This window comes from Ornithorhynchus anatinus, chromosome 10 (genome assembly GCF_004115215.2).
Source record: "Ornithorhynchus anatinus isolate Pmale09 chromosome 10, mOrnAna1.pri.v4, whole genome shotgun sequence".
NCBI lineage: Eukaryota > Metazoa > Chordata > Mammalia > Monotremata > Ornithorhynchidae > Ornithorhynchus > Ornithorhynchus anatinus.
The window spans coordinates 51,200,365-51,435,763 of record NC_041737.1 but is presented as its reverse complement, the minus strand read 5'-3'; the positions used below and the strand labels follow the sequence as shown (position 1 = coordinate 51,435,763).

The 235,399-nt window shown below is 50.0% G+C and overlaps 1 protein-coding gene and 1 long non-coding RNA gene across 3 annotated transcripts; one reads left to right on the top strand and one right to left on the bottom strand.

The window, feature by feature from the left end:
• Nucleotides 1-91,078: 91,078 nt before the first annotated feature.
• Nucleotides 91,079-234,659, top strand: DGKI (diacylglycerol kinase iota). Of its 2 annotated transcripts, XM_039913249.1 has the most exons (35): nt 91,079-91,159; nt 96,753-96,827; nt 98,468-98,524; nt 102,557-102,622; nt 106,881-106,952; nt 108,169-108,285; nt 113,129-113,224; nt 113,494-113,568; nt 114,347-114,442; nt 115,991-116,073; nt 119,069-119,129; nt 125,147-125,260; nt 125,990-126,127; nt 127,064-127,142; nt 131,107-131,162; nt 132,981-133,043; nt 133,943-134,016; nt 136,286-136,397; nt 145,431-145,630; nt 150,326-150,388; nt 153,825-153,905; nt 161,124-161,224; nt 175,560-175,639; nt 179,697-179,789; nt 181,571-181,615; nt 193,631-193,700; nt 196,169-196,209; nt 197,501-197,628; nt 198,297-198,419; nt 211,212-211,237; nt 225,971-226,008; nt 228,090-228,210; nt 232,936-232,972; nt 233,566-233,665; nt 234,192-234,659. In XM_039913249.1, the coding sequence occupies exons 2-35, from the start codon at nt 96,810-96,812 to the stop codon at nt 234,306-234,308; spliced, it is 2,841 nt and encodes a 946-aa protein (XP_039769183.1). In that variant the 5' UTR covers nt 91,079-91,159; nt 96,753-96,809; the 3' UTR covers nt 234,309-234,659. The 2 variants fall into 2 exon arrangements, with proteins under 2 accessions (XP_039769183.1, XP_028929657.1); XM_029073824.1 differs by lacking the exon at nt 113,129-113,224 and having other exon boundaries at nt 108,169-108,270.
• LOC103171036 lies at nt 136,837-139,785 on the bottom strand. Its single transcript, XR_486559.3, has 3 exons — nt 139,634-139,785; nt 138,204-138,261; nt 136,837-137,182 (listed from the first exon to the last, which is right to left on the bottom strand). It is a non-coding gene; the product is annotated as an uncharacterized LOC103171036 (long non-coding RNA).
• Nucleotides 234,660-235,399: the final 740 nt, after the last annotated feature.

Genomic DNA, 235,399 nt, shown 5'->3' with positions numbered 1-235,399 from the left:
CTTCCTGCTTTTATTTTTGTGATGAAAAAAATAACCGGTTTTTTTTTTTAAATCTGTCCTTTTCCATATGCCTCTGAAACGAAAGTTGCCTTTTTATTGTCATGTGGAGGACGCTCCTTTTTTTTTTCTAGCTTGTACAATTTTTTTTTTGTAGGAAAAATATTTTTGGTTTTGTATTTTATTAGAACTAGCAACAGGGATGCCCGCCCATCCTTTTTTCCTCTGCTTCTTGCATCCCATCTGTCCTCTTCCTTGCTACCACCACGCCCGTTAGCAAGGGAGAGTGGGGGGGGGGGGGACATTCCGAACGATCAGCCGAGACCCGGGACCCGAATCCCCCCTCTGATAGCGGGATTTGGTGCCATCAGCTTCTCTTTGCCCGACTTGGAAGAGGATTCGTGCTTTGCCCGCCGCTGTGCATTCGGGGAACTTGGAGAAGGGTCTGGCACCCCCTTCCCACCTGCCCTTTCCCCTACCCCACAGCTCTCTGCCCCGAAGCCACCGGGCAGCTTCTGGACTTGGAACTCGTCTCCTAAGACTGATCTCCTGGGACCACCCAGGTTCCTCCCTGGGCCTCGGGGTTGCCATGGAGACCGCCTGCCATTTTGGATCTCTCTTCTCTTTGGAAGGGCTCCCCCGCGGCGCCCGTGGGGAGAGGGAGGGAATCGAACGGGGTAGCCGAGGTAACCGCCCGGGAGCTCGAGGAGGAAAACGCTGATGGAAGAAGTTGGGCAAAATCGGCCCAGGGGCCTCCAAAACTGGGCCGTTGGATCCGCTAGAGCCCCTGGGAGGAGGCGGGAGGGATTGTGGCTTGGGCCTGTGAGGAGGGAGAGAGAACCAGCCAGGGGAGTCTGGATCTCTACTCACCTCAGTGCTCCTGCCCCTCCCAGGCCCCAAGGACTTGGCCCCCAAGAGGGGAAAACCGGGGCTCAGCAGCCTTGGTCTCTCCCCCGGTTTCCACTGCTGCCCTGAAGAGAGAACCCACGTTCCCCTTAACCAGCCAAGAGGGCTTATAAGGAGCAGTGGTTCTTCGGGGGGCACCAAAGACCGCTGGAAGGGGCAGCGTGATAAGATGCCAATCGACAGTATCCCACAGGGGAATAGTCTTAGAAGCGCTCCCATCCACGCTCCGAGCCACAGCGGCAGCAGATTCTTTTCCTCCGGAAATGCCGGCTGTCCCTCCAAGCCCGATCGGCGAGGGATGGCTTTTTTCTCCCGAATATTTTAGCTGTTCCCAGGCAGCAGCAGGTGTTGGGTTCTAGAGAACTCAAATTTTGATGGATCGGAGGCTATTAAAGCAACTGTAAAGAATAAATAAAATATATTTATGGAAATCAAACACATGGCATGCGCCAGTTTCAATCGTGTTTCCAGCATGAAGGCATTTAAAAAAAAATTCTCACTATTTGGTTACACTATTTATAGGAGGCACAATTACAGTGACTCAATCTGTACCAATTAATGCCTTTTTTTACCATGAAAATATCATTGTTTTTTACCAGGCAGAGATGCACAGCTCAGCCTACACAAAAGAACAGGCTGAGATGCATAGCTCAGCCTACACAAAAGACCTACATTGATTCCTCGCTCTCTGTTTTGTTTTCTTCTTTCTTGTTCTCCACTGAGTTCTGAGGGGAGATAGTGCTTGTAGACCAGAAAAAAAAATCACCCTCCTGTGCTCCTTATTTTCTGAGCACCCAAATGAATCGGTCAGTTGCATTTATTGAGCGGCTTCTGTGTGCACTGCCCTGGAGCAAAATCCCTGCCCTGATTGAGCTTATGCTTTAACAGGGGGAACCAGACATTCGCAAATAGGAAGAATTGCTCAAATAAGAGTGTGTGAATCGTGACGTACTAAACAGCCAGGAGAGGTTGAGAATGCAAAAGGGCTGAGAGAAGTGCTCAGAAACAGACACTGATCAAGTAAAGGTGCTATTTTGCTGGATTTCTCCTGAATATTTGGGCCTAAAGTCAAAAAGTGACCTCTAAAATCTGAATTTTAGGGTTTTTTTTCTCTTTTTGGGGAGCTCTTTCCCTTTAGACACCGAGCCCCTTGTGAGACATGAACTGTTTTAAGCCTGATTATCGCGTATCTACCTCAGCGCTTAATACAGTGCATGGTACATAGTAAGCGTTTAACAGATACTACGGTTATTATGACTTCATGAATTCTAATTTTAAAAATTCTAGTCAATCTACCACTGTACCTTGTACTCTTTTGAAATGGACACTATAAGGTAGCTTTTGCGAGAGGGTTAAATGCTTTTTTTGAAGTGCAGAATTATTTATTTTTTCAGGTCCATCGGTTAGTTTGTGTTATTCGCCATCTTGACCACCCAGGGTTGTCGGAAGGAAGTTGGGCATTGGTTTTCTGGGTACCCAGAGCAGTTGTCTGTGTGTGTGTGTGTGTGTGTGTCTGTGCTTTTCAGCTCCGTATTGCCCTGTGAGTATCTAGGTGAGTCACTTGGAACCTAGTGGTTTTCTGACCCAATCACCCTCACCGGTGTCCTTCTTTTTTTTTTAAAAAAAAGGTATTTGTTAAGGGTTTACTCTAAGCCAGGTGCTGTACTAAGCACTGCGATAGATACAAGTTAATCAAGTTGGACACAGTCCATGGCCCGACAAGGGGCTCACAGTCTGAATCCCCATTTTACAGGTGATGTGATTGAGGCACAGAGAAATTCAGTGACTTGTCCGAGGTCACACAGCAGACAAACGGCAGAGCCGGGGTTGCCCTGAGACCTTCACGGTGAACGATTCAGACCGGCGACGCGGACAAGAGCCTCCGTCTCAGAGTGCTGCCTTAAGCTTGTTGTAGGCGTGGAATGTGTTTACCCACTCCATTCATTTATTCATTCAGTTGTATTTATTGAGTGCTTACTCTGTACAGAGCACCGTACTAAGTCTACTCTGTTACAGTGTAATATGATAACGGTGGTATTCAGTGCTTACGACGTGCCAAGCTCTGTTCTGAGCACTGGGGTAGGTACAAGGTAATCAGGTTGTCCCGCATGGGGCTCACGGTCTTCATCCCCATTTTACAGGTGAGGGAACTGAGTAGCAGAGAAGTGAAGCGACTCGCTTAAGGTCACACAGCAGACGCGTGGCGGAGCCAGGATTCGAACCCATGACCTCTGACTCCACCAAGCCACTCTGCGTTGCTGTGTACTCTTCCAAGCACTCAGCATAGTGCGATCAGTAAGTGATCAACAAATATGGTAGATGGGATCAGCAAGATGCCTAATAATAATAATGATGATGATGATGATGTTCAGAGCTTACTATGTGCCAAACACTGTACTAAGCGCTGGGGTGGTTATGAGTCAATTGGGCCCCACAGTCTAAGTAGGAGGGGGAACAGGTATCGAATCCCTCTCCTGCAGATGAAGGAACCGAGTCACAGAGAGGCGAAATGACTTGCCCGAGGTCACCCACAGCGGGCAAGTGGCCGAGCTGGGATGAGAACCCGGGTCCTCTGACTCACTCATTCAGTAGTATTTACTGAGCGTTTACTATGTGCAGAGCACTGTACTAAGCGCTTGGAATGTACAGTTCGGCAACAGATAGAGACCATCCCTGCCCAGTGATGGGCTTACCCGGGCCTGGGCTCGTGCCACTGGGCCACTCTGCTTCTGAGATTCTTTACTCCAAATCAATCAATCGTATTTATTCATTCAATAGTATTTATTGAGCGCTTACTATGTGCAGAGCACTGTACTGAGCGCTTGGAATGTAGAAATCGGTAACAGAGACAGTCCCTGCCCTTTGACGGACTTACAGTCTAATCGGACTGAGCTCTTACTTATTGAGCTCTTACTGTGAGCTGAGCCCTGTACTAAGCGCTTGGAAGAGTACAGTGAAGCTGCGTGGCTCAGTGGAAAGAGCACGGGCTTTGGAGTCAGAGGTCACGGGTTCGAATGCCGGATTCACCACTTATCAGCCGTGTGACTGTGGGCAAGTCACTAAACCTCTCTGTGCCTCAGTGACCTCATCTATAAAATGGGGATTAAGACCGTGAGCCCCACGTGGGACACCCTGATTCCCTTGTGTCTACCCCAGCGCTTAGAACAGTGCCCTGCACATAGTAAGCGCTTAGCAAATACCAACATTATTATTATTACAGTGCAGCAGAGTCGGTAGAGCAGTTCCCTGCCCCCAAGGAGCTTCCGGTCTAGGGGGGCCTGATCTCTGCTGGGTGGCGCCCCATGACTGCTTAAAGCAGAGCGGTGGGCGTAAGGTTATTGACAGTGAAACGGGTGCAGTTTTCAGGGAGCCGCTCTGCTTCTAAAGCCTCTCCGATCGATCGATCGATTAATCAGTCAGCGGTAGAGCATAACTCAGTGGCTAGAGAAGCAGCGTGGCTCAGGCGAAAGAGCCCGGGCTTAAGGAGTCAGAGGTCATGGGTTCTAATCCCGCCTCCGCCACTTGTCTGCTGGGTGACTCTGGGTAAGTCACTTCACTTCTCGGTGCCTCGGTTACCCCATCTGGAAAATGGGGATTAAGACCGTGAGCCTCATGTGGGGCAACCTAATTACCCTGTGTCTACCCCAGCGCTCGGCGCACAGTAAGCGCTTAACAAACACCGACGTCATTATTGATGATTAGACCGATTATGGGAATCAGAAGGACCCGGGTTCTAAACCCTGTTTTGCCACTTGTCTTCTGTGTGACCTTGGGCAAGTGACTTCAGTTCTCTGTGCCTCAGTTCCCTCATCTGTAAAATGGGGATTAAGATTGTGAGCCCCATGGGGGACAGGGCCTGTATTCAACCTCACTAGCTTGCATCCACCCTAGTGCTTAGTACACATCCTGGCTCATAATGTCTGTTAAATGCTTTTTCTGGTATTAAATGCCAGAAAAAAATTGAGCGCTTCCTGGGTGAAGAGCACTGTACTAAACGCCTGGGAGAGATGGTAGACACTGCAGTCTCACCCTCCTCTCCTCCCGGTGTCTCCAGATCCTCTAGTTTGGGGGAGTGAGTATTTTACGGTGCTCTCTGGTAGCAGCAGAGGTATTTATTGAGCACCCATTGTGTGCAAAGCACTGTACTGAGCACCTGAAAGGGTGGTGGGAAGAACAACTCTTAGAATAGTCTCCGGAAGAATTCTCCCAGTTGGTTCCACGGGCGAAGCTTCCATCTGCCGGGACACGAGAGGAGGACGGCTTGTCTCTTCCGCTGCCGGGGCCGGAGAGGAGGGTGTTTCTGGACGCTTAGTACAGGGCTCTGCACAAAGTTAGTACCTTAAAAAGTGCCATCGATTGAATGCGGGCTGCCCGCCACTTTAAAGGGGAAGCTCTCACTTCCTGACTTGCCATGTGGCTTAGTGTATAGGCAGGTCTCTCTGTCTCTCTCTTTGTCTCTGTCTCTCTTTTTCTCTCAATTTTTTTTTTTTCCCCAGCTTCAACTTTCTGCTGATGTTTCCCGAACCAGAAGCAGCGTGGCTTAGTGGCAAGAGCCCGGGCTTGGGAGTCAGAGGTCGTGGGTTCTAATCCCGTCTCTGCTACTTGTCTGCTGTGTGACCTCGGGCAAGTCACTTCACTTCTCTGGGCCTCAGTGACCTCGTCTGTAAAAATGGGGATTAAAAAATGTGAGCCCCACGTGGGACCATCTGATAATAATGTTGTTATTTGTAAAGCACTTACTATGTGCAGAGCACTGTTCTAAGCGCTAGGGTAGATACAGGGTGATCAGGTTGTCCCACGTGAGGCTCACAGTTAATCCCCATTTTACAGATGAGGTCACTGGGGCCCAGAGAAGTGAAGGGACTTGCCCACAGTCACACAGCTGACAAGTGGCAGATCCTGGATTCGAACCCATGACCTCTGACTCCCAAGCCTGAGCTTTTTCCACTGAGCCACGCTGCTTCTCACCTTGTACACTCCCCAGCGCTTATAACAGTGCTGTGCACATAGTAAGCGCTTAACAAATGCCATTATTATTATTTTGGGGGAAGCAGCGTGGCTCAGTGGAAAGAGCCCGGACTTGGGAGTCAGAGATCGTGGGTTCTATTCCCGGCTCTGCCCCTTGTCAGCTGTGTGACTCTGGGCGAGTCACTTCACTTCTCTGGGCCTCAGTTCCCTCATCTGTAAAATGGGGATGAAGACTGTGAGCCCCACGTGGGACGACCTCATCACCTTGTATCCCCCCAGCGCTTAGAACAGTGCTTTGCACATAGTAGGCGCTTAACAAATACCAACATTATTATTATGAAAAGTGGTAACCACTTGAGTGACAAGGTGGTTATCCTGCTACGGTACCTCGCCCGGCCGTTAGGTGGCGCTTTCCTCCCATAGAGAAAGTGCTTTTTTTTTTTTTTTTAAAATAAAGTTGGCATTTGTTAAGCGCATACTATGTGCCGAGCACTGTTCTAAGCGCTGGGGTAGACACAAGGGAATCAGGTTGTCCCACGTGGGGCTCACAGTCTTCATCCCCATTTTACAGATGAGGCAACTGAGACACAGAGAAGTGAAGTGACTTGCCCACAGTCACACAGCTAAGTGGCCGAGCCGCGATTCGAACCCATGATCTCTGACTCCAAAGCCCGTGCTCTTTCCACTGAGCCACCCTGCTTTTCATGGTATTTCTCAGGCGCTTAATAATCAAGGGTATTTATTGAGCGCTTACTATGGGCACAGCATTGTACTAAGCGCTTGGAATGCCAGGCTCCGAGAGGATACAAGCTCGTGACGTTTGACACAGTCCGTGTCCCACAAGGGGCTCCCAGTCTTTATCGCCATTTTATAGATGAGGCAATTGAGGCCCAGAACTGTGAAATGGGTGGTCCCAGCTCACACAGCATCCGAGTGGCAGAGGGAGGATTAGAACCCGGGTCCTGATTCCCAGACCCGCGCTCTGACCACTAGGGATTCTTCCCTATTTGTTGGGCACCTCCCCACCTCCGTCTTCTGGAGGGGCAGGGAACCACCTCGGCAACTCCCCGGGCCCCCCGTGCCGCCTTCCAAATATCCGGGGTTTGGATCTTTCATTTCCCTTCAGGCCGGACGAGGCGATGGAAGCCGGGCTTCAACAGCTTGGGCATCGGCCTCTCGGAAAGCGTTGGTTCTCCTGAGAAATCTCTTCTCATCTGCAAAAGTGTCCAGATCAGCTGCTGACTGCAAAGCCATCTTTCAAAGGAAATCTTGAAGATCATCAAAAAAGGGAGAAGATTAAGGCGTTAGATAATAGAAAATGGAGAGAGATTCTTCTTCATAGCTGCACAACAGCCTTTCTCTGAAGGCCTCAAAGCGCTTTCACAGATTTCATCTTATTCCCCGAGCACCACGGTTCTCCTCCCACTCCCGCCCCACAGCACTTGCGTACGTACCTTTACGCTCTGTCGGTATTCGTTAAGCGCTTACTGTGTGCAGAGCACTGTTCTAAGCGCTGGGGTAGACACAGGGGAATCAGGTTGTCCCACGTGAGGCTCACAGTTAATCCCCATTTTACAGAGGAGGGAACTGAGGCCCAGAGAAGTTAAGTGACTCGCCCACAGTCACCCAGCTGACAAGTGGCAGAGCCGGGAGTCGAACCCGTGACCTCTGACTCCCAAACCCAGGCTCTTTCCACTGATCTATGATGCTGTTGCTTCCCCTACCTGTGATGTATTTTCGTGTCACTCTCCTCCACTAGACTGTAAGATCCTTGAAGTCAGGGATCATATCTACCGACTCTACAGTAATCTCCCAGACGTTTAAGGACAGTGCTTTGTACACGGTGAGTACGCAATAATGCCATTAATTGATTGAAGCACTCCACACCCACAGACACTCCAGTGACCCCACGCTCACACAGAAACAAGCTTTTTTCTTGCTAGGAGTGGACATCCTGGGAGCCCATCTCTCTAGTGATGGGGTTAGAAAGAAAGAAATGATGGTGAATTCAGTTTTAACGTACAACCCGACTAGGAGGGGGATGAGCAAAAAGCAGGAGAAAGAGTGAAATAGCTTAACGATATCTCGGATTAGGATGATAATTGTGGAATTAAGCGCTTAGGCTAAGCGCCGGGGTAGATTCGAGATAATCAGATTGGACCCAATCCCTATCCCACGTGAGGCTCACACTCTACAGAGTAGAACAGAGGTGTTGATAAGTGGTTTGCCCAAGGTTCCATGGCAGGTCAATGGCAGATTGGGAATTGTGAACCTAGGACTCCTGACTCCCAATTTCCTGATCCTGACGTGTTCACGTCTATACCCTTCTACTCTTCTGCTTCCTCTACCTGTAATTTATTTGCAGCGTGGCTCAGTGGAAAGAGCACGGGCTTAGGAATCAGAGGTCATGGGTTCTAATCCCGGCTCCACCACCCATCAGCCGTGTGACTTTGGGCAAGTCACTTAACTTCTCGGTGCCTCAGTTACCTCATCTGGAAAAGGGGGATTAAGACCGTGAGCCCCGTGTGGGACAACCGGATAACCTTGTGTCTGCCCCAGTGCTTAGAACAGTGCTTGGCACATAGTAAGCGCTTAACAAATACCGACATTATTATTATTTAATATCTGTCTTCCCTTCTAGACTGTAGGCTCCTTGTTGGAAAGGAACATGTCTAACCACAGTGTTATATTTTACTCTCCCAAGTGTATAGTACAGTGCTTGGCACACAGTAAGGTTTCAATTAATACTATTGATTGACTGATTGATTTATCCTTCCCTAGTTACAGAGTTTCTGGAATCTTGCTTTAAAAGAAGTTTCCATATCTGGACTGGTTCCTTTTCATTCCTTAGGGTGATTTTTTTTCTCTCTCTCTCATTCGTAGTCAGGGAAAAATCAATCTCGAGCACCCAGTGCCATCTTTTTATTTATTCACTCAATCACGTTTATTGAGTGCTTACTGTGTGCAGAGCACTGTATTAAGCATTTGAGAGAGTACAATCAACAGCAGACACATTTCCTGCCCCAAAAGAGCTTATGCGTGTTACGATCCTTTAAAAATGTAAAAGCTTCATAACTGGTACACAGAGTCACTAGTCTGGTGGAAGGACTGTGCTCTTGGTTGCAGATGGTGAGAAAATATTTATTTATAGAGCACCTTGCTCCCCACAGACTGTCGCTATTTTACAGACCAGGAAACTGAGGCCCAGAAAGGTGATGGGGTTTGTCATAAGTAGCACAGTAAGATGAAGGAAGAGCTGGAGATCGACCCCAGGGCCTCTGACGGCCAACCCGGGATTCTGGCTGCTAAACAGGCTTCACTCGCTGTTACTTTTAATAATGTGAATGAAGAATAGAACCCATGCCGGCTTTAGAGGCGGGTGGGGCCTGAAGGCTGAAGGATTGAGGGTTTATGTTGAAAGGAAGGGAGAGTGTCCCACCTTAAGATAAGCCTTCTGCTAGATCTCCTGGAAGGCTTAGAGTTTGAGAAGCAGGGTTGCCTCCCGGAAAGAGCAAAGCCCTGAGAGTCACAGGACCTAGGTTCTAATCCTGGCTCCCCCAGTTGCTCGTTATGTGACCTCGGGCAGGTCACTTAATCAGTGATATTTGCCGAGAGCTTCCATGGTCCAGAACGCTGTATTAAGCACCTGAGAGAGTACAATACAATGGAATTGGTATACACGATCTCTGCCCACAAGGAGCTTACACGAAACCCCTCTCTGCCTCTGTTTCCTCACCTGTTCAATGGGATTCAATACCTGTTCACCCCCCCTAATTAGATAGGGAGTCCCATGTGGGACAGGGACTGTTTCTAACCTGATTATCTGACTCCTCGTACAGTGCTTGGCATATAGTAAACGCTTAGAACAGTGATGCAGTGCTTAGAACAGTGCTTGGCACATAATAAGCACTTGACACTGTAATTATTATTATTGTTATTAACAAATGCCACAATGATCGTTACTGTTGTTAGGATCTCCTTTCCGGGCCGAGCGGGAAATGTTTCCACTCTCACCCCCTCAAGATAAGACCCTTCCCCGAAGGGTCTCTGTCCATCCGCTCTTCCCGGGCCCCACCCCAAAATGTCTCCACTGTCATATGGTGACTAACAGCCCAGATGGGTGAGACTCTTGCTGGCCACCCCTTGGAATGTGAGCCAGCCGATCAGAATCTTCCTCTCCCTTTGGATTCCATATGGTGGCCATCTTTAGAGAAGCAATCTCCACCCGCCCTCCCCACCGCTGCCCCTGTGGAAGGTCCATGTGTTCTCCTTCCACCCCCTCGGCGGCTGCTTCGAGGTGGCGGGATTTAGAACACAAAAATAGGCAATGTGGAATAACACGCAAGCTGCCAAGAGGCTGCTCGGCTGTTCCCCGAGGATGCTGTTTCAAAATGTTTAGCGTTGCCGAAATCAAAGAAGGGTTTGGAAGGAGATGTGCCTTGGAACCGGTGGCCCGCTCAGCTGCGGACCGCGGCCGTCCGCTCAGCTTACGGGCCCGTCCGTCAGGAATGCCGAGGTGCGGCGGGGACTACCGTCAGGGCAAAGTCAGGATGGCATTCAATCGTATCTACTGAGCGCTTACGGTGTGCAGAACACTGTACTAAGCGCTTGGGAGAGTACAATACAACAATAAACTTGTAATAATAAAGCGATTAGACCGTAAGCCCGTCAAAGGGCAGGGACTGTCTCTGTTACCGATTTGTACATGCCAAGCGCTTAGTACGGTGCCCTGCACCTAGTAAGCGCTCACTGAATACTACTGAATGAATAAACAGTCAGTCCCTGCCCACGAGGAGCTTACAGTCTAGAGGCAAGGACCCTGCTCTCCACCTCAGCCTCCCCTGCAGCTTTTATTGCTAGCCTCTACTGCAGGTTCAACTGCTAGCCTCAATTGCTAGCCCCCATCGTTGACCTCCACTGCAGTCGCCGCTGGTAGCCTCCCCGGCAACCTCCACTAACGACCCCTCCTGCCCACCTCCATTGGTGGCCTCAACTGCTGGCCCCCTCTGCTAACTTTCACTGCAGTCTTCGTCGATAGCCTCCCCTTCAGCCTCTGCCGCTAGGCCCCGCTGCAGCTCCACCGCTGTCCATCGATCGGATTTATTGAGCGCTTAAATGTGTGCTGAGCCCCGTACTAAGTGCTCGGGAGAATACGCTAGAACGGACGCAGTCCCTGCCCACAACGAGCTCGCAGTCTAGAGGAGTTGACAACTGCTAAGCCCCTGCTGCTAATCTCCACTGCAGTTCCACCGCTACTTTCCCTGCGAGCCTCCTTGCGTGTTATGGCAGTGGCCGCCATGTTGCTTGGAGCCGTCTCCTACTGTTCTCTTCCAGATAGTCACCGGTCACACTTGTCCTGAATCTCCTAAAATTCTCCCGTCTGGAGGGCTCTCCCTGCTGCTTTCATTATCTACCTCAGTATTTGGTACCAGTGCCTGGCACGGAGTAAGTGCTTAGCAAATACACTTTTAAAGAAGAATTAGAAGTTAGGAGTCCTGACTCACAGCCCCAGGTTCTTCACACTAGGCCATCTGAAGGGGAGCTGCCTCATGGATAAAAGATGGCACCTGGCAGCTCCTGGGATAGAATGCTGCTCTGGGCAACAGGGACGAGTCCTATCGGAGGTCCAGGGCAGCTGGGAAATGGGGCTGGGATCAGGGCTCCCTTGGTGGCCAAGGCCACCCTCCTTAAGGCAAGATCCGCACTTCATCCTCACCTCCCTCCCTCCCTCTTTCTTCTGGCATCCTGTAGTTGAGGACGGTTTAACCCGGACCCAAGGTCCTTCGCGTTGATGCCGCGATGGATGGTTACTTAATGCTCACTGAGTGATGAGGCGGGAAGTGTTCTCAGGAGCCTTTGCTTGCGGCCTTGGGCTTTTCCATTAAGGTGGCCAGAGCTGGCTCGCGGACAGGTTCTGGGAGCTCCGCCAGGATCTCCCCTTCGGTCCAGCCCACTGAACAGTAGGAGGTGGTTTCTCCCTCAAGGAGGGTTCCAGGTTTGGCTCCATTTTGTATTATGGGAGATTTGGAAGTGCCTTCCCCACGGCAAGGGGGGCTCTCAATCCCATTTTGTCCTCTAAATGAAAGGCACAGGAAGGGGACTAGTGGGAAGTCCTGTAGCCAAGTACAAAGAGCATGGACTTAAGAGTCAAGAGACCTGATTCCCGATCCCAGCTCTGCCACTTCCCTGCTGGGTGATCTTGGACAAGTGGCTTCATTTCTCTGTGCTTCCAATTCCTCATCTGTAAAATGGGACTTCAATTCTGTTGCCCCTTCCTCTGAGACCGTGAGTCCCGTGTGAAATAAAGATTATGGTAGAGCTTATGATCTAGAAACCCCAAACTTAAGCACAGTCTCTGGCATAGAGTAAGCGCTTAAATAAATACCGAAATTTGGAATTGAGTTTGTGTCAGCAATATCTGCAGTCAGGCCTGGAGGGATCAGAGAGCTGCAGATGGGTATGTAGGGAAAGTTGGGGTGTGGGGGCTGGGGGAGGGCTGTTTAAAGGGCGAGGCACCTGTCAGGGCACACCCCTTTTTTCTACTGGATTAGACATCTTATTCTTTCTGTTTTTGCAACCCAGGCCACTCAGTAAGCAGAAAAGAAGTCTCTTTGGACAAACATCCATGGTTGAACACTCCCAGATCCTAAATGCCAGATGCCCTTCCCCCCATGATTCCCAAACCCTCAACCCCCAAGGGAAAAGAAAATCTTTCAACTCACCCATATTGGGGGACTTGTAGGAACAAATGCCACCTCTCCTCATGGAGGGTCGGGGGGGAGGGGCAGTGGTTTGAAGAGGCAGAAATTGGGGAAGACTTCAGAGCAAGCAAGGAAACCCAGCAGAACAGCATTGTCTTTGATTAGCCAAGAGGGCCAGGGAGGCAGAGCCTCCACCTGAAAGGTATTTTTCCCCTCAAGCTGGGCTGTTGGGAAGCGGAGCGGGGCATAGAGCGCTTTACATCTTGCTGAAGATAAGGTAGATCAGAAAGTGATTTGATGGCCCTTTCACCCTTGGTTTCAACAAGACTTTGAGACTTAAGGGTTGGATTTGAACATAACTGTGGTATTTCTTCAGCACCAGGCGCTGGGGTAGATACAAGGTAATGGGATTGGGCACAGTTTCTGTTCCACGGAGGGCTCCTAGTCTTAATCCCCATTTTACAGATGAGGTAACTGAGGCACAGAGAAGTTAAGTGACTTGTCCAACTTCGCACGGCAGACAAATGTGGCAGAGCTGAGTTTTTCTGACTCCCAGATCCTTTCTCTATCCACTAGACCAAGCTGCCTCCACATCTCTCTTTTGCCTCCTTCCTGAGATGCTCCAAGAGACTGTTCATTCATTCACTCGTATTTATTGAGCACTTACTGTGTGCAGAGCACTGCACTCAGCGCTCGGGAAAGAACAATACAACAATAAACTGACATTCCCAGCCCACAACCAGCTCACGGTCTAGAGCTGGGGAGACAGATATCAATACAAGTAAATCAAATTAAAGATACGTACATAAGCGCTTTGGGGTGGGGAGGCGGGAAGAGCAAAGGGATAAATACAATTATAGGTATGAACATAGGTGTTTTGGGGGCTGGGAAGGAGGAAGGACAGAAGGAGCAAGTCGGGGAGGTGCTTGATTCTGATTCCATCCCCAGTCCAGTTTACTGGATCTGATTAGCTGGGATTTATGATGTTGGATCTGAAAGTTGGAAAGGAATATTCCTTCAACTCTGAAGCATCTTCATCCGGAAGAAACCTTGGTGCTTCTGAGCAGGTGCCTCTGGGAATAAGATATTGTGCTTGAGATTTCTTTATTTCTTCCTTTTCTAGAGCTGTCTGTGGCCCCGTTTCCTTGCTGACGAGACAGTGTCACCTCGGTAAGCTATCCAGAGGATAAAATCTCCATGTGAATCATCCCATCTGTGTCACCGTCTCTGACAACCAATTACTGCCGCAATGTAGTGTCCCGGAAAGGCCAGAAACGCCCCGTTCTGACACCAGCAGGGGAGAGGGGTTTGGTGAGATGTTCTCTACGATACCCTCAGGAACCCCGGATCGGGCTCCGCCCCATCTGCCCTTCCCCTCCCTTGTTATCTTGCTCCAGTAATTGCAGTAATAGCATTGGCCGAGCATGCACTGGGTGTAAAGCACTGCGCTAAGCGTTCAGAAAGATCAGCTGCCCCCTAGGTCTCACCGTCTGCCTACCGCGGGACATTTACCGTCGCCTCCTTTACCTCCTGCCTCCTCTCCTCTGCTCTGGTTTGGCAGTATCTCTGAGCCCACCTTCTGTGAGAAATAATCACGAAAGAGAGCTCTACTTTCAAGATATCCCATTGAAAGCAAAGCTCTCCCCAAAACTCACCTCTCCTTCCAGGAGAGAGGAGGAGGAACGGGGGAAGCTGTTCTCTTCCAGATAGTCACCGGTCACACTTGTCCTGAATCTCCTAAAATTCTCCCGTCTGGACGGCTCTCCCTGCTGCTTTCATTAACCCATTCTCTCCGATCACTTCCCGTTCTTCCACCGCCACACGCTCCCACACTTCCCTTTTCCTTTTTTTTAATGACATCCGTTAAGCGCTTCCTATGTGGCGGGCACTGTATCAAGCGCTGGGGTAGATACAAGATAATCAGGTCGGGCACAAGCCCTGCCCCACCTAAGCTTACAGTCTTACTCCCCATTTTACAGATGAGGTAACTAGGTATAGAGAAGTGAAGTGAATTGTCCAAGGTCACACAGCAGACAAATGGCGAGGTCAGAATTAGAACCCAGATCCTTCTGACTCCCAGGCCGGGGCTTTTTCTACTAGGTTACACTGCTTCTCAAACTAGTAAACTGTTTAGTTTGGCCGGGCATCTCCCTAGCACCTGTAAAGGGAGGTTCCATATCAAGTGACCGTGAGCCCTTTGTTGGGTAGGGACTGTCTCTATTTGTTGCTGAATTGTACTTCCCAAGCGCTTAGTACAGTGCTCTGCACACAGTAAGTGCTCAATAAATACGATCGAACGAATGAAGGAAAGTGAAACCTACAGTCCCCTCTAGACTGTAAACTCACTGTGGGCAGGGAACGTGTCTACCACCTCTGTCTCACTCTACTCTCCCCAATGAGGAGCAGCGTGGCTCAGTGGAAAAGAGCCTGGGCTTCAGAGTCAGAGGTCATGAGTTCGACTCCCGGCTCTGCCCCTCGGCGGCTGTGTGACTGTGGGCGAGTCACTTCATTTCTCTGGGCCTCAGTGACCTCATCTGGAAAATGGGGATTAACTGTGAGCCTCACGTGGGGGCAACCTGATTCCCCTGTATCTCCCCCAGCGCTTAGAACAGCGCTCTGCACATAGTAAGCGCTTAACAGATACCACCATTGTTATTATTATTAAATGTTTAGTACAGCGCTCCGCACACAGGAAGTGCTAGATAAATACGACTGATTGAAAGTGAAAGACGGATCATCTATATCGCGTAGGTGGAAAACCCCCTCCCAAATAGCCTCTGAATTCCAGCCCACTTCCTAAACAAAGCACGATGGAAGTGTAGGGGAGAAACTGGGGAGTAGGAAAAGAATTCCCGCTAGGAGCAGCCAAGAAGCAGCGTGGCCTAGTGAAGAGAGCACGGGCCTGGGAGTCAGAAGGACCCGGGTTCTGATCTCGGCTCCGCCGCTTGACTTGCTGTGTGACTTCGGGCACGTCATTTCACTTCTCTGTGCCCCAGTAAAATGGGGATTAAGACTGAGAGCCCCATGTGGGACGGGGACTGTGTCCAACCCGATCAGCTTGTATCTACCCCAGCGCTTAGAAGAGGAGAATCTCCCCTTAATCTTTCCCCAACGGGTCTCCCCCCTGCGCTAACGTGTTTCCTCAGTGCCCACACTCGTGTTTCCACCTGCCTCCCTCTGGCTTTTGAGGATGCCCTCGACCCTCCCGTCCTATCCCCCACCCCCGACGCCCCCACTCGTCTCTCGGCGGTGCCGGGGGGTGGGTGGGTGGGAGGGAGGGATGCCGCTCTTTGGGTCCCAGGGGAAGGGCGGTCGACGGGGGAAGCGTCGGCGGGAGGGGAGCGGGTGGGCGGGGAGCGGCCGCTGATTGGCCGGGCCGGGGGAGGGAGGCAGGGAGTTTCCCACAATGCCCCGGTGCGGTGCAGCCGCCGATGGATGCTGCGGGAAGGGGCTGCCATTTGCTGCCCCGGCCGGCGGCGCGGTGACCTGCGTGAGCCCCCTTCCCCCGCAGCCCCCCGGCCCCCCGGCCCGCCCCGCCGGCCGCCACCATGAACCCGGGCTCCCCGGCCGGAGAGGACAAGGGGGCTGCGGGCGGCAGCTGCTGCCGCGGAGCCGAGGGCGGCGGCGGGGACACGCGGAGCCCGGTGGCGGCGGCGGCTGCCGCCCTGGAGGAGCCCGGCGCCGGTCAGGAGAAGGAGGAGGCGCTGGAGGAGAAACTGAGGAACTTAACTTTCCGGAAGCAGGTCTCCTACAGGTAGGGAAGGGGGCGGGGGAGCCCCGGGGACCCGGGCGTCCGGGCGCCCAGCCGTCCCTCGCCCGCCCCGGGGCGGCCTCCAGCCCGGAGGGGCGGCCGCCCTCATCCCGACTCTTCCTGCCGCTCTCCAAGAGCTCCGGAAACCCCCCGGGGTCGTTGCCCCCCCCCCCCCCCGACCTTGCTGAGCGCCAGAGGGATGCGCGGAGCTGCCCACCCCGGACGCCCGGCTCCCCCGGGTCCCCGAATTCCCCGAGGAGGAGGGAGGGGGGAGAAGCCCGGCCCTCCAAAGGAGAGTTCCCCCTAACGCCGGGGAGCCCGCGGGGGACCTGGGGGTGCTGGGGAGAATCCCTCTCCCCAATCCCACCGGGGCGCGGAGGGAAGAGCGGTCCTCACTCCAACAGGTAGGAGCGAAGGAGAAAGAGCAGGTCCAGAGCCAGGAGAAAACCCTCCAGCTTCCGACCCAATTCGAAAAAACGTGCGGGTCTAGTTCATTTTGTAAAATATCCCCGGGTTCTGGCGGCGGGGCCGTGGGGCTAGTGGGTGGGGTGTAGCCCGGGGGGTGGGGGTGGGGGCGTTGGGGGAAAGGACGAGGGGTCTGGGACAGGGACCGGTCATCTGGTTCTGCCCCTTTTTGGGTGGGGGGGGGGGGGGAGGCCCCGAGACGGGGGCGACCAGGAAACGGAGCTGGAGAGGTGCGAGGGATGGGGGGGCGGATAGGACTTGGGATGGAGAGGAGGGGCTGGGTCAGGGTGGGAGAAGATCCTGACCACCTTCTGCCCTTCCCGGGTCTCCAGGCGTTTTGGGGAGAGGGGGCGGAAGCGGGATTCCGGCAGCCCGGATCTTTGCGAGTGGTCCGTTCCCTTCCAGAAAACCCACATGAAAGTACAAAAGCCTCCCCCTCTCTCCGTCCCTCTCCGTGCTGTTACGTAAACCGCGCCAGACGACAAGGGCGAGTGGGTGGGAGTGGGGCGTTCGGGGGCCCCGGGATCCCCCAGTCCCCTCTTCGCCTGCCAGAATTCAGACCGGAATTTCTTGCAGAGCCGAGTGGATCCCTGCCATTAATCTCTTCCCTGCCAGAGAACGCCCCCGGGGCCGTGGGCCCCGGCGTCTTGACTCCCGGAGGCGGAGGCACTTCTCCATCGGAGCTGATCTTTCAGCATCTCAGCTCCGGATCGATCGGATTCCTCCATCTCTTTCCCTGGCTTCTAAAAACAGAAGGGTGGCCCTGGGGAAGCAGGCTGGGGTCAGGGACCGTGCCCCCCTTCAGTGGTATTTATTGAGCGCTTCCTTTGTGCAGAGCACTCTACTGAGCGCTCGGGAGAGTACAGCCCGGTGGAGTTGGTTGATGGGACGCCTGCCCTCGGACAGCACGCCTCGTCCAGACCTGAGGGTCCCCGGATCCTTTTCTTAGGCACCGACTCCTCCTCCTCTCCACCGCCTCCTCCTCCGGGGAGACCCCCCGGAGCTCTCCGAGAGCGGCAGGGTGAAGGCGAGAGCGGATTCGCCTCCTGCTGCAGCCGTGACTCCCTGTCACCCAAGCTCCGAGCCACCCCGACGTGGAGGCCCGGCCCTCCCCAAGCACTTTCGGCCTTTTCTGCCGGGACGCTCGTGTTTGAACTCCGTGGGTGCGTGTGAACGCACGTGTGCACCAACACACACACTCGCTCACTCTAGGGCTCTTGCGTTCCACCCTAGGGAGTCGATTGCTCCTTCGGGCCCTTTCTCTCCTTTCGCCGGTCTGATTCGACGTGGTGCTCCGTGATGCGAGCGGCTGATTTAAGGGAGCCCACGGGAGTGTTATTAATAATTACGGTGTCTGTTAGCTGTCTACTACGTGCCGGGCCCTGTACTGAGCGCTGCGGGTGGAGACGAGGCCCGCTAGAGCAGCGGGTGCATGTGCGCGGGGAGGAGAAAATGACCCCGGCCAGGACATCTGGACCTGGGGCAGGCTCCTCTCTCTCTATCTTGTATTTGACAGCTTTTCTGAGACACTGATTGGCGAAATCCCTGCTAGCCAGCTGCACCGGCTTGAGTGGAGGGGGGCAAAAGGGGTAGGTGAGGTGGGGAGTAGTGGGGGAGGCCGTGAGCGTCGACACCTTCTTCCCGGAAAGACAAGTGGATCCGTGCCCGCTCTGGGTTCAGCTGCCGGTTGGGAGTGTGAGAGACCCTGGGGGAGAGATGTCACTCTCCCTGTTGCCGCCAAGAAAGAAGGGGAGTCGAAGGGGGAAAGGGGCTGCAGGAAAGGAAATAAGGGAGTAGGGTGTCGTGGAAAGGGAAGTACATCTTTTGAAGAAAATGAGCTATTGGTAAAGTGGAACTTTCTGAGGGGGGAGCGGGGAAGGGTACTTGACGTGGGGGGGTGGGGGGGAAGAGTCTCCTCAATTTCTGTTGCTAAGGAATATATAAGCCAAGGTTTAAAAATAAATGAAGAGTTGTGGGGAGGAGGAATGGCACAATCTATTTTTTTTCTTCTCTTCCCATGTGTGGGCATGTGGTGACTCCTGTATCTTTTTCAGAACCGAAGCCCTTTTCAAAAAGCCTTTAAATATCCATTTCTGGGGGCAGATTATTCATTTGGCTTGACTTAGCCTTGGTTAAGGGAAATAAGGTCCTATGCGCTCCCAGATTTCCACTCATTATCTTTACCTTCATCTCTCTCTTTTTCCTTTTTTGGGAAACTGCTTTCCTGGGAGGAATTTTCCTTGATTCTGGCTGCTGCTCCCCCAGAGCAGACATTCTCTGCGCACCCCAAAGAGATGACTCTACTCTGCTGTGCTGGGAGGCTGTATTCTCATCCTCTTAAAATTACGGCCTCCTCTCTCCAGAGAAACGATGGTGCCGCGGGAGATATATAGGTGCAGATGACTTTATAACGTGTTGGGAACTGTGTTTTCACTGGTCTTCAGCTCCCGTCTGCCTCAACTCTGTCGGTACCACGGGAAATATTCCCAGAAACCAGCTCTCAGAGGATCATTCTGGGACTGTCGTGTGTGAGTGAGTGTGTTGCTCTTCCTCCCCTCCATAAGATCAACTCACAGATATGTATATATTTATGTATATGACTATCTCTTTATGGGTCCTCACCATTTTTTGACTCTTTCCCCCGACTCCGTATACTACAGTATTATCTAGAAGATTCTCTGTTGTTCCTCCCAGGGTTGAGGTTAGAAATTTGAACCCAGGAAAGTCAAAGAATATAAAGGGTTCAGGGTCTCACAGCAACGTGCACACGCCCAGATGGCACATACCATCTCTAAAAAATTCACCATATAAGATTTTATAGAGTAAGGAAAAAAAAATACAACCCAGTTGCCGTGTGGGTGAGTGTATATTCCAATAAGGAACTCGGTGTTATGTAGGAACTCGGTGTCATGTTTGGCTTCTAGCAGAGTGCTCAAAGCGCTGGGGGGGGGCGGGGGGGGGTTGGAAGGGGGGTGCAACCTAAGTTCTCGCACAGCCCTGGTGTGTTGACTCCCTGGGGGCCTGGTTCTGATTCTAGCCCGGTCAGCCTGGACCAATTAGTCTGCCTCTCTGGGTCTATTTTCCTGCTACTTTCCTTCCCCAAAGAGGGGTTAGGAAGGTAAGTTATATAATGTCCACCAGGTGCTTTAAGCTGCTTAGAAATAGGGCCCGTGTAAATAGAGTACAAAGAATGATTCATTTTACCCAGCTTAGGAAAAAGAGCATTCATGTTTGCAAAAACCAAAGAGGAGAGAGGGTGGGCAGGAGGAGGAAGGGAACAGGATGACAGAAGGACCTTTTTCTAATTTACCACCACTAGAGTGTAATACTAGGCCCCGGCTAGTTATGGGATGATGAAATGGATGCAGATAACTCGGTCTCTGGTAGGTAGCCAACGCTGATGTAGCCAACACTGATAGCCTGCAAGCCCAAGCTCCCGTCTCCCAGCTATCAGTCCGCTGGGACTCGTATCTAGGAAATTTCATACTGGGCCCAGGTTCTAGTGATCTTCTGATTCACCAGATGCCTCACTGCTCTTGGCGTTGATTCCTCTAGAATTTTCCAGGCTCGGGCTTGGACCGAGAGTTGGCTTCCTCATCGAAGAAATGAGAAATGTTTGTTTTTTAGCAGCTCGGGCGGGGTTGCGGGGAACCCACCATAATCTGAATGGGCTTTTCCATGAGAGAAAAAAACAATCATTTCTCCTTAAAGCTGCAAAAATAACCTCAGGAGTACTCTCAAATGAGTGAAACTGAAGGTAATGGGAGTTGGTTTTTTATAAAGTAGGAAGAAAAGTTTTCTTTCTTAAATTGTAGCTCCAACTTCTGGCAAACTCCAGGCAATCCGTAATCTTTGCTGAGCACCTACAGGTCGGAAGAGAATAATAGAAGCAAGACTCCTGTTACCTTCCCTTAAGGAGCTCACAATCCAATGGAGAAGGCAGATGGACAGATAAAAGTAACTGACAAATGAAGGGAGGGGAGGGAAGAATAAGGACAGAGCAGGAAATAATGCACATACGTCAGGCGTGAAGTAGCCGGGAAAATCATTGAATTTACAAATGATTATATTAATCAATATACATGTGCACCTAACTGTTCTTAGAAATTTGACTTGGAATTACTCATACCCATCAATAGACGTCTAGACATAAGAATGGCATCTTCCTGGAAGTATGTGTAAGTCCATGTAGCTGCAGGTGCCAGCAGAATATGCCTGCCTGACAAATGGCATTCCTGCCTCTTACATCATAACTTTATTTGCATGGGTCTGACCCAGCTGCTTAGTCACAATTCACTAACTTGGAACAACCCTTCAGCTGTTCTATCAAATGAGTGTAAATAAGGCAAATACAGTGCAGGAGTCTTGTCAGTCTAGTAAATCTCCCATTCTCTCTAGTATGTTGACTGGGGAACCAAGTTAATCCCTCATTCCTTCCTCCTTCTCCTCCCTCTTTTCACCTGTCTGTCCTACTCCCCTCCCGCATTTTCCCCTTTTCTTTCTCCTCCTCCCTCCGTCCTCCTCCTCCGTTCTCTCCTCCTCTTCCTCCTCTCTGTCTTCTCCCTTCTTCCCTCTTCTCCCTCCTCCTCCTCTTGCCCCTCCTCTTCTCTCATTTTTCTTTGCCCTCCTCCTCCTCTCCGCCCTCCTCCTCTTCTTCCTCCTCCTCCTCCTCCTCCTCCTCTTTCTCATCCTTCTCCTCCTCCCTCTTCTCGTCCTCCTCCTCCTCCCCCTTCTCCTCCTGGGTTGCTAGGCTACATCTGTTTCATTGTAAAGGAGATTCGGGTAGGGTAATGACATAGGTACTCCAAGAATAGCAGGCTAGTTTCACAGGAACTATATTGCAAGACCACATATAGCATGCTTTCATATGGCGAAGTACATCTTGGTAGAAAACATATTCCTCTTAATCTGATATGGCAAAAGGAGGGAGAAGAGACATCCCAATCGACTGAACTGGGGGCAACGGGGGAACTTTAGGCCTTCTCATTTTCCTGATCTTGGGGAAAACTTGGAAGAGACAACAGGGGAACTCGTAGGAATAAGGATTTTCAAAAAAGCAACAGAGGAGATCACCACATCTATCTTTATTCCTCCCGAGAGGAAGGTGGTAAGAGCAGGCATTCATGCCTTCGTTTATGGTATTTATTGAGTGCCTACAGTGTGCAGAGCACTGGGCTAAGCTCTGGGGCAGGTTACAGGAAGCTGGAGTGAGAATTGGGAGCAAACTGTGAGTCCAAAAGGGCCTGACTGTGTGAAGTCAGGAAGGTAATCACTATGGTATTTAAATTTTTGCCTTGCTTTGTACTAACTACTGGAATAGATACAAGACTAGCAGTTTGAACACGGTCCCTGTCCTCTATGGGCTTCAACGTCTAAGGGGGAGGGAGGATATGTACTGACTCCCCATTATACAGATGAAGAAACTGAGGCCCAGAGAAGTTAAGCAACTTGCCCAAGGTCACACAGCAGGCAAGTAGCAGAGCCACAGATCGTTAAGCAGCAAAGCGAGCCCGCTGTTATGTGAATGTGTGTGTCCTGCCTGTACAATCACTAGTTGTGAAACCCCACAGAGAAGATATTTTTCCAGATCGTATCTGCCCTGCAGCCCAGCTGGAGAACCGGGGGAACTGTTCTAATCCTGGCTCTGCCACTTGTCTGCTGTGTGACCTTGAGCGAGTCACTTCACTTCTCTGTGCCTCAATCACCCCATCTGTAAAATGGGGATCGAGACTGTGAGCCCCACGTGGGACAAGGATTACGTCCGACCTGATTACCTTACGTCTGTCCAGCACTTAGTACAGTGCCTAACGTATATTAAGCGCTTAACAAATACCACACGCCGCCCGCCCCGCAGAACCCCCCAAACCCCCCAACAACAGTGTGGCTAGACTAGGCAGGGGGAAACCCCCTTCCCTGTTGTTCTAACCTGCGTTCATCCCTTTGGGGCTACGAATCTCCCCAGGTAAAGCCCGGTCACCCTCTTCTGAAAACCTAGGAAGGTAAGGAACAACACAAGGAAACTTTGCCCTCTCTTGGAAGCAAGCCACCTCCAACCCCTTGGGAAGGCAGATGGTCTGCCTGGAAGAGGGCATTTGCTTCCAGCAAACTCCTCTCCCTTGGGAAGCAAAACGAGCTCTTCCAGGAACTAAGCGCATTCCTGGAAGAGCTGATTTACTTCAAATGGGTGAGCACAGGAAGGAGGGTGTCGGTTTGCTGGAGTCCTCACAAGGCTGGGCTCCTTAATCAATTACCCTTAGGAAGTGTGACTCTAATCCCTTCTCCTTCCGTAGCTCTGGTCGTCCTTTCCTTGCTGTCCCTCACAGAAGCCGGGCGCTGGAGTTTGGAATCCTCATTTCTTTTTCTTTTTTTAAGGGTATTTGTTAAGCATTTACTGTGTGCCAGGGACCCTACTAAGTGCTGGAGACAGATAAAAGGTAATCAGATTGGACGCAGTCCATGTCCCGTATGGGCCTCACGGTCTTCATTCCCATTTCACAGATGAGGTAACTGAAGCACCATAGTCTTTTCCACATGTTTTTACTAGTGAGAATATGGGTAGAGAAAAAACTGTCCCTGCAGAGGCATCTGAGTAAAGCAGGTGACACAGCTTCCCCATCTCCAAAATGAGAAGCGGCATAATCTGGTGGACAGAGCATGGACCTGGGTTCTAATTCCTGCTCCGCCACTTGTCTGCTGTGTGACCTCGGAAATGTCATTTAACTTCTCTGTACCTCAGTTTCCTCATTTGTAAAATGGGGATTAATACCACGAGCCCCACATGGGACAGGAATTCTGCACAACCTGATTAGCTTGGATCTACCGCAGTGCTTAGTACAGTGCCTGGCACATAGTAAGCTCCCTTGGGGAAGGAAGAAGGATCACCTACTTGCCAGGGAGCAAAATGCGTCAACACAACACCTGTCCCTCTCTTACTCTCTCACTGAGGCTAGGATTAAGTCACCCCCATCCAGGCAGGAAAATGCAGAAATTTGCCTCAGTTGCTTTTTCTCATATTTTTTTTTTTGTATTATGAAAGATGTGGGATTTTTTTTCCTGGGCTCTTGAAACAGTGGTTCAGGAACCTAGTGCTCATTGGAAATCCATGATCCCTCTAGACCGTAAACTCATTATGGGCAGGAAATGTGACTGTTACATTGTTCTGCTGTACTATCCCAAGTGCTTAGTATAGTGCCCTGCACACAGTAAGTGCTCAATAAATATGATTGATTGTTGTTTCTTTAATATCATTATCATCATCATCATCGTTATAATTATTATATCATTCTGTCCTGTTCATTTTTTCATTTTGAAGAAACCAAGAAGTACCCTTTTTGTTCCCACTTTACAAAGTGCATCTCTCTAGATGTGTTTCTCCATGAAGCCGAGGCAATTTCCGAACTACAAATTTTCAGATTAACAAATGCAATCCTAGGATCTCCTGAGTGCTATTCCAACTAGTTCGCTGTCCACAGAAAGGATTCAGAGCAGGAGAAGCGTAAGAGCAGTGTTATTTTGAAACACATCTGCCATAAAAATAAAGCCCCCAAAACGTTTCTAACTGCCTAGCTCCTCCTCCCCTCACCCAAATTAGAATTGATGGCAGGGCCAGCTTCCAGGAGGGGGTATGTGTTGAGGGGTGGGAGGCTGGGAGGCACAGGTGCTCAATCTCCAGAAGCCAGGTTGAAGTTGCTTAACTTCTCTGTGCCTCAGTTTCCTCATCTGTAAAATGTGGTTTCCAAACCTGTACTTAGACTGAGTCCCATGACTGTCTCCAGCCAGATGAGCTCGTATCTACTCCAGTGCTTAGTAGAGTGCTTGACTCATGGTAAGTGCTTAATAAATGATAAATATTGGTATTTGTTAAGCACTTACTCTGCGCTAGGCACTTTACTAAGTGCTGGGATAGATACAAGCAAATCGGGTTGGACGCGGTCCCTGTCCCACGTGGGGCTCACAGTTTCAATCCCCATTTTACAGATGAGGGAACTGAGGCACAGAGAAGTACAGTGACTTGCCCAACGTCACACAGCAGAGAAGTGGCGGAGCAAGGATTAGAACCCTTGACCTTTTGACTCCCAGCCCCATGCTCTATACACCGTGCCATGCCGCTTCCACGATATCGTCGTTAGTATTGTTATTGCTGCCCGAGAGTGCTCAGTCAGGACTGAAGAATCCCCAGATGGTTTCTGGCCCGAGAGTACTTTGTAGCCAAGTGTTTGGGAGAGTATAATACAACAGAGTTGGCAGTTCCCTGCCCACAACAGGCTGTTGTCATCCCCCTTAAATCCCTCTCACTTTGTCACCTCCCCACTCAACATGAGAAGTTGGCCCCATATTTATTAAGCGCTTACTGTGTGCAGATCACCGTTCTAAGCTCTTGGGAGAGGACAGGATAATAAAGTTGATAGACATTTCCCCTGCCTAAAGGAAGCTTACAGCCTAGGGAAGGAGTCAGACGTTAAACAGGACGGGTATTGATTCTCCGTTTTACTGATGAGGAAAGTGAGGCACGAAGAAGTGAAGTGACTTGCTCAAGGTCACGCAACCGACAGGTGGAGGAGTAGGATTAGAACCCAGGTCCTCCGACTCCACTTGGCCATGTTGGGAGGCTGCATCAGGCCCGATTATAGCTGTTTGCAGCAGCAAAGCTCCCAGAGACAGGAGCCAATCCTAGAGGGATATTCCTCTTCGTTCCTGAGCAAACCAGAAACAGACGTTAATCTTATTACCGGCCCCTTCGGCCCCCGGCCCAGCCCAGGTAATGGATCCTAATGCCGAGCAATCTACCGTTGTCGAAGGCTTTCTGAGATTCTCCAGAAGGGAATAAGAAAACCCAGGAGGAAAAGGTTTCTCACTTTCGGATCCTCACAAGGCCAGAGAAGAGTGCTTTCCGTTAGCCCTCAGTCTCTCAGGTTTCTGGGAAGTTCCAGAAGACGGTTGAAAGGCCACCAGGTAGAATGGGGCTCCATTTTCCTTGTCTCCAGTATTTATTGAGTGCTTCCTGTGTGCAGAGCACTGTACTAAGCACTTGGGAGAGTTCAACATAATAGACACATTCCTTGCCTACAGCGATTGTCCAATCCCAACCTCTTTCTTCAGATCTCCAGAGGACAGAGCAAGAACTCAACAAATACCCCCAAGTGACTGAAAAGACCCTCTGCCTTCATGCCAACCTACCTCCCCATCAATTTACGGGCTCCTCAAATTTCCGAAAGGGTCTCGAGGACTCGGAAAAGCCCAGGGGATATCGGGACCGAAGACGGTAAGACAGCAACCTCAGTTGCCGAGAAGCAGTAGCGTGGCCTAGTGGAAAGGGCACGGGAGTCAGAGGACTTGGGTTCTACACCCGACTCTGCCGCTTGCCTGCTGTGTGATCTTCGGCAAGTCACTTAACTCCACCTCGGTTCCCTCGTCTCTAAAATGGGAATTGGATACCTGTTCTCCCTCCTACTTAGACTGTGAGCCTCATGTGAGACCTCAGGATCGTTTATAATAATAATAATGTTGGTATTTGTTAAGCGCTTACTATGTGCCGAGCACTGTTCTAAGCGCTGGGGTAGACATAGGAGAATCAGGTTGTCCCACGTGGGGCTCACAGTCTTAATCCCCATTTTACAGATGAGGGAACTGAGGCACAGAGAAGTTAAGTGACTTGCCCACAGTCACACAGCCGACAAGTGGCAGAGCTGGGATTCGAACTCATGAGCCCTGACTCCAAAGCCCGTGCTCTTTCCACTGAGCCACGCTGCTTCTCAATAATGTTGGTATTTGTTAAGCGCTTACTATGTGCAGAGCACTGTTCTAAGCGCTGGGGTAGATAAAGAGTCATCAGGTTGTCCCACGTGAGACTCACAGTTGATCCCCATTTTACAGATGAGGGAACTGAGGCACAGAGAAGTTAAGTGACTTGCCCACAGTCACCCAGCTGCCAAGTGGCAGAGCCGGGATTCGAACCCATGAACTCTGACTCCCAAGCCCGGGCTCTTTCCACTGAGCCACACTGCTTCTCTACCCCAGCGCTTAGTACAGTGTTTGGCACATGATAAATGCTTAAAAAATACCAGTTATTATTGTTTTATTATTATGATTATTATTATTCTCTCCCCTTAGAGCAATTACTACGTGCAGAGCTTTGTACTGAGCACTGGGAAAGCATACAGAGTGGGGGATTAGACATCAACCCTGAAGCTCAGAGGGCTCAGTCCATCCTTAACTGCGTAAGGGTCTTCTCAGGGGAATGCAAAGTTGTTGTTCTAGTCCCTGCTAGTCGCTGCAGGATGTGTGGGGCGTTGTATGCATGATGGTTTGAGGAGCCAGACCTCTTTATGTCTGTGTTTGTGTGTGCGTGAGGTGTGATCAGCCCTGAGGTCTGGGTGGGGGGCAGGTTCGGAGCAGGGGGCGCACTGTTTGTTGCCCTGCACAGCAAGCGCTCAATAAATACGATCGAATGAACCTTAGCGTTCTGTGAGCTGCAGTGGAGTGGGGTGTGGATGGAGGAAGGGACACACGCCATTAGCAGAGCTTGTCTGACAAACCCTCATCGACAGTTTCCTCTATTCAGCCACTGCGGCTGTGGCTGCGGAAGGGAGCGCCAGCTTCCCTCTGGGACCCGGTGGGGTGGGGAGGGGGCCCAGAGGTGGGCCGGGGGGCCTGAGCTGGGATCTCAGTGGGCTCCTCTTCAGCCCCAAGATGCCCCATCTCCAACTTTCTGGGCATCTGCCGTTCCCAGAGCGGCCTCTGGAGAAATGGGGATTGGGGTGGGTGGGTTCCCCTTCTCTTTCCTCATCGAGGCCTCCCACTCCTTTCTACCCAGCAGCTTTTTCTCCCTAGGACCTTCAAGAGACAGCTCTCTCCTCCGCCTGACATTCAACAACTCGCCCCACCCAACTCAGCACAGAGAACTGAGCACTCGGACGGGAATTCCGATTCACAGATGGAGATACTTCGGGCCAAGCGGGAAGTGCTTTGCAAAGTGCTTTCCTTTGGCCTGAACCGTCTTCACGGCTTCACGCCGGTGTTGTTTCCCACAGGGCCTAGCCCTCTATCCCAGGACCCCAGGGAAGACCTGACCAGGGAGGGTTCAGATCATTATGCCATGGGGTCTGGGGCTGTCCTGAAATGGTTGGACCCCCAACTTTCCCCGGAGAAGCAGCATGACCCGAGTTCCAATCCCGCGAGTCAGGACACCTGGGTTCTAACCCTGTCTCTATCACTTTCCTGCTGCGTGCCTATGAGCAAGTCATCTAACTTCTTTGTACCTCAGCTACCTTATCTGCAAAATGGGGATTAAATACTTGTTATTCCTCCTCCTTAGACTATGAGCCCCATATCGGACAGGGACTGTCTCAGATCTGATTATCCCGTATCTACCCCAATGCTTGGTACAGTACTTAGCACAGAGTAAGCACTTAACAAGACCACACTTATTATCGTTACTATTATCATTATTAATAAGCCTGGCGGGGAGCTGTTTTCGTTGTGTAGAATATCCTGATATCAGTATTGCATCAATTCTTCCTCCTGTACTTGGATCCACTAGAGCTGGTAGCTAGGAGAGGACTCTGGTGAAACCGTATCCTGTTCTTTATAATCACTGGTTTGGAGTCAGTCAGTCAGTCATATTTGTTGTGCAGACTACAGTTCTAAGCACTTGGGAGAGTACAATATGACAATAAACAGACACACTCCTTACGGGCAACGAGCATAGGGTCTAGAGGGGGAGACAAACGTTGATAGAAATAAAGAAATTATGGATATGGACATTAAGTGCTGTGGGGCTGGAACGGGGAATAAATAAAGGGAGCAAGTCAGGGCAAGGCAGAAAGGAGTGGGAGAAGAGGAAAGGAGGGCTTAGTCAGGGAAGACCTCTTGGAGGGCATGTTCCTTCAGTAAGACTTTGAAGGCGAGGAGAGTCATTGTCTACCCGATATGAAGAGGAAGGGTGTCCCAGGCCAGAGGCAGGACGGGGGTGAGAGGTCGGCAGAGAGATAGATGAGATGGAGGTACAGTGAGAAGGTTACTATTGGAGGAGCAAAGTGTGCGGGTTGGGTTGTAGGAGGAGAGTAGCGAGGTGAGGTAGGAGGAGTGAAGGTGATTGAGAGTTGGGACTTGCCCAATGCCGGAGGTCCAGGCTAGACACCCCGGGACGGTGCATCTTCTTGAAGCCGGAAGAGGTCGGAGAAGCCGGATCGGGGAGCCCCAACTCTCCGCCAACAGGGAGGTGGATTAATAGTTCGTGTTTGAGAGCGCATTCCCCGAGGATCTCAAGACTACCCGTTTGACGGATAAAGGCCACTTGGTTTAATAACATTACGGCTTCCCTCTCCTGAAATTAGATTTCGAGTTGATGCTTCATCTTGGTTTGGTTTGAATTAAATCAGCAAAGTCTGAGAAATCCTTAGCAAGAGGAGCTGGAGGCTGAGACTTCCGGTGCAATATAGACGGGGTCCCCGGGGATATGCAAGTAGCTGGGATGGACTTGGGGAGGTCATCGGGAGCATCCCCCTGCCCCCGGGCAGAACATCCCGGACGTCTTCTGAGGTTTTAAAGCTCTTCAGGGGGAGAGATGCCAGGGAATCCTTATGGAAGACCCCCTCTGATTTCAATTTAAGTCCTTCTCCTACCCCTCCATTCTTTGGTTTGGCCCCCTTCCTTCACTTCCTCTCTGTTCCACTGTTCTAAACACTGCAGTAGAAACAAGATGATCCGGTTGGACGCAATCCCTGTCCCACGTGGAGCTCACAGACTAATACCGACCAACAAGGGGCTGATTGGCTTAATCAATCAGTCAACGGTATTTATTGAGAGCTTGCTTTTGCAGACCACTCTACTAAACGTTTGGCAGAGTACAATGCAGCAGAATAAAGAGTTTATAATCTAGAGGGGCAGACAGACATTAATATGAATAAAGAAGTAATTTGCATCATACGATTTAAAGATACGTACACAAGTGCCGTGGGGATGGAGGTGGGTGAACACCAAATGTCCAGAGGTCACAGATTGAAGTGCATAGATAAGGCAGAAGTGAGTTGCGGGAAAGAGGGCTTAATCAAGGAAGATGTGACCTTAATAAGGTTTTGAAGGTGGAGAGTGTGGTGATCTGGAATATAGGGAGGGGGAGGGAGTTCCAGGCTAGGGGGAGGATGAGGAAAAGTGGTCCATGAAGGTGGTGGAGATGGGAATGGAAGCCGTGAGTACACTATCACAGAATTGGTAGACAAGTTCCCTCCCCACAGCAATCTGTCAGTTTCCCCCTCCAGCATTGAGAGATTGATTGACTGAAGATAATTCCAAACAGAGGAGACATAAGGTAATATCACAGAGTTTTACCGGACCCAAGTGAAGATGTACGCTCAGGCTGAAGCTCCTTGTGGATGGGGATCGTCCCTACCAATTCTATTCAACAGAACTGTACCAAGTGCTTAGTACAGTGCTCTGCACACAGTGGGTGCTCAATAAATACGATTGATTGATTTCATCCTTGCTGAATCTGGTGCTGAGTCTTGTGAGGAGGGCGGGGAGAGCTCTGCGGTTGCTTGACGAGAGGAATGGGGATCCTGGCATTTGGGGTTTGGCATAACGTCTAGATCTATTTTTGTAAATGCCTAGTTTAGCAAAACCCATAATGCCTTTTCTCATGGGCTTTCGCATCTAAGAGCATTTCAAGGGAAATTTAATCCATATGTTTGATTCATTCACACTGATCTCATCAAAAAGCTGTTTAGATTGAGCCATTAGATATGCCCAGAAAGTCTTATGAGCCTTTTAAATAAGCCTTTTTTCCTTTGAACCAGGAAGTTGTGTTTTGCCACTAAATGGAGGTCGAAAATGGGAAGGCTTGAGTTGAAGATGCACAAGTGGGAGGGCATTTGGATTTGATAATAATAATGACAACAGTAAAGATAATAATAATATTAACAATAATAATGGTATTTGTAAAGCGCTTACTATGTGCCAAGCACAAGATATTCAGGTCCCACATGGGGCTCTCAGTCTGAGCAGGAGGGAGAACAGGTATTGAACAGAAATTAACAGATTTACAGGTATTTATCAGGAGAAGACTCTCCTATCTTTAGTTCTGAGGACACTGTCCTCTAGATCATTTATCCCTCATGTGCTTGGTATTTAAGAGGGATAAGCACTGTACTAAGCACTGGGTGAGGTCCAACATGATCAAGTCAGTCCCTGTCTCTCTTGGGCCTCACAGTTTAAGTAGGAGAGAGAACAGGTAATTTAATCCCTGTTTTCTACATGAGGAAACTGAGGTGTAGAGAAAATAAATGACAAGCCCAAGGTCACACATCAGGCAAGTGGCAGAGCCAGAATAAGAACCCAGGTTCTCTGACTTGCAACCCTGTTCTTTTCCCACTAAGGTATGCTGTTTTGTAGAGGCGTATTCTAATTGATTCGCAAAGATCTGAAAAAGTGGAGTCAGGGCAGGGACGAATAGTAATTGCTGTACTTATTAAATGCCAACCGTGTGCCAGGCCCTGGGGTAGATGCAAAACAAATGTGGGGTTTCTTATGGTATTTACGAAGTGCTTATTGTGTACCAGGCACTGTACTAAGCGCTGGGGCAGCTACAAGCTTATCCGGTTGGACACAGTCCGTGTCCCACTTGGGGCTCACAGTCTGTCACCTCTGTTTGACAGAGGAGGTGACTGAAGCCCAGAGAAATGAAATGACTTGCCCAAGGGCACACAGCAGACAAGTGGCAGAGCCAAGATTAGAAGCCAGGTCCTTCTGATTTCTGAGGCCCGGGCTCCATTTGAACGTGCATCATGACAAGGAAAGTGAGAATTGCTTGGGGAATGACTCTTGGAAGACGTGATTCTTCCAGAGGGTTTTGAAGGCGGGGAGGGTCAGGGTTTGGGCAGTTAGGGGTACAGCACTGCTGCTTCTTGTGCGTGCCTCCTGACTGGCCTGGGAGAATGAGCAGAGGCGGCCACTGATGAGGGGAGGGGAGCTGAAGGAGCTGATCACCTTGATGCCCACCCCTCGCCCCCCGTCCCACCGGCCCAATCTCCTCGATGATTTCCCGGACCACATGCTAACAACCAGTCTGTCTGCGATAGCTTCCCACACCCTCGTTCACCTAACCAAGTTTAGGAAGCACCATTACCTAGTGGAAAGAGCACAGGCTTGGGAGTCAGGGGACCTGGGTTCTAGTCCTGACTCAGCCACTTGCCTGCTGGGTGACCTTGGGCAAGTCACTTTAACTCCTTTGGGCCTCACTTTTCTCATCTGTAAACTGGGGATTCAATACCTGTCCGCCCTCCTTCTTAGGCTGTGAGCCCTATGTGGGACAGGGACTGTGTAATCTGATTGACTTGTATCTACCACAGAGCTTAGAACAGTGCTAGACACATAGTAAGTGCTTTAAAAATACCATTATTATTATTATTATTATTATTGTATTCCCAGTAGCCCAAATTTATGCACTACAGCCATTTCTAAGTCAGGAAGGGTAATGGCTCAGAGCACCGGCTGACCAAACGGTCCTTCTCCAAAACTAGAGGCCCAAACCGAGCGGGACCAAGGGAAAAGTTTATGCCAGAGTCTGGCTCAAATTCACTGGCCCTCAGAGAGGTCAAGATTCTTATTCTGTCCCCTGCTCATCGGAGAGACAGGGGCCCTGGGGAGATGGAGAGAAGTTTTGGGAAAGCTGGAGGAAAATCCCGAGCTAGCCACAAATTCAGATATGGGAGGGAGCCCCAGGCCAGGTCAGACTCCATGTGGGGACCCCACAGAAGAAGCCCAGTGGAAAAGCTGCATTTTTCTCCAGGGTCTGATCCGGGGACATCCCTGGGGGAAAATTCAGTTTTGGCTACCCATTGGCCAGCCTGGCAATCTCACCATTCCCCTGCCCAATTTCTGCTGGGTTGGGCAGACTAAAGACTAGCTCCCCCAAGACTGTAGCCTGCCCGCTCAAGATTGTAAGCCCATCAGAGGCAGGGAACATAGCTAATTCTGTGTCGTACTCTCCCAAACGCTTAGTACAGAGGTCTGCACATATTCATTTATTGAGCGCTTACTATGTGCAGGGCACTCTACTAAGCACTTGGAATGTACAAATCGGCAACAGACAGAGACGGTCCCTGCCCTTTGCCGGGCTTACAGTCTAATCGGGGGAGACAGACAAAAACAATAGCAATAGTAAGCACTCAACAAATACCACTGATCTATTATGGACAGGGAACGTATCTGCTAATTCTGACGTACTGTACTCTCCCAAGTGCTTAGTACGGTGCTCTGCACATAGTAAAGGCCCAATAAATACCTTTGATTGACTGACCGATCGATTGCTGCCATGGAGCCCCTAGCCTCAGCCCCTGAGGCAGGAAATCTTCCTGCTGCGTACTGCCCTCTCCCAGAATCTCCCCCATCCCTGTCGGCTTGTCAGTCTCACCACTGATGGAGACGCAGGTCTCATTGTGAGTCAGTTCTAACAGCTTTCCCCAAGCGCAGCCGAAAGACAAAGGGATAAATTTACCAGCGCTCAAAGCAAACCGGCGCCCATTATGTTCGAAAACATAAATACAAGGAGGGGAAAAAAAAAGAACCCAAAACATTGAAATCATCTTATAAGGCATCTCAGCAAATAGCAGTAAATACACACCGACACAAATAGCAGAGTCACCCGAGTGTGACAACCTGTAGCTTTTAATGACAGAGCCATCCAAACAACTAGATGATACACAGAACTAACGGTGTCTGTTTCTCAAGCTCGTTATCTTAAAGACCGAGGGGTGGACGTGTAAGCAGTCCAAGCTGGAATCTCACAGATCTGGACCTTGAGCTATTCCGGTTGAACAGAAAAAAGGAAGAGGAAGGATGTTTTTATCATCATCACCAATGGTATTTATTGAGCGCTTACTATGTGCAGAGCACTGTACTAAGTGCTTGGGAGAGTACAATACAGTGTTTAGGAAGAAATACCACTGGGCTCTTGACTTACATATTATTTTGGTAAATAGGTGTTGTCTCCCTGGCGCCAAGGATAATCAATCGATCAATCAGGGGTATTTACTGAGCACTTACTGTGTGCAGAGTATACACAGTACTCTCTTGGAAGAGTACAATATAACAGCTGGTGACACATTTCCTGTCCACAGGGAGCTTCGGTCTTCCTTCTCTCTACCCTCTGCCTAGCACTGCGGCACTCCGGGATGCTTGTATCTGTTTTTTTCTATTAAAAGGACCAGAAGCCACATGGCCTGGTGGAAGGGCTCAGGTCTGGGAGTCTGAGGACCCGGGTTCTAATCCTGACTCCACCACCTGCCTGCTGTGTGACCTTAGGCTGGTCAATGAATCTCTTCGGGCCTTTGTTTCTTCAGTAAAATGGGGATCCAATGCCTGTTCTCCCTCACCCTTAGATCGGGAGCCTCATATCAGTCAATCAATAGCATTTGTTGAGCGATTACTATCTGCAGAGCACTGCACTAAGCACTTCGGGAGAGTACATACAGTACAACAGAATTAGCAGACCCGTTCCCTGGCCATAACAAGCTTCGAGTCTAGATGGGGAGACAGACGTTACTATGAATAAATAAGTAATTTATAATACATGATTTAAAGATAGGTACATAACTACTGTGAGAGTGGGCCGAATATCAAATGTTCAAAGGTCACGGATCCAAGTGCAACCGAGACTGTGCCTGGCCTGATGATCTTGAATCTACTATAGTGCTTGGCATGAAGATAACCCTTAACGAATACCACCGTGAATATTATTATGAAGATGATGCAGTTCTGGTCTCCACTGAATATCCCCCAGAGCCCTCTGACCATCTCCGCTCTCCGACAATGCTTTCTTCCCTGGGAGGCCTGCCCTGATATAAGAGCTGGAATAATCAGGAACAAATCCTTATCGAGGCTCTTGACTCCCATGATTTAGCGGATGAGCAGAATGAATCGTCTCCAGGGGCGGAAAAGGCATTTCCGGAGCCAACGAAGCATCTCAGTGCAATTGCCTCGGGATGACTTCGCCCCCCCCCCCCCGATCCTTCCCCCCATTCCTATCTTCCCCCCACCAACAACCCACCCCTTCCCAAACCACCTCTAATGCAGCCGGTCTGGGCTGTTGGCCGAGAGAGGAAAAAAATACTAAATCGGATCATCGTCCAATCCAAAGAAGCCCTATTTAGATTAAAGAGAGGGGAAAAAAATAAAAAAAGCTCCGCTATTTTCCCATCTAAAGTCATAATCCTGTTTGTGACATCACAGCGGGTTGCTGTGGAAACAATTATGGTGTCACAAAGAGAGGACTGTTGTGATTTCAGGTGAGGGAGCGGCAGCTGGAACAGATGAGCTCTCCCTAAACAAAGCTCCTGTTTTCAGACAAACACTGTTTGAAGTCAAGAACAAAGGAAGAGAGCTGCGGAAAATACACGTTTGAGATGGGGAGGTTTCTAAAAAAGAATCGTTTGTTGACAGGTTGGGTGAAGTGGGAGGCAGCTGCTCCAGCTGTCAAAGTTTCTGGGACGGGGTGGGGGGCGGCTGGGAGCCGGAACAAAATTCTCACTTTCAGGTCCTCATCTGCCAACCTGGATCCCAAGGATTTTTTTCTCCCAGGATCCTCCTTCGACTGAACTTCCCCTTTTTTAGGTTTAGAATGGAACGGATCCCGGCCTTTAGTATTCTACTGGAACACAGAAAAGATGTGGGTGCTATTCTTTAAAAACGGATTTCAACGTCATCTAATCTTTCAGGGCTGGGAGGGTGTCGTGTTCACAGAGACTCATAACAGCATCCAGAAGCCGGGAAGTGTATACTGCTGTTGCAGGGTGGCCTAGTGGATAAAGTACGGGCCTGGGAGTTAGAGGACCTGAGTTCTAATCCCAGCTCTGCCACTTGTCTGTCGGTCAATCGCGTTTATTGAGTGCTTACTGTGCGCGGAGCGTACTAAGCGTTTGGGATAGTACAGTGTAACGATATTACAGATACACTCCCTGCCCAAAATGAGTCTAGAGGAAGTTTACGGTCTGGAGGGATCTTTCGATGTACAGTTTACAGGCTGGTGTGTGACCTTTAGCAAGGCACTTCACTCTCTGTGCCTCAGTGACCTCATCTGTAAAATGGGGATTAAAGCTGGGAGCCCCACGTAGGACATGGACTGTGTCCAACCTGATTATCTTGTATCTACCCCAGCACTTAGTACAGTGTCTGGGACATAACAAGTGCTTAACCGGTATCATAATCAACGGCAAAACATCCTCACTGAATGGAGGCAAGAGGAAGATGGAGGGGAGAGATTTCTATCCTGTGCTTAGGACTCTCTAGGGAAAAAGATTGCACAATCAATCAATCAGTCATATTTATTGAACGCTTACCATGTGCAGCACACTATAGTAAGCGCTTGGGAGAGTATAGTACAACAGAGTTGATAGGCACAATCCCTGCCCACAGCTCTGGGCCACTTTCCAGTGCTTTCCTCACTCTCTGATGTCTAACCTGAGTCTTTTTTGCTTCCAGTGAATGGAGTTGGTGCGTTCTGATGAGGGGTACAAGACTGCATGGACCACTTTCTTTTGGCTTCCCATTAATCCCGCAGCGGGAGTCAGGGAAAGGCAAGCCTAACTGAGGAGGTGGGGCTGCAATCTGTGCTGCTCAGGACTGAAGCAGCCCCTGGGGATCTTGGATCGATGGAATCATCTGCTGACACTCGCAGTCATCTGCGAACAGATCAATCCGTGCTGTTGACTGAGTGATTACCGTTCGCAGAGCACGGTTCTAAGTGCTTGGGAGAGCACATCCAGTAGAGTTGGTAGATGTGATCCCTGTCCCCCTAAGTCTACAGATCATGTTTACTAACATTATATGATGGTAGGCTAAATTCTGACATAGGGGAGTGTTTGTGGTGGAGAGTTCACGAATGTGGTAGGGAGAGACAAACGAGGGGGGAGTCACACTCAAGGGAGAGTCCCCAAACCTCCAACATCAATCAGTCGATCGATGCCATGTTATCGAGCTCTTAATGTGTTCAGAGCTCTCTGAAGTGAACACGAAGTGCTAGGGGAGTACAGTATAACGGGGTTGGTAGACACGTTTCCTGCCCACAAAGAGCCGATGTGCAAAGCACCATACTAAGTGTCTGGGAGGGAATCGCAGAGGCAAGTTACACCGGCCCCACCCTCAAGGGGCTCACAGTCTAACAGGAGAGGCAGACGAGAAGTATTTCCACGTATTGTGAGTAGGAACTAGTGTAACTATGCTAGAACAGACTAGGTGATGGAATATGCAAATGCAAATCCAAATTAACGTCTACATATGTATATAAACACAGACAAAAGATAGTTCGGGGGCCGTGTCGGACCTTAAGACTCCTGATGCTAAGATCAAATTAAAGTTTGCGGGGTTAGTCCTGGGCGGGTGAAACTACCGATTCCTACAGACACCTTCCTGTTGACTTTTCGAGGTTTCCCTGTTCTCTCTGGGTTGATTATGCCTTTGCCCGTGTACCCCTAAGCACTTGGATACTTATCCAGCTCCAAAGACTCATGTTCGTATCTGAGAAATGGAGTAGAGATACTGCTTCACCTATCTATAATTTATTTGAAGTTCTGTTTCTCCCCTCTAGATTGTAAGCTCCTTGTGGGCTGGAATCGTTTCCATCAACTCTATTGTGTTGTCCTTTCCCAAGCTCTTAGTACAGTTCTCTGCACATGGTAAGTGCTCAATAAATACCATTTGTTGATCGATAGTTTGGCCAACTACTCCTTAGTCCTGACTCAGCCAAAAGAAAAAAGCTCGAATGAACCACGAAGAACCACTTCTGGCTCTGTACCAAAATGTGACTTGGCTGACAATTTCTTGCGTCTGAACCTTTTTTCCCAGGGACCTTCTGACTCTGGTGACCTTTGTCCTTTGGTAGTGAGAGTGGCGGGCTTAGTCCCTGGGTTCAAGGCCCCTCCTCTCGGGGGGTTTGAGGTCTCTGGAATGGAGGACGGTAAGCTGGGGGCCCCAGGGGTAAAATTGGGAACTTGAGTCAGAGAGCGTCCTGCCCCATCAAGCCTGAATCAGCTGAGGATTTTCAACGGAGATACTGGAAAAGCTGCTGAATGGAAAACTCTCAGAAGGGAGTGTAGGTGCCTCCTGACTGAAGTGCAGGGAGTTTCATTTTCCTTTCAAGGAGCTTAATGGCCTCGAATAAAATAAATAAAAATAAATCGTGGTATTTGATAAGCGCTTACTATGTGCAAAGCACTGTTCTAAGCACTGGGGGATACAAAGTGATCAGGTTGTCCCACGTGGGACTCACAGTTTTAATCCCCATTTTCAGATGAGGTAACTACCGATCAATTGATTGATTGATTTCTTTTAATGGTATTTGTTAAGAGTTTACTCTGTGCTAGTGCTGGGGTGATAATAATCATAATAATGATGGTATTTGTTAAGCGCTTACTATGTGTCAAGCCACATTCTAAGCGCTGGGGTAGATACAAGCTAAACAGGTCGGACACAGTCCCTGTCCCACATGGGGCTCACGGTTTTAATCCCCGTTCTACAGATGAGGGAACTGAGGCCCAGAGAAGTGAAGTGAGTGGCCCAAGGTCATTCAGCGGACAAGCGGTGAAGCTGGGATTAGAACCCAGGTCCTTCAGACTCCCAGGCCCAGGCTCTATCCATAAGGCCATGTTGCTTTCCTACTAAGCCACTGATTGAGATAGGTGTGTCCAGAATGGAAATCAAGTTTTGACTGTGCAGGTAGTCTAAGACCCCAGAGCTCCTCAGAGCTCAGACCCTCGTGGCTGGAACAGACCCCCGGCTTCAACATTCTCATCGACACGGGCAAAGCAAAATGAAGGCCTCGGGGGGTTCAGGGCCTCATCCTTGGCTCTGGGCTTGTGGAGCGATGGTGGCGGTGGCCCTGGATGGGTAAAAGGGGTTCTGGATGGCCGAGACATTTGGGTAGATCGAATGTAGGCCAGCAGAATGCAAGAATGCAATTACCCCAGTTGGAATTTGGCCTGAAAACCCCATCGCCGACTTCAGCGATGCATTCTTGTTAAAAAAAAAAGAAGCCCAAATTGGAACTGGGCGAGCTAAATTTAGCAGCCTGGAAGGGAAGTGGGCCCGGCTGCTCACACGGCACTTCCAGTGACATCACTGTGACTGTCCTTCCTCCAGTGCCGTCGCTCATCCCCCCCGTGGCAGCAGGGGCCTGGGGAAAGGAGAACTCCCGCGGACGTCCGGTCCGAGGTGCCCGCCTCCCTAGGCCTGCTGTCCGACCGTCCTGCAATCCGCAGGCCCGTTCCTGGCCGGGGAGGGTCCCTGGGGGTCACCGGCTCGTGTGACTATGTGGGACCGCTGGAGAGACAGACATCGCCAGAGGGGGAGAAGGTTGGCTTGAACTTGGGGTTTTTGCTTCAGGGTCTGGGGGAGTTTGAGGAGGGGCACAATGGGGGGGGATTGCGTCTGTGGCCATCCCTGCCGGGAGGGGTGGATCCAAAGCCCGGCAGGATGGGCTACGACCTTCCGATGAATCGATCCATCGGTGGTATTTATTAGGCTGAAAGCTCCTTATGGACAGGGCATGTGGCTACCAGCTCTATGTATTATACTCTCCCAAGGGCTGAGTACAGTGCTCTGTACGTGGTAAGCTAATTACGCTTCGTGATAAGCATTTACTATGTGCCAGGTACTGTTCTAAGCGCTGGGATAGATTCAAGTTAATCAGGTTGGACACAGTCCCCATCCCACGTGGGACTCAGTCGAAGTAGGAGGGAAAACAGGGATTGAATCCCCATTTTACAGATGAGGTAACAGAGGCACAGAGAAGTTGAGTGACTTGTCCAAGTTCCCACATCAGAAACATGACAGAGCCAGGATTAGCATCCAGGTCCCAGGCCCGTGCTCTTTCCATTAGCCCTCAATAAGTACCATTGATTGACTGACTGATTGATTGAGCTCTTACTGTGTTAGAGTACTGTACTAAATGCTTGGGGGAGCACAGTACAGTAGAGTATGTTGGCATGGTCTCTGTCCTCAAAGACTAGTGGAGGAGCTTCCATTTCAACCCTTTCCCATACTCTGTAAACCAGTCAGTGGTATTTACTGAGCACTCCTCTGTGCAAAGCACTGTACTAAGTGCTCAGGAGAGTATGGTAGATTTAGTAGAAATGATCTCCACCCTCAAGAAGTTTACAGTCTAACAGGGGGAGGAACACATTAACACTAATTATAGGATGGAGAAGCAACCCAGGATCAGGATAGGGACATAAATTCTGTTGACTAGGGAGGTGGGATATCTACTTCTTAGGTGGAGAGGACTCAAGTGCTTGGTGATGCAGTAGGGAGGGAGAATGGGATTGGGAGATAAAACTGTAAATTCGTTATGGGCCAGGAACATGTCTGCTAATTCTGCTATATTACCGTACTCCCAAGCACTTAGTACGGTACTCTGCCCTTAGTAAGCTCTCAATAAATGTCATCGATTGGTTGATTGATGAGAGGTTAGGCAGGGAAGGCTTCCTGGAAGAGAGTGAGCTCTTGGGGAAAATCTTATTTCACTTTGTTCTGAGTTTCAAAGATGATGTGGATTTTGCTCTTTGCTGCTTGGGGAATTTGGAGGTCAGAATCCTAACCCAGGTAGATTCGCTGTCTACTGAAAATGTTAAGAGCCGCTGCTTTATATTGCCCCGAGAGCAAATTTGATTTTGTCGTCTCCTCTTTTCAACTCCAAATCGGCAGGAGTTTGAGAGTTTAATCAGTGAGGACGGAGTGCCCGGGTGTCTGATAGAGTTGGAATTAGAAATCTGAAAAAAATGACTAAAATTTAAATGTGAATCACTGAGGTTTTTGTGCGTGAATCCTATTTTGTGAGTGCATTTTTCACTGGGAACAACTGCACCAGGAAAGGCATCGTACATTTACGTAAAGCTGGGGTGGTCATTTTGTCTGGTTTTATGCCAGACGGTCACAGTTAGAATTCGATTCAGTCGATAAATGGTATTTATTGAGCGCTTGCTTTAAGCAGCTCACTATACAAAGCACTTGGGAAAGCACAATACAATTGAGTAGGTAGACATGATCCCTGCCCACAAGAACTTACAGTCTAGAAGGGGAGACAGACATTAAAATAAACTACGGATCTGTACATAAATGCTGTGGGGCTGGAAGAAGGGTGAATATCCGAGTAGTTAAAGGGGAACAGTCAAGTGCTAGAAGGAAGGGCTAAGACGAAGAAGCGGGAATTAGAACCCAGGTCCTTCTGACTCTCAGCCCTGTGTTTTAACCACTCATCTGTCTCCCTGACTCGACTGTAAGCCCCTTAAGGAGTTGGGATAGGGGATACTTACTCTATTGTACCCCCCAAGTTCTTAGGCCAGTGTTCCGCACAGAGTAAGAATTCAATAAATACCACTGATGGATTGATTGAATTACCGAGACTAACAAACAAAGAAAGGAGACCAGAGCCTTCCCTTCTGGTGGAAGCCCCCGAAACCTCCAGAGAAGCCGGACTTTGCCCCCCGTCGTGGGAGGTTCTGGGAGCAGGATCCAGGCTCCTTCTCGCGGCTGCGGCTCAGCCACGGGCTACACGTGTGAGGGTGCGTGTGGGCGTATGTGCGTGTGGGCGGGAGACCTGAGGGTGAACCCGGGAGAGTGCTCTCTGGAGTTAGGCTGAAGGCCCAGGATGAGGAAGGGCCCGGGACTTGGACGGAGCTGGGATCCAGGTCCCCGTCTCAACCCCAGCTCTTAGCCCAGTGCTCGGTGCAGAGTGAGTGCTTGATAAATGCCATCGCCAGAGCATCGGATGGGTGGTGGACCAGACTCTCCTGCCTGTCTTCAAAAAGGAATAATAATAATATTAATTTTTGTATCTGTCAAGTGCTTACTACGTGCCAGGCACTGTACTAAGCACTGGGGTGGGTACAAGCAAATTGGGTTGTACACATTCCTTGTCCCATATGGGGCTCACAGCCTTAATCCCCATTTTATAGATGAGCTAACGGAAGCATAGAGAAGTGAAGTGACTTGCCCGAGGTCACACATCAGACAAGTGGCGGAGCCGGGATTAGAACCCAGGTACTTCTGACTCCCAGGCCTGGGCTCTAACCACTAGTCCACGTCAAGGGGTTGGGGAAGGGGACAAGGCCAATGGAAAGATTCGGTGAGATGGTTTTTCAAGTATAGGAGAAGGAATTTAGGGAAGAGTCATGAGAGGCCTGAGATGGCTCAGGGCTCAGTAGCTGGTCCGCTAACGGCGGCAACAATCTTACGCATCACACTGGACTGCTGCGGTGCCTGGTTGACCTAACAGATGTGGTCGCTCTGTTCCAGAACGAAACACTGGGGTAAAAATAGCTTGAGAAAGGGAACCTACCCCGGCCTCCTCGTATGCGAGGCCCGGATGCCTTATGTAGGTGCTATTTCAGCGGTCGGTGAGGACAGCGGCCTCCTATCTTGTCTGCCTGGGAAACTTCAGATCCGCTGTCCCGATGGGCAGAATGCGGCTCGTGTGTCTGCTATAAATTCCCAAACCCTCATGACCAGTCAGTCAGTCAGTCAATCATATTTATTGAGTCCTTATTGTGTGCAGAGCACTCAGAGGAGCACTCAGCAAATGCCATTCCCACCACCAACATCTGGAAAACGATTTATCAATCAATCGATGGCATTTTTTTGAGCACCTACCGTGTGCAGAGCACTGTACTAAGCGCTTGTTAGAGTATCCTAAATCGGAGTAAGTAAGCACTTTCCCTGTCCGCCATGTACTTACAGTCCATACGGGGAGACAGACATCGATCGAGTCCCTTGTCTGCTTCTGGGGCTACGGTTGGCACCATAAAAGGAGAGTTAAACTCGATGCGTCCCCTGCCTTCTTGGGGTTTTCGATCTACAGCAGTTGGCCATAGTGTCCATTAAGTGCTTAGGATAGAGCACTGGCCTGGGCCTCCGAAAGATCGGACCGTAAGCCCGTCAAACGGCTGGGACCGTCTCTATCTGTTGCCGACCTGTTCATTCCAAGCGCTTAGTACAGTGCTCTGCACATAGTAAGCGCTCAATAAATACTATTGAATGAATGAATGAATGAAAGATCTGGGTTCTAATCCCAGCTCTTCCACTTGTCTGCTGCGTGACCTTGGGCAATTCACTTCTCTCTCCGCGCCTCAGATCCCTCACCTGTAAAATGGGGATTAAGACCGTGAGCCCTATGTGGGACAGGAGCTGTGTCCAACCCAATTATCTTGTATCGTCCCCAGCACTTAGTACAGTGCTTGGCACATAGGAAGTGCTTAACAGATACCATCATTATTATTATTAATTATTACTATTATTGACCGTGCTGAGCTCTGCGGTAGATACAGGGTGTTGGGATAACAGCCACTGGAGGTCTTGGCTTCTCAGCAGGGGAGAGCCTCGTTCAAACACAGCAGACAATTTCTGCCCATCCCTGCCTACCCCTCCCCTCCCAGTCCCATATGGGGGCAGAACCTCTGAAAACCAGCCTCTCCGGTATGAAATAGGGCAACGGGCCCCCTCCTCTCTTCCCAGCTGCTGCAGGCCTGATCCAAGGAAATAGGATGGTTACACTCGATATTATCCCTGGCTCTGTGTAAAGGAGACGGTTTGTTATTTATGCCAATCGAGAAGCAGTATGGCCTAATGGAAAGAGCACAGGGCTGGGAGTCAGCGGACCTGGGTGCAAATTCCAGTTCTAACTCCTGCCTGCTGTGTGACCTTAGGCCAGTCATTTAATTGCTCTGGGCCTCAGGTTTCCTCATCTGCAAAATTGGAGGCACCTGGTGTCCCTCCCTCTTGGACTATTGTGAGACAGGGATGGGGTCTGACCTGAATATATTGTATCTTCCCCAGTGCTTAGCACAGAGTAAGCTCTTAATGAATACCATCTCCTATAAGAGGCCTTCCCCAATTAAACCCTCTTGTCCCCAGCTCCCTCTCCCTTCTGTGTCATCGGTGCACTTGGATCGGTGGCCTCTGGGCAGTCACTATTCACTTCACCCTCAAACTGCACACCACTTAGGTACATATCCGTAATTTATTTATATTAATGTCTGTCTTCCCATCTAAACTGTAAACTCACTGTAGCCAGGGACCATATCTGCCAACTCTGTTGCATTATACTCTCCCAATCAATCAATCAGTCAGTCAGTCAGTGGTATTTATCGATGGCTTACTATTTGCAGAGAACTGTCCAAATGCTTGGGAGAGTACAATACAACAGAATTAACAGACACGTTCCCTGTCCATAACAAGTTTACAGCCTTCCAGGAGTTTAGTACAGTTCTCTGCACATAGTACACACTCATTATTTTATTTATTTAAGTGCTTACTATGTGTCAGGCACTATACTAAATGCTGGGGTGGATACAAGGTAATTAGGTTGGACACCATCCCTGCTCCAAATAGGGTTTACACTGTTAATCCCTCTTTTAGACATGAGGTAACTGAGCCACAGAGAAGTGAAGTGACCCGCCCGAGGTCACTCTATGTGGCAGGGTCAGATTTTGAACCCAGGTCCTTTTGATGCCCAGGCCCGTGTTCTAACCATTAGGCATGTTGCTTTTCTGCTCAATTGATTAATGGGTCGATTGATTGACTACCACAGTTACTATAAATGAAAACTGGGGATGGGGGTTTCTCTCCCTATGAACCTATCAGAGACACCCAGACCCCTGTACAGAAGCCTTCAAATCAGGGTTCTCATCATTTCCTCAGGTTGTGATACAATGGGGAGGAATATAATTAGGGAGGACTTTATTCTCACTAATTGAAAGTCCCAATGGAAGCTGATCCTCCTGTTGAAATAGAATATGCCAGTTGGAGTAAGACAGGTGCTCTTATCAGCTGAAACTTAGATCCAAGGTAATAAGATGGGAAGCAGCATGGCCCAATGGAAAGAACACGGGCTTGGGAGCCAGAGGACCTGGGTTCTAATCCCGGATCTGCCACTTGCTTGCTTTATGAACCTGAACCACTTGCTTAACCTCTCTTTGCCTCAGTTTCTTCAACTGTAAAATGGGGATTCGATACGTATTCTCCCTCCTACCTGACTGAAAGTCCCATGTGAGATCGGTACTGTGTCCTACCTGATGCGCTTGTCTCTCCCCAGAGTGTAGAACAGTGCTTGACACATAATAAGCTCTTAACAAATACCACTTTTTTTTTTTAAGAGTCTTCTGTGAAGTGAGAGAAGGTTTGGAGAAATATCTTCCTTCTTTCCTTGAGTGAGAAACCACTGGCTCTCGGTTTGAGTTTATGGGAGAGTGGAGAGAAGTCTGCACTACCCCTGACCCCAGCTGCTGTTATTTATCGAGGGAACAATAATAACTGAGGTATTTGTTAAGATGCAGGGTCCTCAAGTTGGACACTGATACTGTCCCACATAGGGTTCACAGTCTAAGTACTGAATTCCCATTTTACAGATGAGGAACCCAAGGCATAGAGAAGTGAAATGACTTAATAATAATAATAATAATGTTAGTATTTGTTAAGCGCTTACTATGTGCAGAGCACTGTTCAAAGAGCTGGGGTAAATACAGGGTAATCAGGTTGTCCCACGTGAGGCTCACAGTTAATTCCCATTTTCCAGATGAGGTAACTGAGGCATAGAGAAGTTAAGTGACTTGCCCAAGGTCACACAGCAGGTGAGTGTCAGCCAGGTCTTCTGACTCTTTCCACTAGGCCATGCTGCTTCTTGGTGAACAGTGACTTTTCCATCTGTAGGTCAGTGTTGCGACTCAATCCATTCCTAACTAGATCTGATTATCTTCATTCATTCATTAGTATTTATTGAGCGCTTACTATGTGCAGAGCACTGTACTAAGCGCTTGGAATGTACAAATCGGTAACAGAGACAGTCCCCGCCCTTTGACGGGCTTACAGTGTAATGGGGGGAGACGGACAGACAAGAACAATAGCAAACGATTAATACAGTGCCCAGCACATAGTAACTGTTTAACAAAAACCATTAAAAAAAGTCCAGGAAGCGAAGAGCCAGGGCTGGCTCTGGCTGTGTCAGCAGCGGCCTCAGCAGGGAAGAGCGAGACGAGAGTGGAGGATTCTGGTAGAATTGGCCAAAGTGGGGGTCTTTTCTAGCCCCTCCGAGGCCGGGGGGCCAGACAGCCACCTGCTTTGTCCTCTGGCCCTGGGCTTCAAGACCGGCCACTGAGGCAGGGAGTTCTGGAAGCAGGGGGCTCTGGAGATCTTGCCCGAGGGCCTGCCCCGGCCAGATTTTCCAACCTGTTCGGGAAGCCCCGAGAGGTCTGCTTTTTTCAGAATCTGTGTTTTTTTCCGATTTTGACTTCCAAACCCAGAAACCTTTTCCGCAGCCTAATTGAGGAGCGAAGGCAGCGGGGCATGGAGCACCCTAACGAGGCCTGAGAAATGACGGGGCCCTGAGGGTCGGGAGAGAAGCCCACATTTTGTTCCAGGTGCTGGCTTCAAATCGAGTGATGATTAGGGCTGGAGAGTCCCAGGAGAAATCGGGCGATTGTCCAGACAGGGAAGTTTAAAACCGAGTTGCCGGCACCGGGCATCTAAATAATTCCGTCTCCTTACCCAAATTCATCTGCTGGACGTATTTACCTGGGGTTGTTCTCCTGGAGGTTGGCACTATGCCTGGCACATAATAAACCCTTAAATACCATTAAAAAAATAGCATTAACCCATCACCCTGGAGCCCAGATCTGCAGCATGGGGTAGTGGATAGAGCCTGGGTCTGGGAGTCAGAAGGTTGTGGGTTCTAATCCTGGGCTCTGCCTCTTGTCTGCTGTTTGACCTGGGGCAAGTCACTTCACTTCTCTGTGCCTCAGTTACCTCATCTGTAAAATGGGGATCGAGACCCTGAGTCCCACACGAGACAGGGACCGTGTCCAACCCGAGATGCTTGTATTCACCCCCATGCTTAGAACAGTGTCTGGCACAGAGTAAGAGCTTAACAAATACCATTAAAAAAAAAAAAGACGGGTTCATGTATGGGTGACTGGGCAAGGGGAGTGCTGTAACGGGGAGGGAGTACGTAAGTGTAAAGTGTACAGGTAACAAGTGCACAGGTGGCAAGGAGTGGGGGAGGGAAATGGGTGGAAAAATGCAAGATTAGGCAGGGAAGGCTTCCTGGAGAAGGTGCGGAGGCTTTGCAGGGAAGTAAGAGACTAGATCCCATGGAGAGGGAGAACTCAGGAATGACAGGATGCAACTTCTCTTCCTCTTAGATCAAGAAGGAGATGGGAGGATGGTTGAGGGGCAAGGCTGAAGTTGGGGGGTTCTGGGGAGGAGAGAGAGGAGGATGCTTAACAAGCAAAGGAGAAGAAGATAAAGGTTTCCATGGCAACCAGTTGCTGGCAGACTTGCTTTAGGTTTGGGGTGGAGGGAGGAGTGAGTGAGCCAGCTGAGCCCAGAATCTGATGGAGGGGCCCTCTCCCCTCCCCGCCTCCCTCCCCCCAGGGTGATTCCTCTTGAGTAGTTCAGCCTCACCGGGGGCCTGGGCATTGAAGGGGTGAATCCAGGAGCTCAAAGGTGGGGTGGAACAAGGCCAAGGGAAACAGTGATGCTCTTGCTAGTGGACAGCCCCACTTAGAGGCCTGACGGGAAATTCCGCTCTTCTCCATTCTTTCCCTCTATCCTCCCGTGGCTGGGGCTTCCAGCAGGGCTGGAAGGAAAGCTACAGGACTTCCTGCCTTGATCCCACTCTACCTGGGGGGCTGACACCCCCCACAGACCTCAGCAGACCTCCTACCGTGCTACTTCTAGGCCCGGGAGAGAGTTATCTGCTGGACCTTCTCTGGGAAATAGGGAGAAGTTGTGGGGACCCTTCTGCAGACCTGGGGCACCCTCAGATCACAGCTGCTTAGGACCCTGAGGATGATCTTCTCTTGCTTCCGTGTTGTTTCCCAAGCACTTAGCAGGCTCTATTGCAATCAATCAATCAATCAATCCATCCATCAGTGGTATTTCCGGAGCACCTACTGAGAGCACTGTGATAAGCCCTGGGGAAAGTACAATTCAGTAGAATTTTTAGTCACGATCCCTGACCTCAAGGAGTTTACAAGTCGACGGACTGCACTCGGACTGCACTCTGGAGTTGCTCAATTATGCCACTGATCAATCAATCATATTTATTGAGCGCTTACTGAGCACAGAGCACTTAACTAAGTGCTCGGGAGAGTACAACAGAGTTGGTAAACACGCTCCCTGCCCACAATGACCTTACAATCTAGAGGGGATCTTACTACCCCCACCACTCTAGTTGTAAACGTTTGCATTTTTAGAGTGTAAGCTCCTTGAGGACACCGAACGGATCACTGTTTTCTTCAGTGTTTCCCAAGGGCCTAGTACAGAGCACCGCACCAAGTGGCTGCTCAGAAAATGCTCCTCTTTCTGCTATTGCTACCCTCATTCCCCAAATGCCTCAGGGCTGGAATCCCTCTTCCCATCTCCCCTGGCTGCTTGTGGCTCTCGGCCCAGAAGGGCTGAAATGGCACAGGCCCGGGAAATGGAGGCTCAGGCAGCGTAAGCAACTTGCCCAAGAACCGGCAGCCAAACCCGAAGCACAAGCCGGGCCCCTTGCCTGCCAGGAGGAAATCCATCTCCTCCCGGAAATTCCCGACTGCTTCCTTTGCCCGATCCTCTGGCCTCCCCTGGATCCCCGCCTCCTTACCCCAAGTGGGTAAATGCCCTGCTTTGCTTTCAGATTAATAGAGGAAAGAAAATGATAAAAACTCTTGAAGGAAGCCCGAACAGTTAGTCATTCGGACTCAGAGGGGAAAGATGGAAGGGGATTCTAAATGACTCTTGTTAAGAGCAGCGGGGAGTGGGAAATAAGCAGGTTTCCTCCCTCAGTTTCAGTTTGCGGGCAAGCTTTTCCCGAAAGATTCCTTTGTCAGAGTTGGCCCTGGAGGGGTCTTGTGCCTTCTATTTGGTGATTTCTTTAATTGGATTGTGTTTGCCAAGCTTACTTTCTTGTATTCTACAATTTTCATAAATCATTGTAATCATTCCCTCTTGCCGAACCAAAAATAATCTTTCCCGTGGTTCTAGAACGATGATTCCTTCTCCTCGCTCCCGCCCCTCTTCTTCTGGCCCGGGTGAAGAGTGCAGCCCGATGTGGAATAAGGAACGAGGCGTGGATTGGACCGGCGGCTTCTCGCCATGGTCTGCTTGCATGTGGGGAGGACTGGTTAACGAGGAGGTGCTGAGGTGGGGGTCACTTGGGGTTGCCAGGAGAGGTTGATCCTGGTTTGGCTGGGGAGAACCAGTGTGACCTATGTCAGGACCATAGCACTAGGAGACGGGAGACCTGGATTCTAATCCCGGTTTTGCCACTTGTCTGCTGTGTGATCTTAAGCAAATCCCTTAACCTCTCTGGGCTTCCTTTTCCTCGTCTTTAAAGTGGGGATTCAATACCGTCTCTCCCTTTAGACTGGGAGCTCCCTGTGGGACAGGGACTGGATCCGATTGGATTATATGGCATCTACCTCACTGCTTGGCGCATAGTAAGCTCTTAACAAATCAATCAATCATTTAATCAATGGCATTTATTGAGTGCTTACTACCTACAGAGCATTACACTAAGCATTTGGGAGAGTACAACAGAACTGGTGAACGCATAACTGTTTTTAGTGTTATATTATCTGGTGGATGGTGACGTGGTCTGGATTGGAGGAAGCCGGGATGGAGGAAGAGGTGAGAGTTGCCAAGGGGGTAAATTCTCTGGAAGAAGCCCTGTGATGAGAGTCCTGCAGGATGGGGGCAGAGGGGAATGCAATCTCTCAGGCCCCAAAGCAGTGCTGCCCAGGCTCTGCTCACTACCGAGAATTCACCGCTGCTCCTCCCTCCTCCACGTCTAGAGCAGGACTGGCCCCTGACCAGAACCAGATCCAGATCCAGACCAGAGAGGTCTCCAGGATGGGCAGCGGTGAGACGCTGCTTGGGGGCCTGGACTCACTCCTTCGGAGCACTTACTGCCATGACGTTGGCATGCCGCGATGTCATAGCATCGAAACTTTGTGAGGTCACGGGTTCTGGCCCCGCTAAGCATCTCTGCATTTATTCCTACCCCTTTTCAGCGTTTAAGTGTATTGGAAAGACCATGGGCCTGGGAGTCAGAGGAGCTGGGTTCCACTTGTCTGCCTGCCAGGGCCTCAGTTCTCTCATCTGCAAAATGCCTGTTCTCCTTCCTACTTAGGCTGTGAGCCCCATGTGGGACCTGATTATCATGTATAATAATAATAATAATGTTGGCATTTGTTAAGTGCTTACTATGTGCAAAGGACTGTTCTAAGCGCTGGGGAGGATATAAGGTGATCAGGTTGTCCCACGTGAGGCTCACAGTCTTAATCCCCATTTTACAGATGAGGTAACTGAGGCCCAGAGAAGTTAAGTGACTTGCCCAAAGTCACACAGCTGACAAGCGGCGGAGTTGGGGTTTGAACCCATGATCTCTACCCCAGCACTTAGTACAGCGCTTGACACATAGTAACACTTTACAAATTCCCCAATTATTATCAACTGTACCCTTTGTTAATCAGATTTCACTCTCTGTAAATACTTTTATGTCCATCTCCCCCAGGAGGCTGAAGACTGAGAACTTCTCAGGTCGTGGGTTCTAATCCCCATTCCACCACTTGTCTGCTGTGTAGCCTTGGGCAAGTCACTTAACTTCTCTGTGCCTCAGTTACCTCATCTGTAAAATGGGGATGAAGACTGTGAGCCCATGTGGGACAGGGACTGTGTCCAACCCGATTTGCTTGTATCCACCCCAGTGCTTAATACATGTCTGGCACATACTAAGCGGTTAAGAAATACCATGATTAACCAATACCATCATCGATTCTTTTGTGCTTAGTTCAGTATATTGTACGATACTTAGAGAGCACTTAATAAATACCATTTCTATTAGTACCTCCCCAGCTATCCTTCAAGCCGCTCTGATCCTCCAGGGGATGTAAACATCAGACAGCAAATGGGTCCAGAGGCCAAACACGCAAAACATCCTTTGCCCCATCAGATTGTAAGCTCCTTTGGGGTCAGGGATCAAGTACTTTCCCAAGTGTTTAGTACAGTGCTCTGCACACAGTAAAAGCTACTGATTGACTAGATAATGGATTCCCGTTTCAAAAGATGTCAGCCCAAGACCTTGTCTCAGACGTAATGGCTTCAGCTAGGGAAGAACTTCATAGCTCTAGGGAAGATTCGCTGTAACATCTTGGGTACATTCCCTGCCTTGCGAAACTGAGGGGGATGCAGCCATCTGCTAATTATGGAATTTATTGAGAATAATAGCATTTGTTAAGCACTTACTAGGTGCCAAGCACTGTTCTAAGTGCTGGGGTAGATACAAGGTAATCAGGTTGTCCCACATGGGGCTTACAGTTTTAATCCCAATTTTACAGATGAGGTAGCTGAGGCAGAGGGAAATTAAGTTGCTTGCCCCAGGTCACACAGCTGACAGGTGGCGGAGCCAGGATTAGAACCCGCATCCTCTGCCCCCTAAGCCCGTGCTCTTTCCACTGAGCCACGCTGCTAAGTTCTTACTATGCGCTAAATGCTGGGGGTAGAAACCAGGAAGTCACATGGGGCTCACAGTCTAAGAAGGAAGGCGAAGCAGCGTGGCCTAGTCGAAAGAGCACGGGCCTGGGAGTCACAGGACATGGATTCTAATCCCAGCTTCGCCACTGGTCTGCTGTGTGACCTTGGGCAAGTCACAACTTCTCTGCGCTTCAGTTACCTCATCTGGAAAATGGCGATTGACTGTGAGCCCCACGTGGGACAACCCAATTACCTGGTATCGACCCCGGCGCTTAGAACGGTGCTCGGCACATAGTAAGCGCTTAACAAATACCACCATCACCACTCATTCAGTCGTATTTATTGAGCGCTTACTGTGGGCAGAGTGCTTGGACAGTACAATTCGGCAACAAATAGATGACCCCGGCCCAACGACGGGCTCGCGGTCTAGAAAGGGACAGACTTCAAAGCAAGTAAGCAGGCATCGATATTATTATCTAACTCGGCGCTTAGTGCCTGGTGCATACCAATAATGAACACCACTAAAAAAATAAATCCACCTCAAAGTTTCAAAGCCTGGGCTATTTCGGTGTGGCCTCTCTGATAGCCCTGTGACCCGTGGGGGGGGGGGGTCAGGACACTTGGAGAATTTGGAACTCTCCCCCTCTTTTTCCCTCTCTCCTCTGAGGTAATGCTGCCGTGGCTTCGGCTGGCTCCGAAATCGGCAGACGGGGTCTGTAGGGGGTCTATTTATAGAGCCCGCGTGTCTAATCACCTGGTTCCTTTCTTAGGCCCGGCGGGCTGCGCTCTCCATTATCCAGGAGCTGCATGCCAGTGGGCGGGAAGGCTGGGCTAGCCAGGTGCGGGCGGGGGTCGTCACCCCGTGCCTTTCCCTTCATTCCCCACCGGGATCCTGGAGCTTGGAATTCCTGGAAAGGGGAGGCCGAGAAGCGTGGACGCTCTGTCCAGCAGAAGACTGGTGGGAGGGAAGCGTTTGCACGAGGCTCCCTCCCCTCTTTTTCCTCCTTCTCCCCTCCTTTTTCTCCGCCTCTTCCGCTCGGGGTCAGTTGTCTGGCTCCCTCCAAGAGGGAGGGAAATCTCCCCGTCCCGGGGCCCTTAGAACCCTCGCCTATGCTTTCCCCCATCTAGAGAAGCAGCGTGGCTCAGTGGAAAGAGCCCGGGCTTGGGAGTCAGAGGTCATGGGTTCGAAATCCGGCTCTGCCGCTTGTCAGCTGTGTGACTGTGGGCAAGTCCCTTCACTTCTCTGGGCTTCAGTGACCTCATCTGTAAAATGGGGATGAAGACTGCGAGCCTCTCGTGGGACAACCTGATGACCCTGTATCTACCCCAGCGCTTAGAACGGTGCTCTTCACCTAGTAAGCGCTTCACGAATACCAACATTCTTATCTCTCCTTCCCCTACTCCCCAAATCACCCTTCTCCTCCATCTCATTCCTCCTCCGTCCCTTCTTCCCATCCTAATAATAATGATGGTATTTGTTAAGCGCCTACTCTGTGCCAAACCCTGTTCTCGGCCCTGGGCTAGTTACAAGGTAATCAGGTGGTCCCACGTGGGGCTCCCAATCATAATCCCCACTTTACAGATGAGGTCACTGAGCCACAGAGAATTTAAATGGCTTGCCCAAAGTCACAGAAGAGACAAGTGATGGGATTAGAACCCACATCCTCTGACTCCCAAGCCCGTGCTTTTGCCACTAAGCCAAGATTCTTCTCCCACCCCTTTCCTCTGTCTCCTTCCCATCCCACCCCCCTCCTCAAACCACGGTACCTCTTACCCCACCTCCCCATCCTCCTCCTCTCCCCCCACTCCCACCGTTCCTTCGCATACTGGCCCTCCCTTCCTCAGCCCCAGCCCCACAACACTTCTTCATTCAATCGTATTTATTGAGCACTTACTGTGTGCAGAGCACAGTACTAAGCGCTTGGAAAGTCCACTTTGGCAAAGAGAGACAGAATCCCTTCCCTTGGGTAATTTATATTCATGCCTCGACCATGGTTTTCCACTAGATGGAAGCTCTTTGGGGGCAAGGAATGTGTCTGGCATGTTGTTGTCTTGTATTCTCCCAAGCGCTCAGCACAGTGCCCTGCAACCAGCAAGCGCCCAGTACGTACCATTACTCGATCGATTGATTCCTCCTATCCCCAATTGGCCTTACCCCTCTCCTACCTCCATCCCCACCCTCTCCTCTCCCTCCTCCACCTTCCCTCCCATCCCAGTCCCTGCCCCCCATTTCCCTCCTTCCCAGATCCCGTTTCTCGGCTGGTGGCAGGGAGGGGCGATGCTTCCGTTGCTTGCCCACTGGCCGGTCCGTCCATCCGTCCGCCGTCTAATCCACTTTGGAGGGTGGTGTCCGGCGTCAGCGGCCGCCTGGGGCTGGGAGGGCCCTAGGACCATTTAAGGCGGCTCCGGCCTCGTCGCCATCAGTTTGCAGGCTGGACTTTGGGTGGAGCGGTCAGCCGCACCGACTCTTCCCGGGGCCTGGTGGAAACCGAGGGCCCGGCCGGCCCGTACCCCGGCTGGGGCATCGTCTGCCACCCTTAGCTTGCCCCTCCAAGATGAGTGGGGGCCTCTTGGACCTATTTTGTGTCAGCTGCAGGAAGCGAGACAGGTGTGAGTCGACCAGGTCGGAGTCCTTCGATGGAGAGTAAGTCCCGTGGACTGTCTTCCCTCCTCCTCTTCCTCTTCTTGCTTTCCTCCCCTCCCCCATCCCACCTTTCCCCATCCGAGGATCTGCAGATGCTCACCTGTAGCCCCTAAATTAGGGTTCGCTGTTAGCTCCCCTGTCCCCGGTGACGTTCATTAATTAATCAACCAGGCAAGGGGATTGCCAGGTGCTCAGCATTCTGGCTGATGGCCAGTGCTATGCTGTAGGGTGACGGGTCTGGGAGTCAGAAGGACCTGCATTCTCATCTCCGCTCTGCGACCCTGGGTGAGTCACTTCACATCTCTGGGCCTCAGTTTCCTCAGCTGCAAAAGGAGGATTAAGACTGGGAGCCCCATGTGGAACAGGGACTCTGTCCAACTTGATTAGCTTGAATCTACCCCAGTGCTTACTATGGTTCCTGACACATAGTAAGCGCTTAACAAACACCATTATAAACACGCATCACCCTCCCCACCGTCCCCCTTCCCTTCCTGGCAAGCAGAGCCGGATGCCCAGGGCTAAGGGCTGGACTTTCCAACAGAGATGTGGGTGGGGTGGAGATGAGTATCTGGGGCGACCAATGCCGGGCTGGGACTGCAGAGGGAGGAAGGTAGAGGCTTGGATTTCCATCCCGGGAGGTGAGGGGGGACCCTAAAGTTCTGACCCCTGATGCAGTTCTGGGGGGTGGAAGGTACCCCTCCCAGTTTGGTTATGTGCCCTCAGCCTTCCGTTGGACGGAACCCCACCTGCGAATCTGGAGGCCAAAGACACCTCTGCCAACCCCCTAACCACAGCAGGACTTGAGGTGAGCTGTCTCCCTTTACAGCCTGTTGGTTTCCCTATCCAGAAGATGTGTCTGAGAATCCCTCGTTTGCAGAGCGGGTCCTAGGAGACGAGTGGGATCCAGGTTGGGGCTAAGAGTAGGGATTAGGGGTGGAGGCTAGAAGGGATGAAACGAGTGGCCAAGTCCATTCCCTTCTCCTCCCCAGCCCTGGGCCATTGTTTCCTTCTGCCTTCTTGGAGGGGAGAGGTCCTCGTGTGTGTTGGGGGGCAGGGAAGGAAAAGAGTGGGGGGAATGGCTCAAACCAACCCTATGGTCCCGATCCAGCCCTCCACCCTCTCCTACTTTGTCACAGGTCGGCAGGTGTTTTCAATTGCCTGATAAAATTTGCCAAAACACCAGATAGGTCAAGTATTCATGGTATTTACTGAGTGCGTACTGTGTGCAGAACTCCGTGGTAAACACTTGGGAGAGTACAATATACCCCTAATAGGTGTGATCCCTGCCTTTAAAGAGCTTCCTGCCTAGAGGGGGAGACAGCTGTTAATACAAATCAATTACAGATATGTATATAATTGCTGTGGGACTGAGGGTAGAGTGAATATCAAGTGCATAAAAGGTACAGGTCCAAGGGCTTAAATGATTCAGAAGGGAGAGGGAGTTAGGGAAAGAGGGCTTAATTAGAGGAGGAAGGCTTCTTGATGGAGATGTGGCTTTAATAAGGCTTTGAAGGTGGGGAAAGTGGCGGTCTGGTGTACACGGAGCGGGTGGGAGTTCCCGGCCAGAGGGAGGATGTGTGAAAGGAGTCGGTGGTGAGATAGATGAGATTGAGGCTTTTTGAGCAAGTTGGTGCTAGAGGAGTGAAATGTGCGGGCTGGGCTGTAGGAGGACATCAGTGAGGGAAAGTAGGGGGCGGTGGGAGCTGATTGAGTCCTTTAAAGTCGATGTTAAGGAGTTGCTGTTTGATGCGGAGGTGGATGGGTGACCACTGGAAGTTCTTGAGAAGTGGGGAGATTTGGATTGGAAGTTTTTCTTTTCTTCATTTCTTTCTTTTTTTTTCTTAGGGAAAATGATCCAGGCAGCAAAGTGGAATATGGAAGAGTGAAGAAAGGACTGGAGTAGGGAGAGAGAGGTCAGTGAGGAGGAAAATGCAGTAATCGAGGTGGGAGAGAATAAGTACTTAGTTCAGTGTGGAAGCAGTTTGGATGGAGAGGAAAGGGCAGATTTTAGCGATGTGATGAGGATAGAATCAACAGGATTTGTGACCGATTGCATAGAAGGGCTGTTTCAAGAGTCCCTTCCCCAAGTGGTCCCTTAAATTCAGTCCTACAAACGCCTTGTGCAGTAAAGAGGGAAGGAGAAAGGATCCTCTCCATCCTCTAGCCTCTTCCTTTATTTTCTCAGAATTCCCACTCTTCTGTTCCTGTGGTTTCCATGGGACTGGCCAGAGAGGCAGCATGGCCTAGTGGAAAAAGCCCAGGACTGGGGGTCAGGAGACCTGGGTTCTAGTGTTATTCCTGCCATTTACCTGCTGAATAATCTTGGTTGGGCCCCTTAGCTTCTCTGTGCCTCTGATTCCTCATCTATAACATGAGGATTAAATATCTCTTCCTCCACCTCAGACTGAGCCCCATGAGGGACAGGGACTGTGTCCGATCTGATTGCGTTGTAATCTACCCTAATGCTTAGGACGGTGCTGGGCACATAATAAGCACTTAAAGCAGTATGACTTAGTGGATAGAGTACAGGCCTGGGAAGCAGAAGGACCTGGGTTCTGGTCCCGGCTCCACCACTTGTCTACTGTGTGACCTTAGACAAGTCACTTAACTTCTCTGGGCCTCAGTTCCCTCATTTGTTACAAAAAAAAAAAAAGGCATTAAGACTGAGAGTCCCATGTGGGACATGGGCTATGTCAAATCTAATTACCTTGTATCTACCCCAGCACTCAGAACAGTACCTGGAACATTGCACTTAACAAATACCATAAAAAAATGACCCCTGCCATTATTAACATTAGTGATGCCAGTTGTCTTCTGGGGATGTGGGGAAAGGAAAGACTAAAGTGGGAGATGAGCATAAAGGCTGATTGGATTGGATTCGTCCACTCAACTGTATATATTTCCATTACCCTATTTATTTTGTTAATGAATTGTACATCGCCTCGATTCTATTTAGTTGCCATTGTTTTTACGAGATGTTCTTCCCCTTGACTCTATTTATTGCCATTGTTCTCGTCTGTCCGTCTCCCCCGATTAGACTGTAAGCCCGTCAAATGGCAGGGACTGTCTCTATCTGTTGCCGACTTGTTCATCCCAAGCGCTTAGTACAGTGCTCTGCACATAGTAAGCGCTCAATAAATACTATTGAATGAAATACTATTGAATGAATTCGAGTGTCGACCTTTGGTGAGACCAGTCTGTTGATTGTTATATTGTACTCCCCCAAGTGCTTAGTACAGTGCTCCGCACTAAGCGCTCAAAGAATATGATTGAATGAATGATCAGAGGGCTGGCACCCCATGGGAACTGCACCGACAGAAAGAATGACAAATTGGTCCATTTCTGGTTTTGATTCTGAGGGCCCTAGACTAGACTCTTCTTCTGGCTAGTCGTCATTTGTCCCTGCTGTTAAATGGACTTGGGAAGGACCTCTCTGGGCCTAAAATGAGCATCAGACTCAGAGGATGAGCTGTGGGGAGGGACCAGAAAACCAGAACGACTGTGAGTCGTCCCTGCCTGTCTGAATGGCCGAGGGATGGGACCGCTAGGGAAAATGAATAGCCACCAGCAAAGGCAAAATCCTTTCATCTCCTCGGAAGAAAAGCAAATCAATACGGGTTAGGCCGGGAGCAGAGAGTGGAAAGGAGCTGGTGATGAAGGATGGTTTTATTTATTTGGCCGTCTCTGTGTTGTGCAGTCTGGAGCTATGGGGAGGCTCAACTGAGGGTTTTTTTTTTTTGTGGTCCTCTAAATTTTGCAGACTTCTCTTTATAGCTGGTATAAATTCTTGGGAAGATGTACTGATGCCATTGGCCTGCCCAGAAATTCCTAGAAATGGAACCATGAGCCCTATAGTTTCTGGATCCCCTCACAATTTTGCAAGTTTGAGAGGGTAGGGCGTCCACAGTTTGGAAGAGGTTATTTCAACCAAATCAAACTTCAGGCCGAGTGCAGATTGCCTAGACCTGGTCACTTGAATCGTTGAACACCTAGTCTGTGCAGAACACTGTTTTAAGTGCTTGGGAGGGTACAATACGGTAGAGTTGGTAGACATGATCTCTGCCCTCAAGGAGCTTTACAGTATCACAGGGGAGGCTGGCTTAAAAAATACACGGGTAGGAGGAAACACTATTAGTCACTGTGATTTATTGAGCGCTTACTCCATGGTACTCCCCCCAGCCCTTAGTACACTAGAAGTGGACACAATCCCTCTTTCAAGGAGCTGGCATTAAAAGAAATGAGATAGGGGAAATGAGAGTATAAGGATATGGACGTAAATGCCGTGGGTCTTCTTTGGGGTGAGTACCTAAGCGCTCAGGGGTATGGACCCAAGCGCAAAGGTGATACAAGAGAGAACTAGGAAGGGACGATAAGAGGCTAATCAGGGAAGGCTTCTTGGAGGACACAACATTTTAATAGGGCTTTGAAGAAGTGGGGCATGCCAGTCTGGATATGAAGTGGGGAGGAGTTCCGGGCAGAAGGGGGCTTGTGAGCGGAGTGTTGATGGCAAGAGAAGTAGCGTGGCCTAGTGGATAATGCACGGGCCTGGGAGTCAGAAGATCTGGGTTCTAATGTCGGCTCCACCACTCGCCTGCTGTGTGACCTCGGGCAAATCACCTCTCTGGGCCTCAATTTCCTCTGCTGCAAAATGGGGATTCGATACTGTTCTCCCTCCTACTTAGACTGTGGGCCCCATGTGGGACGGGGACTGTGTGTGTCCTGATTAACTCGTATCCACCCTAGCACTTAGAACAGTGCCTGGCACGTAGCAAGTGCTTAACAAATACCATTTAAAAAAAAATCAAGGCGCAGTGCGTAGGTTGGTGTTAGAGTGACGTGTGTGGGCTGGGTTGGAGTGGGAGAGGAGTGAGGTTAGTTAGGAGGGAAGAGATAACTGATTGACTACCTTAAAGCTGATGGTGAGAAGGATGCAGCCAAATGTTACGTGTGTAAATGGTATGGGATTGGGGTGTGAGTATCCTAGTGGTGATGGGGAAAGTGCTGAACTGGCAGTCGGTGGGAAGATGAGAGATTAATCAGGGATGGGGTCCTGCAGAAGTGCTTTCAGAAGGACTTTGAAAATGGGGAGAGCAGTGGTCTGCCCAAGTGGAGGGGAAGGGGTCGACAGCGAAAGAGAAGCAGGCTCCGTGAGTCAGTCGGTTGGCTCAAGAGGAAAGGAGCATGAGAGCTGGGGTGTGGTGGGAGAGGTGGCTGATTGAGTGCCTCGAAGCCAACAGGAGTTGATGGGGAGAGGAAAGGTTTCTGAGGAGTGGGGAGTCTGTGCTGAGCAAAATTTCAGGAAGCCAATCCTGCTTTGAGTATGGACTGAAGTGGGGCGCGTTGGGCCGTGGGCTTTTCCTTTGCTGCTTCAGGGAACTCTGGGACACTGCTCTCCTGAGGAAGAACGGTCTTCTCTTAGCACTTCCTGAGAACGAAGACATCCACAGAAGTTTGAAACTCTGTGGGATTCACTCTTTTTTTCCTTAAATTCCCTCAGCGGGGGGAGTGTTTTCCATCCACCCAAGTTTCACGACTCGACATTTCAGTTGTCAATCGGCGTTCGTTCTCGACAGAGGTAGCATCAGGTGTGTGGGGAGGCGTCCGTAAGACTGGGCTGAAGTGAGTAATGCCTCTCATTATCAGGTCGGGGGAGAGAGTGCTTCTGTTCGCCTTCAGCAAACTGTGCTTGGATTTTTCTAATTTTGAGTCAGGAAGATAAGTGTTGTAATAATTCCAGGGTCTTTCCTATTGCTTTCCCGATCCAGTTTCTCCTAGAGATTGCCCTGTTGTTGTAGAGAGGGATCTTGAGTTAACATGGGGGGAAACCAGGGCCAGAGAGGTTAAATGACCTGGCTCACCCAGCAAGGTGAGGACACATCTAGGTCCAAGCCTCGGTTTCCTGACTAGATCACCCTGCCTCCCCCTGGATATGAGATATTTTTGATACCTGCTCGTCTTCTACTTGCAAGACATAAGAGGTCTTTGATGTCTGTTAGTCTTCCCCGTGCAGAGGGGCCCGATGTTTAGGATTTAAGGAAGCCAAAGAGAGGTTCCATGGCCAGTAGATTGCTTATTCGTAATGCCCTGGTCCTGCTCATGTTTACTGGTGTTTTCTTGCCACCTCTCAGCCATTCCCACAACATTCTCCTGATTCTGGATACCACTCTGTGTGTGAAGATTCCTTTAAATTTGTGCTCATGTCCACCTGCCATTAGAGGCCTCAGCTATGAGCCGTAAGCTCGTAGACCGTGAGATCCTTGTGGAACATGGATAGTGTCCAACGCGATTAGCTTGTATCTACCCCAGGGCTTAGAGTACCTGCCACACAGTAAAAGCTTAACAAATACCATAAAGGAAATGGCAGAGCCAGGACGAGAACATGTATCTTCTGGATCTGGGTCCCATGCTCCGAAGGAATTGCGTGCTGAAGGGACGTGGGCGCTTGAGGTATAAGGAGTACGTGTGTAGGTGCATGTGTCAGCCAGCAGAACATTATATCAGGTGAGGTGTAAAGGGAGAGGGACAGACTGACTCTCCATCCATGCAGGGAGGGCTTTCCAGGCCAGAGGCGGGACTTGGGCAAGAGTTCAGCAGCGAGACAGAAGACACCGAGACACATTGAGTAGGTTGGCATTAGAGGAGCACAGTGTGTGGGTTGGGTTGTTGTGTGGGCCTCGATGTCGTCCATCTCGCCTCTGCCCTGTAACCTCCCTTTTCATAGGACTGGGGCCTGTCTCCCTTGCAGGAAGGCTTGAGGAGTAGGTGGCCTCGGTCGGCCCTCGAAGCTGGACCCTGAGACACGTGTGAAGTCGCGCGCGCTACCCACGACATCCGCCGTCTGGAAGTCCGCTCGGCTGGCCATTCATTCAATAGTATTTATTGAGCGCTTACTATGTGCAGAGCACTGTACTAAGCGCTTGGAACGAACAAGTCGGCAACAGATAGAGACGGTCCCTGCCGTTTGACGGGCTTACGGTCTAATCGGGACCAGAGTCGGCCTGAAAGGAGAACCCGTCTACAGAGGTCCCTCGTCTCCTTATCGCTCGCCTCTGCCAACCAAGTTTTCATACCTTTCTTTTTTTTTTTTCCCCACCCAGATCTCCGCAGGCTTGGGACAGTATGTACAAGTTGCAGAGCTCGGCAGGATGAGCTTTGGCAGAGTGAAGCACAGAACTGGAAATGATAATAATAATTGTATTTCTTGAGCACTTACTATGTGCCAAACACTGTACTAAACACTGGGGTAGATACAGAAAAACAGATCTCACAGTCTGAGTAGGAGGGAGGACAGGGATTAGAGAAGCAGCGTGGCTCAGTGGAAAGAGTGCGGGCTTGGGAGTCAGAGGTCCTGGGTTCGAATCCCGGCTCTGCCACTTGGCAGCCGTGTGACTGTGGGCAAGTCACTTCTCTCAGCCTCAGTGACCTCATCTGTAAAATGGGGATTAAGACTGTGAGCCTCACGTGGGACAACCTGATGACCCTGTATCTACCCCAGCGCTTAGAACAGTGCTCTGCACAGAGTAAGCGCTTAACCAACACCAACATTATTTATTATTGGACCCCCATTTTGTAGATGAGGGAACTGAGGTACAGAGATGTTAAGTGATTTGTTCAGAGTCACACAGCAGGCTAGTGGCAGAGGTGGAATTAGGATTCAGGGCCTCTGACTTCCAGGCCTCTTTCCACTAGGCCTCACTGCTTCAGAAGACCTGGCAGAAAAGCCCCTGGGATCATTAACAGCCCTGGACTGTTCAGTAGCAAGCTACATGAATTACCAACCTAGTGAGGGGGCAGTAGATTTCCGATGGGGTTATTCTGGGTCAAATGCTACCTCCTGGGAGGGGGCGGAGCGGTGGGTGCTTTATTCCCTGTGCCAGGCTCAGCATGCTGTCCTCGCCAGCCAAATCTCTGTGTCTCCTCATCGGGCCCATAATTACATTGATTGGCTTAAAAGTCTATTCCATATTTTATCGGGGGCGTGCTCCGAAGGAGACGAGTGTGCGGTATACGGAACGTTTAGCTAATTCATTTGCGTTCTTGTGTCTCATTCTCTTGGAGACAGAGCCTCCTGGATTCACTTCACTAAATGATGATGAAATGGAGTGGTCGTCTTTTTGAGGCAAGAGGCTTGGCCCTGACAAAAATGGGGCTGAAAATCTGGGTGGAATGAACTGGGTGCTGTGGGACCCCAGCAACTTTCCTCATCTGGCAGAGGGTCAGGACCATTCTTGGGAGAAGACCACTGAATTAAAGGAGGGAGACTGTCTGGTTTCCAGAGGGTCCGTCCCCTGTCTGATATGCTTTGGATCAATCAGTCGTATTTATTGAGTACTCCCTGTGGACGGAGCACGGTCCAAAACGCTTGGGAGAATCCAAAACAATATCATAGACAAATTCCCAGATTCCTTTATATCCAGGGTTTTTATTTTCAGTTCTCAGCATCAACCAGTGGCATTTATTGAGCACTCCCTGTGTGCGTGCAGAGCTCTTAGGAAAGTACAATATAATAGAGCAGGTGGATGCAATCCCTGCCTACAAGGAACTTATGGTGACTGGATCTGGCAATATTTCAGAAATATTTAAATAATTGACTGGGATTCTTGGCAACCTGTTAATTTATTGACCCCCGTGGCCCCGATGCCGTTCAAGTGGAATTTACTGGGTGTGTCTACTGAAGCGAAGCCAATCATCCTTTCCATCATCATCCTCATCAGTGTTGACCGTGTGCAAAGCACTGTACCGAGCACTAGGAAACCTACGACAGGAGTGAAAGACACAGCCTCTGTCCTCAAGGAACCAGTGGTCTGAGGGGAATGAGCAGACATGAATCTACGGTGGGTGAAAGTGGAAGAGTTTAGGTGCACCTCTCCACAGTTAAACAGATAATAATTGTGGTGTTTTAGCACTTACTATGTGCCAGATACTGTACTAGGTGCTGGGGTGGATACAGAGTAATCGTGTTGGACCACATAGGGCTCCCGGGCAAATCCCCAGATATCCATTTGTTAAAAGGTATGATAAGATCATATGACCAGGAAGGCGCTTAGTCAAGGGATACCACTCGGAGAAGGCTAGATTGTAAACTCCCTGAGGGAGGAACTATATATCTTATTAAGTTGCACTTTCTCAAGTACTTAGTACACACCCAAACACAATACAAAAGGCTTGTATAGAGCTGCCCTATGAAAGGTTTTTTACGGTCTTTAAATCTTACCCTGTACCAGGTGCTGTGCTAAGTGCAGGGATAAAGATCACAATCCATCTCGCCCCTGGACTCAGTCTTCATTTAAGATGAGGGAACTGAGGCACAGATGCACCTGTGCTAGGCAATAACAGCATGGGAGAGAGTTCAGGGTGGAGACTCAAGTATACTGCGTAGGAGGAGGCAGTGGTAAACCACTTCCGTATTTTTGCCAAGAAAACTCTGTGGATACACTACCAGAACGATTGCAGATGGAGGTGGGGCATTCTGGGAGACACGTGTCCGTGGCGTCGCTATGGGTCAGAAACGACTCGACAGCACAAGGCAAGACCGTATGTGAAAGAATCCATATGGCCCATAATCTTATTCCCCACGTTCCCGTGATTTCTCCTTGGTGAGGGTCTTAACTTTGACAAGAGAATGGACGTCTGGGATTTGCTCCGTTGAGCTCTCGGGTTCTCCCGAGGATTGGGGATGGGGGAACCGAGGTGTAGCCGTATTTCCTATCTCTCAGGGGTTAGTGGTTTCAAGGTGAATGGTACCCCACTTGCTAGAGAACCACATACTGTGCAGGAGGAGGTGACTCTGAAGCGGCTACCGAGAACTCTCTCAGGGCAGGTGGTCTGGTGGAGGGAGATGCAGTATTGGCTGGTGATCACCGATTGGGAAACCACGAGTAGGTTCAAGATTTGGGTGATGTGGCCGCCATGTTTTCTTCAAATCGAATTAATGGCAGGCTTGTAGTGTTGGACACTCCAAATGCTTAGAGGAGAGAAGCAGTGTGGCCTAGTGGAAGATTGGGAGTGAGAACCCAGGTCCTCTGACTCCCAGACCTGTGCTCTTTTCAGTAGGCCATGCTGTTTCTCTTTCAACTCCATGAGCCCTACGTTAATCCAACCTTGCCCTTAAGGGTTCCATCTGCTTTCAACTTATCTTCTGGGCCTTGCACATCTGGCTTGGCTTTTAATCAGTGGTATTTATCGAGCGCTTTGGCGTGCCCTGTACAGAGCGCTTGGGAGAGTACACTATAAAAATAGACACATCCCCAGCCCACGAGCTTTCAGTCTAGAAGGGATGAGCTTACATTCAAGAGAGTACACTATCACAGAGTTGGTAGACACGTACCCCGTCCACAGAGACCTGGGAGCTTTGAGGGTGATTCTTCTTTTGTGACGTTACAGATCATCAGAAGGGAAAAGATGAGGCCCTCCCTACCCCATGGACTTGATTTGGCGGTGCACTGCTCTTGTGCACTTTTTCTCTCTCTCTGACTCTGTGTGTATGTCTCTCTCTGTCATCACTGGTGGCGAGGGGGCTCAGAGAAGCTCGGGCGGGTTTGTCTGAGGATCTGCTATTACCGGGTAACCCAATAGCCTTCAATAAAAGCCCATGCCCTCTGATGACAACTCTTTATTCCAGCAAACTGCTTGAGGATTAAAAATAAAACCAGCCAGGAGAGTCCCTCCTCTGTTTTGACACACTGAGATCCGCTCAACTCCTTGTGGATTGACTCCCCACAGGCCGAGGGTGTATTCCCCAGTGAAGAGCAGCTGAATAGCTTGTAATTTCTGTCTTTTCCCTCCCTTTTGTGCTCCTTTAGACACCTGATTATTAATGTCATCTCCATTAAGGAGCCAAGTTCTGTTGCCATAGAAACACAAGCAAACGGCCTTAGGAGCGAAAAGGACCTTTATTTACTTGATAACAATTTATCTTCTTTTGTAGATCGGAGAAACAGCTACCAAACCCCCAAGATTTAATAAATGCAAGTTGAATGGAATGATCGTCTACATTGAAAGGATGAGTGGCATTTAGCTGGCATTTTCATCAATCCTGTAATTTAAAAAAATCTTTTTTTTCTTATTTTTGGAAGAATCTTCCAAGGGGAATTTATAGAGACCTCATCACCGAAGACACTTGCGGTGAAGAGCTTGGTTGCGACATATTGAGCGAGAGCGGAAGTCAAATTGAGTTTTCTTAAGGACAGAGTCAGGCTAGAAGCGGGTTAAGCCTGAAATAATGGTTCCCCAAACCCCAAGAGGCTGAGAATGGATCTCAGTGACCACTGCAGTCCTTTTGTCTTTGGTGTGGGTTTAAGGGTGCAGGTTTTGAGAGGATAGAGATGGGGACCTTCCAGGGGCTAATGATAATTATGGTACTTAAGTGCTTACATTGTCCCAAGCACTGTTCTAAGTGCTGGGATAGACACAAGTTAATGGGGTCAGACACAGTCCCTGTCCCACATAGGGCTCACACTCTTAATCCCTGTTTTCCCGAGGACCTAACTGATGCCCAGGGAAGTTAAGTGACTTGCCCAAGGTCACACAGAAGACATGGTGGAGCAGGGATTAGAACCCAGCTCCTCTGACTCTGAGGCCTTCAGATTCCAAGGGAGAATACTCGGCGACTGGAAGTCTCTTCACATTCAGCGTATTATTAGAATTCAAGATGATTTTTTTCTCTCTTCTGTACTCTGACCACATCCTTTTTCTTTTCTCATCAGCTAACATATCCAGTGTCTACCTGGTATTTTACTAACCACTAGTAATAATTGTGGTATTTAAGTGCTTACTATGTGCCACGTGTTGGACTAAACGCTGAGTAGATACCAACAAATCGGGTTGGACACAGTTTCTGTCCCATATGGGGCTCACAGTCTTAATGAAGTGATTTGCCCAAGGTCACCCAGTAGACAAGTGGCGGAGCCGGGATTAGAATGCAGGTCCTTCTGACTCCCAGTCCCGTGCTCTATCCACTAGGCCGTGCTGCTTCTCTACCGCCTCGCTTTATGGGATTAACTCTGAAACGCAGGAAGCGATGAGTTGAACGGGAAGTTCAGGTTTTAAATTGGTGTCTAGTGGAAGGATGTTAGGATAGGACTAAAGATTGTAAGCTCCTCGAGGGCAGGGATTGCATCTTCTACTCTATCGCGTGTTCCCAAGTGGTCAGTATGGTGCTTTGCACACTGTGTGTGCTCAGTAGAAGTTCCGGCTACGGAAGATCTGGGGTTCTCTGGGAGGTTCCGTTGGGTGACTTGGCTGCTTAATAATCATCACCATTTGATACTTCAGAGTCAATAAGGCAGCCTTGAAAATTAGCTCTGACCCATTTCACCGGTGCCTAAAAATAGATCCAGGCAGGTCTGAAGGAAGTCAGTCTTTGGGTCTTTTGAGAACCAGGCAGCAGGCTCAGTGGGAAACTCAATATTCTGCCTGTCCTATTACCTTTTATTTTAGTTTTTTTTTTTGGTGTGTGTGTGTGTGTTTTGATGGGGAACACTTGAATGGATGTTCAAGAAGATGTTTGTGGGTTTTTGTTTTTTGTTTTAAATGGTATTGGTTTGCCAGGCATTGTACTAAGCACCTTGGCGGGCACAGGGACAGTGTCCAATGTTCCACATAAGGCTCACAGTCTTAATCCCCAATTTACAGATGAGGCAACTGAGGCACAGAGAAGTTAAATGTCTTGCCCAAGGTCACTCAGCAGAAAAGTGGCAGAGTTAGGAATAGAATCCAAGGCTTTCTGACTTCCAGGCTCAGCCTTTATCCACTAGGCCACGCTCCTTCTCAGTATGTACTCTTAGCAGAAAGAAATCGAAGGCCAGAAGGGGAGGTGATTTGAAGCAGCATGATCTAGTGGAAGGACCTCAGGCCTGGGAGTCTGGAGACCTGGGTTTAAATCCTGTCTCCACCACCTACCTGCTGGGTGACTTTGGGAAAGTCACTTAGCTTCTCTGTGCCTCAGTGACCTCATATGTAGAATGGGGATAAGGATCCACCTTGGATAGTGAACCCCATGTGGGGCAGGGACCGATCTGCTTCTAGTAGATCTACCCAAGTGCCTTTCACATAGTAAGTGCTTAATGAATATTATTATGATCTGGAGTGGGGGTCTGTAAATGGGTATATGTGAGCAGCATAAGTACAAGGGTTGTCTCTTGTCTGAACAACTGTTATTCGTGGCTTCCCTGCCTTACTAACATTTGTTTAGTGCTTACTATGTGCCAGGAACTTTTCTAAGCGCTGGTGTAGATACAAGTTTAATCCATACAGACCTAAGTTCCTGTCCCACAGTCTAAGTAGGAGGGAGATCAGATATTGAATCTCCATTTTACAGATGAGGAAACTGAGGTTACAGAGAAGTGAAGTGACTTGCCCAAGGTCACACAGCTGTGTCGCTATGGAAGACTGAGGGTAGGAATTGGGCATTCATCCATCCCACCTGCAGGTACCCCCTTGAATTTATTACCTTGATTTTCCCACCTCTAAAAATGGGAATTACATGGCTCAGTCTTCCTGCAATTGGTAGGTTATATGAGAGAAACCCTTACCATGTATTGTACTCGCCCAAGCACTTAGTACAGTGTTCCACACACAGTTCGTGCTTAAAAGCATTGATCGATTGATATCGGAAAGGGGGGATGCTGATGGCTTAAGGGTTCTGGATCATGCTTTGACTTAAATTTGGAGCTACAGGAAAAGGAGAAGGAGGAACTTGGGGAAAACTGGATTTTGGGGTCTTTTTTGAATGGGCTCAAGGACAGCTGTAAAGAGGCTGCCCCTCTACCTCTCAGAGTCAGCCTCATGGTTGGTATCTGTTCTATGATTGCCCAGAGAAAGATCTGGATGCTGACGGGTTTGCTATTTACAGGCCCTGGTGCTGTTTGAGAATTTGTCTTTTGGTATCCCGGTCCTGGGCTCTTTCCACTAAGCAATGCTATTTTTCTTCTTCTCTTCTTAGATGGTATTGGGCACATAGTAAGTCCTCAATAAATACACTGGTGATGGGTGAGAATTAGATTTGGTCCCTGGACTGGGGCTAGTTGTAATTAGCTAAGTGCCTACTGTGTGACAAGTGCTGGAGTAAACACTATGCAATCAGAACAGGGCGGTTTCTGGTTCACATGAGGCTCACAGTCTGACGAGGAGAATTAGTACTGAATCCCCATTTCACAGATGAGGAAACTGAGCACTGAGAAATTAAGGGCCTTGCCTAAGGGCACACTGCAGACAAGTGGAGGAGCCCGCCTAAGAATCCCTGTCCTTCTGATTCCCAGGACCGTGCCCTATCCACTAGGCAACACCACTTCTCTCAGTTCAGTCAGCATGGAGCAAATCTCCAATAAAAAGGATGATCGGGCTGAAGAAGAATTTCATTTATGAAGTATGTCTTCTCCTAATCCCCTTATCCTAAAGACGGCAGCGAGTCAATAACTCAGACATTTGAAAAGAAGCCACAGCCAGGTTGAGCAGTGCTATAAATAGGCCCATCACAGTGATAGCCTTTCTAAGTCCCTCCCTCCACCCCTCTTCTTCAGTAGAAAAAGCCAGAAAGATGTGTGTGTTTGGGGGTGGAGGAGTGGTGGGGGGGGGGTGGAGTCCAACCATAATAATAATAATGTTGGTATTTGTTAAGCGCTTACTATGTGCAGAGCACTGTTCTAAGCGCTGGGGTAGACCCAGGGGAATCAGGTTGTCCCACGTGGGGCTCACAGTCTTCATCCCCATTTTACAGATGAGGTCACTGAGGCGCAGAGAAGTGAAGTGACTTGCCCACAGTCACACAGCTGCCAAGGGGCAGAGCCGGGATTCGAACCCATGACCTCGGACTCCCAAGCCCGTGCTCTTTCCACTGAGCCACGCTGCTTCTCTCTGGGGAGAACCATGGGGAGCCAACTGTGATGGAAGAATTTTTCAGGCAATATTTGAAATGGGAAGAGCTGCAGCGAATACTGCCATGATATAGATATAGATATATAGATATAGATATAGATCTATCCATCTATCTATAGATATATATCGCTTGGATTCCCTTAGGACTTCCACGTTAGGTCACTTTAGTCCTCCCAGCATCCCTGTGAGATAGGCAGAAGGTGCTCTGGGGCACAGAGAAGTTAAGGGATTAGATCAAGGTCACACAGTGGGCCAGGGGATGAGGTGGGACTGGAACCCAGTCCTCCACCTCCTGGACTCACAATTTTTTCCACTCCACCATGCTGCCTCGGTGTGCTTCTGGAATGGAGGCTACAGGCCCTCACCATGGGCTCCGCGGGTCATGTGACGAGGCAGTATCCAAACATGGATGCCCTGCGAGGCAGGCCACTCCCTTCTACCTTTTCCTCCCAGAGCTCTAATTATAATAATTTTGGTATTTGTTAAGCACTTACTGTGTGCTAGGCACTGGGGAGGATACGAGCAAATTGGGTTGGACACAGTCCCCGTCCCACATGGGGCTCACGGTCTCAATCCCCATTTTACAGGTGAGGTAACTTTGGCCCAGAGAAGTGAAGTGGCTTGCCCGAGGTCACACACTAATTCTCTGCTGTGTGACCTTATCTCTCCCTTTGGAGGAATCCCTCTGCAATTCCCCCAAGTCTCTCCATCTTGAGCTTCTTTTGTACTTTTCCAAGTGCTTAGTGTAGTGTTCCCAGTAAATTATTATGGTATTTGTTAATCAGTGATATTTACTGACTGCATTACCATGTGCCGAGCACTGTACTGAGCACTGGGGAGAGTACAAAGAGGTGGTAGACACATTCCTTGCCCACAACAAGTGCTTACTGTGTGTCAAGCACTGTAATAAGTGCTGGGATAGCTACAAAATAATCCAGCTGGTTACAGTCCCTGCCCCCTTGGGGCTCACGGTCCCCAAGGGAGACCAGGTATTGAATCCCCACTCGAGGAAACTGAAGCCCAGAGAAATGAAGTGACTTACCCAAGGCCACACAACCAGTAGTTGGCGGAGTCAGAATTAGAATCCAGGTCCTCTGACTCGCAGGCCCGTGCTGCTTCTCGGCAAGTGCCCACGAAGCACCGTCACTGCTGTGGCCAGGTGACCAGGAATACTGCATTTAGGTGGAATGGTCTTGGAATAGCCACCTGCCTCATCTCCCCACTTTAGGCGCTTGAAATTGTGTCCCGAGGAATCTAAAAGGAAGATGCCTTTCTTAAGCTCCCCTTCCTGCCCTTCTCTCTCTCCCCCTCCTTTTTTTTTTTTTTTCATCCGCTCATCTTTCCAGGCAGGATAGGACAGTGCAGGAGGAAGAGGGCAAGTGACCAGGCTGGATCTCGGGAAGCCGCGTGACCTAGTGGAAAGAATCAGCGTGGCTCAGTGGAAAGAGCACGGGCTTTGGAGTCAGAGGTCATGGGTTCGAATCCCGGCTCTGCCACTTGTCAGCTGTGTGACTGTGGGCAAGGCACTTAACCTTTCTGGGCCTCAGTTCCCTCATCTGTAAAATGGGGATTAAGACTGTGAGCCCCATGTGGGACAACCTGATTCCCCTATGTCTACCCCAGCGCTTAGAACAGTGCTCTGCACATAGTAAGCGCTTAACAAATACCAACATTATTATTAAGAATCCAGGCCTCAGAGTCAGAGGACTTGAGTTCTAATCCCGGTTTCCCTCCGAATCTGCTGTGTGGACAAGACACTTAACACCTCTGGGCCTTAATTCCCTCAACTGCAAAATGGGGATTTAATGCCTTTGTCCTTCCTACTTAGTCTGTGAGCTCCATGTGGGACCTAATTATCTTGTATCTACCCCAGTACTTAGAGTGCATAGCACACAATAAGCGTTTAACAAATATCACAATTATTATTATTATCTCAGAGGGACAATTCATTAGGGGAGAGAACTTTTGCTCCCTGTAGAGTTGGTGTCTACATGGCGAAAAGCTTCAAAATCCCATGGACCCTCGCATTTGGGGCCTTTTGTCTCCTCTTTTGTTTTTTGTTTTTTTTTTGCAAACCAGCAGGCAATTAATCCTGTTGTGCCTTTTTCCCCTTCCATCAGAATCTCTTCTGAGAGTGACCTTTTATTGAGAATCTCATCTCTCAGCTCAGTCTTCACTTTCCTTGTCAGTCTGGGTTGTGATTCTGCATTTCACAGCTTTGGAATGCTTGGAGGGTCACGGCGACCTCAGGAAGTCTTCCTAAGTTCTGGGTTTGATTGGGCAAATAGGAAATCACATCTCAGATGGTTGCTTCTGTTTTGTCGTGTGCCAGGCTAGTCACCAGGAAAAATGATTTGAAGAGTTGGAGAGTTTTTTTCCCATTATCAGTATCCCACCATCATTCTCCTCCTTCTTCCCCCTCTCTGGCCCCCCCCGTTTCTCCTCTCTCCTCTTTCTCTTTCTTTCTCTCTCCCTTCTATTTCTCCTTTCTCTCTCTCCCTTCCCTTTTTCTCTCTCCCTTCTCTCTCTCTCTCCCTTCTCCTTTTCTCTCTCTCCCCCTTCTCTTTTTCTCTCTCTCTCCCCCTTCTCTTTTTCTCTCTCTCTCCCCCTTCTCTTTTTCTCTCTCTCTCCCTTCTCTTTTTTTCTCTCTCTCCCTTCTGTTTTTTTCTCTCTCTCCCTTCTCTTTTTCTCTCTCTCTCTCCCTTCTCTTTTTTCTCTCTCTCTCCCTTCTCTTTTTTCTCTCTCTCTCCCTTCTCTTTTTCTCTCTCTCTCCCTTCTCTTTTTCTCTCTCTCTCTCCCTTCTCTCTTTTTCTCTCTCTCTCTCCCTTCTCTCTTTTTTCTCTCTCTCCCTTCTCTCTTTTTTCTCTCTCTCTCCCTTCTCTCTTTTTTCTCTCTCTCTCCCTTCTCTCTTTTTTCTCTCTCTCTCCCTTCTCTCTTTTTTTCTCTCTCTCTCCCTTCTCTTTTTCTCTCTCTCTCTCTCCCTTCTCTTTTTCTCTCTCTCTCCCTTCTCTTTTTTCTCTCTCTCTCTCTCCCTTCTCTTTTTCTCTCTCTCCCTCTCCCTTCTCTTTTTCTCTCTCTCTCTCTCCCTTCTCTTTTTCTCTCTCTCTCCCTTCTCTTTCTCTCTCTCTCTCCCTTCTCTTTCTCTCTCTCCCTTCTCTGTTTCTCTCTCTCTCCTTTTTCTCTTTCTCTCTCTCTTCCTTTCTCTCTCTCTCCCCCCTTCTCTTTCTCTCTCTCTTTCCCCCTGCTTTTTCTCTTTATCTCCCCCTGCTCTTTCTTTTCTTTTTTTTCCTTCTTTCCCAGAAGATCTTCTGTAATTTCCTGTGGGCAAGAAGGCACTGATGGAAGGGAAAGCAGAAGCTCGGTTTTGCCAAGGGATGTTGTAATTCCATTTAGGGAGTTGCTGAATACCAGAAACCTGGAGAGGCCAAGGAGTTCTCCTTACATCAATCCCAGCTGCAGTGCCAACCACATTTAGGTGGCATCTGAGGGTGCCAATTTCCAAGTAATTCCTCATCAATCCCTCTTACCTCTGGACCTCCTTACCCTGTTTTTGTTCCTACATGCGGTCTTTCCTTCCACTGATCCTTCCCAAGCTTTTCCTTTTCTGTAACACTTTCCTTTCTTCTCATCTTCGGCACCCTGTTCCGTTTCCCTTGGTTAGTCTCTGAACTCAGTTTCGTCTCAGCCAGGGGCAGAACTCTGCAGCAGCATGGCCTAGTGGAAAGAGCACAGGCCTGGGAATCAGGACCTGGGTTCTAATCCTGGCTCTACTCTGTGTCTGCTGTATGACCATAGGCAAATCACAACTTCTCTGTGCCTCAGTTACCTCATCTATAAAATGGAGATTCAATACCTCTTCTCCGACCTATTTAGATGGTATGTCCTGTGTGGGCCAAGGTCTGTGTCTGACTGGATTATCTTGTCTCTTTCCCCGTGCTTAGTGCCTGGCACACAGTAAGTGCTTAATAAATACCACAACTCATTATCATTACCCTTCAGCCCAGTGGAGCCCTTGGAACTGTGTGAAAGGCAGGTGTGATTAACAATCTGCTTCTGTTCAGACTTGAATCCCTTTCTCTTCCTTTTCTGAACCTCACTGCTCTTTGAGGCTCTCCCACAGAAGACCAAGACAATGGACTCGTTCAATCGGAGATATTTATTGAGCACTTACTGCATGCAGAACCCTGTACTAAGCGACCTGGAGAGTACGATATAGGGTTATACCTTGAATTTGTTCCTATTTTCTTCAAAACTGGGTGGTGATGCTGAGTATAAATCTCTTTCCAGCCCTCAACCATCTCTCTGCCTGTCTGTTAAATAACAGAAATGAGGTCCTGGCTAAGGTGAGTTTACACCTCACCTTACACCTCACCTCTTTCCTAGACTGGGTATTTGCTATGGGGGGAGAGGTTAAATTCTGTCTCTTACCATTCTCTTATATGAACCTCTGTCAGGCTATCCCCATATAGCTAAGAGACAATAACATAGAGATGTAATTTCTTTCCCCACTCTTTTTTTTTTTTTTTTAACTCCCCAGATTATTTTTTTTTCTCTGTTGGAACTGAACCTCTTAAGGATGAAGCAGTGCTTGATACCAGTAGATGTGAGCGAAGGGGTTGTTATGGCAACCTGCTCCTACAGCCCTCCGTGCAGCTGCCTCTCAGGATGGGTTACGGGGCTCGGGCAGCTTGGAGATTTCTTCCGTCTTTGGCCTCTGACATGGAAGCTTTCCCCCTCAGCTTGTAGAGGAAAGCGGTCTAGGAGGGAGCAATTGGGTGGGAGAGGAGGGAAAATTGGTTGGTTGGTAAATTGGAGAACATCATTAACATTTTGGGCATTTATTGAGCGCTTACTCGGTGCAGAACACTGTACTAAGTGCTTGGGAGAGTATAATACAATAAAGCTGGTAAATTTGTTCCCACCTACGATGAGCTTACAGTCTAGAGCGGGAGACAGACATTAATATAAATTTATAATATATAATTTCTAGATGAGTACGTAAGTGCCGAGGGTGGGGAGAATATCAAATGGCCAAAGTATACAGAACCGAGTGCATAGAACACAGCATTAAGCAGAATCTAGGTCAGGAGGGACAGGGAAAGGTACAATTATAAGCCAGGGCAAGGACTGGCTGGAGCAAAATGCAGAAGAAAATGATCCAGGGGTCATAAGGGGTGAGCAAGAAACTCAACCGTTAATCATTCAGTGGTATTTATTGAGCCAATTATTGAGTCAATTGATGCCACAAAGGGGATCATTATCATGTCCGGGCAGAGGGGCACAGGTGGCAGAGACACTTACCAGCTTCTTCTGTGCCCAGATCCTTCCTAGGTGTGGGCACAGTGCAGTGGGGACCATGGGTCCCGCTTTGGCCTTTTCAGCCCCACCCATCCCCCCCCGGGGTGAATTTCACCATTGGAGGTGTCTTCTCCGACTGCGAAGGCCAGCTACGGACAGACGATGACACTCCCCTGCTTATTCATTTTTTAATTCAATCGTATTTATTGAGTGCTTCCGGTGTGCAGAGCACTGTACTAAGCACTTGGGAGAATACAACAATAATCATACACCTTCCCTGACACAACGAGCTTATAAGTCCAGAGGGGATGTTGAAAACACATCTCCTCCAAGAGGTCTTCCCTGACTAAGCCTTTTCCTCTTCTCCCACTCCCTTCTGCGTCGCCCCGACTTGCTCCCTTTATTCGTCTCCCTTCCCAGTCCCACAGCACTTGATGTCCATATCTGTCGTTTATTTATATTAACATCTGTTTCCCCCTCTAGACCATAAGCTCGTTGTGGGCAGGGAATGTGACTGTTTATTGTTAAACTCTCCCAAACGCTTAGTACAGTGCTCTGCACACAGTAAGCACTCAGTAAATGTGATTGACTGACTGGACGGTTGCCCCTCCAAACAAGCCTCCTCACGGGTTCAGCTCTACAGAGGCATCACCCCGGAGCTGTCGGGGAGAGCTGTAGTACGGAGCGGAGCAGACTATTCCTGGAGAACCACTCGTAGGCAATTAACGAGCCCGTGAAATCGCTGGGAGCTCGGTGGCTTTCCGCTGATTTTTTTAATGGCCCACTGGGGTGATGGTGAGACAGAGTTTGTGGCTCCTGCCAAGGTGTTTCTCGTCGTTCACACATCCCGGCGGATCACCCTCGTAGGCAGGCGGGATTCCGTTCTGCAGGAGGCAGCTTGGGAAATGCCATTTGCGTGATTTTTTTTTTTTTCCCTCCATCGGAGTCAATAAGTAGCTTCACTGCCTAATAATTATGGTATTTAAGTGCTTAAGTGCTTCTATACTAAGTACTGGGGCAGGTACAGGGTAATCAGGTTGGACGCGGTTCTTGTCCCACATGGGGCTCACAGTCTAATAATAGTAACTGTGGTATTTGGTAAGGGCTTACTATGTGCCAGGCACTGTACTAAGTGCTGGGGTGGATTCAAGCAAAATCTGTATAGGAGATTTTGTATAATAATGATTTTGTCATCTACTGAGTACTTATTATCTGGTAGATCCTCAGGGTAGACTCAAGGTTATAAGATTTGGAAACATGAGGCTCATGATCTATCTTATCCCTATTTTACAGATGAGGAAGCAGGCCCAGAGAGGTTCTGTGCCTTGCTCAAAGTTTCCTAATAGGCCCGTGCCCGAGATGAGACTAGAACTCATGTCTTCTGAATTCCAGTCCCGAGTTTGTTCTACAGTTGTCTCCAAGTGGTCCATGACCGATTTCAGGACTCCCCTTCTCTCCCTCACAGCAGCCCCCCACCTCCCCACCTCCCCTTTGCTCCTCTCTCCTGCCCAGATCTGCCTATTTTTTCCAGCTCCCTTCTCCCTTCATCCTTCCTGAAGTTTCTTGTGGCTCCGTTTGATAAATAGGAGGTCGTGGGTTTATATCCCAGTGGTGCCTCTGTGCTTGCCCAGCTACTTTGGCATCAAACAGAAACTCCTTAACTTCAGCTTTAAAGCATTCAATCTTCTTGCCCACTCCTACTTTACCCCGCTGCTCTTTTACTACAGCTCAACCCGCACACTTTGCTCCTCTAATGCCAACCTACTCACTGTACCTCGATCTCATCTATCTCGCCGCCAACCTCTCGCCCACTCCCTGCCACTGGCCCAGAACGCCCTCCCTCTTCACATCTGACAGACGATCGCCCTCCCCACCTTCAAAGCCTTATTGAAGGCACATTTCCCCTCTGAGACGCCTTCTCCAACTACGCCCTCATTTCCCCTTCTCCCACTTCCTTCTATGTTGCCCTCGCACTTGAATTAGCACCCTTTATTCACCACTCCTCCAGCCACCCAGAACTTATGAACTTATCCATAATTTATTTGCATCAATGTCTGTCCCCGCCCCCCTCCTTCTAGACTGCAAGCTCGTTGTGGGCAGGGAACGTGTCTACCAACACCGTTATATTGACTGTCCCAGATGCTTAGTACAGTGTTCTGCTCACAGTAAGCACTCAATAAATATGACTGACTGGTGGCTTACATTTCTAATATAGAGGATGTGGGGCAATGAGAGATTGGGGAGGGACAGGAAAATCAAGAAATGATGAGCTTTTGGGGAGCAGTAGTCCAACTGAGTGGGGAGAGCCTGCTCCACTTAGAAGTGTTAAATATAGCATTCTTTTCCATTTTGAAAGATCAGAGAGGAAAGACCAAAGAAATGTTCATTGACCTGCTGGATATTTTTAAAGCACAGAAGTCACCTTCAAAGGAAGATTGATGGATGAAAAGGAGAGAAACTAGGTTAGATTATTTATAATTTCCAGATCCCTGGCAAATCTGTTTACTACTTACCTCGTATCTCAATGGAGGCCAAAACCTGGGCTGTAGGGACTGTTGGCCTGACCCCCTGGGGATGGCCTGAATTTTCCTACATACATTCCCTAGCTCTTCTTCTCTTCCCATGGAAAGACATACCACATAAAGGAGCGTGGTCAAGGGGAAAGAGCATGGACGTGGGAGTCAGAGGACCTGGGTTCTGATCTTAGCTCCACCATTCGCCTGCTGCGTGGCCGTGGGCAAGTCACTTAATTCTCTGTAACTGTTTCCTCATCTGTAAAATGGGATTAAATCCTACTCCCTTCTATTTGGACTGTGAGCCCTGTGTGGCCAGAGACTGTGTCCTGTTGGAGGTATTTACTCCAGTGCTCAGTACAGGGCTTGGCAACACAGTAAGCGCTTTACAAATATCACAGCTATTGTCAGAGGCGGTGATGTTGTTTTTCGGAACTTGCTTCTTGTAGGGAATACGGGGGATTAGCTAAAGTGTTATTTCTGTAACGGTGGTTCGATACAGGATATTCCCACTGCTTTAGCTGGGGTAGTCCTTAAGTTCTAATCAGAAGCAGCAAGGTATAGTGGATAGAGTATAGGCCTGGGAGTCAGAAAGTCCAGGGTTCTAATCCCAGCTCTGCCACTTGTCTCCTGTGTGACCCTGGGCAAGTCACTTCACTTCTCTGTGCCTCAGTTACATCATCTGTAAAATGGGGATTGAGACTGTGAGGCCCAGGATAGGGACTGTGTCCAACTCAATTTGCTTGTATCCACCCCATTGCTTAGTACAGTGCCTGACACATACTAAGCACTTAACAATTGCCACAGTCGTTGTTGTTATTATTATTAAGGGCCTGCCAAACTCCATGAACTGAAGAATTGCAAACCAGAAACATACCGTGGCTTTAGTTCAAAAGTAAATCCTTTAACCGCAAGGTGGGCAGAGATTCTAGGGGTGGGGGCGATCAGGCATTCCTGGTGGGGTGGGGGGGGGGAGGTGGACGGTGAGCGGGAGCTGAGCGCTGGGGGGGGTGGGGGCACTGGGGTTGCCACTGCCAGGAACTAGAGCAGTGGCCCACTGCAGCCCCACTGTGGGCAGGGATTGTGTCTAGCTGTTGCCGAAAAGTAAATTCCAAGCGCTTAGGACAGTGCTCTGCGCACAGTAAGCGCTCAGTAAATACGACTGAATGAAAATAATCAGTGCTAAAGAAACGAAAGTTTGGCCATTGCACGAGCTACCCCTGCCTTTCATGCCAAGCACTTCACGAAGCACTGGGGTAGATGTGAAGTAATCAGATCAGCGCGGCCTGGTGGATGGAGCACGGGCTTGAGAGTCAGAGGGACCTGGGTCCTAATCCCGACTCTGCCGACTTGTCTCCTGTGTCACCCTGGGCAAGTCACTTCACTTCTCTGGGCCTCAGTTGCCTCATCTGTAAAATGGAGGTTAAGACTGAGAGCCCCAGGTGGGACGGGGACTCTGTCCAATCAGATTTGCTTGTATCCGCCCCGGCGCTTAGTACAGTGCCTGGCACGTAGAAAGCGCTTAACAAATACTACAATAATTATTATTGCTTACGGACATGGTCCCTGTCCTCTGAGGGGTTCCCATCCGAGAAGAAACAGTAGGTATTTTTATCTCCATTTTGCAGATGATGAAACTGAAGCCCAGAGAAGCGAAGTGACTTGCCCGAGGTCACATAGCAGTCCAGTGGCGGAGCTGGGATTTTAACCCAGGTCTCCAGACACCTGAGCCTGCGACAGGGAGCTTCTGCTCGGCTGGACCCCTGCCAACATTTCTTGAATGAGAAGCGGTCGGTTCTCAGGTTTCTGTTTGGGTAGAGGGGATGGTTGAGATCGGTGTATACCCGGTCCTTGGCTTTTAATAATAACTGTGGTGTTTAAGTACTTGTGTGTCAAGCGTTGGGTTAGACACAGGATAATCCTCTAGACTGTAAACTCTTTGTGGGCGGGAAGTGCGTCTGTTATATTGTGATAGTTTTCTCTCCCAAGCACTCAGTACTGCACCCAGTAAATAATCAACCCATGGTATTACTGAGCCCTTACTAGGTGCAGAGCACTGTCCTAAGCACTTGGGAGACTACAAGAGAATTAGCAGATACGTTCTCTGCCCATCACGAGCCTACAGTCTAGAGGGATGAGCTTACAGTCTAAAGGGAATTAAAAAGATTGATCGATAATCCGATAATGCTCATACCACAGAAGGTTCACAGTCTGAGGAGAGAAAACAGGTATTTAATTCCCATTTTACAAACGAGGAGACTGTAGCAAAAAGAATTTAGGTGATTTTTCCAACGTCACACAGCAGGCAGGTGGTGGAGTGGGGATCTGAACCCAGGTCTTCTGACTCCCAGTTCCGTGTTCTTTCCGCTAAGCCACCCTGTCTTGGTTCCCGGCTTTTGGGGATTGGTAACCTGAGCACATGTTATCTATACATTGTCCTTTGCCCTTTATTCCTTCCCTAGCTATCTAGAAGAGGAACAAGAGTCTACTCTGTTTCTGCTTTTACATTTGCTCTCTAGTGGCACCTTACCGCTATTTATACATTTTTAATTAGCCACCTAAGCTGAACTTTGGGGCCCCTCCAAGTGGAACCACACACATGACACCCAGTGCAATTCGAGAGGCAGGAGGGAAGATGCTACGGAGCCAGCCTGGATGTGGAAAGATCCGGGGACGGGGGAAGTGTGAGGGCTGGTTTGTAGTGGGGGAGGAGAGAGTTAAGGTAGGAGAGAGAGTACGAGAGCTGACTGACGGTCCTAGAGCCAAGGCGAAGGAGTTTCTGCTTGATGCGGAGACGGACGGGCAGCCACTGGAGGAATTTGAGGACTGGGGAGACGTGAGCAGAATGATGAATTAGAAAAATGATCCAGGCAGCAGACCGAAGTATGGCCTGGGGAGGGGAGAGGCTGGAGGCGGGGAGGTCAGTATGAAGGCCGATGCGGGAAATGGTGGGATGTGATCGGCTTCAGAGTTGGCCAGGAAAGTTCCCAGGAATCAGGCAAGAGGATGGAGTTTGCTGGAGGTGGGGCTTCCGGGAATCGGTGGCAGCCCGGTTGGCATCCCAAGAGGCAGGATGGAAGTGCTGCTGACCCTAATAATAATAATAATAATTATGGTACTTGTTAAGTGCTTACTGTGTGCCAAGCACTATACTAAGCACTGGGGAAGATACAAGTTAATCAGTCTGGACATAGTCCCTATCCCACATGGGGCTCACAGTTAAGTAGATGGGAGTGGTATAGAATCTCCATTTTAAAGATGAGGTAACTGAGGCATGGAGAATCAATCAGTCATATTTATTGAGTGCTTGCTGTGTGCAGAGCACTGTACTAAGGGCTTGGGAGACTACAATACAGCAGAATTTGTAGACACGTTCCCTGCCTACAACGAACTTACATTCTACAGGGTGAGGAGCGAAGAGATTTGCCGAAGGTCCCGCAGTAGAAACATGGCAGAACCAGGATAAGAACCGTGTGCCAAACGCTGTGCTCAACCCTGCCTTGTACCTGCTGTATGACTTTGGGCAAATCACTTTACTCCTCTGTGCCTCAGTTCCCTCATATGCAAAATGGGGATTCAATACCTGTTCTCCTTCCTGCTTAAACTGTGAGTCCCATGTGGGACTGGAAGATCTGGTATCTACTCCAGCGTTTAGTATAGTGCCTGGCATATAATGCTTAACAAATGCTATCATCATGATTATTATTGGATTAAAAGAGCAGTTAAGCCAACAGATCATCGGAGAACTGTCAGATGTACTCTGGAGGGGGCTGGGAGTGGGGTGTCGGGGGGGGGTCTGATTCATTCAATTCTATTTACTAAACGCTTACTGTGTGCTTAGCACACATGGAGGCCCATGACCCCTCCCTCCAGCCCTTCAGGAAAACTTGTCCCAGGTGACATTAACAATAGAATTTGTTCCAGACTTCATAATGTACCTGGCAGAGTGAGTGCAAAGTCAACGTGGCAACAAAACAGTACCTCTCTGTCTGCGTATTATAGCTTAAATCAGCAACTGCACCCTAACACTTTTTTTCCCCCCTCAGAAGACTTTGCAGTCCTCAGGATTCAGGCTCTCTTCGCCCGCTACTTCCGCAGATTGCTCCTTTCCTCCCAAATTCACCTAACTGTACGCCACTCTCATCTTTCCCACCCAGGTCCCCTCACTCCCACCGTGCCCGCCCGCCTTCTCTCAATGATCGCTGTTTAATCCTCCACTTCCCACCTTCCAACAGTTCACCGGAGGAAGGCGAATCTGAGTTGGAGGGGGTCCGCTCTCCTCCCACAGTCCTGGTTCACAGGGCCAACCCATCGCGGGTGCCATCGACCACCAGACTAAGCTTTTTGAGGGCAGGGATCTGGTTCAGTAGCATCCATAAGATGGGGATTCAAAACCTGTTCTCTCTCCTTCTTGGACTGTGAACCCCACTGAGGAAAGGGACTGTGTCCACCCGTTTGCCCTGTATCTACCCCAACGCTTAGTACAGTGCTTGACACACAGTAAAGTTCTCAAAGAATTCCATTATTATTATTATCCGCAGAAGCAGAAGTCAGTGGAAAAGCAGAGCAAAGGACCCCCTCCCATCCCCCCTTTTGTATTTTCATTCATTCTCTCTCTTCCCCCCTCAGTTCCTAGTCCCAGTCCTTCCTAACCAGGGCAGAACTGATCAGGAAAACAACTTGCTTTTGTGGCAGCTGAAAGAATTCAGGTCACTTTTCAGGAACGGAAACAACAGTTGTTGCAGTCTTATTAAGGAAAAGGATTTTTTTTTTTTCCACGGTTATTCACACCGGCGAGCCTGTGAGAAATGAAAAGTGTCATCAGCGTGACGTTCGGCCTGCTACGGTCTCCGGTCTCTCCCCTTGTTCCTCTCTTACATAATGACTTTTGTAAAACCTCTTTTCACTTAAAAGCTAAGAGCCCGTCCCTGTGACGCAGCTGATTTCTCTTCTCCCCCGAATCGATCCCATCTTTTTCCCAGTTCGCGGCTGCGTTCGCCTTCTCTTGCCTCCTTGATAGTTTAATCTTTGACCTTTGCTTCCCAGAAGTCTTCGTTAGGAGCCGGAACCGAGCTGGAGCAGTGAAAACCCCGTGGTCGGAAGATGGACTTTTCAGTTGTTTTCGGGTTTCATTCATTCATTCAATCGTATTTATTTAACTCTGAGCTTCCGCGTGGCTCTCTGCCTTGCTGACCTTTTTGCCTTCCTCTCTCTTGTCTGTCTGACTGTCTTCTGGCTTTGGGCCCTGCGACTTTTGGTTATTGCTTCTGCTAGAATATCTAGAGATGTGGGTTTCACCCACACAGCTGTGAGGAAAGAGTGGCAGCTCTTTGGTTGCAGAGAGGGGAGGGTGTGAAATGAACTCCCTGTTTTCCGGTGGGCAGGAATAAGGATTGAACATTAATATTGATGACTCTCTCCCCCTCTAGACTGTAAACTCGTTGTGGGCAGGGAGCATATCTGTTAAATGTACTCTCCCAAGCCCTTAGTATATTGCTTTGCACACAGTGGGCACTCAAAAAATAGAAACGGCTGACTGACTGAACACCATCCGGCTTTGACACGGTCACAGGTGGAGGCGAAGTGATCTAGGAGAGGGAAGCCATAGCTTTAACAAGCCTGTTGAAGGCCGGCCCTACCCTCTTCCCGTTGGACGGGGGCTTGGGGGGGGGTCCCCTTCCTAGGGTGCCTGCTGTTGATCCCCAAGAATTCCATCCGTGAAAAGTACATGACATCACACACGTGACATGGGGCGCACAGTGTGATCCGATGGTATTCTGAATGCTATTTGGTGAAAAGAGACTAAGTTTGTCCAAATTTTGGAGAGTTCTCTGGTCAGTGTTTAGTAAATCAATCGTATTAATTGAACATTTTCTATGAGCAGAGCACTGTACTGAGCAGAACACTAAGTACTGTACAAAGCGCTCAGGGTTCCCCGCCTCCAGGTCCGCCCTCCTAAATGCCCGTGAACACGGGTGTGCGGCTCAACGGCAGGGAACTGAACATTTAAAAAAAAAAAACACCCCACAAAAAACAGAGAAAGTCAATCTGGTATTTATTGAGCACTACAGAGTACCTCTTGCCTGGAAGGCCTTCCTTCCTCATAGCCAACAAGCAATTACTCTCCCTGGATCTCAAAACCTTACTGAAGGCCCATCTCCCCGTCCCCCTGACTAAGACCTCCTTTCCTCTTCTCCCTCTCGCTTCTGTGACTCCCTGACTCGCTCCCTTTTTCCAACCCCATTCCCAGCCCTGCGGCAGTTACGCCCATATCTTTAATTTATTCCCATTAATGTTGGTCTCCCCCTCTATACTGTAAGCTTGTCGCGGGCAGGGAATGTGTCCGTTATATTGTACCCTCCCATGCGCTTAATGGAATCCTCTGCACACAATAAGCGTTCAGTAAGTACGACTGACATGGTACTAAGCTCTTGAGAGAGTTCAGTACAGTAGAGTTGATATACATGGTCCCTGCCCCTCAAGGAGCTTTTAATCCCGTTCTGGGAAGCAGCATGGCCTAATGGGTTGAGCACTGGCCTGGGAGTCAGAAGGACCTGGGTTCTAATCCTCACTCTGCCACTTGTCCGCTGGGTGACCTTGGGCAAGTCACGTCGCTTCCCTAGGCTTTAGTTACCTCCACCTGTAAAATGGGGATTAAGATCGTGAGTCCCGTGTGGGACAGGGACTCTGTCCAACCCGATTAGCTTGTAGCCGCCCCAGTGCTTAGAACAGTGCTTGACACATAGTGTTTATAAAATATCATCATTATTATTATTGTCTGCCCTACAGGAGAATTGACCAGCTGAGAGCTGGACATACAGGTAGAAAACCTCTCCCTTTCTCGCCCCATCCCTCAGTAGCAAAGCGGGGTCCTGTTGGGTGGCTGCTCACAGGGTTGGGACTGAACACCCCTGAACACCTGCCTGGACCATCCCCTCCCCACAGGGCTAATGTGCTCTCCAAGTGCTTGCTACAGTACTCTGCACACCGAGGACGCTCAATCCATACTATCTATTGATCGATATTGTCCAGTCAAGGCTGTGAGCTGATCAGAAGTGTCAGCGATTTTGCGATAGGCCAACTTCTCTGCTCTGAGCGATCACGGTGGGTCTAGGGAGCTCTCCACCCATCGGGCAGGAGGCTACAGGGGGAAGAGCCTAGGGTGGACGGTCATCCAGGTCAGATTTATTCGGAGAGCCTAATACGGGGTCTAGAGGTCATGGGTTCGAATCCCGGCTCTGCCACTTGTCAGCTGTGTGACTGTGGGCAAGTCGCTTAACTTCTCTGTGCCTCAGTTACCTCATCTGGAAAATGGAGATTAACCGTGAGCCTCACGTGGGACAACCTGATGACCCTGGATCTCCCCCAGCGCTTAGAACAGTGCTCTGCACATAGTAAGCGCTTAACAAATACCAACATTATTCATCCTGGCTTGCCCACTGTGTGATCTTGGGCAAGTCAGTTAACTGCTCTGGGCCTCAGTTTCCTCAGTGTGTTAAAGGGGCTGGAAGAGCTAGTCTCTCTCCTTCTGGACTGTGAGCCCTGTGTGAGGCAGGGTCTGTGTCCGATCTGATTATCCTGTATAGAGCACAGTGCTTGGCACATAGTAAGTAGCAAGTGCTGCTGTCGTCATGATCACCATAGGGATCCCATATTCCTCTCTTCCTCTTCTTCCCAGTATTAGCCCATACCCCCCCCCGCCCCCCCCATTCTTTAGCGGCCTCTCCTGTCTCCACCCAGTTTGAACCTCTTCCAAAGCTCTTTTTTTGGATCAGAAAATGACACCTAGCTATCATATTTGAGTGCTCACTGTGTGCCAAGCACTGCGCAAAACACTTGGGAGAGTACAACGCAACAGTATAACCGACACGGTCCCTGCTGACGACAAGCTTACGGTCTAGAGGACCACTTCCAGTGGGGATATAAGAACTATGCTACAGCCTCTAATTTCCTTTTGGTATTTTTGTGTCTTCCCGCTGCAGGAAAGCGATCTCTCGCTCTGGCCTTCAGCTGCTGGCTCCCGGGCCCTCCCTCAGCCTGCCGGTCTCCAACGGTCCAGTGAAGGAGCCCAAGGCCACCCTAGACTGGAGCGTAGGTGTCGCTTTGGGCTTTTGAATCGAAATTCGACTTCTGGTCAGGTGACTCACTCCTCTTCCGCTCTGCTCGCACCTGGGCCTCTGGCCAGCTCCGTCTCCTGCCTCCCTCCTGTTTTATTTTTCAATCGGCTCGTTGACCGTGATACCCGGAGGCAGCATCAACCCCCTGGGAACAGGTCAAAAGACTACCTTGACGGGGAATAGGTCAAAAACCCCACCCTGCTCCCTCTTGCTCCCAGGCCTGAGGACCAGACTTCATTTTCGGGGCCGACCTTGCCGGCGTGGAGATGGTGGGCAACCTTTGACAACCTTCTCCCTCTCAGTGCCCTCTCACGGCTACGGTGTTGATCTGACAATTGGCGGGTCAGTGCCGTGTTGTCTCCTCTCCCTGACTGGGTTTTGAGCTCCTTGTCTTTCCACTTCCAGATCTGGGTTTTAATCCCGGCTCTGCCAGTTGTTTCCCGTGTGACCTTGGGCGCATGCTTCTCTTTGCCTCAGTTTCTTCATGGGTAAAATGGGGTTTGAGTCCTACTCCCTCCTATCTAGACAGTGAGCTCCATGTGGGACGAGGACTGGGTCCAACCTGGTTATCTAGTGTTTACCCCAGCGCTTAGTACAGTGCTTGGAACATAATACCTTTAATTATTAATTATAATTATTATCCCTTGCCCAGCATCTTCATCAGGAGCCAGGTTTTTTTTTTTAAAGGTACTTGTTAAGTGCTTCCTATGACGCCGAGCTCTGTACTAAGCACCGGAGTAGATGCAGGTTTATCATGTTGGACACAGACCGTGTCCCATAGAAGGCTCACAGTCTTAATCCCCATTTGGCAGATGAGGGAACCAAAACACAGAGAAGATGAGTGACCTGTCCAAGATCACCCAGTGGACAAGTGGCAGAGCCGGAATTAGAATCCAGATCCTTCTGTCTCCTAGGCGGGTGCTCTGTCCATTAGGCCACTCTGCTTTTCTGAACACTTGGTAGGACAGATTGGGTGAGCACCGTTGGCCACCTGACCAGCCCTTCACTCAATTTCAAGCTCTTCAGACTGTTATTGGCTATGACTCCAAGTGGATTCACCCGTAAAAATACCTTCTCTTTGAACGCCTCAACCACCCTCTTGGTTCCCAGGGAATGTGTCTGCCAACTCTGTTGAATCGTACTCTCCCAAGCGCTTCAGGGCCCTTCATCCATTCATTGATTCATTCGCTCTCATTTATTAAGCGCTTACTGTGTGCAGAGCGCTGTACTGAGTGCTTGGGAGAGTACAATGCAACAACGAAGAGTGACAATTCCTGTCCACAAAGAGCTCAGAAGCGCTCAATAAATACCGCTGATTGATTTCCCCCCGGCAACGTGGGGCACTCAGTCACTTAGGAAGACCTCTCCAGGGGCCGGGTCACCAAAGGAGTTTGCATTTCAGGTTGTAGGTCATAACCTCTCACCTCACTAGCCACCTCCAGGCTGCTGCCCCCTGGTAAAAGTCGAGCTCAGCCACTAGAGGAGGAAAAGTGGCTCAGCCAGTCCCCTGAGTTGGGAATGATGTGCCCCGGGGGGAGAAGGGGTTAACCAGTTGAAAACTCTGCCCGTTGTCCGCTAACTTGGACCTCCTGGTAAACGTCAGTGCTCCAAGCCCCAGGTCACTGGGGATGGAATTAAGGCTTTGAGCGGTGGCAGTTTGCAATGCTATCACAGGGTGTGAAGAAGATGATTTTCCTCTCCTTCCCCACTGTTTTTTAATTTCCTCCTCTCAGACTCTCTCCCTCAGAAACCACATGGATCTCCAGGCTCTGGCTGGGGCCGGAGGCTCTTCCCCGAGGCGGGCTGGTTTGAAACCACCCTCCACCTGATACTCTTCTCACCCGCTTGAGTTCAGGGGTCTGGAAGTGACCCAAGATCACCCCAGCCCCCAATCCCAACCCGCACCAGACCCTCAGTTTGATCCAACCCTCCGCCCTTTCCTCTTCCTCCTCTCCCTCAACTCTTTCCCTCCCTTTTCCGGCCTCAGCCACCCGCAGATGAGCTCCCTCCCGAGCGGGAAGGAAGACATCGGGGTTCGGACGGGGCCGCCCTCGCTGTTTCGGCAGCGGGTCTGGGGACGGAGCGCTCCGGGGCTGGCGGCCCTTTAAACTGGGGCATGGAACTAGGCCGTCTTATCTTAGAAAGCCGAAGGAAACACCCCCGGGCAGGTGACCCCGATGGCTTGCTCGGATAAGGGAACCGCATTCCCGTTGGGTTCCGCCGGTTCTGTTCCGGGAAGAAGCAGTGTGCCCTACTGGATAAGACCAGAGGCCTGGGAATCAGAAGGATCTGGATTCTAATCCCTGCTCTGGCACTTGTCTGCTCTGTGACCTTGTCACTTCACTCCTCTGTGCCTCATCTGTAAAATGGGGGTAACACTGTGAGCCCCAAGTGGGTCGTGGATTTTGTCCAATCTGATTGTCGCTGCTGACCCCTGTCTTTGGCCTGGAACGCCCTCCCTCCTCAAATCTGATAGATAATTACTCTCCCACCCTTCAAAGCCTTATTGAAGGCACATCTCCTCCAAGAGGCCTTCCCTGACTAAGCCCTCCTTTCCTCTTCCATTTACTTCTGCATCGCCCTGACTCGCTCCCTTTATTCATCCCCTCTCCCAGCCCCATAGCACTTATGTACACATCTGTCACTTATTTATATTCCTGTCTCCCTCTCTAGACTGTAAGCTCGTTATGGGCAAGGAATGTGTCGGCTTACTGCTATATTGTACTCTCCAAATCATATGTTCGCTCTGCGCACAGCGCTCAATAAATATGAAGCAGAGAAGTATCATGGCGTAGTGGATAGAGCGTGGGCCTGGGAGTCGGAAGGTTCTAATCCCAGCTCTGCCACTTGTCTGCTGGTTGACCTTGGGCAAGTCACTTTACTTCTCTGGGCCTCAGTTACCTCATCTGTAAAATGGGGATTAAGACTCTGAGCCCCATGTGGGACAACCTGACTACCTTGTATCTCCCCCGGTGCTTAAAGCAGTGAATAGTAAATGCTTAACAAATGCCTTAATTATTATTATGAATGAATAATGACTGAATGAAGACCCCAGGGCTTAGTACAGTGCCTGGCATATAGGAAGTGTCTAACAAATACCATTAATTAACAAGAAGAAAAAAAACCATCTGGTTTCCCGGGGTCTGAGCTGCCTCCTCAAGCATCTCACTCTCTTGTTCCTTCTCCGTCTGCCTCGTTTCCCTCCGGGATGGGGTTTGCTCCTCTCCTGGACCCCAGCTTGGGTCACCCCAGGTACCATTCAAGTCTACTAGCAGGGGCCCAAGAAAGCCTAGTGAACACTGAACTCAATAATGATAATACTAATAACAACTATGGTTTTTAAGTGCTTGCTCTGTGCTAAGCACTGGGGAAGATACAAGATAATCATTTTAGGCAGGGAACGTGTCTACCAACTCTGCCTCCCAAGTGCTTAGCGCAGGGCTCCGCACACAATACATGCTTAATAAATATGATCGATAAATCGGAAGCTGTCTCGGCCCCAGTGAGGTGCTCAATGTATGAGGGAGGGAGAACTGGTATTGAATCCCCATTTTTACTGATGAGGAAACTGAGGCCCCGAGCAGCAGGTGACTTGGCCAAGGTCACACCTAGATAAGCGGTGGGGTTGGGATTAGAACCCAGGCTTCCTGACTTCGAGCCCTGCGGTCTTTTCACTAGCTCAGCTCTGGTGGGAGACTCTCTCATCAGGCGTGCCCCTTCCCCTGCCACCGATCTGCCTCAGTCTTCATGAGATCCTTTCTCTCCCCCAGGAACCCTTCCTGGACATCCCCCAGAGGTAGTTTTGGGGGAGCAAGAGTCAGAGGGGTTCCTGGGGGCTCCTCCTCTCCAGAGAGGGCATGGCGGGGAGAATCGATCCTCTCGATCCCACGGGTCTGCGGCTCTCCACTCCATCCCAATCTTTCCGGCTGCTCTTTCAGCCTTCACCTTGACCTCCCTCCAACCTTTTTACTCTCTGCCCCAGCTTCTGGTGCTTTTCCGAGCCTTTCCTATCTTCCTCCTCTGGTCTCTGCCCCTCAACCACTTCAACTGGTTTTCTTCCAATACTCGCATTAGTGGCCTCGGTTTGACGTCATCCAAGACATTTCCGCTTCTGATCCTCTTTCTCCTTTTTTTTTTTTTTGCCTTCCTGTGGTATCTTACTTCACCTCTCCAATATTTTACCGTCTGAAGTCTTTAAAAAGTTTCTAGTCCAGTGTATACTTCGGGAGATTGTCCTCATGAATCATCAGTGGTATTTATTGAGCACTTACTAGGCTAAGCGCTTGGGAACGTTCAATACGGCGGGGTGGGGGCACCATGGCAGCGAGCTTCAGGCCAAACTGATGGCCTCGATCGATCAGTAGTATTTACCGAGGGCTTATTCTTGTGCTTAGCACTGAATGAAATGGTTGAAGTGGTGTTAGTAGACAGCCCCTGCCCTAGGGCATTTTTCAATCTAGAGAGGAGAGCGGCCCAAGCACATTCAACAGCGGTTTGGGTATCTTGCTGTCCTCTCTTCTCCTCGGTAGGTTTATTGGTGGGAATGTGGGAGGAGAATGGATGTCGAGGAGAATTGTGGTATCTCGTTGTGAGGAGGGAATGTCACTGCTTTTTGTTGTGTTGTACTTTCCCAAGCTCTTAGTACAGTGCTCTGCACACAGTAAGCACTCAATAAATATGATTGAATGAATGAGTTTAAGCACTTTATATGTGCCAAGCACTGCCCTAAGCTTTAGGATAAATACAAGGTAAGAACAGGCAAGTCCCTGTCCCATATGGGGCTCAGAGACTAAGCGGGAGGGATGACGGGTATTGACTTTCCATTCTGCAGAAAAGAAATGTGAACGTGCCAACTCTGTTATATTGTTCTCTCCCAAGTGCTTAATATGGTGCTCTGCATACAGCAAGCTCTCAATAAATATGATTGATTGATCTGGTGTCTGACACAGAAAAATGAAGTGACCTGCCCAAGATCGCCCGGCAGACGAGTGACGGAGCCGGGGTTAGAACCCAGGTTCTCTAAATCCCGGGCCTCTTTCCGCTAGGTCCCCCTGATTTTGTTGCCAGCAGCACTTCCGGAGGTGGTTAGAGGGCACGAAGGGGTATGGTCAGAATGGCTACTGGGAGCCTCCATGCCAGCTGGTTGGAGGGAAGGGGGAGCTCAGAAAACTGTCTTTTCTGTAACTGGTTCAAGAAAACCTGGATATCTGCTGGATCACGCCCTGGGGGCTACCACCTTCCCCTTGTCATTCACCTGCACCAATTGACTCCTCTCTCTCTCTCTTTCAGCCCACACATTGTCAGTCACCAAATCGATCAATCTTATTTATTGAGAGCTTGCTGTGTGCAGAGCACCATATTAAGCGCTCGGGAGAGTACAATATAACAGAGTTGGCATGTTCACAGTGAGCTTACAGGCTTCCTGCTGGATCTTTCTTGCCCGGGACCAGACCTGTCGGGGGCAGATAGGAGCCCGACAGGATTAACAGGAAGGTCCTAGGACCTGGGCTTGCTACCAGGCTGAGGGTTCCCTTGGGTAGGGCTCCTGGGGTCGTGTTAGAATGGGATGGCTCTTTGAGGCACAGGAACTGGCTTTGTGCCCGGGAAGAAGGCTGTCTGCTGGTGCCCAGGTGCCCCCCCCCCCCCCAAAAGTCACTGGCCTCTGCCCCGGTCCTGAGAACCAGGAAGGTGAAAAGTGTTTTTGAGGTTACTCCCCAGGAGTGATTTGTCACTCCACATAAATTTAGTTGACATTAAGCCAATGTGCCAATCACTGGGCTATGCCTTGAGATAGATAAACGATGATCAGATCAGACACGGTCCCTGTCCCACAAAGGGCTTGCCGCATAAGAGAAAGGGAAAGCAGCAGTCTTATCCCCATTTTGCAGATGAGGAAACTGAGGTCCAGAGAGTTTGAAGTGTCCCAGGCTGCTCCTGATCTCCACTGTCCACTCCATCCTGACCCTCCCGTAGCTCGCTGTCGACCGGTGGCTTAGCCTGCTACCTACTCCCCGAATCTGGGTGGGGGCGACTCCACGACGGTTTCAGCAAAAGGCCAGGGAGCCCTCGGACCGGACTCGCGCCAACGGTTTCGGCTCCGCCAGAGACGGAGGCCCGGGCTGGCACCCTGTCCCCTCTGATCTCCCCGACAAATGTCTCCCCCAAAGCGAAGAACCAAGTTGTCTCCCCCTCTAGACTGAGTTGGTTGTGGGCAGGGATGTGTCTGACTGTTGTACTGTCCCAAGCGCTTAGTACAGTGCTTTGCACCCAGTAAACAATAAATACTGTTGAACCAACGAATGAATGAACCGAGTTGACGTCTCGTCTCGGCCCCGCAGGAGAATGCCGTGAATGGAGAGCACCTATGGCTGGAGACCAATGTCTCAGGAGATCTCTGCTACCTGGGCGAGGAGAGCTGCCAGGTCAAATTTGCGGTGAGTTTCACCCTCCGCCCTCTTGACCTCTTTTGACCCTCGCTGAAGACGGAAACCTGATTAAGCCCTCCTTTCCTCTTCTGCATCACCTTGACTTGCTTCCTTTATTCGTCCCCACAGCACTGATGTGCACATCTGTAATTGATTTATTTGCGTTAATGTCTGTCTTCCTCTCTAGACTGTAAGCTCGTTGTGGGCAGGGAACGCGCCTGCTCATTGTTGCGTTGTACTCTCCCAAGCGCTTAGGACAGTGCTCTGCACACGGTAAGAGCTCCATAAATATGATTAGATGAATGAACCCTGAACGTTCTACCTTGTCCCGGGGCCCGATGAGGTAGGGAAGGGGGATGTTCAGGGGTAGCTCAGTGGACAGGCCCAAAGGGGCCTGAAAGAGAGCACTTAGTACAGTGTCTGGGATGTAGTAAGTGCTTAAATACCATTTAAAAAAAAAAGAGAGAGAGAAGATGACTGTTTCAGCCCTTTCAGTAGCATTTATCGAGTGCTTACTGTGCGCGGAGCACTGTGTTAAGTGCTGGAGAGGGCACGGTACAGTAGAGGGCAAGTCACTTAACTTCTCTGTGCCTCAGTTCCCTCATCTGTAAAATGGGGATGAAGACCGTGAGCCCCACGTGGGACAACCTGCTTCCCCTGTGTCTACCCCAGCGCTTAGAACGGTGGTCGGCACATAGTAAGCGCTTAACAAATACCAACATTATTATTATTAGAGTAGGTAGACCTGATCCCTCCTATTAAAGAACTTCATTCATTTAGTAGTATTTATTGAGCGCTTACTATGTGCAGAGCACTGTACTAAGCGCTTGGAATGTACAATTGGGCAACAGATAGAGACGATCCCTGCCCAGTGATGGGCTCATAGCAGCGTGGCTCAGTGGAAAGAGGTCATGGGTTCGTATCCCAGCTCTGCCACTTGTGGCAAGCCACTTCACTTCTCTGTGCCTCAGTTCCCTCATCTGTAAAATGGGGATTAACTGTGAGCCTCAAGTGGGACAACCTGATGACCCTGTATGTACCCCAGCGCTTAGAACAGTGCTCTGCACATAGTAAGTGTTTAACAAATACCAACATTATTAACGGGGCTGTGCTTACAACCCTCTTCTCTCCACAGCCCATAAATCCATCCCTTTCTCTCTGCAGAGCACTGTCCTGTGGACAGGAGAGTACAGTAGGGATCATGGCAGGGATCATGTCTAGCAGATGTATTGAATTCTTCCAGTGCTTTGCACGCAGCAAGTGCTTCGTAAATACCACTGATATGAAATGCTTAACGGATGACATTCTTACCATGTGCACAAGCACTTTATTCTGATATGCAGCCTACTGGCCCCAAGCAGGCCTCCTGCTGTAGGCCGGTAGCTCTCTGATTCCCTAACAAGCAGGGTAGGATTTTGATTGCACGCTTTATTCGCTCCCCAGCTCTTATTCATTCAGTAGTATTTATGGAGCGCTTACTATGTGCAGAGCACTGGGCTAAGCGCTTGGAATGTACAAATCGGTGACAGATAGAGACAGTCCCTGCCCTTTGACGGGCTTACAGTCTAATCGACGGGCTCTTGTGGACATATCCACAATTTATTTTAATGTTCTGCTTCCCCTTCTGGACTCTAAGCTCCTTGTGGGCAGGGAGCTCGTCTACCAACTCTGTTATGTCGTCGTTCCCCGAGTGTTTAGTACAGTGCTCTGCACACAGTAAGTGCTCAGTAAATACCTCGCAGATTGACCTGGCTGTGCTCACTGGACGGCTCTGAGGGACCACCAGCCTGTTCTGCGTTTTTTGTTTTGTTTTTTGGTTTTTCTGTCCTGGTGTCTCACTCTCCCGCTTCTGTGCCAGAACCCCCTGAGGGATTGTGTGAGCGCGTGTGTGTGACTTGACAAGGACACTCTTTGGCATAAGCCTTACGTGTCCCGAAAAATTAATGTCACGGTTAAAGCTTCCAAGTTGTGTCCTCTAAATAATAGAGCGCTTCCTCTGTCTCTCACCTTGGGTCGGGAAAAGAGAAGGATGTGAATGGGGGCTACAGAGATAATGGGTCTGGATTTTCCACTTTGTTCCAGAAGCCTCAGTGTCCTTTCTGATCCCCTTGTACATCCAGCCCAGTTTGGAAATGATCACGCGTCACGAGACCGCTCAGCCCCGAATGCATTCGGCCCTTCCCTTCCCGTGGGCTGGGAGCAGGCCACGTGGATCAGCCGCATCTGACGACATCCCCGAGCGGTGCAGGGAGAGCGGGGTGGGATCATCCCCGTAATAGGAATAATGATGGCACTGAGTGTTTACTATGTGCCAAGCTCTGAGCTACATGCTGGGGTAGATGAAAGATAATCAGGTCTGACACAGTCACTGTCCCTCCCAGGGCACTCAGTCTAAGAGGGAGGGAGAATCCTACTTTACAGATAAGGAAACTGAAGCCCAGAAAAGGTAAGTGACTTGCCCAAGGTCACGCAGCAGGCAGAGGGCAGAGCCAGGACTAGGACTTGGGGGGGGGGGGGTCTCATGATTCCGAATCCCGTGTCCTCTCCGCTGCCTCCACATATTTTGGATGAGGAAACTAAGGCACTGGCCACTAACGTGAATTGCCGGAAGTGTCCTCGGTGAGCAGATGTACAGAGGGCGAGCACGGAGAGTCGGAGCGGACCCCCACCTGCTGTTAACATCTCTAACCTCACTCTCAGCCTCGTTTTTCAGTTCAAGAGAAGGGGGTTGGAAACTGGCAGTGAGCTCGGTTTGCTTTGAGAAAGGACGTTGGGCTCTTGGACAGATGGCGGTACCCCCAGGGTACACCTTGTGCGGGCCTCATTGGTTTAAGGATACGCTCGATCGACAGGTGACGGCTGGAGGTGCTGGCTGTCTTGTCTACCCCGAGTTCACCCTACTGCCGATCTGCCTGCCTGGATATTGGGGTGGGCTGGGCTTCGGGCTGGCAGCGTGGACTGTGAAAGTGTCAGAGGTGGTCCTGCTGATATCCACGGTGGTCCTCTTTGCCGAGAGTGGTTGAGAATATCCGGCAGACTGGTTAGGTGCCAAAAATCAGGCTTACCTGGTACGGAATCTGGGTTGGAAAGGCCTTGGCCACTGAAATATCCAGTTGGAAAGCTAAGCTTTCCTGGCCAGGGCAAGCTCAGTGAGACAGCGAAGAAGCAGTGTGGCTTGATGGATGGAGAAAGGGCCTGGGAGTCAGAAGAACCTGAGTTCTAATTCCAGCTTCCCTTGTCTGCTGGGTGACCTTAGGCAAGTCATTTAACATCTCTGTGCCTCAGTTCCCTCATCTGTAAAATGGGGACCAAGACAATGAGCCCCATGTGGGATAAGGGACTGTCCAGCCTGATGAGCTGGTATCTCCCCCACTGCTTACTCCAGCGCCTGGCACACAGTAAGCACTCACACAAACATCAGTTAAAACACAAAAGCTGACCTACTGCCCAGAGCAGCTGAATTTTGGGAAACATCGGGACCTTGCTCTCTCTTCCTTCCCTCCCGTCAGAGCTGGCTTTGGATATTGCCTTTTCATCCATTTGGGTGGTATGAAAATGCCCAAATGATCGGGTGAATCTGCCCTGCTTGTAGTCCCCAGCCCTGACTGGAGATAGTTCTCTATAAGATAGCAAGCTCCTTGAGGGCAGAGACTATGTCTGGTGGGCTGGAGCGGGACCCTCGGAGGCCGCCCGCCCCTACTATCCCAAATTCCTCTTCTTGGGCAAGAAGCCCCTTTGAGTAGCTGGTAAGTGCTTACTCTGCTGAACGGTTGAGGATTTCTATTTATAGCTTCTGCATCTAATCCTCCGGTGCCCTTTCCAGGGAAAAACGGAAGGAAAGGAGGATTTCTGTAAAGAGGAGGAGGGAGCACCTGGCAAGACCTCAAGAGAACAGGTGGAGCTGGCCCTGGGGCCTAAAAAACCCTAAGCTCATTGTGGGCAGGGAACACGTCTACCAACTCTGTTAGTACAGTTCTCCGCCCGCAGTAAGCACTCAGCACATAAAATTGATTGATCATCGCCTCCATCTTTTCTCTGTTAACTCCCACTGCCCAGATTGGTCTGTGCCTCTGTGCCTGGACCCCTGAGAGGTGGGCAATGCCCTGTCACCCCAGAGAGACCTTGCTCTTGGCCTCTGAGAGCCCAGGTGAGCTAAGCCGCGGTCACGTTGGGTGTCGGGGGGCCACCGACCCCGGGGTTTTGCGGAGAAGGCTCACTGTGCTGGACATCTCAGGGCTAGGGTGGCCATCCTTCTGGTTTTATACTGGACAGTCCAGTGCACATCGTACGTACCCCCAGCGAATCCCACAGTTATCGCTATTTCCCTATTAATTTGATCCCTCTCCTTTTAACCAGCTTTGGGATAATCCAGGGATTCCTGCTTCCACTTAGACTGATGATTGAGGCTCCAAGATGGCCATCACAACAGAAATAATATCATGTATTTATATAATGCCTGTCTCCACGGTGCTCTTAGTACTTAGGAAATCCTAGAAGAATTAGCGCGTAATCAGATTTAGAGAAATGGAGATTTAAATAAATGGGCAGCTCTCACAGGCTGTGGATTCATCAGTGATGTTGAGAGATAAAGAATCCCTTTGCAGCCTTTAAGCCCTGGGGTGGGCAATTGCTCCAATATTCCAATTAAATCTTTTTCCTGGAAATTTTAAAGGCAAAGATTCCTTCAAATCCCCCCAGAAAGGGAAAGCATGCAAACGAAGAGGACTTCCAGTCCACGAGCATATATTCAAATTCCAAGCAGATGAGCATCATTAAGTGTTGGCTGCGGACTCCCTAATTTGCAGGGAGCAGGGTGGACAGAAGTCGAGGTCTTTGGCTCGCACAGTCCTTCCTGAGCTTTTCAGCTTGGCTGAAACAACAACAGAAGTGCTCAATCAGTCATTTTTCCATTCTAGTTCTTTCCACCAGGAAGACCCCCACTAAGTCCGGTTGGGGTCGGGGGTGAGGCAGAAGGGGTCTCCACTGGGGGATGTATCCGGGCACACGAAACAGTTGGTGGGGCTCCAAGGTAGCAATGTCTATAAATCTCTGGTGTGTGGTTCGCATATATCGACACGGTTCTAGCTGTTGGCCTCCTGGTACTTTTCAAGTTCCTTTTCTTGTTTCTGCCTCCCTGGAGGAGGCATGGGACCCCGAGGAAGAATTCTGGTTATTTTGCACAGGTACCGCCGGGCCGGAAAGCCCCTCCTCCTGCTCTGACCTGTGAATTCCCTGTGGGTAGAGAAGGTGTTTCCCAGCTTGCTTAGTACAGTGTTCTGTACCCAGTAAGTGCTCAATAAATACTACTGTTTATTATTCATCAGCTTTGTGAGTCTGCCTCCCCAACCTGTCATACTTCTGGACACTTTTGGCAAATGTCGAACCCAGAATTCTTTTGGCTTTGAATTGCCACTCAACATTTGCGGCCAGACGCGAACCTTCGCCTCCCCACCGGGATATCGGTCTGTGGAATTTGCCAGAAGTCCGTCGGCCTAGGTTTTAGCCAAGTGGGGAGGGTGTCCTCTTGAACTTGCATAGGTGCTGAATGAGCTCTCTCCAGTGAATGAGCCTCCGGTAATTGCTTTTTCAAAATTAATTGTAGAAATCTGCCCTCCGGAGGAAGTGTGCGGTGTGTAAAATTGTGGTCCACGCAGCCTGCATGGAGCAGCTGGAAAAGGTAAGGCAGCGCCACTGTGGGGTCATTCCTCTGTAGCACTCGCTCAAACTTCCAGAGATCCGTGATCTTAAGAACAGTCCCGTTTGGTCCCGTTTTCTCCGCTTCAAGCGTATGCGTGTGATTGTGGGGGGGAGGCCCGATTGATCCTCTCCCTCGACGGATGTAAGAACACCAGCAGCGCCCTTCCGATCCTCCTGGCCCAGGGTTCGATCGCCAGCGGTGGCGGCAGGTATCCTGAGAAGCAGTTCGGCCAACCGGATAGACGTGGGTCTGCCCCTTTTCCAGTCCCGGTTCTGCCCCTTTTCCGTTAGTAACTCATTATGGACATCTCGCCAATGAATTCGTTCACATCCCGCTTTGACGGTTTCTGATCTGACGGCTTTGGCCTTCTCGGCCCCCTGAAGGAACACGTCTTCCCAAGTTACCTGAGGAAAATGGGGCAGCCAGAGAGTCTGCCTCTCACCCGTGAATTAGTTCAAATCCTGCTTGGACAAACTGCTGGCTTTGGCCTTCGTGGTCTCCTGAGGAAACACGTCCTCTGTGGTTAACTCAGGGAAATGGGGCAGCCGGAGAGTGTGTGGGGACAGAAGACTTGGGGGATTCGTTTTCCCTCTTCCTGCTCAGGTACAGGTGACCCTGTCACTCAGCTTCAGGGCTTTCCATGTGTGGATGGCCAGGGATTCCTTTTGACTTTTACCTGCCCCTGTGGGGGCTGCAGAAGAGGATGCTGGACTGGCCCACCTACGAATTTCCCTTTGTCAAAACGCTCCTGTCAGCTTCACGTGGGGTGCTAATGGGGCCCCTGTGCCTCGCCATTGTGGGGCAGATCAAAGTCTGTGGATGCCGGCTCAGACCCTTTGGTTCTAGATAAGGAACACTTTCCACCAGGGTGGGTTGCTTGCCCAGTGAAGATGATTTCCGGGGACCCATCGCTGATCATTACGCTCCCTTCGCTTTCAGAACTTAGATTTGCACCTTTTATTCACCCCTTCCTCAGCTCCACGGCACTTATATTCATAGGTCTAATTTATTTGTCTACATTGATGACTGTCTCCCCCTCTAAACAGTGAGCTTGTTGTGGGCAGGGAAGGTATGTACCGACTCTGTTATACTGTGCTCTCCCAAGCGCTTAGTACAGTGCTATGCACCCAGTAAGCGCTTAATAAATAGGATTGATTCAGAAAGTTCTTCTCTCTCACTCTCCAGCCATTCTCTCTGCTCCCTGTGCATATTGGCTCTCAATATGGATCGCTTCAGTTCTCGACTTATTTAAGTATCCCTTTTTGTGTTTTTACACTTAATGTTCGCGGACCTGGTGCTGTTTTCTCTTTTGCCTTCTTGTCTCTCTCTTTTCAAATGAAACTCAGAACCACTGTCTCCTTGAGAGCAGTGTGCCCTACTGGTCTGTCCTCAGGAGCTGACTCCTGGTTTTCAGCTGGAATACGGGGTTATCCAAGACTTTGTTTTACCATAACTTTTAAAAAGTTTCCTCTGTCCTTCTCGCTTATGGTTACCCAATGTCAGCTCACCAGGAAACAGCTATTTGGGTATCCCGCTGTTACTTGTTCTTTGTTCAAGTAAAACTAACCGGCTTTCACTATTTTTTCCCCGTTTTTTTTTTTTTTTTTTTTAAATTACAGATTAATTTCAGGTGCAAACCCACATTCCGGGAAGGGGGATCCAGATCTCCGAGAGAGGTGAGTAGCTCAGAGCCCAGCTCAAAATATCCCTTTTGCCTGTCCACCGGGGCTCCCTGAGATCTGAATGTCTTGGCCCTGCCTGATACATGCTGCAGGAAGTGGACCCGGGTGGCCAGATCAAGTGGAATGGAGCCTTTTTTTCTTTTTCAGTCATTGTGTTTAGTTGCTCCGGGCAAGCCGCACAAACAGAAAACCAAAAGTGGATTCTGAAGGCATGAGGGATCTGATTGGGCTGGCGCATCAGAGCAAATGGGACTGGGTAATTAAAAAAAAAACCCTCCACTTGGTGTTGTGCGTACCACCCACTTACAAAACACCCCTGTCCACCTGCTTGCTCGTTGCATTTCGAGGGACGAGAAAATGCACATGACACCAGCCAAGCCATTAGCTCTGTACTAAACTCCTCTGCATAGATTCTCGGTCCTAAAGTCTCAGAATCAGGGTCCATCTGCCGTTCCCGACAGGAGACTCCATCTTCATCACAGGCTCCTCCCGCCATCCCCCAGTAGCCCGTTTCAGTCAGTCCGAGGGAAAGACACACCCTTTTATAGTCCTCCTTTCCATCCCGCCTCAAGCTTGCTCTTTATGTCGCCAGTTTACCCAAGTGTGCTGTCTAGCCTTCGTGTCTCCCTGAGCACTGGGAATTTCACACCGACTAGAGCCCGGAGGTGACAAAATGATGGTAAAGGGAAGACGCTGTGCCGTCCTGAACACCCCATGCCACACCCGCCTGCAGTCAACCCAGCTCGTCGACACACAGTTGTCTGGGAGCGTTCCCTTCTCGGTTATGTTTATCTTTGTCCTTCTAATGACTGAAGGGGTAGGGGAAATGGAGGGTGATGCATCAGCCTCAGTGGAAAAGTCTGGATGTGGTTTTTAACCTGCACTGAAGCCTTCCGGGAAAACGCGTCTTCTGCTTCTGAGAAACAAGACTCTCAGAGGTTACTTTATCGAATGCTGAAAACAAGCATCTGACTGTCTGACCCGGATTCTTGTTGGCCAGTCTCGGGATTGTTAGAAAAATGTTCCGATATCCTGGCATTGGGAGCCACCTGGCACCTGACTCAGCCGCTCCTTCGCTTGTTGGATACTTGGGCCTCTGCCGGGCCGGAGCACGCTCGGTTCAGGCTTCGGTATTCTGGGATTTTCATGTGGAACATTCCAGACTGAGAACCCCTTTGCTGCCACTGGGGCCTCTGTTGTATTTGTGTGTGTGTGTGTGTGTGTGTGTGTGTTCCAGGAGCTCGGTTTTCGAACAAAAACAGTGTGCTGCATCTAGAAAGCAATAACTATTTTGTCGTAAGCTGTGAAAGGAACTACTACTATGGTATTGGATAAGTGTTTACTATGTGCCAGGCACTATACTGAGCTCTGGGGTGAATACAGCAAATCGGGTTGGACGCAATTCCCGCCCCACGTGGAGCTCACAGTATTAATCCCCATTTTACAGATGAGGGAACTGACTTGCCCAAGGTCACAAGCAGGCGAGTGGCAGAGGCGAGATTAGAATCCTTGTCGTGACTCCTAGGCTCGTGCGCTATTTATCGGATGCCCACTGGGTGCGTGCACTAAATACTAAGCACTTGGAGTGTCCTAGACACTGTACTAAACATCTGAGCAAGTTAGAGTACTTGAAAACCAAGAGGATAATGTGGAATCGAAGGCTGACGATGAATCGGCCCTGGGCTTCAGAGGAGTTTGATGTCTTGCTTGAGCAGGGGAAGCAGCGTGGCTCAGTGGAAAAGAGCCTGGGCTTCGGAGTCAGAGGTCATGAGTTCGACTCCCAGCTCTGCCGCTTGTCAGCCGTGTGACTGTGGGCAAGTCCCTTAACTTCTCTGTGCCTCAGTGACCTCATCTGTAAAATGGGGATTAACTGTGAGCCTCACATGGGACAACCTGATGCCCCTGTGTCTACCCCAGCGCTTAGAACAGTGCTCCGCACATAGTAAGCGCTTAACAAATACCAACATTATTATTATTATTAGCTGGGATTTAGAACTCTCTATATTTGCTGAGCACCGCTGCAGCATCAGATCCGTCATTCATTCAGCTGTGCGAAGCACTGAACGAAGCGCTCGGGAGAGTACAACACCACAATAGACAGATACATTCCCTGCTCACGAGGAGCGATCAGAGGCTCACCCTAGACAGCATTCTTGGTCACCAAACTCCCAACCCAAATTAGGTGGACCAGCGACTTAATGGACTGTTAAAAAGAGCCAGCTGGAGACTGGGATTTCCGAGCCAAAGCTCATCGTGTGGAAACTAAGCGTTAATCTTCTCGAAGCACTTGGCATCTGTCCGGCTTTCTGTCCAGGTCTGGGGCCCTGGACAGAGAGCCTGGGAGGACTCGGAGAATCCAGACGAAAAGCAGTGCCCTGATTAAAGGAATGGAAATGGATCTTCTGAAAAACTGACTTAGCCTGGAGGCAAGAAGGCTGAAGGGTTATTTAATAACGGACTTGGAGATTATGAATGACAATGAGGCCAGCTGTCTCTAGTGAAAATAGAAGCAGAATGACGAGGCATGAATTGTAGCGGGAGAGAGAGTTGACCTGAGGAAGTATTTCGTGCTGGGAAGGATGGTCAACAATGAGGCTGGAGGTGGGCCCTCTGTTTGCTTTCTGAGGAGGCAGGGTGGGGGTACCCCATTCATTCATTCGATCGTACTTATTGAGCACTTACTGTGTGCAAAGCACTGTACTAAGCAAGTGGGAGAGTACACGATAACAGTAACAATAAATAGACATGTTCCCTGCCTACAGCAAGCTTAAAGTCTACCCCAGAAGGCAGAGGACACTTGGATATTTACCCAGTGATTTGACACTTCTTGAGCTTTCCAGAATGGAATGGGGAGCAGCACCTCCCACCCCTCACCCCCAGAAGGCTACCTCGGTTGCTTGGGTTGCGGGAGTCTGCCCAGCCTGCTGGGTGGAGATCAATAAATGCTTCACAAATACCATTTAAAAAAAAAAGGCTCTTGAGACTTGATAGTCTTGCCCTCCTTTCTCCCCGCCCCCTCTCCCACCCTTTTCCGGTTTTGAATTTTAGCATAGTCTGCTGAAGGTTCTGCCTACATTTTCAAGTTCTTTCACGAGCCTCTGAACACCTCACAATACAGGGTTCTGAAGTGCTCATAATAAAAATAGTACTAAAACCTCTCAGATTTCTCGAACCACTCTTCTTCTGAGCAGCTTGAAGAGTCCCTGTCTCATCGTGGGAGGCAGTGTGGTATGGATCGCTTGGCTCTCCTGACTGCCCGGGCGAGAGGCGCTTGTCTGCCGAGATGAGAGAAGCGTTTCATTCATTCAGTCGTATTTACTGAGTGCTTACTGTGTGCAGAGCACTGTACTGATCGCTTGGGAAAGTACACTGTGGCAATAAAGAGAGATGATCCCTGCCCACAACGAGTTCACAGTCTAGAGGGACTGTTTCCCATCCACCGTTGACTGCTAAGTCGTCCGGGTTTGTTGGGGGTCCTAAGGGTCATCCCCCTGTCTCCCAGCAGGACTGTACTTAGTTCGAGGTGTTCATTCATTCATTCAGTGGTATTTATTGAGCGCTTACTATGTGCAGAGCACTGTACTAAGCGCTCGGAATGTACAAATCGGTAACAGATAGAGACAGTCCCTGCCCTTTGACGGGCTTACGGTCTAATCGGGGGAGACGGACAGACAAGAAGAATAGCAAAATTATGTCTGAAAAGCTGAAAGAGTCTTCTTTCTGTAAGCATCTCTGGGGAGGGACTCTCTAGACCGTTAGCTTATTGTGGCCAGGGAACGTGTCTCCCAGTTCTGTTCCGTTGACCTCCCCCAAGCGCCTAGTACAGTGCTCTGCACGCAGTAAGAACTCAACGAACACCATCGATTGACTCAGTCTTCCCCGAGACCAGCCCCGGGTCCCGTTGAGCACGCTACAAGTCTTGTTAGACTGGTCCTGGGCTTTGCGGGGGTCGAGGAATGGGGTCGTGGAAGCGGCATGAGGCGCTCCCATCCTCTCCGTTAATTATCACATCTTGTTTTCCCCTAGAACTTTGTCCGCCATCACTGGGTGCACAGGAGACGACAGGAGGGAAAATGCAAGCAGTGCGGTAAGGTAGGTGGTCAGACGGGCACCCGGGGACTCCTTTGGGGTCTCCTCTGCCGCGGGCCACTGTCACTGGGGGAGGGATGGGCGACAGAGCCCCGTCCGTCTGGTCCGGGGTCCGGGCCGGGAAAACCTGGACCAACGGGCTGGTGTGGCGGTCTACGGACCTCACGACGATAGACCGACACCCCTACTGCCCCTCTAGGGTGGTGCTCTGTGGCTGCTCTTCGGTCCTGACCTCCCCCGCCAACCTCCCTCATCAGTCTCTGCTCGGTGGGAACCGGGAAGGATGGGATGGTAGTTTGGGGGGGGGTGAGCCATTCCTTGGGATCAACAGGAACAGGGCTGGCTGGGGGCTACCCATCCCAGGGAACTGGATGCTATGCCCCTCCCACTTCTCAGATCGACTCGGCCCTGAGCCAGCGCCGATGCCGGAGCGTGGCCCAGTTCTCGGGGGGGCCAGGGGGATCTGGGGTTCTCCAGGCTGGCAGGTAAGCAAAGCAAGTTGAGGCCGGGATGCTCTCTGCCTTCAACAATATTTACCGAGACCTGCCACGGGCGGAGCATTGTACTAAGCACTTGGGAGAGCACAATAGGAAGACATGATCCCTGCTCAAGGAGCTTCCAGTCCAGCAGTAGAGGCTGACACTAAATGGGAGGAAGAATGAAAAGTGGTCGGAGAAGCAGTGTGTCTTAGTGGAAAGACACTGGCCCGGGAGTCGTGGGACCTGGGTTTTAATCCCAGCTCCGCCACGTGTCTGCCGTGTGACCTTGTGGCAAGTCATTTGACTTCCCGATGCTTCATCTGTATTTACCGAGTGCTTCCTATGTTCAAAACGTTGTACTAAATGCTCGAGAGAGTACAGTACAACAGATATGGCAGACGCCTTCCCTGCCCATGTCGAGTTTACAGTCTAGAGCGGGAGACAGACATTAATATGAATAAAAATTGATAATATAAAGATATGTACCTAAGTGCTGTGGGGATTAAGACCGAGTCCCACATGGGGCGTGCACCGTTTGCCACATGATTATCCGGTATCTACCCCAGCTCGTAGTACAGTGCCCGGCACCCGGTAAGCTTAACAAATACCATTTTAAAAAAACCCCAAATGAGTGGATATATCGATGAGTGAGTTCTTGATCAGTAGCTTACGTACGTCGACAGGATTGCAGGTGGCTGTGGATACGCAGGTGTGAAGTTGGTGCAGAAGTGGTGCGGTGGGAATTCAGGGGAAAGATAATCGGGGAAGGCCTCTAGGAGCAGATCGTCAGATCTCCTCACAAGACCAGCCCTGCTCTCTCGAGAAGCGGCTGAGTCTTTTTCAGCAAAACAGAACGAACGCAGGCTGACCCTTCCTCGGGTTGACACAGAGGGGCAAGTGGTAAGCACTTAATAAATACCGCAGCTATAGTAGAAGTTGAATGGACTCGATCCTCAATCAATCGATGGTATTTATTGAACACTTACTATGAGCAGATCCCAGTAGTAAGGACTTGAGGGCGTACCGTACCACACAGCAGACAAGTTCCCTCCCCGCAACAATCATCCTTTGAAGTCAGATCTGAAGAATGCTGACATGGTTCCAGAAGGGAAATTGCAATCTCCCCAGCCCACATGGGTCAGTTGCTAGTGCTTTTTCAGCCAGGTATGCTGCTTCTCATTTTTTCCTGGTCTGGGAGGGCTGCCAGCTTCTTGAACCACTAACCAGCCCACCTGTAGCCGTCCTGATTCTTGGCCGGTGCCCAGTGGGCCGGTAGTCCAATGGTGTTTTAATGAACACGATGCCAGGGTATCCGCAGATAAACCCGGCCAACAGCATTGCCAGTGATGTCTCCCTGAGAATGCCCAGGGACCAGTGACAAGATGCAGGTCCCTTTTCTCAATCAATGGTATTTATTGAGCGCTTACAGCGTGCAGAGCACTGTCCTTAGTGCATCATCTAGTACAATAAAACAGAGTTGGTAGGTACATTCCCTGCCTGCAACTGTCTATATAATAGTGATCGTATTTGTTAAGCGCTTACTACGTGCCAAGCACTGTTCTAAGTGCTGGGTGAGATACAGGGTTATCAAGTTGTCCTACGTGGGGCTCGCAGTCTATGTAAAATCCGCATTTTACAGATGAGGTAACTGAGGCCCAGTGAAGTGACTTGCCCAAAGTCACGCAGCTGACAAGTGGCGGATTCAGGATTTGAACCCACGATTTCTGACTCCCAAGCCCTTGCTCTTTCCGCTAAGCCGCGCTGCTTCATGCCCCTCTAGACCGTCAGTTTGCGGTGGGCAGGGAATGTGCCTACCAACTCTTTTATATTGTACACTCCCAAACGCTTAGTACAGTGCTCTGCGCACTCTTAGCGCTCAATAAATACCATTGATTTACTGAATGAGTTTCCAGTCTAGAGGGGACCAGTTTTCCGCTTGTCTGCCCTTAGAGCATTGACATGAGCCCTTTCCCTTCTAGGACTCGCAGGTTGGGTTGCAGGAGGAGGAAAATGTTCAGAACCCATTCCCGACCAGGCTGAGGGCCCGAGACAGGGACCTTGGGGTCGGGGGAGTCGGCCGACTACCGTGGATGAGGGTTCCGGCGGTCCTAGGAGCCGCACGGGACTCTCTCCCGAGGCAGAAAAGAAGCAGATTGCTTTTCCTCGTGACGTTTTTGTTGTCCCTCTTGTTGGACTTTGTTTATTAAAGACTCATTTGGAGCCATATGGTCCCACCCCGTAATAAAAAGAAAAGGGAAGCCGGGGAAAGGCCTAGAGGAAAATGAATCAACCAATCCAGCAGTGGTATTTGAGTGCTTAGTAAGGGCAGAACGCCGTACTAGACACGTTCCCTGGACTCAGTGAGTTTATAGTCTAGAGAAGCTGCGAATAAGCTGGGTTCTCCTTCTGTTTGAAATGCAGCAGCGATTTAAGGGGCTGCTGAGGTGTGGCTTCGCCCCCCCACCCCCCCAATAGTCCAAGGTTTTTGCAGCTGTGACTCCCCTTCCACCCCCATAGAATTATAAAGACACTTTCAGGAAGTTTTTTCTTTGTACTGGCGCTGAAGAAAACAGGATGGCTATATGCTCGATTTTATACTTGAACGGTCTGGTTTTCAGGGAATCTGTCACCATGGTGTCAACCCCCTTTAGAAATTGTATTTTTTATCTTCAGCATCCAGTCACCCTGTTCCTCCGAGGGAGACTCTAGTTGTGCAGAGAACCTTTTAGTGAGTCCTTCCAATCCAGAATGCTCCAGTCGTTAGGATGGTAGTTTAAGCTTGTTGTGGGCAGGGAGTGGGTCAGTTTATTGGTGTATTCTCCCAAGAGCTTAGTACAGTGCTCTGCACACGGTGAGTGCTCGATAAATACGATTGAAAGGATGGATATAACATGCGTCTGTGGCTTCTGAAGCAGCAGCATGGCCTAGTGGAAAGAGCATAGGACTGAGTGTCGGGACACCTGGGGTGTAATCCCACCTCCGCCACTTGCCTGCTGGATGACCTTGGGCAAGTCACTTGACTTCTCTGGGCCTCTGTTTCCTCCTCTGAAAAACTGGGTTGAAATACCCATTCTCCATCCCCTGAGACTGTGAGCTCCACATGGAACAGAGACAGTTCTGATCTGCTCGTATTGTTTCTGCCCTAGTGCTTAGCTCCTTAGTAATAATTAAATAAGATAATAATGACGATTACTATTATATTCACAGCCTTTCATCTTCCTACTCAATCAGTGGTATTTATTGAGCATTTACTGTGTGCAGAGCACTGTCCTAATCACTTGGGAGAGTTGGTAGACTCCTTCCCTGTGCCACCAGAAGCAAGCGCCGCTTACCAGCTGCGTGACTTGGGGCAAGTCACTTAACTTCTCTGGGCCTCAGTTACCTCATCTGTAAAATGGGGATTAAAACTGTGAGCCCCACATGGGACCACCTGATCACCTTGTATCCCCCAGCGCTTAGAACAGTGCTTTGCACGTAGTAAGCGCTTAACAGATACCACCATTTATTTTATTTTTTTTCCCTGCCCACGAGGAGCTTACAACCTGGAGACTCCTGGGGAAAAGGAGATAACGTGGTCATTTAAACTGGAAGGCACTGATCACTTTGTCTCTGATGAAACTTAAGCAGGACTGGGGAGTTAGAGCTGAACTGGAAGAGCTGGGGAATGGGGCCTGGTGGACAAGGAGCTTCTCTTTAACCAGGTGATTGAGGGCACGTGAGGATCCAGGGAAGCTGCCGCCTCAGAGAGACAAAAATAAAAACCTCTCTTTCTCTCCTTCCAGGGGTTCCAGCAGAAGTTCTCCTTCCACAGTAAAGAGATTGTGGCCATCAGCTGCTCCTGGTGCAAACAGGCGGTAAGTGGGGGGGAGATTTGAGGCGGGGGGACACTGGGAATGGGAAGCCATGCAGCTGCAGGTCTCGCGGTCGCTAATCAATCAATCAGTGATCTTCGTGGAGCATTTACTATGTGCAGAACACTGTCCTAAGTGCTTGGGAGACTATAATACAACAGAATTAGCAGATATGTTCCCTGCCCATAAGGAGCTTACAGTCCAGAGGGAGGACTGATGTTAACATGAATAAAATAATTTATAATAAATGATTCAAAGACATGACCATACCTAGCTATGCCCACGTGACCAGCCCTCGGTGGGTCACCTCTATCTCACAGAGATATGTCTCCGGTCACCTGGACCGGCCCCGGGACCCGTATGTATTTCCAGAAAAAAAGAAAGGATATTTCCGGCCTTCCTCTTCTGACTTCCCCAGCTCCCTGCTGGGTCGCTCCTAATTTGGGGTGTTTTAAGACACCAGGACCAGTAGCCTGCTCCCACGCCCTTTGCTGGTCACTTGATGGGCTGCATGCGGATTGAGGAGGTTCCATCATCATCGATGGGATTTATTGAGCAGTAACTGTGGGCAGAGCACCGTACTAAGCACTTGGGAGAGTACAGTACAACAGAGTGGGTAGACACGTTCCCTGCCCGCAACGAGCTTACATGGCAGTGCCCCCTGAGGGGAGGTGTGGGATGGGGAGGATGCTAAGTCCTGCTAGGCAATGATGTCATTTGCTGGTGCTGCCAACATTTGAACTGTCATTATTATCCTTATTATTGTTGTTGCTGTTGTTTAGGTTCTTACTGTGTGTCGAGCACGGAGGTAGATACAAGTTTATATCAGTTTGGACTCTGTCCTTACCCCATATGGCAATCGCGGTCTATATAGGAGGGAGAACAGGCATTGAATCCCCATTTTACAGATGAGGTAACTGAGGCCCAGAGAAGTGACGTGGCCAAGGTCTTAGAGCCGACAGTTGGCAGAGCCAGAATTAGAACCCAGGACCTCCGACTGCCAGGCCCGTGCCCTATCCGAAAGGCCGTGCTGCTCCTTGGGGATCTGTGAGGCGAATCCACTGTGGTCATCCCCTCAGGGAGGGTCCCGACTGGAGGGCCGACGGAGAAGCAAGCGGAAGGTGGCTGGCCCTTGCTGATCCCGGCGTATCCCGGTCCCTCGCTCGCCGGCGTCGGACATCCCCTTCACTCTGGGCTCCTCCCGCTTTCTCTCTTCCAGTTCCACAATAAGGTGACCTGCTTCATGTTACAGCACATCGAAGAGCCGTGTTCACTGGGGGCCCACGCCGCCGTCATCATCCCGCCCACGTGGATCATTAAGGTGAAGAAAACTCAGGTAACCGCACGCTGTCGTCGGTCACTGCTGCGGGGGGCGGCCCGGCCCCGTGAAACCACGGCTTCCCACCCCGCCGTCAGCAGTTTCACCGGCTCTGTTTGTCTCGGGCCCCGGCCCCTCATCCGGGAGCTCCCTCTGGAGCCGATCCGGCCCCGATGTTCCGCCCGCCCGCTGGAAAGAGCATTTCTGTTCTCCCGGTGGAAGCAATCCGGACCCCCACACTGCCCGGCGACCCCACGTGTCTCTGACCTCAGATGGCTTGTGTCCCAGCGGCAGCCTGCCCTCGTCAAACGCTGCCGACCGGATCGGTCGGTGTCCGCTGCCCTCCTTTCTAGCCTGGGCCCTTAACGCTAACCGTAGCGCTCATTAAAATCCGACTTCACCCTTGCCCTATCCATCGTGCTTTGCAGCAGTTCCTTTTTTTGCCATTATCCATGAGCATCCCCAGGCTCAACCGTTAATGTTTGGATTCTCCATCGTCTGTAGTCAAGTCCTCTCCAGGGGTTCCCTAAACGTCCTAGATGGGGCCAGGTAAGTCACGGACTGAGGGTTGATTTCCTCCTCACCCATGTGCTTTACTTTTTGCGTTGCCCCGGTCGGAGTAGCGGTTATCGGATGCCCATCTGGGGCAGTGATTGGCAGCCCATTTGCCGTTGGCTACTTCCGAAATGCTTCCCGTGATTTGGCTACCCCGCTGTCGGTGCCTGGATGTAGGTCGAGGGTGGGGTCCCAGAGGGAGAGGTGGGGAACTTGGAAACCTAGGACACTCCGACAAATCCGGTTGAATCAAATACTTTTAATGGGCAGTGGCAATCTTTCATCAGAAGGTCCCAGCGTCAAGTAACTTCGTCCCACTGACCCAGTGAAAGAAATGGCTGAGAGATGGGGCCTGTGTGAGCTTGCTGGGGTCAGATAAAGTATAAGCCGAATCCCAGCATGGCCTAGTGGATAGAGTACAGGCCCAGAAGTCAGAAGGACCTGGGTTCTAATCCCGGCTTCCCCGCTCGTCTGCTCTGTGTCCTTGGGTCGGTCACCTCACTTCTCCGGGCCTCAGTACCTTTATCTGTAAAATGGGGATTAAGATGGTGAGCCCCATGTGGGACAGAGATTGTGCGCAATCTGATTAGCTTGTATCTTCCCCCAGCGCTTAGTACAGTGACCGGCACACAGTATGCGGTTAACAAATATATTAAAAAAAAAAAAGCAACGAAGAAGGATGCACCGTTCATAGCATTCGAAACTTCAGTGTGTGTTCAGTGCTGTCTTATAGACAAATTAAGCAATTGCCTAAGATTCTCTAAGGCCGGAGGGGGCCGTTTTCCAACTCCCAAGTCTTGCTTCTGGGTCCAGCTTCCCTTCCTTTGACTCAGTTGACCCGAGCTGACCCTGCTGGTGGGTTTCATTGCCGGAAGATTCTTTACCCGTAGGGAGCGTCTATCTTGGGATGGCTCCTGGGGCCTTCCCACGTTCCTCATCGTGCCTCCCTAAAGAAAAAAACGGGTAACAAGATAGACCGAAAGTTCGTTACGGGCAGGGAACGCGTTTGCTGATTCTGTTTTATTGTACTCTCGCAAGTGCTCTGCACATAGTAAACATTCCCTAAATACGACTGACTGACTTTTAAGCTCCTTATGGGCAGAGAATGCGTCTGCTAATTCTGTTGTATTGTACTCTCCCGAGAGCTTAGCACAGGGCTCTGCACTTAATAAGCACTCAGTGAATACGCTCGATTGATTGAAGAGGAGAAGAAAAGATCTTTAACTCCTCTGCTTGAATTTGCCCAGGGACTTGGGTTTTTGGAGGTTCTCTACTCTCCGCCTCCAAGGTTGAGGCCCAGGGAGGTTGAGGAAGGGAGCCGGTGGGTGGCGGCTGAGGTGCAGATGGGAAGGGTCCGGGAGAAGAAGAGGAGAAATGGGCAGGGCTGTCGGCAGGGTTGCTGTCGATACGAGGAAGAGGCTGTAATAATCGCTGCGGTATTTATTAAGTGCTTACTATGTGCCAGGCGCTGAATTAGTGCTGGAGAGGATACAAGCACATCAGTCTGGACACAGTCCCTGTCCCACAAGGGGCTCAGGGTCTTTATCTTCATTTTACAATTGAGGAAACTGAGGCGTAGAGAAGCGAAATGACTTGTCCGAGGCCGCACAGCGGACAAATGGCAGAGCTGGGATTAGAACCCATGACCTTCTGACTTCCAGGCCCGGGCTCTAACCACTACGCCATTCTGCTTCCTGGCCGGGCCTTGCCCAGTTCCTTGGCCTCGGTGTTAGGCTTCTTCAGCTTCCAGGTGGAGAAGCCTCCACTGTTTCTCCTTGCCCTCAGAATGTAAATTCCATATTAATAATGTTGGTATTTGTTAAGCGCTTACTACGTGCAGAGCACTGTTCTAAGCGCTGGGGTAGATACAGAGGAATGAGGTTGTCCCACGTGAGGCTCACAGTCTTCATCCCCATTTTACAGATGAGGGAACCGAGGCCCAGAGAGGTGAAGTGACTTGCCCAAAGTCGCACAGCCGACAAGTGGCGGAGCCGGGATTAGAACCCATGAGCTCTGGCTCCCAAGCCCGTGCTCTTGCCGCTGAGCCACGCCGCTTCTCCGTAATACTCTTGTAATAAAAATGGTGGTCTTTAAGCGTTGTTTAACGTGCCAAACACTGTTCTAAATGTTCCCGACACATTCCCTGTTCCCCAGTGAACTTACAGTCTGTGACGAAGAACAGGTATCGAATCCCCATTATGCAGGTAAGAGAAGTTAAGTGACTTGCCTGAGGTCACCCATCCAGCAGGTGGAAGATCCGGGATTAGAACCCGGGTCCTCTAACTCCCGGGCCTGTGCTCTTCCCACAAGGTAGACACTCAACAAATACCCAATTTACCGTTTGGTTCTCTGTTCCAGTATGTGTGGCTCAGGGCCACCTCGGCTCCGCGGCCAGGCTGAACCCCAGGTTCTGCTTCCGTTCGGGACGTTCGGGGGCCTCGCTGATGGATAGTTGGACCCAGTCAGTACGAGCCCCGAGGGTGGCAGATAAATCGGCTTCACGGGTAGCCGAGGAAGGAGGCGGATGAAGGGATTAGTACCCGAGCTGGTCCGGGGAGATGGGTGGCGGCCGCCGCCTTCTGCCCAGAAGTGCTCTGTAGGTGGAGATGGCGTGAATCCAATCATTTCTCTCAACTTTTAGGAGAGGAGATGGCTCCGGGAGGTTGTAGCTCTCTGGTCTCTAGCTCGAGGGATTAGGCAGTTCAGGAGTGGTGGCGGGGGGCGGGGGGGGGGGGTCTCCCCTGGGGTATTTAGTCTCTCTCCCCACCCCCCGCACCAAATTAAGTTGATCTGCAGAATTTCAGACTAAAAGGAGTGAATTATCAGGAGGCCGTAAGCTGAAATTTGAAGCTCAGCTTTGACCTGGGCAACCTTTCTGTGCCTCAGTTTCCTCACCTGCTCTTCCTTCCTCTTCTGAGCCTTGTGCAGGATGGGCCGGTATCTGATCCGATCCCCTTGTGTGTACTCTAGGGTTTAGTGTCTAGTAAAGTCTTACTACTCTAGGGTTTGGCGCCTAGTAAAGTCTTACTAAAGACCATAATTCTACTGTGTAAAATAATAGGAAGCAATCTGTCAATTGGTATTTGCTGAGCATCTGCTGTGTTCACGTGCGCTGTCCTTAGTGCTTGGGGGAGTACAGTGCAATAGAATTGGTAGATACAATTCGCTCCTGCGAGGCGCTGACAATCGGGAGGCGTGTATTTCGATCGAGGACCGAGAGCAGCTGCAGAAGCACTGCTAGAGGATTGAGCACGGGCCCGGGAATCAAAAGACCTGGGTTTGAACCCCAGCTCCCCCACTTGTCTTCTCTGTGACCTGAGGTAAATCACTTCACTTCTCTGTTCCTCAGTTCCCTCATCTGTAAAATGGGGATTAAGGCAGGGACTGTGTCCGGCCTGATTACCTTGTATCTACCCCTGTGCTTAGAACAGTGCCCGCTGGCACACAGTAGCCTCTTAATAAAGACCATTTAAAGGAAAAAAAAGAAGCCAGACCTGGATGTGACGCCCGGGGGGGGGAATTCTCTTGTATCGCTGGAGATTTTCTGGCTCCGATTGCTGTGGTCCAGGGAATTTGGCCCCATCTGGGGTTTAACCACTGACTTCAGGTGGGCTTTTCCCAAGTTCTCCCCGAAGTGGGAAAGGCTTTGGAGATCCCGAGGAGCACCTGTCACCAAAGGAGGCCGTACAGGTGGCCAGAGTCGCTTGTGGACGGGCCCCCGGGGAACTTCCAGAAAGGATGGAGTGAATCTGGAGAAGCAGACCACAGTCGACTTAAAGCTCCAGAAGCGAGGGTCAGATGGATCAGATGGGAAACAGCGTGATGTCATGGATAGAGCAGGGCCCTGAGAGTCAGAGGTCATGGGTTCTAATCCCAGCTCTGCCTCTTGTCTGCTGTGTAAGCTTGGGCAAGACACTTCACTTCTCTGTGTCTCAGTTACCTCATCTGTAAAATAGGGATTGAGCCCCATGTGGGATAGGGACATTTTTCCACCTTATTTGATTGTGTCCACCCCGGTGCTTAGCACAGTGCCTGGCACATAGTAAGCACTTAAAAAATACCATTATTATTATTATTATTACCGGTAGGTGGCCTAAGAGGCAAAGGAATCCAAGAGATGTGCTCTTCCGACAGCCCAGGAACAAAGTTGATTTAGGCCTGTGCCTTCCCTCGTCCCTGGGCCGTCAGGCCCGGTGGTGTTCCTCTCCTGAGACCCTGCGGCGCCACCTGCGCAGGCAGGGGAAAAAAAAAAAAACATGAAAAATGGTCCCTTTTATCATGTTTTTTTTTTTACGTTTTCATACAGGTGGTCTCCATACCAGGAGACGAACCTGATTGGGAGGGAGACTGGAGCTCCCCAGAGAAAACGGGAGTCTCCCCCCCGAATGGGGAGGGTTGGCAGGTATAACGTGTGTTGTTATGCGAGTCCATCGGGGGGTGACTCTTGTCCCCCCCAGCTCACTGGGAGGAGTCTCTGACTCCAGAGTACCGGACTGGTTTCTGTCTGTGGCTTTCTCCATGAGCAGTGGCTTGGAAGTGTGAACGCATGAGAAGCATGTGGTCTCACGGCATGTACTGGACACCGTCCCATCCTCCACATGGAGCGTGCATGGGGGAAACGCCCGGCTGGGGCTCGAACTCTTAGCCGGTTCTCCCTTTCTCTTCCCACAGAATTCGCTCAAGGCCTCGAGTCGGAAGAAGAAGAGGACGTCCTTCAAGAGAAGAGTCAGCAGGAGGGGCGCCGAAGTAAGTATCCTCTCCCCAGCTCCATCTGGGGCCCGGGCGGGATGACTGGGGGAGGTCAGGTCGGGTGGAGGCAGGAGACTGGGGGTGGGGACTCGGGACCGGGGGTCCGAAGCCCAAGCTTCGTCCTTGAAGGGTTTTGGGGAGAGTTTGGGAACTGTAGGGTTGCCCCCAACCCCCCGCAATGCCAACTGGGCCAACGTGAAGGAGAGCTGCTTGGCTAATCCGCTGGGCATCCCGGCTTCCGGATTTGGCAGCTGGTAGTGGACGCTTTTAGGTATCCTCCCAGGTGGAGTGTGCACTTTGAGTCTGCGCAACATTGGGGATGGTTGGCCCCGAGCCATCGACACGATCGACCGTATTTATTTAGCACTTAAAAGCGCTCGGGAGAGTAAGAGTTGGCGGGCACGTTCCCTGCCCACAAGGAACTTACAGTCTAGCCGGGGAGACAGATGCTAAAATAAATTGTGTCTATATACGTACGTGCTGTGGGCCTGAGGGTACCTTGGCCCTGGGCCAGCCTCCTCCCCTGGTAGTCCGCAGATTTGCCCCCCTCCTCCCTTAAATGCTCCCCGGCAGTGATTTGTTGGTCAGGAGAAAGTGGAACCCCGGCTCACCATCCGAACTTGCTCGGTGTGCGCGTTTGGCTTTCCCGGAGATGCCAGAGGGGCCGATTGTGCTCCCGCTTCCGTAAGGTCTTCCGATCCCCCCCCCCCGGGCTTGGGGATTCGGTCTGGCTTTCCCCGGGCCACTCTGCTGTCCGTACGTTCTGTCACTGCAGGAAAACCGAGGCCGCCCGTTTGTGGTGAAGCCCGTCTCCTCCCCGCTCATGAAACCGCTGCTCGTGTTTGTGAATCCCAAGAGTGGAGGGAACCAGGTGAGATCCTCTGCAGAAGAGTAGTAGTCATACCAATGCCTGCCAAATGATTTCCGAGTGCCAAACGCTGTGCTAAGCGCTGGGGTAGAAGCAAGACGATCAGCCGGACACGGTCGCTGTCCTGCACGAGGCTCACAGTCTAAGGAGGGAGAGCAGCTGTCTTAGCCCCACTTTTCAGGTGAAGAAACTGAGGCCCAGAGAGGTTATGTGACTTACCCGAAGTCACGCAGCAGGCGAGTGGGAGGGCGGGACTAGAAACCGGGCCCCCCCCGTCCCAAGTTGTGGGCACTTCCAACCGGACCTCCCGGCATAGTGGCTTCATAGAGAAGCCGCGCGGCTCAGTGGCAAGAGCCCGGGCTTGGGGGTCAGAGGTCATGGGTTCGAATCCCGGCTCTGCCTCTTGTCAGCTGTGTGGCTGTGGGCAGGTCACTTCACTTCTCTGGGCCTCAGTTACCTCATCTGGAAAATGGGGATTGAGACTGTGAGCCTCACCTGGGACAACCTGATGACCCCGGATCTCCCCCAGCGCTTAGAACGGTGCTCGGCACATAATAAGCGCTTAACAAATACCGACGTTATTATTATTATTATTATTCAGCGGGTTTGTGGTCTAGGACGGCCTCGGAGCTCTCTTGCTGGCTGTGAACATTTCCTTCTGGCCCTGAGGGAACCGCTTTGGACACGAAAGCCGGGAGCCAGGGGTCCCCACGGGGACTCCTGTGTCCACTGGGCAAGCGTGTGTGGGCTAGGAGAGGTCTCGGGCCGGGCGCGAAGAATGGCAGCCTGTCTAACCTGATTGACTCGTACCTCCCCCCAGCGCTTAGAACAGCGTTTGACACAAAGTAAGTGCTCAACAAGTGCCATTAAAAAACCAAAGCGAGCGCGGTATGAATGTCTGAACTGATGATGCAGATCCTTCGGAAGAGAGAAGCGTCACCCTGTCCGTCAGTCCGTGGAACTTAGTGAGCACCAGCTGAGTGCCTTGCACAGTGCTAAGCGCTTGGGGGAGGACAACCCCCCAAGGTACACGATCCCCGCCCTCAAGCGGCCGGCAACGCAATGGGGGGAGATGGACAGACTGAAACTCTTCCCAAATGTAGGAAGCAACAACGGGGATCGTCATCTTCAATAGTATGTATTGCGTTGTTTTGAGCGCTTACTATGTGCAGAGCGCTGTACCTAGCACTCGGGAGAGTACAGTTCAACAGAATTAGTGGAAACGTTCCCTGCCCAAAACGAGCTTACAGTCTAGAGGGAGCTTACAGCCCCCTGTGAGAGACCTCATTACCTTGTATCCAGCGCTTAGCATAGTGTTTGGAACGCAGAAAACGCTTAAAAATGACCACGGTTATTATTACTACTAATAAAAATAGTCATAAAAATGATAGCCTAGAGCTCTGGGCCTGTACAACCTTTCGTAGGAAGAGTTTCCAGCTCCCGTTAACAGGTTCGCTGGCCATCTGGCACCCGGGTTGACTTTGTGGGTTCTGTGTGAGGGGGAGATATTCAGGCGCTTTTTCCGTTCGCTGATTTTCCCTTTCTCTTCAGGGGACCAAGGTTCTCCAGATGTTCATGTGGTTCCTGAATCCGCGTCAGGTTTTCGATCTCTCTCAGGAAGGGCCAAAAGATGCGTAAGTTTTGAAATCGGAAGCCCGGGCCTACCTTCTCGCCCCACCAGCCTGGGAGAGACCTGCGCTCTCATCATCGTGTGGGAGTTGATTTCTGTTGGGAGTTCGGATCAGCCTTTCCATGACCCAGCCTTGGGATGGGTTTATATTTTTTTATGGTACCTGTTGAGCGTTTACTATGTGCCAGGCGCTGTTCTAAGCGCTGAGGTAGATTCAAGGTAATCAATCAGTCAAGGGCATTTATTGAGTGCTTACTATGTGCAGAGCACTGTTCTAAGCACTTGGAAGGGTACAGTACAACAGAATCAGCGGAAATGTTCCCTGTTGGACACAGTCCGTGTCCCACGTGGGGTTCACAGTCTTTCAGATGAGGTGATAGGCTCAGAGGAGTTAGGAGACCTGTCCGAGGTCATACGGCAGACAAGTGGTGGAGCCCAGATTAGAATCCAGGTCCTGTGCTCTATCCACTAGACCCCCAAACTGTGTCTGGGATCTGGAGAGTCCCCGTGTCTTCCCTGTCCTTGAGAGTGGGGAAAAAGCACTGCTCTGGAATTTGGATTTTAGCTCCCCATCCCGCCTTTAGCTGACGCTCACGGACTCCGGGGACACCTGACTTCCTCAAAGTGTTGCGCCTCTGCCCGCCCTCTGACTCGCTGCACTCTGGGCCGCAGAGTGGCGGTAAATCAATCGGTCCGTGGTATTTATTGAGCTTTTTACTGTGAGCAGAGAACTGCGCTAAACAGTACCTTACGATAGAGTTGGTAGAGACTCTCCTTGCCCCCAAGGAGCTTACAGTCTAGAGGGGAAGACAGATATTAAAATAAATTATGGATGTGTTCATAAGCGCTGGGCGGGCTGAAGGTGGGGTGAGTACAAGGGTACGGGTGGAAGGGCGATGCGGAAGGGAGAGGGAGTAGGGAGAACGGAGGCTCAGTGGGGAAGTTTTGCTTCGCGCGACAGGGACGAAAGGCCCGGGGCTCGTCTTTTGTCGATCCTCGTGAGGGGGGAGGCGGAGAGACCCCAACCACGGAGACCCCGCTCTAGCCCTTGGACACTGAAGTGTTCTCGTCAGCACCACGAGAGGGCAATGGAGGATTGTGGAAGGTCAAGTCCACAGTGCTCTGCACATAGCGAGCGCTCAATAAATACTACTGAATGAATGAAAGTCCCGCTGGCCGGAGTTTGACTGGACCTTGGCCGGGGTGGTCTGCAGGGCTGGCCTTCCCTGACCAGGGGTCAGTGCTGGGGGGCTGCCTCCGTGCACCCCTCATCTGTAGCCGGACGGAGGGCGGGCAGTCGCCCTGCAGGTGGGCCCTGCCCTGTGAGAAGTAGGGATAGACGATATATTCCCTCAGCCCCAGAGCAGTTATGTTCATATCCGTGCAGCGTGGCTCAGTGGAAAGAGCACGGGCTTGGGAGTCAGAGGTCATGGGTCTGAATCCCGGCCCTGCCACTTGTCAGCTGGGTGACCGTGGGCAAGTCACTTCACTTCTCTGTGCCTCAGTTACCTCATCTGGAAAATGGGGATGAAGACTGTGAGCCCCACGTGGGACAACCTGATTCCCCTGTGTCTACCTCAGCGCTTAGAACAGTGCTCTGCACATAGTAAGCGCTTAACCAATGCCGACGTTATGAATTCATTTATTAACGTGGTCTCCCCCTCTAGATTGTCAGCTCCTTGTGGGCAGGGAAAGTGTCTACCAACTCTGTTACTTGGTACTCTCCCAAGCTCTCAGTATGGTGCTCTGCACTCAGCGCTCAATAAATGCAATCGATTAATTGATAGGAGGGTGACGGTTGGTCGGAAGCTGGGACAGATGAAAACTCTCAGCAGGGAAAATATTTTTCCCCTTTGGATGGCCTCTCCTTCGCAAAGCTCTTCAGGGAAACTTTCACTCCCCTCCAAAGGAGCTCTGGATAGGGGAGACATCACTCGGTTTTCCTGGAAACCAGAATTTAGAAGGCGGCTCCAGTGAGGGGGGCGGGGGGGCGGGAGGCCAGGTCTCCAACCGGCCGCCCAAGACTTCAGCGGATCAGGTGAGTGCGACACAGAATGATGAGTTACTAGGTATCCGACAAAGCAGGAGGCCCCGTTGAACCCTCCTGTTTCTCCTTCCTCGGCTGTACTGTGGTCTCCGTGCCTCAGTTACCTCATCTGTAAAATGGGGATGAAGACTGTGAGCCCCACGTGGGACGACCTGATTCCCCTGGGTCTACCCCAGCGCTTAGAACAGTGCTCTGCACATAGTAAGCGCTTAACAAATACCAACATTATTATTATTTGCATTCTGGCTCCTTAGCCTCTGGGTCGCAACTGTTTTATAATTACCTCTCATGAATACAGGATTTCTCTTGATAGGACTCTCGGTGCACTTAAGATCGCTTTCCTCCACATCTGTATGGTACTAAGCACCAACTGTGCGCCAAGCTCCTAGGACGCACAAAATAATGAGATTGAACGCGGTCCCCGATCCCCCCAAGGCTCGTAGTTTGAGAGAGGGAGAAAAAAGTATCTTATCCCCATGGTACGGGTGAGGAAACGGAGTGGTCGGGACTTTTTTATGATCTTTGTCAAGAGCCTGCTGGGTGCCGGGCACCGTACTAAGCGCTGGGGTAGATACAAGCTAATCAGGTTGGGCACGGATCCGTGTGCCCCGTGGAGCTCGCCGTCTTAATCCCCGTTTTGCGGATGAGGTAACTGAGAGGTGAAGCCACTTGCGCAAGGTCACTCGGCGGACGAGTAGTGGAGGCAGGATTAGAACACAGGTCTTTCCGACTCCCAGCCCCGTGCTGTATCCACTAGGCCACACAGCTTCTAACTAGGCCAGTAGCAGAGCAGGGACTCGAATCCAGGCCTCCTGTTCCCCAGTTCCTCGGGCTTCCCGCCAGGCGATACTGCCTCGAAGCCGGCCCCGTTTGCAGTTTTTATCCTTCAGAGTTGCTGCCCTCTTGGCCAATTGCTCCTCCTTTACCGTGACCTCTCTGCTTCCTCCGGTAGGCTGGAGCTCTATAGAAAAGTGCCCAACCTACGGATCCTGGCCTGCGGTGGGGATGGAACGGTGAGTCTAACGTTGTCCCCGATTCCCTCCGGGAAGTGCTAGACCCCTGCGGCGGGGTGGGGGTGCGGGGGTGGTCGCAACAGTTGCATCTACCCCTGGGACATCGGAGAGACGCTCCTCTCTCGTTGCTGTAGACTGTGGGGGAGACGGAGGCGGGTGAGGGGTGCTTCAATATGGAAGGTCCTCACGTCTTTATTGACAGTCCTTCTCTCTCCCTCTCTCTCTGTCCTCCCCTCTCCCCCCCTCTCCCCTATCCTCCACTCTTCCCCTCTCCCCCAACCCCCTTCTTTCCCCCTCCCTCTCCCCTTTTCCTCCCCCCTCCACCTCTCTCTCCATCGCCCTCTCTCCATCGCCCTCTCTCCATATCCCTCTCTCTCTCCCTTTCTCTCTCCTTCTTTCTCTCTTCCCCCCTCCCCCCCCCCCCCCCCCCCGCCTCCTTCTACCCCTTTCACCCTGAGGGTGCCCACACCCAGCTGGGCAGTTGGATTCTTAAAGGGGCACTGGGGAAGGGAGGGATGCAGCTCACACGATCTGGGGACCGACGCAGAATCGGGTTCATTCCACTGGACGTTACTGCCAAATCAGATCAGACACCGTTCCTGTGATTGAAGACGAAGGGAGGGCGGGGATTTTTCTCCCCACTTTACAAATGAAGGAAAGGAGGTCTAGAGAGGGTACATTGACTTGTCCAAGGTCACTCAGAACCCCAGTGGCAAAACTGGGTCTCCTGACTCCCAATTCAAAGCTCTTTTCACAATGGGTCATGATTAAGTTTAACGGTCAAGTGCTTGCCTCTTTCCTTTCAGCATACTTCTCAGTTTTTTTCTCCCATTTTAATCAGTTGATCATATTTATTGAGTGCTTACTGTGTGCAGAGCACTGTGTTAGTACTTGGGAGAGTACAGTATAAGAGTTGGTAGACATATTCCCTGCCCACAGGGAGCTTATAATTGAAAGGGGGAGACAGATATTCATAAAAATAAATAAGTTTTGGATATGTACGTACTTAATACTTAATTAATCCATTTCCTTCCTTTCTTCCTTTCCTTTTCCTTCTTTTCCTTATTCTTTTCTTTTTTCTTTCCTTTCCTTCCCTTTCCTTTTCCTTCTTTTCCTTATTCTTTTCTTTTTTCTTTCCTTTCCTTCCCTTTCCTTTCTTTTTCTTCCTTTCCTTTCCTTTCCATCCCCAGACAGCTGAGGTTCAGTTTCTTTCCTTTCCCATCGGTCTTTCCTCCCGATATCCCGAGGTCCCGAGAGTCCCAAACCCCCCACAGTATTGCATGCACGTTGCTTTCCTGCCTGATGCATTCAGACACATTCATTGCAGTTCCAGAGATGATTCTGTTGATGAATTGGCTAGATTTGGTTTCTATTAAATGGTTATACTGTGTCAAAGACTGTGCTGAACTCTGAGGTTGACTTACTGTGAGCCAGGAACTGTACTAAGCACTGGGTAGATACAAGCTAATAATAATAATGTTGGTATTTGTTAAGCGCTTACTATGTGCAGAGCACTTTTCGAAGCGCGTCCCACGTGAGGCTCACAGTGTTAATCCCCGTTTTACAGATGAGGGAACTGAGGCTCAGAGAAGTGAAGTGACTTGCCCACGGTCACACAGCTGACGAGTGGCAGAGCTGGGATTCGAACCCATGGCCTCTGGCTCCCAAGCCCGTGCTCTTTCCACTGAGCCACGCCGCTTCTCTAATCAGGCTGGACACGGTCCATGTCCCTTGTGGGGCTCAGTCTTTATTTTATTTTACATTTTTACAGTTCTTTATTTTACAGTTGAGGGAACCGAGTCCAGGGAAGTGACTCGGTCACGTCACACGGCGGATAAGTGGCGAAGCGGGGATTAGAGCCCAGGTCATTCCGACTCCCAGGCCCGTGCTCTACCCACGAGACACGCTGCTTCTGTGGCACAGTGCATCGTCCTGTGCGCCACAACACTGAACTAAGCGTTGGGGAAAGCAGATCTCTGCCTGCAAGGAGCTTACAGTTTAGTGCCATGCACACGAACCGTTTGGCTCTACCCGTACAGGCGCCTGCGGGCAGGAGAACGTTGGCTTCCACTCCCTATCCCCGCCTGCCGGTCTCCCCATCCTGTTTCCCAGTCCTTTTTTTCCGCGGGAAACTCCTCATTTCTCCAATTTTTCCAGCAGAGGGAAGCATGTTCCCAAGCATCAGAGAGCTCGCTGGTGCCTCTTGGCACTGGAAGCAAAATATTCATTCATTCGATCCTATTTATTGAGCGCCTACTGGGTGCAGAGCCCTGTACTAAGCGCTCGGAATGGACGATTCGCAACAGTTAGAGACAATCCCTGCCCAACAACGGGCTCGCAGTCTAAAACAAGTAGGCGTCGATACCATCAAGATAAATAGACTCATAGATATAGACACGTCATTAATAAAATGAATAGAGTAATGATAGATACAAATATACACAGGTACTGTGGGGAGGGGAAGGAGGTAGGGCAGAGGGAGGGAATAGGGGGAATGGGGAGGAGGGGCAGAAGGAGAGGGAGGGCTCAGTCTGGGAAGGCCTCCTGGAGGAGGTGAGCTTTCACTAGGGCTTTGAAGAGGGGAAGAGGGTTAGTTTGGCGGGTTTTGTCTCCCGGAGCCATTTAGCCTCCAGATGAGGAACTCCTGGATTATGCTTGGATCTCAGAGTCAGATGACCTGGATTCGAATCCCAGCTCCGCTACTTGTCTGCTGTATGAATTTGGGCAAGCTACTTCACTTCTCTGAGCGTCAGTTCCCTCATCTGCGAAAAAGAGTCCCATGTGGGACAAGGACTGTGTCCGGGCTGATTAACCTGTATCTATCCCAGTGCTTGGTACAGTACCTGGCACATAGTAAGTGCTTAACAAATTCAATTTAAAAAAAAAAAAAAAAGAGGGGAAATCATTCTCTGGGCCTGGTCATTTATTCTACTGCTGGTATTTACTGAGTGCCGCAGCGTGGCTCAGTGGAAAGAGCACGGGCTTTGGAGTCAGAGGTCATGAGTTCGAATCCCACTCTGCCACTTAGCTGTGTGACAGTGGGCAAGTCACTTAACTTCTCTGTGCCTCCGTTACCTCATCTGTAAAATGGAGATTAAGACTGTGAGCCCCCCGTGGGACATCCTGATTCCCCTGTGTCTCCCCCAGCGCTTAGAACAGTGCTTGGCACATAGTAAGCGCTTAACAAATACCAACATTATTATTATTTGATCAGGCTACTGGGTGGACTAAGCGATTGGAAGAGCGCAGTGGCGTAGTTAGGCCCGATTTTTTCCTTTCAGTTCATATGCAGTCTAGCCGGGGAGATGGACGCTGCAAAAAATTACAGGTGAAGCGGGGAGGTAACTAAGTGCTGAGGAGGTGAGGACTCAGAGTGATGAAGTAGGGAGGCAAATAGAGATGGAAGATGAGAACGTAAGGTCCTTGAAGGAAGGGGTCGTGTCTACTGACTCTTGCATTAAACTCTTCCCACTATTTAGTACGGTTCTCTACGCGTAGTAATAATGATGATGATGGTAATTGTTAAGCGCTCACTACGTGCCAAGTACTGTACTAAGTGCTGTGCCAGGTACCGTACTAACCGTAGAAAGCACTCGATAATAATGTTAATTGTCAAAGGCTTACTGTGTGCCAAGCACTGGGTATATATAGAATAATCAGGTTGGACACCGTCCTTGTCCCACATGGGGTTCCCAGTCAAGTAGGAAGGGGGTAGGATGTAGTCCACATTTTGCAGCTAAGGAAACTGAGGCACAGAGAAGTTAAGTGAGCTGCCCAAGGTCACAGAGCAAGCAATTGGAGGAGCCAGGTTTAGGACCGAGTTCCTCTGACTCCCGGGCCCGTGCTCTTTCCACACTAGTTGATTGACTGAAAGGTTAGATAGGGAAGACTTCCTGGATAAGATGGGATTTTAGTAGGATTTTGGAGAAGAAGAGAGTGGTGGTCTGTTGGATAATAATGATAATGATAAGGGGGAAGGCGTTCCAGGGAGAAGGGAGGACATGGACGAAGCGTTGAAGGTGCGAGAGGGGCAACTGAGGCACACGTGGGCATCAGACGATCGAGGCAACGTGAATAGGTTGGCGTTAGAGGAGTGAAGTGTGTGGGTCTGGTTGAAGTGGGAGATGAATGAGGAGAGCTAGGATGGAGAGAGACCACCTTCTACTGTCTTTAGGATATTTGTTAAGTGCTTGCTATGTGCCAGGAACTGTATTAAGCGTTGGGGTGGATACAAGCTGATCAGGTTGGACACTGCCCTCATCCCAAATAGGGCTCACAACATTAATCTCCATTTTACAGATGGGAGAACTGAGGCCCAGAGAGGTGAAATGACATGCCCAAGGTCACACAGCAGACAAGTGGCAGAGCTGGGCTTATAACCCAGGTCCCTGCGACTCCCAGGCCCGTGCTCTCTCCACCTGGCAATGCTGCCTTAAAGTCAAAATGAGATTACTACCCCAGAGCTTGGGGGAGCTGCAAACTGGGATTAGGGGGCCAGCGGGAAGGGAGCGGAGCCAGTAACCCAGCCACCGGGCCTTCGTCTCCAGGACACGTGTCCTGGAAGAACCCTGGCAAAGGGACATAGATCCCCTCTTGATGGTAAGCTCGTTGTGAGCTGGGAATGTGTCTGTTATTTTGTTGTAGCGTACTCTCAAGCGCTTAGCACAGAATCCTGCCCACAGTAATTGCTCAATAATTGCAGTTGACTGGCTCCCTGAAATCTGAACTTGAATTCATCTTTATTCATTCTCTCCAGGCTGGAAGGCCACGGGTGCGGTCCTTAGGGAGCTGCAGGAGGCTGCCCCAGGGGCTAGACTTGGTCCAGGCGGGAAAGATGTTCGGATTGATGTGCACAGGGTGGTGTGGGGTAGAGTGGGAGGGAGGCCCCTGGAAGGAGGTGACCGTCGGTGCATCGACCGGATGCCGCCGCTTCACGCTGTCAGCTTCCACTCGGCGATGGTTTCGGGAGGCCGAAGTCGGTCTGCCCGGGAGGAGGAAGTTTGGGCTTAGGGCTGCCCTCCCCGGGCTTGGTTGCGCAGAGACCGAGATGAAGAGCTTCTGAGTCAGAGCAATTCCAGCCCTGGACTCTGCAGGTCGCTGGGAGGATGGGCTTTCTGGACCAGCCGGCTTACCAACCATTTCCTTCACGTGGAAAGGCGAGCTTTTTCGGGGGTCCACGTGGGATGATCTGTTCCGCTGCCGGCCGATGACGGGTGAGGGAGGGGAGGGAAGCGGTTCTGTCTGGCTGAGGAGTTGAGGCGCGGATGGGTTTCACGGGCAGTGGAGGGAGGGGTCCAGAGGGACGTCGAAGGGGCTTGAGGTCGGAGGGTCACGGAGGTCCAACGCCCACTGACCTTAAACTGGCAGTCAAGTTCACAACTAGCGGACCTAAGCAGAACCAGTTTGAAGTGGTTTATTGAAAGGACAATGGGCTCTGTCCATTCCGTAAGTCGGTAACAGTGGTGGTGATTAAGCCATGTGCTGGGACCTTGGGAAAACAGGGTAGGAGCACAAGTCCAGTTCCCTGCCCACAAGACCAGGATTCCTCAGAAACGAGGCCTGGTCCTTCGTTGGCGACTCGAAGCCGGGGAACATGGTGGCCTGAGGCGGGCAAGCCTGGGTAGTGACTTGGGAGTTCTGTAGGGCCCAGTCTTACGGGTCCAACCTCCCTTACTGACCTGTATCAGGCATTTAGACTGGGACCACTGTGATGGAAACCCTTGGGATTCCTCTTCTTCCCCTCACTGCAGGTGTCAGGGTTCTGATTCCTGTCCGAGGGCGCTCCCCCTCACCCCCACCAGACTGTGAGCTCGTTGTGGGCAGGGAATGTATCTGTTTATTGTTGTATTTAACTCTCCAGAGCGCTTAGTACAGTGCTCTGCACATAGTAAGAGCTCAAAAAATACGACTGACCGACCGACTCGGCCAATCTGCGATTTAGGGCTCTCCCTCCGTTGGCCGGGGTGGGCTTCCCATCCTGGTCACCGTTCCCTCCCAGACCCCTCTGTGTCTTGTAGGTGGGCTGGATCCTCTCTGTCCTGGATGAGTTGCAGCTCAGTCCCCAACCACCCGTGGGGGTCCTGCCACTGGGGACGGGCAACGACCTGGCCCGCACTCTCAACTGGGGAGGGGTAAGTGTCGGCTCCCACGGCCCTGCCATCCAGGGTCTCCGAGCCCCTAGGCAGCTGCCCTGCCCCTGGGCAACCAGTCGAGGGGGGGGGGCGGCACCCCAGGGCTGGCGTCGTGCCCCCCCAACCCCCGGCTCGTTCCCCTGGGTTGTCCGGGATCAAGCTGAGACTTCACCTCAAGGAGCCCAACCACTTGGCATCTGTTGGTTGTTGCCTCAGGGCGTGGCGGGGGTTCACTGGGCGGCGCTCAGGGTTCCGGGGACAGTGGTTGGGAGACAGAGGGTCCAGGTGTCCCGGCGGCCCCAAGCTCCTCCTCTTCGGGAGGTGGTGCTTTGGTTAGTTCTAACTGGAGACTGGGCTTCTCCAGCCGTCACCTCCTGATGATGATGCCTGTACTGTTTGGCGATGAAACTGTGCCAAGCGCTGGGTTAAGCGCTGGGGTAGATACCAGAGAATCGGGTTAAGCACTGTCCCTGTCCCACATGGGGCTCGCAGTCCAAGTGGAAGGGAGAGCAGGTCCTTGGTCCTCATTTGTCGTATGAAGAAACCGAGGCCCTTAGCCACCCCGGATATCGGTCGTGGGTGGAGTCGGGTCTGGGGCCGATTAGTTTCCCCTCATCCCCACCTCCCTGCTTTTCCCTCCACGATGGGCGGGGAGGCGGAGGAACTGTAGGTGCCTCGCGTGACGTCTGAATCCTGGGAATAATGGCGGGCCTCCTGCCCCACCCCCAGGGTTACACCGACGAGCCCGTCTCCAAGATCCTCTGCCACGTGGAAGACGGGACGATAGTCCAGCTGGACCGCTGGAACCTGCATGTGGAGCGGAACCCAGACCTGCCTCCAGAAGAGCTCGATGATGGTGTCCATAAGGTCAGAGACCCTGCCCACCCCCTGGACTCCCACCCCTACAGTCGAGGCTGGGCTGAGCCAGAAGAGAGGAGCCCTTTGGGGGAAGTCTCCAGAGTCAGAACAGCCCCTCCGAGGGTCAAGATCCCTTCCTCTTTTTGGGAACATCCTCGGCCTCCCTCCTTCCCTCCCCCAGCTCTCACAGACGGGGCGCGGTCCCCCCGGAAGCCCCTCTCACCTTTGGAGAGACCAGGTCCCCTTAAAGGGGTTAGGTCCTCACTCTAGTGCATTTAGCATCAACCAGTCGGTGGTATTTATTTAGCACCTAAAGTGGGCAGAGCACGGAGCAAGCACTTGAGAGAGTCCAAGAGGGGATGAAGACACGATCCCTGCCCTCAAGAGTTTAAATAGTAAGCTCCTTGAAGGCAGGGATTGTACCTACTAATTAGTGTGCTTCCCCAGGCGCATCAGTGGTATTTACTGAGAGAAGTGCCTGGAAAATACATCACGACAGAACTGTTAAACATGATGCCTGCCCCCGGGGAGCTTACAATTTCCAGAACAGCACGCTGCACGGAGTACGTGCTCAATAAATGCTATCGATTGCGTGATTAGTAAAGAGTAAAGTAAATCATTCGAGTAAAATGATTGTATTAAATGCTTACTATGTGCCAACCACCAAAGGAAGATCCAGGACTGATACATCACAGGTGGGTTGGACACAGTCTTTGTCCCACAAGAGCTCCAAGCCTGAGGAAAGAGGAGAGGCTGGGAGGTTCTAAATGCTGAGGGGACAATGCAAACTGAGGAGAGGGAAATGAATCGGGGAAGACCTCCTGGCGGAGGTGGGATTCGAGGAGGGCTCTGAGGAAACACTTCTGACCAGGGAAGAGTTTTCCGAGGGGGAGAGCTCTGCCGTGACCGAGGAGACAATCCGGACCTCTCCGTCTTTCATGACAGCTTCCCCTCAGCGTCTTCAATAACTACTTCAGCCTCGGATTCGATGCCCACGTCACGCTGGAATTCCATGAGTCGCGAGGTGAGAGAGATGTTTCCCCCTCACTCAGATTTAGCCTGGTGGTTTATTTTGGATCCAGGCGGTGGGGCTGTCCTGGGAGGGTGAGGTCCAGATGCATCCCGGAAGCCCAAGGGAAACTGCCAGGTGGTTTCTGGTGGAACCTGGCAGGAAATGTGGGGTTCTGTGGCTTCTCATTTAGGGAAACTGAGAGAAGGACAGCCTCTGGGGGAAAGGGGCTGGGGGGCTGGTAGGGGGAAAGCATGATTGGTGAGAGGGTCTGAGAACACAGCCTTGCTCCCATGGGAAGGAGAAAATGCAGAGGAGCTGAGAAGATCGAGAGGAGAATAGATAGAGACAGCCAAGATGGCTGCAGGAGACCAAGGTGGTGGCTGAGGGAGAGAAATCCTCAGAACCAGCTGATTAAATCAAAAATCAGCCCCACAGGAAGACTGTCAAGGACTCCGACTCTGCTAATATAGACTGGACGGTTCTGCCTTGAGTGGGCAGACATGTAATTCCCCGCTTCAAAACCTTATTGAAGGCCCATCTCCTCCAAGAAGCCTTCCCTAAGTCCTCCTCTCCTCTTCAAAACCTTATTGAAGGCCCATCTCCTCCAAGAAGCCTTTCCTGACTAAGTCCTCCTCTCCTCTTCTCCCACTGCCTTCTGCCCTGCTCTTACTTGCTCCTTCATTCATCCTCCCTCCCACCCCCGCAGCACATATGTAAATATCTGCTATCAATTTATTTATCTATTGATTTATATTAATGTCTGTCTCCCTCTCTAAGCTGTGAGCTCGTTGCGGGCGGGAATGTGCCTGTTGTTACACTGTACTCTCCCAAGTGCTTAGTACACTGCTTTGCACACAGTAAGCACTCGATAAATATGACTGAATGAATGAGTGGATCGGAGGTAACTGAGTTTGCCTTGAGCTGGATTATTTCTGGGGCTCCCTGTCCACCCTCCCAGCGGGCCGGAAGATGACGTTAGCTCCCACGGTGTTCGGAGAGAAATCGGGCTTTGAAGGCTACCGGATAGGTGCCTCTGAGGTATTATATTGATGAAGATGAGATTTAATAAGCACTAAGTGCTAAGCACCGTGATGACAGCTGTGGCAGATACAATGTGATCAGGTTGGACATAGTCTGGGTCCCATATGTACTCACATTTTATGAGGGAGGAAGCACGGGACTTTTATCCCCATTTTACTGTGAGGAAATCGAGGCATAGAGAAGTTGAGGAACGACAAAGAAAAGTAGCCTGGCCTACTGGAAAGAGCACGGGCCAGGGAATGAGAGGACCTGAGTTCTAATTCCGACTGTGTGTGATCTTCGGCCAGTCACTTCATTTCTCCGTGTCTCAGTTACTTCATCTGTAAAATGGGGATTAAGACTGTCAGCCCCATGTGGGACAGGGACTGTGTCCACCCCAATTACCTTGTATCTTCCTCAGAACGTAGTACCGTGCCTGGCACATAATAAGCGCTTGACAAATGCCACAATTATTATTATTATTGTACTCTCCCAAGTGCTTAGTACAGTGCTCAACAAATACACATATATAAATCAATGGTGGATATATATATATATATATATATATATATATATATATATAAAAAGGGTCTCACAGCTGATAAGTGATAGATTCAGGACTCCCAGGCCTGTGCTTTTTCCACTAGGCAACACTGCTCCATCGTGGGGGTGTCTTCGGAGTTTCCAAGCTGAGTCAGATTGTCATAGGACGTTCCAAATGGTGTGTGTGTATGCGATCACGCACTAGGCTCAGGCTATGCCCACAACCGAAGTCATAATTCCATTTTCCCTCTTCAGCCTTTGCTTAATTTTCACTGCTTTGTGAATTCTAACAAGCCCTCTCACTTGTCCTCATTTTAAGAACATCAGAACGCGGGCTTAAAAAATGGTACCGCTCAAATGCCAGGCTAAATAAAGTTTTGAGAGTCTGACAGAATGAGCTGATGCATATTTTATAATGTTTAAGACTGCTCCAAGCTTTCAGAATAATAATCAAGGGCCATGGGAGGAGAGAGGAATGAAACAATGACAGGAATCGGCATTTCTTTATTAACTTCGGTCCCGCCATGCATTCCTAATGCAGCTGGAGCTATCCTGGGGAAGTGGGCCGGTCTGTCTTCGAGTTGTCTGTGAGAGGAGATTAGAAAGTCCCCTCCGTTATTACCTGTATTGGCGGTGAAGCCGTTCTTTTATAATGAAGTCATAAATCATTAAGAAGAAGGGGAGTTAGTTGAAAGATGCAAATGTAGATGAAATGGAAATGAGAGCCTTATTAAAAGCACATCTCCCAGAGGCCGCCCCGACTAAGCCCTCATTTTCCGCTTCTCCCACTCCCTTCTTCATCACCCGTGCACTAGGATTTAAACTCTTTTTGCACCCCTCTCTCAGCCCCATAGCACTTATGCACATATCCATAATTTGATTTATTTATAATAATAATGATGTTGGTATTTGCTAAGCGCTTACTAGGTGCAGAGCACTGTTCTAAGCGTTGGGGTAGATACAGGGTAATCAGGTTGTCCCCCGTGGGGCTCACAGTCTTCATCCCCATTTTCCAGATGAGGTGACAGAGGGACAGAGAAGTTAAGTGACTTGCCCACAATCACACAGCTGACAAGCGGCGGAGCCGGGATTCGAACCCATGACCTCTGACTCCCACGCCCGTGCTCTTTCCTAATGTCCGTCTCCCTCTCTAGACTGTAAGCTCGCTGTGGGCAGGGAATGTATCAGCTCTGCTCAGTTGTACTCTCTTCAGAGCTTAGTACAGTGCTCTGCACCCACTAAATGCTTAATAAAGACAGTTGATTGAGAGAGAAATGACACTGGGAGAGTTGATGCTGTCATGAAACTCCTTAATGTTTATGTACTTTTAAGCTCCTAAATTGGTACTTCTTTTATCGTGGTGCGTCTTAAAGCTCTTGTATATGTGCCAGACACTGTGCTAAGCCCCAGAATAGGTATGGCCTCCTTCATGGATGCGTGTTTCATGTGAGCCCCGTACCTCTTGGTTTGAGCTTTGAAACAGAGAAAGAGAGAGGAAAAAAAGAAAATGAATGTATCTAAGTGTAGGGTGTATGCAGTTCTTCTTTCTTTCCCCGTTGTGTTATGGGCCAGGGTGGAGTTTAGGGGGATCAGGTTCTTCGGCCCCTTCCTTCCCCTGTCTCCCCCCACCTCCCAGCTCCCAGTTCTTCCTCCAAACACCTCCTCCATCTTCCCCACCAATATTTTGGGAGCAGAGTCTGGAGTCGCACACTCCCAGTTCCCTTCTGAAGTGCGGACCCTGAGAGAGCTGTGGAGCGCAGACTCAGATTGGCCGATCAATCCATGATACCCATTGAGCGCTTACTGGGTGCAAAGCACTGTACTAATAAACAACTGGTAAGATAGAGTTGGTAGATACCATCCCTCCCCACAGAGAGCCTACAGTCTACAGGGGAAGACAGACATGCAGATCAACTCCAGGTTGTGGACAAACACTCTTCGTGCTAAGTCTTCTGCCTGGTCCAACATTTCTGGAGGCACCTCAGGGCCAGTAGCATTTTCTATTTGAGCCAATAATGTCAAAATTCCTTTGCAAAGAGAAGTGTTCTCTGGCCTTTATGGCCAGGGATCCTTCTCATTTCACTAAATCAGTCATTCCATCGGTGGTATTTATTGAGCTCTTATTGTGCGCCCAGCCCTGGACTAAGCGCTTAGGAGAGTACAATACAACAGAGTTGGTTACCTGCCCGCAGTGAGTTTCCAGTCTACGGGGGACGGAGGATGTGGCTGGTCTGTAGCAACCGGGCCCTTCCCCGCTGCTCCTTCTGGTTTGGGAATGATGGGAGTGCCCGGCCTGGAGGCCCTGCTGCCCGGAGAGAGATTCTCCTGGGACTCCTTGGCCTGGCCCGTGCCTGTTTGATCTGCTGTTCCTAATGAGGTCATCATCACAAATCAAGCTTTTCCCTCTCCGCAGAAGCAAATCCGGAGAAATTCAACAGTCGGTTTCGGAATAAAATGTTTTATGCGGGGGTGAGTATGGACCTCTCCCTCTCTCCTCCTTCCCGCTCTTGCCTCTTAGAGCCCTGATGGGGTTTCCTGGGCTGAATAGTGTTCAGGGATGCCCCCCATCTACTGGCTGGCTCCTCCCTGACAGCACGGAGCACGGGGAGTGAACAGAGGCTAGCGGGGGACGGGGTGCTCATCAATAGATCAGTGGTATTTATTGAATGCCTACTGTGTGCAAAGCAGAGTACCAAGCCGTTGGGAGAGTAGCGTAGAACCGAGTTGGTAGACATCCTGCCCACAGAGGGCTTGCAGTCTAGAGAGGAAGAAGAGCATTAAAATAATAAAATTGACCTGGTTATTAGGTGACTCTGGGAACACAGAGGCTCCATATGGTCTTTCAGCTTTGCTCATCGTCATGGCTCTCCCTGTTATTTTGGGGGTCAATATCTCCTCCTGCTAGGCTCGGGGAAGAGAAAGCTGAAGAGTGTGTCTTTGAGACGGGTTGCGGGGATCAGAGCTGCTATCCCTTTTTAATCACTTCAGCTGGATACTTATCTTATCAGGCCCCTACTCAGAAGAAATCACTTCTAGGAGGGATTGGAAGGAGGGAAGGGCACTTTAATAGCATGAGAGAGACATGGAGGGTGGGTGAAGAAGAGGGAATAAAGAGTAAGGTAACATGGAATGAAGAGGGGACTTCTGCGGGCGGGGTATAGAGAGGTGGAATAGTGACTACCGGTGAGCACTCACAACAAAGTTGTTGACCAAGTTGCCTAGCCTGTGTTGAATGGTAGCATAAACGGTCATGCCCTGGGAGGTGATTTCCGTTTCAGGGCGCAGAGCGGGAGACCAGCATGAAGGAAGCAGCCTAGTCATAAAGCGGTCAGAGTTTAAGCAAAGGGTTCATCGGTAGGACTGAGAAGAAGAGGATTCTGGGGAAAGGAGAGGCTTGACAAGATATTGCCTGGCTGTAGTAATAATAGGATTAGAAATAGTAGTAAATCATCAGTGGTACTTATTAGCCCCTACTGTGTGCAGAGCACTGTTCTAAGCATTTGGCAGAGCACACGCAGCAGAGTCGGTAGACATGTTCCCTGCCCACAGGGAGCTTATAGTTTAGAAGAGGAAATCAGGATATTTTGTGACAGTAGTCGTGGCTTTGGAACTGTCCTTTGGTTTGATGACGTTTACCAGACGGTGATGATGGTATTTGTTAAACGCCTACTGTGTGCCGAGCGCTGTTCTAAGCGCTGGGGTAGATACAAGGTCATCAGGTTGTCCCGCGTGGGGCTCCTAGTCTGAATCCCCATTTTACAGATGAGGGAACTGAGGCACAGAGAAGTTAAATGACTTGCCCAAAGTCACACAGCTGACAAGTGGCAGAGTCTGGATGAGAATCCACGACCTTTGACTCCCAGCCCGTGCTCTTCCCACTAAGCCACACTGCTTCTCCACTGGTGGGAACACAGTGGTGTCTACTGCCTGGGAACATGTCTACGAACTCTGCTGTCCTCTCCCAAGCACTTAGTACAGTGCTCTGCACACAGCAAGCATCCAATCCATACCACCGATTGCTGTCTCAGAGATATTCTGTTTTGCGACCACAGGCAAATTGCTGTAGGGACTGAAAGACAGAGGGCAGCAAGGATTTGGGCTGGGGAAATGGGTGTTGAAGACAGTGAGAGAGAAGATGATACCCTTTAGAAGAGAAAGGGGCATGTTGAAGCCACTGAATGACATTAGTTATGATGCAGAAAAGGAGAGAAAAAGGTAACCAGGGAAAACTAGAAACAGTGCAGTGATTTCAAGAGGCTTTCCCCCTTCCCTTTCCCTGTGGTACAGGCCGCCTTTTCTGATTTCCTGCAGAGAAGCTCCAGGGATTTATCCAAACATGTAAAAGTTGTGGTAAGTACCAAATACACGGGATGGTCCCTTTGACAAAGCGAATGTTGTTGCAAACACACGGAGAAGCGTGGCTCGGTGGAAAGAGCACGGGCTTTGGAGTCAGAGGTCATGAGTTCGAATCCCAGCTCTGCCACTTGTCAGCTGTGTGACTGTGGGCGAGTCACTTCACTTCTCTGTGCCTCAGTTCCCTCATCTGTAAAATGGGGATGAAGACTGTGAGCCCCACGTGGGACATCCTGATTCCCCTGTGTCTACCCCAGCGCTTACAACAGTGCTCGGCACATAGTAAGCGCTTAACAAATACCAGATACCAACATTATTAACCAATATCGGTCAACACCTCTGGTTTCCACAGAGACGCTTGGTCAAAATGTTCCTTTCCAGTATAGTTCTTTTGCATAGAGGAAGTCAAGCCTTCTTTCTGCTCATTGCTGTCACTTCTATGTACCTTACAAGGATAAGGCCCCTTATTCAACCACTTCCCATTTTTGTTTAAAAAGATAGGAAGATTCCATCCATTCACGTAGACGGTTGGAAAAAAAAAGATCTGCTTAGTGAGGCTAGCTCCATCAGTCATCTCAAAGTCTTCTAAAAGAGTATTTTGCAAGGCAGGGTAAAACATTTTAGGAAGTAAAGTTTCTTTGCAGAGCACATTCTCTCCACACAGTGATCTGTGATTTTTTTGAGAGACCCAATTCGAGGGGACACCTGCACCTTAGTTTTTGATAGGGTGAGTTTTGGGGTTCGGCGACGGGGGAGGGATAAGCTTGGAACACAGCAAGCCAATATTAGTTCTTCCCAACCAGGGTCAGGGAGCGGAGGGATATGTTGCTCCCTGGTTGTCACAGTTGAGCCACCCCATTTGAAAGCCCTTGTTGTGTTGTTTTTGATTGTTGCAGTGCGATGGAACGGACCTCACCCCAAAGATTCAGGAGCTGAAGTTCCAGTGTATAGTGTTTTTAAATATACCTAGGTAAGTCCTGGCCAGCACCCAGGGGCAGTGGCCTTCTGGCAGGAACTTTTCATGTAATCAGTCAGTCAATCACTTGTATTTATTGACTGCCTACCGTGCGCACAGCACTGAACTAAACATCTGGGAGAGTACAATATGGTAGAGTTGGTCAACGTGTTCACCGCCCACAACGATCTTACAGTCTAGAGGGGGATATAGACATTAAATAAATTACAGATATGTACATAGTTCCTGTGGGCCTGAGGAAGGGAGTGACTAAAGGGTGCAAATTCAAGTCCGAGGGTGACACGGTAGGGAATGGGAGAAGAGGAAATGAAGGCTTAGTTGGGGAAGGCCTCTCGGAGGAGATGTCATTTCAGTGAGGCTTTGAAGGTAGGGAAGCTGATCGTCTGTCAGATATGAAGGGGGTGGGAGTTCCAGTCCAGAGGCAGGACGTGGACCACAGGTTGGTAGCGATTTAGATGCGGTCAAGGTGCAGTGAGTAGGTTGACATTATAGGAGTGAAGTGTGCGAGTTGGAAATCAAGGAGGGTAGGTAGAAGGGGGAAAGGCGATTGAGTGCTTTTAAGACAATGGGGAGGAGTTTCTGTTCGATGTGGAGGTGGATAAACAGCCCTGGAAGTTCTTGAGTGGGCAAACGTGGGCTGAACGTTTTTGTAGAAAAATGATCCAGGTAGCAGTCTGATGTATGGATGAGCCGGGAGAGAGAGGAGGCAGGGGGGTCAGTAAGGAGGCTGATGGAGTAAGCAAGGTGGGATAAGATAAGTTCTTGGATTACCGTAGTAGCAGTTCAGATGGAGAGGAAAGGGGAGATTTTAGCCAAGTCGTGGAGGTTGAATTGACAGGATTTGGTGACAGATTGAATATGTGGGCTGAATGAGAGAGATGAGTTGAAGGAAATGCCAAGGTTATGGGTTTTGTAAGACAGGGAGGTTGGCGGTGCTGTCTACAGTGACTTTCCCATTAGGAGGAGGACCGAGTTTGGATGGGAAGATAAAGTGTCTGTATTAGACATGTTAAGTTTGATTGTTGGTGGGACATCCAAGTAGAGATGTCCTGAAGGCAGGATGAAATGAGAGACTGTTGAGGAGAGAGATCAAGGCTGGAGATGTAGATTTGGGAGTCACTCAAACAGAGATGGTAGTTGAAGCTGTGAGAGCGAATGAGTTCTCCAACGGAGTGGGTGTAGATGGAGAATAGAAAGTGATCCAGACCTGAAGCTTGAGTGAAGGGAGGCAGAGGAAGAGCCCATGAAAGAGACCGAAAAGGAGCCGCCAGAGAGATAGGTGGAGAACCAGGAAAAGGAGGTGTTAGCGAAGCCAAGTTTGGATACTGTTTCTTTGGAGAAGGGTGTGATTGTCAGTGTTGAAGTCAGCTGCGAGGTCGAGGAGGGTTAGGATGGAGTAGAGGCCATTGGATTTGGCAAGAAGGAGATCAATGGTGATCGTTGAGAGGGCAGTTTCTGTGGAGTGAAGGGGACTGAAGCCTGATTGGAGGGGGCCAAGGAGAGCATTTTAGGTGAAGTGGAGACAGTGGGTGGAAAGAACTCCCTCAAAATGTTTGGAGAAGAATGGTAGGAGGGAGATGGGGCAATAACTCAAGGAAGACATGGGGTCAAGGGAGGGTGGTTTTTTAGGATAAAGGAGACATGGGCATGTACTCTCTATCGCTCTAGGTTCTCCAGGAACATCATTCCTGTTTCCCCATTTGCAAGCAAAGCCATACTCCATTGCATGATAATCATCCTATTGATTGGCCCACAGGAGGCTGATCTTTGCAAATGGAACCCACAGGGCAACATTTTGACAACCACACCCATCCAGTTACCATTCATCTCTTGACAAACATTAAAATAAAAGAAAATTCTGCCTAGAATTTCCCACACCCTCCAAATCTGGTTAAAAACGTCAAAGCCCCGTCTGGATTTTGGGTCTTTAGGACATAACTCCCTGGTGCTTTGTCTACCAAAATCTAAAAGCCAATGGAGAAAGGAGTTACCCATTTTGTCTCCTTAGGCTGGCAAAAAGAGCCAAAAAAAAAGTCGAGTTTTTGAAGGCTCCTGGTGGCTGTCATTTTCCTGGTTGAAGTTGGGATGGGGGTTGGGGTGAATGTTTCTTGTTTATTTCTCTAGTGGGTGAAATTGGACCCCGTCACTATGTAACAGGAAGTTCTCCAGAGGTGCTTGGTGGTGATGCTGATGATGTCATTATTGCAGCAGAACAGAGGGTCTAGACGATCCTTCAAGCTGGTTTTCGTACCTCACTCTGCAGGTATTGTGCGGGCACAATGCCGTGGGGAAACCCAGGAGAGCATCGAGATTTTGAACCTCAGCGTCATGATGATGGCTATATTGAGGTCATTGGGTTCACCATGGCCTCTTTGGTGAGTATTTTGGATTTTCCTGGAATTCACGGTGCTCGTAATTTTGGCCAAATGTCTCCACTTGGGAGGGATTTCAGCAGAATTCTGCTTTATCACCACTGCACCCTGTGCGTTAGAGTGTAGGAAAATGATAGCAGTGAGTCTAAGTGGGAAAGGCACAGATCCGGGAGTCAGAGGGCCTTGGATTCTAATCCCAGCTCTGCCACTGCCTGCTGGGTGACCTTGGATGAGACACTTGAATGATCTGTGCCTCAGTTTCCTTGTTTGCAAAATGTGGATGAAATAGCCGTTCTCCCTTTCACTTAGATTGTGAGCCTCACGTGGAACAGGGACTGTGTATGTGGCTGGATTATCTTGTATCTTCCCCAGTATTTATTGCAGTGTTTAAAACATAATAAGTGCTTAATAAATGCCGCAGTCATTGTTATCGCGTCTCGAGTCAGAAGAAAAATCAAGATGCATTTATTGGTGTATTTAAAAACAAAACATAGCAGTAAGAGAGAAGTTTTTCCTGCAAGTTAGATGGCATCTAATTATGGACACATCCCTCTTTACCCTGCATTGCTTAACTCGGGAAGAAACGGACATTTCAAAGCTGTCCGGAAATCCGGTTTCTCGAATTGTGAGGGAGAGAGGAGCGTGATGGATGCCCACTTCCTGTCTGACCTCCAGGGCTGAAACATGGCACTTCCATCTCTGGTTTGAAGCCACTCTGCTCTGGGGCAGTCCTCCAGTTAGCCACTCCCACTCCTGCCTCCTCAGGTGGTGGGAGCTTCCTAAGGGGTCTAGAACAGTCAGTTAGTTGTATTTATTGAGCACTTACTGTGTGCAGAACACTACTATGCACTTAGGAGAGTACAGTACAACAAAATAACAGGCACGTTCCCTGCCACAACAAACTGCTCTCTGGAGCACCTTGCGTCCAAATATGGCTGAACCTAAAGTCCAGGATAGTTCTCTGGAGCCCCTTGGACTCAGAAATGGCCAGACTGAGGGTCCGGTGCCTGCCGCTCCTAGAAGAGCAGATGATTTTTTCCTCCATTCATTCCCTCCCTCCTCTTGTTATGGATAATAGAATTTCCCCTGCAACGCACATGCCGCCACCCACCCAAGCCCAGCTTCTTTTGGTGGTTTTGATCTCCAATTCCGCTGTCTTGGAATTTACGTTCCAGGTCTAAAAACTACCTCTAAAAAATCCTCATTAAAAATACATCTGAATGGCTGCGGCTAAGCAGAGCCCATGTTCATAATCTCTCGTATTTCCGTACAGTCAAATGCCTGTCAGATCACATTACTTTTATAATGCCTTGGCCTTTCCCCCCCCCCCCCCCCCTTTAGGGTGAAATAATCTCGCTTTTCTAAATGCTCACTCCCCCCGCAAACTGTCCTCTGCTTCGTCCTCCTCGTTGTGAGAAAGTGAATTTTATTTAACGAATGTTCGGTTGGTTATTATGTTGAAGTAGGAGGGTGGTGAAATAAGACTGTGAGCCTCTTGTGGGACAGGGACTGTGTCCAACCTGATTAGCTTGTATCTACTCCTGCACCGAGCACAGTGACTGGCGCATAGCAAGCGCTTAACAAATACCATGATATATATTTATAAACAACTATCCTGAAAACGAAGGGCATTACTTTTCAACATCACCCTGGCTGCTAGGGACTCCTTAGAGATCAACTCAGTCAATAAGGAGCGTGAACCCTGTAAGGCTTGAAGCAAACTGCAGTCTCTTAACAGTATAAGATCCCGAACAAAATAAAAAAATGCCTGTAACGTTTCGTTCCCTCATTATTGATTGGAGCCCCTACCAAAGGCGTGGAACGATCCATGCTTGTTCTCTTCAGGATGTCTCAAATAGGCCAAATTCTGTGAGGAAAAGAAGATTCTATATAAACTCCATAGCTAGCTTTTGGTCTCAAAGCAGAGGTCCCCGGTTCATTCTTTCTGTTTGAAGTGTATTCCCTGCCAATGAAGATTATCCTCCATTTGATCCTGGCAAACCCAGGTCCCTTTCTGAATTCTGAATGGCCCAGACCTGACTGGAGATTTCTGTTCATTCCTCCACCTCTGGGGTTTCTTGAGGACTCCACTTCCAAGGATAGGCAACTTTTTGTGACTGGGGCCTTTTGAAACTGTGAAGAGTCCAGGGGTGATTTAAAGAAAAAAAAAAAGCAACAAACCTCTGTCTCTTGGAAGGTTTAAAGGGATGTGTCCAGGTTTCTTTACATGGATATGTGTTGAAATGGCAATTGGACAGTTCATTTTCGTGAATTATTTAGAAGAAAAGTTATTAAAAAGGGAAAAAATCTTTTTGCAGAGACTCAGAGGTAGAGGTTAAAGATATGGCCTCTGGTCTCAAGGAGTTTAGACTCTAACAGGGAAGGCAGGCAGCCATGTAATTTACAACCAGTGGGAGCTTGTGGGAGAAGTGATGATAAAAATATTAACGATCTCGTATTAAATGCTTACTTTGTGCCAAACACTGTACCAGGAACCGGGGTAGAAGCAGGATAATCAGATCGGACACAGTCCCTGTCATACACGGGGTTCACAGTCTGAGGGGGAGGGAGAACAGGTATTATATCTGCATTTATAGATGAAGAAACTGAGGCACAGAGATGTGAAGTGAAGTCACCTCTCACTGCCTTAGTTTTCTCATCTGTAAGATGGGTATTACGTACTTGTTCTCCCTCTTACTGAGACTGTGAACCCTATTTGGGAATGAACCCTATGGGGAAGCAGCGTGGCTCAGTGGAAAGAGCACGGGCTTTGGAGTCAGGGCTCATGAGTTCGAATCCCAGCTCTGCCACTTGTCGGCTGTGTGACTGTGGGCAAGTCACTTCACTTCTCTGTGCCTCAGTTCCCTCATCTGTAAAATGGGGATTAAGACCGTGAGCCCCACGTGGGACAACCTGATCCCTCTATGTCTACCCCAGCGCTTAGAACAGTGCTCGGCACATAGTAAGCGCTTAACAAATACCAACATTATTATTATTTGGGACAGGGACATTGTCTAACCTGATTATCTTGTATTTCCCCTGCTGCTCAATACACTGCTGGGCATATAGCGCTGAACAAATACCATAATAATTATCATTACTATTATTATGAGAGTAAGGGAATGAATATCTAGAGTCTACAGATGGATACATTCATGAGGGTTTTGGTGGTTGCTGTGATGACAACAGCAGGAATGGGAATTGAAGGGGAATAAGGGAGTCAGGTGGTCGGTCTGGACCTTCGGTAGCGCCCCACGGCCCCGCCGGCTGGATTTTCTCTCTCTCTCGCACCTCCCGGTCCGGTTTGGCGGTGCATTATCCAGGCATCCTGAGGGGAGGAGAGAAACCTCTCTTTCACAGCCTCCGCTGCAATCAGGCGCATGTCCGGCTGCTTTGTGAGGTAACAGCCGGAGTTTCGGCCGCCTCATGGCCACTGCTCTGTGAGGTAACAGCAGGTGGGTGAGCTGCTGCGTGGCCTCCCGCCCCAAGCTTCCCAAGCGTCTTTGTGAGAGGTGGTCCTTGCCCTCGTGAGGGGAGCAAAACTGCCTCACCTGTTGAGCTACGAGGACCCTGCTCCCAAAATGTGCACCTGGTGAGAAGCAGCATGGCCTAATGGATAGAGCCAGGGCCTAGGAGTCAGAAGGTCCTGGATTCCAGTCCTAGCTCCACCACTTCTCTGCTGTGTGAACCTGGGTGAGTCACTTCACTTCTCTGTGCATCAGTTACCTCAGCTGTAAAATGGGGATTCACACTATGAGCCCCATACTGGACGTAGTCTATGTTATTAGCTTTTCCCCACCCCAGCACTTACAGTGCCTGGAACATAGTAAGCGCTTAAATACTATTTAAAACAAAATGAAACACAAACCCTGGAGGATGGCCCTGCATTTATATGGCAGGAGAGGGATGGCCGGTGATCAATCTTTCCCACCTCCTCTGCCCACACCTCGCAGTGCCCTGTGGCCTAGTGGAAAGCCACAGGACTGAGAGTGATGAGGCTTGGGTGCCGATCCCGCCTCTGCCACTTCATTCGGTTGTATTTGTTGAGCACTTACTGTGTGCAGAGCACTGTACTAAGCTCTTGGGAGAGTACAGTGCAACAATAAACAGACACATTCTCTGCCCACAACGGGCTTCCAGTCTAGAGGGGAAGACAGGCAATTTAAATAAATAAATTACAGATATGTACATAAGTGCTATGGGGCTGGGAATGGGGAAGGACAAAGGGAGCGAGTCAGGGCGACAGAGAAGGAAGTGCGGCCTTGGGCAAGTCACCTCACTTCTTTGGACCTTGGTTTCCTCATCTGTCAAATGGGGATTAAATACCTGTCCTCTCTCCCTCTTAGATTGGAGAGCTCCACGTGGGACAGGGATTGTGTCTAATTTGTTTAACTTGTATGTATCTGAGTGCTAAGTCCAGTTCTTGGCACACAGTCATCACTTAAACCACAGTCATTATGCCAGTTTTTTCAGAAAATCTGGTTGCCGGCACAGAGGGATTCTGATCACCAACCTACGACCTCGCGCCTCGCTGCGGTGAAACAGATTTTTTGACCTCCAGCAAGTTAAAACCTTGGCCTACTATAGTCCAGAGCTACACAGCCAGGTGCCCCATGCTGACATCACTAGATAACGTCGATTGAAAATTTGTCTCTTGAACTACACAGCAGGGATGCTCCCTGACCACTTTTTCTAGGTCCCCAGGGAGGATTGGGGGTGGAAAATCTCTTCAGTACAACTGCGCCACCTTCTATCCGTCCTGACAATCGCCACCCAGCAGTAGGGATCTGTTTTCCTCCGATTCTTCCCGGGAAAGTTCAACAGTCCTCTCTGTTCAGTTAGAAGCATTTGAAGTGAATTTCAGGTGTAGAGCATTCAGTGACCATGGTCCAAACAACAGCAGCAGCAAACACACTCCTGACACTGTCAATCAGTGATATTTATTGAACATTTACCGTGTGCAGAACACTGGACTAAGCATTTGGGAGAGTATGCTACTGAAGAGTCGGTTGACATGATCCCTGCCCTCAAGGAGCTTACAGTCTCATGGGTGAGATGGACGACTAACTATGTTACAGATAGGGAAGGAGGTAGAATATAAGGATACTGCGTCTCGTATTTCTGTTGTACTTTGCCAAGTACTTAATTCAGTGTACTGCTCTAAGAAAGTGCTCAGTAAATATCATCGTTACAACCAGGCAGAGGGTAAAAGATAAATCCGGAGCATGCCGATCATCTTTGGAGGTGGATCATCTTTAGGATCAGGCCAAGCATATTGAGGTAGGTCATCATGTAACTCAGCACACCGAGTTCTTGCTGGGGAGCATCAGTGCTTCGTAAACGTTTCCTGATATGCTTAGGAAGCTTTTCTCCTCTTTCAGGAAATGTTTTTTTTTTTTTCCTTTTACCAATGGCTTTTCAATGGATCTTCAACACAGTGATGTCTACTGTGGCTGCCGGCACTGTTCTGGGTGCTTGAGAAGGAACAACAGAAGTACACGATTGGGAACTCCACGAGGGAGAGGGGCTGTGTCTGACCTAATTAACTTGTACCTACCCCAGAGCTTAGAACAGTGTTTGACACGTAGTAAGCACTTAACAAATGCCATTAAAAAAACATGTTTTCTGCCCATAAGAAGCTTCCACTCTAACAAGGTGCACAGACATACAGATATGTTCCAACTCAGTTGATTTTTGACCATCCTGTTGATACTGCATATTTACACCAGCACAGGGGTAGGGCACAGGACTCTTAAAGGCTAACTTTTTGGTCCAAAATGGCCAACTGAGAGAACACGCTTGCCAGCAAGCCTAAGGCTCTTCCGAACCCATAAGAAATAGATGCCCACAGTCCTTTTCCCTTCTTATCTGATTTTTCTTTCCTCTCACCTCCCATATTGTCTTCTCAGAACTCGATTAGTTTCTCTGCTGCTCAGTTTCTGTGAGGTGCTTTTGTGGAGGCAAGGAAGAGAGACAGGCGTGAGGAGGTGGCTTTATGTTATTTTTCTTTTGTTGAAACTTCAAAAAGAAGGCGCTCCCCCGCCCCCGGTCAAATGGGAAAACTGTCAACCAAGAAGCCAGCCAAGCAAAGAAAATTCAGGGCAGTTTTATATGAGTTGCCCTGTGCCACTGGCTTTCTCCCTCTCTCCCGCCTCCCTCGGGTGACCCTTAGGCTCCCAGGGCAGATAAAGCAAGAAGCCTTGAAACTACTCTGTTCGGCCTAGTACCCGCAATGTCCCTTCTCTCTGCTTCCTTCCCCGCTTCTCTGTCTTGTTTCTGTCTTTGAAAATCTCACCTTCCCTGTCATCCCGCTGTTAATCAATTTCCATACAGGATAAGTGAACGGGCGAGTTCTGGGTGACCTTTTTTTTTTTTTTTTTACCTCTGTCGAGCTGAGGGATGGTGCGGCTTCGTAAGCCGGTCCCAGACGGAAAGGATTGTAGATTCATTCTCCCGTGTACCTGAGTCGGTAGCCAATGACTCGGTGGAGACCGGAGTGGCTGCTTAATATTTTCCTCGCGTCGTAAGCGTCCTCGGCTTTCACCAGAGAGTATTATGCTGGGACAGTCGGTCAGAACCCCCGCTCCTGGAACCTGCTGTCTGACATGAGGCTTGAGGGCTTGGGGGAGAAGGGCAGAAGCGACCCGAACTCAATCACCTTGCTCCCTCCTACCTCACCTCACTACTCTCCTACTACAACCCAGCCCACACTCTTTGCTCCGCTAACGTTAACCCTCTCACTGTACCTTGATCTCATCTATCTTGCCGCTGACCTTTTGGCCCACGTCCTGCCTCTGGCCTGGAACACCCTCCCTCCCTCCCTCCCTCATATCCGACAGACCGCCACTCTCCCCCACTTCAAAGCTTTATTGAATAATAATGTTGGCATTGGTTAAGCGCTTACTATGTGCAGAGCGCTGTTCTAAGCGCTGGGGTAGATACAGGGTCATCGGGTTGTCCCACGTGAGGGTCACAGTCTTAATCCCCATTTTCCAGATGAGGGAACCGAGGCACAGAGAAGTGACGTGACTTGTCCACGGTCACACAGCTGACAAGTGGCAGAGCCGGGATTCGAACCCATGACCTCTGACTCTCAAGCCTGGGCTCTTTCCACTGAGCCACGCTGCTTCTCCAAAGGCAGATCTACTCTGAGACCTTCCCTGATTAAACCCTCCTTTTCTCCCACTCCCTTCTTGAACGCCCCGACTTGCTCCCTTTATTCATCCCTCCCTCAGCCCCACAGCACTTATTTCATATCTGTAATTTATTTATTTTAACGTCTCTCTCCCCCTCTAGATTGTCAGCTGGTTGTTGGCAGGGAACGTGTCTGTCTCCTGTTGTACTGTACTGTCCCAAGCGCTTAGTACAGTGTTCTGCACACAATAAGCACTCAATAAATACTACTGACTGACTGCTAGACTGACGTAGGGTAATGAGTGGAAATAATAATAATAATAATCGTATTTATTCAGTGTTCGCTATGCACTCAGTATTGGTGTAATAATTACAGTAATAATAATTGTGATATTTGCTATGTGCTAAGCACTATGATAAGCACAGGGAGAGGTACAATTTGATCAGATCAAACCCAGTTCCTGTCCCACATGGGGCTTGCAGTCTAAGTGGGAGAGAGAACGGGTATTAAACTCCCATTTTACAGATGTAAAGTGACAAGAAGTTAGGTGACAAGCCTAAGGTCGCACAGCAGGCAGGTGGCGGAGCTGGGATGAGAAACCCCGGTCTCCTGCCTTCCAGTCATTCATTCATTCATTCAATCGTATTTATTGAGCGCTTACTGTGTGCGGAACACTAAGCCCTTGGAAAGTACAGTTTGGCAACAGAGACAATCCCTACCCAACGACAGGCTCACAGTCTGGAAGGGGAAGACAGACAACGAAACAAGTAGACAGGCATCAGTAGCATCAAAATAGATAAATAGAATTATAGATATATACACAGCATATAAATAAAATAAATAGAATGATAAATATGTACAGATGACTCTAGGCCACGCTGCTACTTTCTCACTTCTATTCTTGGGCCTTAGGGATAGAAGTCGATACAGGAGGAGGAGGTGGTAAGAGGCCCCAGTCAATGCAGGCGGGCTTGTGAAAGAGGTAATGGGTTGGCAGGGTGATCTGAGTCTCTGAAAGGCTGACTTAGACCAGTTTACGCAAATGATCTATTAATCGTATTTAATGAGCGCTTACTATGTGCAGAGCACTCTACCGAGTGCTTGGAAGAGTACAATACAACCGAATTAGCGGACACGTTCCCCGCTCATAATGACCTTACGTTCTGGAGGGGGATACAGACATTAGTATGAATAGATAGGTAATTTATGAGATGTAATTTAAAGATATGGATTCAAGTGCTGTGGGGTTGGGGATTAGGCCAATATCAAATGTCCAAGGCTCACAGATTGAAGTGCATAGATGACACAGAAGGGGAGCGAGTGGAGGAAAAGAAGGCTTAATCGGGGAAGACCTCTCGGAGAAGATATGACCTTTAAAAAGATTTTGAAGGTAGAGGGAGAGAGCTGATCTGGTGTATATGGAGGGGGAGGGAATTCCAGTCTGGGGGAGGATGTGGGAAAGGGGTTGGCGACGAGCTGAATGAGATCAGGGCACAGTGAGTAAGGTAACAGGGACGCGGCACTGCCGGAAACATACAGTCTGAATGGGCTTTGGATAATGATAATAAGGATAATAAATATTCTAATAGTATTTGTTAAGCGCTTACTTCGTGTCAACCATTGTTCAAATCACTGAGGTAGATACAAGGTAGGCTGGATACGGTCACTGCCCGCAAGGGGCCCACAGTCTTAATTCCCAATATACAGATGAGGCAACTGAGGCCCAGAAAAGTGAAGTGGCTTGTCACCCAGCAGACAAGTAGTGGAGATGGGATTAGATCCCAGGTCCTTGTGACTCCCGGGCCAGGGCTCCATCCGCTCGGCCACGCCGCTTCTGATCCGGCCGCCGTCGTGAGTGGCTGCTCCCTGACGCTTGTCCTGTGTTTGGCTCTGTCGTGTAGGCCGCCCTGCAGGTGGGAGGCCACGGAGAGAGGCTGCACCAGTGCCGGGAGGTGACCCTCCTCACGTACAAACCCATCCCCATGCAAGTGGACGGGGAGCCCTGCAGGCTGGCCCCTGCGCTCATCCGCATCTCCCTGAGGAACCAGGCCAACATGGTGCAGAAGAGCAAGAGGAGAACGTCCGTGCCTTTGCTGAATGAGTGAGTCGGACCCTTTCCCTTCCTGGAAGCAGGGGGACCTTAGAGGGAGGAGAGTTTACTAGTAATGATGATAATCACGGTACTTGTTAAGCGCTTACTATGTTCCGGGCGCTGTACTAAGGGCTGGGGTAGAGACAAGATAATCAGGTTGGATACAGTCTCTGTCCACATAGGGCTCACAGTCTTCATCCCCAGATGAGGAAATTGAGGGACAGAGAAATTCAGTGACTTGCCCAAGATCACACAGCAGACAAGTGGCAGAGCCAGGATTAGAACCCACGTCCTCCGATTCCCAGGCCCGTGCTCTTTTCATTCAGAGAGTGTCCCTGAACCGGTGGGAGGAGAAAGAGGAGGAAACCCCAGAAATACCTGGTTTTTTTACCCATATCCTCCACTTAACTGGACACTGCCTCTTCCCTGGGCTCTCTCTGTGTGCTCTGATCCAGGAAGAATAATAATAACCCCGTAACTGCGGAACAGAGAATCAATCAGTGGTATTTATTGAGCACTTATTATGATCAGGGCACGGTTCTAAGTACTTGGGAGAGTAACAGAAAAGTTAAGTGGCTTGCCCAAAGTCATACAGCGGGCAAGTTCCGGGGCTGGAATTAGAACCAGGTCCTCTGCCTCCCAGGCCCGTTTTCTTTCAACTAGTCCATGCCGCTAGTTGGGCTGTAAACTCCTCCGATTGTAAAATTCCTCGCCTTCTTCAGATTGTAAGACCTTGGCTAGATTATAAACTCCTTGAAGGCGGGGATCGTCTCCATTTCCGCTATTGTACTTCCAAGTGCTTAGCGCAGTGCCCCGCACACAGAAAGTGCTCAATAAATACACTGGTGGATGATGGATGGCCCACATATGGCTCTTAGGTTTGACAACCTCCGAAGAATTGGCAAGTCTCAGTAATGACGATAATAATTATGGTACTTGTTAAATGCTTAATGTGTACCAAGCATTCTTCTAAGCACCGGGGTAGATTCAAGTTAGGAAGGGTTGGGTTTGGGGGCCGTATCCAGATTGATAATGGGAAATTACAGAACAAGAAAAAATGCAGCTGGGGAATTGTAACATCCGCTATGAAAAGGCCAGTCAATTTATTGAGTGCTTACTTTATGCAGAGCACTGTGCTAGCAATTGGGAGAGTACACTACAATTGTGTTAGTAGACACGATCCCTGCCCCGAATGACAGTCTGGTGGATTTAGGTTGGACAGTCAAGAAGATTGTTCGATGCCAGGTTGGTTTTTCCAAAGCAGAATTCCTTCCTTGAACGTGGTTATGGACAGGTTGGGAAGAATGAGACGTAGCCAGTCCTCGAGCCTGGAGAGCCATTTCCACGCCCAGTTGATTGGAGTATCAGGAGCTGAGAATAAAAAGGGGAACATTTTTCATATAAAAGTGAATGAACCCAGTCGTGAAAACAATTCCTAGCCTCTAGGCCCAAGGTCTGAAAATATCAGGCCAGGCCTCTAAGAGACGAGACAGTGGTCTTAAAAGAAATGGGCCACGCTCCGCCCTCTCCCTTCCGTTGCCTGTTTTATTACTGGATGTTTGTGAAGAAAGAGAGGGTAGGAGCTGGATTCAGATGGTCCCGTTGTTCTCTGTTCTCTGGTGAAGGAGGTGGGGATGCCAGCTGGGTGGGTGGCATTTTTGAAAAGGCCAGGGTCAGTGCAAACTTTGAGCATCGGATAGAATTTTTGCAGGCTAATGATTTTGGGAGATACTTTGCAAGGTTGCATCGCCGTGGACTTCTGACAACTAGCGCCCCTGATTAAAAAGCTCTATGTAAAGAACCCCGCAGATAATGGTTCAGATGGCATTAAATTGGTCCACAAAAATACCTGAGAAGGTGAAACCTGCCTTGAGTTTTAGCTGAGTTCAGCCTCTCCTCTGTAATCTCCCAAAAAACCCGACGTCGTCCCTTTGGGATGGATGATAATCTTTCTCCCGTACATCCAGGCTAAGCGTGATGAAGCATAGGAGGGCTCCATTTGGCTCGGGGACTGTGTCCAATCTGATTATCTTGTATCAACCCCGGGGCTCGACACAATACCCAGCTCATAGTAAACACTTAACAAATACCGTAGAAAAAAGAGAGGCCACAGGCATGCGTCCCCATCTCTGTGGAAAAGTGGTTCCCAGTCAAAGAAGCATCGATACCCGAAGAAAATTGCTAATAGGATCTTTTCCTGAAATGGTTGAATACGATCTAGCCTCTGTCGGGAAAAGGAGCTGTTTTCCATGATGATGATAGTAATAATAATGATGGTATCTGTTAAGCCCTTACTGTGTGCCAAGCACTGTTCTAAGCACTGGGGCAGACAGAAGGTTATCAGTTGTCCCACGGGGAGTTTGCAATCTTAATCCCCATTTTACAGATGAGGGAACGGAGGCACCGAGAAGTGAAGTGACTTGCCCAAAGTCACACAGCAGACAAGTGGCAGAGCCAGGATTAGAACCCACGACCTCTGACTCCCAAGCCCATGCTCTTTCCACTAAGCCACCTGGCCCTGTGTCTACCTCGCTCACAACAGCCCGCATGCTTCACCTCCTTCCTTCCGCATTGTGCCCTGGCTTGGTACCGGCTCACGGAACTGGCTGCGCCTGGTTCTCGTCCCTAAAGTCTTCGTGACTGCACCAAGGTTCATTTGTTGCTTATGAGGGGACACTCCGTCACCTGTTTAGTTATAGTAATGATAACTGTGATATGTAAGTGCTTACTCTGTTCCAAGCACTATACTAAGCGTTGGGACAGATACAGGATAATTAGACCAGGCGCGGTCCTTGTTCCACACTGGGCTTACTATCAAAAGGAGATGGAGAAAAGGTATCGAGTCTCCATGTTACAGATGAGCAAACTGAGGGCCAGAGAAGTCAAGTGACTTGTTCAAGGTCAAGTGACAGAGGCAGGATTTGAACGCAGGTCCCTTGACTCCTAGGCCTGTGCTTTTCCAACTAGGTTACTGGCCTTCATTCCACAGCCCATTCTTCTCGGTTCTTCCTATTTTTCCTTACCATTCCCCATCCTTTTCCTTTCCTTTTCCTCTCTGTCTTGCCGCTCCTCCTTTCATCTCTTCCTACTCTTCTCCTTTATTTTTGGGTTTCTCTTACCCTTCTCTCTCTAATCTGATTTTCCCATTTCTTCCTCCTTTCTCCCTGCGCTTCTGTTGTTCTCTCTCCCCATTCAGGAGACCCCCTTCAGACTTTTTTTTTGTGGCATTTAAGTGCTTAATAAGAATAATAATAATAACGTTGGTGTTCGTTAAGCGCTTACTCTGTGCCGAGCACCGTTCTCAGCGCTGGGGTAGACACAGGGGAATCAGGATGTCCCACGTGGGGCTCACAGGCTTAATCCCCATTTTACAGATGAGGTAACTGAGGCCCAGAGAAGTTAAGAGACTCGCCCACAGTCACACAGCTGACGAGTGGCAGAGCTGGAATTCGAACTCATGACCTCCGACTCCAAAGCTCGTGCTCCTTCCACTGAGCCACGCTGCTTCAGATGTGCCAGGCACTGTACTAACTGCTGGCATAGATGCAAGCTAATCAAGTTAGACACAATCCGTGTCCCGCATGGGGCTCACGGTCTTAATCCCCATTTTACAGATGAGATGACGAGGCCCAGAGAAGTCAAGTGACTTGCCCAAGGTCACACAGCAGACAAGTGGCAGAGCCTGGGTTAGAACCCAGGTCCTTTGACCCCCAGGCCTGTGCTGTAGCCACTAGGCCACGCTGCTTCAGCATAAATTAATTGAACAAGCCCCAGTCCCTTCTTCCCCCTAAGGAGGGGGAATTTGGAAGCTTGGTGGATGCTTCAGCGTAGGGCAGACCCCCCCGTGAGATCTGCACCCCTCAGGCTATGAAGTTTGATGATTAGTAGGGGCTGAAGATGACCGAATCGTCTCATCACCCAGAAAGGCAGTGTTGAAGGCATAGGAGGCCCTCCGGGGGTGGGGGCATTTGGTCTGGGAGCTAGAATTGGTTGAAATGGGTTCTTGAGGAGGTCTGAAGGCCTATCGGTCCGTCGGATGTACTTACGAATGCTTACTGGGTGCGCTCTACTCAGAACCTAAGCTTCACTTAAGCATCCTGGAGGGTAATGTTTCCCCCCAGTGAAGGCACTTGGGGTAAATCTTAGGGTTTACTGTGGGATTCCCAAATTCCCCGCTCCTCAAAGTTGTCGGTCATCTGGAGATGCTCCCGGGAGGGGTATGTACTGCCCCCGGCTTGACCCTAGAGCCGGCCGCTCTCCCTCCCTCTTCAGGGCCGCGGAGCAGGAGTTGGGCACAGCCCAGTGCTCGAGACCCCGATCCCCCACCCGCAAGGCCGACGGTGGCCTCCCTCTCCCGTCCGCCCACGCCTCCTCCCTCCTCACCGCTGTGGCCTCCCAGCACCAGCATTACCACTCGGCATGCGTCCCCGTTCCCCGTCGTCGCCCGCCCCCGGACCGTCGTCACCCCGGAAGTCAGCCCCCTCTATCTGTTCCGTTCGCCTGGCTTCTCTCGCTTTCTTCTTGGATGCTTTCCCATGGCTTGATTTGTTTTCCCTCTCTCTTTTTTCGTTCAGCATTTGGCGAGACATTCTCTCAGTTTCCGTTTAAATGTTATGTGTCTCTCTCTCTCTCTTGCTTGTTCCTTGTCTGTCCACACTGTCGTGCTGACTCTGTCTTCGCCGTTCATCCCCCCGCCGCCTCTAGCATCCATAAGGTGCAAACTGTTGACCTGCGAAGAGTCTCCGCCCCCCCTGATTCCTTCACCACGTAAGTATGAGGCGGTTTTGTTGCATTTTCCTCCGTCTCCCCTCTGCCCCTACATCTATCTCCATGCCCTCCATCCTGCTATCTTCCTCTCCAGTGGCGAACTCCGGGCATCGCCGGAGAGGATGGGCAGCAGGGCTGGAAGCTGTTTTCACTCTGCCCCCTTTGCGATGAGTCCTGCCCCAACTTGTAGTCCTGGCTCTGTAAAGAATTAGCAAATCTAGTGTTTGTGTTCCCTTTTGGCTTGGGGAAGACATAGAATCTAGTCCCTGGGTTCCCCCCTTTCCCACTCGCTTGGTCCATTTCCTTTTCTTTTGCAGTTCAAGCCAGGATTGGCTTCTTGTCTCTGCTCTTGGGACCTCTGGATGTACGATCCCTTTAGATAGCTCCTTTTCTGGGTGCGGGCTCCTGTCCGTGGCGGGGATTGTCTCTATTTGTTGCAGAATTGTGCTTTCTAAGCACTTAGTACAGTGCTCTACACAGAGTAAGCGCTCAATAAATACGATCCAGTGAGAGAATGTCAATGGTAGTGACGTGTTCTTGAAGATGTCAAGGAGCAGTGAAGCTTTAAGAGCTAGATCGATTTCTGTAGCATCATTCTATCTCTTGGGAAGCACCTCTAGAGGCCTTAGCTGAAACCCAGGTTTCGTTGTGGGCAGCGGGGGTGGAGAGTCAGTCGATCAATCGTATTTATTGAGTGCTCACTCCTTGTAGAGCACTGTACTAGGCACTTGGGAGAGTACACTATAACAATAGACAACACGTTCCCTGCCCATAACGAGCTTACAGTCTAGAGGGAGAGGAAAAGGATCCCCTTTCCCTTTGTGACGTGCCGGCCAAATGGGATCTTTCCAACCCAAAACCCAGATCGTTCAGTAGTATTTATTGAGCGCTTACTATGTGCAGGGCACTGTACTAAGTGCTTGGAATGTACAAATCGGCAACAGATAGGGACAGTCTTGATGGGCTTACAGTCTAATCGGAGGGAAAGACCCTCTCCCCGTCGGGGAATCGAATCCCGGTCTCCCACGGGACAGGCGGGGATACTCACCACTATACTAACGTGGAAATCCCACGCGTAAAGCACCCCACACCTGGGAAGGATGAACCAGGGGCCGTACAAACTGTTGGTGAGAGAAATTCCACCATTGTTCTTGTGGGAAAGAGGATGTCTGTATCGGGAGTTTTGAATTCTGGAGTCTCAGCAGAGGGACCCACTGAGTCTAATCTGCAATGATGTGGATTGGACACTAATCCAGTCTGGAGTGGCCTTTCTCTGGGGTGGCTTCCGATCCCGTGGGCCCAACCTGGTCCAAATCCAAGCCATCCCAGGGTTTAGGGAGACCCGATGGCGCCATGGGCTAGGATGCATGAGGGCCTAAAGTGACTGGGGATTTCAGGGTTGCCAGAGGAAGGAGAGGAGGCTGGGGCTGGTTGTTTGGGTCCCACGTGCTGCCTGTCCCTCGGCAAACTGTCCTCTTGATTGATTGATTGATTGATCGGTATGTGTTAAGGGCTTACTATATGCCAGACACTGTACTAAATGCAGGGGTAGATACAAGGTAATCGTGTCAGACACAGTCCCTGTCCCACACAGGGCTCACAGTCATCATCCCTATTTTACAGATGAGGTAAATGAAGCACAGAGAATTGAAGTGACTCGCCCAAAGTCACACGCAGCAGACGGGGCGGAGCTGGGATTAGGACCCTTGTCCTCTGACTTCCAGGTCCGTGCTCTTTCCACTAGGCCACGCTGCTTCTCAGTGAGGCTTTCCAGATGGAACTCCTAATCCTCTCCTTGCTGTTCCCCATCCTCTCGGTCGCGTCTCTTCAGAGGCCCGAGGATGAGAAATGTCTCGAATGATTTTAGCAGTGAGAGAGTGTCCCTGAGCTTTGGGTGTTCAGAATCTCCAAATACCAGAATACCTTTCAAGGAAGAGCCGTCTGCTTTTCCTTGGGGACTCCACGTTTCCCTTCGAAGGGGTGGAAACAAGATGGCAGCTCCCAGGATTTCGCTCGTTACGTAGTGCTCTTAGATAGGCACCCAACTCTGTGTGCCCTTTCTCTTCCTCACATTCTTCCCCCTCGCTTCAATCTTCCCCGAGAAATAAGGTGCCCCAGCTCTTTCTATAAGATGTAACTGAATTATTCATGTGTGCATAGGCACGGAAGCAATCTTGGGAGTCAACTCTCGGTGACCTTCCTTCAATCAAAAGGTCACCATGCAAATCGAATGGTTATTCACTCCAACCGCTTGCTCCGGGTTGGGGATGGAGGGTAGAAGGCAGTTTGAGAGGGGCTGAGTGAAAGCTATCAAGCGTAGCTAATGTTCAGGGTTGCTTTAGGCTCAATTTTCACGATCGTGTCTTTCCATTCGAAAAACCTAGATACGATGATTCTGTAGATATGACTGAGAGTCTCGGGACCCCAGGGCCTTGAATGAAGATGAGGAAGCAGAAGTTAGAGTGAGAATGTTACAAGAAAACCTAGAGGGGAATCTCCTTTAAGAAAAAATGTGAATCAAGGGGTTTTGAGAACTGAGCAATGTAGCTGTCTTCTTGATGATAATAATAATAATAGCGCCCACTGTGTTCCAAGCACGGGAAGAAGTGCTGGGGTAGATACAATACAGTCAGTCATTGATTAATATAATCGTACTTATTGAGTGTGAAAAGTACCCTACTAAGCTCTCGGTACAGGGCAATATAACAATACAGTCAAATCAGTCACAGACCCTGCCCCTCCACAAAGGTCGATCAGTTATTCCCATTCGTGCAGAAGAGGAAATTGAGTCACAGGTAGGCTGTGCCTTTTTTGTGGTATTTGTTAAGCACTTACTATGTGTCAAGCACTGTTCGAAGCACTGGAGTAGATACAAGTTAATCAGGTAGGATTCAGTCCCTGTTCCACATGGGGCTCGCAGTCTACGAAGAAGACAGGATGGGTATTGAATCCCCATTTTGCAGATGAGGAACTGAGGTACAGAGAAGTTAAGTGATTTGCCCAAGGTCCCTCATCAGGCACGTGATGGAGGCAGAATTAGAACCCAGGTCCTCTGACTCCAAGGCCCGGGCTCTCTCCACTAGGCCGTGCTGCTTCCCAAACTCATACCACAGGCAGGTAGTGGAGCTGGAGTTAGAACCCAGGTCTCGGGACTCAGAGGAACAGCGGGGACTAGTGGAAAGAGTGCAGGACCGGGCGTCCGAACCAGTTCTGCCCCTCGTGAGACCTTGGACAAGTCACTTGACTTCTCTGTGCTCCAGTTTCCTCACCTCTAATGTGGGGATTAAATATCCGTTCCCCTCCCCCTTAGGCGGTGAGCCCTGAGGGACAGGGACTATGTCCGACCTGATTGTACCCTATTTACCCAGCGCTTGGCATACAGTAATTGCTTAACAAATACCACAATTACTATTATTATTATGATTATTGTTATCAGGTCTCCTGACTCCCAGGCCCATACTTGTTCTACGAAGCCACGCTCCTTTTCCTCTACCGTCTGGTCTTCGCCGACCGAATGGTAAGACGATGGCCGAATGTGCCGCCTTTTACCCGTGCGCCTTTTCCGGGCAGGTCATTAGAGTGAAGGTAAATTGTAGAAAGCCAGCCAGAGGAACAAAAGGGGAAATGCCGGGGTGTGCAGGAGGAGATTTAATTGATCGATCAATACATCGGATTTATTTATTGAGCGCTTACTTTGGGCAGAGCACTGTACTCGGAGCTTCAGCTTGAGGAAGAAAGGAGGTAAGAGAGCCCTGGATCTCTTTGCCCCCATTTTTGCCCCTTCCCTCTGTACGGGCAGTACTGGGTTCCTGGAGCGACAGTGACTTCTCCCAGCTCCCAGAGCAAAAAGGGAGGGGTCGGAGGGCTGGAGAGAGGAAGAGATCACGGGGAAATTAGTGCCACTTTGAGAGAGGTTGCGGGAGCTGTTTGCCGGACTTGGAGACAAGAGCTGTTCTGTAAGGAAAAAAGCACATAAAAGAATCAAGGCGCTAGCTAAATGTGTGTCTGATTTGAGCGCGTTTGATCATGAGCAGCGGGTTATGGGTTCTTTGTCAGGAGGGCGGCTTGCCCAAGTCCTTCAGTTGGAGCGGCGTCTCGATTTAATTATACAGATACAATCGGGCCTGTCATAACACTGTGTAACGCTCAGGCCGACAGACAAGGGAGTGTAGTTTAAAGGGCGTGAAAGAGAAGATTTGGGGGAGAAGGGTACAATTAAGCCACAGAACTGGCTGTCAGACACTAGATCTCAGAACTGGAACTTCAGAAGCGAAACCCATCGTAAACAGTTTGCAGAAACAGGAGTCACGTCGGAGACACCCCCCCCCCCCTCCCCTATCCAACAGCCAAGGCCAGCCGGGATCAGAGCTTTTAATATTTGCGTTCCCAGGCACCGTTGACCGCATCTAGGGTGAAGAGAGGGCTGCCAGCTTGTCGAGAGAGCTCTAGAGACATTTTCCTTCGAAACATCGGCTCTTGACGACTGGTGGAGATGGGGGCGCCAGATTGGAGAGACGCTCATCAATTTGTGTGGCGATTCCTACGTTGTAAATAAATGGGAACCCCGTCCCTAAACCCAGACAGTTTTTTGATGCCTCTATTCTGAGCCCTTCCATCCTGGTTTCAATATTGGGGATGATTTCTTTTCTTCCCCTACCAAAGCCATTTCCTTTCCTCTGTGGTACCAAGCTGGGATAATTTCATTCGTCTTGTGGGCTTATTTCTTTTTCAAGAGTCAGGTACTTCATGAGCCTGCCCTCGTGAGCCGGGCCCTGCCGACTGTATTTTGGGTTCTCTAAAGTTTATTGTGATTTTTCTTCAGCTAGATCATTTAACAGCATTATTCACTGCTGGGGCGTGATTTTTAGCTTGGAGTCAAAGGATCAGTCAAAGGAATTACTCCTGGTGCTGGGAATTGCTCACTAATGGGAACGGGGTCCGAGGCGTAGATGGTTGAGAGGTTTCCTCTGGCGGTGTCGGCTAGGTGTTTTGGCTGCAGTGCTTACGGCTGATCCAAGGGGATGGCGAGATTGAGGAGGGTCTGTCCCTGGGCCCCCAAAATTGAGAGACGGCGCGGTGGTGGATGAGAAGAGCTGTGGTCTGAGTAGATGTCCAGATACCTCTAATAATAGCAATAATAATGATGGTGTTTGTTAAACATTTACTGTTTGTCAAGCACTGTTCTAAGCTCTGGAGTAGATACAAGCTAATCAGGTTGGGCAAAGTCCCTATCCCACATGGGGCTCTGATCTTAATCCCCATTTTACATAGAAGGTAAATGAGGCCCAGAGAAGTGAAGTGACTTACCCAAGGTCACACAGCAGATAAGCGATGGAACCAGGATTAGAACCCAGGTCCTTCTGACTCCCAGGCCTGTGCTCTATCCACTAGGTCATGTAATTAACGGGCAGTGCTGAATGGGTACTTTTTCCCTGCCAGGACTATTGAATTCTGAAGGTCTTGACAACCCTACCTAGAGGAACCTTTGGATATGAAGCCAAATGGGTAAAAGTGGTCATTCCTCAGGGTCTGTCTTTGAGGTGCTCAGACTATCTATCTCAAGGATCCCTGGGCTTAATAAGATTGAATCATGAATCACCGTTCTCAGTGAAATCCATCAAAGCAGCCGGACCCATCCCAGTTTCTGACTCTGTTCCCAAGTGGTTTGTACCAGAACCAGCAATTTCAATCCCTAGTAAAAGTAATTGTGATATTGGTGAAGTGCTTACTACGTGCTAAACACTGTGCCCTACTATGCAGTCAAATCAGTCAGTCAATTATATTTATTAAGCGCTTATTGGGTGCAGAGCACTATACAACAGTACAACACAGTTGGTGGACACTTTGCCTTCGCACAACGAGCTTAGTCTAGAAGGAGCTCACAGTCTAGAAGAGAGGGAGAAAGGTATTTAATCCCCATTTTACAGATGAGGAAGCTGAGGCACAGGGAAGCTAAATAACTTGCCCAAGATCACCCCGACAAGGGGAGGAGAGGGGATAAGCCCCCGGGTTTCCTTACTTCTTGTTCTGTGCTCTTGCCACTAGATTTGCTTCATCTCTTTTTGGTTGAAAGCACTTGGGAAGGTAGAGCAACATTTTACCATTATGAACTTGAAGCTCACTACCCCTGCTCCCTTATTGAGTGCTTACTGTTTGAAGGACACTGTATTAAGCACTTAGGGTTACCCAACTGGACCCCCCCAGTGTTGCTCGCCATTTTAGTTTCTGTGATAAACATGTGCTTCCGCCCCCACTCCCTCCCAACCAACGGCTTCCACTCTTTTCTCGGCAGTTGTGGTTCTAATTCTTTTTCTGACTTTTCCCCATTGTCCGTTTTTAATTCTCAAGCGGTGGCTGGGAGTACTTGAAACGGCTGGATAGGTGCATCAGTCAGTAATATTTATTGAACCCTTACAGTGGGCAGACAACACTGTGTTAAGCACTTGAGAGAGTGCCATAAAGTAGACCGCTCCCTGCCCTCAAGGACCTTCCAGTGTGGATCAGGGAGATGGGCACTGAAAGAAATTACAGGTAGAGGGGAAAGCAACAGAGTTGGAATTTCATTCCCTGTCTTCCCCAGCTGTGCCTCTGGAGAACTGTCTCTCTAAGCTTGATCAATTTGTCCGCTTTTAAACAACGTGAACAGGATAGAAATCGTTCCGACTGCTGTGCAACAGTCATTTGGAAGATTGTCTCCGTGTTTCCTGGAAAGAGATATTCAAAGGGAACAGGTGTGGGAATATTACTAATGCAGTATGAGCAGGTGCCCCTTTTGGGGGGGTGTGGGCTAGGAAGGTGTGCTGTCCCACCGAAATCATGGGCTCTGGGAGGGTTTGGGCAGCTTGGGTTCAGTGGCTGTGAGGATCACCACCGCCAAAACTATTATTACTACTAAAAACCATCCCCTCTGGACTGTAAACTCACTGTGGGCAGGGAATGTATCCGTTTACTGTTGTACTGTACTCTTTGGAGCACTGATTTACAGTGTTCTCCACTCAGTAAACACTAAAAACACCGATCTGTACATTCCAAGCGCTTAGTACAGTGCTCTGCACATAGTAAGCGCTCAATAAATGCTATTGAATGAATGAATATGGTTGAATTAATGAATGAATTACTACGAACCCTCTCAGAGTCGCAGGGAAGAGACCGTCCCTTTCCACTTCTGGAGGCTTTTGTTCTCCGACCTCGTTCTCTTTCCTGCTCTGGGGCGGCTGGGAGGCAGAAGCCTCGGGTTATGACATCAAGGAAGTGGCCGCAGTTAAAAATTTGTAATCGATTAATCAGTTGCAGTCATTGAGTGCTTACTCTGTGCATAGCTCTGTAGTAAGTGCTTGGGAGCATGCGGTGTAAAGGAGTTGGTAGACACGCTAATAATGGTGATGAAAATGACAATAATAATAACAGTGACAATAATTGTGGCATTTACTAAGTGCTTAATATGTGCCAAGCATCGTGCTAAGCTCAGGGGTAGATCAGACATAGTCTCTGTTCCACATAGAGCTCCCAGTCTAAAGGGGAGAGACATCAGGTATCAGATCTCCATTTTACAGATGAAGAAACTGAGGCCCAGAGAGGTTAAGTGTCTTGCCCGAAGTCAACCAGCAGGCCAGTGGCAGAGCCAGAATTAGAACCCAGGTATTCTCTACGGTTATTCAATTCCTCCACCTCTAAGAAAGCTTTGTGCTCCTCAAACCTCAAGCAGCTAGACTGTATTTTACCTGAGGCTAATGTTCTTAGACAGAAAGGAACAAAATCCCATTACACGTGTCTCACTTCAACAGCGTGCCCTTCCCTCCCCCTTCCATACTCTTCCTTCCCTGGCTTTTTTTTCTATTCTTTCCGCCTGCCATTTTGATGGCTAATCAGCAGGTAGAGAGGAGCTGGTTACAGGTGATGTCAGAGCCGGGTAAACTAGTGAATCGTCTCCCAGCAGATCCGTTAGAATTTCCTGGCCCAGCTGCCTAGCACTCATAGCGCCTTTTACAGCTCTCCTCATTCACCAACCGTTTTCTGCCAGTCCTAGGCTCTGTCTGTCGGCGTTACTGGCAGTTTTCATGCTGCATGTCATCTCTCCACCTTCATTTCGGCCTCGGCGATCCAGTTTTCATTTGCGGACTTGCTAGGGTCCGGGGTTTCTGTCATAAAGCACTCCTTGGAGAGTTTTCTCCCGACTGAGAGCTTCTTGTTAACCAACTCTATTGTATTGTCCTCTTCCAAGCTCTTAATACACTGCTAATGATGGTAGGTACTGAGTAAGCTCAGGCTGAAACACTGGCCAATTGCTGTCTCTGAAGGGTCATTTGGAGACGACTAGAATCCCTTGATAGCTTGGAAATGGCTGCTCCTAAGGTGATGGTGGTATCACAATTGTGAAAAAAAAAAAATGTTCCTCTCTGCCCTACTCCTCTACTATCAGTATTTTTGTTTTTGTTTTAGGAAAGCGTGACCATGTTCTCAAGCGATTAGAAAACAGGAGGAGTCAGATAGAAATCAGAGTTCTCTGATGTGGGTCACCTTGAATAAACTCCCTTTCCGAATGGCTGGACCAGGAGTCTGATTTGCCAGGGGCCTAAAGAGCAGTGGGTGAAGAGGGCTCAAGAACTGTGGGTAGGATCTAAAGGACCCAGGGTGCAAGTCCCCGGCCCCTCTGACCGTCCTTTTCCTGTTCTTCACTCTCAACCTGCAACCTTTCTCCTTAGAAGCCGAGATCGGGATGAGCTTCCTAATGTCAGATCTTTTAACAGAGTAGAAGGAATGCAGCAAGTGGAAAAGACCATGGTCTTTTTTTTTTTACAGTATTTAAGTCCATACTATGTGCTAGGCACTGTACTCAGCACGGGGGTAGGTACGAGTTTATCATGTTGGACACAGTCCCTGTCCCACCTAGGGCTCACCGTCTTAATCCCCATTTTACCGATGGGGTAACTGAGGCACAGAGAAGTGAAGTGACTTGCCCGAGGTCACCTGGCAGACAAGGGGCAGAGATAGAATTAGGACCCAGGTCCTTCTGAGTCCCAGGCCCGTGCCCTATCTATGAGACCACACTGATTCTCTGCTTCTATTCCACTAGAACTGTCAGCTCCTTGAAGGCGGGATTGTTTTAACCAACTCTATGGTACTGTATTCTCTCAAAGGCTTAGTTTGATGCTCTGCACATAGTAAGCACTCAATCAACACCACTAAGTCCTCTGTCTCTGCCCCCTCTTGGAGCTCAGTATTGGAAGCTCTTCCTCCCTACTCAACTCTTTCTCCTCAGCCTTTCCTTCACATGAATATTTCAGCCGAGCCCCCCCAGAGATCTCTTCTGTCCAAATCTGGGTTACCCTGACTAGAGCTTCTAAAAAAGGGCACCTCCCAACCCCTCTGGGAGCCGTGACGCACACGCTCCTCCTTCCTGTCTCTCTCATCCATCCTCCCCGTCGGCAGCTGATAGGAGAACCACTGTCAAAGGACCGGATCTCCCACTTCTGACCCACTCGTTACATGGGTATCTAACAGGTGGGGAGCAGAACGAATGGGGCATGAGGAAAGCGGAAAAGGGTCCCACCAGCTTCACCCTTCCTCCTCGCCACCGACCCCTTTCCCACATCCTCCCTCGGTCCTGAAACTCCCTCCCCGTCCACCACTCTCCCCACCTTCGAAGCATTATTAAAGTTACATATCTTCCAAGGAGCCTTCCCTGATTGAGACCCTCTTTTCCCCGATTCCCTCTCCTTTCTGCATCGCCTATACACGTAGATCTGTACCCCTGGGGTATTTAGTATTTAACCCACCCTCAGCCCCACAGCACTTACGTATATATCCGGAAATTGTACATATTGATGTCTTTCTTGCTCTATGCTATTAGCTCGTTGTAGGCAGAGAACATCTACCAACTCTGTTGTATTGTGCTCTCTCAAGGGCTTAGTACAGTGTCTTGCGTATAGTAAGCACTCGGTAAGTACGATTGACAGATTGATCCCCATTGATTCCCAACACAGTTTCCATGGAGATTCATAGCAGTAGAGTCGCCCTCACCTATACTTTTATACCTTTGCCTCGCTCTGGTAAGGAGTTTTCTCTGTGGGCGGTGGTTGCCTCTTGCTGGTTGGTTGGCTGCAAGGGAAGCAGTGTAGTCTGTTGCAAAGATCCCGGTCCTGGGTGGAGAGATTCCCGGTCCTGAGGATCACAGAGTTTGGCACAATAGTAAGTGCTCTGGGTCTACCATACTTGTTATTAGAAAAATAAAAGGAGGTGGTTCCCCTCACCCGTTCCCTCCTTGCGTCTGGTCTCCTGACAGTTGACGGGGGAATCCAATAGAAGTTTTTGAAGCAGTAATAATAACGTGGCATTTTTTAAACACGTACTATGTGTCAAGCACTGTACTAAGCCTTGGAATAGATCCAAGTTAATAGGATTGTACACAATCCCTGTCCTACAAAGGGCTCCCAGTCTCAATCCCCATTTTACAGATGAGGAGACCGAGCCCCAGAGAAGTGAAGTGACTTGCCCAAGGTCACACAGCAGACAAGTGGCAGAGCTGGGAGTAGAACCCCGGTCATTCCGACACCCAGGCCTGGGCTCTATTCACTAGGCCACGCCGTTTCTCAACCCAACACCTTCGCTCAGGCCAGGCGACCCGCAGACTTCTCCTCCCACCGGGGTGGAAGATGTGCGGTGAATGAAGGTCGGTCCCGGGGCCCGACCCCGAGGGGACCGCTGAAGGACGGGTCTTCCCTTCCTTGTTTTGCAGCCCCCAGTCCGTCCCGGACCGCCTGCGGATCCGCGTGAACAGGATTAGTTTACAGGACTACGAGGGACTGCACTACGACAAGGAGAAGCTCCGGGAAGCTTGTAAGTCGAGCGCTTGGCTCCGCCAGCTGCCCCGGGGCCTCCGGTTCCTCCTGTGAGGGGCTGAAGGGTGGAGGGTTGAGGGGTGAAGGGATGGTGGCGGTAAGAGCATTTAGTAACCACTTACTGAGGGCAGAGCGCTCGACCGAGCGCTGGGAGGGAGCAAAGGGTGGGGATTAGACACGGTCCCTGACCCTCAAGGGGCTGGTCACAGTCTAAGTATAAAAAAGGAGTCAGGTGCATAAGTAGTGAAATGATGAAAACAATAAAACAGCGGAGACAAGAACACATGCAGCGTGTGAGAGAAGCAGAGTGATTCTACTAGAAAGAGTCCAGGTCCGGAGTCAGAGGATCTGGATTCTCAGCCCGGATCCACCTCTTGTCTGCTGTTTGACCTTCACTTTGACTTTCACTTCTCTGAGCCTTAGTTTCCTCATCTGCAAAATGGGGATTCAATCCTGCTCCCTCCTACTGTGAGCTCCATGTGGGGCAGAGACTGTGTCCAACCTGATTAACTTGCCTCTACCCCGGTTCTTAGCACAGTGCTTGGCACAAAGTAAGTGACTAGCATAAGTTATTTTCTAATTTTTTTTTACATGCACAAGATGAAGGAAAGAAAAAAGCAGAGGGTCTAGAGGAGCAGGGTTTTAGGTTCATCGGACCTCAGAGTCTACTCCGGGATCTACAGCCTCCCCTACATTTTACATTATGTGGAGGCCGCGTGTTGTTGCGGGATGAGAGACTTTTTGTGGTTTTTATTTAGCCCTTACCCTGCGCCAGGCATTGTACTAAGTGCTGGGGTAGATTCAAGCTAATCAGGTTGGACACAATCCTTGTCCCACTTGGGGCTCACTGTCTTAATCCCAGTTTTACAGATGAGGCAACTGAGACACAGAGAAGTGAAGTGACTTGCCCAACTCACACAGCAGGCAGATGGAGGAGCTGGGATTAGAACCCAACTTGGGTGGAGAGAGGTCAATGAGGGCAATTTGTGAAATGCTCTGCATCTGTCAGTCAGTGAATCCACCAGTAGCATTCAGACTTGGGAGGAGCGAGTAGAGATCCGTGACAAGATTCTTACTCTCAGACATCTCATGGTCTAACACAAGGAGCAGACACAAAATCATTTGCAGAGGTGGGGAGGGAGTGGTTAAGCAGTAGAGTTTGGAAATCAATACCTAATAATAATTGCGGCATTTGTAAAGTGTACTAAGCTCTGGGTAGATACAAGATTATCAGGTCAGACCCAATCCCTGTCTCGCATGGGGCTCGCAGTCTCAGGGGTAGGTAAAGCAGGTTTTCGATCCCCATTTTACAGAAGCTAAAGTTCAAAGAATCAATCAGTGTTATTTATCGAGTGCTCCCTGTGTGCAAAAGACCGTGTAAATGCTTAGTGGGGTCCAATACATGTTCCCTGCCCACTTGGAACTTAAAATCTAGAGAAATGAAATGATTTACCCAAGATTTCACAGCAGGCAAGTGGTGAAGCCAGGATTAGAACACAGGTCTTCCGGTTCCCAAGCCTGTGCTCTATCCACTGGGCCACACTGTTACCGAAGTGCTATGAGTGGCCGTGAGGGGAGTAGGACTGAGGTGGTCGTTGGTGGAAGAAAAATGAATCAGGGCAGGGCATCAGGATCCTCTTAATTCCAACTTCGATCTCTCGTCGCGCTGTCGGTGAGAATCCGGTGAACTGATTGCCGGGTACTGACTCCAAGCAAAATCCCATTATAACGAAAAACTGTAGGAGGAAGGGGCTCGATGCAACCAAGTGTTTCTGAGCCCCAGTTGGTGAATTTTAGACTTTATTAAAACGAGCCTGGATGCTCAGCCCTGCCTCAACATGGTTTGATTTGGCGAGGATGAGGCCAGGGAGTTGGAAATGTTCGATCAGTAACATAAACTACTTAGTACTCTGATCTGAGTCTTCCTTAATCTGGGATCTTGCAAGAAGGCGAAATGGGTGGGCTGAGTTTCCCAGGTTGTATTATTGGCACAGACTCCAGAAGCCTTGGCAGTTTTGAGCGGGGTTGACTTTGGAAGGAGCCGCGGTGACTCCACCCTGACACTCCGGCCTCCTTCCCAAGACCCCCCCCGCCAAAATTTCCCGGAACAATGGGAAGGCAGTGCTGCCAGTCAGAGAAATCCACGTCCAGGATAAATGGAATACCATTACATCGCCAGGATTTGGACACCCCTACCGATCTGTATTTGTAATAATGATAGCATGGAAAGCGGTTACTATGGGACAAGCACTGGAATAGATACAATAATAATTGTGCTATTTGTTAAATGTTTACTATATAGTCAGTTGTATTTTTCATTCAGCCGTATTCATTGAACACTTACTGTGTGCAGAACACTGGACTAAGCTCTTAGGAGAGTACAGTACACCAATAAACAGTTACATTCCCTGCCCACAATGAGCCAAGCCTATGCTAAGCAGTGTTGTATATACTTTTATCATCCTATTTATTTTGCTAATAATAATTTCGGTATTTGTTAAGCGCTTACTATGTGCAGAGCACTGTTCTAAGCACTGGGGTAGCTAATGAGGTGTCCATCCCCTTGATGCTATTTATAGTGATTATGTTGTCTTGTTTTTGTCCGTCTGTCTCCCCCCGATTAGACTGTGAGCCCGTCACTGGACAGGGATTGTCTCTATCTGTTGCCGAATTGCACATTCCAAGCGCTTAGTACAGTGCTCTGCACATAGCAAGTGCTCAGTAAATAGTATTGAATGAATGAATGTATGAAGTAATTGCAAGATAATCAGATCAGACACAGTCCCTGTCCCACGTGGGACTATCTGTTGCCGAATTGCACATTCCAAGCGCTTAGTACAGTGCTCTGCACATAGCAAGTGCTCAATAAATACTATTGAATGAATGAATGTATGAAGTAATTGCAAGATAATCAGATCAGACACAGTCCCTGTCCCACGTGGGACTCCCAGTCTATGAGGGAGAACAGGCATTTAATCTCCATTTTGCAAATGAGCCCAGAGAAGTGAAGAGTCTTGGCCAGGCTCACACAGCAGGCTGGTGGCAGAGCCAGGACCAGAACCCAGGTCTCCAGGCTCCCAGTCCCGTGCTCTTTCCACTAGGCCACACTGTCTCCCGGGATTGCCTCTGGAAGTACCCTGAGAGGTGAAAGGCTCTCTTGCCTTCTGTGAGCAAATCCCCTGGGCCTGGGTCAGAGGGTATATAACTGGGTTCGTTTGGGTTGGTGGTGGTACCTGTAATCTTCCTGGACTGTCCGCTGGGTACGATGCAGTGTGACGGAAGGAGAAGAAGAGAAGCAGCATAGCCTAATGGAAAAAGCATAGGCTTGGGAGCCGGAGGACTGGGATTCTAATCCCAGCTTGCCACTTGTCTGCCGTGTGACCTTGGACAAGTCACTTAACCTCTCTGTCCCTCGGTTCCCTCATCAGCAAAACGGGGATTTGATATCCGTTCTTCCTACGTCGAATGGGAGCCCCCTATGGGACCTGATTATCTTGTATCTACCACAGTGCTTAGTACAGTGCTTGACAAAGAGTAAGTGCTTAACAAATACTATTATTATTACTTTTATAAGCACTTGGGGAAAGAATAACACAAAGAAGGGATGCATTGTAAGTGCCTGCACCGAAGCGGTGATTTAAAGGGGAGCAGTAGCGGGGCGTTGTAATGGTTGGGGCACCAAACAAAATGACCCCAAAATGGGAAAGCTGCTAAGAGCCTGCTGAGGACGACTGTATCTGTTACCGATTTGTACATTCCAAGCTCTTAGTACAGTGCTCTGCACATAGTAAGCGCTCAATAAGTACGACTGAATGAATGAATGTTCACCAGGCGCTTCCATTCTAACACAAGACCAAGTTGGCAGACATTCAATCTGATCATCCCTTAATCAGGAGTTCCGAATCCTGTTTTTCCTTCAAGAAGACCTCTGTGGAGTTTTGGAGTTTTGTATAGAGTCCCTGGCTCTGAAATGGCTGCAAGGAAGTCCAGAAGGCTGTAGGTCTTTCTGCCTGAGCAGGCAGTCCTTTTGTCTCCTTAACTCAGCTGGTGAAATGAAGAAATTCCCCTTATTGGGTAGTTTCTTTCCTCTAGACTGTAAGCTCGCTGTGGGCAGGGGATGTGCCCATCGACTCTTTCATACTGTCTCTCCCAACCACTTATTACAGAGCTCTGCACACAGTAAGCGCTCAGTAAATACCATCGACTGACTGCCCATTTCATTTGAGTATTTATAAAGCAGTGATCCAAGCGTCCAAATGATTAAGGACCGTGCTTTCTTTGCCTACTCCCCATTAGAGCGGAAGTTCCCTATGGATTGGGACTGTATCACTTGCTGGTTTGTGCTTCCCAACCGCTTAGTACAGAGCATTGCACTTAATGGACACTCAAATACCACAAATAAGTCAATGATTCCACCCCTAGCCTTGCAGGAGGGGGCCAAGTCTCTCACAAAGGAAGTTAAGAACTTTTTCCATCCAAGATTTGTTTCTCTTTTCCCCTCCCGCTCCCTCTTTTCTCCTTTTCCTTTCCCTCAGTCCCAGAAGGGCTAGCATTAAACCATTTTGATTTGAATATTTCCGTGCCAATCTACCCCAATCACAGCCCGAGACAGTGGTCTGTGGGTAAAAAATTGGGATGTCTGTTTCTCTGGGTGCTGGCCATGATCAGATTTGAGAAAAAACGTGGCCTAATGGATAGAGCATGGGCCTGGGAGTCAAAAGGACCTGGATTCTAATCCCGGCTCTCCCACCTGTCGGCTCTGTGACTTTGGGGAAGTCACTTAATTTCCCTGTGCGTCAGTTACCTCATCTGCAAAATGGGGAATAAGACTGTGAGCCCCATCTGGGACAGGGACTATGTCCAACCTGATAAGCTTGTGTTTATCCCAGCACTTAGTCCAGTGCCTGATACATAGTAAGCACTTAATGATAACATATTTAAAAAAAAAAAAAACACAAAAAAACCCGAGGGAGTCTGACGGGACCTCATGGGGAGAAAAGAAGGGGAGACTTACCCTTTTGGGGGAGGTGAGGTGAAGCAGGAGATTGTGGGATGAGTTAGCTTTCCTCAAGCTGGGGTTTAAGCTGTCGCATTTGAGGTGCAAGTGCAGCAGGCAATCGCAGTCCTGGTTTAACACGATTAAAAATAAATCCTGTTCCTTGATGACGGTCAGGGCCATTAATCAATGCAAGACATATGGCTGTTTGCGATAACAGTTTAATAGAGTCTTGTTCCTGAGTCTGGATCATTATTCATATTAAATTACAAACATGGATGTTTGTTGTGTAACAAAACTGCTGCTTCCTTCAAAATACAGATCTCACTGGTAATTAGAGTATGGCGATCCTTTTCATTGCGTTGCTTATTTTGCTGGAGGGAGAGAGGGAAGGGGAGAAAGGGGGATTGAGGGAGAAAGAGGGAGAGAGGGAGAAAATGGGGGGAGAAGGAGGGAGGGAGAGAGGAATGGAGGGAGGGAGAAAGGAAGGGGGGCAAGAAAGGGAGGGAGAGAAGGGGGAGGGAGAAGGAGAGGGGAAGTGAGAGGGAGGGAGAGAGGAAAGGGGGCGAGAGATGAGGGAGAGTGGAGGAGGGAAAGGAGGAGAGAAGAGGGGAGGAGGCAGGGAGAGAAGAGAGAAAGAGGAAGACAGAGGGACATATCTCTGCTTGCCATCTCCCCACCCATTCGTCCTTCCTTTCACACCTCCATCATTATCATTTCCCCTCAAAATGGCAGAATCGAGACGGCTGGACACCTTCACCCGCTCCTGCTGGTAAATTTCTTCCATAATTAAAGTAACATTCTTCATCCCTGCACTGATGGGCGTAACCACCAGACGATGACGGTGAATTGCAGAAGGGGATTAGCTATTAGATTTCAACTGAGCATTTAGTGAACCACAAAGAAGGGACCAGTTTTAAGAAGCGGGTGGGGGAAGCAAAAGCAAAAATATACCACTCCAATGATAATGGTTGAAATCGCAAGTCAGACCTTTGGACTGAATGATGCCTCTCAGCGGGTCTCTGCTCTCCCAGCTAAGAATCATATTTTCTAGGGAAGAGGGCAATCAGACTCTTAGTAAATCTGTTTTATCTTTATCTTCCAAAATAGGTTTGCTGAAAAGTCCTTTTTTTCCCTTGGCAAAAGCACAAATTTCTGATCCAGGATTTGCTGAGTCTCACGGGAAACCTGGTAAATTCAGTGCCCGGCCCCTGACATGCTCTTGACCTTGCTCGCCCAAGCTCCTCAACTTTCTCAGATCCCATCTGCCAATTTATGCCCTGCTAATGGATCATAGATAACCGATAATGAACCACCACTATCTTTGAGAAGGGCTGGGTCTTCTTAGTGGGGAGCCACAAGGCTGCTGTCTTCGACGGGAGCTGCATGACCCCCATTTTTGTAGAGAGCAGCATGGCTTCCATCTCTGAAGGTTGGACACAGTCCCTGTCCCACATAGGGCTCCCAGTGGCTGGGGATCCCAGGCACGACCTGCCTCAGGCGCCTGCCCCAGGGGGGGTCCAAGCTACAGCCCCCTACATCCTAGCCTCCTTCCAGGCCTCCTGTGTCGCTGACACGTGGAGACGGGATTGATGCAAATGCGCGCTGGGGAGTACGTTTGGAGGGTGGTTTTTATTATAAAGAACTGTTTCACTGAGCTATCAAATAGAGATTTGCCATTATCAGGGTGGAAAGGAAGACGTGGACTGTGACTTTCAACAAAATGTAGTTGACCGGGTGACGCATTTCAGACGGGGGCGAGGCGGGTGAAGCGGTGAGAGCCGCAGCAGTACATCCCGGGAAAGGACGGAGGGATCGCCTCACTCAGGAGGGCTGAAATCTGGCCTGCCTCGCTGAAGCAGGTTGTCTGCGGAGCCAGATATGTAACCTGAGGACTGACTGTTTCGGGAAGCGGGGGTGGGTACTGGGGGGTGCTGGGGGAGGCGATAGCCGGTGGCCATGTCGTTAGCAACTTACTCTGCAGTTCCATCTTGGAGATGATGGCGGGTGCTGACTTTTAAGACGAGGCACGCCGTAGATGCCCTGCAACAACTTTCAACGGAATCGTATCACCTTTATCCTCGAGAGCCACTCCACTCTCTGCCATTTGAGACCTGGTTTAGGGCAGTGGCGGTCCCCTCGCTCCTTCCAAGTAGAATAAATCGTTGTCTGTTTCTCATGCAAGTTTTTTTTCCCTCTCGGAATCATCCATCAACTTTCACCTTCTGCCTTTTTTCCCCTGGAAAGGCCAGCTGAGCTCAGTGGCCTCTATGGGACCCAATCTTTCACCCTGTGCCGTTGGGGGGATTAGCAGGACAATCAAGTTTGGACAAGATTAAAAGTTGCTCGAGGCCTGAAGGGGATTGGGTGGATTTCTTTTCTGGAATGTTGTCATCATCATCAATGAATGTATTTATTGAGCACTTAATGTGGGCAGAGCACTGTACTAACTGCTGGGGAGAGTACAATAGAATAAGTAGATGCAATGCCTGCTCTCGAGAAACTTACAATCCAGCGACGGAGAATATTTTGCATATTCAGAAGACAGTCTCAAGGTATGAAATGTGCTAATGAACGGTAACTGGTGAGCAAAGCTAGCAAGCAATGGTATTTATTGAGGGCTTACTGTGTGTACTGGATTCAGTTCATTCATTCATTCAGTAGTATTTATTGAGCGCTCACTATGTGCAGAGCACTGTACTAAGCGCTTGGAATGTACAAATCGGTAACAGATAGAGACAGTCCCTGCCCTTAGTGCTCTGCACACAGTAAGTGCTCAGTAAATATGATCGATTGACTGCACTAAGCACTTGGGAGAGCACAATACAGCAGAATCGCATTGTACCCACTCCGTGTACTCTGAGACCCACTTAGCTTTGTTCACTGGGTTAAGAAAAAACAGTTCTGTTTCTCTTTCCAAGTGACACAGCCATAAAGAAAGATATAGACAAGAGCAACGAAAATGTGAAAAGCAAGCCTGGCTAATAACCCATTTCATTATCCCTGTAGGAACGCCCAAAGGAACCTATTAAGATTTTTTTCCCTCTGATGTGTCTTCATAATGGAAGTTTGAGAGCTAGAACATGAAGTGTAATAATCTGGGTGGGCCCAACTCAGAGTAAATAAATTTTGCTCTCCTTGCTGGCTTGAAATACTGATTTGATTCTAACCGCCGCTTCATCTAAAATTGAATTTTTTTCCCCCCTCTAACAACTCAACATTCGAAACTGGTGAAGATTAATCTCCGCCCTGTTGGAGGTAGACATCTCATTTGAAAATCCTTCTAGGCAATTAAATAATGTCAGTCTGTCCTCTGAAGGGCACAGACATTGTCGTATGAGTCTCTCTCGCTCTTCTTTCTCCTAATTTTTTTCTTTGGCAGTGTTTATCTAGGGTGCTCCGTTGACTTGTCCCTACCTCTTCGTTTTCCTTCTCTCTTCCTCTTTTGGCTTATTTCCCGTATTTGGTTTAGGGAGGGGTTAGAGGGTATATCTTCATGCTAAAGAACAAAGGGAAAATTTCTCTATTTCACCCCACCCTGCCTTTCCTTTAATACAAATCGATCCCTTTTGTGTCCAGAAGCTGAGAAGCTTTTTAGCAATTCCAGTCCAGATACATTTTTTCTGCCCAGGCAGCCCGCTGACTCTGTCCTTTCTTCAAGGGTTTGGCAGACACGCTTCTCTCCCTAAGCCAGGAATGTCTTGTAATAATGGTGTTTGAGTGTTTACTATGTATTAAGCACTGGGGTAGATACAAAATAACAAGTATCTATAACAACAAGTATAATATACAAGTATAATAACACAGCCCCTGTCCCACACCGGGCTCACAGACTATGCGGGAGGAAGAACAGGTGTTGAATCCTTGTTTTACGGATGAGGAAGTGGAAACACTTAGAAGTTTAGTGACTGGCCCAAGGTCACATAGCAGGCAAGTGGCAGAGCCGGGATTTTCTTTCCACAAGGCCATACTCTCCTCAAAATCCATTTATAGCAGCAAGTGCCATTTCTGTGCTGGAACGCCTTAGACTGTGGCCTTGAATGATGGACAGGTATCTCTATGCGTGGGCTTTATATTTTTGGCTTATGCCAAATAAATTAGTCTTCCAAAGAGAAGTTAATCTTGCTCCTGAATTTGATTTTATCTCCTTATATAATGATGATTTTGTCTTATGTATATCTGCACAATGTTGGGTGGATTTTAGCAGCCCTTGATGAATCTAGAGGTTTTGTAATTTCACGGAGAAAGGTGAAATGGTTTGGTCTTCGTTGAGATGCTCCAGACAAAGATTAGTCCAGCTCCGCTGGGCAACCTCAGTGTGTTTTGGGAGAAATGGCTCAATAGGGTGTGACCCACCCGGGGCACATGCTGAAAAGGTGATGCCTCAGGTGATCATATTAATTGAGCGCTTACTGTGTGCAGAACACTGTATTAAGCACTCGGGAGAATACAGCCTCTTTATTAAATGTCAGTCACAAAACCCCACAAGATAGCATGTGACACACACACACACACACACACACACACACACACACACTCATACACAAAATTAAGTGTGTATTATACATTATTTATATTAATGGCTGTCTCCTCCTCTAAACTGTTGTGGGCAGGGACCATGTCTACCAACTCTGTTGGGAAGAGCCTGGGTGTCTGGATTTTCTAAATCTTCAGACCTTCCTAAATGATCTCAGCGAAGCTTTTTTGTTGGAGATTTGAGATCCTGCACCGCATCTGCTTAGGCCTCAGATTAGTTGGAGATCTTTAGGTTTTGTTCTCCGAATCCCATAGCGATCGCAAATGGGGAGATGATGAAGTCTCTGTCTTTCCATGGTATTAATTCACTGGGTTCTAGCACCTTGGGTTCTGGTATTATAGCTTGACTAACTGGCTGCAGGCGCTTTTCGTTTTTTCCCCAAACTGGTAGTTTCAGGCGGATTTCATTTATAATTTCTTACTCTGTGTCAAGTACTGTTCTAAGTGTGGGTTAGATACAAGTTAATCAGGTCAGACCTAGTCCCCGTCCCTCACAGGGCTCACAGTCTAAGTAGGAGAGAGAACGGACAGTGAATCCCTGTTTTACAGATGAGGTAACTGAGACCCAGAGAAGTTCAGTAATTTGCCCAGCGTCTCATAGCAGGCACGTGGCGGAGCTGGGATCAAAATCCGGGTCTTCCGACTCCCGGGTCTGTACTGGAGGGCGAATTCGATTCTCCGGACCTCACAGAGAAGATTTTAACCTCTAGACCGTAAGCTCGTTGTGGGCAGGGAATGTCTGTTTATTGCTAAGTGGTACTCTCCCAAGTGCTTAGTACAGTGCTCTCCACCCATTAAGTGCTCAATAAATAGGATTGAATGAAGGAAGACTTTGCCATTCCTCTGACCGATCATGGTCTCGTCATTCAGTCAATCGGTGGTATTTGAGGGCTTACTGTGTGTGGAGCACTGTACTAAGTGTTCGGGCAAGTAGAACGTAATAGAGTTGGTAGTCACATTCCCTGCCTAGAAGGGGTTTACAATCTATAAGTGCTTTTATTTGGGGGTTCAGCCGTCAGGCCGTCTGCCTCAAAGGATTGAGATTCTATAAGGGCAGGCTCCAGGCTTTAGCCAGCGCGTGATGCTTGGAGCTTCAGACCATGAAGGAGGCTCTGTTGTTGTTGTTGTTGTTATTATTATCATCCTTATATTTACTACATATCAAGTCCTGTTCTAAGCGCTGGGGTAGGTACCAGTTAATCTGGGACTCCCTGTCTCACATGGGGCTCAAAGTCTAAGTAGGAGGGAGAACAGGTATTTAATCCCTATTTTACAGGTGAGGAAACTGAGGCATAGAGCAGATTTGCCCAAGGTCACGCAGAAAGTAATTGGCTGGGCCGGGGTGAGAACCCAGGTCCGTTGACTCCCAGGCCCGTGCTCTTTCCACCAGGCTGCGCTGCATCTCCGTTGCTGTACTCAGGGATGTAGGAAAGAGCGGTGGGAAGGAATTTGACGTGATCGCTTGCCCGGGCCCCTTCTCCTGCAGTTATTCCGAAGAAGTGACTCCGACAGGCGAATGAACAAGTCTTCTCTCTCTCAGCAGTTTAGATGGGGCGCCTGATAATTCTCTAGATCAGGAGACAGGTCACTTTATCTTCAAGCGGGAGCAGGGGTTTGCTTTGTGGCCCCCAGAGAGACAGGTGGAGAGACGGAGAGAAATGGGAGATACAAACAGCTAGAGCTGGGAGCATCCCAGCTCTGGCAGACCTGTGGAAGTGGCCCTGGCTGGCTTCCTCTCTATCTCTGAGGTCCCCCGGAGGACCATGTTTGGTTTTCTTGTTTTTCTAGTTTCCATCTGTTACTTCTTCGGCCTCTGCTTTCATCTCGTGTTTATGAATCCCGGAGCTCTGTATCGTAGGAGTCAACTTTCCACTGCGATCTGGGACAAAGGTGGAGCAGAGAGATCTTGGCGGAGATGGAGGCCGGGAGGGCACTGGCTCCGGAAAGTCTCCCTTTAGGGCCTCTGGGCCCCTGCCTGGAAACTCTAAGTTTTTGTCAGAGATCTGAGTTGAGCAAGTCTGGGAGCTGGTTTAAACTGGACTCACTCTAGACTGTAAAGACTCTGTGGGCAGGGAATGTGGCTGTTTAGTGTTATATCGTACTTAACTACCGTGCCGTCCACATGGTATAGAGAAGCAGCGTGGCTCAGTGGAAAGAGCCCGGGCTTGGGAGTCCGATGTCATGGGTTCGATTCCCGGCTCTGCCGCTTGCCAGCTGTGTGACTTTGGGCGAGTCACTTAACCTCTCTGTGCCTCACTGACGTCACCTGTGAAATGGGGATGAAAACTGCGAGCCCCATGTGGGGCAAACTGATTACCTTGTATCCCCCCCAGCGCTTAGAACAGTGCTTTGCACATAGTAAGCGCTTAACAAATACCACCATCATTATGGTAAGCACTCAAGTAAATACGGCTGACTCCTTGACTTAAAGAGCCATGGGGGCCCTTGCCCGTAGGGGGTGGGCACCCGGGACCCTCCGTTTGGCTTCTAGCCGTTGCTGATCAAGTCCTCCATACTGGTAAGGGACCCGGGGCTAACTGGCCTATCGGTCAGTTAACGTTCAGTTGGGTTTCTCCGACCGACCGCTTACAGCTCATGTGATCGGCAGGACATCTCATTAGTCAGTAGTATTTTCTGAGCACCTGCCGTGTGAATTAGTAGATACGATCGGGCCCTCAAGGAGCTGACATTCTCCAGGGAACACGGACATTAATATAAATTAGAGAGGAGGAGGAAGAAGGAAGAGTCCACGCCTATGAATTAGGGCTTAAGTAATAGGGTAGGCAAGATGAGTACGTAAGTGGTGCTAGAGTTTGAGAATACTTAAGTACTCAGGTGGCCCTGAAGGGCTGAAGTAGCAGTTGGAGGAATATAAACAAGGGACATTTAGGAACTAATTGGGGAAGGCCTGCTAGAAGGGATGTGATTTCATCAGGGTTTTGAAGATAAGAGCTGCGGACTGTCGGATATAAAGGGGAGAGGAGTTCTAGGGAGCTGGGAGGGTGTCAACAAGGAACTGGGAGAAGCAGCGTGGCCTCTGGGAGAAAGCCCAGGCTTGGGAGTCAGAGAACCTGGGGTCTAATGCTGTCTTTGCTATGTGGCCTTGGGTAAGTCCCTTAACTCTTCTGTGCCTCACATGCCTCATTTTTCAAACGGGGATTAAGACTGTGAGCCCCATGGGGGACATGGACTGTGTCCAACCTGATTAGGCTGTATCTATCCCAGCACTTAGTAAGCCTGGCACAGTGAACACTTAATAAATACCATAAACACTCCCAAAACTCAGAGTAGGCTGGAGAGGAATGAAGGATGCAAACTGAGGTATAGAGGGAGGGGGAAAAGAATCGACTGAGTGACTTAAAGTCGACGGTCAGGAACTGTTCCTTGACGTGGAGAGGAATGGGTGACCACTGGAGGTCTTCTAGGCATTGAGTCATGTGCCAGGGAGTATTTTAGAAAAATGAGCCGGGCAGCAGAGTGAAACGGAAACAGGAGAGGAGAGAACCTGGAGACAGGGACCCCAGGAGGAAGTCCGATCCGTGAGTTAAACTGGGAGATGACAATTTGCCAGACGGTTTGTCTGGATGGAGACGAAGAAGCAGATCCTGGAAAAGTGGTGTAAGACTGCACGATAAGCGGTGTAGCCTTATGGATAGAGCACAGGCCTGGGAGTCGGAAGGACGTGGGTTCTGATCCCGGCTCTGCCGCGTGTCTTCTGTGTGACCCTGGACAAGTCACTTTACTGCTCTGTGACTCAGCTGCCTCATCTGTGAAATGGGGATTAAAGCCGTGTGCCCCATGTGAGACATTGTATCTGACCTGATTAGCTTGTATCTACCCCAGTGCTTAGTACAGTGCCTGGCACATGGTAAGCACATAAATATCGTAAAAAATGAAATAAAAACAAAAAGCATCCGCTATTAGGGTGAGACTCCTACTGCGGTCTGGGCAGCCTTCAGGCCGGGATCTGTGGTGTGCTGGCGGATTAGAGGTAACGCCTGCCAGTGAGTAAACGGGAGGACGGGGATGTTTGACAACTGTTAATTCCATTTTCAGAGGCTGGGCACTCCTCTGTCAGAGCTCTCGAGCAAAGAGAACTCATCAGTTTCAGAGTTTTAGACTGAGCCAGGTAAGATTTAAAGCTGGGAAGGAAAGTATGTTCAGAATCCCCAATCAGGAGCCGATGCTAGGATCTGATGGACAGGCCAGTTAATCCGTGCCCATCATCTCTCTCACTAAAGGGAAGTGGAGCCGTTCAACTGTTAGCTAGAGCGGCATCATTACCGGTGTGTGGGGAGAATGACGGGTGAGTGGAGCCAGCATTGATTGGAGAGGAAATTAGAGGTTGGAGCAGACATGGGAGAGAGAAGATGGATTTGTGCTTCCCATTTAGTGTTGAAGAATTGAAAAGTAAAATTTTTAAAATGTTGCCATCACTAAAGAACACGAGCACCCCTGACTTTTAGTAGCAATAATAATAATAATGATAGTACTTGTTGAGAGCTTACTGTGTGCCCAGTTCTAAGCAATGGGGTAGATACGAAGTAATCAGGGACACAGTTCACGTCCCACATGGGACACACACTCATCTCCATTTTGTAGATGAGGTAACTGCGGCCCAGAGAAGTGAAGTGACTTGTCCAAGGTCACGCAACAGATATGTGGCGGAGCTGGGATTAGAACCCAGGTCCTTCTGCCTTCCAGGCCCGGGCTCTATCCACAGAGCCATGCTGCTTCTCAAGACGTTTGAACTGTCAAGTGCTTCATCAAACACTCTTTTTCCTTCCCCCTTGCCCGTCAGCCCTCCCTTTGGGCATTATAGTTGTCCGAGGAGACTGTGACCTGGAGACGTGCCGAATGTACGTTGACCGCCTACATGAGGTGAGTTGGTTTGGAGTATTATTTATTGCTGATTTGCCTGGCGTTTCTTGGGACCTAGCTGGTCCGGGGCGGTCAGGCAGGAAGGAAAGGTGGAGAGGAAACCAAGGATCTGCGAGCTACTAGTTTTAGTCAGTTGTATTTATTGAGCACTTACTGTGTGCAGAACACTATATTAAGCACTTGGGAGAATGCAAAATGATGATAAAACAGACACATTCCCTGTCCAGAAGGTGGGAAGCTGGGGTTAAACTGAAAGGGGAAAGAAAGCGAGAGGGAACTTCTGAATAAGATTCACTGTGAGTCTCCTAATATTGCATCCATCTGCCCACCCACCCACTCACCCATCCACTCACTCATCCATCCATCCATTACCATTCTCTGCCAAAAAGGTGGCTAGCATGGCCTTGGTGCAGTTACCAGCGCTTTTAAGGGGCAAAACCTAGTGAAAATAGGAGTTACATGTAGTCAAACAAACTCTTAAAGAGACACTTTTGATTTCCTGGTACAAAAGGCAGAAGAGTCAACTAGAGAAGACACCCTTCTCGATTTGAACACCAGGAAGTAAGAAGGAGTGCAGGCAGATTCCAAAGGCGAAAGTCAGCTTCAGGGAAAGTGCCCAGTTCATTGCATAATTTAGGAAACAACATTAAGGGCACTAGAAAATAATATTCCACGCCCAAAAGAGTTGACAAAGGAAAAGGACATTTCAGTGGCTAAACAGCCCGAGGAGCCAAGACATAGCTTTTAATAAACATAAGGAATAAGCTGAAGGAAAATGGCATCCTTGTATCAGATGGGGATGGAACACAGTGAGTTTTTCACCTCTACTTATAAAGAGCCGTGAGAAAAGAAATGAACAATCCATGGTTTGTGGGTGCAGGAAACCAGCTAGATTGAGGTGTGAAAGACTACCTAGGATGGATGCATTCCTTGTCTAGATGCCTTGGAGTCTTGCATCTTAGGCAACTCGACAACAGCATCAAACAACTTCAGTTGCTTCCCTATGTGGGGGTCTGGTCCCAAGAGGTCCAGACTGTACTTGCTTAGAGAGTCTGTACTGGTCCAGTGATCAATGATATTTTTTGGAGCACTTAATGGGTGTAGAGCAATATACTAAGCGCTTGGCAGAGTTCCGTGCATTTGGCAGACATGATCCCTGTCCATGAGAAGCTTAGGGTCTAATGGGGGAGACGGACATTAAAATAAACTACAGTTAGAGGAAGCAGAAGAGATTCAGGGCTTTGGGGGCGGGGGAAGGTGAGTATCAAAATACTTAAGGGATAAGGACCCAAGTGGGGAGGTGATAAGGAAAAAAGGGAGACTATGGTGGGGAGGCGAGAGGTTTGTCAGGGAAGGTTTCCTGGAGAAGTTATGATTTTAGTAGTATTTTAAGGATAGGGAGGGGGGTCATCTGTTGGTGACGAAGGGGGAGGAAGTTCCAGGAAGGAAGGAGGGCACGAGCAAGGAGTCGACAGAGAGATCGAGGCACAGGAAGTCGGTTGGTTGTTAGAGGAGTGAAGTCTGTGGCCAGGGTAGTTGTGGGAGAGGAGTGAGGATAGGTTGGAGGGAGAGAGCTAACTGAGGACTTTAAAGACAGTGTTGAGGAGTTTCTGCTTGTTGCGGACATGAATGTGTACCCACTGGAGGGTTTTGAGGATTTAGAAAATGTGCTCTGAATGTATTTTTAGAAAAATGATCCCAACATCAGAGGGAAATATGTCCTGGCTGGGGAAAGTTAGGAGGCAGTGGGGTCAGCAAGGAGTCTGATGCAGTTGTTAACAAATGCTTAGACTAGTGTGGCAAGAGTTTACATGGAGATGAAGGGTAAGATTCTTGAGATGAGGTGGAGTCTTGCCTTAGAGAAGCATTAATAATGTTAATAATAATAATGTTGGTATTTGTTAAGCGCTTACTATGTGCCGAGCACTGTTCTAAGCGCTGGGGTAGACACAGGGGAATCAGGTTGTCCCACGTGGGGCTCACAGTCTTAATCCCCATTTTACAGATGAGGTAACTGAGGCACCGAGAAGTTAAGTGACTTGCCCAAAGTCACACAGCTGACATGTGGCCGAGCAGGGATTTGAACCCATGACCTCTGACTCCAAAGCCCGTGCTCTTTCCACTGAGCCACGCTGCTTCCCGTACTAGAAGCATTGTAGTGTAATGAAAAGAGAACAGGTCTGGGAGGAGACCTGGATTCTAGTTCTGGCTCCACCACTTGCCTACTTTGTGACCTTGGGCAAATCACTTAACTTCTCTGGGTCTCCGTTTCCTCATCTGTGAAAATGGGCACAAAACCCCTGTTCTACCACCCTCTAGACTGCGAGCCCCCTGTGAGGCAGGGATTGTATCCAAACTGCTTATATTGTACCTACCCCAAGCTTGGTAGATATTAAGCGCTTAACAAATACCACAGTTATTATTATAACCACCATCTCGGATTAGACCAACGGTAGGGAGTCCATGTCTACCAACGGTGTGATATCGTGCTCTCCCATGCACAGGTGGCATATTACCGACTACCGGTAAAGTTAAGCATGGAATGGTTGCCTGAGGAGATAATGATAATAATTATGTTTATTGTTCACTGTGTCTCCTGAGGGACGGGGATCGTGTCTAATTCCCATTCTTTCCCAGCGCTAAGTACGGGTTCTGCACATAGTAAGCACTCAGTAAGTACACTTACTACTACTCTGAGCCAAGAATTGTGCTAAGAATAAATGGATTGAACACAATTCCTGTTCCCTGTGGGACTCACAGCCTCAGAGAGAGGGAGATCAGGTAGTTAATCCTATGTTTCAGGTGAGGAACCTGAGGCTCAGAGATGTAAAGTAACTTGCCCAAGGCCACACAACAGGTAAGTGGCAGAGCTGGGACTCGAACCTAGGTCTCTTGGCATAATTTAAATGCTTATCTTCTCCTCGTGTCCACCAGGATGGAATGGTTTCTGTGTGGCCTATCTGGAAAGGCCGGATGGGGTTGGGCCAGATGAGCTAATCTAATCACTCAATCCCGTGAGTCTCTGGCCTTATCATCCCTCTGAGTTGGGAGAGAATGTGCCAGAGGAAGAAATAATAATTATGGCATTTGATAAGTGCTTACTTTGTGCCGGGCACTATACTAAGCTCTGGGCATTCATTCATTCATTTAATCCTATTTATTGAGCGCTTACTGTGTGCAGAGCACTGTACTAAGCACTTAGAAAGTACAGTTGGGGAACAGATAGAGACAATCCCTACCCGACAATGGGCTCACAGTCTGGAAGGGGGGAGACAGACAACAAAACAAGGAGACAGGCATCAAGAGAGTCAATATAAATAAATAGAATTATATATACACATCATTAATAAAATAAATAGAATAATAAAATGATAAATATGTACCTATATTCACAAGGGAGAGGGGTAGAGCAGAGGGAGGGAGTAGGGGCGATGGGGAGGAGGAGCAGAGGAAAAGGGGGGCTCAGTCTGGGAAGGCCTCCTGGAGAAAATGAGCTTTCAGTAGGGCTTCGAAGGGGGAAGCGTGCTAGTTTGGTGGATGTGAGGAGGGAGGGCATTCCAGGGCAGGGGTGGGATGTGGGCCAGGGGTCGACGGCAGGACAGGTGAGAACGAGGCCCAGTGAGGAGGTTAGCGGCAGAGGAGCGGAGTGTGCGGGCTGGTCTGTAGAAGGAGAGAAAGGAGGTGAGGTAAGAGCCCTCAGCGATGGCAAGTGGAGGGAACCTGGGCAGGTGGGTCCCGAGGGCGGGTGAGAATAGGGAGGTAGATAGGTCACGGGGATTCCTGGAGGTTGGGCATGCTGCCCCTTACCCTGCTTCACCAGTGAGTCAAATCCAATGGCTAAGACTCTTCGAGCCAATGGTGTGAAAACAGACATGGACGGGATGAAGATGTGGGCAGGGCTGCACCACTTCCTTGATCCTAGAGAGCCCAGCTTTATTTCAGGTGGTGGATAAATACACACTCTACCTCAAGTTAGAGCAGTTCGAGTAGAACCTTAACATGACGGAACAAATCACTACCGGCCAAAGGACTAACGGTTAATTATCGACCCATCCAGGCATCGAATGTCATATCATCATCACCATCATCATCATCATCACACCGCCAAATCAACCCAGTCAGTCATCGCCACCAGGGCCGGCTTCAGATGGTAAGCGAGAGAGGCAGCGGCCTGAGGGAACACCATTAGATGTGGGCGACTGCGTCTGAAGGATGGGAAGGGCTCAGTCTCTCCCCGCCCACATAGGAAGTGGTGCTGGAGTTCACAGGGACCGGAGAAGAGATGCAATCGCTCTGTAGCGAGGTGCAAGAGGAGGGACTTGTCTACCATCCTCGATGTATTGTCCTCTCCCACATGCTTAGTACGGTGCTCTGTATACCGTAAGCGCTCAGTAATTACCACCGATGATGATAATGATGAGGGAGCTCAGGGTACGCCCCGGTGCAGAACACTGTACGAAGTGGAGAGTGCAACACAAATGACATCATTTTATCATCCCAACTTTACATTATCCTGTTTGCCCAGTGTAATAATCCCCTACTAATGCCCACAACACCGCGGGCATTGGGATGGTTGGCGTCTCTAAGGAAGGGGTATATATATGTTGGGATTTGTTAAGCGCTTACTATGTGCAGAGCACTGTTCTAAGTGCTGGGGTAGACACAAGGGAATCAGGTTGTCCCACGAAGGGCTCACGGTCTTGATCCCCATTTTACAGATGAGGTAACTGAGGCACAGAGAAGTTAAGTGACTTGCCCACAGTTTTGCCTCATCAAAGCAGCGTGGCGCAGTGGAAAGAGCACGGGCTTTGGAGTCAGGGCTCATGAGTTCGAATCCCAGCTCTGCCACTTGTCAGCTGTGTGACTGTGGGCAAGTCACTTCACTTCTCTGTGCCTCAGTTCCCTCATCTGTAAAATGGGGATTAAGACTGTGAGCCCCACGTGGGACAACCTGATTCCCCTGTGTCTACCCCAGCGCTTAGAACGGTGCTCTGCACATAGTAAGCGCTTAACAAATACCAACATTATTATTATTATTATTATTATTATTATTAATAGTATTTATTAAGGGCTATGTGCCAAGGACTGTACTAAGCACTGGGGTAGGTAAAAGATAATCAGGTCAGACACAGTCCCTGTTCCATATAGGGTTCAGAGTCTAAGGGAGGGGAGAACAGGTTTCGAATCCTCATTTCACAGATGAGGAAACTGAGGCCAAGTTGTTGAAGCTGGCCTGATTATCTTAGCCGGCCTCAGTGGGATAATTGATCTCCTCGTGAGTGCAGCGCATGGGATTAGCCTGTGGGAGCGGCAATAGAAATTAAAAAAAGAGGCGGTCTCTGTCCTAGAAGAGTTGACGATCTAATCGGCCTATCGCCAGACCTTGGTCTTAATGTCTTTTTCGAAGCTTGATTTTGGTTCACGACTGAACTCTGATTTCCGACACGGTCCGTGAAATCAACCCATTGATGCTGACCGTCAGCTGATGGATTTTTTCAACCATTTACCACGTCAAGCGGCAGCTCAAATGACTGAACATCTCAGTGGTTTCCAGCTGAGAGGCATTTCAGGGTTGCTAGAAGCCAGCCTCCCTCTAAAGAAGAGAGAAAGCAAGTTGAAAAAACAGGGCTAGATCTGAGAACCCACAAGCTGGGGGAAAGGGTCGGGGAGGAACAACCAGTTTCTTCATTGCTAAGTCGCTGCAGGATGACAAGGGAGCCACTTATTAAAAATGTAATAAATTAGATCAGAGTTTATGGATCCTTGACGACTTGACAGAATGTCTTCGGACACTGAGGCATTTCGCTAGGATTTTTAGTGGCATTTCGGTTGAGGCTTGTTAGCATGAGATCTGAGGAGTTTGACACAGCTGTGTGGAGAGCTTGTTAAAGCCACTCTAAAGCCAAGGGTATTTCTTTTATTTTCCCGCAGGACCTGCAGTCGGTTTCCTCTGGTACCCAGAGAGTTCATTACCAGGTAAGACACGATTAGCTCTTCTGATTTCTTACCCGGAGGCCCGGGGAAGACAGTGTCTTTCGGTTCAAGGCTTATTGGAATTCGGGTGTCTCGGCTCGTCTTCGAATCAAGGCCCGGGACTCGGTCTTGCTTTGGCATTTATTCTAAATCCTTCTGGACCATGGTAGTTTCTCTGGGGCCTGTCTCTGTCATGAAGACCTCTGGTTTCCAGAATGATTCCGAGGTGGCGCCCTGCTCCGTGGGATCTCAGAGGGGAATTCTGCTTAACCTGGTTCTCAAGGCGAACTTCTCTATCCATCAGTGATGTTTGCTGAGGGCCTACTGAGGCCAAAGCACAATTCTTAAGCATGTGGGAGAGTTAATCAGAAGAACACACTCGTTCCCTGTCCTCCAGGAGCTCCCAATCTTAAGTGGGGAGTCAGACAAAAATGATATCCAGGCTCGGAGGGTTCTCCAGAAATATCAAATTTACCTAAGAGGACTCTTTCGATTTGGATCAGTCAACTGTATTTATTGAGTGCTTACTGTGTGCCGAGCATCGAGCAAAGTGGTTGGGAGAATACAGTAGAACAGAATTGGTAGACACACTCCCTGCCCACGACGAGCCTACAGTCTGGAAGGGGAGAGAGACATTAATATCAATAAATTACAGATATGGATGTAAGTGCTGTGGGGCTGAGGGACGAGTGAATAGAGGGGGCAACTGCAAGGGCCATGCAAAAGGGAGTAGGAGAAGGTGAAATGAGGGCCTAGTCAGGGAAGGCCTCTTGGAGGTGGTGTGCCTTCAGTGAGGCTTTGATGGTGAGGAGAGTGATTGTCTATCAGATATGAAGATGAAAGGCATTCCAGGTCAGAAACGGGATGTGGGTGAGACGCCAGTGGCGGGATAGTCAAGATGGGGGTACTGTGGATCGGTTGGCAATAGAGGGGAGAAGTGTGAGGTCTGGGTTATAGTAGGAAATCAGGGAGGAAGGTAGGAGGGGCCAAGGTGGTTGAGCGCTTAAAAGCTGATGGTAAAGTGTTTCTGTTTGATGGGGAGCTGGACGGGCAGCCGCCGGAGGTTCTTAAGGTGTGGGGAAATGTGAACTGAACGTTTTTGTAGAAAAATGACCCCGGGCAGCAGAGTGAAGCATGGACTGGAGTGGGGAGAGGCAGGAGGCAGGGAGGTCAGCAAGGAAAATGATGGTCTTCAGTGAACGCTTACGGAAGGCGAAAGCCCTGTGCTAAGGGAAAGAGGCAGAATACGGGAGTCAGGTGACCTGGGTTCTAATTCTGACTCTGCCGTTTGTTTGCTGGGTGACCCTGGGCAAGTCACTTAACTTGTCTGTGTCTCATTTTCCTCATCTGTAAAAAATGGGAATTAAATCCTACTCCCTTCTACTTAGATTGCGAGCCTCATGGGGGACAGGGACTGTCCCACTCCCTTTTGCATGGCCCTGACTTGCTACCTTCCTGCATCCTCCCTTCCATCCCCACAGCGCATATGTCTTTAATCTGTATATATCGTAATTTATTTATTTAATTATTTATGTTGCCGTCTGCCTCCCCCTCTAGACTGTGAGCTCATTGTGGGCAGGGAATGTGTCTGTTGTTATATCGTACTCTCCCAAATGCTTAGTACAGTGCTTTGCACACAGTAAGCACTCAATAAATATGAATGAAATGAATGAAATGAAATGAATGAAGTGTCCAACCTGATTATTTGGTATGTACCCCAGAGCTTAGTACAGTGCCTGGCGCCTAGTAAGCACTTGATAAATACCATTAAAGGAATGCTTCCCTAGAGACAAGACCGACAGAACGGAAAAAAATCCCTGGTCCTCTCTGAACTGCCTAATTGTCATTATCGTCGTGATTAGTAGCAGTAATATTGTATTTGTTAAGCACTTACTGGGTCAAGCACTGTTCTAAGCACTCTGACAGATATGGGCTAATCAAGTCAGACACAGCCTCCGTCTCCCATGGGGCTCACGAACCAAGCAGAAGGGAGAACAGGTAATAAATTCCCATTTTACAGAAGTGGAAACCGAGGCACAGAGAAGTGAAGTGACCTGCCTGCAGTCACAGAGCAGGCAAGGGGGAGAGTTGGAATTAGAAGCCTGGTCCTCGGACTCCCAGACCCGTGCTCTTTCCACTCGACCACACTGCTGCTTCTTAGCTGCCCAGGTCCCGGCAAGATGGAAGACTTGACATTGGATCCACTTTTTAATTCTTTTTATGGTATTTTTTTAAGCATTGAGGATGAACCAAGCTCTTTACTAAGCGCTGGAGTAGATATCAGGTAAGCAGATGGGACACAGTCCCTGTGCCAACACGGGCCTCATTTGTTGACGCCGTGTCATTGAGAATCCTACACTCTGCCTTCAGTTCTCTGCCTCTTCTTGCTCAGGTTCCCGGAGATTATATAGGCCCACTGAGTCCCGGCATATCACACGCTGCCTTGTTAGGTTAATTTGGTGTGTCATTCTGAGAGCGCGAGGGCTCGGTTACACCGTGAATTATGGAGGAGAAGAAACCTGAGAGAGGGTAGCAATAAACCGCTTAAACTGTTGGGCTCAGCGCTATAGATCAGTAATCAGGTGTCTCGGGCCCTTTTAGACCTTCTAAACGCTGCATTTCTCTCCTGGGTTTACTTTGGCCTTAGAAACGGGGAGAGTCAGCAGAAATTCCGGGCTGCAGATCTGAGGGTTGCCAGCAATTTGTAGAAGATTCAAATGCCTTTTGGTGGTGGGGATTTTCCTTCATGCTGATTGTTCCGCAAACATGTTTAATTCATCTGCAGTCATTTTGTTTATAAGAATTAAGCTTCAAGGGAAAGATTTTTTTTATATATAATTTTTTTCAAACGCTGTTTTGTTTGGCCTGGTTCCCCTTCTCCTGGAAAAGACCACAGCATCCCCAGGGAAAAGCTGAAACGGAACGTTGGATGCCGCTTCCCTCGGAGGCCGGACCCCGGGCCCTCCAGGGATCTCTGGGTTATGCTCTGACCATTACGTCATCCCCACGGCCCCTCCGATGTCCCAAGGAACTCTTATTTCTTACAAGAAGGCTCAGACTCAGTGCCGGCCAGAGAAGGGTTGTTCTGAGGCGTGGGTTTTGAGGAGGTCTCCGGCCTGGTGGGGGAAAAGAATCCAACTTTTAACCACGACTCCCCCGGGTAACATCTCATTCTGAAACCCATGTGGCCCAGAGGAAAGAGCAAGGGACTGCGTGTCAGGAGACCGGGGTTCTACTCCCGGATCTGTCGCTTGTCTGCTGTGTGACCGCTGGCAAGTCACCAAACTTCTCTGGGCCTCGGATTCCTCATCCTTAAATAGGGATAAAATACCTTCCTTTGGTCTGTGAGATCCGTGCAGAACGAGTTCTGTATCTGATCTGATTATCTCATCTCTAACTCGAGCGCTTGGTCTATCGTAGGCGCTTAATAGTGCTATTATTACTATTAATAATAATAATAACCGGTGAAAAATTCAAAAGCAGCCTGACCTACTGGAAAGAGCCCAAGACTGGGAGTCAGGAGACCTGACTCAGCTATCTGCCTGCTATTTAACCTTGGATAAGTCACTTGACCACTCTGTGCCTCTGTTCCTTATTCCTTAATTTGAATTTCCTTAAAATGGAGATTCAACACCTATTCTCCCTCCCACTTAGACTCGAAGCTCCAAATGGGAAAGAAATGGTCTCTCATCTGATTGTCTTTTGTCTGCCCCAGTTCCTAGAACAGTGCTTGGCACATAGTAAATCCTTAGCGAACGCCACAAGTATTATTATTATTGTTTTGCTTTAGCCCTTTGATGCCCGTAGCCCGAGGCAACAGGCGTTTTTTGAGGACAGAGGCTTTGGTTTCGTGATGGAGCCTCTGGGGGGGGAAGTGGGAGGGATAGTTGGGTTTTTATCCTTTGGTTCAGAAGCTCCTCAGGGGCACGAATCACTTCTTTCCACTAGCTCCCCACATGAGTAAGTATCAGTGGCGTTTACTGAGCGTCTGCTCTGCGCTGAACACTGTGCTGACGCTTGAGAGAGCACCATAGAAGTGAGAGACACGTGATTCCTGCCCTCGAGCGGCTGAAAATCCAGTGGCGGAGACAAGTCATTTACGAATGGTGGAAAGAGGAAGAAGAATGGGGCTACCGCTTTGGTAGCGGGAGTTTGACCAGAGAAATAAACACAAAAGGGTGCGGGAACATAAAATGTTCTCTCTCTCAGTGCCGAGAGTCTGTCCCAAAGGGCTGAGAGAAGTGGCTCATGAGACTTGGCCCAGAGAGGAGGAGATTCAGCGGGCCTACTCTCCCACATTGCCAAGAACTGGACTGTCTGATTCCCCACAGTCCAGACTTACTATTAATAATAATAATAAGAATAATAATGGTATTTGGTAGCACCTACTTTGGGTCAAGCATTGTACTAAGCACTGGGCAGATATAAAATCATCAGGTCAACCACAGTCCCTGTCCCCCAAAGGGCTCCCAGTTTAAGGGGACAACGAGTATTCATTCATTCAGTCGTATTGATTGAGCGCTTACTGTGTGCAGAACACTGCACTAAGCCCTTGGAAAGTATAACTCGGCAACAGAGACAATCCCTACCCAACAACGGGCTATCGACTCTCCAATTTACAAGTGAGGAAACCGAGGCCCAGATTGGTCCAAGGTCACACAGCAGGCACACGGTAGAGTGAAATTAGAACCCATGCCTTCCGACCGCCAGGCCCGGACTCCCTCCGCTAGGCCACATGGTCTGACAAACCGGTCGGGAAGAGAGCGAGGGAGACAAATATGCTTTATGTTAACGACCTAGCGTGGAACAGGATGGCTCCGATTAGAGCAGTGCGGGAGAGAGAGAGAAAAAAGAATGTTTGCAGCTGTTGGAAAACAACTTGCTGACACACATGGGAAACATTCTTGTTTGGTTTTCGCCTTCATTATGCCTCCTGGGTTGGGGGACGTGGGCTGGCTTTGATCCCCTTGAGCTCAGATCCCTTGTACTTCCAGTAATTGCGGTCCAACTGGCAACGGAGCTTGGAGTGGCCTGATCGCGGGACGGAACTCTACCGTGCCTGGATGGAGGGGACGGGCCGAGCTGAAGTCACTCAAGTCAATCTTAATCCCCATTTTACAGTGTGGCAGAGGGTGGGTCAGATGACCAGATTTCCATTCGCCTCCTGGAAGTCTCATTTTGGCCCAGCTTTAGACTGTGGCCTGGCAGCAAGATCACAGGTCTGGGAATCAGAAGGACCTGGGTTTGAATTTTGGTTCTGCCACTTGTCTGCTGCGTGACCGTGGGCAAGTCGCTTCTTTGGGCCTCAGTTACCTCATCTGTAAAATGGGATGAAAACTATGAGCCCCCCCCCATGTGGGACTGGGGTACAATCTGATTAGCTTATACCTACCCCAGCACTTAGTACAGTGCCTGGCACATGGAAAGCACTTAACAAATCACGCTTTTTAAAAAAAAAATCAGGAAAACTGGCCCCATCATAGGCCTGTTCGGCAACCTTGGATACGTCACTTAACCCCTCTCGGCCTCAATTCCTTCATCTGTAAAATGGGGAAGAGATATCCTCTCTCCCTTTCTGGTTAGAGGGTGAATAATAATGTTGGTATTTGTTAAGCGCTTATTATGTGCAGAGCGCTGGGGTAGACACAGGGTCATCAGCTTGTCCCACGTGAGGCTCACAGTTAATCCCCATTTTACAGATGAGGTCACTGAGGCACAGAGAAGTGAAGTGACTTGCCCACAGTCACGCAGAAGACGAGGGGCGGAGCCGGGATTCGAACCCATGACCTCTGACTCCTGAGCCCGGGTTCTTTCCGCTGAGCCACGCTGCTTCTCTGTGAACCTCATGTACAGCTGATTACCTTGTGCTTACTCAGACGCTTAGCATGGTATTTAGCGTATAATAAGCACTTAGCAAATAGCATCAAGATGATGATAGTTATAAAAAGCAAAAAGTTAGGAGGACCAGGGGTTCCTTATGTCTTACCTGATGCACGGTAGAAAGTATAAATTGATCACGGGGCATTTATCCTGGCTGTCTCCATTTATCCAGCAGGACTCATGGTTCAGAGAGAAGGGGAATGGGGCAGGTAATTCAATCTCTTGGCTGCATCCACTTCATTCGTTCAGATGTATTTATTGAGCTCTTACCGTGTGCAGAGCACTGTACTGAGTGCCTGGGAGGCTACGATACAACAATAAACGGACGCGTTCCCTGCCCACAGTGAGCTTGCAGTCTAGGTTACGTCCTCTGCCTTGGCAGAGAGGCCCTGTCGCTTGAGGAAATAGCACAAGACGAGGAGTCGGGTGACCCACATTCTAGTCCCGGTCCTACCACTTTCCTACTGGGGAACCTTGGGCCGATCCCTTAACTTTTCTGGGTTTTGGTTTCCTCTCCTGTAAAAAGGGAATAGAAAACTTATTTTCTCTCCTTTTTAGACTGTGACTCCTCTGGAGGTGGGGACGGTGTCCAATCTGCTTCTTTTGTATCTATCCCAGCACTTGGCACAGTGTTTGACTTGTAGTAAGCACTTTTTTATGGTTTTGGTTAAGCGCTGACTATGTGTCAGGCACTGTACTAAGCACTGGGGTCGATAGTAATCAAGTTGGACACACTTGCCGACCCACGTGGGGCGCGCAATCTTAACCCCCATTTTACAGATGAGGTAACTGAGGCACAGAGAAGTGAAGTGATTTGCCCAAGTTGACACAGCACTCAGGTGGCAGAGCAGGGATTAGAACCCAGGTCCTTCTGACGCCCAGGCCCCTGCTCTATCCACTAGGCTATGCTGCTTCTCTTAATAAATAGCCTTATCTTCGTCATCAAGAACAGAAAAAATAGCGAAGTGAGGTCCTTCATTTCGTGTGGCTGTTTCACTAAGTGGCCGCTCTTTGAGTCTCATGTTGATATTTCGTTTATAATAATGTTGGTATTTGTTAAGCGCTTACTATGTGCAGAGCACTGTTCTAAGCGCTGGGGGAGATACAGGGTAATCAGGTTGTCCCACGTGAGGCTCACAATCTTAATCCTCATTTTACAGATGAGGTAACTGAGGCACAGAGAAGTTAAGTGACTTGCCCGCGGTCACACAGCTGACAAGTGGCCGAGCCGGGATTCGAACCCATGACCTCCGACTCCCAAGCCTGGGCTCTTTCCACTGAGCCACGCTGCTTCTCCCCCTTCCCTCTTGAAAAGAGTCCGAAGACGTGCAGGTTGCTTCCAAGTGGTTGCATTCAATTAATGGAGTTTACTGAGTCGCTTGCAATGTGGCTTAGTGGAAAGAGCACAGGCTTGGGATTCAGAGGTCGTGGGTTCTAATCCCGCCTCTGCCACCTGTCAGCTGTGTGACTTGGGGCAAGTCACTTCACTTCTCTGTGCCTCAGTTACCTCATCTGTAAAATGGGGATGAAGACTGACAACCCCACGTGGGGCAACCTCATTACCATATATTTACCCCAGCATTCAGAACAGTGCTCGGCACATAGTAAGTGCTTAAAAAATACTATCATTATTATTGTTATTATTATTAACTAAACACTACAGCCCTGCCTTCAGGGGTTTCACAGTCAGGTAGGGGAAGTTGATCATCACCAGTGGTATTTATTGAGTGCTTAATGTGTGCAGAGTACTGTACTAAGCACTTGGGAGAGAGTTTAGTACAACAGTTGGTAAACAGGTTACCTGCCCACAAGGAACTCAGAGTCTAGTGCGGGTGACGGATATTAAAATAAATTATAGGTAAGGGGAGCAACAGAGTACAAGGCACATGGGCAAATGAGAAAAGATTGACTACCTAAAGACAAAGCAGTGTAAGAACACAAAGTCAACAATTCATTGAATTTGAATATGCATAAAGCCAGCCAAATGGACTCAAATTTTTTTGGCCTTCTCCCTGAGCCCATTTTCAGGGTCTTTCATATCCACGTGAAACATTCAGAATATCCCCTTGGACCAGTTTGTAAGCAAAAATCTATGGAAAATTCCACTCTATCCAGGGCCAAGTTGTCTCTTTATGGTATTTGTTAAGCGCTTACTCTGTGTCAGGCAATGTACTAAGCTCTGGGGTAGAGGCAAGCTAATCTGGTTGGACACAGTCCATGTCCCATCTGGGGCTCACAGTCTTAAACCCCATTTTACGGATGGGGTAATTGAGGCACAGGGAAGTCAAGTGAATTGCCCACGGTCACGCAGCAGACAAGTGATGGAGCTGGGATTAGAACCCAGGTCCTTCCGACTCCCAGGCCCTGGTTCTACCTCCTAGGCCATGCTGCGTGGTAGACTTCCAAGGAGTCGGATCATCTGGGCGTCGTCTGAGGGTTTGGGCAAGGAGGAATTAAAACCGTTGCATTGATGGAAACCCCGTTCTTGTTTCCAGGCAGAGAAATGGCTTTCCAACACATTGATCGGGCTGGAGAATCTGGGCACAGATGTAGGAAGAGTTGAGTTTTCCAAACTGTCAGGAAGTCGGGTCAGAAACCCAGCCGTGACGACATTCCTCGATTAGACGGGGTATACGCTGACTTGACCCCGAAACTAACAAACTAGGTGCTGCTGTTTTTGCTCGGCGCGTTGTTTAATTATCTAAATAGTTTTTCATAACATGTCTCAGATCACACCCTAATAAAAGGAGAGGGGAACGGCAAAAAAAAAAAAAAATTACAGAGTACACTGAGCCACCGAGGGGGACAATAGAGTATTCGTGAGTTTGGTAACGTTTTCGGTTTTACAGACTTTGCGAAAACATTCATTAAATAGTTCCTAATGACCATATTCTACAATGTGATTATTGAGTTACTATAAGGTAGTAGTGATGGAATTATAGGGTGGGTTGGATGGAGCGGAGGTACTCAAGCCTTCTAATTAAATTTTAAATGCCCAGGGGCAACCTTATAATTACATAATAAAACTGTGTAGAAAGCCAAACCAATATTAAGTCGGGGGGAGGGGGGAAGGAGCTTTTTCTTGATTTTCTTGCCACCTGCATCATCTCTTCTATAACCGTGAAGAAAGAATCGTGTTTATTCACAATAAATATGCAATCCACCTTAAGTACTTGTAATTATATCATACCTTGAAGTGGCCTGGTGCATTTATTTTGGCCAAGTGCTTTCACATCAGTGATCCCCTTTTATCTTCAAAACATCCCCGGGAAGAGGCAATTAATGGTATCGATTCAGCACTTACTGTGTGCGGAGAACTGTACTAAGCGGTTGGGAGAGTACAGTACAACAGAACTTAGCAGACACGTTCCCTGCCCAAGATGAGATTACAATCTAAAGGGAGAGGTGGATAATAATATGAATAAATAGTCATTTATTATATATAATTTAAAGATATGTACACAAGTGATGGGGGGGGCGTTGAGGATGGGGTGAGTATCAAATAACATTGAGGTAACTGAGGTCCAGAGAGGTTAAGTAACTTGCCTAAGGTCACACAGAGGGCCAGCAGCGGGACTGGGACCAGGTCCCGGGTATCTCCACTCTCAGACCTGTGCTCTTTCTACTAGACCCTCCCCCATTGCTGAAATGGGTAATGATGCCGTATTGCCCTGGCTAAAATTATGTGCACATCTGCTGCAGCTAATTGACTATGGATTAAATACGTCCTTCTTTCTATTTGCAGGCCGGATCGAGGTAGAGTCTTCCCTGATTGATGAAGTAATAGCTTTAGCTAGCTGACTTGTAGGAGCGAGTACCTGGGAGAGAAACTGGAGTCCAATAACCATTAGTTTTAAGTATCACGAGGGTCCTTGGGATTTCCATTGATTGATGGCTGAACCGAAGAAACCGGGGATTTCTGGATGGGAAATCCATGAAGGGAAACTCCCCCGGGCCCATTTTGGGTCGTTAGCCATCGATCGAAAACATACTTTGTAAGAGAAGGGTGCATTTGAGAATCCACCTGCATCTGCATTCAGGAGCACTAATGAGGACATTATCGAAGGAGCTCTGAAATGCAATTGGGGTATTTGTACAGTCCCACTGTTTGAGGGAGTGTGGTCAAAATGTTGTCATATGGACCAGAGTGGGATGGATCCTCTTGCCAGATGTCTGCTCGAGAACAGGTCCGATCTTAGAAACCTAACTGCCGGGGAACTGTGTGGGTGTGTGTTTCTGTGAGAGAAAGAGAGAGAAAGAACACACCCGTATGCCTCGTGTGAGGGTTCAGTGTATAGGGTACCTCAGATCAGCTCCACCACAGCGCTGTAGTGGACCCCGAGAAAGGTGACCATCTGTAATAATGATAGTATTTCTCTCACGCTTACTATATGCTAATCGCTGGGGCAGATACCATACAATCAGATCAGACACGGTCCCTGCCCCACAGACTAAGGGGGATGGGGAACAGCTATTTACATCCCCATTTTACAGAGGTGGAAACTGCGGCACAGAGAAGCTAAGCGACTTACCCAAGGTCATGCAACAGACGGGCGACGGAACGGGACTTAAAATCCAGGCCTCGCGGCTCCCGTCCTGTGCTTTTTCCATCAGGTCTTGCTGCTTCACAGCAGCACAGGAAAAGTTCAAACCTGGAAATAGGGAGCGTTCCGAAAAAGTTCGGACACTGACTCGTCTGGAGGAAAAAGTCTATTCCGATTCTGGCCTGACTCCAGGCAGGGTATGGGGGGTGGGGGGGCGGGCGGTTCCTGATTGGACCTCTCACCTCTATCTCAGAACAAGAATTCCCCACAGGGCTGGGATAGGGATTTAAGATTCCCCGTTCTCCCCCTTCCCAGGGGGCAGAATAGACTCAACCTCGGCAGCAACTTCTTCCCTCCCTGGCACAGCCAGGAATTTACGCCCGGGACATCGTGGTCACTGGTGGCAGGCTGGGCGGTTGTCGATGCTGAAGGAATGTGGTATTCCTTCACGGAGGATGTATTGTTGTAGGGCTCTGAAGGAAGAGGGGCACAACTGCCCCAGGAAAATGGTAGGAGTTGTAGAAGTAAGAGTAATATCAGTGGTAACATCAGCGATAATAGTAGAAATAGTAGTAATAATAGGAAGAATAATTGCAACCATACGGAGTGCCGACTCCGGGCCATCGGCCGGCTGCAGTCTTTTCCGCCCCTGTGAGCCGACGAATTTCAGGATTAGAGGAGCCTAGTGAAAAGAGCGTGGGCCCGGGAGCCAGAAAGACCCGGTTTCTAATACCGGCTCTGCCACTGCGTGCCGTGTGACCTTGGGCAAATCACGTCACTTTTCTGTGCCTCGGTTACCTCCTCTGTAAAATGGGGATTAAGACAGTGAGCCCCAGGTGGGACCGAGACTGGGTCCAACCTGATTAGCTTGTATCTACCCCAGCGCTTAGTACGGTGCCTAGCACATAGTAAGCACTTAACGAATACCCTTAAAAAAAGATAAAAAAGGATTCCTGCCAGGCCTGGCCCCCCCGGTGAGACACACTATGTGGTTCTGCGGTCAGAACCCTTTGCCAAGATTGCAAGCTCCTTGAGGACAGGGATAGTGTCTGCTAATATAATTATGTAATAATGTTGGTATTCGATAAGCGCTTACTAGGCGCCGAGCACCGTTCTAAGCGCTGAGGTAGACACAGGGGAATCAGGTTGTCCCACGTGGGGCTCACAGTCTTCATCCCCATTTTACAGATGAGGGAACTGAGGCGCAGAGAAGTGAAGTGACTTGCCCACAGTCACACAGCGGCCGAGCCGGGAGTCGAACCCATGACCTCTGACTCCAAAGCCCGTGCTCTTTCCACTGAGCCACGCTGCTTCTCTCATTGTATTGTCTTCTCCCAAGTACTCAGTACACTGCTGAGAGAGCACTGAGCGTCTGAGGGAGGAAGGGGGGTAGGCCTGGTGGTCAGGGGTTGGGGATTGGGATGTCCTTTGGGTTGAAGCAGCCAAGAGAAAGAATCTCAGCCAGCTCATCGAGAGAGAAGTTTATTTGGGATGCTTGCAGCCTGTTTGCCCCCCAAATCTCCTGTGCTTTTCTGTCTCTCATTCTCGCTCCCTCATCCGCTCTCTCTCTCTCCCCTCCCCTGTTTCTTTCCAGGACCAGGAAACCGTGTTCCCAAGGGCGCTGTCAGCCCAGAGACTTTCCCCACGCTGGTGCTTCCTGGACGGTGAGTGGCCGCGTCCCATGATTGGGTCGGGGGCTGGCCCTGGGGGCAGTGGAGGGCAGCAGCCTCCCCGGGCTTGCTGGCAGGGAGCCGTCGAGCCGGAAGGAGAGGTAGACGGGGGATGAGTCCGGGGGGTGGGGGGGACTGGGGCCGATGATGAGGAACCCACTGGTTAGTCCCCGGGGGAAGGGAACCCCCGGCCTGGTCCAAACCTCGTCTCATTCGTTCAGTCGGTCGTATTAATTGAGTGCTTACTGTGTGCAGAGCACTGTACTAAGCGCTTGGAAAGTATAATTCGGCAATAGAGACAATCCCCGCCCACAACGGGCTTACAGTCTTGGTCGCGGGAGCCGGAGGGGGGAGACAGACATCAAAGTAAATAAACAGGCATCAATATAAATAAATAGAATTATTGATATATAGATACATATGTACGTAAGTGTTGTGGGGCAGGGGAGGAAGAGCAGAGGGAGCGAGATGAGGTGACGCAGAAGGAAGGGGGAGCCGAAGAAAGAAGCGAAGGAAGAGCAGTCTCCTCCTTCAGTCTCCTCCCCCGGCCCTTCTAGACCCGCTGCCGCGGAAGACCCGGCTTCTGGGCCCATCCCACTGGGGAGGGATGTTCCCAGAGGCCCGACGCGGCAGAGGTCCATCCCGCTGGACCGGTGAGGACCTGGCTGCCCTGAGCCTTCCAGAATGGGGCCTCGGTGCCTCGGCTCATCTCCCCCTAAGTGGACCAACCCCAGAGAGGGATGGGTCCGGCAGGGCCTCAGGGAAGCCCGCCCTCCCCATTTCAGCAAACCCAGGACCACTGCAGTGTGCAGGAAGAGCTGCCGGCTGGCCAGAGTGAAAGGCCGCTCGACCAGCCGGTATCCTCCCCTGCCCCGGCATTGGTCAAACCCAGGGCCCTGAGCCCCACACGCAAAAATGGAAGGCCGATCTTCAATCCCAAATGAGATCAAGAAAGGCGGTGGGCGTCCTGGCACGGGCGAGGAATTTTTGGAAAGGAATTTTCTGGCGGAAAACTCCATTTGCCTGCCGCTCGCCAGGGGCCAGCCTAGCATTAGCGAGCAGTGGAAGGGAGGGAGCTTCGTGCCAAGTTTAATTCGTGGTTTGGAGCCATCGATCGGGCCACCGGGCCCCGCCAGGGAAATCCGAGTCAGCCCCCGGCCCGCCCCTGCCGACGGCCTGGATGGCAGGCTCTTCCATCTTCCTCTGCCCGGTCTCTGTTCCTTTGACGGCTGCCGCGGCGAGGCCTTGGGAGTCCAGGTGGGCTAGTGGCGGGTGGGAAGAGGAGATGGGCTCCAGGCGGCCCAGAGAGGGAGGCTGAGGGAGAGGGAGAGAAGGAACGTGGAGGACAGGAATGGCTGCTGTAGCTGCCACTGCTGACGTTGGCTTCCCCCGGGCAGCCTCGCCCTCGACACGCAGATGAAGGGGCTAGGTGGCCCCGGGGAGGGACCTCCCAGTCCCCTCGTCCAGCCCGGAGACATCCAAGGGAGCGGTCTAACCGGAGAGGCAGTGTAGCCTACTGGAAAGAACACAGTCCTGGAAGTCAGAGGACCTGGGTTCTAATCCTGCTCTGCCAGACCTCGGGTAAATCACTTCAGTTCTCCGAGCCCCAGTAACATGGAGATTAAATCCTACTACCTCCTACATACACTGCGAGCCCCATGTGGGACAGGGACTTTGTCCAGCCTGATAAAATTGCATCTACCCCAGTGCTTAGAACAGTGCTTGATACACAGTAAATGTCTAACAAATACCACTACCAAAAAACCCCAACAAAAACCAAAGCCAGTCTGGCCCCCACAACCTCTGCCTGAGGCCTTTATGTCTTGAGGGCTAGTTTGTTGGTGAAAGGGCCCCTAGCAAATCCCCCGAACCTTAGTGGACTAACTCATGGGGGGATGTCAGAGCTCTAAGCAAAATATTCATCCTGGACCAATTTTTTGTTTTTAAACGGTATTCGTTAATCACCTACGCTGTGTGCTAGGCACCGTACTAACTGAGGTAGATATAAGATAATCAAGTCGGACACAATCCCTGGCCCGCCATGTATTAATCCCCATTTTACAGATGAGGGAACTGAGGCACAGAGAAATTAAGTGACATCCCCAAAGTCAAACGGCAAACAAATGGCGGATTGAAATTAGAACCCGGTTCTTCTGCCAGATGTTTAACATGCCCCCATCCATTCCCTGCCAGAAATGCAAAGGGCCCAAAGAGACTTTCCCTTCTTTCTTCCTCCATCCCTCTGTCCCAGCTCCAACCCTAACATGAATGTACCTTTTGTCAGCTCATGAGTTTCAGTTTGGGAGTGCTATTGTTGAAATGGACTTTTCTTGTTTCATCTTCGATTGGGTTCACACTCAGACACTCAGTCTAGCCGAATTAGACTGCGATCGCCTTGCGCGTACGCTGCTTCTTGAAGCCTCCCTCCGAAATGACTCCGCCGTTCTCTTCCCTATTCACAGCCACTTCTGCCGATCGCTTTTATCGAATTGACAGATCTCAGGTGAGTGGCCAGCCGCAGTGGCGGGATCTTGGATGAGTGATCGCGGCTGCTTCCGGTTCTTGGGAGCTCTTCTCACGCCTGTGGGAACCGACGGGAATTTTGATTCGGTGAATGCCCGGACGAGGGGAACAGCCTCGAAGACATGTTCTAAGCAAGTCTAGCATGCTAAAATGCTTTCAACAGCCTACAGTGTTTGAATCAGTGTTAGAGTTCTTTCAAAATTCATCCCCAGTCTTCCCGGCACTGGCTGGGAAGCCCACTTTCTTCGAGAAGGAGCACGGCTAGTGGATAGAGCAAGGGCCTGAGAGTTGAAGGACTTGAGTTCTAATCCCAGCTCCGCCGCTTGTCTGTTGTGGGACCTTGACCAAGTCACTTTACTTCTCTGTGCCTCATTTACCTCATCTGTAAAATGGGGATGAAAACCGTGAGCCCCCTGCGGGACAGGGACTGTGTCCAACCTGATCAGCTTATATCTACCTGAGTGCTTAGTACGGTGCATGGCACGTAGTAAGCGCATAACAAATACCATAAAAATTCAGTCCTGCCTTTATTCACAAGGGCTCCTCCCCTTCTTGCAGCTCTAACTCCTTTAACCTCTTCCCAAAATTTTATGTTAAGAAATTGTGCCTGGGCCTCCACCCAATTTTTTATCGTTATTCTTAGTATTTATTAAGCACTTGCTTTCTGCTAAGCCCTGGAGTAAATACAAGGTAATCGGATTGGACACAGTCCCAGATTCACACAGGGATCATGATAAGAAGAAGAGCAAGTATCCCCCATTTTACAGAGGAAATGGAGGCACAGAGGAGTTCAATGATTTGGCCAAGGTCCCACGGCGGGCCAGTGGAAGGACTGGGATTAGAACCTGGGTCTTCCCACATACAGGCCCAGGCTCTTTCCATAAAGGCCGCACACCCCCTTGGACGTCCATCTCAAAGACAGTGCTACTGATATCGAAGGCCGCGTTCCCTCTCTCAGTCCTTACCTCCGTTCTCCTATCGGACTTGCGGCCTTTCCACATCCTTCACCCAGGAAGAGCCCATCCAGGATTTCCCATTCCCAGTTCTCTGGGAGATTCCCTTGAAAGACCAGGGAAGAAAGGATTCACTGGATTAGATGGAGAGAGCACGTCCGTGCTCAGTCACTGCCCAACTCCCTCCTTCTGGGCAGACTAATTCTCAACACTGGTTGAGTCTTTGGAGCATCCAGGGATGCCCGGTTGGGGTGCGTCCAGTAATCCCTGCCAGACCCGGGTCTCTCTCCCTCATCCCCTCCTCGCTCTCCTCCACAGGAACATTTGCACTTTGTGATGGAGATTTCGCAGGATGAGATTTTTATCCTGGATCCAGATATGGTGGTGGCGCAGCAGGGGGGGACATCTCCGGGGATGCCCGATCTGGTGGTGGAGCAGGCTTCTGGGTAAGTGCTTCCTCTCCTCGTGGCCAGGGCTGGGTCCCTTGTCCAGGCTGACTGGCCTCACTTCCGGCCTCCTTCCTCCCGACCCCCACCCACCCTGAACAAAATAGGGTAGAAGCTGGGGTACCCACCTAGGCCCAGGGCGAGTCAGGACCAGATCCACTGTGAGGGCGGGCTGGTTTGAGCAGGAGGCCTCTTGCTCCTTTTCAGCTTCAGATGTGGGCCAGGAGAAGACGCCCTATGCAGGCTGTGAGGGAGAAGGGGAGACCTGGGGATCCAGAGAGATGAGGTTTTGCAGGGCGCTGAGGAGCAGAGCTGGTGGGGGAGGGAGACTCGGTTTCCCCTCCCCTTCCGACAGTCCCTCCAACCCTCAGGAGAGAGCCCCCTGACCGGACTTTTGGGGCCCATCTGGGAATCTCTTGGAAATTCCTCTGGATGAGACACTGCCAGGGCAGGCCAATAAGGGGCAGGCCCTAGGTTCTGCCCCTCCACCCCCAATCCCAGTCCTTCACTCTCCTCCCCAGTGTCTGGACTCTCCATATCCCCTGCTCCCCTTTCCTTCTGGGACAGACTCCCTCTTCTCCCCAAACCCAGAGGTGCCAGGAATCGGTGAGGTAAAAGTAGGGAGGCGTGGTCCCGGAAAGGCCTCCCATTCCCTTTGCTCTCCCCAGAATGCCGGACCGGTGGAATCCCGCTGTGCGGAAGCGCGTGCTGAGCGACAGTGGGTTGGCGAAGATGACCCCGCACTGTGAGGTGGCAGAGAAGAAGGAAGCCGCCCATGCCCACACGCTGCAGTAAGTCCCTGGCATGGTCATATTGCCCAGGATGCCCAGCAACCAGCCACGGGGCACTTAAGAGGCCCCCACTCTAACCGCCTGGGGCAAGTCTCCTAGTTGCTACCCCTCCACCCCCACTTCCTGTCTCCTTCCTCCCATTTTCGCCCTCGCCTCTTCTCCAACCCCTCTTGAAAGGGGCTCCCAGGATCAAGCACGACGTAGAGACCGGAATCATTCAAACAACGGTATTTATTGAGCGCTTACTCTGCAGAGCATTGTGCTCCTCTAGTTCCTTAACTGTAAGCTCCTTTTAGGCAGGGATTCCTTCTCCCTACCCTTATTGTATTCTGTTGTAGCTAGCACTGTGCTAGCCTAGTCCCTCTAGACCGTAAGATCCTCGTGGATGCAGATTCTTTCTAACCACTCTATTGTATTGTACTTTTCCAACCCAGGTTATGTTCAGTAAATACGATTGATTCCAGAGCAGTTGGGAGAGTACAATTCAGTAGCATTGGTAGGCATGATTCCTACCCTCAAGGAGTGTACGATCCAGTGGAGGAGTTTACAGGGTAGCCAGTGTGCTGCTTGCCAGCCTTGGGTAATTTTTGTCAGCCTGGAGCATGTTCTTAATCAGTCGGTGGTATTCGCTGAGCACTTAGGGTTTGCAGTAAGTGTTTGGGAGAGTATAACACAATAGAATTAGTGGACATCGCCACTGTCCACAAGGAGCTTACAGTCGAGAGTGTACTTAACCTTACATAGTAGGAACCCTAACCCTAAAACCGGCCCCAGATCATAGATAGCTGGACTGCCATCAGATAGCAGGGGCACTCCTGCCTCAAAGCTTTGCTGTTTCAACGCGTGGCTTTTCTCCCTCTCCCCCGGCCCTTTCTCTTTACCTACACCCTCCCTGCAGCTTGGGACAGGGTGGTAATGTAGAAACAGTCCTGTGTTTTTCATCCCCGAACACCGGTCGGCTTACCCACACACGTCGCTCCTCTCGTGCTGACCCGCTCGCTGTACCTCGATCTTGTCTTTCTTGCTCCTGACCTTTCGCCCGCATCCTGCCTCTGGCCTGGAACGCCCTTCCTCCTCAGATCCAACAGACAGTAACTCTCCCCCACCTTCAAAGGCTTTCCGAAGGCACATCTCCTCCAAGAGGTCTTCCCTGACTGAGCCCTCCTTTCCTCTCCTCGGACTCCCGCTGGGTTGCCCTGACTTGCTCCCTTTATTCATCTTACCTCCCAGTCCCGCAGCACTTATGTTCACACCTGAAATGTATTTATTTATATTAATGTCTGTTTCGCCCTCTAGACCGTAAGCTCATTGTGGGGAGGGAATACTTCTGTTTATTGTTATATCGTACTCACTTGGGAGTACGTACATTGTTCTGCACACAGTAAGCACTCAGTAAATATGATCGACTGACTGACCTCCGGCCGGTTGACTCCTTCCGAGTTTGGGCAGACAGGCACCGTGACTCACTGGAATCAGCCCCGAATCAAGCCAGCCCTCCCAAAACGGGTCAGGAGCGAGGTGATCCCCCTGCGTCTGGCTTGCAGGAGAGCCTTGGGGGCTGGGAGGTGGGTCCCTCAAGGCTCCTGCCAATCACTGACACCCGCCAGATGGGCCCTGGCTGGGCATCCCATGCTGGAATGTTTCTGAACCCCCCGGAAAAGCCTTGAGGCCTAGGGTTAGCTGATATGACAAGAGACTATGGGAAATAGACTCCAGAAGCAGTTTCTGAATGAATGAGAGGAGAGTGATGAGGAGGAATCTGAATCTGAATCTGAAAATAATTATGACATTGGCTCAGATCCTGCTCCTTCACCCCCGGAGCAGAGAGAAATGACATTTTAATTGTCCCTTTGTACGGAGTGTTCGGGGAAGAAAATTAATTACCGTTTTGCTTTCAATAAAGCCAACTCGTTGGTCATTTGCAGGTGGCATTTTGGTGACTTGAAAGGGGTCCGAGCCTTGGGCCCACCGGTGAAGGGGGATCTGATGGTTTCAAGAGAAATTCTGCAGTTAATTGTTGTCATCAATCACCCATTCCCTCTCTCCCACCTTTCCCTTCCCCCAGCCTTACAAACGAGCAACATGCTGATAATAATTCTGATTTCTAGTAGTAAAAGGCCAAGCAGAGGTAGCCCCCAAATTATAGCATTTCCTTTGAAATCTGTCAGGACCCTAATTCCAACCACGCGGGAAGGGGCCGGCTAGGACGATAATAAAGATAACATTGATGATGATGATTATTAACATCATCAGCATCATGGTATTGAAGTGCTTGCTTTGTTTCAAGTACTGTAGAAACACTGACGTAGATACAAGGCAATCAGGTTGGACACAGTTTCAGTCCCACTTGGAGTTCACAGTTTAAGGGTGAAAGAGAACATATATTGAATTCTCATTTAAATTGAGGAAAGTGAAGCGCGGAGAATTGAAGTGACATGTCCAAAGTCATACGGGAAACGAGCGGCAGAGCTGGGATTAGAACCCAGGTCCTTCATAATGATAATAATGTTGGTATTTGTTAAGCACTTACTATGTGCAGAGCACTGTTCTGAGCACTGGAGTAGATAGAGGGTAATCAGGTTGTCCCACATGTGGCTCACAGTCTTAATCTCCATTTTACAGATGAGGTAACTGAGGCACAGAGAAGTTAAGTGACTTGCCCACAGTCACACAGCTGACAAGTGGGAGAGCCGGGATTCGAAACCACGGCATCTGGCTCTTTCCACCGAGCCACGCTGCTTCAGCTCTGTTCTGTTAGCAGATGTCCTCTAAGGAGAGGATATTAAAGAAAAGAAGTGGCCTCCTGGAGACAGAGCACAGGTCTGGGAGTCAGAGGACCTGAGTTCTAATCCCAGCCCCACCACTCGTCTGCTATGTGACCTTGGCAAATCACTTCACCTCTCTGTGCCTCAGTTACCTTATCTGTAAAATGGGGATTAAGACTGTGAGCCCTATGTGGGACAAGGAATGTGTTCAACCCAATTATCTCGTATCTACCCCAGTGCTTAGTATAGTGCCTGACACATCGTAAGTGCTTAAAAAAAACCACAGTTGTGACTATCATTATAATAAAAATAAGAGAAGCAGCCCGGCCTAATGGAAAGAGCATGGACCTGGGAGCCATCCAGGGTTTTAATCCCGATTCTGCCACGTGCCTGACGTGTGACCTTGGGTCAGTCACCCAGCTTCTCTGTGCCTCTGGTTCCACATCTATAAAGTGGGGATTCAATACTTGTTCTCCCTCCCGCTTAGACCGGGAGCTCATGTGGGACACAGCCTGAATGTAACCAGTTTATCTTATATCTACTCCAGTTGTTGGCCCACAATAAGTGCTTAAAAAATGCCATGATTAGTAATTAGTATTATCATTGTTATTAATGCCGGTGGGCTGAGTCAGTGACATTGGAGGAAGCCAAGAGGTTGTCCAGTCAAAACTGATGCTTTGGTCCCCACTCAGGGCACTTGATCTGCTCATTTTGATCTGTCAGGGAAATGATTTTGAGTGAGACCTGAAGGCCTGAAAACCTGTGGGAATGGAAGGATCATCCTTAGCTTTCTTTTCACCGCCTTCGATCTCCCAGGAGAAAATGTCATCAGAGAAGAACGAGGCAGCTCGGATCCCCCCCCACGGGCCACCATTTTACCCAGGGGAGCGTAAGCGCCCGGTGACTTTAGGGGTCGAGGCCCCGGGGCCGAATTTGTCCAAGCTTCGATGGAAGCGAGGAGCGCTGAGGCCCCGAAGAACATGATTTGTAAATGAGCCAAATCAGATCCGCACGTCACCTAGAGGGAACGACTATCGCAGCGCAGAATGATATTCACGCGGTCTCGCTTTGGGCTTGGGTTGCGTTTCTAGCAGTTGAGTCGAGCTGTCAGAGACGATGTATTTTGGAGGGAAAAAACGAGACAGAGGCGCCGTCTCAATTTGCATTTGCAAGATACTACTTGCATAAGCAAATCAGCGTCCACGGCTGTTTCCGGAGCTAGGTCTCCCACCCAGCCCCTCCGTTGTGCGGGGCAGAGTTGCCCCAGGACTAAGCAGCTAACCCTCCCTTCCCCCCCCACAACCCTCCCAGCCCAACAAGGAAAATCTTCTCTCCTTTGGAGTGGTCCGGGAAAATAGTGGAGTTCTTGCCCTATAGCACCACCCTCCGTGCCCTCCCCCCCACATCAATTCACCACTATGTTCCTAAGAAAGTGATTTTATTTTTAAAGATTCAGACCCAAAGCGATGGGCTTTACGCCACTGGCTCCCCCTTCTCTCCAAGAGCCAGGCTTGGAATCGAAGCCACCTAAGGATTTTGCGGCATCCCTCTCCACCCGGAGGATATTTGCCTCCCGCTGACGAGCCTCTTCGACGGACGGTGAGAGTGGCCCGCGGGCCAGGAGATTGTAAAAGACTGCCTCGGAGAGACGTTGCCGCAATCCCCAGCCCAAGTGTTCCAGACAGATGTGACCCTTCCCCGTCTCCCTGTCTTCCCCAAGTCCCAGAGCCCCAACTTGGTCCTTTTGACCTCTCCCTCCTGCCCTCTTGGCTCTTCTCACCCAGCCTCTCCTCCTCTCCCAGACCCCGCCTCCCTCTGGACCCCCTTAAGTCTTCCACTCTCGATGCCCTCTTCCTTCCCGGCTCCCACTCCCTTCCCCTTCTGCGTTCTCTTGGTCAACAAATGATTGACTGGTTCCAGGAGACGATGGAAGAGAGCTAAATGGGCTCCTGTCCCAGGCTCCAGGTCCCCTGCCCCCAGGGTGGGCTGATCGGCTTCTGTGCGCTGGTGAAATGCCCTTTGAGTAGCATCAGATAAAGGCGAGAAAATGAGTTTTCTCAGTGGAATGTCGGTTTGGGTCCGGGTGTTTCTCTGAGACGGAATCAGCGTGGACGGACGAGAGATAGCGCTGCCCGCATCTGCTTCACGGAGATATTTGCCACCAGAGCTGCTAATCTTCTCATCGCCCCCTAATCACTAAGAGGAGCAGAATTGCAGCTGAGCCTGCCAGAATCCTTTCTCCTCTTTTCTTCTGGCCCGCTCCCAAATGGCGGTGGCTCTCTCGGTTTGGGCCTGGTGAGGGAGAGCTGGTTTGTATTGAAAAGGCCCTTCTTCCCAAGCATCCCCCCGGCCCTTCCCCTCGGTGGGCCTCACCCACCGATGAGCATTTTCCTGAGATCCCGGAGGAAGGTAGATATTTCTTCGGGCCGTCTCATCACAGGGGCTTAATCCGGTTCTCCCTACCCAGTGAATGCTTAATAAATTAGGGAAGCGGCGTGGCTCAGTGGAAAGAGCCTGGGCTTCGGAGTCAGAGGTCATGAGTTCGACTCCCGGGTCTGCCACTTGTCAGCTCTGCGACTGTGGGCGAGTCCCTTCACTTCTCTGTGCCTCAGTACCCTCATCTGTAAAATGGGGATTGAGACTGTGAGCCTCACGTGGGACAACCTGATCACCCTGTATCTCCCCCAGCGCTTAGAAAAGTGCTCGTCACATAGTAAGCGCTTAACAAATACCAGCGTTGTTATTAAATGTGACTGATTAATCCAGCAACCCCAGTGCTCGGGGGCCACTTTAGCCAAACCAAACTTTGCTCTTGGATTGACAACCTTTATTCACCCTTCCGTCAGCCCCACAGCACTTATGTGCATATCTGTAATTTATTTCATCCATTTATTTATTTATTTATTTATATTTATTTATATTGACATCTGTCTCCCCATCGAGACTGTAAACTCACTGTGGGCAGGGAGCATGTCTACCAACTCTGTTAAATTGAACTGTTCCCCTCCTAGCCGCTTGTCAGCCGTGTGACCGTAGGCGAGTCGCTTCACTTCTCTGTGCCTCACTTACCTCATCTGTAAAATGGGGATGAAGACTGTGAGCTCTATGTGGGACAACCTGATGACCCTTTATCTACCCCAGCGCTCAGAACGGTGCTCCGCACAGAGTAAGCGCTTAACAAATACCAACATTATTACCCTTCCTTCTAGCCCCGGGAAGCAGCGCTGACCTAGTGGAAGGATCATAAGACTAGGAGTTGGAGGACTTGGATTCTAATCCAGGCTCCGCCACTGGCCTGCTGTGTCACCACGGACAATAATAGTTATACTAATAATGATGGCATTTGTTAAGCGCTTACTGTGTGCCACGTCCTGTTCTAAGCGTTGGGGTAGATACAAGGCAATCAGCTTTTCCCTCATGGGGCAGTCTTAATCCCCATTTTACCGATGAGGTAACTGAGGCACAGAGAAAAGTCACACAGCCGATAGGTGGAGGAGCCAGGATTAGAACCCACAACCTCTGACTCCCAAGCCCGTGCTCTCTCCACTAAGCCACGCTGCTTCTCACAAGTCATTAGCTTCTCTGACCCCGTTGGGAGTCAGAAGGTCATGGGTTCCAATCCCGCTCTGCCACATGTCTGCTGTGTGACCTTGGGGAAGTCACTTAAGTTCTCTGTGCCTCAGTACCTCATCACAGTAAAATGGGGATTCAGACTGTGAGCCCAGTGTGGGACAGGTACTGTGTCCAACCTGATTAACATGTATCTACCCCAGTGTTTAGAACAGTGCTTGGAACATATTCATTCAGTAGTATTTATTGAGCGCTGACTGTGTGCAGAGCACTGTACTAAGCGCTTAGCACATAGTAAGAGCTTAACAAATGCCATAGTGATTATTTGCCTCAGCTAAATGGGGATTGCATATCTGTCCTCCCTCCTACTTAGAATGTAAACACCCCATGTGGGACAGGCACTGTGTCCCACTTAATAGTAATCATGTTGGTATTTGTTAAGCGCTCACGATGTGCAAAGCACTGTTCTAAGCGCTGGGGGGATACAAGGTGATCAGCTTGTCCCTCATGGGGCTCCCAGTCTTCATCCCCATTTGACAGATGAGGTCGCTGAGGCCCGGAGAAGTGAAGTGCCTGGCCCAGAGTCACACAGCTGACAAGTGGCAGAGGCGGGATTCGAACTCTGACTCCCAAGCCCGGGCTCTTTCCACCGAGCCACGCTGCCGCTCCATTAATTGACTTGGATCTACCCCAGCGCTTAGAACAGCGCTCAACCCATAATAAGGACTTAACACACACCATAAAAAAGAATCTTTCTGGCTTTCGACTTCTCCCCTCTCCTTTCTCTCGCCTTTTCTGTTAAAGTTCCAGGGAAAGGCTCTAGGTGGCGGCCACATTTCAAGACCTTCCTCCTCGATGCCCCCCTAAAACCTATCATCCCTAAACCCATCATCCCTAAACCTTCCCTGTAATGTGCAGGGATTTGGGATAAAGGAAATCCAAACGGGGAAGCTTTTTCCTTCTCCATCGTGCAGTCCAAGGGGAACCACACCGGGGGACCGGAATTTCCTTTTTCAAATCCCAAGATGTTTCGGTAGAGCGGGTCCCCGTACGGGGACCTGTAAAGTTGAACTGGCATCAGATACTTATAGGTAGGTGTGTGAGTTCGCATCAGTCATTTCCTGCTCTCCATTTAGGAGAGAGCAAATTAACAGCTCCCGCCGAGAGTTACGGTTTCGCGATTGGTTTCATTAAAACTATCCCCTCACATCTTTCTCTCCCTCTCCACCCCCCTCCTGTCTCTCACATCCCTTCCTTTCCCTCCCTGATATTGAATGTTACTTTTGAGACGCTTTGGCAGCCCCTGAATGGATTTCTGACCATCTGAATGTAGGCTACGTTGGCGGTTCTTCTGTTTGAATGGGACTCTGTGTGATCGCTGTAACTTTAATCTGGGTTTCCCCCCCCCCCCCCCCCCCCCCCGCTGTACAGTGTTTTGTTTATTGTCTTTAAAGAAATATTTGGAAGTTAGAAAAGAGCCCGGACAAAGGCAAGACTGTATGGTGGATGAGAACGGTCAGCTCTGAGGGATTTCTCAGCCTCTCCCAGCTGGAGGTGCCCTAGAGAAGAGAAGGGAGCTGGAACGGTAGCCTTGGAGCACGCTCTCTGGCTACTCGGATCCTGAAGTTCTCGCCCTGGAATCTCAAAATGGTGCCTGGGATTTCGCGGACGTCCCAGGATCCTGGGTGCAGAGGGTGGGAATGCTGGCTTTGGAAGGGCTTCCCCTCAGCAAGAGTTAATTTATAGCCCTGCTTCTGCGCCCTTTAAACCTCCGCCATCTTCGAACTGGATTAAAAATTCTTCCCACGTCCCCTGGTTCTGAGTTTAGTGGAGCACTGCGGTTGTAAAACAACACCGATTAACTTGGCTGTATTATCGGAGTGGGATGCGTTTGGGCCAGGATGCTTATAGGTTTAGGGGAGGGGGGGGTTAGATTCTGTGTGTCCTCCCTGATTCTTCAGAGAAGCAGTGAAGTTCAAAGAGGCATCTGAGAGAAACAAGTAGAAATGGTATCGATTGAGCATCTGCTGAGTGTACTAAGCACTGGGGACTAATCCCTGATTAAGCCCTAATTTCCCCCAACTGAGAGAGCCCAGAGAAGTGAACTGACTGGCCAAAGGTCACACGGCAGGCCAGAGGTGGAGCCCGGTTTAGGACCCGAGTCCTCCGATTCCTACTCCTGTGAATTTTCCCCTGCACCGCACCGCTTCCCAGGGCTTGAGGGAAGGAGAGGGCTGGTGGCAGAAGGGGCCAGAGAGAGGCAGAGGGAGAGACGGGAACTTTGCGAAGCACAGTATACATGCTAGACAGTCCGAACATCACGTGCTTCCCAATGCTTACCCTTAATAATGATGAAAACAGTATTTGTTAAGCAACGGATGTGGGATATTTTTTATCCTTTTATTGCTTTACAGTGCAGTTTAAAACTTGTGTTGGCTTAAAAACCAGAGGAGAACCTACAGAGCAGCAGTGTTGCCTAGTGGAAAGGGCACAGGCCCCTGTTCTAATCCTGGTTTCCTGACTTGTCTGCTGTGTGACCTTGGGCAAGCCACTAAACTTCTCTGTTCTTCAGTTACCTCACAGGTAAAATGGGGATTAAGACTGAGAGCCCTCTGTTTGGCTAGAGACTGTGCCCAACCTGATTATTTTCTATCTTCTTCAGTTCTTAGAACCGTGATTGGCCCGTAGTAGATGCTTAACAAATATTATGAAGAGAACCTACTCTAATTACTTCTCCTCTGAGAGGTCTTCCCCGATTAAGCCCTCACTTCCTCTACCTGCCCTCCCTTCTTCATTATTCTCCCTTCTTACTGTGTCGTCAATGCCCTTGAATCTTTAGCCCTTAAGTACTTTTCATTTACACCCTATCCCCAGTGTATTTATGTACATAACTAGAAGAAGCAGTTGAGAAGCAGCGTGGCTCAGTGGAAAGAGCCCGGGCTTGGGAGTCAGAGGTCATGGGTTCGAATTCCGACCCTGCCCCTTGTCAGCTGTGTGACTGTGGGCGGGTCACTTCTCTGGGCTTCAGTGACCTCATCTGGAAAATGGGGATGAAGACTGTGAGCCTCACGTGGGACAACCTGGTTACCCCGTATCTACCCCAGCGCCTTAGAACAGTGCTCTGCCCGTAGTGAGCGCTTAACAAATACCAACATTATTATTATAACTATCTGTAATTCAGCATCTGTCTCACCCTCTAGTCAGTAAATACCTCTGGCTCAGAGTTCATGTCTACCTACTCTGCTGTACCTCCCAAGCGCTTAGCACTGGGCTCTGCACACAGTATATGCTCAATAAATGCCACTGATTGCTTAATTGAGAACCTTAAAACTGGGAGAATAACTCGGATGTTTGAAACACAAAAATACAAATGGAAATCCCTTTCATTCCAAGTACCACAGAGCTGCCAGTGTATGTTACAGAGGATTACAAGGTTAACCCTGATTAATGAATAGCTAGGATTTATTGAGCACCTACTGTGAGCAGAGTTCTGAATAAGTGCTTTGGAGAGGCAGTAGAGTTAGTAGATATTAAAATAGTGGGGATTATTAGGTGGGTTCTATGTCTCGCAATAAGGGGAGGAAGAGAAACAAAAGAAGAAATCATCTGACAGACCACTACTTGCCCCATCTTCGAAACTCTATGAAATTGCCTCTCCTCCAGAAAGTCTATCCTGATTAATCTCTCATATCCCCCCCCCATTTCAGTCTCTGCAGTGGTCACCTCTACATTTTAGTCCTCACCATCTAAACATTGAAGTAGTCACCCCACTCTCTGAGTACTTAAAGACACGTCTTTATGCTCCGTTGCTTCCCTTACCTGTAATATATATTGGTGTCTGTCTCGGCCTTTATTCATTCATTCAGTAGTATCTATTGAGCGCTTACTATATGCAGAGCACTGTACTAAGTGCTTGGAATGTACAGTGACAATCCTTTGGATTGTCAGTTCTTTAAGATAAGGGATCTTCGTCTACCTATTCTCCCAAGAGCTTAGCATAATGCTCTGCCTACGGTAAGTGTTCAATAAATACTGTCGTTTAATTGATACATATTGTCCTTGCCCTCAAGAAGCAAATAGTTTAGCGGGAAAGTCAGGTGCTAAAATAAATTACGTGTAGGAGCTGGTAGAGTGTAAAGAATTATACAAAAGTGCTTTGGTGTTAAATTTGAGGATATCTGAGAACTTAGAAACCCCAGAAGTGGCAATTGTCGGGGGCGGGGAGGAGGAACCGCACGGGGGAATAGGAGGTGAGGAGTTAAGCCATTAATCGGGGAATTATTAATCGGGGAATTATGCTCGTGAACACCAAGAGAAATTAGGCACTGGGAAAAAGTGGGAGAAAACTGCATCCAGAGGGTAAATAAGCTTGCTTTCAGTCGTCTCAACGCTGACCGTTCCATCCAGCTACAGGTTCATTGGCCAAATTATGTTACACACAAGCACAGTGTTTCTCTCTCGGAGCTTTTGTCTCCGTGAATAATGCACCCTTTGGCAGGAGCTCTGTGGAATTAGCCCGCAGGAAGCCGGGTGGATTTTTCTGGATTCTCAGGCCCTGTAGGTGCACACAGTTACAAATCAATGAATGGAGAAGTTGAGAAGGTCTCTAGAGTGGAACAAGGCAGACGCGGAATTGTTCAATCAACCAATCAATCGTATTTATTGAGTGCTTACTGTGTGCAGAGGACTGTACTAAGTGCTTGGGAGAATACGATGCAACACTATGACAGACACACTCCCTGCCCACAACCCCATCCTTCTGGGGTGAGAAGCCCCCTCCCACTTCCGGAAGTTTGAAGGCGGGAAACTCAAAGCAAACGAAAAGGAAATACTTCTTCCCAAAGCGGTTGTTAAACCGAGGGAATTTGCAACAAACAGAGCTACAAAGAGATGGTGGGTTTGGGGTGTAAGGACTGAGTCAACTGTGAGGATCTAATCGAAGAAAGAACTCAGAAAGGCACCCTAACCTCCCATCGAGGCTGTAGTTACTAATCAGCATCTCCTGAAGGACTGGAAGGGAACTTGAGAGATCACCTGCCTTCAGGTGGCTCCAGACACCAAACACCCCAGAAAGATCCCGGTTACCCTCCCGACCCTATTTAATCTCTTCCTAAACCTTCCCAGCCCTTGTACCTGGTTGGCTCCCGGCTCCCGGAGGAGTCTGTTGGAATGCCTAATGGCTGTTGCCTTTAAAAGTGAAATGTGGGGAGAAAGTGGATAGATTGCACGTGCTAGATTCCGCCAGTCGCCCGAGTGTGGGGGGCAGTTGACAAACCCATACGTTTTCCCTGAAATTCTTTGCAGATGCTCTGAACTCAAACAGTCCCTCCAAGGTCACGAGGTGTTAGAGGTCCCTTTGGGATTTCAGAGAGACCATCTGGACTTTTTCAGGTTTTAGATTTGGCTTCATTTTTTTTTTTTTGGCCTTTTCGGAGAGGAATCAAGCATCTCCCTGCCTCTCCCAATCCTGGGAGATGGTGGGGGTGACCTTTGGTACTTCCTGCTCTCCCTCTCCCGAAGTCCGGGGTAGTTAATCTTCTTCGGTCTGAGAAGCAGATACTCCCCTCCCGGCGGTCCTTCCCGACTACCGAGCGAAGGCACAGAAGCCACTTGGCTCCCAGCTGACTGGGCCGAATCTCACCCAACCTGGGTCTTGGGGTTTCTTCCTTGTGTGTTTGGTCAAGCCATAGTCCCCAGAACGGCAAAAAGGGCTGACTTCAGCTGGGGGTTCCAATCCATTCAGACATTCCCTCTGAGGGTTCCCAGGAACGAGGTCAGTAGGCACCCGCCCGGAAGGGAGCAGTTGTTTCTGTCACAAGACACTGTGGGCCTGAACGGGCTCAGCGGGGGTCACCTAAGCGGCGTGAGGTCAAGTGATCAAAGAAACTTCTTTTACTTCTAGACCGTAGTCTAAGCTTCTAGTCTTCTCTAAGCTTGTTGTCGGCAGGGAGCGTGTCTACCAGCTCTCGCCCCGCGAGCACTTTAATAAAGTGCTCTGCTCCCAGTAAATGCTCAATAAATCCAGATGATTGATTGATTAATTGATTACTTCCTCCATGTGGCCTTTGAGGGCTCCATGACAAAGAGAAAGGCAGGAGGGGCATGTGGAAAACGAGAGGACGCACCCTGTTCCTCAAGCCCCCAACCTTCCCCTCTCCCCGACTCTCACATCCCTTGCTAGGACTTCAACCAGGGCTCCCCCAACCTGCCCCCCCGCCCCCGAGCTGCTGGCAATCAGCCTTTGGGTCCCCAAATGCCCCCAGGACCCTCCCTCCTCCTCTTCAATCAATCATAATTAAGCGCTTACTGTGTGCACAGCACTGCACTAAGTACTTGAGGAAATACAACTCTCCATTTCCCTCGATGGCTCCCGCTCTGGCAAAATCCCTACCTTGCATTTTCCTCTTACGGTCTCGGCTGCGTCAAAGATTGATCAAACCTTATTGTCTTATTTTAGGTCACCGACCTCTTCGGAAGATCAAGGTAAGCTACCGTTCTATCGCGGAGGATGGAGGGGCTATCAGACTGGGCCCGGGGCAGGGAGGGTTTTTCGTCCTGGGAAAGAGCCGCCATATCCACCCGGCTTTCAGGACGTTGGCCTTTTATTTCTCACTCAGCAACTCCCAGGCGCTTATTTACTCAGTGCAATCTAGCAAAAGTCAGCATTATGTATTGTCATCCCTGACCCTGGAAAATGAATCTCGCTCGGCAAAATTGCCAAGCTAAGTGTTTTCCGCCCGTTCCCTCTCTCCTCGTCCCCGGTGCTCAGTCGACGGGAAGGAATTCCCAGACCCGAAGAATTGACGGTGATGGGATAATAAGCTAAGCGATTTGGACCGGCCGAAGCCACAATGGGGGGGAGCCAAGGGATGGATTAGCGCGGGAGGCTCAGCTCTGGGGACTCGGACACCGGGGCGGCTTCGGCTCCCGGAGAAGTGAGTCGTGGGGCCGACGAGCCCCGTCTGCCCGGTTGCCAATCTGCTCTTAGGCAGTTCTGGAATTCTCAGATGAGGTGGGCAGAGCCAACAGGCAACTGAGGGCTATGAGTTCGGGGGGCAGGAGGGGTTGAGGATCCCGTGATACCTCAATACTTTGGCTTCGGGTCAACAGGCCCGAAGGATGTCATTTGCGGGAGCTGAAGACTGTCGGGTGAGTGGTGTGGGATCCAGATGGTCCGTTCCTGAACGGCATTGAAATCCTTTTTGATTGAGAGCGAATCTCAGCAGGAAACTGGATTTTCTGAAATCGGGCTCTCTCGTTGGGCGGAGAACCGGCTGCTTAGTGTTTGCCAGTTAATTCCACGTCAGAACCGTGCCAAGCCTTCAGGACTGCCCTAATGGGCAATTCTCCCGGTCAACCGTGCCCTCCTTAATTAACAAGCCCTGCCTTCTAGACCGCAAGCTTCTCGTGAGCAGGGAACATACCTGCCAACTCTGTTATATTGTACTTTTTATGGCATTTGTTAAGCACTTACTATGTGCCAAGCACTGTTCTACGCTCTGGCCTAGATACAACATAGCCTAGTGGCAAGAGCATGGGCTTGGGAGTCAGAGGTTGTGGGTTCTAATCCCGACTGTGACTTGTCTGCTCTGGGACCTTGGGCAAGTCACTTAACTTCTCTGTGCCTCAGTCACATCATCTATAAAATGGCGATTAAAACTCTAAGCCCCAAGTGGGACAACATGATTACCTTATATCTATCCCAGCGCTTAGAACAGTGCTCGGCACACAGTATACACTTAAATAATTCCATTACTATTATTATTACTGTTACAAGGTAATCACATCAGACACAGTCCCTGTCCCACATGGGGCTCACAGTCCTAATCCCCATTTTACAGATGAGGTTATTGAGGCACAGAGAAGTGAAATGACTCGCCCAAGGTCACCCGGCAGGCCAGCGGCAGAGCCGGGATTGGAACCTAGGTCCTGCCGACTCCCAGGCCACTGCTCTCTCCGCCAGGCCACACTGCTTCTTTTGAAGATACAGAGTCCCTGGACTCTCTTGGAAGGGGGCACTCAGTAAAATATCCCTTTCTCCTTCCTCGCCTCTGGCGCAATAGCTCCCAAATATGGAGGCAATGAGGAGAGCAGATAAAACACCTGGCGGACACAGCTAGGAAGAGGCGGGCCAAGGAAAACAACGAGGGCTGGGACTCGCCGGCAGCCCCGGAGAGAGGCAAGGGTTGGGGATGCAGACGGTTCAGATTCCTAGACCTAGAGCGAGGCCCTGGGTTGGGGGGAAGGAAAGAGCGGGGGAGAAAGCAGCTCTGGGTTTTGATGAATCGTCGGAAGAAACTAAGGGAGCTTTCCTCAGCCCCATTCCTTATGGAAGGTTCTGCTCTCGCAGGCAAGCAAATTCCCTCTCCCATGCCAGTCATTAATCTCCCTCCTCCTTCGCTTGTCCCCAAGGACTGAGCACATACGTTCCCCACCACCTCCATCCCCGTCACCACCATCTCCCGGTTGATTGATTGGGTGAAACTGAAGCTTTGGGGAAACCTGACCTGCTTGCCTCCTCCCCCTCCCCACTCCTTAGTGAACATTTTTACCTTTTAGCATGACCTATGTTGAACTGGGCTTACATCCCTTGTCCAGAGATCAGCTTGCCCGTGATCGATGGGGCTCTGCTCTGAGGTTCGGCTGGTAATCTTCCTCGGGGATTACCTCCGTGAATGGGGCCGGAGCCAACGTTCGGCCCGTCTCTTCTGGGACGGGGGGGGCCAGTGAAGGCACTCGAAACAGATCGACCTGACCTGAATCAGGGGATGTCCCGCATGTCCCTTCGGTACCATCTGCCGACGTCCCGTGGCTCCTATCTTGGCGGAAGTCCATCCAGAATTGGTCTGAAACGTGAGCGCTTCTCTGGGAGAATCCCGATGCTTCCCGTCGCGTTCCCCTCCTGGGCCCTGGTGGGTCTCGGACGGTGCATCTGAACAGTGGAACTCACTCTGTCTCGCCTCCATTTTACAGAGGGAACAGAGAGTTAAGAAACCTGGCCAAGATCAAGCAGCAGGCCAGTGGAGGGGCAGGAACTTGAACCTAAATCTCCAAATTCCCTATCTAGTATTCTTTCCATTAGGCCATGCTGTTGCTGTGAGTCTTTGGGTAAATCGCTTGTCTTCTTGGTGCCTCAGTTTCCTCACCTGTTCTCCTTCCCTCTTGGATTATGAGTCCCATCCAAGGATTGGGTCTGACCTGATGATCTCGAATCTACCTCAGCGCTAAGCCTAGTGCTTGGTGCGTAGCAAACTCTTAATAAATACTCAATAATGAAAAGGTCCCCATGTGGAGAAGGAATGGCTGAAACCAGGAGGCAAATAAATATCCACCCCCGTTTGGTAGAGGAGGAAAACAATTCAGCCCTGAGGGAGAAGCCTGTTGCCCGAGGGATTCCTTATTGGATTTAGGAATTATCCATAATTCCCGGAGGATTTTCTTTCTGTTGTTTCTGCTTGGGCTCTTCCATTTAAGGATATTCCCAAGCACTCTGAGCTGGTACTTTATGAAAATGGAGAAAAAATCCATTTTGCAAATGAGAAAATGCTGCAGGCACGTCCAATCATCCAGTTGGCTTGAAAAACCAAACAAATCCCACCATGGTGTAATCACGCCGTCTGCAGGTCTCCTTGCACCGAAGCAAAGCCAGGCTGATAAAGTACCCGTGGAAACAGCCTAAACATTCAATCGTATTTATTGAGCGCTTACGATGTGCAGAGCACTGTACTAAGCGCTTGGAATGTACAATTCGGTAACAGATAGAGACAGTCCCTGCCCCATAACAGGCTCACCCCGCCCGTCTCCACCCCTCCTCAGGCCAGTGACGTTTCCCCCAGCTCCCCACTTCAGCTCCTTCTAAAGTGCCATTAATTGCTCCTGCCTGGGCCTGAACAAGAATGCAAAACTGCCAAGATGGCGGCCAAATGGGACTGTTCCATCCACTGCTTGCTCTGGGGCTCGGACAGCTTGTCCCAATTTCCTGACTCTCCTCACAGATGCCCCCCACCCGGTTCCTCGTTGCCTTCTTTGATGGCAAGACCTCTCTGACAAGTTGACCTTGCTGGCGGCGTGAGGTTGCTGACAGTGTGACCTCCCGAGCAGTGTGACCTCGCCAGCAGCACAACCTCACCTACACTGTGACCTCCCCGACAGCCAATCCAGGGCACTGCTTCTCCATCCCCAAGCCACAGTTGGATTCTGCTCCTCACAGTGCTCCACAGGACTCTGATTCCTTTTCCCCATTCCAGGCCGTTCTCTCCCTTAGGGAACCGAGGGCCACTCTTCCAGGCTCCTCATCTCACCGGTGGAGTCTGAAAATGCTACCTGTTGGACGTACTTTGGAAAGTAAAATTAAACAGAGAGGCCCAGATAAAACCAAGCCAAGCGGTATCCGCAACTTCACTCGAGGGTTGATTTAAGACCATTGGGTGATACTTGCCCTGACCGAAAAACCTCCAGAGGAGTTCCTGGGAGATTGACCCAGAATGGTTTATTGGAGGGAAAATTTAGAAAGCCTGAGGAGGGATACGATAGGCACATTCATTCATTCATTCAATTGTATTTATCAAGCACTTAGTGTGTTCAGAGCACTGTACTAAGCGCTTGGAAAGTACAATTTGGCAACAAAGAGAGACAGTCCCTACCCAACAATGGGCTCGTAGTCTAGAAGGGGGGAGACAACAAAAGAAAACAAGTAGACGGGCATCGAAAGCATCAATATAAATAAATAGAATTATAAATATCAATGGCACATGAATGGCTGACCTGTGAAAGGACCTTAGAAGGAAACTAAGGGCTCACCAGGTCCAACGGGTTGCCCACTGCAGACGGATCAACTATTTATTGGAAGCCCCATTGCAAAACTTTGGAGGGCAATGGGAACTGGGAAAGAGTAGGCCCCAGTTGGCTCCCAGGCCAGAAACCTGCTATTTTAGGTCTTTTCAGCGCTGGTTGGAAATTCTAAGGTCTGCTCAGAGATCTAGGGTGAACAAAGCTGGGACTCCAGTTCTAAAAGCTGCAGGGGCAATCACCCCAGTGGCGTGGACACTGATGACCTCCTGGAACGAGCTAGGGACCTGAGACAGTACGATCCAAAACAGAGAGGCTGGGCGCTCTGGTGGAGAGAGCTTAGGATAGAGTTCAAAGACCTGGATTCCAGGCCCAGCTTTGCTACAGATGTGCTGTGGGATGCTGTGGGAAGCAGTGCTGCCTAGTGGATAGAGCGCAGAGGGGATTAATCGTGGAGAGTATGAATATCTCCAGATCTTAGTAAAAACAGTTTTTCTCCCATTCTTTCCTAATGGTGGAAAGTAAACGGTGTGGGATTTTCTCTCCCTTGCTACCGTCTTACCAGGTAGTCGGTGGCAGGGTGAACCGGGGTGAACTCTTCCATTTAATCCCTACTGGCCCTGGCTTGAACAGTGGGAAGTGAAACTCCTAATACCGCGAACCCTCTTTTGAACACCCAGCCGGCAGTCATAGTGGTAGTAATGGCAGAAATGTTGTTTATTGAGTACCCACTGGGTGCAGTGCACTGTACTAAGCATTTTATTACTGTGGTATTTGTTAAACACTCTGTACCAATTACAGTTTTATTTATTAAGCACTTCATATGTGCCAAGCACTGTAGGGGTAGACACGAGCTAATCAGATGATTCATAGTCTCTGAGACCCATATGAAACAGGGACAAAGTGGGAGAGAGAACAGGTATTTAGTCCCCATTTTAAGAAGAAGAAACTGAGGCCCAGAGACCTGAAGTGACTCGCCCAAGGTCACGCTCACTACATGCCAAAAATAAATGTGTTAGGGGCTAAGTGGTATGGTATTTATTTTACGGTGCTTGTTAAGCATTTACTACGGTAGATACAAGCTATTTAGGTTGGACACGGTCCACGTCCCACACGGTGCTCACAGTCTCAATCCCCATTTTACAGAGGAGGTAACCGAGGCCCAGAGAAATGAAATGACTCATCGAGGTCACACAGCAGACGAGTGGCAGAGCCGGGATTAGATAAGACTTGGAATCCAGTTCTTTGGACTCTCTACCCCGTGGTCTGTCCACCAGGGCACCCAGCCTCTCTGTTTTGCATGGTATTGTCTCCAGGACCTAGCTCATTACAGGAGGCCATCAGTGTCCACTCCAGGTCCTTCTGATTCCCAGGCCCGTGGTCTTTCCACTAGGCCACGCTGCTTCTTCTTGCTCCTCTTTACCAAGTGTTATGACAAGCGCAGAGGTAGAGATGGAATAATCAGCTTGGACACAGTTCCTGCCTCACCCAGGGCTCCCAGGCTAAGAGTGGGGAGGACAAAAGTCCAATAGAAACAAGAAGCTTAGAGTCAGAAAGGGGAGACGGACACAAACGTATTTACAAGTTGAGTCATCAGAATGCAAAACGAAGGAGGCAGTTGAAAATGCCCGTACACTCAAGCCTTGAAGGATGTACACATAATTATTTAAGCGCTAGTAAATTGAACTTCGACCCAACATGGTTCCGCCTACCCCGGTGAGGGGGTCTCCAACAGAGTACCCGATCAGCTGGCCTCCGGCTACAACGGACACTTACTGGGCTACTGGACAGCCAGCCGACCAACCCCCCCTTCTATTTTTCTGGAACACAAGTCGACACACATCACCGATCTCGCTCCCGCACCTGGAAGTCATTTCCCACGCAAGATCACCGCTCCGGTTCAAACCGACGGCCATCCGTCACTCCAGTCGTTTTGCAGACCGAGTCGGTCCACTCGGGGATATTACAGCTTGAAAAATGTGAACGCTTTTCAACTTGAGTTCCTTTTAAGAGGCCCTGAAGGACCCTCGTTCACATCAGAGAAGTGTGCTGAGACAGCTGGCAGGCAGAGACTTGGATCGAACCCATGAGGTGAGAGGAAGAAAACCAACCTTCCCTCTGCAGGCCCGGAGACCCTCGGTAAAACGGATAAGGCAGGCTGGGATCTGGGTTGCTCCGCCTCACTCTGCTCCACCCGGAAGACTTCAAGGCTTTAGATCTTACTTGCGCCAGAGCTTGAACCTTCCCAGGCATGTAGAATTACAAGTCAGGGGAAATCGTCGAGCACAAGAACGGAGCAGCAAGGAGGCTGATGGTTAGCAGAGACCCGGTAGCAGGCCTCAGGAGCTCAGCGGAATAAAACTGACCGTGCCGTCCTGGTGTTCTGCTGCTTTCTGCCCGTTGCCTTCGGCCTCGTCTCTCTCCTCCTGCCTCTCTCTCGTCACCTTTTGCTGCAGTTCCACCTATAGTCGAAAGGGAAGACAAGGTCCTAGCACTCGGAGGACCAGGGATCTAGTTCCTGCTTGGCTATTCACCTGCTTCGCTTCATCTCTCCATTCCTCAGTTTCCTCATCTGTCAAATGAAAATGACATACCCATTCTTCCACCCCCTTAGGGTGTGAATCCTGGGTGGGGAAGGGACCATGTCAGTCAGTTTACCGTGTGCAGAGCACTGTTCTAAGCTCTTAGGAGAGTACAATACAGCATCAAACAGTCACATTCCCTGCCCACAACGAGCTCAGAGTCTAGAGAGGGGCACAGACTTTAATTTAAATAAAAATAAGCTAAGTGCCGTGGGGCTGGGAGAGGGGATGAATAAAGAGAGCAAGTCAGAAGGGAGTGGCAGAAGAGGAACGTTCTGAACGGATGAGTTTGATTCTAGTGCTGAGGACGGAGCTTGGCGTATTATACGTGCGCAACAAATGCAATCATTCTTTAAAAGGGCCCTCTTTAAAAGATGCCTCGTCGGGAGCCCGGGGACTGAGGTCAAGCTGAAGAGAATGTTCCAGCTTCGGCTCTTCCCTGGCCTCTGACCAAACTTGAGGGTTTCCAGTCAGGATGGAAAGGGACCAGAAGGGTGGCTATCCGACTGGCTAGCCCTTCAAAGCCTGCCCCCTTCCAGTCAATCCCTCCGTGGTATTTATTGAGCACTTACAATGTGCACAACACTATACTGAGAAGTTGGGAGAGTACTATACTTTAGAGTTGGCAGAAATGATCACCGATTAGACCGTAAGCCCGTCAGTGGGCAGGGATTGTCTCTATCTGTTAGCGAATTGTACATTCCAAGCGCTTAGTACAGTGCTCTGCACATAGTAAGCGCTCAACAAATACTATCGAATGAATGAATCGCCACCCCCAAGGAGCTTACAAACTAGAGACTCCATTTCCTCACTAACTTCCTAAAATTTCCATTCCCTTTTTGCCCCAGTCCTCGGTTCTGACCCTCAGCTGGGGACTACAAGATAAGGGGACCCAGGATTTCCCTCCAGCCTCAGTCCCTTTTTAAGTCGGTGAGACTACGACAAGGCAAGGTGTGGCTTTCCCAGCCATGGGATATAGCAAGAGTTTACTGTGGGGATTTACGTCAGTACACATGTATTTATTTGCTTGCTGGCATATTGATTCATCCACTTTCGAATTGCCTCAGGGCAGGCGGGCCAAATATTTCAGCATTATATTACATAAACATTAGTGTAAAATGGAAGTAGCAAATTAAACAGCATAAAATAGTATTCAACAAACTAGCTGTTCCCCCTGAAATATTTAGATTTTGCTACATTTATGTGCCACCAATCCATCTCTAACTCACTCTCCACAACCTTTCTGGTTGCTCTGTGTTCTCTCCTTATCCTTCTTCTTAGTCTTCTCCTTTGTCTCTTGTTTTCTACTTTCATTCTATGCACGCCCAACCTCCTCTTCCTAGTGTCCTGTTCTGCTAGGCGTGGTTGGCACATAGCACTTAACAAATACCAGAATTATCATCATCATTATCATTATTATATTGGCACTTGCCCTCTATCTTCTTGCTTCTTAGAGAAGTAGGGTAGTCTAGTGGATAGAGCCCAGGCCAGAGAATCGGAAGGACCTGGGTTCTAGTCCCGACTCCGCCACTTGTCTGCTGACTGACCTTGGGCAAATCACTTCACTTCTCTGTGCCTCGGTTCCTTCACCTGTAAAATGAAGATTAAGACTGTGAGCCCCATGTGAGACAGGGACGGTGTCCAGCCCGATTTGCTCGTATCCACCCCAGTGCTTGGTACAGTGCCTGGCACATAGTAAGCGCTTTACAAATACCGCAATTGTAATTATTGTTTTCTATGATTCTCCCCAATGCCATTTCAGTTATTGATCACACTTCCCACACTAGGTGGGACAATAAGGTATTTTTTCCCGTACCCCTCTGGTCCCATTCCTGGAAAACTGGCCGGTGGGATAAACACAAATCCCTCTTTCAGCCACGGTTGCCAAAGGGACAGGAAGCCAGGGTGGAGCAGAGCAGCAGTACCGGGTAAGAAGAAAATCAATCAATGCTATTTATCGAGGGCCTCTGGTGGGCAGATCCCTGTACCAAGTACTTGGGAAAGTACATTAGAATTAGTTGACGTGATCCTCGTTCGTGAGCGGCTTACAATCTAGTTGGGGAGATGGACACTGAATACTTTATAGGTAGCAGGAAGTAATAGAGTGTAAAGAATGTGCCCAAGTGCCGTGGGAGGATGTGATTACCCAAATGCTTTGATGCAGAAATGCTGAAGTGGCAACGGGGGGGATGAATTTGGGATGGGGAGATTTGAAATGATCCTGGAGGAGATGTGATTCCAGAAGGACTTTGAAGGAGGAGGGGGCAGTGATCTGTTGGATGTGAAAGGGAGGGAATTTCCAAGCAGAAGGGAGGGCGTGAGCAACAGTTCAGTGGTGGGAGAGATGAGAGCGAGGCACGGTGAGTAGATTAGCTCGAAAAGACGAAAGAGTAGAAGCTGCGATGGAATGGAAGAAGACAGTGGATAAGTAGGAGGGAGAGAGCTGTTTGAGTGTCTTAAAGCCCGTGATCAGGAATTTCTACCTGAAGTGGAGAAGAAGGGGTCACCATCGGAGCTTTCTGAGGAGTGGGGAGACGAAGGCGGAACGAACCTTTGGAAAAATGGTCTGGGCTGCAGAGTGAAGTGTGGGCTAGAGAGGGGAAAGACAAGAGGCAGGAAGATGAGTGATGCAGTGAACAGGCTGGGAAATGGCAAGTGTTTGGATAAATCTGATGATCTTTTGGAGCAGCAGGGCCTAGTGGAAAGATCACGGATTTGAGAGTCAGAGGATCTGGTCTCTAGTTCCGGCTCCCCCGCCTGCCTGCTGGGTGACCTCGGGCAAGTCACTTCACTTCTCTGGGACTCAGTTACCTCATCTGTAAAATGGAGATTCAATACCTGTTCTCCCTCATACTTAGACTATGAGCCTCACTGGGGCAGGGGCTGTGTCTGCCCTGTTGATCTTGTATCTTCCTCAGTGCTTACAACAGTGTTTGACACCGAGTGAGCACTTAACAAATACCACATGTTTTGATGGAGAGGAAGGGAGAGATTCTGGAAATGTGGAAGGAGAACAAATATGTTTTCGTTTGTTTATCCCATTAAGGCCCTGATTGTAGTATACATTCTGTGGACAGAGCTCATCAGCATCTGTTGATCTCAATCGAGCACTTCTTAGAAGCTCTGACGTCATCCCTGTAATGAAAGAGTCACGAAAGCTCTCCAAAGAAATGTAACTCACTCCTTCTCCCCCAAGGGAATGTTAGAAAATAACTGCTGGATTTAATCAATCGGTCATTTGGTCTTTATTGAGCACTTACTATGTGCAGAGCACTTTATTAAGCACTTGGGAAATTACCACGTAACAGAGTTGGTAGACAAGTTCGCCGCCAACGAGGAGAGCTTACGGTCTAGAGGGCAATAGAGGAGGGGAAGAGAAAGCCTTCTCTTGTTCGGTGTCAAAGCAGGGTCTTGGTCGGGGTGGCTAGAAGTCATTTATTCAGTCGTATTTATTGATCACTTACGGTGTGCGGACTACAGTTCTAAGCGCTTGGGAGAGTACAAAATAACAATAAACACACCCATTTCCTGCCCACGATGAGTTCCCCTTCTTGCTCTCAAACTGGCTTCATTGGTCCCCGAGAAAGCAGCATCGATTGTCTCTTCCTCCCCTTTCAATCTCATATCCCTTGTGTCGGGTTGATCCTAGTGGAGATGTAGAGTGGCCTAGTGGATAGAGTACGTGCCCGGGGGTCTGTTGCCGAATTGTACTTTCCAAGCGCTCACTACAGTGCTCTGCACACGATAAGCGCTCAATAAATACGATTGAATGAATGAATGAGTCAGAAGGACCTGGATTCTCATACAGGCTCTACCGCTTGTCAGTTGTGTGGCTTTGGGCAAGTCACTTAACTTCTCTGTGCCTCAGTTACCTCGTCTGGAAAATGGGGATTAAGACAATGAGACCCACATGGGACAAACTGATAACCTTGTATATATCCCAGGGCTCAGGACAGTGCTTGGCACATAGTAAGCACTTAACAAATACTAATATTATTATTATTAGCTTGTACCTACCCCAGTGCGTAGTACATTATCTGGCATATAATAAGCACTTAACAAATACCCTTTAAAAAAATGGTTGTCAGAGAAGCAATGAGCTTCTGGAGAATTCCAGCTGGGAAGCTTCCAGCGGATGGATGTGTAGGCAGCGCAGTGAGGCGTTTCCCTTTTCCTTCATTCCTTGTTGGCCACATTTCCCCCGGAATGCTCCTCTCGCTGTTATGTTGGGCAACATCCTCATGGGATGGGAAGGGCCCTCTAGCCCCGGGCCAGAATGAAGATAGGAGGGTTAGGCACTGGGCCTGCCTGCTCATCGGCTTTAAGGCACTCAATCACCTTGTCCCCTCCTTCCTCACCTCGCTACTCTCCTACTACAACCCAGCTCCACACTTTGCTCCTCTAACGCTAACCTTCTTACTGTATCTCGATCCCATCTATCTCACCGTCCCCCTCTCGCCCCCGGCCCGACTCTGGCCTGGGAAACCCTCCCGCTTCATATCCGACAGACACTTCCCTCTCCACCTTCCTTACCTTACTGAAGGCGCATCTCCTCCACGAGGCCTTTCCTGACCAGCCCTCCTTTCCTCTTCCCCCACTCCCTTCTGCGTCGTCCTGACTTGCTCTCTTTATTCATCTCCTCTCCCAACTCCAAAGCGCTTATGTACATAGCTGTAATTTTATTTATTTATATTAATGTTTGCCTAGCCCTCTAGGCTGTAGGCAGGGAATATGTCTGTTGTACTCTCTCAAGCGCTTAGTACAGGGCTCTTTACACAGTAAGCACTCAATAATATGACTGACTGACTGGTATCGACCAGCCCATTGGCCAACAGGAAATCATCTGTCACCCCCAGGGGACACAGCCGTGTCCTTGGGGTTCATGCTAAAGCAAGGCTGTGCCAGCAGCCGAAAAGCTTTACCATCTGATTGAGGAGACAAGACACAGTCTGGACAAATATAGATTAACCCGACAATCAACCAGTGGTATTTTTTGAGCATATGTGCAGAGCACCGCCCTAAGTGCTTGGGAGAGGGCAGTTCAACAGAATTAGCACAGATGTTCCCTTCCTAGAGCAAACTTACAGGCTAGAGGGGGAGGTGGACATTAATATGAATAAATAAGTAATTTATCCCAGTCATACATTCCCTGGGTACAGTATAGCGAATAATGGACTCCCTTCCCAACTCGGCAATTCATTCATTCATTCAGTTGCATTTATTGAGCACTTACTGTGTGCAGGGCACTTTACTGGGCTCTTGGGAGAGTACGACATAACAATAAACAGACACATTTCTGCCCCCAGTGAGCTACTTTCTAGAGAAGCAGCGTGGCTCAGTGGAAAGAGCACTGGCTTGGGAATCAGAGGTCATGGATTCTAATCCCCGCTCTGTCATTTGTCAGCTGTGTGACTTTGGGCAAGTCACTTAACTTCTCTGAACCTCAGTTACCTCATATGTAAAATGGGGATTAAGATTGTGAGCCCCACGTGGGACAACCTGAATACCTTGTATCCCCCCCCCCCCAGCGCTTAGAACAGTGCTTGGCACATAGCCCTTAACAAATACCATCAACATCCTTATTATTATTATCCCCTGGTTCTGGGAAAGTCCTTCCCTGTCTATTCCTTCCACCTTCCTCAAGGGAACACCTATTTCTTCACCTTGCTTCCTCTCTTCTATCAGTCAATCACATTTTCCGAGTGCTTACCGGGTGCAGAGCACTGAACTAAATGCTAGGGAGAGGACAATATAACTGTAAATAGATCCGTTCCCTACCCACAGGAAGCTTCCAGTCTAGAAGGGGAGACAGACATTAATAGAAGCAGTAAATTACAAATAGATACGTAACTGTTGTGGACCCGGGAAGGGGGCTGAATAAAGGGAGCAAGTCAGGGTGACACAGAAGGGAGTGGGAGGAAAGGAGGGCTTAGTCAGGGAAGGCCTCTTGGAGGAGACGTGCTTCCAATAAGGCTTTGAAGGAGGGGAGAGGAATTGTCAGATATGAGGAGGGAGGGATATGTGGGAGAGTACAACACAACAGTATAACAGACACATCCCCTGCCCATAATGAGCTTACAGTCTAGACGGGGAGAATCACTTCAAGGAATCATTTGGAAAGCCTTGGAAGGAAGGGGCCATGGCCGTCTATCCACTAGGCTATACAACCGAATCAGTTCCAAAACGTGAACGGATTCGACTGCGGTACTCACTGAGCGCCTGCTCTGTGCCGAGCTCTATGCTAAACACTGGGGGAGACCCATAACAGAACCCGTTCCTGTTCCACCCGGGGCTTACGGTTTAAGGAGGAGGGCGGACCCAGAGATACACCACAAGGAGAATGCTGCAGACCGTGGTGGTGATTAAAAACCCAGAATTCAGATTGTTACGCGACGTAGCCGAATCCGCAGACTTTATTGCTCTGCTGAAAATTCAGGGCCGAGAGGAGCCTGTAACTGTGAAACGGAGCTGAGTGAGCCTCTCCGTGGCTCCTCACCTTTGGAAACTGAGCACAGAGCCATACTCTGAAGGGACCGAAGGAGCAGCTTCCGGAGGTTGGGCTTGGGCAGTCTGAAAGGCAGCATCTCCGGGTGCAAACTTGAGCCGGGGCCAGGCCCGGAAGAGGCCGTCCTTTCTCCCGGATGTAAACGGGTGCGTGTTTCCTTCCAAATAGGGATATTATAACGCTTCCCCGTTCCCCTATTGCCGCACAGTTCCAGAATGCAGATAGTTTTCTCAAAGAGCCAGTTCCCTCACTGCACTGCAGATACCAGTTCCCTTTGATAAAACAGTTTCTCCCCAGTTCCCAATTTCTCCTCAGGCATTAGCTCAATGCCAGGGTATTTGCGTGTCAATAGGCGCTTTCCGATCTGCTGAAGTGGCCTTTCCTTTCCTTTAGTTAATGATTCCCCATTGAGGATCTTTGCAGTGACCCTGTTCATTTCCCCCTCCACACTTCCTTTCTGAATCCCTGACCCCCAAACTGGATGCATTTCCCGGAATAGGGTGTGGGCCCTCTTTAGTGAAAAAGGCGTCGGACAAGGAGACCGGAGGCCAGGGTTCTAGTCCCGGCTCTGCGACTCGCTTGCTGTGTTGCCTGGGGCGAGTCGCCTTACTTCTCTGGGCCCCAGTTTCCTCATCTGCAAAATGGAGATGAAACACCTGTTTCCCTCCCACTTAGCCTCTGAGCCTCAAGTGGGACGGGGACTGGGTCCAACCTGATTGTCTTGTATCTACTCCGGCTTGGCACATTGGTAGGTAAGAAGTAGGTTGGCCTAGTGGAAAGAGTCCTGGCCTGGGAGTCAGAGGATCTGGGTTCAAATCCCGGCTCCTTCACTTGTCTGATAGATGACCTTGGGCGAGTCACTTAACTTCTCTCCGCCTCAGTTCCCTCATCTGTAAAATGGGGGTTAAGGCTGTGAGCCGCATGTGGAACGGGGATCGTGTCCAACCTGATTATCTTGTATCTACCCCAGCGCCCAGAACAGTTCCTGGGACGTAGTAAGTGCTTAACAAAAAAAAAACTACCATTTAACAGGTATCATCAAAAATGATTATAAATATTAATTATTATAATTAAAAGGAATGCAGGGCTAGGACTCAGGAAACCTGGGTTCTAGGCTTGATTTTGGCACTTACCTCTTGTGTGGCCTTGGGAAAGGCACTTAATCGCCTGGTGCCTCAGTTTCCTTATCTGTAAAATAGAGTTACAATAATTGTTCTCCCGCTCCCTTAGACTGTGAGCCTCATGGGGGAGTGTTTGGCACCTAGTAAGCACTTAATGAATATATTCTTTATTAATAAGGATCTGATAGCTAACTGTAAATCTTTCTTTTGTCTTTCACAGCCCTCTTACAGGCCGTAATAGCTGGAGATCTCCTGAAGGTAAGTACTCCCTCGCCGCTCAAAAAACCATCTATGCTTCATCCAGGGATGATAAAGCACTCTAACCTCTCGCTGCCTAAAGGGCTACAGTATTGAGTAGCAGAGAATAGATGAAGTATTTGTTTAACACTTACTGTGTGTCAAGCACCACTCTATGCGCTGGGGTAGGTGCAAGATAATCAAGTTGGACACAGTCCCTGTCCCACATGGGGCTCACAATCTAAGTAGGAGGGAGAATAGAGAAGATGGAGGGCCAGGTGAGATGGTCAATCCATAGGCGTGTGCCCCATTCAACAACTAGTCAGAAGGACCTGGGTTCTAATTCTGACCACCACTTGTCTGCTGTGTGACCTTGGTCAAGTCGCTTCAGTTCTCTATGCTTCGGATACGTCATCTATAAAATGGGGATTCAAACTGAGAGCCCCATATGGGACATGGACTATGTCCAACCTGATTAGCTTGTATTTACTCCAACGCTCAGGACAGTGCCTGGCACGTAGTAAGCGCTTAACAGAGGCCATTAAAAAAGAAATAACTCCCGTGAGTCATGGTGGGAGAGCCAGTTGGCTGAGGACCCAAATCTAGTATTACCATCAATCAAACCCCACCCGAGCACCGTGGTCAGCGCTTGGGAGAGTACAGTGCAACCGGGGCGGTAGACGTGATCCTCGTTGAGGACAGGGAATTTGTCTACTGTTATTTTGTACTCTCCCAAGCGCCTAGTACAGTGCTCTGCACCCAGTAAGCACTCAATAACTTCAACTGAATGAACAAGGAGCGTGCAGCCTACACTTTTACAGTGAAACTGAGATTGGAAATAGGAGGTGACACACACCTCAGTGATCGCTATCTGTGGCTTTTGGCATGCAAGGATTGAGAGTTCTGGTTTTCCAGTCAGTCTCTTAGTTAGTAGTAGTCCTACTCTGTGCAGAACACTGTACTGGGCATTTTGGATGGCACTGCTGGCATTTACTGAGTGCTTACTCTGTGCCAAGCACCATGCTACGTGCCGGGCTAGCTACAGGATAATCAGCTTGGACACGTTCCCTGCCCGACGGGAGGCCGATAGTCTAAGCGGAAGGGAGAGCAGGTGTTTTCTCCCCACGTGACAGATGAGAGAGCTGAGACACAGAGAAGTGAAGTGACTTGCCGAGGTCACACAGCAGACAAGCGGTGGAGCCGGAATTAGAACCCTGATCCTGTGATTCCCAGGCCCGTGCTCTATCTGCTGGGCCGCACTGCTTCTATAGGAAACAGAGAAACAGAGAGTCCATCTGTGACGGCTTTAGCGAGGCGAGGTGGTTGGAATGTGAATAATTGCTCCCTACATCTTCTCCATCCCTCCCCGCACGAGGCAGCCGGGAGAACAGAAAGCACCCACAATACAAACCCAGTCTTCTGACAACCGAGACCAGCCTCTTCACCCCCATTTGGTCACTTGAAGAATAGAAAAAGCCATAGTCCCGTCTGTCACCGGCCCGATGTGTGACCTCGTGCGAGCCCCTTTAACCTCTCTGGGCCTCAGTCGCCTCATCTGTAAAATGGCGGAGGTGATAATTATAACCACCTCTCCCTAAAACCCAAAGATGTCGTGAAGATGCAACGAGAGAGCTGACGTGATAGCTGTTTGGAGAAATGAAACCGCTATGCAAGGAGCAAGACCGTAAGCTCGTTGTGGGAAGGGAATGTGTCTACCAACTCTGTTGTATTGTACTCCCCCAAGTGCCGAGTAAAGTGCTCCGCAAATGGTGAGTGCTTAACAAAGAGCAATGATGAAGAGCATTCTGGGCCCCAGAGGAGGCTCTGTTCGGTGGAGAGAATGAATCCCACCACAGGCAACCAGGCCCCAAATTCGTAAACGCTGCAGAGCTCAACGGTGACTCTCTGAGCAGACTCCAAACACGTCAGGTTGTGAACACGAGGCAGACGACGGCCTCAGGGGTGGGATGGAGAGGGGGCCGAGGAGTAGGGTTAGCTGCCAGTTAGTTGAGGGAAGACCTAGCGATTTCAGTCCACCTCCCTGGCCGTCGAGGGAGGTCTGGTAGCCCAGCCCCATCTCTTCTTCCGCGTTTCCCTTCCAGCTCATTGAGTGCTGCAGGAATGGGGGCAGCCTGTCGATCCGGGGCCCTGACCACTGCTCCCTCCTCCACTACGCAGCCCAGACGGGGAACGGCGACATTGTCAAATACATCCTGGACCACGGTGAGTAGGTCAGAGCCGGCATGCTGGGAACGGAGCGCGGCTTAGTGGATAGAGCACCGGCCTGGGACTCAGGTGGACGTGGGTTCTCATCCTGACTCTGCTGGTGACCTTGGGCAAACCGCTTAGATCCTCTATGCCTCAGTTACCTCATCTGTAAAATGAGGATGAAGACTGTGAGCTCCACGGGGGACACGGACTGTGTCCAACTGGATCAGCTTGTATCTACCCCAGCGCTAAGTACAGAGCCCATACTTAGCGCTTAATAAATACCGTAAAAAATATGAAGGGCTTGTTGTGAGCAGAGCACTGGGGCTGAGTGCTTGGGAGAGCACAGTACAGTAGAGTGGAGAGACACAGTTCCTGCCTTCCAGGAGTTTGAGTCCCTGGTCTTACTGCTGGCAGGAGGTACCAGCAAGGTCTCCTTAGCAGGGGCAGGGGTGAGGAGGTCATGAGGGTGTGGATAAGTCCAACTTTCCCCTCTGTCTTCCGCCTAAATTGAGGGTCTGACCACCCCCCACTAGATATCGCTGCTATCCAGAGCTCTCACCTAACTAAAAGACATTCGCCTCTAAATCTGGGCGGCGATTTAGGGCCCAAAATATACAAACTCCCTCACAAACATCCAATCTCCTTCCCAACCCCTGCCTTCTCCATTCCCACAAGCCCTCCCCTGGACATGAGGCCTCAACATTCCAGGATGTCCAGAGGCGGGAATGATGCTGGGAGCAATCCCTGGTGGGGATGAGGGATGGGAAAGTCCAGTGGACTTTGATCCATCTGGAAAAAGTGCCACCTCACCCTGCCCAACCCCCCCGAGACCATGAGGATCCGGGCATCCTTACTGATCTGGTCCCTCAGCCTCAGGTCAACCGGGCAGCGAGCAGTCGCCGCAAGGCTCAGAAGACCTTATTTACAAAGGGCGCCAGGACTTCCTAAACTGGGGTCAGCTGAGCTCTCCAAAGGACAAAAAACTGTCCTGGCCCCAGGTCCGGGGTCAGGACTCTTTCCTGGCTACTCCCTCCTCAACCCCTCCTCCCGTTCTGAGCGGGGCCCCCCCAGAGGTCATGATCTTGGCTCTCAGTGGAGAGGCCTCAATCTACGGGCCCTGAGATTCTCTCGCTTGCCTCAGGCAGAGCTGAGGGCTCAAACGGTCCAAGTCCCACAAACTGCACTGCTCACTAGCACTCTTTCAGAACCGGAAATCGTATATTTTCCGGATCGGGACTGGGGAGGTGTGTGAGAGGGGGAATTGACTAGCCTTTCCCCTAGATGGGGTCACAGAAAAGAGCCTGGCCCGCCCTTCCTGCTGTGAGGGGCTCCGACCTCCGGTGGTGGCCATCTTGCTTCCAGAGGTGGCCATCTTGTTGCTTCTACCACAGGCACAGCGCGCCGCTTTCCTCTCAGAGGAGCAGGAAGGTGGGTGTTGGGAGGAGTGAAAGGGGGAATCACTGAGGAAGAAGAGTTAACAATTCCAGCCAGTCAGTGAGAGTCGTTAAGGATGGAGAGGGCCCCAGCTGAGTTCTCCCAGGAACTCTTTTCAATCCATTTTCCTCCCCCCACCCCTTCCCCTCTGAGACTTTTTTTGGGGGTAAGAGGTTATTTCTTCACCTCCCCACACATTTTGTTCTTTTGTCTTTATTTTCCACCGCCCTCCCCCCCCCCCCCCCCGCTGTTTTCTTTGATAGAAATCTCACTCATGCATTTCCTTTCTGGATTTCTATGGGGTTATTTTATCCTGTCTGTGTCTCTCTCTCTGTCTCTCTGCCTTCAGTCTCTTTTTCTTTTTCTGCCTCTTGTCCCCAAGAGAAACTGCAGGCTTCCTGCTGGGACAGGATGACAGTGCCGTTAGCTTTCCCAGTGCCGGCTTTTCCCACATCTGTGCGGCTTTTGTCCCGCCGCACAGGGGATTTGGAATGGTCCGCTGACAGCGTCTGGGAGACTGATGGAAAATGAGATCCGGCGAGGGGAAGGGGGCAATTGGGGAGGAGAAGGAGAGGGGCTTGGAAAGGGTGGGTGTGGGACAGAGGAGAGAGACCCACTGCTGACTGTTTCAGAGGGGGCGAGGGGCGGGGGGGGGAGGGGGAGACGTTTGGCTAAGGCCTGGAAGGCTCCGGTTTTCTTTGGAGGAATCTGTGCCGGGATGAATGAAACATTTAACACTGGAGCGGGTTAACGGACGGGGGCGGTTGGGGCGCGGGTTCGGATGGGGACAGGAAGGTGCTGTCCCGTCGCTGCTAGATGAAACTCTCCTGCGCTCTTGTTCATCCTCTCGCCGTGACTTAGGGACATTGACGCAACCTGTTTTTCCAAACGGTCCACACTGTCCTTTGCCTTCCTCTGCCCTCCTCCTTTCCACCGGGGCCCCTGATATTAGGTTCTTCCTCCATTTCTCTCTTCCTTTCTTTCTCTCTCACCCTTCCTCTTCCCCTCCCTCCTTATCTCTCTCCCTTTCTCCATTTCATCCCTTCTCCTTTTTCCATCTTTTTTCCCCTTTCCCCTTCCTGTTCTCCCTCCCGCCCGCCTCCCCCCCCCCGGCCCCTCCTGCCCTCCCTCCTTCTCCACCACATCTTTTAGGTTTGAATCCGAAATTTCCCAGCATCCACGACGTTCAGCGATGCCGTCTGCTAGCCACTTTCCTCTCCCAAGCTTCCTGCCCCAACCTCATGGCCGCACCTCCCCCCTTCTTCCCTACCCGGCAAAAGCTGGACAAGATATCAGCTATCGGGGCTAATGGGAGTGGGGTAGAATGGAGCATTGCCCCCCTGCCACCCTCCCCCCGCCCTCCCCCATGCCTTCCGCCCCGCTCCCGGTCCCCTGCTTACCGGAAGCCGTGAGAATAAAAGAAGACTTCAAGTGTTTCGGTTTCTTAAAGAGAAAGAGGCCTGTCATTTTTACGGAAGTTCATGGAAACTGTATCTACCCCAGCGCTTAGAACAGTGCTTGACACACAGTGAGGGCTTAACAAATCAGAGAAGCAGCACGGCCTAGTAGAAAGAGCACGGTTCTGGTAGTCAGAAGGACTTGGGTTCTAGTCCCGGCTCTGCCACTTGCCTGCTGTATGAACTTGGGCGAGTCACTTCACTTCTCTGTGCCTCAGTAATCTCGTCTGTAAGATGGGGATGAGCGCTATGTAGGACAGGAACTGTGTCTGATCTGATTAGCTTGTATCTGCCCCTGTGCTCAGAACAGTATCTGGCCTATAGTAAGCGCTTCACAGAGACCACAGTTATTATTATTACTGTTTAGACCTTTAGCTGGGCAGGTTTTCCTTTGGTCCTCCCTCCCCTACTTTGCTCACTGGCTCGGCACTCGGATCTGGCAGTTTAGTGAGCTGGGGTTCTAGCACCGGCTGGTGGGAAGCATGAACGTTGGGCGGGTGTGGGGAGAGGCTTGTGATGTTCCTGTGAAGGGAAGCAGCGTGGCTCAGTGGAAAGAGCCCGGGCTTGGGAGTCCGAGGTCCTGGGTTCGAATCCCGGCTCCGCCACTTGTCAGCTGGGTGACTGTGGGCAAGGCACTTCTCCGTGCCTCAGTTACCTCATCTGTAAAATGGGGATTAAGACTGTGAGCCTCACGTGGAACCACCTGATTACCCTGTATCTCCCCCAGCGCTCAGAACAGTGCTCTGCACATAGTAAGCGCTTAACAAATACCAACATTAATTAATGTTCTTATCTCAAGAATGTAAGCTTGTCGTGAGCAGGGAACGTGGCTCCCAACTCTGTTGCATCATACTCTCCCAAGTGCTCAAGGCGTAGTGGATAGCGCCCGGGCCTGGGAGTCAGAAGGTCACGGGTTCTAATCCTCGCTCTGCCACTTGTCTGCTGTGTGACCTTGAGCAAGTCACTTCACTTCTCTGGGCCTCAGACACCTCATCCGTAAAATGGGGATAGAGACCGTGAGCCCCATGTGGGACGGGGACTGTGTCTAACCCCATTTCCTTGTGTCCACCCCCGAGCTTACTACAGTGTCTAGCGCATAGTAAGCGCTTAACAAATACCACTATCATTATTATAGTGCCCTGCACACAGTACGTGCTCACTGACGGCTTATTCCCCCGGGCCGCCCCCGCTCTGTCTACCCACCATCCTGCTCTAACGCCATTTTTGTTTGTCAGTGGGCAGCCACTCCTTTTCTCTAAAGATCTCTAGGGGGTGCTTCCCCAGCTCCTCCCGGTCTCCTGCCCCTCGGGAAATAAGGGCTCTTGTCCACCTAGACCTCTTCCGATGTGATCTGAGCGGTTCCCCTCCTCTCCTAATTCATGGCCGCCCCCCAGACGTCGCATCCGAAGGCGGGTCAGCGGACGGCCACTCTCCGGAGAGAAAGGGTGGCCGACAGGGGTCCAGATTTGGAAGGGAAGTCTCTGCCCCGAAGCCTACGTCTGATCGTCCGGGCGGACGGACGGGCAGGCGGGCGGCTTTCTGTGCCCAGCTACCAACGATCTTATAGACGTGGTCAGTTCTTCCAAGATGACCCCGCTGCTCGTCCTGACCCCCAAGAATGGTTGGGCGGGATGGGGAAGGGGCCTCTCTGGAGTCTACCCGACTCTTCCAGCTCCGGTTCCAGGGGTGAGAGGAGGAGCGTGAGTCGGAATCCCGGACGTGGCCCTCCTCCCCAGAATGGCTCTACTTCTCCCCTTGTTTTCCAGCGTAACAGGGGGCTGGCTGGCTTCTGCCTCCTGTCTTAGCTCTCCGCCCCCTGAAGTGGCTTCCTTGTTCTTTTGCGCAGGTCCTTCCGAGTTACTGGATATGACAGACAGCGAAACGTGAGTGGAGCCCTCCCGCATCTGGGCTTCGGAGGGGAGAGAGGGCAAGAGAAGTCAGAGTGGCTGGGGGACCGATGGACCGCGATGGGGGACAGACATCCGTTGAGAAGCAGGGTGACCTAGTGGAAAGAGCCCGGGCCTAGGGGCCAGGGACTCTGGTTCTAATGTCGCTTGCCTGTTGTTTGACCTTGGTCAAGTCACTTCACTTCTCTGCCTCAGTTTCCTTATGAGCAAAATGGGGATGAATTACCTATTCTTTCTCCTCCTTGGACTCTGAGTCTCACGTGGGACAGGAACTGTGCCCAGACTAATAATCTTGTACTTCCCTCAGAGCTTAGTACAGTGCTCTGCGCCTAGTAAGCACTTCACAGACACCTATTATCATCGTCGTCGTTATTATTAACGAACACCTTCCCGGTGCCCTCTGCCTGAGAGGGAGCTTTTTGCTCCGGGAGCTACTTGGCGGGGCGCTGCCTCGTTGCCAGATTGCCAGAATTCCTCCGTCAGGAGCTCCACACCCCAGAGAGCCAAAGCCCCCCGCCGCCCCGAATTTCAAGCCCCTCACTGTTACGCCCTCTTTCATTTCGGTTTAGGGGTGAGACAGCGTTGCACAAGGCGGCTTGCCAGCGGCACCGTGGCGTATGCCAACTCTTGGTGGATGCGGGAGCTTCTCTGAGAAAGATGGATTCCGAGGTAGGTCGCCCGATCGCCCCTTGGCCCCTTCCCCCTCCGACGGTCACTTTCCGGGGCTCTGCATCCCTGCCGGCGTACTGGCTCGTTGCATTCCTGGCCCCGGCGGTAACCCGGCCGGCTGGGACGAGAGAGGCACGAGCGGCACCGCGCAGCCCACTAGCACTAGAATCCACTCCTCCGCACGGCTCCTCAGTCCCGAAGAATCGGCCACCCTGCCGCTCCGGAAGCGGGCGACGCCATCCGTTCGGAGACCCCTTGGAAAGAGGAGCTTGGAGAGATGGTCTAGGCAGTTCTTTGGGCCGGCCATCCCCCCGCTCCCTTCCCTCCCCTCCACCACCCGATCCCACGTCTGCACAGTTCGGGAGCCTGTGAAGGCCCCCCGCACGAGGACGCGTTGTCCGGTGGGACAGGTGGCGTGGGGAGCCCCACCCCATGACCTTAGGGCTTTCCCTCCCCCCAACCGCACGTGCCAGGCCGAGGCAGGCAACCTCCTGCCCTCTTTCCCTCTCCGCCCCTGTCCGTGTAGGGCAAGACGCCACAAGACAGAGCCCGGCAGGCCGGAGACCCGGACTTGGCTTCCTACCTCGAGAGCCGCCAGAACTACCAGATTATGGGGCACGAAGACCTGGAGACGGCCGTCTGACACCTCAGCCCGAGGAGGGGCACCTCGTGGAATCGGCCGGACCCGTGTCCGGGGCAGCAGACCCGGCCGTCCGGGCCGGAGAAGCCGACGGAATCGACCTGTCTGTCTCCCTCGTGCAGGATCTCGGAAAAGAGGCCACCGCCTCCTAAGGGCTACTGAGACGGGCCGCGGATCGGCTGCGCCCTACTCCCCAGCCCGCGGCGGGGATGAGGCGGGGGGCTACCGTGGAATACCGTGGTCCCCGAGATGGGATCCGTATTGCTTCCAGCAAGTAGCATGAACTTCTCCTGTGTTCACCTGTACAATGTATTTTAAAGCAACAAAGGAAGAAATAAAAAGCTAGGATGTTCCTATCAGACCCCACTACCCTCCTCCCCCATCCAGCACCAGGCCGCTTCAGAGCTCTGATTCTGGCAACCTCTTTGGTTTTGAAGCGAGATGCTCTCTCTCCTCTCTGAACCGACCCCTGCCCGACGGGAAGGGGACAGATGTTTGAGGAGCTCTGGGTGACCCGCAGAAACCCGCCGGTGGAAACTGCCCCGGGTGTCCGGGATCGGACTCCTTTCAAAATGGGGCCGTCCTACCCCTTCCGTGACTGGACGTTCTTCTTCTTCCTCTTGCATGAACTCCCTTCCCTGGCTCCTGCGCCCGGAAGCCAAATCGTGGACGCCGGACCGGTTTCTCCGTCGCCTCCTGATTACCCACCGAGATGCCAGGCAGGGCTGGCTTGGGAGGCTGAGGGTGGCGCCGTGGCGCTGGGCCGCGTCACCGTCGCCCGGTCATTCCCAGGTGGCCCGGGTTCCGGGGACAGCAGGGGCGGTAGCCTTGGCTTGAGCGGTCTGTCGAGCCGAGCCCTGGCTAAGCACCGTGGCCTCCTCCTTCGGCTCCTGCCGGGTCGGGAGTCCAGGGAGGCCTGGGCGGGTGTGTCCGTGGCCAGCCGGCCCAGCGTCTGCTCCTGACGCCCACTTAATCGGACAGGATAACCATCGAGGACCTGGAAAGGGCAGTGGTGAGGAGGCGACCAGTGGCAAGGTTGATTTCCAAGCACCGCGGGGCGGGAGGAGGGGAGGTGGGAGACGAGGGACGACGTT

Excerpts from the sequence above, each read along its gene's own strand:
- DGKI (XM_039913249.1), top strand. Across the intron at positions 102,623-106,880 it reads AATGCAAGCAGTGCGGTAAG|GGGTTCCAGCAGAAGTTCTC; the intron begins GTAGGTGGTCAG and ends CTCTCCTTCCAG. Across the intron at positions 193,701-196,168 it reads ACGCTGGTGCTTCCTGGACG|CCACTTCTGCCGATCGCTTT; the intron begins GTGAGTGGCCGC and ends CCCTATTCACAG.